This window comes from Cervus canadensis, chromosome 17, assembly GCF_019320065.1.
Source record: "Cervus canadensis isolate Bull #8, Minnesota chromosome 17, ASM1932006v1, whole genome shotgun sequence".
Classification (NCBI taxonomy): Eukaryota; Metazoa; Chordata; class Mammalia; order Artiodactyla; family Cervidae; genus Cervus; species Cervus canadensis.
The window spans coordinates 23,327,737-23,557,866 of NC_057402.1; the positions used below are offsets into that span (position 1 = coordinate 23,327,737).

General features: G+C 39.1%; 4 protein-coding genes, 1 long non-coding RNA gene and 1 other non-coding gene across 10 annotated transcripts; 3 read left to right on the top strand and 3 right to left on the bottom strand.

The window, feature by feature from the left end:
* Positions 1–16,314: 16,314 nt before the first annotated feature.
* On the bottom strand, positions 16,315–36,307 carry PSMA6 (proteasome 20S subunit alpha 6). The gene is made up of 7 exons (XM_043490153.1): positions 36,137–36,307; positions 23,550–23,644; positions 23,122–23,203; positions 22,245–22,400; positions 19,658–19,836; positions 18,324–18,418; positions 16,315–16,537 (listed from the first exon to the last, which is right to left on the bottom strand). The coding sequence occupies exons 1-7, from the start codon at positions 36,210–36,212 to the stop codon at positions 16,480–16,482; spliced, it is 741 nt and encodes a 246-aa protein (XP_043346088.1). The 5' UTR covers positions 36,213–36,307; the 3' UTR covers positions 16,315–16,479.
* A 21,039-nt stretch (positions 36,308–57,346) lies between these two features.
* Positions 57,347–176,241, bottom strand: LOC122455111 (protein only RNase P catalytic subunit). Its single transcript, XM_043489985.1, has 9 exons — positions 176,170–176,241; positions 175,709–175,823; positions 174,131–175,391; positions 172,057–172,104; positions 171,443–171,575; positions 130,158–130,265; positions 62,876–63,024; positions 59,924–60,119; positions 57,347–57,664 (listed from the first exon to the last, which is right to left on the bottom strand). The coding sequence occupies exons 3-9, from the start codon at positions 175,117–175,119 to the stop codon at positions 57,533–57,535; spliced, it is 1,755 nt and encodes a 584-aa protein (XP_043345920.1). The 5' UTR covers positions 175,120–175,391; positions 175,709–175,823; positions 176,170–176,241; the 3' UTR covers positions 57,347–57,532.
* Positions 106,543–106,649, top strand: LOC122419822. Its single transcript, XR_006263043.1, has one exon. It is a non-coding gene; the product is annotated as a U6 spliceosomal RNA (small nuclear RNA).
* Positions 176,242–176,289: 48 nt separating the features above from the next.
* On the top strand, positions 176,290–200,508 carry PPP2R3C (protein phosphatase 2 regulatory subunit B''gamma). 5 transcript variants are annotated; one of them, XM_043489989.1, is made up of 14 exons: positions 176,290–176,419; positions 179,069–179,071; positions 179,212–179,339; positions 183,296–183,400; positions 184,328–184,440; positions 184,850–184,947; positions 185,787–185,857; positions 191,110–191,242; positions 192,448–192,503; positions 192,581–192,656; positions 193,701–193,837; positions 196,122–196,259; positions 198,355–198,414; positions 200,207–200,508. In XM_043489989.1, exons 1-14 carry the CDS (start codon positions 176,362–176,364, stop codon positions 200,393–200,395), a joined length of 1,365 nt encoding a protein of 454 aa, XP_043345924.1. In that variant the 5' UTR covers positions 176,290–176,361; the 3' UTR covers positions 200,396–200,508. The 5 variants fall into 5 exon arrangements, with proteins under 5 accessions (XP_043345924.1, XP_043345925.1, XP_043345923.1 ...); XM_043489992.1 differs by lacking the exon at positions 179,069–179,071 and adding an exon at positions 178,990–178,991 and having other exon boundaries at positions 176,328–176,419; XM_043489990.1 differs by lacking the exon at positions 179,069–179,071 and having other exon boundaries at positions 176,292–176,419.
* Positions 200,509–201,148: 640 nt separating this feature from the next.
* Positions 201,149–217,477, bottom strand: FAM177A1 (family with sequence similarity 177 member A1). Its single transcript, XM_043489996.1, has 6 exons — positions 217,328–217,477; positions 217,110–217,230; positions 210,825–210,998; positions 204,148–204,214; positions 203,469–203,566; positions 201,149–203,169 (listed from the first exon to the last, which is right to left on the bottom strand). The coding sequence occupies exons 1-6, from the start codon at positions 217,438–217,440 to the stop codon at positions 202,963–202,965; spliced, it is 780 nt and encodes a 259-aa protein (XP_043345931.1). The 5' UTR covers positions 217,441–217,477; the 3' UTR covers positions 201,149–202,962.
* LOC122455116 lies at positions 217,433–224,402 on the top strand. The gene is made up of 3 exons (XR_006273588.1): positions 217,433–219,950; positions 221,277–221,860; positions 223,619–224,402. It is a non-coding gene; the product is annotated as an uncharacterized LOC122455116 (long non-coding RNA).
* The last annotated feature ends 5,728 nt before the right edge of the window (positions 224,403–230,130 follow it).

The window sequence follows — 230,130 nt, forward strand, 5'->3', positions numbered from 1 at the left end:
AGCCTCCAGGGAAGAGGAAACAGGCTGTGTGTGTGGAGCTGCTCCTGGTCTGCGTTCGGCCTGAGCACACAGGGTGATGGCTCCTAAATTGAGAGTCACCTGGGCAGGGGGGCTGGGAGCCACAGTCCCTGTCCTTCCTCCTCTCCTCTGAGATCAGAACATCTAGGCTGGGACCCAGCATCAGGCAACTGTAACAAGCACCCAGACGATTCTGATGTAGGCAGCCAGGGGCTCCAAAGCCCTGGAAGTGGGGCCTACTGGGGCACGGGAACCACCAGGAGGCTGGGAACTGGAGGCTCGCTGTGGGCATGGCAGCTCCCAAGAGCCCAGGACTTGTCCTTTGATCCTTATCCGTTCCATACCCCACTCTGCCACAAGTTCTCAGGAGGGGTCTTTTTCTCCCTGCCATCCCCACTGGCTCCATCTGCGTGCCAACAGACAGACTCTAGACCCTAGAGTCTCGAGAGGCCCCACCCCCATACTCTCAGTAACATTTTTCCCAACCGGGAAACAGCCCAAACAAAGCAGACGTGAGGATTTGCAGTGGTCTCCGGTCTGGCAAGCCAAGGCTGAAACGCATTTTGCCTACCTGTCAGTCCTCAGCCTCTCGGCACTCACAGCTGATAGAGATGTCAGCTGAACATTCCAGAAGAAAGGCGGGAACCACCAGGCAGCTGAGAGAGCTCCCAGCTGCTAAGAACCTGGAGGCATTAGGGCTTAACGTCTCTGCTCACCCTCCACAGCTGTTAGACCACAGATACGGCAGGTGGGGGGTGAGCAGCCCGGGGGGTGAGAAGGTCAAGAGAGGATGGAGCAGTCCCGAGGGGGATGCTGGGCGGGTCAAAGGCATTGCCCTCTCTCCAGGGTCACCGGCACACAGTGCTTGTTTGAGGGCAGATGAGCCTCATTTCAAAAGCTTTCAGGCCTCAGTTAAGTAACTCATCTTCTCCGGTAGCCTGTCTCCTGGGATCTGACCTGCAGTCTGAGGGCTGCAGAGCCTGAAGGCAGAAAGGTCACAGGCCTATAGGCTTGGCCCCAGAGCCCTAAACCCCTTCTGGCCTTTGCCTGATGAGAGCCACATAATGGGCCACAAGGATAAACATAACTCATCCAACCTGAGGTCAATTCTTCCTTGAAATCAGAAGGCACAATTACTGTGGCTTGCTTCTTATAAGGCCTTATACCTCATTTGGTCTATGTCCTAATTTGGAGGCTTAAGGTGAAAATGGGCTTCCCAGGCGGCACTAGTGGTAAATGAACCCCCCTGCCAATGCAGGAGACGTAAGAGATGAAGGGTTCGATCCCTGGGTTGGAAAGATCCCCTGGAGGAGGGCATGGCAACCCCCTCCAGCACTTCAGTACTCTTGCTTGGAGAGTCCCCATGGACAGAGGAGCCTGATGGGAGGAGTCTATAGGGTCACAAAGAGTTGGACATGACTGAAGAGACAGCACACACACCCCCAAGGTGAACATGGGACCGTTTCACCTACTTTATGTTACTTTTTTTTTTTTTGGCTGCTGCACATAGCTTGCAGGAACTTAATTCCCCAATCAGGGATCAAACTTGGGCCCTGGGCAGTGAAAGCATCAAGCCCTACCCACTAGACTGCCAGGGAATTCTCACTGCCCTGTTATTTTTATCCAGTCAGTCCCAGGCCAATCCAGAAAGCCGAGTTTTCAAAACCTGTCTCTTCGAGCGGCATCCAGGGAGTCCCTGGGCTCCCCTTTGTAGGTGCAAAGACTCTATGGGACTTGGCGTTTGGAGCTGGGTGAGACCGGATGTGCTGGCCTTCACAAGGCGAGGGTTGTGTCTTCTGGTTGCTAGCAGCCCTGAAACCGGGGAAGACTCCACAGCCGTTGCATTCCAAACAGCCTGGCTCTGAGTCACGACCTACCACCTGTGTGACCTCGCTCAGCTCTCTGAACCTCAGGAGCCCATGTCAAATGGGCATGAAAACATCTACCTCATGGGATTGCTACTGAGAGAGTTGATGGGGTAGAGTTTATCTGTGGCGCTGGTCTGAGGGCTGGTACACAGGAGACGGTAGGTGAGTGCTCCCACCACCTCTGCTGCACCAGGAGCCAGAGCCCCTGGGATCCCACTCCTCTCCTGAACAAGCAGGCGGCATCGGCCGCAGGAGAGGATAGCTGGGGACGGGCCACGTTCTCAGCCCCTCAGCCCAGCGACCCCAAGTGGTGATGAGGGGAGGGGAGGGAAGAGCTGAGGGGTCAGGCCACTGAGAGGCTTTGGGCATCACTTGATTCTGCCCCAGACACTTCCCGTGGCCCCCACCCCACCCCCGCTCTCCTCTGCAGAGGGCAGCCCTCACCCCTGCCTCGTGCCCCTGGGGTGCAGGGCATCAGGCCGCTGGCTGTGACCAAGGGGTGTAGGTCAGGGCACGGCCCCCAGACACCGCCCAGCCAGGATTTGTTGCCCTCCTCCGGCCCCACCGTGGGCAGCCCCCGGGAATGTGGGGCTTGGAGGTGTCTGTCCCGTGTCCTCCCTTTCTGCTCCTGACAGGGCAAGGAGTTTGAATCAGATAAACAGGGATAAACAAACGCTGAACATGAACACAAACTTTTTTTATTATTAAACAGACAGAAAGGGCCCGGGAGCATCTGAAGGTCTTGTGTGGCTTTTCCCTGGCTGAGCTTGGTTCCCTGAGACAGTGTGCCAAGGCTTTGTCTGGTCCCCAGGCCCTGCGGTGTCTGCGGCTTGTTCTTGTCCCCATCGGGATGTCTGGAGAGGGGGCACAGAGGGCCGCCGACCTGCCTCTTCCTCCCTCTCCAGGTCTCTGGAAGGCAGAGAACGCTGTGGCTCAGGCAGCCTCAGGAGCATGTTTGCATTATTTTGTGGCAACAAGCAAATTTCCTGGAGGGGATTTTTGGAAGAGTCGGGAGCCGCCCAGAGGGAAAGCCGAAGGAAATAAGAGAGCAGGAGGCTAGGAGGAAACAGGCCTGGGCAGAGGCTGCAGGCGGGGGCGGGGGGCGGGAAACAAGGCCTTGGTCTGAGGCTGGGTGCAGGGTACCTGGGGCCCGAAACCCACTCCTGCCCTTGCAATCTGCAGAGCGTAAGCCTGGGCTGAGCAGGTCCAGGCCCTGCAGGAAAGCTTGCCCAACCCGCCTGGTGTCGGTGCCAGGATAATGATCTGAGGAGGAGTCAACCAGGCTGCAGAGTCAGATGGAAAATTCCCACAGCGCTCTTGCCCCTGAGCCGCCCCGGGGAGGGGGCGCTGGGCTCCAGGCAGGCCCTGAGTGCATGGGGGTGGGCAGGGCAGACACTGGGAGCAGCAGAACTGAACAACTTCAAGGGGAGGGGAATGGAGACCAGGCCTCCCTCCTTTTCTCTTTATTCTTGGGAACTGGCCTGACTATGGGCTTGGGTGATGTGTTCATTGGGTAGGACGTGGACCATGCTCAGTCATACCCGACTTTTTGTGACTCCATGAACTGTAGCCCTCCAGGCTGCGCTGTCCATGGGATTTCCTAGGCAAGAATACTGGAGTGGGTTGTCATTTCCTTCTCCAGGGAATTTTCTTGACCCAGGGATCAAACCCGCCTCTCCTGCATTGCAGGCGGATTCTTTACCACTGAGCTACCAGGGAAGCCCAGGATGCAAAGGCCATTAGGAAGTGAGAGAAGACAGACCTGTTTTCTGCATATAAAGGAAGTCAAACAACCCTCCAAAATAGGCTGAGAATCTGAAAAAATCAAAAAACGAGCCACGTTTGTTTAAACAAATCAAGCAGCATTCCACCAGCATATCAAGATTTTAAATTTGTCACTATTAACGCTCAGGGGCAGACATTCACAGGCAGGATGCATACTGATGAATATAGTCCTTTGCTGGGCCCAGGGCCTTGAGGGAGGATGTTCATGGGCACCTTTGCATTGCCTACTGTTCAGTCCTAGGCTGGTGAGCCTTGGCAGCAGGACATGCTCCATGAAGTCCAAAGCCAGACTGGAATGCTCCTAGCCAACGTTAGTCCTCGGCTTCTCGCAGGAAGCCAGGCTGGAGCAGGATGTTTTGAGGCCCTGCAAATACAGGTGTTTTCCATGTAAGTCTCCAGAGCAGGAACCTCAGGTTCCCTGTGCCTCCAGGAAGATGAGAAGGAACAAGGTGGCAGGAAGGGTGTCCTCTGGACACCTGGCAGGGAGCCCAGCAGCCTGGGTGCCAGGTCCAGAAAGGCTGCCCCACCCCTGTGAGGTCCAGTCAGAGGGAGGAAGGAAGGAAGCCATGCAAGATAGGATTTCCCCACCCCAGGCCTGCAATCTTCTTGGCTCCAGTCACCTGATAAGCAGGCTGGTTTGTAAGATGACCTGTGTAGTTTCCCACAGGTGACAAAGCCATGGGCAATTTGCAAAACTCTCCTGCACAGGTAGGCTTCAAGAAGCCACAGTCTTCCTGCAAGGATGTGAAGAGAAGGTGGAAGAGCCCTGACCATTCTGTCAGGGTGACTCTCTTCAGGGTCTCCTGCTCAGCCCAGAGAAAGAGCTCCAGAGGAGCTGGGCAGCCCTGGAGAAGGTTCCATTTCCCCTTCCCTTCCCGCTGTCCCCAGAGCTCCTCCACCTCAGCCCCGCCCTCCCAGCTGGCCTTGACTCACACTCGCTGGGTGAGGCACCTGTCCTCTGGCCCCCCTCCATCGCCGCCGCCCGGGTTCTCAGGACACCCCGGGTGAGGAGAGAGGGGTGAGGGTTGGGGAGGGAAGCGGGTTCCGGGGGCCTCATAGCTGGGGGGCAGGCCGAACCAAGCACTGCTTTGCAGGCCCTGCCTGGGCAGGGGAGGTGAGTGGGAGCTGACAGGAATCCAGGTTCCCCTCGGAGCTCCAGGAGGCTTTGGGTTCATGTAGGCTCAGAGAGGCTGGCTCCCCAGTGCCATTTTGTTCAGCAGGAGAAACTAGACCCAGGTTCTGAAGAAACCAGACCTTGTTCTGAAGGCCAGGGTCCCGCCTACGGAAAGGCTGCAGCCTGTGCATGTTGTGGGCAGACGAGCAATGGGGGGTGCCCAGGAAGGAATGTCTTCATCCAGAAAGAAGCAGGGATTTGGCTCCTAGGCTGAGCCGCAAATTTGGCTTTGCAGGTTGCCCAGGGCCACACTGGCTCTGCTCTGGCTGAGAAGGGAGGCTCTAACTGCAGGCTGACTTCTGCCTGCTGACCCCCGTTACTTGGGTGAAAACGTTCCCATATTTTGGAAGGTCAGGGCACTTTTGAAACTTATGAAAGCATTTAAGAGCCATTCTGGAAGAACTCAGGAACCCGTGTTGAGAGACAGTGATACTGTTTCTTTCTGCACTTTAAATGTGTTGTGTCATGTAGTTCTCATTGCATCTCGTTGAGGTGGATCCTAGGATTGTATCATCATAATGCAAGAGAAAAGTGAGGCTGTGAAGGATTCAGCAAGTGGGTGAATTGAGCGAGGTTCTTCGTTGGAGAGCTGAAGTCCCTGGCACTCGAGTCAGGGATGGAAGCCCGGGGATGCAAGCAGCCCTCTCCCCACCTCTCTGGCCAGTATCTCCGTCACCTCGGTCTCCTTGAGGCCCAGGTTGGAATGGAGCAGATGCAGAGTTGGGAAGTTGGTGGGGGTGTGCCTCCTTTGGGAGCTGATGTCGTTCAGTAGCTCAGTCATGTCCGACTCTTTGCGACCCCATGGACTGCAGCACGCCAGGCACACCTGTCCTTCACTATCTCCCGGAGTTTGCTCAGATTCATGTCCATTGAGTCACTGATACTATCTACCCATCTCATCCCCTGTTACCCTCCTTTTGCCTTCAATCTTTCTCAGCATCAGGGTCATTTCCGATGAGCCAGCTCTTCGCATCAGGTGACCAGAGGATTGGAGCTTCAGCTTTCAGCATCAGCATCAGTCCTTCCATTGAATATTTAGGGTTGATTCCCTTTAGGATTGACTGGTTTGATCTCCTTGCAGTCCAAGGGACTCTCAAAAGTCTTTTCCAGCACCACAATTCAAAGGCATCAGTTTTTTGGCACTCAGACTTCTTTAGGAAATGGCAACCCCCTCCAGTATTCTTCTTGTCTGGAGAATTCTATGGACAGAGGAGCCTAGTGGGCTACAGTCCATGGGGTTCCAGAGTCGGACACAACTGAGGACTAACACTTTCACATTTTTTCACTTTCTTCTTTATGGCCCGACTCTCACATCCATACATGACTACTGGAAAAACCATAGCTTTGACTAGACGAATCTTTGTTGGCAAATTCGTATCTCTGCTTTTTAGTACGCTCTCTAGGTTTGTCCATAGCTTTCCTTCCAAGGAGCAAGCAGCTTCTAATTTCATGGCTGGAGCTGTTGACTGTGACCTTTTCAGCAGGAATTTCCCAGTCCCAGTTTTGCTATGTTGTCCCGTGTCCAAGTGCCTGGACAGAGGTTCCTGTGATTATTTATCTCCTTCCCTGGAAAGCCCCTCCCTCCAAGGCCATCAGCTGCCCCCCTCCTCCACTTTTGGGTAAGGAAGGCTTGGGACTGGGGTTTTTCAGAAATGGGAAATGAGCAGTGAGCACCTGCAGCCCATCCTGCTTCAGAAGAAGCTGCATTATCCCCTGTTTTACAATGACGTTTTGTTTTTTAAAAACACAGAGAAGAAAAGAAAAGCCATCCCAGAAGGGATGTCCACATGGTGTGTGGCAGGAAAGGAGTGTACTATGCATTTGACAGTTCAGAGTTGTTAGAGGCGTCGGCTCGCTTGTCCTGGGCAGGTGGCCGCTGGTCCCTGGGGACGCCCCTTGCAGAGCTTGTCTAGAAGGGGGCCTGGAGCCTGGTTTTACACAAGAGGCCTCTGTGCCCAATCTGCTTCTGTGAAGGGAAGCAACCCCCTACCCTGCTAGATGCAGACAGGAAGTGAAGCTGCCACAAATCTCTCTCAGCTCACTTGGAGGAGACACTCTGCAAGAGCCGCAAGGGCCAAAGTTCTTAGTCCCCAGAGAGGCTTAGCTCGTGTGGCCTTGTTCATTGCCGTGTCCCCAGGCCTCAAGGCAGGGTCTGACTTGGAGGCCCCACATTTTTGGTGATCAGTAAGAACTAAGGGGACTTTCATTGCACTGACAGGAGATGGTACAATCCCATGGCCCTTGCAAAATAGCACTCCTCCTCCGGTCCCTCCTGGAGCTGATTTTCTCAGGAGGCTGCTGGACACAGAGGCACAGAGAAGCTGGTGGCCTTCTCCAGGTCACCCTGCAACAGTCTCTCCAGCCATTCTGTCAGGATCAACGAGCTACTTTTGCAGAGGGAGGTGATTTTGCCTGATGCTGCTGCTGCTTAGTCACTTCAGTCATGTCCAACTCTGTGCGACCCCATAGACGGCAGCCCACCAGGCTCCCCCATCCCTGGGATTCTCCAGGCAAGAACACTGGAGTGGGTTGCCATTTCCTTCTCCAATGCATGAAAGTGAAAAGTGAACGTGAAGTCACTCCGTTGTGTCTAACTCCTAGCGACCCCACGGACTGCAGCCTACCAGGCTCCTCCGTCCATGGGATTGTCTGAGGAGTCCATCCGAAACTTAAGAGCTTGACCTATATTACTTAAGGAACACCAGCATGGCTATCTTCAGCTTTTTTGCCTTCAGTCTTGGCAAGAACTTCTGAAGTTCCCCAGCGTCTGTCCAGCCCCTGGAGTCTGCCTAAGGAGAGTGACTCCAGTTATACGATCAAGGCGAACATGGTTCTGACGGGGGTTACCAACTAACCAGCTAGATCCAGTTGATAACCAAGGTGTTGTTCTCAGCTTCTATCCCTGGAAAACCCAAGCTCAGGCGGGCACTCTGAGTCTCTTAGATGGGGCTGCCCCTGGTTCATCCCTACTCTGACCAGGGAAACCAGGTCTGTCCTGTTCTTCCTCTGCTTCTCCTTTTCACCCTCATTCCAGTAGTACCCAGTGGAGGATTAATCACTGCAGTTCTCGGTAAAAACCTAAATGATTGGATTAACTCTGAGGTTTGCAGGTCAACTCCTGAAATAAGGTTAGCTGTTGATATCTGTCATGCAGACAATCTTGTGGTAGCTGCTCAAAAGAAGCATCATCAACTTCATCAAAATTTCAGTAACACCACTTGCCTTCTGGGACTATGGCACATTCCCTTCTCCTGCAAGCACTTACCCCTGTGTTCCCTCCATGTCCCCCTGGATCTGGAGGAGCCCTAATATTGCACGGGAGGGGGTGGTCTGCAGAAAGCCCTGCTGGAGCTGCTTGGAGCCTTTGCAAGGGGCCCCCAGGCTGAGGTTGCCACAAGCTGGGCTGCCCAGAGAGGTTAATTATTGTTGAATATTTGCATTTTTTGTCCCTGACCAGCTTTAGGAGGCAAGGATGAGATCAGCAAAGGCACAGATGACAAGAACCTAAGGCACATGGGTCAGTTCCTGGAAACCTGCTTGCCTCCTCAGCACATTAGTAAGCTGCCCACTGACCAAAAGAGGGGTGAAGGTGGGATGAGCCCCAAATACCCCTGACTATGACCAGGCCGCCTGCAGTTAACCTCTTACAGCGTTTCCTAACGATCAGCAAACACCAGACCTGAATGGGGAGCGCCCTCAAAATACACATGCCCAAAGCAGCCTCCTGGGAACCCTCTGTGATGTGAGAGATCAAGGCAGGAGGCCAGGCTTGTACACTTGGGGAAAGTTCCCCTGGTGGTTCTGATGTGAAATTCTGGCTAACAGTCAATCTAGCACATTTCAGTTTAGAAGTCTTCACTGCTTACTCTCATGGGATGTGGGCATGGGAAAGTGGTATTACAGAGAATTTCAAACCACACCGAGCTCAGTGATTTCTTTCTTGTGTAGCGGTATCATTGAGCAAATCGTGCTTATCGTTACCTTGGAGGTTCTTTTTGAGTCCGAAGCAAGCACCAACACCTACCTGATGGTGTGCTTTAAAACCAAGAGAAGGCAGGGTCCTCTCTTGGTTTTAAAGTGAGGGCCGCTCAAGCTGAGGTCAGTCAGATGGACAACAAGTGAGAAAGGTGAGAATGTGCACCAGGGAATTCTGGAGCCTCTGTTTCCCTTCGGAGGCACCTGCACTGTGTGTAGTGTTCACAGTTTTGCCCGGGGGAATGGGAACACACTTCATGCGTGTGCCGAGTTTAGGACACCGGGGTTAGGGCTTTCCTGTGGTCTGGAACTGGGAAAAGCCAGTGTCATTCACAGGGTTCGAACAAGGAATCTTGACCAGCACGTGACAGCTGAGCAAGGCTCCTCTCCAGATAACAGGCTAGGATGTGTGAACACTTCAAAAACGGGTACGAATACCCACACCTTCACTTGTGGCACTTTATTGGGAAAATTTAGGCCCGTTTGCTCTTAGTAGGACTGAAACTTCAATCAAGTTTAAAAAAAAAAATTGTGCTTTTCAGTATAGGGTTTTTAGAATTCAGGGCTTAATTTTTGTCTGATTCTGTGAGTAATAACTAATCCACTGGAAAACATTTTGAAAATACATTAAAAATAAGTGAGAAATTATTTATAACCAGAAATTATTTATAAATGTGTTAAAATTTATGAACATTTTACATTTAAAAAATTAGTAAGATTTGTTTTTTAGAAAGGTTTAGATTTACAGAAAAATCTAGTGGTAATTGTACTGAGCTCCCATTAACATCCAGCTTCCCACATACATGTTTTCCCTGTTATCAATATCTTGCATTAGTGTGGTATATTTGTTACAATTAATGGACGAATATTGATACATTATCATGAACTAAAGTCCATACTTAACTTTAGGTTTACCATTGTGTTGTATGTTTCTTTTTTACATTTATTTTTTGGTGGAGCCACGTGGCTTGCAGGATCTTAATTCCCAGACCAGGGATTGAACCCCTGCTATGGCAGTGAAAGCTCTGAATCCTAACCACTGGATTGCCAGGAAACTCCTTGTGCTGTACATTTCTATGGGTTTTGACAAATGCATAATGTCCCGTATCCACCATTACAGTATCAAATAATAGTTTCACTGCCCTAAACCTGTTCTCCACCAGTCTTTGCTCCCCACTCTCCCCTATTCTCCCACATACCCTTCCAAACTCCTGGCAACTATTGGTCTTTTTACTGTCTCTATATAGTTTTGTCTTTTTCAGAATGTCTTATAGTTGAAATCATACACTATGAAGCTTTTCCAGACTGGATTCTTTCACTTACAAGATGCATTTAAGTTCCCTCCATGTCTTTTGTGGCTTGATAGCTCATTTTCTTGATACCACTGAATAATATTCCATTGTCTGGGTGTACCAGTTTGTTTTCCATTCACTTAATGAAGATTATCTTGGTTGCTTCCAGTTTGGGGCCAATTATGGATAAAGCTGCTATAAACATTTGTGTGCCAGCTTTTGTGTGGGTGGGCATAGCTGGATGTTACAGTAAAAGTGTGGTTACCTTTGTAAGGAACTGCCGTATCATTTCCCAAAGTTGTTGCATTTTGCAGTCTTACCAGAATTCTTACTGCTTACTTCTCTGTACTGCTCTTACATTCTTACTGATGCTCTGAAGCCTCAGTATTGTTGATTTTAAAAAAGTTTTACATTCTGAAAGATGTGTAGTGTGGTATCTCATTGTTTTAATGTGAAATTCCTGAGGACATAGGATGTTGGGTGTATTTCACATGCTTCTTTACTATCAATATTTCTTCAGTGAGGTATTTGTTTTTGTGAACTTTTTTTTTTTTTGTGAACTTTTAAATTGGGTGTCTGTTTCCTTATTGTTGAGCTTGAGAATTCTTTGTAACTAATATGCACACACATACAAAGAATTCTTAATATATTTTGGATACCAGTCCTTGGTATCCTTTGGATACTAAAACACATGTGTGTTCCAGTCTGTGCCTTGTCTTTTTATTCTCTTAGGTGTCTTCATAGAAGTTTTCAATTTTAAAAGTCTATCAATTTTTTCTTTCATGGATTGTGCTTTTGGTGTTTTATCTAAAAGTTCATTGCCAAACCCAAGGTCACTTAGATTTTGTTATTGTCTAGAAGTCTTACAGTTTGGTGTTTCACATTAATTGAAGTTTAATTTAATGATCGAGTGTAAGTTAACTCTGTGATAGGTGATGGTCTGTATCTATTAATAGATCCATGGTTTTGCATGTGAATATAGAATCGTTGCAGAGCGCCCTTTTCAGAAAGAGTATTCTTTCTCCAGTGGATTGCTATTCTCCAGTGGATCCACACAGTCAAAGGCTTTGGCATAGTCAATAAAGCAAAAGTAGATGTTTTTCTGGAACTCTCTTCCTTCTTTGATGATCCAACAGATGTTGGCAATTTGATCTCTGGTTTCTCTGCCTTTTCTAAATCCAGTTTGAACATCTGGAAGTTCACAGTTCATGTACCATTGAAGCCTGGCTTGGAGAATTTTGAGCAATACTTTGCTAGCATGTGAGATGAGTGTAATTGTGCTGTAGTTTGAGCATTCTTTGGCATTGTCTTTCTTTGGTATTGGAATGAAAACTGACCTTTTCCAGTCCTGTGGCCACTGCTGAGTTTTCCAAATTTGCTGGTATATGGAAATCACGAAATGATTCTAAACAAAATTGTGTTTAGAATCAAACCCACACCCACCAGAGATGCTCAGAGGGCTCAAACAAACCTTGTGCACACCAGGACCCAGAGATCCCACAGAGACTGAGCCAGAACTGTGTCTGAGTGTCTCCTGTGGAGGTACAGGTCAGTGGACTGCTGCAGGGACAGGGGCTCTGGGTGCAGCAGACCTGGGTATGGCATAAGCCCTCTTGGAGGAGATTGCCATTTACCCACAATAGAGGCACCAGAACTTACACAGGACTGGGAAACAGACTCTTGGAGGGCACAAACAGAACCCTGTGCATACCAGGACCCTGGAGAAAGGAGCAGTGACTCCACAGGAGACTGACCCAGAATTGTCCACGAGTGCCCAGGAGTCTCCAGTGGAGGTGTGGGTCAGCGGTGGCCTGCTACAGGGTTGGGGGCAGTGCATTCATCGGACAGTCTGAAGGAGGTCGCCATGATCTTCATTACCTCCACCACAGTTTGGCCTCAGGTCAAACAACAGGGAGGGAACACAGCCCCACCCACTCATCAACACAAAATTGGATGAAAGGTTTACTGAGCATGGCCCTGCCCATTAGAACAAGACCCAGTTTCCCCCTCAGTCTCTCCCAGAAGGAAGCTTCTATAAGCCTGTTATCCTTCTCTATCAGAGGGCAGACAGAATGAAAACCACAATCACAGAAAATTAACCAATCTGATCATATGGCCCACAGCCTTGTCTAACTCAACGAAACTATGAGCCATGTGGCGTAGGGCCACCCAAGACGGATGGGTCATGGTGGCGAGTTATGACAAGACGTGGTCCATTGGAGAAGGGAATGGCAAACCACTTCAGTATTCTTGCCCTGAGAACCCTATGAAAAGGCAAAAAGATAGGACACTGAAAAGTGAACTCCTCAAGTCGGTAGGTGCCCAATATGCTACTGGAGATCAGTGGAGAAATAACTCCAGAAAGAAGGAAGAGACGGAGTCAAAGCAAAAACAACACCCAGTTGTGGATGTGACTGGTGATGGAATTAAAACTCTGATGCTGTAAAGAGCAATATTGCATAGGAACCTGGAATGTTAGGTCCATGAATCAAGGCAAATTGGAAGTGGTCAAACAGGAGATGGCAAGAGTGAACATCCACATTTTAGGAATCAGTGAACTAAAATGGACTGGAATGGGTGAATTTAACTCAGATGACCATTACATCTACTACTGTGGGCAAGAATCCCTTAAAAGAAATGGAGGAGCTCTCATAGTCAAAAAGAGTCTGAAATGCAATACTTGGATGCAATCTCAAAAATGACAGAATGACCTCTGTTCATTTCCAAGGCAAACCATTCAGTATCACAGTAATCCTACTCTGTGCCGCGACCAGTAATGCTAAAGAAGCTTAAGTTGAACGGTTCTATGAAGACCTACAAGACTTTCTAGAACTAACACCTAAAAAAGATGACCTTTTTAATTATAGGGGACTGGAATGCAAAAGTAGGAAGTCAAGAGATACCTGGAGTTAACAGGCACATATGGCCTTGGAGTACAGAACGAAGCAGGGCAAAGGCTAATAGAGTTTTGCCAAGAGAGCGCACTGGTCATAGCAAACACCCTCTTCTAACAACACAAGAGAAGATTTCCACACCCGGACATCACCAGATGGTCAATACTGAAATCAGACAGATTATATTCTTTGAAGCCAAAGATGGAAAAGCTCTATACAGTCAGCAAAAACAAGACCAGGAACTGACTGTGGCTCAGATCATGAACTCCTTATTGCCAAATTCAGACTGAAATTGAAGAAAGTAGGGAAAACCACTAGACCATTCAAGTTATGACCTAAATCAAATCCCTTATGATTATCCAGTAGAAGTGACAAATAGATTAGGGATTAGATCTGATAAGAGTGCCTGATGAACTATGGACAGAGGTTCGTGACATTGTACAGAAGGCAGTGATCAAGACATCCCGAAGAAAAAGAAATGCAAAAAGGCAAAATGTTTGTTTGAGGAGGCCTTACAAATAGCTGAGAAAAGAAGAGAAGCAAAAGGCAAAGGAGAAAAGGAAAGATATACCCACTTGAATGCAGAGTTCCAAAGAATAGCAAGGAGAGATAAGAAAGCCTTCCTCAGTGATCAATGCAAAGAATTAGAGGAAAACAATAGAATGGGAAAGACTAGAGATCTCTTCAAGAAAATTAGAGATACCAAGGGAACATTTCATGCAAAGATGGGCACAATAAAGGACAGAAATGGTTATGGACCTAACAGAAGCAGAATATATTAAGAGGTGGCAAGAATACATAGAACTATACAAAAAAGATCTTCATGACCCAGATAACCAAGATGGTGTGATCACTGGACTAGAGCCACACATCCTGGAAAGCAAAGTCAAGTGGGCCTGAGGAAGCATCACTATGAACAAAGGCAGTGGAGGTGATGGAATTCCAGTGGAGCTATTTCAAATCCTAAAAGATGATGCTGTGAAAGTGCCTGGAAAATACCATGGACAGAGGAGCCTGGAGGGCTACAGTCCGTGGGGTCGCAAACAGTTGGACACAACTTAGCAACTAAACCACCTGGCCCATTCCAGAAATGCCCCACAAGAACTTAAGATGTTTACTCACCAGTTTTGGCAGATATTCTTTATACAATTTCTGGTGTGTTAGGCTTGTACACACTGAACAGGGTTTCCTGGCTTTAGAGAAGGCCTGGGGCTTCAGAAAAGCCCCTAAGACAGGGAAGCAGAGAAATGTACAAATTAGCTGGATTTTCCAGAATGTAAAATAAATAAAGGTTAACAGTCATCCTAGGATCACTCATGGTTTCAGTCGAAGTGCCATTATCATATTAGCTGTTAGGACTTGTTTCTTATATTTTGTGATTATTGATGGTCAGAATATATTTAACCTTAGCATTTCTGATTCTTTAAGAGACCCTAAAGATCCTTAATATAGTAATTTGATTGTGGCACATATCTGAATGTTAGATTTGGGGCTAGTGAGGGAGCTGAGTACCTAGTCGGTTGTTCATGTAATCTAAATGGTACAAAGATGTTTCTTCATGTGGGTACCAAAAGAAGGAAAGCCGTATGTTTACCCAAAGAGCTTCATATTCATGAATGCCTGGACATACCCCTCTGAATGTCAGTATTCAACTGCGTATTTCTTATGAGGAGTTGATCAAAATGCCCTTTGGGTAAAAATTTTTAGTTTTAACATAATTTTTTTAGCATTTGAGCAAGATTTCCATGTTAACTCTATTGTCAACCCAAGACTGTTAAAAACAGAATTAGAACACCGAATATGTGCATACTTAAACTCATCTCTGTTTCTTCCAGTTCTTTTAAGTATAAAATAACTAATCTAATATTGGTTATTTAACTTAAAACTACTTCTTAATTCATCTAGATTTTGTATTATGATGTTAACACTTTTCTTAACAAATGAGTAAATTTCCACTTTCTACACCATAAGATATTTCCTTATAGAAAAATCCAGTTATTTGCTAGTCTCTCACCCACGATTCCAGGAGGGTGAAGCCACTCAAGGCCATCAGGGTACATTAGTTCAGTGTCTTTTCAGAGGAGCAGTTCTTCACACAGACTCCACTTTCAAAATGAAAGCAGCACCTTTATAGAGCCTAGTTGATCTGGATGGGCAATCCCAGGCCAGCAGCCTCAGAATCGGAAGAACTCTGCTTCCCTTTTAGGACACAGTACAACTCATGACTCAGTTCTAAAGAGGATGTGGTCGGTGAAGTTTCCTGCATCTAGTGGTCACAAGTTCACATTGCTCCCCTTCTGCGGGCCTGGTGGCTGCAGGACTAGGAGCAGCTGACTACAGGGATTGGTATTAGACCAGCAGCCATGCTCACCAGACTCACCCGGTGCAAACGAGAACAGGCAATGTATTGGGCTTGGACATTCCAAGATTTTTGGATCCTCTGTAACAACTAGTGAGGCTTCCTAGGTGGCTCAGTCGTAAAGAACCCGCCTGCCAATGCAGGAAGTGCAGGTTCGATCACTGGGTCGAGATCCCCTGGAGAAGGAAATGATAATCCATTCCAGTATTCTTGCCTGGAAAATCCCATGGACAGAGAAGCCTGGCAGGCTATAGTCCATGGGGTTGCAAAACTGGACTTGACTGAGCTACTAACCACATACTTACATAACAATTAGTGGCTGAGGTCACCAGGGATCTACTCTGGGAAGTTTAAACACTTAATTCGAAAAAAGATCATTCAGAATGTAGTTTGTTCTTTTCCCCTTAATGTTGCTTATGGTGGTAGCTCTCCCTTACTATAGACCAATTTCTTAAAAGTCTGCTTTAAATAATCTTAAGGCAGCAAAGAAAATACACTTTCTACAACTTTTCTAACCCCACTGTTTCCCAAAGGTAACTACAATTTCTGTTCTTAAAAATACTGGTTCTTATTGAGTATAGATTAAATGTGTACCTCAACTACTGAAGATCAATAATGCTAATCATTTAATATAGTTTAAACCTCCAACAGTACTTGGAATTCAAGTTCAGGAATAAATGAGGAATTGTAAAAAAGACAGCTTCCCATGCCAAGTTACTAGTCAGAGCAAGTTTTGAAACCAGAGTTTTAGTTTGTGATTTATTAATTATGCCATACAAGCTATAGTTTAAATTTCTGGCTATTAAGTTCCTTAAGCCAAAGAAACGTGGATCTCTCAACAAAATGAATAAAAACTACCATGTGAAGGTGGTGAACATTTATTTAACAGTCTGCACATACTGAAGACTTAATACTTGAAATTGGAGGTAAAAAAGACAGGACGCGATTCTTTTCCAAAAGCACTGGTTTTATTTATACAGAGTCCTAACCATTTCAGTGGCAGCAAGAGTGGGAGAAGTTCCTTTTTCAATCGAGGGGCCCCCAAAATGTTGGTCTGTTGTTACCAAACACACAGGCAAGTGGTGTCACGGATTTGGTAAACTAACTACAGTGTTTAGTCTCTCTCTGCTAGAGCAACAAGGTGAGCGTCAATCTCTGCTTCTGTAAGAATCCTGGAAGGCAAAGGGAAAAAAACCCCACAACTATTTACTTTTTGAAAACCTTTTATTATGCAAAATAAACACACACACACACAAAAGTAGGATAGTGATGACCTTTTGTGTGTGTACCTATCACCCAATTTGATAGGTCAATACCCACTTGATTCCTGATTTAGGAAAATGCCCTGGAGGAGGGCATGGCAACCCACTCCAGTGTTCTTGCCTGGAGAATCCCATGGACAGTAGGAGCCTTGCAGGCTACAGTCCACAGGGTTGCACAGACACAACTGAAGTGGCTTTGTATGCATGCAAGTAGTTTATACAGTTGTTTATGCTTATTATTTAAATACTTACTATCTAGCTATTATTTATATATAAAAATAAATATATATTCTATTTATTATTTAAATACTATCACAATTTATAAATGATACAAGAGTTTTCTGAAGACATAGACTTTTTGGTTTCTTATTTATTTAACTAGTAGATGAAAATGAAGATTTTAAAGGTTATAAAGGGTCTCAGAATAGAAAACAAGAACTAACTGGAGGTCCTTTAGAGAAATTGCTCCTGCTGGAATTTTACTGCTTTTTACAAAAGAGAAAAGAAAAAAAAGGCAACCTTTTCCTCCAGGGGATAAAGGGAAATCCAATTATGCTTTTTAAAAAAGTTCTATAAATTTTTCTTAAATCTTTCAAATTTATGTCACTTACCTAAAAGGCAACAAAAAGGACAAACTAGAAAAATGTACTAATGAAGCTCTGAAAGGTCTGGTTAAGCTTAGTTTACTACTTTTGTTCCCCAGCCCTAACCCCGACATGTTTTCTTTTAATTCTGACCTAAGAGTAAAGACACGTAACAGTTAACAAGCCTTCCAGCAGCTTCTTTGCATCTGTGATTTAACAGAAACATTCTCTATTCATAAGAGTATCCAGGTTCATGGTAAAAGTAAACCACCTCACAGGTTTGCTGGGAGGATTAAGTGAGCTGATAACATGTTAAGCACCCAGTACAGATTTGACTCATGGAAGCTGTAAGAACAGACAAGCATCCAGTCCAGCATTACATATTCAATTAGCTGTATGCAAAATCTGGGGGTTTCAAAGATATCCCGATAGGGTCTGATGTACATCAGTATTTCATATTGTTCTTCAAAGCTCCATTTAAATAACCACTAAATAATCAAAGCTCCATCTGAAAACTACTAGTTTGGAGCTGAATTTCTATTGGCCTTAAGCCAAAAAAAGAAAAACACTTATACTTATTTTACTCCTTATATGAAGGAGGTTATTATACATCACCTCTGGTATTAGGTATGAAATAAATAAAATGAGGAACAAAGCAGTTATGTTTGTTTTAAGGAGACATCCAATAAGTTTTAAAACAGACCTCTCAGGACCTCGCTGGTGGTCCAGTGGTTAAGAATGCACCTTGCAATGCAAGGGGACGCAGGTCCAATTCCTGATGCAGGAACTAAATCCCACAGGTGCGGAGCAACTAAGCCTGTGGGCCACAACTACTGAGCCTGTGAGCTCCGGAGCCCACACACAACCAGAGTGTGCAACAAAGATGCTGCGTGCTGCAACCAAGACCCGACGCAGTTAAAGACATAATAAAATAAACGACAATAACAACAAAAACAGATCTCTCAGGTGCTGGGGAAAAACCTAACTCTAGTCCAAAAAAGTGTTTTTTCTTCAAGTTATAGGGCGAATGAACCAACACACTTCCACCTTTTTACACTAGAATTTATCACTTGGAAAACTTCTTTAAGTACCTAGCCAACAATAAAACTCACCTGAATTTAGGATTTTCAACTGTAACTACTCCAACTTCTATTTCTGAAGGTTTAAAATCAATTGATAGAACAGTAGACAGGCATGTAATCGCAGTCTGAAAAAAAGTATCAATATTTAAAATAATATAGAATTTTTCAGAGATTCCAAGATTTTTCTCATCCTAATCTTATTCAACTCATGAATTAACCACAAGCTATTCATTTTTGAGGTGGTAGTTCAACAGCCACACAGATTGCTTAATTCTAAGATGCTGCCTGCCAATAACAAGAAACTTTTTTATACCAAGTTGAACTATAAATGAAAGGTGTCTCACAAGAAAAATAGGGTGATTAAGACAAAACAGTCCGTTTACCTGATGATCACTACATGCCAGACAATATGCTCAGCACTTGGAGTGAGAGGCAGAGAGGATAAAGATGAATACAGCCTTCTTTTAAGGAATTTACAGTGATAACACTTTAAGAATGTTTTAAGTGGCTTTGTACGTGATGTGATTAATTAATTCACGTAACTATGAATTGCAATTAAAAAAAAAACCTTAAGAGACATTTAAACAGTACCTCCCACATAAGAGATTCACATTTCCTGTTAGTATATGATAATACTGCCAACTAAATATAAAAGTATTAGATGGTAATTTTTCCTTTCTTGTTTATCAAAATCATGTTAGTCTTCAGAATTGCTGTATCCCAGACCTTCTTTTCAACAATTTACTAAAATTTTGTTTTTAACTTCTTGGCAATACACAAGAAGCTTCTTTAGTCTAAGGTTACTAAGCACCTGTATAAGAATTTTGGCTTGTCCTGTCAATTTAAAACTTTTCAATCATAACCAACAATCCCCTCAAGAATACTGCTTAACGCTGACTCTAGGCATTCCAGTTATAATTTCTCTGTCAAGTCCTCCTGTGAGCATACTACTTTACTATGAAGATATCTGCTTCCCTAAAAATTTGGGGTGTGACTGCTTTTCCTTTAGGACCATAAGAGCAACATTACTGACTCAACTTTCTCACTTCTGCCTCCAGTTAGCTTAAGTCTAATTTGCATCGCAACCATGCAGGTTTTTGGCCTGGTCTTGACTTGATTCTCAGTTGTATTTTCCCATTTTATGTGTTTTGCTGAGAGCAGTCTCAACTACAGTATGAGACAGAGAATTAGATGAATAAAGCAGTCCTCATTGTTCCCATGTGACACCAATTTTACTATTAACCCAACAAACTTGGATATCATGAATATCCCAGGAATAGCTTATAAAGATTGTCAACTATGCAACGATCTTCATTATTCTATATAGCATTAAAAAAAAGGTCAGCTCCTTTCAGTTAACTTACTTCCACTGTCTGTTCAAAGGTCCAGTCAAATTTCTTCTTTACTTTTTTTTCAAGGAAGCTGGTTGACTCAGTTTGTTTAACTCCTGCAGCAGTTGCTTTAAACCCACAATAGTAACCTGCAGGATCACACTTGTACACCTGAGGGCCTTGTTCTTCATCTATACCAATTAAAATCATACCTAAACAGAAAGAAAGACCCTCATTAAATATCTTAAACCTTCATACAACCAGATTTCATCTCTCTTGGTGTTGTCACATTACTGTGACAACATTACTGTTACTCATTACTCTGGCTATTTTAGGATATATATATATATATATATAAAATTCCTGAGAACAGGTTTTTTAATGTGTGACAGATAGTAAGTGCTCAATAAATGTGGAAATTAAATGATGTTACATAGAAAAGGCAACTCATGAAAGCAAACAAAATCAAGTTAGCCAATTTCAGAATTCTTTAAAAAATTTTTAAAAAAGTTTTGCTTTAGGAAAACTAGTAACAAAACATAGTTTATCACCACAGATAAATTAGGTAATAAATCTCCACTTTGCAAAAGGTTTTATCACAGATTTTTAAAAGGTCTGAATGATAACAAATGTAATATACAAACAACCTTCTAATCCCTGCTATTACCTAAAGCATGTTCCTCTGAACCCCAACCCCTCAAAATGTTAACTGGTCAGATAAATTTGGAAAACAGACTTTTCACATACTATTTTTAGAAAATATACAAAAGCATATTAAGTGTTCTAAAATCTTCTGCTGTAAGCTGATCTACTTTACCTCAGTAGTTCTTAAATTTACTTGACCACAGAATACTCTTTTTTTTAATTTAGGAACTACCTATCAAGGTTCCAGAGAACTGAAAGTGTATGGAACTCACCTTGGGAATGCTGGCACTAAGTGAAATAAACCTAGGAACTAGTTGCTCACCTCTATAATGCCCCTCTTTGTTACTGTTGACATATCAACAGTATTCCTGTACTAGTCAGTATAAACCAAGTTCTAAATTCTGTACACATAACTTATAAGTATGTTATTATAATGACATACACTTAAGATAAACATAAGATAAACACCACCGCCAAACTCTCTCTACGCAGCAGAACAGGTAACAAAAGTATTTAAAGATGGGCTTAACCCCATCTGAACCTTTTTAATATAGTGTCTTATGTTATCCATAACATTTCTTTACATTTTATACTTGACATACAATAGACAGTACCAAGGACACCACAAAAGAGATACCCACTTACTGCCTGGGTGGGGTAGTTAACACTTCCTTACTCCAGATGAGCAGGGTTTAACACATGATAAGGAAAGGAAGGGCAATCAAGGCAAAAGGAACACAAAAGGTCAGGACACACCCAGGAAAAGATCCATGTATTACAGTAGCTTCAGGAGAAAGAGAAATGCAGTACAAGAAAGAGGCAACTTGGGAATAAACTGTAAGGGACCCTGCACATCATATTAACAACAAACAACAAAACTCTAGGATGACAACTCAGGTAGCAACATGGAACAGTCTAGGAAAGAAGGGAGAAGGTGGTAAAATAGGTGGCAAAGGCAAGAGATGATGAAAAAGGGACACAGGAGGCGGAAGGGCCAGATATTCTGCAGTAAAGCTTGACAGTCTGACTAATAGAAGACCAGGGAAGGTGAGGTGGGGGTAGGAAAAAAGTTGAAGATGAGAGTAGGAAAACAGCAATGATTTCAAGTTTTAAGTATCTGTGGGACATGAAGGAAGAGACTGGGATAAAGCTAATGAGGGAGTGACTGGCATATAGATGAGACAGTAAATAAAGCCTTGAAAGCTGATGAGATTACCCAGACAAAACAAAGAGAACAGAACGACCAAGGAGAGAAACCTGATGTACAACATTTAAGGGACCAGTAGACGAGGATAAACTAAGGAAAGTGAGGAGGCAGAGAAGAGTATCACTGAAGAAATCAAGGGAGACTTTTTAAGTAATACGTCAAAAACAGGGTCAGGTGCTGAAGAAAAATCATTACACTGACTGCTTTAATTCTCATAAATAAATGACAAGCTATCTGAAACAGACACATTGAATTTTCCAGGCTAACTTATTCCATTAAGTTTAAATCAGTAAATCTTATTTCTCTTCCAATAAAATTTTACTTGTTTTTTAAAAGAAGAAATTTATTCCTCTTTATATGAATATAAAGTATATAAAATATATAAAAGTATACAAAATATAAAATATAAAGTATATGAATCACAGGCATACGTGTGCGAGCCTGAATCTTTAGGGTGGTCAAAAGAAACAACTACAATGTTAAGATGCCTAATTTAGGCATTTTCATTGAACTAGTAATCTGGAGTTGCAGTGGAATCTCCACTACAAAAGTCTAATAGTGTCTCATGTTTAAAGGTAGTGCCTAAAATACTGCTGTGAAACCTATCCTTCCAACATCTATTTATTATAACGATTTTTTCTACCTTTCATAATTTTCCAAACCACATGTTCAAAACCCAAGTCTTACTGAAATAACTTTCTTAATGCATGTTCTCTAAAAAACAATCTGAATTCATTAATTATTTGGGAGACTTCTTTGCATACTTACAACAACCAAGAGGCCTCATTTCAGCATTCTGTGTGTAGACCTGAGAAATATCAGCAATTCTTTTACACAGCATGTCCACGGGAATTTCGTAACCATACTTGTATTTCCAATTAGCTGCCTCATAGCGTGCCCTCTGTACCTGGGATCTACTGTCAGCTTAGAGCATAAGAAACAAAGGTTTATTTCGTTAGAAGGAAAGAATGAACCTCAAAGTCAGGTAACTGTCCCAACAAATACATGTATCTCATTATGACTTAAGGAAAGCAGAAGTAGTCCACAATGGTTTTTTCTCCCATCAACATACAGTGAATGACTCAGCAATAAGTATGTGACAAAAAAGGAAAAAAATGTAAAAGATGAAGTCCTACACATAGCTCTGCTTTTATGCTGAACTCTTCTTTATCAGCCATCACAATAATTTCTAAAAGTGTCTTATAATCTCCCAAAGAACAAGGTATAAGGAGAAAGAATAATGTTTCTCTCCATCTTTTTGTAGGCTTGAATGTTCCCTTGATTTCAGAAAACAGAAACCTAAAGTTATTCTCACAATTGTCACCTACTTCTAACCAGTGTCACTATCACCAGGTTTGAGATATACTGACTTATGTCCCCTTAAATTATTAACCATATCATAGATGAAATAAATTAATAAACCATTTCATAGATGAAATCATTTTTGAGAGGGCCCTCACTCAGTTTCCCTGACAGTAGCATAGATATCTAATTCTATTAAACTTATGGTTTCAAAAAAGCACACAATACTCTGAAGATTGATAGTAGCCTTGGAAGATCGCAAATCAGATATTAAGGGAGGCCTTTTAAAATTAAAAATAAACTGAAGAAAATAACAAATCTAAGTAAGTATCAAGCCAGTCACCTGTCATTCCTGTCATCACACAGCCAATGTTTTCAGTTATCTTGAATAAGTGAGTCACTGTGCTGGAATCCAGTAATTTGTCCTAAAGAACAAATCAAGATAAATAAAAAAAAAAAAATCACAGGTCTCTGTGTAGTGATAAAAAAACATTATGGAATTATAACAATGAACTATAAATGTCTTCTGCTCATTTTACAGTTAAAACCAATAAAAAATGGAGGTGTGGGCACTACTCTGTTTTCCTTTTTAAGAGGGTATGTTTTCTGTGGGCAAGAACTCCAGCTCACCTAAGTGTGTACCTGAAGACAAGAGACCTAGAAATGCCATTATGCTTATAAAAATAACATGAACACATACAGATAATAATATACCCTTGCACATCTCACACTGCATTCTGCAACAACTGCTATCTGGGCAGTACTACTTACAGGCACTTTCTTCTGTGTGACAATCACTGCACAGTCTTTCCCTCTGACAGCTACTGATGTAAGGCCACCCTGGTTAATAGCCTTAAAAGCATATTCTGGAAAATAGAACAGTTTTTTTAAAACGTGAAATCAATGATCATAGATCCATGCAACTGAGTAATAAACAGTCATTAAAAATAAACAGGTTGATAAACTAACATGGAATGCCATCTAAGATGTGCAAAGTCAAAATAATAATAAACCATGATTAAACCAACTGTATTTCCTTTCATTTTGATCATTTTCATCAGATGCAAACACCAAACTTCCAGTAAACAATTTTTATCATATCAAATCTTTTATCAATTGTTTTATCATTTGAAAAAATCTGTTTTATAGCCATTATTCCTACCACGTCTGGTTTTCCTGGGTCAAATTTAGGTGCTCTACATTTTCTCAAGATTTACTATTTCTGTTAACTTTTGGTCAATAACTAATGGATTGTATGCAGCTTTAATCGCTGTTAGATTACTCTTTTCTACCCCCTCTACCAAGTTGAAAATTTCTGGATTATGTTTTTTTGCAACTTTCATGTTACCTACACTATAGGATTCTTTAGTTTATCTACAACAAACTTCAGCTTGTACACTTCTCTGCTGCTGCTGCTAAGTCGCGTCAGTCGTGTCCGACTCTGTGCGACCCCATAGACGGCAGCCCACCAGGCTCCCCCGTCCCTGGGCTTCTCCGGGCCAGAACACTGGAGGGGGCTGCCGTTTCCTTCTCCTGTGCACTTCTCTAGTTGCTGTCAAACCACTCCCAGGTTAAAGCAGCTGATCAAAGTGATTTATAAAAACAAACTACTTTGGTACCACATGGTTTAGCTGAGAATGCCTATGGAGAGAAGAATTACAGATGAGACTATCCCTTTCAATGTTATTTATTTCTGTAATATTTAAACTTACTAAAAACATATTTCATAATCAGGAAAACTGCAACACAATTTAATATATGCTCACTGTAGAAAATACAGAGGAAATATAGAAGAAAAAAATCACTCACTACTCCAGTTATTATTTACATCTGACACATAATAAATGCTTTCAAAATTCTGTCAAGTATTACTCTGCATACCAGGTCTGAGGCCTGGTCTCATTTGGTTCAAAAAGCCACTGGTGATGAGGCTCATCTAAGGAAAATATTACCTATGACACCAAAGAATTTCCTTTAATAGGAGCTGTGATAAAAATCCTTTATCAAATTATAATAACTTGTTTTTACCATCTCATTATACCACAAATAATTTCTAAAATATGTTTCATAATGCTTCTCAGTTCTGTTTCTCATATGGTCAAAAAAGCCTGTACCAGATCAATCCTCCACAGACAAACTATAAACTCTAGCCAAAACAATAACTGCCCAAGATACCAGAGAGAGGCCAAAAGTACAGATTCTAGAGAGGGAGTCAGTGCCTGAAGAAGGGAATGGAGTGGGGTGACTCCCATTTTCATGACTTACAGCTTGCCTGCAGGCCCCAGTCTAGGCTAAACACCCACAGAAAATTCAGTCCTTTTGACCTGAAGAGCTAGAGAACAGCTTTGGGGAGTATCACAGCTGCTGGAGAATGAGGGAGAGAAAGGAGAGAGGCAGTGAGGGACAGTCTCAATGTCTAATTGCCCAAATCTCTGGCTGATTCCATAACCACACATAACAAAAGACAGACTCCAAGCATAGTAGCTAGGATAAAAGAATTAAGGTGAGATTTAAGCTGCCATCAACTAACTGCCTGCTAGAACAAATTAACCCTCTTTGGAGGAACATAACAAAATCCAGTCTTTACAACCTAACATTCATAAATGACCAGGATATAATTCAGAATTGCTCAACATACTAAAAAAGAAAATAAAACATAGTTAAATGTGATCTACTTAAAGGAGGCCAACTCTGAGATGATCCAGATGTTGTATTAGCAGGCAAAGTTATTAAAACTAGGTTCAGTGACATAATAAAAATACTCAAGATGAAGTAAGAAATTTCAATAAAGTACAAAAAGAACCAAGTAGAAATTACAAAACTAAAAAATACAATTTAAAATTTAAAAATTCACCAAATGGACTTAACTGCAGAATGGAGATAACATAGCAAAGAGTATGAAAAATGAATCAAAGTATACTTTTTGTTTTTTGTCTTGCTACATGACATGTGGGGTCCAGTTCCTGGACTAGGGGTAGAATCCGTGCCCCTGCAGCGGAAGCACAGAGTCCTAACCAGTGGTCCACCAGGGAATTCGCTACCCAATTTTAAACAAGAGGAAACAGGCTTAAAAAAACAAGTCTGCCGATTAATATAAACAGGTATAACTGTGTTTAACCGGAGAGGAAAGAATGAGACCCAAAACAGAAACAAACAAAAATTTGAGAAATAATGGTTAAAATGTTCCAAATTTGGCAGAAGACATAAAATTCCATATTGACGATCCAGCAAACTCCAAGCAGGATAAATAAAAAGAAACCTGACTCATTACAGTCAAATTCCTGAAAATCAAAAGCAGAGAAAACTTTGAGAACAGAGAAAAAGAACAAATTATATACAAGAGAACAATGATTTAAATTCCATGGATTTCACCTGAAGATAGTGGAACATCCTTAAATTGTGGAAAGAAAAACCATCAATTCAGAATTCTATTTTCAACAAAAACATCCTTCAAGAATGAAAGTAAAACAGACACTTTCAGATCTGCAACAAAAATGCTAGAAGAAGTTCTCTGGGCTGAAGGAAAATGGTAACAAAAGAAAACTCCAATCTTTAGAAATGAGAAACATCAAAAAGTGGTAAATATCTGGATAAATATAAAAGACTTATTTTATTCTCTTTAATTCTTTAAAAATACATAACAAAAATTACAACATTTATGGAGTTTGTAAAATAATGGAGATGTATTACTTATAGAAGGAAAGGAAGTAAGCTGACTTACAATGTTTTAAGGCTTGTATATTTTTTGTGAAATGATAAACATTAACTCTAAGAAAGATGGGAAGAAGTTAAGCATATATATTATAATCCTTAAAACAAGACTAAAAAATGCTAAGATGTAGCCAAAAGGCTAACAGATTAAAATAAATAAAATGGTAAGTTAAAATCTAACCATGTCAAAAAAAGAAATCTAACCATGTTAACAGTTGCATTAAATGGAAATAGATGAAATACTCCAATGAAAAGCATAAACTGTCAGAATGGATATATAAGCAAGACTCAAATATATGCTGACAACTGGAGACACACTTTACAAAATGGATGAATAAAGTTGATTAGCCTAGGATGGAGTGGACACAAAGGGGAAATGGATGGTATTGCAAAGTGCTAGAAATCCTATATTTTGGAAAATTTTTAAATTTGAAAATTTAAAACCATACTTCTAAATAATCCATAGGTCAAAGAAGTAATTACAAAGGAAATTTTAAAATATTTTGAACTGAATAGTAATGGTTAAAATGTAACAAAACTTGCAGGATGCAGCTCCAAGTGTTCAGAAGGAATTTTACTGCTATGGTGGACGGATCCTAAGGCGGTCTCCCCTCAACAATACCTGCCTCCTGGTGTTCACATCTCTGTGTAATCCCCTCTCCTGAGTATGGGCAAAATCTCTAACTCCCTTTTAACCGAATATGTCAAAGGTGATGGAATGGCGCCTTCCTGATTACATTACATAAGACTATCTTGCTAGCGGACTCACTCTAGACCTTCTTCCTGCTGAACTGGGAAGGGGCTCCGTGGCAAGGACCACTGGTGGCCTCTGGTGAACAGTCAGTCAGAAAGCGGCTAAGGCCCCCAGCTCTACACTGCAAACTTAAGTTTCTACTTTAAGAAGCTAGAAAAAGGCAAAATAAAACCAAATTAGAAAAAAGAAATAATAAAGATCAGAAATCAATGAAACAGACATAAAAGAGGATATGAGCAAAGTCAAAAATTGATTGTTTGAAAAATAAACCAACAAAATTATAAACCCTTTGGTATACTGAAAAACAGTCCCCAAATGATATCCATGTACTAATACCTAGAACCTGCAAACATTACCATGTATAGCTCCTTTCCCCGCAAAAAACTCTCTACATACATGATTAAGTTAATCTTGAGATGGGGAGATTATTCTGATGGTCCCTAAATGCATTCCTATGTATCCTTATTAAGAGAGACAGATGGAAATTTAACACACAGAGAGAAGAAGGTGCTATGAAGGAGGAGCAGAGAGATTTGCAAAGGCCGGTCTTGAAGATTTGAGGGGTGGAGGAGGCACAAGCCAAGAAATGCTGGTAGCCTCTTGAAGTGGACAAGACGAGGGAAGCATTCTTCCCTAGAGCCTCCAGAGACAGAATGGCCCTGCTTGACACTCTCATCTTGGTCCAATGATACAGATTTTAGACTTCTGGCTTCCACAACTGTGAGAGAATAAATTTCTGTTGTTTTAAGCAACCAGGTTTGTAGTAATTTGTTATAGCAGCCACAGGAAACTAATAAAAACCTCTAGCCTTACTAATCTAGAAAATGAGAGAATACAAATGACCAGTTATCAGTAATAAAATGATTATCACTATAGATATTACAGAGATAAATATCAGGAACAAGCTTTTCTATACAGATGTATATCTGGGTCACTATCCTTGATCTCAATTACAGTACATTTTCAATTGCCAGCTGTTACCTCATGATTGTTCAGAACACAATTTTGGCCTAAAAAATATTCCATCTATGGGTGTTATTGTTTAGTTACTAAGTCGTGTCTGATTCTTTTGCAGCCCCATGGACTGTAGCCTGCCAGACACCTCTGTTCATGACATTTCCCAGGCAAGAATACTGGAATGGGTTGCCATTTCCTTCTCCAGGGGATCGTCCCAACCCAGGGACTGAACCAGCATCTCCGGTACTGGGAGACAGATTCTTTATCACTGAGTCACGTGGGAAGCCTGTCTATGGATATAGAGGGTTATTCGTTTGCAATTTTTACCATCTCTCCTCTTACAATGTACTTTTTGCTTTTTCAAGTCCTCTCTGGACTGCCCCATCATTCTTATTTTCACCTAGCTAAAGCCTGTCCTTCCCCTCAAGTGTCCTCTATTTCCCATGGATACTTTCTCTGATTATCCTAGAAGGGATTCTTCAACCCTTTCTCTGAATTCCCATAGCATTTCCTATTTCACTAGTAATTTTAGCATTTTCAACTGTGTTATCTCCCCCTCCACCACCAGACTGGATAGTCAAAGAAAGTAGGAACCAAAGAGCTTTAAAATTACATTTGCAACCAGTAGACACTAAGTCAAAGGTTGGCCATGGATCCAATCCAGCTTACTCAAATTGGTTTAGAATACACAGTTTTCTAGGATAATTATCATTAACTAAAAGTCTGATAAAATAAAAGCAGGATTATTTTTTCTTAGAAAAAAATCCTGGTATCATTTGACCCTCACAGCAACTGTCCAGCAGAGCAAATCATTTAGGGCTGACATGTGTTCTGCAGTTTTTCACAGTTCCCATCATTCCTCCTCCTGCCTCACCAGCTGGTTTCACTCATGTGCATTACTTACCTGTTCTGCTTAAATAATGCAAAAGATAAAACGCCACAAAGGAAAAGAGCTATGGCTCTCACCACATAATAAAATTTGGTCCCACAAAATATAAAAATTTTTTTTACATATAAAAAAATGTTTCTCAACAGAGAATGTGCCTATGAATTAGCAAAGATCCATTAAAGGGGTCTTAGTCCTCTCTCCCTGTCTATATAGACTACTGCTTCCAACAGAACTTTCTGTGATGAAGGCACTGCTGTATATTTGCACGACCCAATATAATAGGCAATAGCCACGTGTGGCTACTGAGCACCTGAAATATGGCTAGTGCAACTGAGAAACTCAATTTTTAAAGTTCTTAGTTAAGAATATCATTCCTAAACTTGCCTGGTGGTCTAGCAGTTGAGACTCCACACTTTCACAATAGGGGGCTCAGGTTCGATGCCTGGTTAGGAAACTAGGATCCCATGAGATGCGGGGCCCCCCAAAACAATTCCTGCTATTCATCACCAACTTTTCAGTCTCCTTCACTGCTTCCATCTCTTTAGCTGGCTCCTTAAATACTGGTATCCCTAAGGATTCTATCACTTCTCCCTATCACTGGGTGATTTATCCTATATAATCACTATTAACTGACATCTTTAGCTCTGAACTTATATTTGTAAATGCCCATTTCTCCCACAGTCATGGCTGAAATTAAACACCTCTTGGGCTTCCCAGGTGGTGCAGTGGTGAAGAATTCGCCCTGCCGATGTAGGAGACTCGGGTATGATCTCTGGATCAGGAAGATCCCCTGGTGAAAGAAATGGCAACCCACTTCAGTGTTCTTGCCTGGGAAGTGCCATGGTCAGAGGAGCCTGGTGGGCTGCAGTCCATGGGGTCACAAAGAGTCGGACTGAGCACACACGCAGTTATCTCTGCAAACCTGTTTCTTATAGTTATCTCAGATTACTAACTACTCAGGTTTTCAAGCTACAAACCTGGGTACCATTCTTGACTCTTCACTTTCCTCTTATCAGAGAAATGTCTACTCTTGTATCTAGAATTTGCTTTAAAATACTCCAGCAGAAAAAAATAAAATACTCCAGCAGAGAGGGATAAGTGTTTGAGAAAACGAGACTGACAAATGCGGACAGCCATTAAAGCTGGGTTATGAATACACGTGTCATTGTACTATTCCACCTATTTTTGTTTCTATCGATCACTGGGACAACCCTCTCCAAAATGGTCTTCCTGTCATCTGTCCCTTCTACTCTTAATTCTAATTCTATACCCAACTCTTCTGCTATCTTACTTAATAATCTTGTTGTTCTTAAGGATTTCTACCAGCTATGTCCAAAATCCATGGGACAAAGTCCAATCTGTAGCATGACATCCAAATCTTTTCAACATTTTGCTACAATCTTTTTCCAGTTGTCACTGTCTGCTCCAGTTACACCTGACTGACCAATACACAGGTCTCCCTAAGTTTCCTTCTAACCTAACCTTCATGTAGATCAACGGATCTCCTCGAAGGAAACATTCCTGGCTCTCTGTCAGTGTCACTTCCTAAAGTACCCTTCTCAGCACCAATATTTTGTTACTTACCATGCGGCTGCTGCTGCTGCTAAGTCGCTTTAGTCGTGTCCGACTCTGTGCGACCCCATAGACGGCAGCCCACCAGGCTCCCCCGTCCCTGGGATTCTCCAGACAAGAACACTGGAGTGGGTTGCCATTTCCTTCTCCAATGCATGCAAGTGAAAAGGGAAAGTGAAGTCGCTCAGCCATGTCCGACTCTCAGCGACCCCATGGACCGCAGCCTACCAGGCTCCTCCGTCCATGGGATTTTCCAGGCAAGAGTACTGGAGTGGGTTGCCACCGCCTTCTCCCATATTACAGTGTAATTTTCAGTAAGATTTTGTGTAAGTGAATCCCCATTATAACACTACCACCAGCATAAAATAAGCTACAAAGACACACGCTGTACAGCACAGGGAATGTAGCCAATATTTCACAATAACTATAAATGGGGTGTAACCTGTAAAAGTTGTGAATCACTATGTTGCACACTTAAACTTATATAATACTGTACATCAACTATACGACAACTTAAATTTTTTAAAAAAATAACACCACCATAAAATATATTAATAGTAATTTCTATAAAAATGGAAACTGTCAAGTTAAGAATCTAGAGACAGTAATTAAAAAGAAACACTGGTAGGGTAAAAGGAATATCACAGTTTACAGCAGAGGGGAGCATGAAGGCCAATTAAAAAACAGAAGTTTATAGGCAGTATTTAAAAGGCATATTTAGTTTTGAGTCGGAATTCAAATGTCAGAAACAGTAATTAAACACTTTACTTCCATCACTAAAAATTTTACTTTTTGGATAAATTTCAGAAACTAACAAAACGAGCAAACACTGTTATGTTAATCTAAGTAATCTGCTTCTGAATGTCCAAGATTATGCAAGAAAAGAACTGATAGCCCATTTCAGTCCATTTCTTATTTTTTAAATAGGAAAAATTATAATGGATTATAGTTCATCTCAAGTCCTCAATTTCTTAATTTTTATTTAAATACAATTTAGTTACAATTTCTTAATTTTTATTTAAATACATAATAAGTTACCAATATATATGTGTGTATATATATATGTATTAGGTTATTTATATATATATATATATATCTTAGGCTGAACCACATGAAAGAGCTAGTTTTACAGGTAAAAAGCAGTCAAACACCAGCAGTTTCAGAGGGCTCAATCTAGCAACAAACGATTAGGTTAGAATGAAAACTGCATCCTTGATTATAAATAAAATAGTTAATAAACAGTTGTCTGTATGTAGAGACCTCTTTCCACAGTAATCTTTTATACATTTTGCTTCCTCCCCTACGATTTTCCCCAACACTTTCCAACTTTTCCAGGACTCACTTGTATAACACTAGGAAAAAACAAGGGCTAAATATAAAAGGTACTGTGACAAAATGTTCAGGTCAAACACAATGCCCGAGAGTGGCTCACAATAGGAGCTGCTTGTGTGTTGCTAGCAACAGCAGAGATGCACGGCCCACTTATGGGCACTCATTGCGAAGCATCTACAGGTGATTCTAAAATTCTGATAAATAAAGGAATATAAGTCAAGATTTTTTCACCCATAATTTTGTCTAAAACGCTGTACTGAGATGGAAACTAAATTTTTGGTGGTGATCATGATGTAGTATGTTGCACACACGAACTTATATAATGTTATAAGCCAATGTTACCTCAGTAAAAGACAAATCTAAACTTAAATTAAAAAAAAGAATGCAGCCTCCTTGTGATTTTCAGACTGTGTGACCCTAAGCCTACCAGACTGCTAACTTACAAAACTGGGAGAAAATAAATAGATGTTGTTTAAAAACGAACAAAAACCTGTGCTGAATTCTGGAAAATATTTTTCCCCATATAAACACTGGCTGGAAAAATATGGCTCCTACATTCTTTGAAGTTTGGTTATCAAAAAAATAAGAGGTGTTCTACCAGGACAAGGCAGGTATTCTGCATGATATGTCAACATCCAATTTGAATGCTGTACTACTAGAATCTTACTGTTAAGATTTTTTTGAAACTGCCATTCTGTCTTTCCCTAACCTTTAAACTTAAGCAGGAAGTGCATCTCATTTCACAGTGCCTCCTAATATTACATTCCTCAAAATGGTGATTTTTCAAGCAGGTGGGATCATTAAATATATTGGTGGTTTGTGAGTGGGGAGAAGTATGTGTGTGGGGGGCAGATATGAGGTTGAAAACATAGCAGACTTTGATCTCATAACTTTTTTCTATACTTTTAATATGTATGTATTTACAAATATTTATATACACATATATATGTATGTATGTATACATGGTACACATTCAATTTCAAATCAGATCCAAGGAGGGCATGAGAAGTCTGGGTTGAGAAACACTACTTTAAAACGAGAACTCTTATGATTATTGTTATTTTTTGGCTGTGCCGAGTCTGGGTTGTGGCACCTGGGATCTCCTATCTTTGTTGCGGTACACAGGCTCTTTTAGTTGAGGCATGCAGACTCTTAGTAGCGGCATGTGGGATGTAGTTCCTTGACCAGGGATTGAACCCAGACCCCCAGCATTGGGAGCACGGAGTCTAAGCTACTGAATTACCAGGGAAGTCCCCAAAACAAGAATTTTTTTTTTTTTTTTAAACAGCAAAAGAGGTAAACAGTAAGTCTCAGTGCATTTACTTGCAAAACTCCTGAGATGAAAAAACGTCCATTTTTATCAGTCATGTTTCTGTGAGGGATTTTAACAGCATTCCTCACAGAAACATTTACTGACTGCTTATTAATACTATGTGACAGACACTAAGTACTTTACATCTATGAACTCATTAAATCCTTAGAAACCTATAAGGTAAATGGGATTACATTTTACATATGTAGTATATGTAAAATTCTATACTTCCTCTAGTTGGTGTGGAGTTAGGACTCCCTAGGAATCCCGGCTTCAATACATACTATCACTTTCTAGATTAGAAAACCATCCTCTCCAGTCAGTCTCTAGCAGTCCATTTCTTTCCTGTTTCTTATCAGCATGCTCCCTTCTCAGGAGCAACCAGGCAGCGCTCACTTCACCTGGGAGGCAAATTCAAGGGACTGATCCCATCTCCCTCGCCAGACATATCCAGGAAAAAGGCAGAAGACAGGGGCTCTAAAGTAGCCAGGCTTATGGACCTATTTCCCATTGATAACATATGAAATTACTGAAGTTGGATTTCAAAGCCAAATACTCTATATAGCTCTACAGTTTACACACACACACGCCCCCTCTTGAACACATTAAGAGAAAATTTTCAACAATTATTAAAGTGTACAGGTAAAAATAAAAAATTCCCCTACTCCTTGAGAACAAATATCATCAACAGTTTGTTTATAATTATAATTAATATTATAACTTTAAAATTATACCTGTATTTTTTTAAACTTAGCAACTTCAGACCACATATATCTTTTGAATCCCAACTATAGAAGATGAGGAACATCCTTAATCCTTTCCATTAACCTTTCCATTCCCTTGTCATCTCCCCATTTTTCTTCTACTAGTTTTCCACTGTCACTGTTAACAATTTGCACTGTCTTACGTGTTTTGTCTTTGGCAGATTCTAAAGTTTAGAAACTAACCAACGATATTCACAACATTGTGACAATATACGTATATTTCATTAGAGAATCAAGCATGGATGGGCCATAAAAGAAACAGTCCATGTCTACAGAGCTACTAATCTAACAGACCAAAAAAAAAAAAAAGCAAGCCAAAGAATACAACAAAAAATAACATTTACTGAGAACTTAATACTGTGCTAAGCGCTATACATATATTACTTTATTTAATCCTCAAAACCACCACAAAAGGGAGGAATTATCAGGCCAACTTTGAAAAAGAAACTAAGGCTAAAGTTGTATCACTTGCCCAGGTGAGCACTATCTATGAAGCAGAGCAGGAATTTGAATCCAGTTAGGGCTCCAGGGCCTGAACTCTTCACCACTATACTGCTTAATCATACTATTCTTTCACTTTCCCTTTCCTATAATCAGTGCCCTGAGTAGCAGAGGGAGTGTGTTATTAAACTACACAAACCTTAAAGTTATTCTGTCTAGATATTTAACCTGTTCTGAACTGCATGCTCTATTCCAAGTCTTTTTAAACTATTAAAATGACACTATATTCAGACCTTCAACTCACCAAATCTGGGAAGCATTAGAGCCTATTGCTGGACTTTACAATATAGTATACAAAAGTCTAGGTTTAAGTGACTTTCCCTGTTCACATATTAAAAATCATGAAATAGAACATTCAAAGCACAGCCAATACAGAAGTCTTTAAAACTCAGGAATGAAACTTCTAAAATGAAACTTCCTTGAAGATACGGTTATCATCTCTGTTTCATCTTAGATCATATTTTTCAACTGGGGAAGAGTTAAAAGGGTTCACGAATTACCCTATATGATGTTGTTTCTTGCTACATTATATCCAGTATGTAGCCATACAGTAATTTGGTTTCATTCCAAGTTATCTTCATTTCTAACATTTACACTTACAAGAGAACCTCATTTACAGGCCAACTCCCTCCTTATGATTTCTAAGCACAGACGATCACTGACCTCACCAAGACACTGAGGTGCTAAATTCACTCAAAAAGAAAACCATCACCGGCCAGTTGTAAACCAGGTTCTCCGAACACTGACTCCTCCAGTCACAGCCTAAACCCTGACACCTTTTTGATCCACCAAAATGTACTGCTATACTGAATAACTCTAACCACTTTAGGGTTTATTTCCAGTGAAGCTGTCCTTCAGGAAACAGCTATTTCACTATACCTCACCTACAATTCAGAACCAACTTTTAAATTACAGTAGCACCCAATCAGACGTGGGTTAAGACAGGATGTTAGTTTCAAGAGCAGCTCTAGAGCTGACGGCCACTCATCCCGTCTACCAGTTTTCCACGAATGTCCTGAACTCCAGTTATTTGGCGCTTTTTATCCATTTGTTTACGTATGTTACTCCCTTTAAGCCGCGAGCGTCAGTGTAAGTGAAGGTGTGACATCTTTGCATCCCCTAGGACCAGCACAACGTCTGACACACAGAGGTTCTGAAAGTCTACGTGTAATTAACCACAGGACCAGGAAGTCTATACTGCAAACAAAGGAAAACGAACAGGAAACGTTTTCACTGGAAGGTTAAGGAACCAATTACCCTTTAGATGGCTACAGACGTTGGGCCCATTCAGGCTAAACAGCCCTACCTTCCTGTAACTCTTTATAGTGTCCAAGCAATGAGGACGCATGCCCCGGACAGCCCGAGACCTTCCGCCTTCAGGCTCCCATCCCAGCCTAAGGATAGCGGTGGGAACACCAAGGGACTTCCACATGGACTCGGCCCTCTTCCAGTCCCAGCTCCGGCCACGCTTCAGCCCGGGACTAAACTCCGGCCGCGTCTTCCTGCTGCAGGCCGTACCATGACAGAGCAATTCGAGTGGACCAAAGGTAGACGCGACTCACTCACCTACTTGGTAGAGCCGTCCCTCGGGAGAAAAAATGGTAATGTGTCGGTCAAAACCAGCGCTGGAACCCCGGGACATGGTGCACCACTATTCCAAGCACAATCTCGGGCCTCCTAGCTCCTGCACCAGGCGTACAAGCCCCTGCGGAAGTTGGTACGACTGCTTCCGGGGCATCGGCGGGGCCCTTCCGCTCTTGCGCACCGAGATTAAGACCCCCGCGCGGAGAGAGCTCCAAGGCCCCGCCTCTGGTGGGGGTGGGGCAGAGCGGGTTCTTCGACTTGAGCTTGCGCCAGCCCCACGTGTGGGCGGCTTGAAGATAGCAGGTGAGGTTCAGCTTGTGACGGTTTAGAGCTTTCATCTGGAGAATGAATTGATTATAGCAAGAGCAAAAAAGCTTTTCCGGAGCCTCGAGTAGTGATTTGCCTCTCTGAGTGATCGCGTATTGAAGTGTCTCGATAGTTTGGGCACCTGTATATCTAGCCTGGATCTGGCTTGCTGGCGTTCTTAATCTGTTTACCCACGGGCTTGCTTGCTTTCGTCCTTCCTTCTTTCAATTGGAGTATCATTGCTTCACATTGCTGTGTCAGTTTCTGCTGTACTGCAAAGTCAATTAGCCATACCTATAGGTATATCCCCTCCTTCTTGGATTTCCTTCCCATTTAGGTCACCACAGAGCACCAGGTAGACCTTGCCTGTGCCGTTCTGATTAGTTATCTACTTTATACACAGTGAAAAAAGTGAAAGTGAAGTTGCTCAGTTGTGTCCGACTCTTTGCAACCCATTGACTTTAGCCTACCAGGCTCCTCAGTCCATGGGATTCTCCAGGCAAGAGTAGTGGAGTGGATTGCCGCTTCCTTCTCCAGGGGATCTTCCCAACCCAGGGATTGAACCCAGGTCTCCCGCATTGCAGGCAGACGCTTTACCGTCTGAGCCACCAGGGAAGCAATATACACAGTAGTAGTGTATATATGTCAATGCCACTCTCTCAATTCACCCACTCCCCTCCCTCACCCTTTGGTATCCATACCTTAGTTCTCTAAGTCTGTGTCTCAGTTTCTGCTTAACAAATAAGATTATCTTTACCATTTTCTTATATTCCACATATATGCGTTAATATACAATATTCGTTTTTCTGACTTCATTCTGACAGTCTCTAGGTTCATCCACGTTTCTGCAAATGACAGTTTCCATCCAACCACTTTCTTTCCTGCTATGAGAGGGAGAAATAAATGGATTGCAGCTGCTCTGGCAGTAGCCAGTTAATTTTAGGTACAGAAGGGAGCGGGTGTTGCTAGCCACTCCAGAGCAGAATTTTATTCTGGCCAGGTAAGATTTTCCTTGGGCCAAGAGCTCTGGACAGTTTTGTCTTAAAAGTGGAACTGAGGTTGAAATATAGGTGCAATGGGGCTTCCCTGATGGCTCAGATGGTAAAGAACCTGCCTGCAATGCAGGAGACCTAGGTACAGATCCCTGGGTCTGGAAGATCCCCTGAAGAAGGGAATGGCTACCCACTCCAATATTCTTGCCTGGAGAATTCCATGGACAGAGGAGCCTGGTGGGCTACAGTCCACAGAATTACAAAGAATCAGACACAACTGAGCAGTTAACAATAGGCAATAGAGGTGTAGTAAAGGAATCAGTAGCCTTGATTGATAATGAACAAGAACGGAAGGGACAGACTCAAAGCAGGCTGGTGGTAGATGAAGTAATGAGAATAATTTCCAAACAGGCAAGGTAGCTCTGGGAAAACAGCAAGTGACTTTTGAAACTGTAAAATGTGCCTGTTTTGACCTACCCCAAGACACACACTTCTATTTAGTGACTATAAAATGCAAACCAGATGTTAAACTAGTGTAGCTGGCCCAACAACTTGTGTACCAGGAAAGCCAGTTATAACAAGATTCTGGCACTTCAATACCAGTTGTAAGTAATATTGAAGAAGGAATTCTTACCTCTTTAATGTATTTTCTCTTAAACTCACTTTCCATTTAAAAGAAAAAAATTTTAAGAGCCTCCTAAGGAGTTTCTTAAGGAAGTTCTAATTTCTCAAGAGTATTTTTTAAAAAATAAACTTCTATTTCATTACTGAAAAAGATAATCCAAAACTGAAACTCAATTAAGAAAATACTAAGTGAAGACATCATTTCTGGCGCACAGGGTACTTTCCGGCTGCCTCTGATTCCCAAGTGATAAAAGGTGTTCCTAGGTCCCTATCCTCAGGACCAATTCCTCTTGACACTGAGTACTTTTTTTTTCTTAGACTCTCAGCAAGCCCCTTAGACTGTAACTCCGAAAGTTTACCTGAACAGTCATAGATAAAACAACTTCTCTTTAAGGTTGCTCAGAGGGTGAACTCAGTCAACAACCCCCTCTATGGTGGTATTTCTTCAAAACTAAGTCTCTGGCTGTATCAGTCTCTAGTGCTGAGTCTTCTCTAATCACCCATGAGGTATTTTTCACATTGAGACACATAGTACCTCCAAACCTAACCTCTTTAAAACAGAACATGCCTCATTCCATCTCTTTCTCCCAAGCCAGTTCCCTTCTCTCATACTACACTTTCCAAGTCCTCAGAGTCAAAACCTTGCAATAGTTGTCAGTTCCCCCAAACCTCCCCAGGTAATTCTGATCCTTCTTATTCTGCTCTCCTCTTTTCCATCATATAATTCATAATTTTGCTCACTGTTTATTGTCTCTTCTCACCCAACCCAAGGGCCAAGAGGGCAAGAATCTTTGTTTTGTTCACTTGTACAGCTCCGGCAGGTTGAACAATACCTAGCATATATCAAAGTGCTCAATAAGTATTAGTTGAATGAATGAATTCCCTTACAGCACAGGGGCTAGGAGTGCATCCCTTTCTATTTAAACTTGAATTTAAATCCCATTTGGGACAGTTATCAGATATCTGACCTTATGCAACCTCCTTAAGGCTGGATTCTCTTTATGGGGACTGTTTAGGAGATTAGATGAGAGAAGGCAAGAAGGTGAGGTACTAGACAAGATACCTAGCACATAATAAGCACTCATTAAATGATGACTGTGATTGCTGCCTTCCAGTCACCAAATCCTGTTGATTCTCCCTATGGGATAACTCTTTCTGCTTCTCACTCCCACTGCCACTGCCTGGATTAAGACTAGTCGGCCTGGTCTGGCACAGTAGTCTCTTCCTGTTGATCACACTCTTGGGATCGTTTTCCTGAGCAACATCTCACTGAGTTGCTTCTCCGCCCAGACTTCTTTGAGCTGCTCAGTAAAATTTAGTCTTGAACTTAGCTGACCTGTGCCTTTCTTTTCAGCCTTGTCTTGCAATTCATCTTCCTATTTCCACTGCAGGGCTACTTTCCATGGCACAGCTCTAAGATACACTGCCTGATCCCTCCTCAAGCTCTCCTGTTCCCTCAGATCCCTATTCTTCCTCTAAGGACACTCATTCCCATCTCCTCATCTAAGAAGCTCAGATTCACCAATCTGCCTCTTTCCCCCTATATGCCCAGTGCATATAATTTGAATTTTTATTAGCCTGAACCAAATAAAATGGCCATTTTTGTAGGTCAAAAATATCACATATTGGTAATCATGTGGTTTAACTTAAAAGAGCTGTAACAGGCTTCACTGAAGATTGGCAAAGCAGGACTTCCCCTGGTGGTCCAGTAGTTAACAATCTGCCTGCCAATGCAGGAGATATGAGCTCGATCCCTGGTCTGGGAAGATTCCACATGCTGTGGAGCAACTAAGCCTGTGTATCAGAGCTACTGAGCCAGCACGCTAGAACCTGCGCTCCACAACAAGAGAAGCCACCACAATGAGAAGCCCTCACACTGCAACTAGAGTAAGCCCGTGCACAGCAGCAAAGACCAGTGTAGCACAGAAAGAAAGGAAGATGAGCAGAGCCTGAATACTTTTTATCTCTGTATTCTCTACCACCCTTGCTATGGGGCTTGGCTCGTAAAAGTTCAGGAGATGAACTGAAAAGTTGAACTGAAAGCTGTAGAAAGACAAGGGAACAACTGAGAAGTGTTTTCGTAACTGCCTTTCCTTCCCACAGAGACATAACTCTCAGTGAAGCACCCTGGGTGTACCCTGCCATGCAGTGATGGAATATTTAAAATCACACACACACTGGGCTATGAGGATTATTTCATAGGTTCAAATAAATTCTGATCCTCTGTTGAGGCTGCATTTAAACTGGGCCCTAAAAGAGGGCTAGGATTTTGGGTGGCATATACTTATTAATCGGAGAATGCAATGGCACCCCACTCCAGTACTCTTGCCTGGAAAATCCCATGGATGGAAGAGCCTGGTAGGCTGCAGTCCATGGGGTCGCTAGGAGTAGGGCACAACTGAGCAACTTCACTTTCACTTTTCACTTTCATGCACTGGAGAAGGAAATGGCAACCCACTCCAGTATTCTTGCCTGGAGAATCCCAGGGACAGAGGAGCCTAGTGGGCTGCCGTCTATGGGGTCGCACAGAGTCAGACACAACTGACGTGACTTAGCAGCAGCAGCATACTTATTAATGGTGAGGGACGTAGAAGCCTGGCGTGCTGCAGACCATGGGGGTCACAGAGTCAGACAAGACTTGGTGACTGAACAACAAGATACATTATTATTACCCTACAGGATACTTCCTGCAAGGAGTCAACTTCATTTTCAATACAACTGCAAACTGAAAGCTAGAATTAGAACATCAGGCTCCTTGAGGGCAGTGGCCATATCTGCTCCTGAGTGTATCATCAGTGCTTGGCATGAAGTAAGCACTCTGGTCATTCACTGAATATGCATTTTCACTACTTGGGTTTTGTACTATGTTGAACTGTTTTTATTCGAAGAGATTTGTGAAATCTTCTCATGAGAAATCCAAACTCAAAAACCTAAAAGGCCAGAGATTTTATATTAGAATTTGAGTTTTTTTCCACAGGCAAATAGATTTCCTCTGGGAAATCTCTCAGAAAGACGAACCTCTTGCTGATTCCATTGGTAAGGGAGATCCCCAGGAAGCAGAGACTTCAAGAATATGTGCCTTGGGTGCCAAGCAGCAGCTACACTGCTCACCCGGGTGGACTTTCCCCTGGGCTGGGGAGCTTTCATGAAAGTCTGGGTACAAATGCTCCTGCAGCTTTAGCACAAGCCTGTGGGGGCAGACTTGCTGTGTCTGTGTGGAAAATTTGATCTTCCTCTCTGTGGGGCCACCAAGTTAGACATTCTGAAATGACTTTCTGGTTTTTTGAAAAATTTTAGAGATGACTTGACATCTCGTGAGTCTTGGAAAATCTCCTGGGGGCCTCCGTTTGGCAAGGCCCACATTCTCCCCTGGGGGTGGAAGTAGGTGGAAGGTAGGGGTTACCCACAAGGCAAAGGTAAAGTGGCAACGTAGATTCCCAGTGACTGCAGACACGCTGAATCACATGGCGTTTGAAGGCAATGTAAGAATTTAGCCCTTGGGTTAGGATGCTCTGCTGGTGGTTTCAGTGAGCCAGGGAATATAAAAATGAAGCTTATCTGTGTTTCCATGTGGTATGAGCAGGTGTTGAAACACTGGTAGGTATAGAGTATCTTAGGAGAGTTAGGATGCTCTGATATTAAGGGGCCCCAGAAGTCAACTGTGGCCACGAAAGAGCTGGAGATGTAGCGGCTCTGGCTGATCAGCTGAAGGGAGGTAGCTCCCAGGCCAGATCAGGTGCCTCAGTAGAAGACTGAGGGCAAGAACCTGGTTCTATTTGTATCTTTCTCATACCAGTCGAAGTCCTTGAGTTCTTTCTGTACCCCAGGAGCTATGGTAGGGTACCTAGGAGCTGTCATTCTGGCTGAGTCCTGGGGAAAGAGGAAACGGTGATTTCTCTGTACTCCAGTTCTACTATACAATTTATGGGCAAAGGAGAGGCACAAATGGAGCCTCAAATGTGGTGTGGGATGTGCTACTGTGATTTACATGAGGCACTTGGTTATGTTTCTGCTCAAAATCTCTTCAAACCACATTCCAATAAAGCAAAACTCCCCAGCGCTCTCGGCCGTAACACCTAGTGTGTGCTTCTCTCACAGTACCGGTGGTGGGCACGATATGGTGTCCGTCGACACAGCAGTCACAAGTTACCGTTGCCCTGCTACTCCATGCTTTCCTTACCAGTCCATATCATTCTGTGCCTGGAATTCTGTCAGTCATCTCCAAAAACAGTAACACTGTCCTTTGATTTGAAAGGGAATAAACTTGTATCGGCTCAACCCAAAGGACATTTTACTTAACTACATCTATCCAGGAACTCCTTCTAGAGAGCCAAAACCTTTAGCTTTCAGGTCACCCTTGATTTTTAGCTGTAACAACTTTAGAATTACCCTCTTAAAACTTTTGATGCTTCTCTTGTTTTTCCAAACTCCCCCTTTAAATGAAGACCCAATGCTTGATGGATGACTGAGCTCATTTCTAAAAGCCAAGGACTTAGAGAAACACTAAGAATTCTCATGGGTCTCCCCAGAATACTGGAAGCAGCAATGGGAGACCCCAGCTGGTTTGGGCTTAACCGTTGGTGGTTTTTTAACATACAACTTCCCCTTTGGCATGATAACACAGGAAGCCCTTCATAGCTTGAGAGAACAGCAAATGTTCCAGTGAAAAATAAGATTGGGGAAGGGAGGGGCCTGAGTCCTGAACAGGGTCGGGCTTTGCTCCAAGTGTCAGAAGCACTGGATTTGGATCTGACGCTGGCCAGAGATTACCTGGTGACCACTACCTCGATTTCTTCTCTCAAACAGGTGAGCACACTATACCTACCCTTAAAGGCATGGAGGAAAAAAATATTAAGCACTACAAAGAAAATAAGTCACCTACTAAAGACTTGTTTCTGCCTTTGTGAAAGGAGGGGAAACCGGTGAATAAAGCCTGGATCGGTGGTGGTTTTGCTCTTTCTCTAGCAAGAAGGAAGCCAAGTACTGCACCAGGCTACACTGTATGCTGTGACTGTTCAGAAGTGCAACTCAGTCTGTTTTCTTAACTTTGAAAGCAGCCAGTTCTTACCCACCCTGTCCTGCACACACGTAGCCTCACCCATGACTGTGGACGGGACGGGAATTGTAAGCATCAGCCAGTTCACTGAGATTTTCACACCCATGGTGCGTCCCTATATCTTGGGGTCTTTGTGAATGTTATTTGATTTCCTTCACTCTGCTCATTAACTCCAATCTCACCTCACACCCATTCCAGCCCCCTGATCAGGTCGGAGCTGCTGGTCAAGCACTGAGAGGATGAGTCAAGAACAGAGAGGAAATAAGACTCAACAGCCTTCCCTTCAGTCTGGAGATACTTCCTCTTCCTTGAGGTTTCCTAATTGGCTTCCTCTCATTCCTATTTTCTCACCGCAAAATTAAGTCATCTCTGGTGCTCAGAATAAGCCCAAGTTCTCTTGAGGTAACTGGGGGAGAGAGAGCAAATGAAAGAGGTGTCTAATCATTATAACCAATATTTTCAGTCACTAATTTAGGAACTAGTTCTTGAGAACCCAGGTACTGACGGGAAAGCAAAAGAGTGCTCCAGTTTTATTTTCTACTTGCTTTGAAAGTACCTGATAAACCTCAGCTGAGATCCGCAAACTTCTAGTGTGAAATTCATCCATCGTGGTGAGAAAAAGGCAAGTTTCAAGAATCAACCATAAAAAAAAAAAAAAAAAAAGAATCAACCATAGATAACAGATTAAACATTCTTCCAGACTAAAGACTCTGAAATGATGTCTTACAGGTGCACAGCAAATTGTATTCCAGTTTTCATAGTCTATGTAGATGCCTAATAAATATTTAATTTGTTTAAGACATGGAGGGGGTTAAATAGTATGATCAAAGAGGGTGGCATTGAGAGGTTACCATTATTTCTTGAGGATCCGTCAAAGCACCAGACACCAAAGACTATGCTCCTGAGCTAGCCAGCACACACACACAAAATACCAAGGAGCAAGAGGGGGAATTCACTCAAAGGAGAAGTGGGAATCAGAGGTAAAAATCAGGAAGACATTTTCAAACAACTTCTCCAAAATAATTCAACCAGCATTAATGCCTCTTCTATGAGTAAGCAGCTGGACCAGCTGCTCTGGAGACACACAGATGAGACAGATGGGGCCCCGCTGGAGTTCAGTGGGCAAGAAAGATGAAACAAATGAGAGTAATGCTAACACGGGGCAGCTCATGATTCGTAAGGTGGTGTCCAACAGAGCATGGCAGATGGGAAATGACCTTGGCCACAGGGAATGCAAGCCGCCGGTGGAAAGAAATATGTCTGAGCTCAGCCTGGGGGGACAAGAACTCTGACAGATGTGTTGGCTGTTAGGGGCAGTTTGAGTGGGCACCATGATGCAACGTGGACTGGGAGTGGCCAAGAACAGGGAGGCAGAGGAAGAAAAAAAAAGAGTCTGTGTTTAGGTCATGGCAGTGGCTTAGCCTGATTGGGACACAAAAATGTTCTGGAGTACAAATGCAGGGAGGAGGCCTTGAATGCCAAGCAAAGGAACTGCTGTGGCTGGAAGGTAATGGGGAGACATTTAATGTTTCTAAGTAAGGAAAACGGCATGATGAGCATTACACTCCCAGAAGATAAACTTGGCATACTTATGAACTATAGATGGGGATATCAATCAGGAGGCTACTGCTATTAGTCCAAGTGAAAGTTTGAGAAGGTATGAACTGGGGTGGTAGTTAGGGAAATGGGAAGGAAATAAGATGCCAGAGATTTTTAAATAGCTCTCTGCCCATTATTAAACATGATAGACTATTCATAGCACTATTTCTAATAGGCAGAACCTAGAAGCTATCCAAATGCCCATCAAAGCAGAATGGATAAACTGTGGTATATTCACACTGGTGTTAGTCGCTCAGTTGTGTGCAACTCTTTGTGATCCCGTGGACTGCAGTCCCCCAGGCTCCTCTGTCCATGGGATTCTCCAGGCAAGAATACTGGACTGGGTAGCGGTTCCCTTCTCCAGGGGATCTTTGCGACCCAGGGATCAAACCTGGGTCTTCTGCATTGCAGGCAGTTTCTTTACTGTCTGAGCCACCAGGAAGTCCATATTCACACTATAGAACATTATAGAATAATGAAAATGAATGAGATACAATTACATGTGACAATACAGAAGAACCTCCCACAATACTGAATGAAAGAAACCCGGCACAGAACAACACATCCTGAATGAGTCCATTTACATAAAACACAGAAACAGGCAAAAAAAAAAATCTATACTGTTAGAAGACTAGACAGTGGCTACCTTTATGAGGGCAAGACATGATGGAAGCGAGCACAAGGGGGCACCTGGGTTCTGGTGACAAGTATGATGAACAGGCTGATAAAACTACAATCTGACTTTTCTCCCATTCCTCCTTTCATTTTTCCTGCCTTTAGATAAAAACTCTGGAAGGCCCCCTTACTTTTCTGTTCCTCTTAGATAATATGCAGTGCTATGGTCACTTTCCGGAGAAGGCAATGGCACCCCACTCCAGTACTCTTGCCTGGAGAATCCCAGGGACGGCGGAGCCTGGTGGGCTGCCGTCTGTGGGGTCGCACAGAGTTGGACATGACTGACGTGACTTAGCATAGCATAGCATAGCATGGTCACTTTAAGTCACCAATGCAGTATCAGTTCAGAATTAGAATACACAGTTCTATACCAACAGATTCTAAGCAATACTGTATCATTTTCTTCCTGCCAGCTTAGGTCAGTTTCACACTGAAGCTTCCAGTGGAAAGGGTTGGGGGCATGGTTGACTTTTCCTTCCTGACCACTCCTGGCTCAGTTTCACCCCTACTTCCCTCATACGCCCACCCCCACCAGCCAAGGTGGAGGACAGGTAAGGGTGGGTGTCTTAATGCTTTCTAGGCCTAGCAGCTGTTTATAGCTGGTGTCTCTGGTGAGCCTGACAGATGGTTGAAGTGGATGCTTCCTGCTTGGCCACTTTTCTAGGCTCTTCGGTGGTTCTCTGCTGAGTCCTTCTTTTTTTATATGTAGGTGGCCACTTGCACTCTTTCCTCAAGCCCTGGCCATCCAGAAGTTCCCCTCCAGGCTTAGACAAAGTAAGATGACTCTCACCCACCCAGCTGGCCCCCACCTGGCCCCTGGGGCAGCTTCAGGGCAGCAGCCCCCTCTGGCTCATTTCCAGCGTCCCTCGTCAGTTCTGCTGTTATCTTTTAGCTTTGCTGGCAGAGTCAGGCCCGTCCACAGAGGCTTCAGCTTTCACTGAGGTTGGTGGGTTCCCCAGACTGCTGAAGGAGCCCCAAGTCCTCCTATTGAGGCGATTTCCCAGGGTCCTGAGGTCAGGGGCACCCAGGGAACCGGGAACCTGGCCACAGCTCTCTATACGGAAAGATCTTTATCTTTTTCCTTCCTCTGACTCTCTTACATCTTTGGCTGGTTGAGGGGATTTCAAATCCTAAAAAATGATGTTGTGAAAGTGCTGCACTCAATATGCCAGCAAATCTGGAAAACTCAGCAGTGGCCATAGGACTGGAAAAGGTCAGTTTTTATTCCAATTCCAAAGAAAGGCAATGCCAAAGAATGTTCAAACTACCACACAATTGTACTCATCTCACACGCTAGCAAAGTAATGCTCAAAATTCTCCAAGCCAGGCTTCAACAGTACGTGAACTGTGAACTTCCAGATGTTCAAGATGGAATTTAGAAAAGGCAGAGGAACCACAGATCAAATTGCCAACATCCGCTGGATCATCGAAAAAGCAAGAGAGTTCCAGAAAAACATCTACTTTTGCTTTATTGACTACACCAAAGCCTTTGACTGTGTGGATCACAACAAACTGTGGAAAATCCTTAAAGAGATGGGAATACCAGACCACCTGACCTGCCTCCTGAGAAATTTGTATGCAGGTCAAGAAGCAACAGTTAGAACTGGACGTGGAACAACAGACTGATTCCAAATCAGTAAAGGAGTACGTCAAGGCTATATATTGTCACCCTGCTTATTTAACTTCTGTGCAGAGTATATCATGCGAAATGCTGGGCTGGATGAAGCACAAGCTGGAATCAAGATTGCCAGGAGAAATATCAATAACCTCAGATATGCAGATGACACCACCCTTATGGCAGAAAACAAAGAACTAAAAAGCTTCTTGATAAAAGTGAAAGAAGAGAGTGAAAAAGTTGGCTTAAAACTCAACATTCGGAAAATGAAGATCATGGCATCTGGTTCCATGACTTCATGGCAAATAGATGGGGGAACAATGGAAACAGTGAGACACTTTATTTTTTGGGACTCCAAAATCACTGCAGATGCTGACTGCAGCCATGAAATCAAAAGATGCTTGTTCCTTGGAAGAAAAGCTATGACCAACCTAGACAGCATATTAAAAAGCAGAGACACTACTTTACCAACAAAGGTTCGTCTAGTCAAAGCTATGGTTTTTCCAATAGTCATGTATGGATGTGAAAGTTGGACTATACGGAAGCTGAGCGCCGAAGGATTGATGCTTTTGTTTTGTTTTTTTGGATTTTTTTTTTTGGATTGGTGCTTTTGAACTGTGGTGTTGGAGAAGACTCTTGAGAGTCCCTTGGACTGCAAGGAGATCCAATCAGTCCATCCTAAAAGAAATCAATCCTGAATATTCATTGGAAGGACTGATGATGAAGTTGAAACTCCAATACTTTGGCCACCTGATGCGAAGAACTGACTCATTGGAAAAGACCCTGATGCTGGGAAACACTGAAGGCAGGAGGAGAAGGGGATGACAGAGGATGAGATGGTTGAATGGCATCACTGACACAATGGATGAGTTTGAGTAGGCTCTGAGAGTTGGTGATGGACAGAGAAGCCTGGCGTGCTGCAGTCCATGGGGTCGCAAGGAGTTGGACATGACTGAGCGACTGAACTGAACTGAGGGGCCAGGAGTTGTGAGGCAGAGTCTCCTTTATTCCTTTTGTAAATTCTGCATACGCAGTGTCTCACACATATGCCTCACACTCACCTGGAAATCTTGGTATGTACTGACATTTGTGCCTCAGTGGAAATGGAAACAGAGAGAGTCCTAATGGTCTGTTACTCAAGTATCAGTTTCATATTATGCAGAAGACAAAGAGAACTAAAAATCAACCACAATCCCAGAACCCAGAGATTGTGGAATCAACAAAATGTAACACTGTGGAATCAACAAAATCTTACATTGTGGAATCAACAAAATCTTAACCCATGCCAAGACACACAGTATCATTTATTCACTGTAACATTTAATTTGTCTCTTCTTTCCCTTGTTTTGAATATTTCATTATTCCCAATTTTGTTATTCTTCTCAATAACATTATTATGAAGAATATCTTCACGTACAAAACTTTTTCAAAAAGAATTATTTCCTTTGCAGAGGAAGTTAAGAGTTGAATAACTAAAAAAAAAAAAAAAGAGTTGAATAACTAGCCTGTGACAGATATTTTGAAGGTAAAATCAACATGATTTGCTAATTGAGTAAATAAGTAAGTAAGTAAGAGGTAAGGAGCAGGAAAAAATAAAGTAAGGCAGGAGGTCATTTTGTGGGGGTGAAGAGGAGTTGTCTTCATAGTGGTTGAGGGTCCACAGGCTACCAAGGTAGAAATGCTCAGTTGCAAATGAAGAACTGGAAAGAAAGCAAGGGTAGAGATGGCTCCTCCTTCTGAGAAGTCTGCCTGTTACACTATGCCTAGGGAAGTACATGTGCCTGGTACATAGGGAAGTACATGTCAGGCTAGAAGCCCAAAAGAATTTGTAGTTAGATGAGGGAAAAGTGAAAGTGTTAGTTGCTCAGTCGTGTCTGACTCCTTGTGACCCCGTGAAGTGTAGCCTACCAGGCTCCTCTGTCCATAGAATTATTCCAGGCAAGAATACTGGAATAGGTAGCCACTCTCTTCTCCATGGCATCTTCTAGACCCAGGGATTGAACCTGGGTCTCCTGTAAAGCAGGCAGATTCTTTACCATCTGAGCCACCAGGCAAGCCCAAAGATGAGGGAAAGAGCCCATGGAAAGATATTACCTGAGAGGACAAGTTCTGAAGTTAGCAAGCAAAGAGAGTATGGATGCAGGTAGAAAAACTAACCTAGAAAAGTAAGAAAAAGGTGAGGGCAGAAAGTTGTTGGAAAGAGCAAAAACTGCTGATGATGCTCTTAACAGATGGTTCTTAGTTCCTGCTAAGTTCATCTGCCGAGAGTGAGAGTGGTGAGGTTATGACTCAGGACACAGAATCCTGAGTGTTGTATTATAATTATTTTTAAATAACCTTGGAGCTCATTTGAGACTACTCAAAACATGGTCTGTAGCATTGGCATCACCAGGTACATGAGACCTGAACCAACCTTTTAAACAAGGTCCTACATCCATCACAGTGTGAGAGGTATGCTGACTATCTTCCCCACTGAACAGAAAGGAAATGAAAGCTGCAGAAGAAGAGCTATTTTTGAAGTTAGGATGACAAAGTTAGAGCTCCTTCAGGAAATTAATGGGAATTCACTGAAAGATGAAACAAAGAACCTTCAAATGGGAGTGAAGTTCCAGCAGCGTAATTTCATGACTTTTGTAGCAACACTGTGGTGTGTAGGAGCAGAGGAAGTGGACAGATCTTGGGTTACCCAAAGTTAGGTTTAGAATTGGTAAGATGGACACCCCAGGAGGTAGAATGAGTAAATGAATCTGAAGTGTTACCGAAGCATTCATGAAATGAATAGTTTAAGGGTAGGGTGAGATAAGAAAGAAGGCAAGCAAAGCCAGATGGGGATGGACGAGAGAGGCCTCTAGGTGAGGAAGGAAGAGGCTTAAGAACAGGTCTAGGAACTGAAGGTAGGGATGTAGCAGTGGGACAGGTAAGGAGGTTGTGCTCAAAATGAAGAGCTCGAAAGTGTGATATCCTGAAAGTGGAGCACTTTTACATAGTTTAAAAGATCCAGGTTGGCATCTCCCAGGGGGCATCATCAGAGCTTAAGTGGTTAAGAAACCATGAGAACAAGGACTTCCCTGGTGGTCTGGATGGCTGAGACTCCAAACTCCCAAAGCAGACAGCCTGGGTTTGATCCCTGGTCAGGGAACTAGATCCACATGGGACCATCCAAAGGTCCCATGGGTTGCAATTAAGACCCGGCACAGCCAAATAAATAAAAATATTGAGGAAAAAAAACAAAAGAGAAAGAAATGATGAGACCAGAATATGGAAGCTGTTGAAATCTCTGGGGGTAATAGCAGTGGAAATAGGAGAGAAAAAAACTGCCACTTATAAAGCACAAACTGTTCAATACTGATTTCCTCACAGAAACCTCCCTATCAAAGAACAAAAAGAGCCACATGATTTACTTTAAAAAATAAAAAGCTCAGTTAGTTGTGTATAGCAGCAAAACTTCCTCAGGCTTTGCCTTCAAATAATTGGTCTGACCAGAGTTAATTTCTTTAGGAGCTGGAGATTAGAAGGCCTAACTTGGAAAAGACCCATTTCTTTAAGGATTTGATTATTCCTGCCAGAACAGGGCTAAGGGCCAAAGGACATGATCTTTAATTTGACCCAGTAGCTATCATCAGGGTGACAGTTTCCTGGAACACAAATTTCCTTCTGAACACAAGGAAACCTTGATTAGTGTTTTGTGAGTACACCATCACGTGAGTAGGATTTTATGGTGTACAGTAATGCCCTAGCTTAACTTGACTGCCTCGTTTTATGAATTTATGTTATGATGTTTGAAATACATGAAGAAGAAGTGCTAGAAGACTATGACAACAAGGAAAAGTTTGTTTTTTGTCTGGTGGGAAAAAAACCGTATTACAAAAGAGCTTACAGAGAATGAATGATCTTTTAAAAATTATGTAGATAAATGTGTAATATATGGGACTTCCCAGGTGGCTCAGTGGTAAAGAATTTGCCTGCCAAGGAGGAGACTCGGGTTCAATCCCTGGGTTGAGAAGATCCCTGGAGAACGAAATTGTAACCTACTCCAGTATTCTGGCCTGGGAAATCCCACAGACAGAAGAGCCTTGGGGGGCTATAGTTTGTGGGGTCCCAAAGAGTCAGACACAACTAAGTGACTAAACCACCAACATATATATATATGTATATGTGTGTGTATATATAAATATATATATATATATATATAAAACAGGCATAGATATGTATAAAAACTTAATAGCATTAGACTACTAAGCTTTGTAGCAGAGGACAGAAAACAATGAAACTTTGGATTCAATGGTATGGTCACTGGGAAGAGGAGGAAAATACAACAACAATTTATTTTTAAAGAATTAATAATACAGTACATCTTAAGTAATAAGTCTGGCTGAGGAACTTACCTTTTGTTTGACCTGCCATAACTACTTCCAGAGGAACCTGTTTCAGGAAGGTGGAGGCCCCATACTATCCTGCCTGGCTGAGATGTCACTCTGCCCGAGAGCCGAATGAGCAGCGGAACTGTCAGGGAATTCCAGACACTGACATTCTTGGTTCTGATGCAGTCATAGAAGACACAAGAGAGCTGTTTTATTGATGGACTTTCACAAACAACAAAGATCTACTGTATAGTACAGGGAACCATATTCAGTATCTTGTGATAAACTATAATGGAAAAGAACCTGAAACAAATACACACACACACACACACATATATTTGAATCACTTTGTTGTACACCTGAATCAATGTAATGCAACTATACTTCAGCTGAAAAAACCCTTTTTTTATTAAAAAAAAAAGTGGACTTTCAATATTCAGATGTGAACTAAACTTGATATGTAGTAATGTTTTAGCCCAGCTGAGAGTGATAGGATGATCTCAACTGGTCTCCTTAAAATGAATTTATGTGTCTATCATACAAGAAATTATGATTTCTCAAGCTTTTGCTTCTTGGGTTGGACTTTAACTAACACTGGAAACATTAATGTTGTGATCATTTAAATGTGGCTGAAATTAATCCTACATTAACTTTGCCAGAAGCTACCAAAACCCTGTCACATAACACTGCTATTTATAATAAATTATCATTGTTATTTGAATAACTTAATCCATTTGATGAGTGTACTTTTTCTAGTACTCTGGTAGCAAAACAGATTATTTTTAGCTGTTATCTGTGACTAGATAATTGGCTTCCTGTTTACTTCAATTCCTGGTTGAGAGCAAGTTGTATATACGTAGTCTCTGGAAGTATCCGTCAGATACTGCCAACAGAGACAAAATGTGAGGACAAAAGTCTTCAGGGAATCTTGAAACACCATAACAGAGACATGACAAGAGAAAACTGAAGATTATTTCTCAAGATTTACTGCATTTATTCATCGGTGGTCCCATCTCTTTTGTTTTGTGGCATTTATTTTCATTAAATACTGTGTGGATCACAACGAACTGTGGAAAATTCTGAAAGAGATGGGAATACCAGACCACCTGACCTGCCTCTTGAGAAACCTGTATGCAGGTCAGGAAGCAACAGTTAGAACTGGACATGGAACAACAGACTGGTTCCAAATCGGGAAAGGAGTACGTCAAGGCTGTATATTGTCACCCTGCTTATTTAACTTATATGCAGAGTACATCATGAGAAACGCTGGGCTGGAAGAAGCACAAACTGGAATCAAGATTGCCGGGAGAAATATCAATAAACTCAGATATGCAGATGACACCACCCTTACGGCAGGAAGTGAAGAAGAACTAAAGAGCCTCTTGATGAAAGTGAAAGAGGAGAGTGAAAAAGTTGGCTTAAAGCTTAACATTCAGAAAACTAAGATCATGGCATCTGGTTGCATCACTTCATGGCAGATAGATGGGGAAACAATGGAAACAGTGAGAGACTATTTTTTTGGGCTCCAAAATCACTGCAGATGGTGACTGCAGCCATGAAATTAAAAGACGCTTACTCCTTGGAAGGAAAGTTATGACCAACCTAGAGAGCATATAAAAAGCAGAGACATTACTTTGCCAACAAAGGTCCGTCTGGTCAAGGCTATGGTTTTTCAAGTAGTCATGTATGGATGTGAGAGTTGGACTATAAAGAAAGCTGAGCGCCGAAGAATTGATGCTTTTGAACTGTGGTGTTGGAGAAGACTCTCAAGAGTCCCTTGGACTGCAAGGAGATCCAACCAGTCCATCCTAAAGGAGATCAGTCCTGGGTGTTCTTGGAAGGACTGATGTTGAAGCTGAAACTCCAATACTTTGGCCACCTGATGCGAAGAACTGACTCATTTGAAAAGACCCTGATGCTGGGAAAGATTGAGGGCAGGAGGAGAAGGGGATGACAGAGGATGAGATGGCTGGATGGCATCACCGACTCAGTGGACATGAGTTTGTGTAGGCTCTGGGAGTTGGTGATGGACAGGGAGACCCAGCGTGTTGCAGTTCACGGGGTCGAAAAGAGTCGGACACGACTGAGCGACTGAACTGAACTGAACTGAATACTGAGAGAATATTCTGTCTCCTATATTTTCTTTCATCCCACTGGACTGTATGGCTTCCTCTAAGTAGATCTGTGAATGGAACTTCCTTCATTTGTATCGTGTAGACTCAAGATTGTCATTGGCTGGGAAGAAGCAGAAAAAAGCTAGTCTTCTCTCCTCTGCCCTTAGCCCCACCTCCTGCCCAGGCTGCCTTTTACTTACATCTTTTCTTATCCTTGCCCCCCTCCAGTCTCCTGTAGTGCTATGCGCTTTATAGATGCTTCATTTCCCACTACCCCTCATCTTCCCATCTAATTCCCACCTAGAGTTTCCAGATGGAGCAAATAAAAATGTAGGATGCCTGCTAATTGTGAATTTCAGATAGGTAGTAAGTAATTTTAGGGTAAATAAGTCCCTGCAATACTTGTGACCTATTTATACAGAAGAACTGTCATTTATCTGAAATTCAAATTTAACTGGGAGACTGTATTTTATTTGGCAACCCTACTCTCATCCTGTAGGTTATCGGAGGCTCGAGCAGCTGCTTTGTTCCACTTACTGAGAACTCTGTCTGCCTAGGTCTCAGCCCTGAAAGAACTCAAACCTAAATCCCACAATGTCATCACACTGGCCTATGTTCCTCTACTCCCAGTCATTCCCACAAGGGTTCCCTAGGTGTTTCTCACTCTAGAAGTTCGAAGTTGCTGAAAGATGGGCAAAAGTACCAGATCCAGGACTCCGTTTAGCTTTGCCCTCAACTATCCCGGTAATTTTGATTTTTAGCAAAGACTCACAATGATGGGCCAGAATTCAGGTGCCTACATAACATATCCTTCCTTTCTATGCCTCCTTTAGAGTGAAGTTATCAGAGAAAAAGAAATCTATTAATATAAACACATATGCATTTTATATCTTAGGACAGTTTTTTTAAGAAAGCAAGAAACCTGCTAGAGGACCAGGGAAGCAGTAATTATATTTAAGTACAAACTTGAAGAAAAAAATTCATTTAACATGAAGAACAAGGCATCTGAGGTTAGACAGTCCCAGTGGAACCCTAAGAGAATGAACTCAGGCTTCTTCTTTGAGATGTTCTCTTTATTGGGTCTGAGAACGGCAGGAGGAAAAGAGAATATAAGTTCAGGAGCATGCCAGGGGGAAGTACAAAGCACTTTAGAAATACTTTTCAGTGGCAGAGTTTCAAAGCCTTCGTTTTTCACGGCTGGCTGACTCTAAAGATACTTTCAGTCCAGGGCGCAGGTTTTAAAGAATTCCTTCTTCCCACTGTGTCTGGGACTTTGAATTAGACAGGAAGCTTTTGTTTCACTCGGGTGATCAGAATACAAAGGTAAGCCTAAGCACAGAGTACCAGCTGTCTCCATTCAGAGAAAAATCTGCACTCCCCAGGGTTCCATGTCAGTGCAATTGACTGAGCAGCCTAGAACTCCCCTCCTTCTAGACAAATGACAGATGCACCTCAATTTACCTCCAGCAGAGATTAGGGATTTTGTTTTGGAATGGCATCAAAGAGTTCAAAAATAATATAATTTCCCTACCACAATTTTCTACGCTGATGAGCCGTGATGGAAACGTGGGCCCTTTAAGAGGTTGTCCTCCCCGTTCCCTTTCTCTTGTTTCCTACTTTCTCTTATGTAGCTAACAAAGTTTCTAAATCTGCACACCGGATGCTCTACCATTCAGGCTGAGTATGAACTACTCTAGCCTAAATCATGGTGTACAGTACAAGAAAGACTCTTTGGCTGAGAATCAGAAGAGCTGGATTATGGCTTAAATGTCTCCACTAACTAGCTGTGGGATCCAGGGGAGCCATCGCATCTTCCTCCTCTATAAAATGCAACTGTTTGGCCTTACGTTCTTCAAGGTTCACTCCTGCTCCAAAGCCCTACATTCTTTCTGCATCCTACCCCATCCCTAGGAGCAACTTGTGAGGAATCTGCATTAAGCTTTTAGACAGTCTTATTTAACAAATGCATTTCCCCCTAATTTTCTTAAAACTAGGATAGTTCCTTTAAAAAAAAAAAAAAGTTTAGCTCACTGAAAGCCCAGTGTTCTAAGTATGTAGTTTGTGAAATTTAGAAAAAAAGGTTGGATTTGAGAGCGTTCTCTCAACATCTTTCGATGCCCTCAGTTTATCAGACCCTTGTCTGGAGAGTTCCTTCCTCTGGGGGCGGCAGTGCTGAATCCAATAATGGGCAAGGAGGCCAAACATCTGTGCCTCTGGTTTTCCTGGACTGTCTCCCTGTGCATAATATGGGAGAAGGCATACAGACCCTACTTATATCCATGTACATGGTCTTTTGTAAATTAGGTCGCTGTTCATTTCACGTAAATAACTTTTTTATGCTAATACACTTTTTTCAGGTATGTTGTTGTAAATGCATCAATTTTAAGTGTTTAGTGTGATGAATTTTGACTAACATTACATACACTACGTTAGCACCACCCAGAACCTTCCATCACCCCCACAAAGTCAGTTCTCTTGTGCCCTTATCCTCAGGCAACTACTATTCTGATTTTTTCCAGCATAGATTGGTTTTGCCTATTCTTGAATATGAAATCATATAGCATGTATAAGGAAAAATCTGTTATAAAGTGTTGCAGATGTGAATTTTTTCAGTTAAAATCAAGAAACAAAAAAAAAAAAAAAAAAAAAAAAAAAAAAACCACACACACACACAAAAAAAAAATCAAGAAACATATTGCCAAAAAAGGAAAAAAAAAATACACTGTCGAGCAAGCCAGTAAAACAGAAATGCAATTATGAAAACTTACTTTGGTAAAGTAAGCCAAACTTGATGAAATGAAACAAATCTATATGATTTAGAAAACCTTCATCCCAAGTGATGGAATTAATGAAAGTGAAAGTCGCTCAGTTGTGTCCAACTCTTTGTGACACAATGGACTATACAATCCATGTAATTCTCCAGGCCAGAACGCTGGAGTGGGTAGCCTTTCCCTTCTCCAGAGGATCTTCCCAACCCAGGAATCAAACCCAGGTCTCCCACATTGCAGGCGGATTCTCTACTGGCTGAGCCACAAGGCAAGCCCAAGAATACGGGAGTGAGTAGCCTATCCCTTCTCCAGTGGATCTTCCCAACCCAGGAATTGAACTGGGGTCTCCTGCATTGCAGGTGGATTCTTTACAAACTGAACTATCAGGGAAGCCCAGTGGAATTCACAAAATGCTGAATCAATCCTGAAAAGCGTTACAGGATGAAGAAAAATGATCATAGTCTAAAAAGAAGGAAGTGCCCCCTTTCCTCCAACCCAAATCATTGGATAATAAGTAAAAGTTGCTAATAAGCCTTTGACATCTGAGGCAGTTCATCAGAGGATCATAAGTGATTCAGTGTGGGTAGGAGATAACATGTAGAGGATGAGACGATATCAGAAATGGAGAAGGGGTTTACAAACAACCTGGAGCCCAACAGCAGATGGACTGATTCTGCTATTGATGGACCTGGAAGGGCAGCAGAAAGGATGCCAGAAGACCCTGTTGCCCATGCAAGTGGAATGGCTGGCCCAATAAGAGAAAGGTAGGCATCACTCTGTCTTCCCTGGTGGCTCAGCAGTAAATAATCTGCCTGCAATTCAGGAGTTGCAGGAGACTCAGGTCCGATCTCTCGGTTGGGAAGATCCCCTGGAAGAGAGCATGGCAACCCACTTCAGTCTTCTTGCCTGGAGAATCCCATGGACAGAGGAGCCTGGTGGGCTACAGTCCACAGGGTCACAAAGAGTCGGACATTACTGAAGCGACTTAGCACACACCAATGCAGGCATCACTTCGTATTGAGTTCCCCAACTTCAGATAAGCCTCAAATCCCAACAAATGTTAGGGCAAAAAATGCAACCGGTTATGAAAAGATATTATATCTCATTTAATTAAAAAGTCAACTTATTGATATATAAACCAACTGGACCAAACAGGAAAAACTGAATCAAACAGAACAGAAGCAATGCTCTAAACAAGCATCAACTTAAGAGCTCTGAAGCCAACCAGGAGGACACCCAGACACAAGTTCAGCATGGGGTAAGAGTCTTTACGTCTTCCGGTGAAGGCAAAGCCATTTGGTTGGCACTTCATAGGAATATCTTTCCACCAGGTCGTCATCATAAGGTATGTGCCACGAGTCTCCAGTTGTTTGCACCACGGTATCATAGCTGAGAATATGCTGTTGAATTAAAAAGGGAACCACACATTGAGAACAACACTAAAGGAACATCTGGCCATTTCCCTTTCTTTTCTGACGATTTCTCAGTTTGCTTCAGAGATGTATTCTTTGTCTTACTTAACAATGGATTTTCAAAGAGCAGCTAGCTCTGTGAAGATGAATCCTGGCAGTAGGAACGGTGGGGGTTGAGGATAAAATAGGATTAACAGATACACATTACTACATATAAAAGAGAAGACTTCCTTGGTGGTGCAATAGATAAAGAATCTGCTTGCCAGTACAGAGGACATGGGTTTGATCTCTCATCTGGGAAGATTCCACATGCCAAGGAACAACTAAGCCCATGCACAACAACTGCTGAGCCCGTGCTCTAGAGCCCTCGAGCCACAACTACTGAAGCCTGCATGATCTTGGGCCCAAGAGCCAAGCTAATGAGCCCCTGTGCCCTAACTACTGAAGCCTGTGCACCTAGAGTCTGTGCTCCACAAGAGTAGCCCCCACTCTCCACAATTAAGAAAAAACCCGTGTGCAGCAATGAGGACCCAGTGCAGCCAAAAATAAAGAAAAAAGAAGAAAAAAAAAAAGACTTCCTCACTTAAAAAAAAATAAGTAAATAAGAACCTACTGTATAGCACAGAGAAAGCTAATCAGTATAATAACCTATAATGGAAAAGAAAAGAATATATATATACACCCACCCCCCCCCCACATATATATCTACCATTGTATTACTGCTGCATACTTGAAGTTGACACATTGTAAATTAACTATATTTCAATTAAAAAAAAGATGAACCCTATTGTTAGGAGTTCCTTTCTGGGGAGGTTTCATTTTTAAGGTTAAGGACTCTCTATAAGAAAAAAAAATGTATATTCCTTTTTTGTCTTTAATGATTTTGTATGCAACAGAGAAAACTTTCAAATATACAAAAATAAAGAAACAGAACAATGAACTCATATATACCCATTACCCGGCCTCAAAAATCATCAAAATTCATGGGTAATCTTACTTCATCCGAATGGATGAATCCCTCAAATTATTTTGAAATAAATCTCAGATATTATATCATTTCTTCTATAATTCAGTATGTATCTCTGAAAGAACTTATTTTGTAAATATAAAAGGAATATTATTATTATACTTAAGAATTAACAACTCCTTAACATTGTCAAATTTCTACTGTTTACATTTTTCCAATTATTATATGTGTATTATATTTTACAGTTTGTCTGAATAGGAATTGAAATAAGGTTGTTACATTGTGACTGGCTAAACTCTCTCTCAATTCTCTTACAATCTAGAGCTTCTCTTTTCAACTCTATTTTTCTTGCAGTTTTTTGTTGTTGAGGAAACCAGGTCCTATACTGTTTCCCACAGTTGATTTTGCTGATTGCATTTCTATGGTATCATTTGATAACATATTTCCTACAAATGTTGTTTTTGTATGTTTGTTGAACCCTGGACTGTATTTACCATTGGCTAGTGTATTTTTCTGTAGTAAATTGCCTTTAGATTTTCTCTTTGCTTTTACACAAGAGACATTCTTGTACTTACAGGTATTTCAACTAGAATCAAAAAAGAATTCAATTGAGACTGTGCCACAAAAGTGGATTAAACAGGAAAAAGGAGTTATTCAGCAGAAACAGAAGCATGATGAGTCATAAGACATACAGAATTTTGAGCTATGGCAAATAAATAGGAAAATAAAAAACACATATAGGGATTTGTAACTGATAACATAACTGAAGTCACAACTGACGACACTTCAGGGGTTTTCAATACGTCAGTTAACGTGGGGTTGCCTAGGAAAACATTGCTCTGGCAGACTCTGTGTTTTTAGGATCTGGCTAATTCCAAATACCAAATTGCTGCTGCTGCTGCTAAGTTGCTTCAGTCATGTCCGACTCTGTGCGACCCCATAGACGGCAGCCCATCAGGCTCCGACATCCCTGGGATTCTCCAGGCAAGAACACTGGAGTGGGTTGCCATTTCCTCCTCCAATGCATGAAAGTGAAAAGTGAAAGTGAAGTCACTCAGTCATGTCCAACTCTTCACGATCCCATGGACTGCAGCCTACCAGGCTCCCTGGGATTTTCCAGGCAAGAGTACTGGAGTGGGTTGCCATTGCCTTCTCCAAAATATCAAACTAAAGCTAAGAAAAACAAAACATCGAGAACTAGTTGCACTGTTCTTTGACCGTGTCACATTCTTACCATATAGTTGGCTCTGCTGATGTTATGGAGAAGATGGATAACATACCTGAAAGGTTATTTTTGCTCCTGGATGCTTACTAACAATTGCCAGCTGATGTCCCTGCTGCCACTTAAAGAACAGGCGCTGGGTCTTGGCATCAGGCAGACAGGCCTTGTGGTCTCGCATCAGGTCTTTTGTGATAAACTTGCAGTGGTTTCCTGAGTGCAGTGTGGCATACAGAAGAAACGGATCATCCTCAGAGCTGAGCCGGACATAAGAATGGACACAATCAAACACACGTCCAAAGAGGCAGAGAACAGCATTCTTCACCATGCTGTTTACTTCTTTCTCTACTTTCCTCAGAAGTATTCTTTGTTCTTAACTGATATGATCAACCAAGGATAGTTATGAACAACCTTCAAGTCTTCAGCTGGTAGACAACATGATCGAGAACACAGATGGCCAGCTACAGGGAAAGGAATGCTAACGCTCAGGATTCTTAGCAGTTCAACTGGACTCTACCTCTAGAATGGAGAATTCTAACAGTAATTCTCTCTTCATACTTAAAAGCTGGTTCTCTGTGTCCCCATGAAGGCTTCCTCATCTGCCTCATCCACTACAGAGCACATGTTTCCCCTACCCCTTTCCTCACTCGAATTCAAGAAATATTCATAATACTAACAGGGCAAGAGGACACTTTTCTTGCAAAAGTAAGGGGCTAACCTCAAAGCTGAAACTGGTATCTCCAAGTAGCTTCTGGGTAGCCGTCCTGATCAGCACCCAAAGGCACCTCCAGTCTCCAATGAGCCCTCAACATCAGTGGTGAGTGCTTGAATACACGTGCTGTAAAAACAGCACTAGTTACCTTGACTCAGGAGATTCCGATGGCAACATGTGATTAAGCCACATATCTTGATCCAAATGACCCAAAGTGGATCCTTTACAGGATACCTTATACTAAAGTATTTCAATTTCAAGTGAAATGATAAAATAACTGGAATCTGTCTTTAAAATAATCTTCAGGGGAAAAAAAAAAAACCGTGGGGGTTATATGGAACAACATTAACAAATGACAGTAGCTATGGGAACTGAGTGACAGTCCCGCGGGCATTCACTATACTATTCTCCCTAGTTTAGGTTTGAACACGCTTCTTTGGCACATTAGTGGCAAACAGAGTTAATGTTAAAAAATTTAAATACTCAAATCCAAAGCCATAGAAGGTGGCTGAATCAATCTTCACCACTGGGTTTGGAATTTCAGCATATACAATAAATACAGGCTCCAAACCAAGCACGAGACCAATTTCCAACAGGCTTCTTGGTTATAACACTACCATTACTGAGTTCTTCTACCTATGAAAAATAATGATGATGGTGACAGCAACGAATACAGATGCTTTCCACGTACTTGGTACTGTGCCAAGAGCCTCACATGTATTGTTTGCAAGTATTTTCTCACTGAATCCCCATGAGGGAACCTATGAAGAAAAGAAGACAGACAAGGGAAACACTTCCCAGACAGGAAGTGACAGGGCCATGATCTGAACCAGGGTAGATTGATTCTCAAGCCTGCGGTCCTCAGGTTTAGCTAATGCTGCCTAATGTGACTAAAGGAAGGGCATTACTATTATCTTATAGTCTTGGAAAGATGGAAGTACCCACTCCATGAATAAATAAAAGGACTTAGCTACAGAAAAATGAGATTTGGTTTGGGATCTGAAGGAGGGGTTAGCTTCCAGCTTTATGCATTGATTGTCATTTGACTTTTTTTTTTTTTTGGCTGCACTGTCTGACCTGCGGGATCCTTAGTTCCTTGACCAGGGATTGAATCTGGGCCACAGCAGTGAGATTGCCATCCTAACCACTGTACTGTCAGAGAATTCCTCCATTTGACCTTTTTAAGAAGAAACAGTTTGGACAATACTGACAAATCCTGAAGTTATCACATTCAACCCAACAAAACCCAGACTCAGGTTCGCTCATGATCCATGCTAAGTTGTAAATAAACCTTTGTCAGCATAAATAGTATGAGAACCTAAATGCGTGCTAACAGGGTGTTGTAGATCTGTGCTCCTCCTGATTAGCTACTTTCTGCATACTCTATGGACACTGTGTATTTTGTTGCTGATCATGTTTTCCACCTTCCTTTGGTTTCCTGGGAAGCTGTAGCTCATAGCAACATTCCCTTTATATTTAGAATAAAATCCAGAGCCCACAAGGTCCTCTGTAACGCGGTCCCTGCCTTCTCTGCGACCTCAGAACTGACCATCCACACTGGCCTGCCAGCTCCCCTCATTCCTGACTGACAGCCCTCTTTCCCTCCCTCCCCATTTGCAGTGGGTCTTGGTTGTGGCACGCAGGATCTTTAGTTGTGGCATGTGAACTCTTAGTTGCAGCACACGGGATCTAGTTCCCTGAGCAGGGATCAAACTTGGCCTCCGTGCATTGGGAGTGCAGAGTCTTAGCCACTGGACCACTGGGAAGGCCCTTTGTCGTTGCTGTTCAGGGCCTTTTGAACACTTGCTGTTCCTTCTGCCTGGTAGTTTCTTCCCACTACCTCTCTTCCTTTCTCCAACGACTCACTCATTCCCTGTCTTCATAGCTTTGATCACTGCCCGGAAGGACATTACCTGTTTATTTGTTTACCTCTTTACTGCTAAGTTCCAAGAGGACAGGGACTTGGTTTTGTTCACTGGTATTTCTTCAGGAACACAGATGGTGCTCCTATTTGTTAAATATTTGTTAAATGATCTGTTCAGGAATTTATGGCATGCATTCTGTGTACTAATCTCATTTGGGGCTTTAACTTATTTCTCCTTTAAACTGATTTCTCATCTATTTAAGTTTATCCTGCTATAAAAACTATATTTTTATAAGCTGCCTCACATCTTCTTTTTTTTGGAATGAGGCTGATTATACATATATACCCACACACACATGCACTTTAAAAATAAAAAAACAGGTAACAAGCAGATGACTGGAGCCTAGTGTAATTCACTTAATAACTTCAATACCTACATGTTGTCAGCGAAAAAAAAGCTGGCTTGCTTTTGCATCTTTTCCATCTCAACTCTTTTCCACCGGGAATTTTGCGTTAACATATGCTTCCGGCCCAGGACCAGCACTTGAAGATTCTGCTTCGCGAGGTGAGAGACCACATTCAAGAGCTGAAAAACACAAAGCCAGTCCCCAAGAAAGTCAAGGGAAGAATCTCAAGTAAGGGGAGTGATTCTCCCAGACAGTAATCTCAATGGGTCAAACAGTCTTTTCTGGTAAGAGGTGAGAAAATATTCCTAAACAGTCTTTTCTGGTAAGACGTAACTGCCCGTCTTTGTAAACAAGCCTGAGGGAAATGCTCCCTTGTTACAAATGATTATCTAATACCTGCCCACTGGCCAGGCTACATGGGATACCTGGGGAGGTTTCTAAGCATAGACAAGATGAGCTATTTTTAAACTGTGTTCCATAGGGCCCACTGGGACAGAGGTAGGGGGCTAAGAAGGACGGGGTTTGGTTCCTATACACTCCCAACCCTGTTTCAACCCAAACAGCTCAGTTTTTGTCTACTTATATATTGGTATTCTGCATAGATTTTTATTTAAATAAAGGATGGCTCAGACAGTAAAGAACCTGCCTCCAATGCAGGAGACCTGGGTTCAATCCCTGGGTCAGGAAGACCCCCTGGAGAAGGGAATGGCAACAGAGGAGCCTGGCAGGCTACAGTCCATGGGGTTGCAAAGAGTCAGGACTGAGAGACTAACCCTTCTTTTATTAAAAGTCTGTAAATGGCTGGAATAGATATTTCTTTTTTTTACTTAAAGTTTTTTAACTTTTAACTTTGTATTGGGATATAGCTAATTAACAATGTTGTGATAGTTTCAGGAGAACAATGAAGGGATTCAGCCATATGTATCCATGAAGATACTGCATTTTCAGTCAACTTTTCCACATCATAATTCTGCTAAGACTGCTCCTTTTCACTGAAATCCCTCTTTCCTCCAAAAGGTCTGTCAATTTTCATCCTCCAGCTTATTTTCCACTCAGTGAATTTACCCCCTATTCTTTCCACTTCCCACATGTCTTGTGTGCACATGGATTCCTCTTAAAAGTTTGAAGTGGGATTTTTAGTAAATCCTGCACTTTGGTGAGCTTGCTTACATTCAATCTTTTGTAAGGAAAAGTCTATAAACTATTTTCATGTACAACCTATTAAACTAAGCTATAAATGAATATTACTAAGTATAATATATAAAAGCTAATAAAATATTTTAACTTAAGTTACACAACAGTGTACTGGAAATATAATAGTTCTATAATTTATAAAAACTCCAGGCCCTATGAAAATCACAAGCTGAAAGTCACTGAAGAAATCCTTAATTTTCTTGGGTCTTGGTTGGGAAGGCATTTATTTTAGCCTAGCTTTCCTTAACTCAAAAATTTCTTCCCATGTAGACTTTCAGGATATTAGTTAAAATTCTCTACTCAATAATTTTTCATTCATTTATTTCATCAGTTGTCAAATATTGCTTGATTACCTGTTAGTCTAACACACATGGATTCTCCCTGTTAGTCTAATAATGAATTAACGAGAGCTGAACTTTTAAGTACTGTTTAATGCTTTGGATTTATATGTATTTTTGGCCCATTCTACCCATTCTACTCCATTACTAATCTTATTATTTTAGGAAACAGTAGTTAGTTACATGATCTCTAATTCTTAGTTCTAGAATGAACAGACGGAATGGACACAAGTTGGCCACTGGATGTGAGCAGAGAAGTGTACCAATACCACTGTGACGACTCTGACCCAAAGCTTTACAACCAGAAAAAGTTATGAGTAATGGCTTCTCTGGTCATTCAACAGTTATTTCCCAGAACTCTCCATGTATAAGGCATATGGTAGGTATCATAACTTACAAAGTTTTGAAAGATATGGCCCCTGACTTCAGTGAGGGAGTGCCTAATAATTTTCTTACCCAACTCTCAAGCCTGGAAAGATGTATATGCTGGTTCCACATATACTGGATGGTTAGTAGACATTTTCTGATTAGCTGAAGAAAACGCCTACCTCTGTTTTGAAATAAAAAATGCCTACCTCTATTACTGAAAGCTTGAAAAATATAGGCAAGAATAAAAGTGAAAGAGGAAATCAGTCATAACCTCACTACCCAAAGATCTAACTCTATTTGCCAATCTATTTATCCTAAGCATTTTTATATAATCTTATAAGGTACTATTTTAAAAGCTGGATTGGTAATCAAACATCTTCACTATGGAAGTTTATTTAGTTCAGGGATTCAAACACCTCAAAAAACATTGAGAGTGAATCTCTTTCAAAATGCACTTACAAATTTCCTTTCTTAAAAGCTATGCTGAGATTACAGATTATTTTCAATGAGCCCAGATACAAAATGGCAACTGAATTCATTAAAAGGAATGACAACTGCTTTCTAAAAATTCCTGTATGAATTCCCAAAAAGTTATTCTCGATACCAAAAAAAAAAAAAAAAAAATTCAAACAAAACCAATTTTTGATACTGATTCCATATATATGAGAAGACATGGCTTAAAGAAAAACACAGTTGGGTCTTCACATCTCTGTGTGTGTGTGCTTAGTCACTCATATCTATACCTCAGTTTAAATAAATAGCCTTGAATTTACTAATATTAAGTTAAAGACAGGGGCCCAAAGAAGAGCAGAAAGGGCTTAGGTTAGCTTGAACAACTCTGGGGCACCATCATGTGGCCGAAAGGTCTCTGCTAGTAGCAGCTCTCTGGTAATGATGCAAACAAGGGAGAATAAAGACATAGGAAAGAGAGATGAGTGTACTGGACGGAATAGAGGCATTTGCCTGAAACTCTGTAACAATCTAGCTATGAGCCTACTTCCTGTGAGGTAAATTCCAGGACTGGATCCAATGGGCTGGCCCAGAGTCATAGATATACTTAGAATAGTAAAGAAAAAGAAAACTGACCTTAATTCTATGTTAGATCAAAAATAAAACTGGAAGAAATCTCCACTTCTGGGAAGATGGAGTGGATGTAGTTTTCCCTATTTCTTCCACTATGTACAACTAAAACCCTCAGATGTTTTATGTATAAAACAAATGCAAGACTTTGTAGAGCTAAAAAGGCAGACTGGCTAGGGACCTTGGGATTTTCTTTTCGCCTCATATATCCTGTACTTGGAGATCAAGAAGCCAGCAACCTGGAAATGCCAATGGATGCAGACAAAAAAAGACCAACAAAGGCCGGTTCTTTCTAGCCAAAGGACTAGAAAAGATGCAGTCTAGCAAGACGGAAGACCTGTTAAAGTGATAACACCAGTAGACTGTGATGTTACATGTGTGTGTACATATGTGATGCTTTCAGCAACCATTAAAAATGCTATACAAAGATATATATTCAAAAAGACTATGATTTAAAAAAAAATGCCCACTATAGACACACAAAAATGGAATTCTAAGAAAAGTTCAAGCAACCCACAGGAAGGCAGGAAAAATAAAATAGAGGATAACGGTGATAGAAAACAAAAAATAAAATGGCAGACATAATGCCTAACATATTAATAACAACATAAAATATAAAGGATTTTAATACACCAGTGAAGAGACAGGGCACATATCAGAATTTTATTCCTTTTTAAGGCTGAATAATATTCCATTGTATCTATATACAACATTTTATCTATTCATGTCCATGCATATTTGGGTTGTTTCTAAAACTTTCCTTCCTGAACTTATCCTATAATGAGGAATATTGATCATAGCTTTCTTGCTTGGGAAACTAGCATAGGACTTCTATAATGTCTGTAGATGACGGATCCTAAAGACTTTAGAGTTCTGAAGATCTACAGTCCATAAAACCCAGGAAGTGCCAGAGACTGCAGAGGGGGAGGTAAAAAGTTAAAAGACTAGGGAAAGGAAGTTACACTTGCTATTTAGGGTTACTAAGAATAGCTCTTGCTTTCATGACCCTCTCCCACCTCTCAGGCAGCTTTTCTACTTCCTGAACATCCCTACCCACTTATTTCCAACACATGTAGCTCAGCCAATTGTATTTTTACCCTAAGCTCAGGAACTACTTTCCAGGTTTACACCAAAAGTAAGTCATGCATGAGTAATGTCACTTATGATTAAAAAAAAAAACAAAAAAAAACCTTCTTATCTATTCCTACTGGAGACAAGTCAAATTAGAATAGAAGCCAAACCAGAAATTGTACCAAATATTAAGCTGCAATCTGTGTTTACTCTTCTGGTTTTTGGAGAATTATCATTTAGACATCATAAAGAGCAATGTGGGAGGGAGCATGGTGAGAATCGATCTCAGCTTAACCTTGAGGTGCCAAGTACCCAGAGTTCTGGAAGCAATTTGGAATTTGAGATATTCTCCAGAATCAGCTGTACTATGTATTTTGCTCTGCTGTGTGGTTCAGACTTCAGACCCCTTTGGCAGGTCCAGACTGTCCTCACCATCTCTGGATTCTCCAGGTTGAGAACATCCCACAGTGGATCTCAGCTTCTCTTGTCAGAACTGCCCTGAGCTCAAGGAAACTCTTCCACAGCTCTCTCATTTAAACCTAATCCCTGTTCAGAGTCTCAAGGGGAGAACTGCCTCATCTAAGATACTGACCATTCTGTACACATGGATATTTGTCACATACTTCTTGATCCTTCCTATGAAGGCCTAGTTTGGTCTTGGATGAACCTTGAAGATAAGTCAAACACAAAAGGACGAGTATTATATGATTTCATTTATATGAGTTACCTAGAGGAGTCAAATTCAGAGACAAAACAGAATGGTATTTGCCAGGGGCCAGAAGAGAGGTAATAAGGAGATACTGTTTAATGGTACAGAGTTTCAGTTCAGGTGATGTTCTGGTGATGGGGATGGTTGCCCAACAATGTAGTGCTTAATGCCACTGAACGGTACACTTGAAAATGGTTAAAATGATATATTGTATGTTATGTACATTTTACTACAATAAAAGTTTTATTATCAAAAATTTTAAATATAAACAAAAGCTGAATAGCATAATGTGCCCATCACCCAGCTTCAATAATTATCAGCTCATGGCCAATCCAATTTCATATATATCCCTACCAACTTCTGCTTCAGATTATTCTGAAACAAATCCTAGACATCACATCATCTGTGAATATGTCAATGTATTTCTAAGTATAAGGACTCTTAAAAAAATTAGCATAATACCATTATCACATCTAAAAATATTAACAATTCCTTAATATCAAATATACAATCAGCATTTATATTTCTCTAGGTTATATTGCTTTTTAGTTTAAAAACAAATCAAGATCTAAAAGAACTCCATACACTGTGAGAGCCTGACTACCATTAAAGAAATGTGGCTCCTATTCCGATGGAAGTTCCCACATTTAGACTTTGCCAACAGCATCCTTGTGGTATCATGTAACATATTCTCTAGTCTTCCTTGTTTCCTATAAATTGGCAGCTGGATCTAGAGACTTGATCAGATTCAAGGGTTTCCGGGTATGTATGAGTGTGCATGTGCATGTGTATATTTAAAATTGTGGCCCTGGTAAAGTGAAAAGGGTAGTTTACTCATTAAAAATGAATGACAACCTTCTTTGTCAGTCATTAGGCAGAGGGTACTGGGGATGTGAATACCAATGTGAAGACACATTATTCCCAGCTCCGGGACTTTGCTGTCAAATGATTGTAATGTGATGTAAAAAGTGCTAAGAGAGGATAAAGGATGGGCATCTAAATCAGACTGGGGGTGGAGACGATGGTCAGGGAAGTCACCGCTAAGGAAGCGACGACTGAGCTGAGTTTTCAGATGAATTATTCAGGCAAGGAACGGGAGTTTCCAAGGACAAGAAGCAGCATGTAGTTGGTTTTTTTTTTTTTAAGCAGCAGCATATTGGTTGAAGGTGAGGGCTCTTCATTAATGCACTGAATTCAGGGAACTGCAAGCTGTCAAATGTGGGAGGATGACACAGGGAGTCCCAGGAAGAAGGCTGGAAATGACTACAGGGGTCAGATCACGAAGGTCCTTGTAAACCATGAGGAGGAATCTTTTACCAGCTGAAAGCAGTGGAGAACAACAAAGCACTTAAACAGGAGCATGACATGACTAGCAGTTTAAGGAGATCAACACTGTGGATTGCAAGGAGGCTGGCCTAGAATAAGGAGATCAAGTAAGGGGGCTTCTGCAGTATTTCAGGTAACACGTGATGAGAACTGAGATGCTGGTGCTAAGGATGGAGAGAAGAGAGCCTTCTGGAGTAAAGCAGAACTGAGGAGACTTACGCACTGACTGAATGCGGGAAACAAGGAGAGAGATAAACCAGAGAAGAGTTGGATAACTGGATGGATGATGGTAGCAAGCCAGGGTCTGCGAGAGGAGGAGCTCGTGATAGCTACCAGGGGGTAAATAAGCCAGTGGGCAAATAAGCCAGTGGGCAGCCAGACAGGAGACTCTATCCAGGAGAGGGCTTTGGGATGAAATAAAGATTTGGAGTCATCAGGAAACACACATTGGCAGGAGCCATCAGCAAGTGGAAGAGGTCTTCAGTTCAGTCGCTCAGTCATGTCCGACTCTTTGCAACCCCATGAACCACAGCACGCCAGGCCTCCCTGTCCGTCACCAACTCCCAGAGGTTACCCAAACTCATGTCCATTGAGTCGGTGATGCCATCCAGCCATCTCATCCTCTGTCATCCCCTTCTCCTCCTGCCCTCAATCTTTCCCAGCATCAGGGTCTTTTCAAATGAGTCAGTTCTTCGCATCAGGTGGCCAAAGTATTGGAATTTCAGCTTCAACATCAGTCCTTCCGAGAACACCCAGGACTGATCTCCTTCAGCATGGACTGGTTGGATCTCCTTGCATTCCAAGGGACTCTCAAGAGTCTTCTCCAACACCACAGTTCAAAAGCATCAATTCTTCGGCGCTCAGCTTTCTTTATAGTCCAACTCTCACATCCAAACATGACCACTGGAAAAACCATAGCCTCGACCAGACAGACCTTTGTCAGCAAAGTTAACGTCTCTGCTTTTTAATATGCTCTCTAGGTTGGTCATAACTTTCCTTCCAAGGAGTAAGCGTCTTTTAATTTCATGGCTGCAGTCACCATCTGCAGTGATTTTGGAGCCCAAAAAAAAATAGTCTCTCACTGTTTCCATTGTTTCCCCATCTATCTGCCATGAGGACCAGATGCCATGATCTTAGTTTTCTGAATGTTAAAGCTTTAAGCCAACTTTTTCACTCTCCTCTTTCACTTTCATCAAGAGGCTCTTTAGTTCTTCTTCACTTCCTGCCATAAGGGTGGTGTCATCTGCATATCTGAGGTTATTGATATTTCTCCCGGCAATCTTGATTCCAGTTTGTGCTTCTTCCAGCCCAGCGTTTCTCATGATGTACTCTGCATATAAGTTAAATAAGCAGGGTGACAATATACAGCCTTGACATACTCCTTTAATGAACCCAGAAGGAGCAGAGGATGAAAACTGAGGAATCCTATTCTTTAAAAGATACAGAACTATAAGAAAAGCCATTAATGGAAGCTGAGGAATGGCCTGAGAGATAGAAAGAAAACCAGGAGACAGTGATGTCTCAGAAAGACTATAAGCAGCACTTCAAGAAGGAAGGAAAGCCTAGTAACAGCACTACAGAAACACCAAAATGTGGCCTGCACCCCGGAGGAGACATCCTGATGATGCCATGGTGGCAGGAGGGAGATTTCACTTGCCTTTCTTAACTCTCTTCAGCTAGTTAGAGCCCAGCACTCTTGGACACTGTACCCAGTGTCATTCCCTGACAGCTTCTAATGCTGTTATTAGATGTGTGAAATGAATGTCAGTTGCTCTTCAAAACCAAGGGAAGTTTGAAGATAGCTTTCTTTAATGGATCTGATGTAGAAGGGGAGCTTGATAAAGTAGAAATTATTCTCCCTGGAATTGTAAGACGATGTTATAGGTGCAAATTGCAACCAGGTAGGGTGTTTGAGAAGCAAGGTCTTATGTATTTGATGAGTCTAAGCTTTTGGAGGCTTCACTTTTCTCAGATAAAACCATGCAAGTGTTCACACCAAGGAGGCTGTGAAGTGATTTCATCTTTGACCTCCCCTTCTTTACACACACACACACACACACACACACTCCCCTGTAGTTCAGCACCTGAGCTGAGAAAGGAGATCAAATTAATTTTAAACAGAATGTTGACATTAAAGAAACTATTTTTAGTTATAGGTGGAAAAACTTAAAATTCCATTAAAAAAAAGAAGAGAAATTCTTAAAACCACCACAAACAGCCTGCATACTGTTGCAACATGAAAAGATACCAATTTCTTATAGCAGTTACACAGTGGTTGTCTGGAACACTAAAGCCAGGAAACATGCCCACTTTTTATGCTATTGCTTCACTAAAGACAACCTCATGGTAATGTGGTACTTGATCTAGGATGGAAGTAGGGGGCTTCCTATGTGAGTCTGGGTGGATTTCAGGATATGATGAGATTAAGTCAAAGACAGACAAGAGAAAGCAAGAAAAGAAAACAGACTCTGGATCCTTTAAAACCACTTCAGGGCACAATGACTGATGAACTCTGTGGAAGGCAGTGTTCTCAGATTCAGAAGACCACAAACACAGTGTTTATAACTGATACCCTGTGCTCTCCACCAAGTTTACAGCAGAAGAAACACAGGAAGTCATAACTTATACTATAACCCTGGAGTTTTTTACTTGTTTCTGTGTTCCTATAGTCTGCAGGTAAGCTAATATTCAGTTTCAATCTCTTCTTTGTCTTTGCTCCTACCACTTTTCTCTTGAACTACATTTTTGGAAGAGAATCCCTGCTTTAGAAATGGTCCTTGAGTGACTGCTATGGTCAGCATTTTTCTGTGCAGTTCTGGAAATGCCAACTAGGAGGAGAGTGCAGGTAACCCACCACTGTTGTGGCTCAAGGCTTCTCATCACGTTTTCATCTGCCAGCTACCCACTAGTACTGTTTCAGTTCTATGCTTGAGAATTACTGCTGCTTGCTAGACAGAATGGAAGGAGTAATATCACTTTCTATTTAAAGAAGGCTAATGATACTTCCTTTTAAATTAAAAAAAATAACTTTATGTATTTATTTATTTGGCTGTGCTGGGCCTTTGTTGTTGCACGGGCTTTTCCCTAGTTGCAGCACGGGGTTTTCTCTAGTTGCAGCAAGTGGGGGCTACCCTCTAGTGGTGGTATGCAGACTTCTCACTGTGGTGCCTTCTCGTGCTGTGAAGCCTGGGCACGAGGCACCTGGGCTTCAGTAGGTGCAGCGCTGAGGTGCTGGAGCACAGGCTCAGTAGCTGTGCTCCATGGGCTTAGCTGCTCCAAGGCATGTGGGATCTTCTGGGATCAGCGATCGAACCCGTGTCTTCTGCATTGGCAGAAGATTCTTTACCGCTGAGCCACCAGGGAAGCCTAGTGATACTTCTTTGCTGGACTTGTTTAAGTGTTATATACCATGTAAGATCCAGGTTAACATTTGTTGAGGATGAGAGTATTGGAAGAAGGTAAGAAAAGGAAGTGTTTTAGAGAAGCAACAGAAACTAGGGCAAGAAGGGAGATGGAAGCCTCCACTGGGTGGTATTCAAGGAGTGGAAACCTCGTAAGCCTGATGGCGTAGTTTCAGAGAGGCGAGACTGACACTGACCTGGAGTCCTGCTCTCACCTCTGGGACCATGTGCTTTAAGTACAGCTTTAAAACTCTGATTACTGACCAAATATATAAAGCTCTTTGAGTCTGTTGGAAGAAATTACATACACAAAATACTACCACTTTATTATGATGTCATAAATGATCCCATTGGTTTACATGAGACTCACCGTGTCCTGTATCCTGCTTTCGTCAGTCATTGGTATTTTAGGGAGATTTCAATGATCTCATGTTGTCTTTAGTCAATGAAACAATTCTACCGAGGAAGAGAAATGCCCTTCCTGCCTTGGGAACATCCTGCCAAGTGTGGGATGTGTTTCCTGCCTGCCATGTCTTCTCTGATGCCATTAGCACCCACACAGTTATCCAGCCTTTTAGAAAATGATTAAATTATTGGTCTGGATGGATTTCCCCACTCAGTTGAGAGTCAGAGCTGTCTAGAAGACAGAAGATTTGGCTCCTGACTCATAGTGTGACTTTTCTGCAAACATTTACATGCATTCTCTGGTCTTTCTAGTTTTTCTGTAAAATATCTGTCTTTCCTTTATCATTGTGAGGCAGGAAAGCATAGTGTTTTGAAGACTGAAAACTACTTTCAAGACAATTAAATTAACTTATTCTGATACATATTAATTTCCACTTTTTTTTTTTTTTTTTTTTTTTACTGCTCTGCACAGTTTGCGGGATCTTAGTTCCTCAATCAGGGATTAAGCCCAAGCCCCTGGCATTGGAAGCTTGGAGTCCTAACCATTGAACCACCAGGGAATTAATTTCCACTTTTAAAAGTTGATTAAAAACTCCTCTCAGGGTTCTAGATCCAGACTATGTACACAGGGAACAATTTGCTCCTATTGGGAAAGTATATAACCACTTTCAGGCTCATAAGCCACCATTCAATGACTAAAAGAGGAAGAATATTGTGAGCAGGGCTCTGGAGGATTGAAAACTTATGTTGTCTCTCCATGGCTGCACAGCTTCACACAGCTTTTGTCTTGGCAGACAGTTACACAACTGTACACTCTGGCTGTGCTTAATCGCTCAGTCGTGTCCGACTTTTTGCGACCCCGTGGACTGTAGACCGCCTGGCTCCTCTGTCCATGGGGATTCTCCAGGCAAGAATACTGGAGTGGGTTGCCATGCCCTCCTCCAGGGCATCTTCCTAACCCCGGGATCGAACCCAGGTCTCCTGCACTGCAGGCAAATTCTTTACCGTCTGAGCCACCAGGGCTACTGGTTTTGTTTTCTGGAAAAACCTTGTCAGTTCAAAATATATAAAAGATCTATGTATATAAAAAGACACCTTGGACATGCCCAGTTAATGCTCCAAGCCATCTATCTGTGCAGTAGAAGGGCTTACATAGTATGAATCTAACAGACATAAAAAAGACTTTTCTGATTTATACCTTCTATTTAATAGCATAGTAATTAAGTAATAAAATAGTAATAACAACAGTAATGAACAGCACAAGCTTTAGCATCAGGCTGCCAGGCTTCAAATTCTAGTTCTTCTAGGACAGAGCTGTGTGACCTCTGATACATTTCCTCTTTGAGCCTCTATTTCATTGTTGGTAAAATGGTGATGTGATTCTGTGGTGGCTCAGAAGGTAAAGAATCTGCCTGCAACGCGGGAGACCTGGGTTCAATCCCTGGGTCGGGAAGAACCCCTGGAGAAGGGAATGGTTACCCACTCCAGTATTCTTGCCTGGAGAATTCCATTGACAGACGAGTCTGGTGGGCTGCAGTCCTTGGGGTCGCACAGAATCGGACACAGCTGAAGCAACTTAGCACATGCACACAAAATGGACATACAAATTGGGTTATTTTGAGGATTAATTCAGATGCATGTAGATACAAAGCACAAGAAAAAGTATTCAATAAATATTAGCTATTACTAGACAGTATAACCTGGATTAGTAAATTTAGATCTCAGAAGCCTGGCTGTTCCAACACCCTCCCTCCCCATAAAAATAAATAAATAAAAGGGAAATGGAAGAAAAGAGAATAAAATTTAAGAAGAGAAAGAAAAGAAAGATTCTTTCGGTATTATCACAGACTTGGATGATTTTTGTGTTAAGGTCTCAACATGTTAACAGTAGAACATAAACTTTCAGGATCAGATGGCAAAAAGAACACGTGCATCTAATCTTAATCCCACTTGAAACTCCTATTAAAACTATCATGCAGAGTCTTTCTAAAATGACAAACCCACAGAAACCTGAAGAATAAGAAGGGAGGCAATAGCAATAAAATCTGGAAGCGGGCAAGCATACACACAGGTGGCAACTACCTTGCAGATCCGACAGTCAAATCTGAAGAGGGGTCAGTTAAGATCCAACCCAGCCTCTCAAGACTCCAGAACTGGAAACAAAGGGGTGAGGCTAAATGGGGGTGTGAGGTTAACTAAGGAGAAGCAGGTAAACACTGCTGAAGAAGCATTAGATTCCTAGATTTGTGTGCCTTCTGCCTCCATCCAGCTTACTTGATGGCTCAGCGGTAAAGAATCTGCTTGCGATGCAGGAGATGTGGGTTCAATTCCTGGGTCAGGAAAATCCCCTGGAGAAGGAAATGGCAGTTGACTCCAGTATTCTTGCCTGGGAAATCCCATAGACAGAGGAGCCTGGTGGGCTACAGCCATGGGGTCACAAAGAGTAGGACATGACTGAGTGAGCATGCAGGCACGCCCCCATCCATGTTGCCTCTGCTGGGTGGGGAGGGAAGTCTGAAGATTCATTACTTGGATGTGGTAAATCAGAGCAAATCTAGACTAAAGCACCAAGCACATGTGACAGTGTGGTCACCACACTGAAAGTAGAGATTGCATGAATGCATGAATACTGAATACAGAATGCAGAGAGACTCGGATTTCTTCCCCCTGTATTTGGCTCTCCGAACACTGGCAGGAAGGCCTTTACCTTGCAGTCAAGAGACTGAAAACTCTCCTATGGGGAGTCTGACCAGCAAAAGAGGAAAAAAAACCCTAAAGATTCTGATTACTGGGAATTCCGCAACAAATGACCCACCCAGTTCACCTGGCTGGTAAAGTCAACTGCAACAAGCCCCATCTACATACACACTCAAGAGCTTCCAATGAGCTCTTGAGATCATATTTAATCATAAGCAGACAGTAAGAGAGTTATCAGAAAGCTGTGAAGAGAACTCTGAAAGGGAAGAGTCTACAACAAAGAAAACAAAACAAAACAAAACAAAAAACTGAAATAGCAAGGACTGTAAAGGGAGAAGGCAAACCCCCTGCAAACACCTCTTGTAAAAATCCTATGAGGGGCTTCTCTGGTGAGTCAGTGGTAAAGAATCTGCCTTCCAATGCAGGAGACATGGGCTCAGTCCCTGATCTCGGAAGATCCCACATGCGTAGGGTAACTAAGCTTTGTGACACAACTCCTGAGCCTGCGCGCTAGGGCCTGGGAGCCACAAGTGCTGAGCCCACGTGCGGCAACTACTGAAGCCTCGTGTTCCTAGATCCGTGCTCCGCCACAAGAGAGGTCACTGCAATGAGAAGCCCGTGCACGACCAGAGAGCAGCCAACACAGCAAGGAAGACTCAGCACGGCCAAAAATAAATAAATTTTAAAAAATCCTATGAGGTAACAGAGTACATCCACGAAACAGACATTTTTTAAAGGAAGAGAATAAAGAAAAGCCCTTGGGAATTAAAATATGACTGCCATCCTTACTATTAATAATAAAAGTAATACACAGAAGACCCTGAGGAAGTCTGCTGTGAAAGGAGCAAAGAGACAAAGAGTAAGAAATTCAGAACTAGTCTGGGAGGTCTGACATCTGAGTAACAGAGAGGAAGGAGTCATCAAAGAAATAGCCAAAGAACACTTCCCCAAACAGAAAGATGTCAGTTTCTAGAATGAAACAGTCCACTGCATATCCAACTTCACGGATGGCAAACAGACAATACCAAGTTGTTCTACTGTAAAATTTCAGAATACCAGAGAAAAAAAAATTTCTAAAGCTTCTGGAGAAGGAAAAAAAAGAGAAGGAAAAAAAAGAAAAGTAGATCATACAAAAAAAGATAAAGAATCAGAACAAACTTCAAGGGTAATTCTGGAAACACGATAACACTGTCTTCACAATTCTGAAAGAATGTATCTCCAGGGAACTGTCATCTAATAGTGACAAAAGAGCCCTTTCCTCACACAGCTGGGGTTGAATCTGTTATTCAGGTTTTCAAACCTAAACAAAGAAAACTGTTTACACTGTAGTCGAGGTGGTGTTACCTGGCTGGGTTTGGGGGTGGGTAGGGGAAAGGAGAGGTTTAGGAGAAAGAAAAGATTAGTCAGGGTACAGGGGCTTCTCAGGTGGCTAAGTGGTAAAGAATCCGCTTGCCAATGCAGGAGATGGAAGAGATGTGGGTTCAATCCCTGGGTCAGGAAGATCTCCTGGAGTAGAAAATGGCAACCCACTCCAGTATTCTTGCCTGGAGAATGCCATGGCCAGAGGAGCCTGGTGGCCCTTGGGGACACAGAGTCAGACATGACTGAGCACACAGGGCACATAGGGAGCTTCTTAACTCGGTGGGTACAGGGGTGTTAAGTTTTATTGTCAGTCTTTACATTATACATTTCCATTTAAAGTCTTCTTTATATGTGATATGTTTTACACACACACACACACACACACGCTTTGTACTATGAACCGTATGAAGTTACCAATATTCTACCATTTTTGAAGTACAAAAGATAAGCCCAGAGGTTTAAACTAAACAGTTCAGGCTCAGCAATGTAACTTGTGCCCTTGAGGCAAATAAGAGTCTAAGTTTCCCCACAGGCAAAATGCAAAGTGAAAAAAACCCCCAGAGGATTTCTTAAGCGTCATGAGCTCTCATAACTGTATAACTCTCCTATTGTGTGTGTGCAATACAATAATTCCTGTCCACTAAAAAGTTAAAATGGAAGACTTGAATGGGGAAATTCCTTTGTGTTTCCCAGAGAAAAGATCTGGCAAGTACTATATTCGCATAACTATAGTTTAATATAATAACAACAATGAGGACTTAGGAACAGCTTTTAGAAATCCCCAAGCCCTCACATTTCCTTCACTTCTGCTTTTCTTAGCAGAAATGTGGACACAGAAACTGGAAATGACAGGAAGCAATAAAGGGGATGTGATGTGAGGAACAGATGTGAGAGGAGGAATTAGATATAAAAGGAGACAGGGGTACTTGCTATTCTCTAATCAAAGTGGAGACACGGGTGGACCGAGTGGGCTTGGGGAGAAGAGCTGTTTTGAGGCTCTTTATTTCAGGCATATTGATTAAAAATTAACATAAACCAAAAAGTAAAATCTTTGTCTCCCTTAAGCTCTGATTTATCTGGCAATTATGATGCATCAGAAGCACCTTACAAATCTTTGTATATACATTATCACTTCATCCTCATAGGTGCCCTATGAATTTGAATCACTGTTACCACCCTGCTTCAGACACCCTTTTAATATGAGGTAACTGAGGCTCAGTAAGGTTAAGGAAGTAGCGCAAGGTCACAGGCCAGTAAACAGCAGAGGTAGGTTTCAATCCAAGGTAATTCTACCCTGAAACCCACTTTAGTAATCCGTAACCTTATGGTGGTTCAGATGGTAAAGAATCTGCCTGCAATGCAGGAGACCTAGGTTTGATCCCGGGGTCGGGAAGATCCCCTGGAGAAGGGAATGGCAACCCACTCCAACATTCTTGCCTGGGAAATCCCATGGACAGAGGAGCCTGGCGGGTAGAGTCCAGCAAGTCACAGAGTCATACACAACTGAGCGACCAATGCTTTCACTTTTCACAACCTTACGCAATAAACTCGATATCCTAACTCCTTTCTTTTCAAAATGTTCCCTTCTTAATCCTGTGCCTTATTCTTCAGCTATCTGTAACTATGATTTTTCCAGCAGCATCTACTGCCCCATCCTTCCTAAGTGAGTTGTGGGAAATGCCTAGGTACTTTTGTTTGAAAGTCTAACTCTGTATTTCTCACACTGGGCTATACATGAGCAGCACTTGGTAATATCCTCCTGAAACGACAATTTACGGCAGGTTTTATTTTGCGGGAGAATCTTGGTTATAACAAACACAGAGAGGCTGTGTTATCTTTAAATGCAAGATGTGCACTAACTTTTAGGATAAAACAAGTAAGGCTGCAAGATACTTTGTATTACTTCTACATGACTTGAGTCATGGGAGGTCAAATCTTCCTTTATGTTCATTCAGTATGAAATACCTTCACACAGACATGTGTCAAAAAATAAACCAAAAAAAATAAATAAAACCCCCCAAGTATGTGAGGTTGTGCATTCCATTTCCAAGGTAACAGTTTCTTGCATTAATAGCACAGCCATAATCTTCAATATTTTTGAAGATAATAAGATTTTTTGAAATGATCCTAATTTAAAAACTGATGTAAAAAATACGATCTCCAAGGCATTTTACCCAATTTTGTAAATACATACCTACAGTGGGATTTTTAAATTTCATCAAAATTAAGTCCAAACTGTAGGTGAAGATATTAATTTCTAAGAATAATCTATAGAAAATTCCCAAAACCTTCTGATATGCTAAAGATTAAAAAAGTGAAAGGATCCAGTCTGATGAGTCTGATTCTATAAACTAATTCCAGAATATTTACTTGAACTTAATTTTGGTTTCCCCTCTAGCAGCATAGGAAAAATGATACCCTTAAAGCTGTGGTGACACCACAGCTGTCCCTTAGATTATCTACCATCTCAAAACACAATCGGTTGCCTTAGAAATGGCTGTGATTACACACACACACACACACACACACACACACACATGCATGCATGCAGACATGCAATAAAGGTATCCATGTACGAATGGGAATAAACAAGCAAACACAAAAACCAAAAAACCCAAAATCTGTCTTTAAAGGAATGATCTTCCACAATAGAAACAGGTAAACTGAAAAAAAACCCAGCTGAGTAAATTTTAAAACAAAGGAAATGGTTGAAAAGTTGACCACTATCTAGGAAGTAGAAGTCACAATATTTTTAAAGGATGCTAAAATTAGAATGTATATATACAGAATGCAAGGAAATAGTTTTGATCAATTCTATGCCAGTTCATATAACATTCCTGGTTAAACATTTTGCTTCAAAAACTTTTTTTTTTTTTTCAAAAAACAGAGGCCAGAGCAGAAGATCCTTGGTTTTCCTTAGTTAGACAAGGCATGACAATTCATGTGAGTAGGAAACTTGCTTCAAAGTGACATGCCACATAGTTAATGTGACACTGATACACCTTCATTTACATACTGCTAATAGGCAATGTGTGAAATGCAGAAGAAATAATGTGTCATGCATGCATCTGTCACCTGTCAAAGGGAATGAGTATACTGTTTATAAGACATAGACCAGGCATCTGGAGAAGGCACTGGTGACCCACTCCAGTTCTCTTGCCTGGAAAATCCCATGGACGGAGGAGCCTGGTAGGCTGCCATCTACGGGGTCGCACAGAGTCGGACATGACTGACGCGACTTAGCAGCAGCCGCAGACCAGGCATCTAATTCTTGACTATACTGCACTTGGGAGTTATCACGAGAAAATAATCTTATGAACTATCCTATTAGCTCAGGCTGCTGTAGCAAAATACCATGGACTAGGTGGCTTAAACAACCTGGATGAGGTTCAGGTGAGAGCTCCCTTCCTGGCTTGCAGATGGCTGCCCTTTGCTGTGTCCTCACATGGCAGAGAGAGAGCGCTCTGTGTCTCTTCCTCTTCTTATAAGGACACTAATCTCACCAGAGGGCTTCCCTGGTGTCTCAGATGGTAAAGAATCCACCTGCAATGAGGGAGACCTGGGTTTGATCCCTAGGTTGGGAAGATCTCCTGGAGGAGGGCATGGCAACCCCACTCCAGTATTCTTGCCTGGAGAATCCCTGTGGACAAAGGAGCCTGGCAGGCTACAGTCTATGGGGTTGCAAAGAGTTGGACACTACTGAGAGACTAAGCATACACAATGTCACCAGAAGAGCCCCATCCTCATGTCCTTATCTAAACCCAACCATTGGGGGTTAGGGTTTCAACACACAGATTTGGTGGAGGTGCACAATTCAGTCCATAGCATGAATCATAAACACTTCCCTGTCCTCACCTATTCATTAGGTGATCTAACCAACTCATAACACGCTGCCAAGCTGGCATTCAAATGCTGAGAAGAAGCAGCTTCAATCTGATCATGTGCTTTAAAAAATACTTTTGTTTTCAGCAAAGCAGAACATCTCTGACAGAAGCCCAGGATGTGGATTCAGTGTAGTACTAGAGAGCTGTTACCACCCTGCAGATACTTTTTGCTTCTAAGCCAGTTTCCTCATACATAAAATGACAAAAATACATAGAGATATGTGAGGGTAAAAATCAGATAATATCTATGAAAGGGCTTATAAAAGACTACACCGTTATTGTTAGGCCATGAAAGCACAAGTGTGGTACATTTATATATAGTTTTGATATGCCCTAAAAGATTAAGATTTTAGGAGACTTAAGTTTTCATGAAAACAAAGTTGACACATATTTTCAAAGATCCTTTCCTTTAATTCCTTGACTTAAGCACATTCATCTTTTTTAGATCCACTGTCATTACTTTGGTTTGAGGTGCCATCAAGTCTTCAGATTGGTCTCCCAACCAGGTTCTTTCCCCCAACCATGCTTTCCTACAACACTGCTTTCTTTGCATTATTTCCCTATTCACTCCAGCTTCTGGGATTGGTAGGCTGTCTAACCTGCAAGTGGGAACAAATCCAGAGAACTACCTGGTGAGGGGAGGGCTAGATATGTGGGTTTGGAAATTATAACTGCATACTACAAGTCATCATAATGTGACAGAGTGGGCAGACCATGGACTTTAAATCAGATTGGCTTTGAATTCTGGATCTAGTACTGTAGTTTTGATCTCTGGGAAGTGAGTTAATTGCACCTCAGTTTTCTTATTTGTAAAACAGAAATGTAATCACTGCATAGAGTTGCTTAAGCACAGTATCCAACTTTAATAATGTGTATAATATATTTTAGTTTCTGACCCTTCACATAAAACAGACAGAAAAATAAGGTGTGTTTGGTGGGAATGTAAATTGATACAGCCACTATGAAAGACAGTATGGAGATTCCATAAAAAACTAGGACTACAACTAATAAAAATAAATGAAAAAAAAAAAAAAACCTAGGAATAAAACCACCATATGACCCAGCAATCCCACTCCTAGGCATATACCCTGAATAAACCAAAACTGAAAAAGACACATGTACCCCAATGTTCATTACAGCACTATTTACAACAGCTAGAACATGGAAGCAACCTAGATGTCCACTGACAGATGAATAGATAAAGAAGCTGTAGTACATATAGATAATCAAATATTACTCAGCCATAAAAAGGAATGCATTTCAGTCAGTTCTAATGAGGTGCATGAACCTAGAGCCTATTACACAGAGTGAAAGATAAACATTGTATACTAACACATATACATGGAATATAGAAAGATGGTACTGATGAAATTATTTGTAGGGCAGCAATGGAGAGACAGACATAGAGAACAGACGTATGGACACGAGGACTGGGGGAGGAGAGGGTGAGATGTATGGAGAAAGTAACATGGAAACTTACATTACCATATGTAAAACAGCCAATGAGAAGTTGCTGTATGGCTCAGGAAACTCAAACAGGGGCTCTATGTCAGCCTAGGGGGCGGGATGGGGAGGAGGTGGGAGGGTGGGGACATATGGATATGGGGAGGAGGTGGGAGGGAGGGGACCTGTGGCTGATTCATGTTGGTGTCTGACGGAAAACAACACAATTCTGTAAAGCAACTATTATTCCATTAAAAAACAAATTAAAAAAAAAAAACAAAATGGTTATATGCATTATATGTGTAGAATTTTCTTTGCACCGCTTAACGGGCAGATATTATTATATCTAGTTCAATAAGATAAAAAGGCTAAATTGGAAAAGGGAACTGTTTAACAAAAAACTCATACCAGTGACCAAAATAAATCTTTTAATATATTCAGCTATCACCATGATCAAAACGTAAAATGTAAATCTATAGTCAAACTATAAATCCATTTCAGTTTCAGAGTCAGATGGGTCATTTTGGCCTAAGGCAAAGAATGGATTTGAAAGACACAAACTGGAGATGAGAAACCAGTTAGGAGGGTATGGAGCTAATAAAGATCTAATGAGAGGGCTACAGAATAGAGAGAGAAAAGAGAACTGATTTAAGAAATAATTAGAAGGAAAAACTAGCAAGATTTGGTAAATGACTGGATAGAGGGAAGAGTCAGAGATCATTCCCAGGTTTCTAGGGTGGATGGCTGGAAGCATGGTGGTACCATCTGTAGGTGGAGAGGGCTGGAAGAAAGACTCTGGGTTCAGCTTCAGATATAATTAGCTTTAAGTACTTTAGAGCAGAGATGAAGATCTGGGCCTTGATAGCATACAAAGTGGATGAGATCCACCACAACGGAGCCTGAGACAGAGCCTCAGGTAATACCAACATTCAGAGGGAAGAGGAACTAACAGATAAGCCAGAAATGACAAGGAAAGGTCAGAGTATAATGAGAAGGATAACATGGACTTACAGAATTCAAAGACAATTAGTTTCAAGAAGAAGAGAATATATAACAAACACTGAGAATGGGTCTGAATGTTATGTTTACTCCTAAATTTACATGTTGAAACTTATTTCCAATATGATGGTACCGAGAGGTGCAGGTTTTGGGGAGGTGGTTAGGCATGAGGGCAGAACCCTCATGAAAGGTATTGGCGCCCTTTACAAAAAGAGGCCCGAGAGAGCTCTCTTGCCCCTTCTGCCATGGAAGATGAAAAGATGACTATCTATGAACAAGGAATCAGGCCCTCACCAGACACCAAATCCACAATGACATGATCTTGGACTTCCTCAGCCTCTAGAACGGTGAGAAATAAATGTTTGTTTTTTATAAGTCACCCAATTTGTGATCTTTTTCTAGTAGCAGCCCAGACAAATTGATACAAGGACTAAAATTTGTCCACTGGAAGTGGTGATTAGGAAATTATTGATGGCTTCAGTGAAAACAGTTATTATGGAGTGATGGAGGCTAAGCTATCCCTTAGGGGTTAGGAACAAATGGGTAGCAAGAAAGAAACTGTGTACCAGTCTTTTGAGAAGTTTAGGTGAGAAGAGAGACTAGAGCAAGCCAGCTGTTCAGTGATTAAAGCTGTTTAGTGATTAAGCTAGAGTTAGTGATTAAAGCAGTGGTGATCCAAGAGACCAGAGAATCAGAAAAGCATGTCACCAATAGCCCAGAGTGGTATTTCAAGAAAGAAGGAATAAGCAGATCTGCTACAGAAGAAAGAATTTGGATTTTGGAAAGAGGTATGTCTAATCCTGTGACTCTGCCACTTATTGGCTATGAGACAAGTTACTTAACCCTTTTTGAGCCTTAGTTTTCTCATCCTTAAGAAGGAAACACCACTATCTACGGGACTGTTGCGAGAACTAAAATGAGACTCTGCATATCAAACTGCCCAGCACAGCTACCTTCTGCTTGATCCACAGAAGGTTCTCAACAATATGAGCTCTGATTTTCCCACAGAAGTCACTGGTTATCACTGAAGAGTGTTATGTCAATGTAAGCAGTAAAGATACATGCTGAGTTGCCCAGGATTAAGGCATTCAGTTATGAAATAATAAAAACAGGAACAAGAATCGAAAGAGGAAAGGATTTGAGAGCATTAACCATGTTTGAAGTCTAAAAAGGATGCAGCAAGTGAAGTACCAAGAGGGAAGTGAGGCGAGGGGAAGAGCAGCCTTCGTGTTTTATATGTGATTCATATACATCCAAAAATTATTTGAAACAGAGGTCCCTCATAGGCCTATAAAGGATGAGATCTGCAACAGAAGTGAAGTTTTAGAAAGCTGGACATGGAAAAGATGAAAGGACAAACTTTCTTAGGGAAGAAAGTTGGTGGAGGTGATGTCTGATGTTCATCATTTCAGTAAAGATCTAGGAAACAAAATATTTGGGAAAATTAGTTTCCAAAGCAGATTTGAATCCCAGCATCCTTGAGCCTAGTTATCAATGGATGTACAGTACCCAGCTAGCGAATCTGTGGATAGAAAACATTCCCTAATTGCACAACCTCTAAACCTTTCCATCTGACCATGGAAAGGTTCATTATTAAAGGGGTATTATTAACAGGCATTTTAACTCCATATTTTGATCACAAGGAAAACCTGAGCTTTAAAGAATTTAGAACTGAGCTGTTACAAGGAAGGATAATGGTATAACAAAACTCAATGCTATTCTTTTCTCAGATCTCTCTTCCTAATACATACATGAAATGCAACTTTGTCTTCAAAATACAGGGTACAGATTCCTTACCAACTGCACATTTACTGGCCACAAATCAAGGTGGAAGAACCACTACACAGCTCAGGAAAAAAATGCTGTAATCATTGTGATGGAAAAGAAGTTAGAAAAAACACTTCATGTTTCATGATACAAAGAAAAAAAAAAAAGAACTGCTCAAGGCAAAAGAAAAAAGTCCTTCAATTACTACTGAAGGTAAAGAAAGAAGTAGTAAGTGTATTTTAGAGTGGCTCAACACAGGTAGTCTGAGGAAAAGACAAAGGCTGGTTTCCCCACAAAATCCTCTTCCACTCCACAGGAGAGGAATGCGTGCTTTCCTTTAAGAAGGGGTTGCATTCTGGGCACTGTTGGAACATGGCAACTGACTGACTTTACTATAAGAAATGAATTTTGACTGGTAGACAGTCTATTTAGCAGGGTAGACAGGATCACTGTGTGGAGCTGAGCTGGCCACGCACCACCCAACTCTGGGGGCAATATCCACACAGACGAAAATGTGAGAGGAACCTGGGAGGTTATCCACAGCAGCAAGTCTGATGGTAGGCATGTAGTAAAAACAAGGTGGGCTTCATGAGGACAGGGAGTTCTCTCTATTCCGTTCACTGCTGTATCTCTGGCACAAAGAACAGGGCCTGGTGCTTAAGATGATCAATCAATATCTGAGCGGGTGAATGAATTAATGAATCAACGTAAAGGGAAAACAAGTTTGAGAGCAGAGAAGAGAGACGAAGTATATGTCAGAACATGATTCCTTATGATTGGAAGATGTCAAGTGGGTCAAAAAAATTCCACCACTTTAGAAAGGAATCCTACCTGCTATGAAGGAGCAGGAGGAAGGGGTGGCAGAACCAGTTTGGAGAGTCCTGCCACATGTTACAGTGCTCGGCATGGACTTACGAAGGGCAGAGCTAAAAGTATATAAAAAAGGGGTGGAAAGATGGGATGTTACCGTATAGAGATTTTTCTTCTCAGTTAACAGGATGAGTATGTCAAGAAAAGCCCACTCAACTGCGTTTTTTTTTCTGTCAAAAGCATCTGCATGGTCATAACCATATAGAGAGATGGGAGTCAGATGAAAAAATGTGATTTTCATTATAATATGAAACTACCACAAATAAATTCCTGAAAATGATCAAGTGAGATAAACACATCAGAAGTGATCTGCAACCTGTTATATGCAATCATAATGTTAGCTGTTTTATTATTCAATTAGTAGTAACACAGTTAATAAAGAGTAACCAGTTAATGTCCACCAGCCATATCTTGAGCTTTAGCATATATGCATTTATATAAAATACATAACTTGTACTATTCCTTGTATATACTTTTCATTCTATTTTATTTATCAGGCTTCAACTAAAGTTCTGTTTCTTTACAACCCCCAACATCATCTTTACATGAACCATAAACATACACTGAATTTCTAAGGACATGGGCTATGGCTTCTTCAATGGGATTTCTTTTAAAATACTCAGTATTTGAAAAATATTTCAACTACAGAAATTTATTTCAAGAAAGCTGATGCCGCTACACATCCTATTATGAGTCCTCCAATGGCATATCACAAACAATTCATCTCAAGAAGAAAATCTGCTAACCTGCTCCAAATTCTAAGCAATGCATGGGGACTTAACCACATTTTTCTGTTCACAATCTGTTTTGTGCCAGGGTTTCTGGGCACACACCATCTGTAATCTCCTTTAAAACACAACCAAACAAAAACACACAGCTCTTTCAAAAAACAAAACAAAACTATAGTTGGCTTCTCTGGGAGGAACCACTCCCACTCAGCCACTTGATGTTTATCAGGATATACTTACTAGTTGAGCTCTATGAAAAGTAAGAGTAGGAAGTTTCCTGTAACCAAAACAAAAAATGTTACAGATGCCTAAGTGATCCTTAGCACATCTTTTTTCTCCTGTCCACTACATGTTTAGGAGTTTTAGCAGGTTACACAACCCACCAAATAAAAGACAACTAGTATATATTCTCCTCAAATATGGTAATGTGATGTACCAAAGAAGTAAAGCATTAATTTTATTTTTGTCTGGGTAATAAATTCACATGGCTCAAACTCTAAAAGAAATCAAAGGTATTCAATTAAAAGTTTCTCTCCCATGCTATGCCCCAGCCACCTAGCTCCTCACGCCAGAGGCAACCAACATTGGCCATTTCTTGGGCAACCTTCTAAAGAGTTAAGAACAAGAAAGTGTGTGTGATTCCCTTATCCTCCTTTACACACCTGGTGGCCTAACTTATGGGCTTCCCAGGTGGTGCGGTGGTAAAGAATCTGCCTGCAAAGCAAGATATTCAAGTTCAGTCCCTGGGTTGAGAAGATTCTCTGGAGTAGGAAATGGCAACTCACTCCAGTATTCTTGCCTGGAGAATCCCATGGGCAGAGGAGCCTGGTGGGTTCTAATCCACAGGGTCGCAAAGAGTTGAACACAACTGAGCACATACACATGGCCTAACTCATACCACTTCTAGTTAGACTCTTAGGCACTTCTCCCTCTGTTCTATGGACAGGAAATAGGCTTCTTCTTGTGTCTTTTTTGATAGAACAATAGCAGCTTCCTCAAGTGTTGTGCTTTGAAGGAGTCTGACGCCAGCAAACATGGAAGGAAAGTATTTTGTGATTATTTTTATGTCTGTTACACCCATCTATTTCTCTTCTATGTCTTATTGTATCTTCTACATGCCTCTAATATAGGAATTATCACACGTTATACTTGGGTACGGTGTCTGAGGGTAGGTACCCTATCCTTTCATGTACATAATGCATAATATGCCTACCCGGCACAATGCACAGCATACAATTAGCATTCAGTAAATATTTACTGAAAGAACCCTGCAGCAAAATTCCCAATGCTTAGGGGGAACAAGATAACTTTTCATATTCCTGAGTGAGCTTCTTCCTTCCATGCAAAGACAGACTTCACTGACCCTGGAACTGTAGATTTGTAATGAAGGTGTATTTGAAACACATGTGACAGTGTTTCCTTGTCCCTGTTAGAATTTACAGCAATGCCATCTGGTACTCGACCTGCTTAAGGAAAAATACTCATACAGAACTACACAGGACCCTATCATGGGCCTGATCAACTAGTTTCCAATCACTGCCATCTAAAGAGAAAATGGTTGTATAAACATGTGATTTCTGAAACCAAAGTGGGGTGAAGAGGGAGGTCAGGTGATGGTGGAAGAAAACTTGAATGGAAACAGCATGAGTGAAAAAGAAAGTTTATGATTGTTTAAAAAAAATTCAGTGAGTGAGAAAAATTAACAAAGAAAGAACATTTCAATTGAACTTTACTCATTAAGACATCACCTGCTAATCATTCTCAAATCTCTTGTATTGCTTATATTTTCCACCCAAGTACTGCCATCTACAGTACATGCAGGAATCATGGTTTTCTTAAAGGGGTCAAATAACTGAAATGAAAGCCTGGCATACTATATAGGCTTACATTTTTGTACCCTTTAAACATATGCATTTATCAAAGTTACATGGTATATTTTCTCTTTATCACATGTAAAGAAAGGCAATAATACTCAATGGGCTGGTTGTTAACTTTTAAAAATTAATGTTGTAAAGCTACAGCTTATGAACTAAGTCTTAAATAACATGTTATGTAACTATGAACAACAAAGAAAAAATAATTTATAATTTGAACTATAATTTTAAGAAATGTTTTAAATATTCCCCAATTTCCATTTATTTCATTTGCTGTGAGATACAAATTGGGACTCTCCAAGAAGTAAAAAGAATCTCTTATTTTTGGTGGGATTCCTCTTTTCTGACCAGTAGGTTAGCCTAGGGATAGACAGGACAGAAGAGGAAGAATATAAAAAGCAAACAGACTCAGATTTACAGACAAAAGCAGAGAAACCTAAATGAAGGTATCCCAGACCACAGATGGCTTTCATGCTCCCAAGAGGACCATATACCAATGTGTTATGTTATTATAACATAATTTTTATGGTAAATAAGTGGACTCCATTAAAACTATTTTTTAGAACAAAAAAAAAGAGAATTTGATTTTGGAGATAGATAAACAATACTACTGGGCTTCCCTGGTGGCTCAGTGGTAAAGAATCCACCTGCTAGTGCAGCAGACACAGGTTCTATCCCTGGGTCAGGAAGATTCCCTGCAGCAGGAAATGGCAATTCACTCCAGTATTCTTGCCTGGAGAATTCCATGGACAGAAGAGCCTGGTGGGCTGCAGTCCATGGCATGGTGCTGCAAAGAGTCAAGACACAACTTAGCAACTAAAACAAAAAGCCAAAAGTATTAAGAAGACAATGAGAAATTTTCTGCTTTGTTTAACCAACTATTCTCAACTGGGTATAAAATTTCATATTTCCTCTCAAATTATATCACATTAAGGTTGCCATGTGTTGATAAAAGAAAAAGAAATTAGGTGATATTTATTACTTTCCCTCGACTCTTTACCCTGTATCTCCTAAGTACTACCTGGCTACATGGTGCTATTTGAATAGTGCAGATGTGGCAATGAGGTACCATTACACGCCAGTCAGGATGGCTGCTATCCAAAAGTCTACAAGCAATAAATGCTGGAGAGGGTGTGGAGAAAAGGGAACCCTCTTACACTGTTGGTGGGAATGCAAACTAGTACAGCCGCTATGGAGAACAGTGTGGAGATTTCTTAAAAAACTGGAAATAGAACTGCCATATGACCCAGCAATCCCACTTCTGGGCATACACACTGAGGAAACCAGATCTGAAAGAGACATGTGCACCCCAATGTTCATCACAGCACTGCTTATAATAGCCAGGACATGGAAGCAACCTAGATGCCCATCAGCAGATGAATGGATAAGGAAGCTGTGGTACATATACACCATGGAATATTATTCAGCCGTTAAAAAGAATTCATTTGAATCAGTTCTAATGAGATGGATGAAACTGGAGCCCCTTATACAGAGTGAAGTAAGCCAGAAAGATAAAGAACATTACAGCATACTAACACATTTATATGGAATTTAGAAAGATGGTAACGACAACCCTATATGCAAAACAAAAAAAGAGACACAGAAGTACAGAACAGACTTTTGAACTCTGTGGGAGAAGGTGAGGGTGGGATGTTGCGAAAGAACAGCATGTATACTATCTATGGTGAAACAGATCACCAGCCCAGGTTGGATGCATGAGACAAGTGCTCGGGCCTGGTGCACTGGGAAGACCCAGAGGAAACAGGTGAAGAGGGAGGTGGGAGGGGGGATCGGGATGGGGAATACGTGTAACTCTATGGCTGATTCATGTCAATGTATGACAAAACCCACTGAAAAAATAAATAAATAAATAAATTAAAAAAAAAAAATAGTGCAGATGTGGAATCAGCCTGTCTTCTTTTCCATCTCCTAACTCTAGTTCTTAAAACCTAATTGTCTTGACTCAAATTAAATGCCTATGTCTCCATAAAGCATTCTTTGATTCCTCCTTAGCTAGAAGTAGTTTTCCTTAGCCTATGCATTTTTTTAAGCTCTTTCCTTAAACATTTCTTAAGGTCCTTATAAATATTCTACATATTAAGAATTTAAATATTTACAGGATTGTAAACTTCTTGACAAAGAAAGAACTGTATTTTGTTCATCTTTGCATGTCACAATACCTGGCACAGAACAGGAAGTCAATCTAATAAATAATAAATGTTTACATTTGAAAGTTAATATGGCTCATAATAAACCAAACAGTTCTTTTGAGAAACATCATGGCACAAAAATGAACAATAGAGGGTCTTTGGTAAATACTTCTTGCACAAGTAAAGCTAAAACTATGGCAACTAATGTAAAATATACATATTTAAATTCACAGGTTTTATGAGAGTAATAATTAAGTCATAATAATTGTCATTAAGTCACCAGCATTCTAGTGACAATGCCTCAGCTTGTTAGAACTTTGGTCAGGCTAAGGTATGTGATTCACCAGGAGCTAAATTTCTTAAGCTCTTTTCTAATCATACTTCAATTTATGGATTAGGCAGGTTGTACTGTTGCCAGAGAGATGTCACAACTACCAAAAAGGAAAGCATAAACAAATTTTAAAATATGCGAAATGTTGAGAAGAAAGGCAGGTATTAAAAAGAATCCTTAGCTTAATGTTTACTAACTTTGTTTCTTGGGGCTCCCTTTACTGAAATAGAAAAATGGACTATCAAAGTAGCCAAGCCTTTGTAGATTTATTCAGAATACCTGGTAAGTTTATGTATGTGGTATGTTATACTCTATGAAAATAACTGTAAGAGTTTCCGTTAAAACAATTGAGATTAACACACTTAGAAAAGAGGAACAGAAAACAGATGCAGAGACATATAAAAGAATTAATTTCTGATACTAGCAAAATCTACATGAAAAAGTAAATTAGATGTGAACACAGATAGATACAAAAATCAGCAGACAAGAATTACAATTAAGCTAAAAGAGAAACAGATGAAAGGACATCATTAGTCTAACCCTGAACATAATCAATTTCACACAATCCCATAATACACCACAACCTAGAAAAAGGAGCTTGTGGTCAAAAACACCCAGAAAAGAGCTAGATAAACCATGTCATTTGAAAGTTGGGATACACGTGGGAGAAACAAACAGACAACACACAACAGGGAGGGAACATTACTGTAACTAGCAGCTTTGGGGGAAGTTACAACTACAAAGATCAACGCACTACACAGATGACAAAGTCCTTAATTGGTTTGTTTTTTAAATAATGTTTCATGCTCATCAGGTATTTTCTGATATAGGCTGTAACATTTTTCTCCATTGGAATTTTAGGAAGAAAATAAATTGGAAAGGTTGCATTATGCAGTGTTTAGGGCACTAGACTCAAAGTAAGATTTCTTGAATTCTAATTTCAGCTCGTTTACTTACTAGCTATGTGACCTTAGAGATATTACATAACTCTCAGTTTTCTCAGCTATAAAATGGAAACTAGTACTAGCTCTTCTTTGACAGGAGGATTTGTTATAAGGATTAAATAACCAATATACTGAAATATCATTTATAAAGCACCTTTGATATATGTCTCACAGTGTTAAATAAATGTTTGCAAAATAAAATCTGTTGTAAATAGTTGAGATTTCATCTGATTTAAGAAAAAGTTTGGCCCCCATGAGTGAGAAGGTCCCCAGATATCATGATAACACTAGGCAAAACTTTCAAAGTTCTCTATTTTAGAAGCTCTGCTTTGACTTTATTTTCTGCCCTTCTTTTTCTTTTCCCCTGTATGATTTCTAACTCTGCCTCTATAATGCAAGTTAAAAGACAGTTATCCAGGAAATAGTACAACTCTTGATCAAGTTTCCTAAGTGTTCATTTCCTCCAAATCTGCCACGCCCCACAGGAAATGAGAGGGAAAAGAGGATATATATCATTTCATATTAGGTATATGACAGGAAGCGTTAATGCAGAAGATTGGGTGGTGTTTGAAGTCTCAGTGCGTTCAGCCATTCAGTCCTGTCCAACTCTGCGATCCCATGGACTGTAGCCTGCCAGGCTCCCCCATCCATGGAATTTTCCAGGCAAACATAATGGAGTGGATTGCCATGCCCTCCTCCAGGGGATCTTCCTGGCCCAGGGATTGAACCTACATCTCCTGCACTGGCAGGTGGATTCTTTACCACTGCACCACCTGAGAAGCCCCCAAGAAGTCTCAATAAAATAACGTAAAATCAAGAAGAGCTCCAACATAGAGGTGCTGATATGACACCTAAAGAATACTATAGTAGAGCCTTTAAATAATTTATCAACAAAAATATCAAGTAGAGAGCAGGCTATGGCCTCGTTCCTAATTAACAATCTCTAGAACATGAATAATAAGAAAAGTAAACTTGAAAGGTTAACACAAGGAGGCAAGTGTCAGTGAGACCCACGACACTGGAAAGGTATGTTTTATTCTAATGATGCTATTGTGGTCGACACACAATGATGCTTTCCTAATACAGATTACAAAACAGATACAATGTACAGCAGTAACGGGAAATGTCACCTCTCCCGGCACTGGGGAGAGGTTTCATTCTGGTAAAAGTAGAACACCTGATAAATTGATACCATATTGACAATTTCTCAGAAAGCAGAGGAAATGACAGAGAAAACTGCTATTCAGGACTGACAGGGAGGAAACTGTAGGTGATGAAGGAGTGACAAGTGCTTGCTTGCTTGGACTTTGTAACAGCAAAGGAAGGAAATCTTTCACATGTGAGGACCTCAGAATCGGAGAGAGTAAATGTCAAAGTGTTCACAGATTAGATGGAGATGTGGGTTGGAGGTGCAGCAACGGAGACCCAGGACAACCTAGAAATAATGCTAATAAATTTAAAAAAATAGTAAATAATAGGGTCATGCTAAGTTGGACTGAGGGTGCCAAATGCTCTATAGAAGTCAGGGAGTCAGGACAGGCCTCATAAGTGAATCTAGTGAGGAGTATCAATATTTCTCTTGACCTCTCCCTTAGGTAATTGTTATTGTTAAGCTTCTTGTTGCTTTTACCAAATATGTTTGAATTTTTATTTTCTGAGTTTTGCTATGAAGTTCCTGAACCAGACTTGTAGTTACTGCTGGATATATGACAGCTTGGGGACCATTCTTTCCCAAGGCTGGAGTTTGGACATAAGTTCTTACTGAATAATGTCTCTAAATCTTCCAGCTGTTTCTTGGTAAACACTGTTGTTTCCTCCATGGATGCCTCTGGCACTTGTGAAATCCTCTGAGTCTGGAACTCATTAATCTCTGCTGTTCACATATTCAGGGCCAATGACTAGCTGTTATTATTATTTTTAAGTTATAGACAGCAAAAAAAGTCATTTTATTTATGTTTCGACAGTACAGTATTATGAAATGATGACTAAAAATAATAAATGTTCAAAACTATGTTCAAGCTGGAAATTCTGGTCAAAGGCTGAATGAGAAAAGAAGTACAAGGCAAGGGGAAGTGAGTGAAAAAAGTTCTCTCCAGTGAGTTTGTTTCTCCAGCCCTGGCTGAATTTCATCCTAAGGTACCAAGAAAACATACACATACAATCATTCAGCCATTACTGGTTTTCTCTAAAGCAGGGAGGAGATAAACAAAGATGTTTGGAGATAAACAAAGATGATTGTGATTTTCAAAAAGGAAGGGAATATGGATTCTGAACACAACACCACCAGCTCAGAAAAGGAGCAAGACCAACAGGGGGCCACAGTAGTACATGACCAAGATCATGGCACAGGAGGGGCGTTACACAAGGCCTCTGGGACAGCCTCCAGAGGTGTGCCTGAGCACGCACATCACACAGTCACAACGGAGTAGAATACAGATGTCCACTGCCACTGCTGTATGATATTTCTAACCACATCTCTGTCTTTACGCCCTCTAGAGTCAAGCCCCAGGAGAGACTGTGCAACGGGCTAAGCATGTTGTGTGTGTGTGCGTCTTAAGTTACAGGGCTGGGACCCGGGTGAAGTGACTGAGGAACTGATTAGCCTTGAACACACAATATAAAGGGGCACCAAAAAACTCACTAATCAAGATAAGTAGTATGTTAATGCAGTATTTTTAAAAGTCAAAATTGATGCAAAAATCTATGACGAATAAAATATTAAAATTTAAAGAAAGTCACAAAACAGTGCCATGCTGAAGAATTGATGCTTTTGAACTGTAGTGCTGGAGAAAACTCTTGAGAGTCCCTTAGACAGCAAGGTGATCAAATCAGTTATTCCTAAAGGAAATCAACCCGGAATATTCATTGGAAGGACTGATGCTGAAGTTGAAGCTCCAACACTTTGGCCAACTGATGTGAAGAGCCAACTCGTTGGAAAAGACCCTGATGCTGGGAAAGACTGAGGACAAGATAAAGGGACAATAGAGGATGAGATGGTTAAACAGCAACATCGACTCAATGGACATGAGTTTTAAGTCAACTCGGAGACAGTGAAGGACAGGGAAGCCTGGCATGCTGCAGTCCATGGGGTCACATAGTCTGACACAACTTAGCAAATGAACAACAATGCCAAACTGTATTGGTGCCTGAGGCAAAAGAGAAAATCAATACTACTGATCCTTCTTTCTTTAAATTTTTGTTATTTTCTTCATGGATTTTTTACATTAATTGTAACTCTTAAAAATACTGCACTAAAACAGTCCTTAATTACTGAGGTTTTCTGGCATTCCCTGAAATGCTGTAGCTGGGATGAGTGACTCATTCTCTTCACCCCAGGCTCACACCTGCCCCTACTTGCTAGGGAGCAACAAGAGGAACTCTCAGGTGCCATTTCTGATTTCTCCTGTAGGAGGTGTGGCTCTAAAACAGGAAGTGAGTATGGGTGCTCCTTTCTGCCCAGAACACTAATCTAGCCACCTCCTTCCTCTCTCCTTCCTTTTGATCTTTCGTTTTCACCTTAGATATCACTTCTTCACTACTGATCTAGGTGTTCCTTCTCTGCCTTAGCGTTTAATACATACAGTTCAGTTCAGTACTCAGCCATGTCTGACTCTGTGCGACCCCATGGACTATAGCACGCCAAGCTTCCCTTTCCATCACCAACGCCTGGAACTTGCTCAAACTCATGTCCATCGAGTTGGTGATGTCATCCAACCATCTCATCCTCTGTCATCCCCTTTTCCTCCTGCCTTCAATCTTTCCCAGCATCAGGGTCTTTTCCAATGAGTCAGTTCTTCACATCAGGTGGCCAAAGTATTGGAGTTTCAGCTTCGGCATTAGTCCTTCCAATGAATATTCAGGACTGATTTCCTTTAGGATGGACTGGTTGGATATCCTTGCTGTCCAAGGGACTCTCAAGAGTCTTCTCCAACACCACAGTTCAAAAGCATTATTCTTCAGCACTCAGCTTTCTTTATATATAGTCCAACTCTCACGTCCATACATGACTACTGGAAAAACCACAGCTTTGACTAGATGGACCTTTGTTGGCAAAGTAATGTCTTTGCTTTTTAATATGCTATCTAGGTTGGTGATAGCTTTTCTTCTAAGGAATAAGCGTCTTTTAATTTCATGGCTGCAGTCACCATCTGCAGTGATTTTGGAGCCCCCCAAAATAAAGTCTCTGTTTCCATTGTTTCCCCATTTATTTGCCATGAAGTGATGAGACCAGATGCCACAATCTTAGTTTTCTGAATGTTGAATTTTAAGCCAACTTTTCCACTCTCCTCTTTCACTTGCATCAAGAGGCTCTTAGTTCTTCACCTTCTGCCGTAAGGGTGGTGTCATCTGCATATCTGAGGTTACTGATATTTCTCCTGGCAATACTGATTTCAGCTTGTGCTTCATCCAGTCCAGCATTTCGCATGATGCACTCTGCATATAAGTTAAATAAGCAGGGTGACAATACACAGCCTTGATGTACTCCTTTCCTGATTTGGAACCAGTGTGTTGTTCCATGTCCAGTTCTAACTGTTGCTTCTTGACCTGCATACAGATTTCTCAGGAGGCAGGTCTGGTGGTCTGGTAGTCCCATCTCATTATAAGAATTTTCCACAGTTTGTTGTGAGCCACATAGTCAAAGGCTTTGGCGTAGTCAATAAAGCACAAGTAGATGTTTTTCTGGAACTCTCTTGCTTTTTAACACATCAGCATATCAAAATACTTATCACCAAATACTTATCAATGTTTCACAATTTGTTAGCATGCTGTAAAGTGAACCTGGCAGAATGTGGAGCAAGACTGGGGGTGCAGTACTGAACAGTGAGCCTCAGAAAGACATATCCATGGCCTTAATTGGTGAATGAGATCTTATTTGGGAATAAATTTCAAGTGTAATCAAGTTAAGGATCTCTGAGATGACATCATTCTGAATTATCCAGGTGAGTCCTGCATCCAATAACCTTGTAAGAGACAGAAGGAAAGAAGCCAGGAGACAGATAAGGCAGTCACAGGAAGACAGAGGCAGGGGGTACTCAGACAAGTAGACTTGTAAGATCTTCTAAATCTAAGAATCTTTGTTCTAGTCACTTCCTGCCTAGTGGAAAAAAGTAATAATAACAGGGTCCATGTGGAAAGCCACCACTTAGGAAAGTTTTTCTGCAGTGTTTCTAGAAACTGATACCTCTACTTTCTAGGCAATAGACAAAAGAAGATACATTTTGATACAAGCAAGTAAGCATACATAAATTCACCAGTAAATTCACTGTGGTATTATAAAATTCATAGTACCAGCCTGTCTCTAGAAAATACATGAGGCTGTGTCTAACATGTAGGGTGCTGTTAGATGTGGACTCCATTCGTAATGTCATGGTCACATAGGAAATGGTAGCTGAGCCAAATTATGCAGGTAGGATCCAAACTATCTTCTGAATGGCCACAAAACACTTTTCAAATGTAGAAAACACTTTCAAATGTTAGAATCTGTTTACACCCAGAGTCTAAACACTTTCAAATGTAGGCCCTAGCTTTCATGTATGCTTTATGTCACTTTGTAGAAAAAAATGTCACTATAGGTCCATCTCACTCTATCCTTAATTTGCTGTTAATTTACAAAAGGGGCTTAGAAAAGTCTATGAGTAGTACTTCACGAGTTCTTGAAGAAAATGTAAGTATTCCAAAATAATGACGTTCCAATTTCATACCTATTTCCTAGTGGTTAATTAAAAAGGGGGACAGTACAACTAAAACAAAGGGATACATCTTGATTGTATGGCACCAAAGAGTGTTATTTACATCTCTAAATTACTTTTATAAGACAAAATACTTTGGATAAAAAGGAATTTTTTTTCCCACTGAAGTTTTATTTGCTGATCACAAAACTATTTTATTGAACAGTCCAGTATATGATAAGAGTTGGGTTGCATACAGATAATACATGGTAGATCCAAACCCCATTAACTATGGTATGAGCTCTTAACCAGTCTGTCATCCTGTCTCCCACATTACTATTCTGCTGGTGTTAGAATAAGCTACCCTTGTAATAGGGAAGAACAAATCTAAATCCTTATTGTATTTGTTTATTTTACATTAACCTCTGTATTCTATTGCTTTTGCTGCCATCCCTAAAAGGATGTTGCCTGTAGCTTAAAGTATATATAATGGTCCATTTCTGGGAACCCTGCCTCCCATGCCTATGTTAAACTAAAATCTTTAAGTTCACAGGAAACATCCTGGCCAGGCCCACCTGTGAAGGGCTGCAAGAAAGAAAAAATTAGCACATCCCCTCTAAAGTCTGGCCAGAACCAGGAAATATTTGCAACAACTTACTGTTTTTTTTTTGTTTGTTTTTGCTTTACTTCTTTACCCTTCTCTCTGTTCTGAAAAAGAAGTAGCACCGACACTTGGGCAAATGATTTTGGGGCCACCAGTCCATTATCTTTGCAGTCTGCTGGCTTTCCCAATAAAGTTGCTATTCCTGGCCCCAAAACCTTGCCTCTTGAATGTATTGGCCTGTAGAATTTGAACTCAATAACACCTGAGCTTGTTCACCAGTTCAGTTTCTAAATTTATTTATTCAAAATATTTAATACTACTGTACTATGTGAGAATGTGTTGGATGGACTATGAGGGTGAAAGACACACTGAAAACTGTAAGGAGTAGAATGATAAGTGGTAAAGAAAAGACATGTACATTAATAACTATAACATAAGGTAAAGAGTGCCAAGTGCTACAAGAAAAAGAGAAAATACTTTTCCAAGGGATTCCAAGGAGGGAGGGACTAGTTTTAGCTTGAAAGAAGAGCGTGGTGGAATCAGGGACAATTTTTGAGATATGCCTATGTGCCATCTCAAAGTCAGCTCAATAGAGGATGTAAGCAATGGAGTAGTGATGATGGTGATACACATCTACTCTTAATTGATTCTTTACCACTGAGCCACCAGGGAAGCCCATTCTTTTATTTAATTCTCATTAAAATTCAATGAGTTGGCAGCCACTAAAAAGAATGAAATAAGACCATTTGCAGCAACATGGATTGACCTAGAGAGTGTCATACTAAGTGAAGTAAGTCAGACAGAGAAGAAATATCATAGGACATGCCTTAAATGTGGAACCTAAAAAGAAATGATACAAATGAACTTACTTACAGACGGAAAGAGACTCACAGACTTAGAAAGCAAACTCATGGTTGCCAAGGGGGAAGGGATAGTTAAGGACTCTGGAAAGGTTATATACACACTACTATATTTAAAATGGACAATGAGCAAAAACCGATTGTATAGCACATGGAATTCTGCTCAATGTTAATGTGCCAATCTAGATGGGAGAGGGGATTTGGTGGAGAATGGATGCATGTATATATATGGCTGAATCCCTTCACTGTTCACCTCAAACTATCACAACACTTTTAATTGGCTATACCCCAATACAAAATGCTTTTGGTGCGAAAAAAAATTAAATTAAAAAAAATCCAATGAGTAGGTATTTATCCTCCTTTTATAGATGAAGTTATCAGAGAGATGTAAGGTCACTCAATTAATAAATGATCGCTCATGGGTCAAGTACATAATGCCAAAATGTATGCTATGGCTAATATAAGGGATGCTTCTGATAGAGCATCAAGTTATAGATCTAATGGGTAGAAAGGAAGAATTTTATTTGGTTCTAGTTTGGGGAATAGGTAAGAAAACATAGTGAAGAAAATATGGATGAGATAGGAATTCACATTTTGGAAATAGAATAGTTGGTTTGCTTTGTCAATTACAGAATTCTTAACTGAGGGATGGTTTTGCCCCATGATATCTGGCAATGTCTACAGACACTGGTATTCACAACTGCGAAAGCTGGGGAGGGACTGCTACTGGCATTTAACTGGGGAGAGGCCAGGGATCCTGATAAACATCCTACAATGAATCCCATAACCCCGCAACAAAGAATTATCTGGCCTAAAATGTCAGTAGTACCAACACTCGTTGTTAAGGTAGAACCAGGAATGATATGTTTTAGAAAGTGAGTTAGAATGAAGATGAAAAGTCAACAGATGATGGACCTAGAAATTATATTAAGTGAAGTTAAGTCAGACAAAAAAAAAGACAAGTATCACATGATATCATTTATATGTGGAATCTAAAATATGATACAAATGAACTTGCAAAATAGAAACAGACTCACAGACATAGAAAACGAACTTATGGTTACCAAAGGGTAAAGAGGGGTGAGGGATAAATTAGGAATTTGGCATTAACAGATACACATTACTATATATAAAATACACAACCACCAAGCACCTACTATACAGAACAGGGAATGATATTCAGTATCTTGTAATAATCTATAATGGAAAATAATCTGAAAAAGAATATACATACATATAAATGAATCACTTTGCTATATACCTGAAACATTATAAATCAACTATAAGTCAATAAAAGTTAATTTTTTTAAAAAAAGGATGAAGATGAAAGGGGTAGTGGGTTAATTCAGTACACAAAAAAGAAGAAACTCTGTAGCTCAAAGCTGGCCAATTAGAATGAGAAGCAAAAGGAAAGAACAAGAGAAATAGAGAAAAAAAAAGAGAATGAGAAAGAAAAGGCTGCAGTGGGGTGGGGGGTGAGTAGAGAGAAGAATAACTACTCTTCTTTTTACAGTTTCCAATGCATGGAAAGAAGAAGAGAGCATAAGAAAAGAAAGCCAAATGAAAGTTTTTATTTCAGAATTAAAAGTAGAAACAGGGAAAAAAAAACAAAACAAACAAAAAAACCCAAAAAATAAAAGTAGAAACAGGAGAATCAAGAATATACTCTTCCCAAAGGAGGCTAGATGTAAGAACTTGAAGTTACACTGTTGTGCTGAATGCACAATGACAGGAATGTGCATAGAATACTCTTTTAACATAGTAAATATTGCAAATAATAGCAAGATATTTTGGTGAGGTTTGTGGGAAAACAAAAATAACACAAAAAAACCCAAGGGATTAAGATAGATTGATGTATTATAAATTATTTTAAAATTTGTTTTTTTTATACTAACAAAACAGGTCTATTACACATATTTTAAGAATAAGTGAGTTAAAAATGTAATAATCTAACTTTAAATTGTTTAACTAACCTGGCTTTCTGGACCAAGGTGGCCAAGGTTCACTTGCTTTACTAAGAATAAATTCAGGAAGAAGCAAGATTTTCTAAATTTAAAAAAAAAAAAAAAGGAAAAAAATGACCTGACTTCTTAAAAAACTCAAAATTTCTATATACCAAAGTTCATGAAAAAAAAGTGAAGTGTTAGTTGCTCAGTCATGTCCAGCTCTTTGCATCCCCATGCACTGCAGCCCGCCAGGCTCTTCTGTCCATGGAATTCTCCGGGCAAGAAGACTGGAGTGGGTAGCCACTCCCTTCTCCAGGGGATCTTCCTGACCCAAGGTTTGAACACAGGTCTCCTGCATTGCAGGAGGATTCTTTACTATCTGAGCCACCAGGGAAGCCCTAAGCAACATTAAAAGGCAAATTGGGAATATATCTACAATAAATATCGTAAGGGCCAATTAGTTAATTTACAAAGAGTGCATACAAAGTTCAGTTCAGTTCAGTTGCTCACTCGTGTCCGACTCTTTGTGAACCCATGAATCGCAGCACGCCAGGCCTCCCTGTCCATCACCAACTCCCGGAGTTTACTCAAACTCATGTCCATCGAGTCGGTGATGCCATCCAGCCATCTCATCCTCTGTCGTCCCCTTCTCCTCCTGCCCCTAATCCCTCCCAGCATCAGGGTCTTTTCCAATGAGTCAACTCTTCGCATGAGGTGGCCAAAGTACTGCAGTTTCAGCTTCAGCATCAGTCCTTCCAATGAATACCCAGGACTGATATCCTTTAGGATGGACTAGTTGGATCTCCTTGAAGTCCAAGGGACTCTCAAGAGTCTTCTCCAACACCACAGTTCAAAAGCATCAATTTTTTGGTGCTCAGCTTTCTTCACAGTCCAACTCTCACATCCATACATGACCACTGGAAAAACCATAGCCTTGACCAGACGGACCTTTGTTGGCAAAGTAATGTCTCTGCTTTTCAATATGCTATCTAGGTTGGTCATAACTTTCCTTCCAAGGAGTAAGCGTCTTTTAATTTCATGGCTGCAATCACCATCCGCAGTGATTTTGGAGCCCAAGAAAATAAAGTCTGACAGTTTCCACTGTCTCCCCATCTATTTCCCATGAGGTGATGGGACCAGATGCCATGATCTTAGTTTTCTGAATGTTAGCTTTAAGCCAACTTTTTCACTCTCCTCTTTCACTTTCATCAAGAGGCTTTTTAGTTCCTCTTCACTTTCTGCCATAAGGGTGGTGTCATCTGCATATCTGAGGTTATTGATATTTCTCCCAGCAATCTTGATTCCAGCTTGTGCTTCTTCCAGCCCAGCGTTTCTCATGATGTACTCTGCATATAAGTTAAATAAGCAGGGTGACAATATACAGCCTTGATGTACTCCTTTTCCTATTTGGAACCAGTCTGTTGTTCCATGTCCAGTTCTAACTGTTGCTTCCTGACCTGCATACAGGTTTCTCAAGAGGCAGGTCAGGTGGTCTGGTATTCCCATCTCTTTCAGAATTTTCCACAGTTTATTGTGATCCACACAGTCAAAGGCTTTGGCATAGTCAATAAAGCAGAAATAGATGTTTTTCTGGAACTCTCTTGCTTTTTCGATGATCCACGGATATTGGCAATTTGATTCTGGTTCCTCTGCCTTTTCTAAAACCAGCTTGAACATCTGGAAGTTCTCGGTTCACGTATTGCTGAAGCCTGGCTTGGAGAATTTTGAGCATTACTTTACTAGCATGTGAGATGAGTGCAATTGTGCGGTAGTTTGAGCATTCTTTGGGATTGCCTTTCTTAGGGATTGGAATGAAACTGACCTTTTCCAGTCCTGTGGCCACTGCTGAGTTTTCCAAATTTGCTGGCATATTGAGTGCAGCACTTTCACAGCATCATCTTTCAGGATTTGAAATAGCTCAACTGGAATTCCATCACTTCCACTAGCTTTGTTTGTAGTGATGCTTTCTAAGGCCCACTTGACTTTACATTCCAGGATGTCTGGCTCTAGGTGAGTGATCACACCATTGTGATTATCTGGGTCACAAAGACCTTTTTTGTACAGTTCTTCTGTGTATTCTTGCCACCTCTTCTTAATATCTTCTGCTTCTGTTAGGTCCATACCATTTCTGTCCTTTATTGAACTCATCTTTGCATGAAATGGTCCCTTGGTATCTCTAATTTTCTTGAAGAGATCTCTAGTCTTTCCCATTCTGTTGTTTTCCTCTATTTCTTTGCATTGATTGCTGAGGAAGGCTTTCTTATCTCTCCTGGCTATTCTCTGGAACTCTGCATTCAAATGGGAATATCCTTCCTTTTCTCCTTTGCTTTTCACTTCATATACAAAGTAAATAAATATTAATAAGCCCAATAGAAAAAAGCATAAACATATGAACTTACAGAAATGATAGGAATTCAAAAAACTGTTAACAAACATATAAAAATGTCAGCCTCATCATTTATTTTTTAAAACACCTAAAAATATTTAGATTCAATACAATCCCTATCAAAATCTCAGATGGCTTCTTTTTAGAAACTGACAAGCTGATTCTAAAAATTCACATGGACTCAGAATAGGCAAAACAATCTTGAAAAAGAAAAAGCTGGAGGACTTATACTTGCCAATTTCAAAATCTACTACAAAGCTACAGTAATCGAGACTGTATGGTACTGGCCTCAGAATAAACATAAAAATCAATTAAACAGAACTGAAGGTCCAGATCCAAACCTTCACTTATGTGGTCAATTGATTTGGGGAGGGTGGGGGTGGGGGGGAGGGTGTGGTCAACTGTTTTTTAAAAAGAGTTCTAAGGTAATTAAATTGGGGAAAGAATTGATTTATCAACAAATTATGCCAGACAACTGAATATCTATAAACTAAAGAATGAAGTTAGGTCCATACTTTATGCCATATATAAAAATCAGTTCAAACTGATCAAAGATCTAAATGTAAGAGCTGAAACTATAAAACTGTAGAAAACAAGCCACAAATTTTATGATCTTAGATTAGGCAATGGTTTCTTAAGATACAAAACAAGAGAAAAAAATTAGATAAATTGGACATTATCAACATTCAAAATTTTTGTAGTCTCAAGGACACATTAAGAAAGTAAAAAGAACCATAGAATGGGAGAAAATTTTTACCAATTCTATATCTGATAAAGGTTCAGTATCCAAAATATATGAAAAATATTCTTACAACTCAATAATAAAATTAACCCAATTTAAACATGGGCAAAAGATCTGAATAGCCATTTCTTCAAAGAACATAAGCAAATAGATAATAAGCCTATTAAGAGATGATCAACATCATTAGCCAACAGGGCAAATCAAAACCACAATGAGATACCACTTTACACCCACTAAGATGACTAAGACAGTAACAACTGTGAGTGAGAATATGGAGAAATTAGAATCCTTATATATTTACTAGTGGGAATGTAAAATGGTGTGGTCACTTTGGAAAACAGTCTGATAGTTCCTCAAATGATTAAACAGAGTTACCATATGACTTGGCAATTCAATTTCTAGATACGCAGCCAAGAGAAACAAAAATACATATCCACACAAAAGTCTGTACACAAATATTCATACAATTGTTATTCATAATAACCCAAAAGTGAAAATAATATAATTGATAAATGTATAAACAAAATGTGGTATATCTATACAATGGCATATTATTTGATGATAAAAAGAAATGAAGTACTGATACATGCTACAACATGGATAAACCTTGAAAACATGCTAATTAAAAGAAGCCAATTGTGGTGATCATTTCACAGTGTATACAAGTATCCAATCATTTCGTTGTACACCTTAAACTATGGTGTTATATGTCAATTATACTTGAATTTAAAAAAAGAGAAAGAAGCCAGAGATAAGAAGTCACACATGGCATGATTCCATATATGATTTGATCAAAATGGCTATATTTCAGGAAAGCAATTTGACAAATGTATCAAGAACCTTAAAATGTTTATAGCTTTTGATTCAGAAAGCTGAACCTATTATGTCATAGATTCACATCCAAGATATTCTTCACATCACTGTTTTTAATATTAAAATACAGAAACAACCTAAATATTGAATAAGAATGTGGCTATATAAACAACAGTTCCCAAAACAAATTCTATAAAAAGTCTCACCAGATGGGAAAAGCCAAAAGCAAAGTAAAATCTCTACTCCCTCTCCCATTCTCTCTAGCTATAGATATGGGAAAAATTGAATGATACAAAAAAAAACCCAGAAATACACCAAAATGTTAATACTGAATGGTGAGATTGTGTATTTTTTATTTTTTCTTAGAAATTTTATTTGCCAGATTTTTCTGAATCAACATATTAAAAAAGGCTTTTAAAGGTATCAATAACATCAAAATATCAGAATTAGTTTACATCACCTCAACTAAACAACTAAATAAATTTAAGGAATCAGTATTTCTCGAAAGCGGAAAGTCTAAAGACAGGAAATTAAGCTGAGATTGCACCTCTCTTCAGTTCCTCTCAGGAAAATGCTAGAGCACTCAGAAAAACCACAGCACCCTCTTTTGGAAGAAAGGCATTGCTGTTCATGGGGAGCCTGATGGAATCATTAAGTTTTTAGAGCTGAGAGTCTTTAAAGATTATTAAGCCTGGTCTTCTCCTTTTATCAACAAGGGAACTGGGGACCCAACATCACAAAGGGAGGTAGCAACAGAGTTGGGAACAGAGCCCCACTTCAGATCCTAACCAGAGTTTATTTTTTCTGATCTTTCCATCTTTTATTCAACAAATTTTTTTTTCAACAAATTTTTTTAAAGACAAAAAATAATAACTCTTCTAATCTTTAGTAAGTATGAAGGCCTATACTCATTAGGCAGTCTAGGCACCCAGCCATTTAAAAGTATTGTTTTAGAAAGACATGTCCATTCTTGCCTATTGCTTGACACAAATCAGAATAAGAATTTATAAAACTTCACAACTTCTGCATTTGTCTATTGATAATAGACATTTGTCTATTGATAATACCTTCTTCTTCTGAAACAGTACATAACTCTTTCCCAAAATATAAAATACTACAGGTATTGCTATTTTGGCTTTTCCCAAAGTAATATAGGTATTGTTATTTTGGCTTTTATCATTTTCCTACTCCTAGATCTGAAATAGTACCCTGCTTCACTGACAGACAATATTCTTTGAAATACCCTGTGTTTTCCTCATCATCGAAAGATGATTGACAAAAGAAACAAATGAATATTTTGATAAGTGAAAAGGATGAGGTGTAGCTTTTATCATCAACAGCACTGACAGTCTTTAAAGTATACAGAGAAGGTGCCCTGGCGATATTTTCTCTTGGCTGATAGCTGTCTACTGATGAATCTATAAAGATAATCACTCATTATTTTGACAATATTTACTGAGCAGTCATTATGTGCAAGGCATGGTTTTAAGTGCTCAGAATACAGCAGTGAACAAAAGGGGTAAGGTCCCTATTCTCATGGAACTTATATTCTTGGTAGGTGGGAAACTGTTAGTAAACAAAAACAAGTAAATGAGTAAGGTGATTGCAAGGCATGAATAAAATGATTATCTAAGAAAAACATTAAAAAATAATCTTGTCAGTGTTATACACCCACTAAAAATGCTGATCAGTTTCATGGTGGCATCTGAGCCAGTCCTATTAAGATGTAATGTGAGTGTTCACTTTGGCAGTACATATACTAAAATTGGAATGATACAGAGAAGATTTGCATAGCCCCTGTGCAATGATGACACGCACATTCGTGAAGCATTCCATATTTTTACCAAAAAAAAAAGATGCAATGTGATGTGGTCGTGAAGCCTACAGTGTGTGACTTGCTCTGCTGAAGAAAACTGGAGGAGGTGAACTGTTTTGCTCCTTTTATCAAAAACTCAGTAGGCATGTCTTAGTCTTCCAGGGATTCAAATCAATCTATTTATCCAACACCTGAATTAGGCAACACTTAAGGTATTTCTAGCTAGTCACATATGTAGATTTTTCAAGACAATTAATATTTATTAACATGAGCCTCTTCCTCCAAAATTGTGTCATTGTCGGAATTACTAGTTATTTTTGCTACCCTTGCCAAATTCCCAATCTAAGTTTTTGCTATGTGCTGGTCAACACATAACTAGAAGCTAAAAGTTAAAAATAAAAACCACCCAGATGTATCTGAAATCAGATATATTTTGTATGACCTGGGGCTTCTCCTTATCCACTTTCTGGATAAAATACACTAACTGAAATCAGAGAATGAGATGAAGCATCTTCATGGTCCAAAATTAAAAACATTCTGTGAGTGGTGAAAGAAAGCATATAGCTGTCTTCTGACAAATAAATAAGAGACCCTTTACTCTTCATAAATAGGAACATCTTTCCAGTTACTCAGACAAAAGTCTTTCTTCTAGCTAATAAAGTAAAAACTTCAATTCATAACAACTAGTCAATTTCTTCATTTGTGCATGTGTGTGTATGCATGCATACAGGTGCACATACACAATTTTACAGCTTTTAATTAATACTGCAATCAGGATACAGAACAATTCCACCAAAGATCAACTTTTAATTTTTATAACTGGACTCATTAATATTTTAACACTAGCATGTAGTTTTAATTTTTACAAGTGAAATTTAAAGATCTTACCTGTTCTAGAGTGTTCTAGCAAAAAATGAGAGAAGACAAACTGGTAAAGCCTGAAATTAGAAGAAGGGCAGCAGAAAAGTAATAAAATACACTCGATATTGGTATAGGGAATATAACCCAACTCTGAGTGTAGACGAAAAGTGATTGAAAGAGAAAAAATGGGAAGTTTCTGACAAGGAAATGAAGAATAAAAATGGCCTCAACACGAAAGGGTATAATTAGGGTTTGCTGTGATGAATATCACTACTTCTTTCACATTCATTAGGAAAATTTGACTGCTATGTCAGCACTTTCAGACATTGGAAATTTATGAGGAGGAATGGTATACCCATTAAGTTTGAAAGTCTAGAACTATGCTGTCCAACATATTGGCTACAAGTTACTACTGAGCACTTGAAATAGAACTAATCAGAATTGAGATGTACTGGATTTCCATGAAAATTACTATATAAATAGAATATAAAATATTTCATTAGTAATTACTAAAGTATTAATTACACGTTGAAATGATATTTTAGATTACAATGGGTTAAAAAAAAAGCTAAAGTTATTTTACCAAACAGGTGAACTTTTCACTTTTAACATTTTTAATGTGGCTACTAGAAGATTTTAAATAACATTATATTTCTATTGGACAGTGCTGATTAGAATGTCCCTCTAGAATGTCACTGGTCTACTCTGTGAAAACCACTTCATACAGGCCAACAGCACTGTAGGAAAAGGCTTGTGATATGGGTAAAGCCTTGCATGAGTCAGTCAGAAGTGGTTATGCCTACACACTAGAGTTCAGTCAGTTTTGGCAGAAACGAAAATACTGATCAAGAGAGAATAGGTATAAATATAGATATCTGTAATCTATTTTGAAATGCAGAAAAAGTCCACATAAACTTATGAATGGACATAAGACAGAACAACAGACACCTAATGAAAAAAATATAGTAAAACGGTAATAGTAGAATCAAAGAGTTGAATATGTAGATATCCACTATAAAATTCTTTAAACTTTGATGTACTTTTAAAATTTTCATAATAAAATGTTAAAAAAAAAAAAAACTAACAGGAAGGTTGCAGTTGTATGGAACAGTAGAATAAGGATAGAGTTGGGGGGGTTAGGAGCCCATTAAGAGATACTCTCACTGTTAAAATGTTGTATACTTTGCATTTCTTTCTTGGTGGAGAACAGGACAATGATCTATTTATGTATTTACGGTAATACTGAAGGAGATACTTTTTCCTGATGACTATAGTTCTTAACTCTTAAAATCTGATTTCTGTTTTCAGGAAGTAAGGCTTCTGGTAAAGTAAAATTATAAGGGCTTTTATATAATGCTCAAGAACCTTTTTTGAGAGAGAGTTGAAAGGTCTACACAAAAATATTTCAGCCTTTATCTCATGTATTGATTGATGTAACATGCCCCAAAGGTGCTAGGTGTCCTTAGGTAAATAGTCTGGCAGTATATTCTTGCTTAACATATTAGGTCCTTATCCCTAAAGAAAAAAATAAAAGAAAAACAATCACCATAAGAGGCCTCCATGTGATATTAATACCAGGAAACCTTAGGGGTTAAAAATCAACACACTAAATGCAATACATTCACGTGTTAGAATTTGAGCACTGCTAAATGGCAAACAAATGGCAAATAGATAATCTCTGAAGGGAAAAATCTTCTGATCAACCCTCTCAGTGAACAATGGCACACTTAGAAGTAATTCATATAAATTATGTATCTTAAAATGGATAGGGAATGGACCTTGAGAAATAGTCCAGTTTAGTTCCATAGTCTCAGGAACACAAAAAACTCAGGACTCTCACTTTCAAAAGGAGAGGATTGAGGCCCAAAGAAGCTCCGCTGTCTTACAGTCATCTAGTCAATAAATGGTGGGGGAAGGGGCACAGTTTTCCTGCCATCTGATAGATGATGGTGCTGCTAGTCTACAAACTTATGATAAAGAAGAGAGGGATTTCATGTTAGGGGTAAACACTCAGGAATGATCCCCACAATGAGCTACAAAGGTTCAAACTTGACACTGATTGGTGGGGATATGAAGTTGCATTAAAAAACTATGGGCCCGAACAGTGTAGACCTGGCCAGTACCTGTCAGAGATCCCAATCAGTCAACAGTGAGCTACTGACAGACTCTGAGGTTGCATGTTTGACACTATCTTACCCCTCACTCTACAGCATGGCCCTGTTCTCACTGGGGAGGGAAGGAAGCAGAACACCAGGGTCCTCCGACCCACTGAGAGAATTCACTAGCAGCATTCCCTCCCTCCTCTGCCATCTATGACCTCAAGGCTTCAGGGATATGAAAAGCTCTTGTTATTCACCAGAAACCCTGGAGAACCAAAAGGTACATTGTCCCCCATAAGCACCACTATCAAAGTGATGTGAGGTGGCTTCCAGAGTGTTTTGCACAAGCTTCAAAACACTTGAGTCAAACATCCATTCAACAGTTTTCGCATACTCACCACAGGCCAGACACTGTTGGACATTGAGATTTCTAAAATGAAGAACAGTCCCTTCTATTAAAAAACTTAGACAATTCAATCATATGACTGATGCTATGACAGGGATGAAAGCAGGCTGCTTGGAAAGCACACAGACGAGAACGATGTAGGGGGAGAAAGAGGACCTTCTGAGGGGTGGGGCAGGCAAAGAGATGGGGGAACTGCCTAGAGAGGATTCCAAAGGTGAGCTATGGAGAGTGAGAACAAAGAGCCACACTAAAGAAGCTATGCATACAAGGACACACAACCACGGTGATAACAAGTTTGAACTCATCGGCAGACTATTTTCTGTTTTAAGATCATGTCAACAGCTAATTAAAATAAATGAACAGACACTGCTGATGGCTTTCCTTTCAATTCTGAAGCTGTTTTCCTCTGTTAAAAGAGATGTATTGGTAAGGTCCCTAGAGAGAGAGGGACTTATCTTAATGATAAGATAATTAATGATTAGAGAGCCTAGGGCTGCAGCTCAAATCTGACATTTACTGGTTGTAAATTTATCAAAGGCAAGTTTCTTGAATTCTCTAACCCTCAGTTTCTCCATCTGCAAGGTGAAAATAATAAGACTCTTATGAGGATTAAATGAGATAATGTATGTACGGTACTCAGAGTAGTTTCTGGCATGTGTGAAATTCTTAGTAAGTGTTAGCTAAAACTAAGAAAAACAATATTAATAATATTGTAAATAAACTAGAAACACCATAAATGTTTATTACTTCTGAGTAACTGGACAGAAAGAGTAGTTTGAACAATTAGGAAAATCTAAGAAATGTTACTTGCAGTTTCTATGCAGAGTTACTGGTACAATTAACACACTGATTGTATTCTGTCTGTAGACATTTATCTTTTTCTCTTATTTCCCCTAGGAGACTATAAAATCCTTCAGGAAAGAGACTATGCCTCTTTCACCTTTGTACTTTGGATACATTCTGTACAGGGCCTTAAGGAAACTCTGATGAATATTTGAAGAATAAAATGATTACAACATTCTGATTAATATAATTGGAATCAGTGGGGATAGAGTAAACGAGTTTGGTATCACTACTCCATGCTCTAAAACATATACTAAAGTCATAAAGTGATTAGAATGTGACTTATTAAAGAAAAGAACAGTATTCTTAAGAAGTAACTCGGTGACTAAGAAGGCAGGAGTCTTGACACAGGCCTTTAGTGTGTGCACAGAATTCAACATTAGATCTTGCGGTCTATTGACCCATTTCTTTTTCAGTAGAAAACTTTTTTTTTTCTCCTTTCTTTCACAAATCTCCCAACGTTACTTTCCAGTAACATGATCATGTGGCATGAGCATCACCTTTAACAAAGGTTTAGGGTGGAAGAAAAAAAATGAAAAAGGAGAAAGGTAAGCAAGTAAAATGCTACAATGTAAGTTGTTTCTCTGCAGGAAGCTTTTTGTGGTTGCCAGATTAAAGGAGATAACAGATACTATTTATGAACTACAAAGCTCAAGATTTAGTGGTTCAGAATTTAATGAACCAATTCAATTAGAAAAAAAAACTTTAGGATGTTCTAACTTTATTTTCAAGGTAAATTTTTTTTTAACCTCAATACAAAATGAATTCTACCAAAAGAACATCTTTACACTAAAATCTATGTTATTAATGACAAGAATCAAGCAAAAGTGGATAAAATGTAAATCTATATTAATATAATTTCTTTGCTCTTGTAGACTAATTTTAAGAAAGTACAAAGAGAATTTCACTATTTAAAATTACTCTTAATTTACTCTAAAAAGAATTCAGGATTAAAATACACTAAGGAAAAAAAGGAAACAATTTTCAGTATCTGTTACAGCTTTTTGTGTAACAAGTGAACAGTAACTGAGGCCTTAGAAAGTTCAAAAGACAGTTATGTTTTAGGGTAGTATCTCCCCAAGTATAGCATGAAGGACATACTAGTCCTTCAAAATACTCTGTGAATAAAAGTTCCATAGTCACACAATAGATCCTCTTTTGGGAAATATCTGCTGCATACACTGTATTCTCCTTCCCTCCATACCTCTTGTTTTGGCTAATTCCTCCATTTATGAGTTGAACCCTATCGATTTCTACTCTCTCAAGTACTCTACACTGCCATTCACTCCTTTTCTCTTACACCGTCAGCTTCAACCCTTCATCTGGATCCTCTCCTACCTGACCACACACCTCATTCCCCCTTCAGATACCACCCTGTTCCTATACTCCTTGCCTTACTGTCCTGCCTCAATTTCCTCTACTCTTTGTAAAATAAGAAATTATATATTGCTCTCTGCCCTTGGTTCCTGTCACAGAGCTCCAAAAACCCTTATAATTTCCTAAGTGATAAAGGTACTAAGGTCATCTTTTGTTCTAATCTTTGGTCTCTGATCCCAGTTCTTGAAACAGAGCTTCTAAATCCCTTGGAATTTCCAGGGTGTTAGATGCATCTTTTATTCTCATGAGGTAGGTTCCTAGAGTGCTTCAGGATAGGGGCTGGTCACCAGAAAGACCAAGCCATGTTTAGAAGCTTGAAATTTTCAGCCCCAGCCCACTTCCATCCTCTAGGAGGGCAAGAGGAGCCAGAAATTGATTCTATGATGATGGATCATGCCTGTGTGATGAAGCCTGCACAAAAATCCTAAAAGGATGGGGTTTAAGAAAATTTTTGAGCTGGTGAACATATCCAGGTGCAGGGAGGGTGCTGTATTTAAAATTTATCAAACAAATGTTATAGTAAACCAAACTTCTTTGGTTTTGAGTTATATAAATGTTTGGTTGTTCTGTGTGTGCTGTACTGACATAAAAATAAGAACACATGGAGAGGACAAAAGGACACATTTTATGGTTTCTAAAGTGACACAAATAAATGTAAATAAAGCTCTATCAATATTTTACTTATTCTTTCTACTATTAAATCTTGGAATATCTTAATTTTTAAGTGAGGTAGCAACAGCTTAAACTTTCAGATTTTTTTTTTTTTTGGCAGGGGGCAGCGGGGGGAGTTGGAGAAATAAAGAGAGGGGAGTTGTTTCCTTCTGGAGCCTGAAAGCACTTAGGTAAGTGGCCACGGAGCACTTTCATTTTAAGACCAAGCCATATCCCATGAAAATCTGGAAAACACTTTCCTTGAGTTGGCAAGTAAATGTTGGAGAGTTAAAGAAGAGAGGAAGGACACAAAGGGTAAGTAATTTCGGGGTGTTAAGGTTCAGCAGGTGTGGAACAGAAAAATCAGTGGCTATAAATAAAAAAGAAAACAAATCTCAGGACAGCATGGAAAAGCAGCAAAACAAAGAACCAGTGGGAAAGATTCCTACCTATTCCCTTACAGCAACACACCAAAATCACTGTCTTTTTATGAGAAATACATGAAGAAAGGTCTCTACATATAAAGTATTTATAACTTTGCTAAAGAGAAGCCTTACATACTTGAGACAATCATCACAGAATTTCAAGCAATCTTTAAATCTAAATATAACCTTGCAGTTACATAAAGTGTGCAGATGTGCCAGTTTCACGACTACAGCTAAACTAGTGAAAAAACACAGACAGAGCCAAACAAAACTCATGCAAAATAACCAACAGTGTTCAGTATATCAAGTGTGGAAAAAAGTTAAGTTCTAAAGCATTTCAAACCACAGAAAGGGTAAGTTCTTTTCTTTGCATTTCCACTGACTCTAAAAATAAACCTTTATTATTTTCCAGATTATAAAAGAAATATAAGCTCATTATTTTAAAAAATTCTAACACTACACAAATGCATCATAATGAAAACCAACATTCTATATAACTATTCCCTTTAGAAGTTACTAGTGTTATCAGTTGGGAAATAGCTCCTGTTGGAACACTTGAGACACAGGAAAAGGAGAGCCACTCTGAACAAGAGAATACTATTACTTCAGTTTCTCCTTTGACTTGGACTCTTCATACTCCACTGCTAAGAAGAGAGAAAAGGAAAAAAGAACATCCAAAACACATGCTGATCCTCCAAAACAGGCAAACCACAAACAGATTAACCCCCGGGGGAAAAAAAATCAAAGGTGACTGGGTAAAATCATTACACTATATGGCAGAAATAAATATTACTTGATTTTGAGAAATGAAGTAAACGTACAAAAAATACTACCCTTTCCTTTTCATTGTCCTCAATAATCAAAAAAGCAGATAGCACATTTTTCCTTCAAAGAAAATTGAAGCAGCCTACCTAATCAGCTATGTTTTTAGTTTTTAAAAAAATAATGTTGTACCAGCAATGAATTTTGCAGTGCCAGAAGTAAGGAAGAACTTGAAAAAACACACAATTAGGGGGTTTTGTCAAAGGAACATGGGAGCAAACAAAAAGCTTGAAGTTGACAAAGCTAAAATAAGTGAACAACAAAATAAAGTAACATTAGATTATAAACCAAGTATACAATAAATATCCATGAGTTCATAATACTATAAATAAATTATTAAAGAAATAAGTAAGTAGGGGAGAAGAGACAAATTTCTGGATCAGACGAATTTCAAACAATTTGTGTAAATATTCTGCCCCCAAAGAGGTGGAGTATGACCACTCACTCTTTAAGTGTGGGCTGCACACTGACTTCTTTCCAAAGATTACAGTATGAAAAGGGGGGAAAAAGAACATCTTCACAGTGGAGAAACCTCACAAACACTTGCACAGCACGTGATCAAAGTTAACATCAACAGTAGTTAAATTATGTTGATAGTGTCTACTTTTACAACAATGCTGTGGCAATGGCATTTTCCCTCTGCAACCTTCTTCCCTCAAACCGATCAGTTCAGTTCAGTCGCTCAGTCGTGTCCAACTCTTTGCGACCCCATGAACCGCAGCACGCCAGGCTTCCCTGTCTCACCAACTCCCGGAGTCCACCCAAACTCATGTCCATTGAGTCACTGATGCCATCCAACCATCTCATCCTCTGTCGTCCCCTTCTCCTCCTGCCCCTAATCCCTCCCAGCATCAGGGTCTTTTCAAATGAGTCAGCTCTTCGCATCTGGTGGCCAAAGTATTGGAGTTTCAGCTTTAACATCAGTCCTACCAACGAACACCCAGAACTCATCTCCTTTAGGATGGACTGTTGGATCTCCTTGCAGTCCTAGGGACTCTCAAGAGTTTTCTCCAACACCACAGTTCAAAAGCATCAATTCTTCGGTGCTCAGCCTTCTTTATAGTCCAACTCTCACATCCATACATGACCACTGGAAAAACCATAGCCTTGACTAGATGGACCTTTGTTGGCAAAGTAATGTCTCTGATTTTTAATATGCTGTCTAGGTTGGTCATACCTTTCCTTCCAAGGAGTAAGCATCTTTTAATTTCATGGTTGCAATCACCATCTGCAGTGATTTTGGAGCCCAAAAAAATAAAGTCAGCCACTGTTTCCACTGTTTCCCCATCTATTTGCCATGAAGTGATAGGACCAGATGCCATGGTCTTAGTTTTCTGAATGTTGAGCTTTAAACCAACTTTTTCACTCTTCTCTTTCACTTTCATCAAGAGGCTCTTAAGTTCTTCTTCACTTTCTGCCATAAGGGTGGTGTCATCTGCATATCAAACCCATAACCCTAGGCTAATCATGAGAAAAACATATAAATCCCAACTGACGGACAGTCTACATAATGACCAGTACTTCTCAAGACTGTCAAGGTCATCAAAATCAAGTAAAGTCTGAGAAACTGTCACAACCAAGAAGAGTCTAATGAGACACAACAATTAAATGTAATTTGGTTTCCTAAAAGGGACATTTATGACATAAAAAGGACAGCAAATGAGAACTAAGGGAATCTGAGCAAGTATGACCTTTAGGTAAAGAAAATGTATCCACACTGGTTTCTTAATTGTAACAAATGTACCACACTAAAGGAGGATGTTAATGGCAAAGAAAACTAGATATAGGCATATGGGAATTTCCTATATTCTTTTTAACTTTTCTCTAAATCTAAAAATACTCTAAAATAAAACTTTATTCATAAAAAGCTTAAAAAAATCTAAAAAAGGGGGGGAAGTATATAATTTTTTTGTATGAAGAGAACAAATGTCATATCAATTTTTTCTGAATAAAAATAATGCCAATAAAAAGAATACTATTTACATGAGATATAAGATGATGCTATACTTCTGAGTTGAATGAATAGCCAATCTTTACTTTTTCTATCTCTGTAACTTCATCCTCCTTTTTATTACCCAATAAGCTTAAGCTTCCCATAGACTGTGTGACCAATTTCTCTATTTTCAAAATATATTTAAAAGAATTATATAGCAGCTTGAGATCCAAGCTGGATGTCAAGTCAGTACACGGCAGTACAGGAGAATCAGGATATGAGCAGACTGTGGAATCGACTGACCACTTTGAATACTGACCCTCTCATTAGCAATGTGACAAGCTAACTAATCTTAGTTTCTTCACTGTAAAACAGAAATAATAATATTACCTGCCTTATGGAGTTGTACAGATTACATGAGATAATGCATTCAATTTTTAACACAGAGAGAGAAATCAAAGCATGTTAGCTACCCCCTGCTGTGGTTCTCACCTCCAGGGTCAATGTTTACAATGAATAGGTTAAAATCACAAATAGAACCTGTAATTAGACACTACCCTGTGAGCATGAGTGACTATGTGTGTGGGTGTGTGCATGGGGATGGGGAAGGACTCGACTAAGGCCTGCAGCCTGACATCCTAGCACAAAGTGACTCCTTAAAGCTAGGACTTAATTAGAAATCAAAGTGTAAGGAACAAAATATTATAATGTCTATATGTCATTCTTTCTCTTTGATGACATGTCAAAGTGATAACCAACAGGTGATGGATACTGAAATGTAACTGATAAAACAAAACACTGGAAAGAATAATTTGGTATACTTAAAATGTTTTCACACCCACGGAACTACACAGCTTTGTGATTTCCCCTTTCAAGTTCTTATTTTGGTAAAAGATAGATATCGATAAAACATTTTATGTATATTTTTGTGGGGTTATTTTGGTCCATTTGAAGAGGAACTGCTGTTTCCATTTATCTTCCAAGCTTAAATCCAGTAAGATTTGCCTATTACCTCTTCCCTAAACAGATGAAAAATTTTTCAAGAAGTTTTCCTGCCATTCATACCATAATGTGTATATATCTTTTTCTGGAGAGGGAGACCTATTACATATAACTGCAAAGCTTCAATTAAGACTAATTCTATAACTTTATACACACAAGAAAGTTCTTGGTATTTATAGTTCAGACAAGACTGAGAAAAATGTTCTACTGATTGAATGATGTCATGTTGAGTTTATAAGTTTCTTTTTTCACATTAAAGAAATGGTACTTGCTATAATCACTTAACAAAATCCAAAGGCAATTCTGATACTCAAACTCACCTATATCTTCAAATCTTATTTATTACAAATGAGATATATTAAGGTTATCTGCTTTCCAACAAGATTTTTTTAACTGCAATGAAATTATAACTATAAAAATTTAAAACAAGTTTTAGTACTGCTGTGAATTACTGTGGACCAGAAGTGAAAAATCAGCTTACCCATTTTCCAAAGAGATCAAGAAGCATGAGTTCCGCCATCAGGCCTTCTGACCAACTGGAGAGCATCAGTGATACTGAATTACTGAATCGGAGGCCTCTCTCAAGCTCATACGTGTCTGATTCCTTTACGGCTGATGTTTACACAACTCAATCACCTGGTCATAACAAGGATGCTGTGAAGGGCATGCACTGCACCATTAGGGCCCACGGGAGAAATCTCTTTGGCTTATGCCAATACATAACAGTACTTGTCCTGAACAATTTGCTTCTATTTGAATTCATGAATTATGTGAATCCTACAAATCAATGAATCCTATAGTGGAAGTAACTTCCTTGGAAGAAATCTTAGAATTGGATGTCTTCAAACCCCTCCACTTTCTGCTCTCTCTCCCCCTACTTGTCCCTAGCCTAGCTTCCCTGAGCTTTTCTTTAGGGAAAAAGAAATGTTATAATGGGGTTATGGGGTGCTTATGAATGATGTGCAGGCAGATAAAAGTTTGGATCCCTGCTCATCAAGGATCATGCTTTCATCTTCAAGTTTGTCAACAGAATTTACAGTCAAATTAATAGAGCACTTACTTCATGGTATAAATTTCGTGCACCAACTTCAAACCTCTTATTTTTCCTAAGCTTATTTTCCTTTCATGCTCTTTTCTTAAGTTTATTTTATTTTCTGTATGTTATTATAAGCATTTTATATCTCTTATAGAACAAAGTTGAGCAGAAAATAATCTATAAATAAATAATCTCCACCTTGGAGGGCAGTGAATACGTCACAAAAATACCCAGAGAAAAAAGCCACATCTAAATGAAACAATGCAATAAAACCTAAGATCTGAATCGATCTTAATCGATTGATCTTAATTGTAACTGACTGGGAGAAAAATCAGCCTTTACAATGATGAAAGGTCTGAAATAGAAACTATTTTAAGAATACCATTTTTATCTTAAAATAAGTATCTTAATACAAAATTAATAACGAATAAAATGGTATCACTGTAACAATAATTAGGTAAGAATAATTTATATAGCTTCAAAAACATATTTAAGTAAATGTACTACTCACTCTGGAATTGCTGTTTACCAGACTTAACAAATATTTAACAATTTTTTTTGGTTAAAGCAAGTATTATATCTGCACTCTACCTACCACATTCCTCAGAGGCGTGTTTTAAAATACTGTCATAGAAGCAAAGTACACACAATAATGATTCACAAAGACAATCTCACCACACCCTAAAGAGTTATCACACAAAAATTATCAGTGACACATCAAGAGGAGAATCAACTTGCCATTAAGATTTCGTCAGAGAGAAAACAGATACGGGAACTTGGCAACGCTGTTTTCCTAACAATGATGTTTTAAGATATGTGATCACTTGACTAATGCAATTGGGGAAATTTCTGTTTCAAACACTATGCAGAGTATATCTTTTGGGGATATTTGAAAAGAAAATGACATGAGGCCAATACATAATAGAAATTTTGCCTGACTTCCTCATCCTTCTACTTACTTCTTCGATCACTTCACTAATAATATTATCCACTTTTCTGACAATTGATCATTTGCTTCATTAGCAATTGGTACATGTAAGAATAATTCTGAGTGGTGCAGACCATTCTAGCAGTCACATGACAAGACAGAACTCTTATAGATATCAAGCAGGTGAACTGGGTGGAATGGCACGTGGATAGAAGACAGCACCTCCTGAATTTGGCATTATTTGACCTAGGGCAATGTTACTTCTCTGACTTATCATGTCGTGAAAGATAGATAGTAAGAAAAAAGCCCAAGAACCATTTTTTGTGTTCAGTGAATTCTGGATTGGTGTCATCCACTTGCCTATTTATTTCCCCAAGTCACTTGGGGGAATCACTCCTGACTAGCTAAAAGTAACTATTTTTAAAATGAGGAGTCAAGATTAGGTCTATTACCCATGCCCACGTAATAAATTAGGGAAGACAGAACTCATCAAACCTTCCTGAAACCCAAAGAAATAGGACTTAAATCCCAAAGAAATAGGATTTAAATGCTACCAGATGAGTTGCCTTAAGAGTTTCAGTCCAAGTTTATGGTTTCCACTGATTAAAAAAAAGATCTACATACTAACAGTGACTTATTTGGGTGATTATTTCAGATGCCTTATAAAGAAACATGCAATTCCACTGCTTTGATATTCCATATAATTACTTTCAATCTCAGGTTCTCCCCAATTAACATATTCTCTTTGGACCATTTAACAGAGTTGTTTGTTTTTTTTAAGTTATTCTCTAGGCACAGAATGACTTTAATCATCATAATGCCAATATAACTACTTGGTAACATAGCTGTTGGTTACGGAAACTTGACAAACTTCTATTTTGAAAGTGGAAGAAGTATATTATTCTTAGGATCAGGTTTCAGTACTGTAAAATGAGTTTTATATATTTAATTTAAAAAATAGATTCCTACTCTAAGAATTATTTAGACTTCTAATAATTTTGAGTATGTGACTTCTATAATTGCTTGTTTTTGTAAAGCAGTATGAGTGCATTTCAGAGTGTCTTTATGTAACAGTAGTTCTCAAAATGTGGTCCCCAAACCAGTAGCATTAGCATTACCTAGGAACTTTTAAAAAATATAAATTCTCAGCCCTAACCTAGAACTTCTGAATCAGGAACTCTGGGTGTAGGGTCAGAAATCCTGTTTCAGCAAGTCCTCCAGGTGAGACTGAAGCACACTAAAGTTTGAGAATCAATATTCTAAAATATAGCAGAAACATTAATAGTTAAGTTTAAAGATTTTAAATTTTCTTTTCTTTAAAAATACATGAATTTTTAAAAGAAATCTAATAAGTACTCATAAATATATATAATTCTACAAAGTAAAAAGTGAAGTCCATTCCTGGATTAGAAATAATTGGATTAATAATTGTTCCTGTAACCCTTCACCTTAAAAACACTGAAAGAATCACTTTTTAAAATGCACTGGAAAGAAACTATTGTTAAGTAGTTAACTACAATTAAAATGCTTAGATGTAATCTCCAATCACTTATCTCCAATCATTAGCAATGAGTAAAATTTATGAAAGTAAACTGGGAAAAATGACACGTTCTTGATTCCAGATTTCAATACAGGAAAAAAATTACTCAAACACCTCAGAGCAGACATGGGTCAGCCTTCTTTGAAAGCAATAAAAACAGCATGACCCCCAAGTTCTGAAACCCCAGGAAAAACACCTTCTACCTCTAAACCCAGACCTTAAGAGCTAGTCTTTAAGCAGGAGAAACAATTACACAGAGAAGAATATTAAAAGTTGAGGAGGTGTAATAAAAATTTTACTTCAATACTTAATCTAACATTTGCGCTTACAAACATAATAAGGAGTTTCCTTGTCACTATAACATTATTGAAACATAATTTCAAGCACAGCTGGTGTCAAACTCCAAACATTTCTATAATTTGGTCAAAAAAAAATATGCCCAGGTTTTATAAACACATACCAAAAAACACCGAGCATAGTTTATTTTATCTTAGGTTCTTTATGGTATTGAAACATTTACAAGGGGTTATGTAAATCAATAGAAAGAAATAAAATAACTTGGGTGGCAGGAAAAAAATGAGAACTCACTGCCAAGTAAATGCTACTGCCGAATGACTTTTAATGGCTAATACCCTTTCTTCCATTTTTCTCTCACTGTAGTAAAACCAAAAAGAGATGGCAATCAAAACAAATTCTGCAGTGCTTCTATCAAACTACTTTCTATTCAATGCCCTAAGCATGCTGTAAGAATGAAAGCATTCGGTGCTGATGCCTGAACATAATTCTTTTAAATTACATTATAAATTTTCTTTCTGTGGAAGCTATTTTAAATCAATTCTCTGTTATCTACAAAAATAGGGAACAGAGTTTGGAACAGCTAGCAAGAATAACTAAAATGATGTACTTTTCCCCCTATACACCGTCCACCAGAGGAGCTTATGAAAAACTGAAAACCCTAAATGCAACCTGCAAAAGGAGCAAGAAACACAAACATTAGGACTAAATCCTGGGTAGGTATGTTTATGATGGGACGGGGAAGTGGTTAACGAGAGGGGAAAATGCAGGGGGAAAAAAAGGAAGTTTTCTACTTTATATCCTTTTGTTTTCTGGGTGAAAGTTCAGTATTTCCCTGTCCCCCCAAGCAAACTTACATCACCAATTATGAATGATGACTTGGTGGCTCAAAAGAAAAATCCACCTAAAAATGAAAGTTATGAAAGTATGTGTAAAGTATGCGTTATAGAGACTTTAGAATTCCTACTTGATCATTCTCGGGAAAAGGATCAATAAAAGCATCAGTTCTTCTCACATAAAACCACAGTAAAGGAATCTGATACTGAAAAAAGAACTAGGCACAGACAGGTTGTGCTGACAAGATAAACCTCATTTCTGGTTCCTGGACTTGACCATTGTAACAGGCAAGACATCACTAACTTCAGTGTGGTAGTCATAAGAGCTGTTAAAAAATACTAATCCTCTTTCTCCTTCTAGATACATGGTAGGACTGTCTTTCCTATCATGCTGAACTCAGGTTAGCTATGCAGCTTGTGTTTGCTGGAATCACAACTGAGCAGAAGCTCTGAGTCACTGTGTACTTCACGACTTTCCCTTTTCCCTCCGCCACAGCGACTGGCGATATTCCAGAAAGTTATTCTGGGTCCTGGAATCAGAATGGTGATAACAAAGATGACCTAAAATGGACATACAGCATGAACAAAAAATGGTTCATTTTAAGCCACTGAAAATTTGAGCTTATTACTGCAGCATTACCTAGCCTATCCTGACTAACATAGTCAGTCTTTTATTTTCTCTGTACTGTTGGTATATTTCTTATTTACTTACTCTATAGAGAAGTTAGCCATTTACAGACTAAGTTTAGGTTCAAAAAGAATTAAGATCTCAAACTGAAAAAAACTACAAGATTAGTCAATTATTTAAATTAAGAGACTAAACACATCATAAAAGAAAACTATGCTTTTATTTTTATAAAGTTAAGACCATGAACAACTAAATACACTCACAGGGTTATTGTGGCTTTTTTCCTTTTTCATTTATTGGAGTAAGTGCCAGGTACTGCAATAGTGCTTTCCAAGAATTAGCTCATTTAATCATTACAAAGGAACCAGGAGGTTACATAACTTAGCCTAGGTCCTACAGCTACTGCGTGAAGTAAGCAGCCAAGAGTAAAACTCAAGAAGTCTTTCAGTTAATCCTGAAAAGCAGTTAAGTCATTTCTAACAGGTTATATGAATTACTTTACATTCATTTGTTCATTCTTTCATTCATTCACTAAGTACCTACTGAGTACTTATTATGTTCAAGGCCCCTTTCTCAGTGCTGAGGATATGACTGCAAGCAAAGTATACAAGACATTGAATATCAGGGCATTTGCATTGTAATGGAGGACACTGATAAAGTAAACAGAGAAATGTATAGATAACTATAGATACTAAGTGCTATGAAGGAATTAAATCAATTATCTACTGCTGTGTGATAGACCACTCAAAACCTTGGGTTAAAATAATCACTACCTTTCTCACAACACTACGGGTTGGCTCAGCTGGATATTATTCTGTTCCACATATTACAGGTTAGGCTAATTCACGTGCTCACAATCAGCTGGCAGGCTGCCTGGACGTTGTCTGGTCCTAGATGACTTTACTCACATCATCCACCACAGAAACAATTAAGTCTGTATATCTGAAAATACAGGGAGGGGTTGGGTGAGGAGCGTAAAGTTACTTCAGAAGAATCAGGGAAGACCTCTGGTATGTTTGAGAAACAGGAAAAGTTATACTGTATCTATAATTCAGTGAAAGGCAAAGAAAAAAAACCAGAGATGAGGTTGAAAACAGAGGTAAAGATAAGATGATGAAAAGTACTACAATCCATGAAAAGGAATATGGCTTTTATTCTAAGTATCCTACAAAATCAGTGAGGCAAGGATGAAGAAGCAAGGAGGACAGCTGGGAGTTCAGGTGAGAGATGATGTTAATGAAGACAGAAAGAAATGGTTAGATTACAGGATATACTTGGGAATTAAGATCATTAAAATTTGTCAGTCAACTGGATGTTGGGTTACTGAAAAAAGTAGCTGAGGCTACAATCCTTGGAGGACAGTGGTGAAAATCACTCACTCACTTAAGTTTTTAAAAAATGGCTACAACTTAATTTCTATGTAATTTCTAACTTAATTAAATTTAATTACTTAAATTTAGCTAATTAAACTTAATCTCTAAGCCTCATTTATGCAGTGCTTTTCCTCAAAAGTATCTGTAAGAGCCAAAATAACATGTTGTTGGGAAATGACTGTTCATAAAATAACCCATGCTGCTCCATAAACATAGTTTATTAAATTAAAAGAAATTGAAATCAAGAAAATCCAAAACACTACATCTTGCAGCAGGTAACAAAAAAGAGATGTTAGTCTAAGTGCTACATAAAGGTTGGCTCAAGTGTTACACAAGGGTTCATACCTAACACTTTCTAATCTAGTCACTGTTTCTCCAAAATTACAACATGTTCTGGAGAAAATGTTACAAAACCATTTTGTAATACTTAGAATTTTTTTAAAAAAATTCTTATCCCATGTATTTTGGGTAAACATTATTCTCCATTCTGACATTCCAAGTAAATTTTTAAGAAAAGAATCAAATATAAACACAAGAATCACTGTCATGGACAAAAGGATGCAAAGTATACTATGACTTTCTTGTTTACATAACATAAGCATTAGCCTAGTCATGTTCCAGCATTCATAGCATTTATCAGCCTGCAGACACATCCTCACACTTCAAAACCTTTTACCTGGCACTGAACAGTGCTCAGTAAACAGTAATTGATTCTACACTGGAATTCCCTGCCAAGATGCTCTGTTCTTCTTAAAATGAAAGCTATATAATTAATCTACCAGCTACTCAGAACCCTTCCTTCTTCTCAAAAGTAAAAATGCAAACCAAAACCTTTCTTCTGAAAAAGTGCAACAAAAAAAGTACTGTTTAAAAGCAGAATACACTTAACTCTTTTTTTTTAGAATACACTTAACTCTTGAAAAACATCTAAAAGGTGAGTAGCAAGTTTTATTAAACAAATGAATTGGGCTTCCCTCATAGTTCAGTTGGTAAAGAATCTGCCTGCAATGCAGGAGACCTGAGTTCGATTCTTGGGTCAGGAAGATCCCCTGGAGAAGGAAATGGCAACCCACTCCAGTATTCCTGCCTGGAGAATTCCATGGACAGAGGACCCTGGCAAGCTACAGTCCATGGGGTTGCAAGAGTTGGACAAGACTTAGCAACTAAAGAAGAGAAACAAATGAATTAGAAAGGGTCAAGGCTAGTCCCGTCTAAATCTCACTGTACTCTAAATTATGTTGGTTTATCATCTATTTAAGATTGTTTCTCTAAAAGGGAACCCTCCTACACTGTTGGTGGGAATATAAACTGGTATAGTCACTATGGAAAACAGTATGGAGGTTCCTTAAAAAACTGAAAACAGAGTTACTATATGATCCAGCAATCCCACTCCTGGGAAGATACCTGAAGAAAACTCTAATTTGAAAAGATAAATGTACCCCAACGTTCACAGCAGCACTATTTACAATAGCCAAGACATGGGAGCAACCTAAGTGTCCAGTGACAGATGAACAGATAAAGAAGATGTGATGTACATATACAATGGAATACTACTCAGCCACAAAAGCAATGAAATAATGCCATTTGGAGCAACAGGGATGGATCTAGAGATTATCACATTAAGTCAAAGAGAGACAAATATCATAGGATATCACTTACATGAAGAATCTAAAAAATGATACAAATGAACTCATTTACAAAACAGAAACAGACACACAACCACAGAAAGCAATCTTATGTTACAAGAGAGGAAGAAGGGGGTAATATATTAGGAGTTTGGGATGAGCAGAAACAAACTATTATATATAAAACAGATAACTAATAAGTCCTACTGTGTAACCCAAGAGAACTCTGATCAATGTTATATGGCAGTCTAGATGGAAGGAGAGTTTAGGGGAGAATGGAGACATGTATATGTATGGCTGAGTCCCTCTGCTGTCCACCCGAAACTATCACAACATTGTTAACTGGCTAATACTCCAATATAAAGTAAAGTTTAATAAAAAAATTAAAACTTCCAAGAAAAGAAAACACATGCTGTGTACAGCTAAACCTGCACATTCTCAGGCAATGGTAACCACCAGTTAAGTCTCAACTCTGCATGGTAACTGGCAAGTTTCTACTGACATCAATTATAAGGTATAATCTGACTTCCAAAAAATTCCAAATATAAAAAGATATGTTTGAAAATTGAGAAAATAAATTCACAACCAGAACTATTTTTAGTTCCTTAAATCTCAATCACCCCTAAGCTGTAGGTTCTGAGTTCAAGGTATATGATCAAGGTGCTACTCCCTAAGTAATGAATTTTAAATGGTCTCTTCTTATTTATGAACTTACAGAGAACAATGCTGGCTATATAATTAACCATTAATGCAAAAGGACAAAGTAGAATTTGTAACATATAATGCAGAGAGTTCATGAGAAGAACATAAATGAGCTGTACATTATTCCACAGAAAAAGGCTGGAAGATTCCACACACAAAGATGAAAAATTCAAGAATTAGGATTCCTAATCTTTTCCTTTGTGCACACTTAAAGGCAACCATATTGAGAGAGAGAGAGAGAGAGAGAAAGGACAAATAAAATGGTCAAGAATATTTCCTTTCTGGGCTATTTTATTAATGTTTGTTTACAAATTTTTTAAATGTTTCAGCTAAGGAATCTGGTTAAAAACTGTCCAGCTCTATTCACTTAGCAGAGTCATAGCACAAATGCAACTAAATAGTTGAAGCAATCATGTAATGAGCAACTTTAAATAAATGTATCCTATTTGGGCACTTTTATAACTGTTGGTGGGAATATAAATTGCTTCAATCATTTTGGAAAGCAATTTGGTAATATATAGTGAGACCTTTAAAATTATCCATACCCATTGACTCAAGAGTCCTATTTCTGGGAATCTATTTTCAAGAAATCATCTGAAACATCCTGAGATCTTCTTCCAAGCATTATTTACCATAGTGAAAAACGAGAAACAATCTAACATGCCCACCAACAGGCAAATGATTAAAAAACTGTGGTACATCCATAAGATACAGTTATTTTAGAATATTTACCAAGAATGCCTTTTTACTTTTCCTGATTATAAGTTTTAAATTTTAAATATATACTCATTGTGAAAGAAAATTTTAAAAATAAACATACAAAATTGAAATTCTCTTGTTGTCTTATACTATATCCCCAATTCCTAAAGTTAACTATCCTAAAGTTTTTATGTGTTAACTTCTGGAATTTTCCAGTCATATACAAATTTACCTAACAAACATTTATATATGAGTAACCCTTTGGTTTGCTTTGAACACAAGTGGGGCCATACAGTTGCTGTACAACTCGTTTCTTACACTTACTTTGGCTCATTACTCATTCCATATCAGTACATACAGATCTATCTCATTCATTTAAAATAGATGTTTCAATATATATCAGGTCCTAGACTGATAGATATTTAAGTTGATTAGACTTCTCTGCTTACAAGCAATGCTGTAACTAACACACTGGGACATAAAATTTTATATACTAGTGTGAATATAACAGTTCCTAAGAGAAGAATTTCAGCCTTTTAGGCATTCAAAGTTATTGCCAAATTACCCACCAAAAAACACTGTACCTAACAGCATCTAAAAATGCTCAAACATTTTTAAAATTTGTAAACAAAGTTTAATAAAATAGCCCAGAAAAGAAATATTCTTAACCTACTCATTTGTCCTTTTTCTCTCTCTTAAATATAGTTGTCTTCAAGTGTGCACAAAGGAAAAGATTAGGAATCCTAATTCTTGGTTTTTGGTTTTGAATCCTAACCCTCCTCTCTACCTCTCTAAACCAATCAAAATATTGGATACTACTAACTTTTAAATTTCTGCCAGTCTAGAAGACAAACATTTTCATTTGCATAACTATAATTATGAATAAGGTTAAACCACTTTTCTACTGCTTGGTTCTTCTTTTTCTTACAGACTTACTTATAAGAAACCTTGGTACAGTCAGGAAATTAGCCCTTTATCATTTGTGTTACAATTTTTTTTCAGTTTGTTTTTATGTTTAAACAATGTTATAGTATTTTTTTTACTGTCCAGCAAATTTCTCTATTCTTCCCATTAGGGTTCCTGAATTTTATATATGCTTCAAAGGTCCTTTCATCTCAAATATTTTAAAACATTCCTCATTTCTCTTACTCCTTTATAGTTTCACTTTTATTCAGAGTTTTCAACAACTATAAATTAAAATATAGATATATAAGCTCACTTAGGGTAAAAAAAATAGAAAAATACTGCAAGGAAATAAAACATTGACCGTGATTATAGTTGAATGTTAGGATTATATATAATTTTCTTTTCTGTAACTTCCAAATTTTCTACAATGAACATGCATTACTTTTATAATCATAAGAAAATAACATTTCTTAAAATTATATTTTAAATTTTTCTTAAGTTTTTGATGGAACTGGCTTCAATTCTCAACCACGCATTATTTGAGTACCTCACCTAGAGTCTAACACTAATACTAAATCTAACACTAAGGCAGAGATTTGTTATTTCCTTTTAGCTCCATTGACATGGATGACATAACAGGAGAAAATCTTAAACTGCTCAACAGGGGATAACTGAAAGCAAGAATTACTGTTCCATTTGGGAAGTTACTTTGAATAGTAATCAATAATAGCCACACCTATTAGGTACTTAGTATGTACCAAGTATTCTTCACAACATCTTTAAGAGATAGGTACTATTATTAGGTCTGTTTTACAAATTGGGAAAGTAAGGCACAGAGAGGTTAAATAAATCACTCAAACTATGAAAGCAATTTAAAGTGGTAGGTTGAATATAAAGAGCTTGGTTCCAGAATCCCCGTTCTTAACTTCTTATCTAAAATGCTCCTTTAAAGCTATTTAAAATGTTATTAAATGCTACTCAGGTGGTGTCTCTTAAAGCTGAGTCTTCAAGCTGAAATTTCCCAAATATAATGCCGGTGCACTGCCACAAGTTCTCTGAAAAGCTGGGTAATAACAACTACTTGTCACATAAGCTGTTGCTTACATTAAATTATTTAAAGAATAAAAGCTAAAAGTAGTGAAAGACGTCATGATTTCCCTGGCCCATCATTTGTTCTCTGCCTCTGTACTTGCCAAAATCTGCTAAAATCTTCAAAAATGTGCACAGTTTTCTCCCACAAAGCTCGATGATGTGTCCACTACAACATCTTCAACATGGTACTGGCAGAAGTGAGCCCATTTGGGCTACATATTTCTGGCAAGCTAATCTTTTGCTTTGTCTGAAGCTGAAAGTCAAACAAAAAGTACACAAACAAGAAACTTTTTATTCTCACAGATTAGATGGGAATGAACCCTTCTGATTCTGAGCTCTACCAGGCCTTAGTGATAATAGTTTCATGTTTCCTATTCTGGCTTTGTCTTTGTCAATGCTACTGCTTCAAAAGGCCCTTCAAGTACCTAAGAGACAAAAATGTTTTCAACTTACTTTTGTGTTTTTAAAAATAAAGGAGTAAAAAGTACATACTTGACCATAAAAATAAGGAAAGGCATATAAAGAAATTTCTACAAATCAACCTTGTCCTTTGTGAGTACTTGCAAGCTTTTCTGAGTATAAATGGTCAAATTGGACCAGTATTGATAGCATCTCTGAGAAAAATCTTTTAAGTTGGCAGCAATTTTTACAAAATAATAGTTTAACTACAGATAAATGCCCATAGATTGCCAGTGGTAAGAGCCACAATTCTGAAACCCAGGAGCTCTCTACAATCAAATTTTGATGTTATGACTGCTTTCGAAGGAGGTACTATACAAAATTGGCCTTAATTTTCTAATCTGTAAAAATGAGAATTAAAATAATTGCTCACTATGCTATAAAAAAATCCTAATATTCCTATTAGAAACTACTAGGACACTTAGAAATTGATAGAACAAATGATTACCTTACCAAAAAAAGAAATGCTTAGTTTAATTTATGAACTTAGTATGTCTGGAAGAATACAAATGTGAGTAATGGGTAGCCTATCCCTTCTCCAGTGGATCTTCCCAACCCAGGAATCAAACTGGGGTCTCCTGAACTGCAGGTGGATTCTTTACCAACTGAGCTTTCAGGGAAGCCCCAATGAGTGATTAATACCTCTTAATACTATAAGTTGACACATTTCAAGTGGAGGGATGTGATCCACAGGGACAAGATAGAATAACCCAAAGAGTAGAGACCTAGAAGATTACCTAACGGTTACACAAAAAAGGCTGAACTGGCCCTTTATTACACAGACTTTTGGATCTCTCACTCTTGCCCAGCCAGTAGGAGCCACTTACTTGTCAGAAACAAAAACAGTGAATCTTAGATGACTGGTTGGTTACTGTGGCACTTTTGAGAGCTTACTTTTAGAGGAAGGGAAAATGGGGAAGTAAGAGAACCAAGGAAGATCACATAATGGGCCCAATATATATTTCTAGAGATGTGAAGTAACAAAACTTGTACTTACAACTTGAGATTCACGAGCTTTAGGAAACATCTTGGCAACATTGAGCCCATCAATGACAACATCGAAAGGAGGACGGCATTTTACAAAGTTCTGAAATCTCTTAAGTTCCTAAAAAAAAAAAAGATAATAAGAACCTAGTAAGGTCTTTATCATAAACATACAGCTATAACTTTCATTATTGTTCTGGAAAGTCAAAATACTCATTCCTTAATAATGTACAAACACACACACATACAAAAATATGCTTTCAAAACGAAATCTGTAAAGACCTGGCCTACCAGGTGCAACTGCATGTAATTACCTGATATATCTTATAATCTCACAGTGCTTTACACGTCACAAAGTACGTAACATGGTACTTCCACTGAGCTGTAATCAGTTACCTAGCCTGCTAAACTGACACATACAACAGGAATGAGGAGAACAAACTGTCAAAATCTCTATGCTCTATTCGGTAAGTCAAGGAAAAGTGGATCTGAGATATGCCAGTCTACCAGCGTAACCATGTTGAAGGAACAAGACTCTATAATTTGTACTCCTCTTTTATCAAGAGGATTTGGTTACTCGTGGCTATTTTGAAGAGTTGAAAATTCATTCATCATTCATTCAACAAAAATTTGTGCAGCACCTACTATGCGCCTAGCAGTTACCAGAGAGAAAATCCCAACTTAATGGAGCTTGCATTTTAATGGGAAGAGACACACTATAAACAAGTTAATACATGAATGGCAAAGGTGATGAGTGCTACGGGTGGAAGAAAAGTAGGAGAGGAAGTTCTACTCCTGGTAATGACGAAGTAGTCTATAAGGGACTACCAGATAACATGACATTATCTACATAAAAAGTAATTATTTGAAAGTCCTAGAGAATGACCAAAAGCAAGGAGAAATTGAATGGAACACAACATTTAAAAGGTTTGATACTTTTAAAACATGTCTGAAAAATTCTTTGACACTCCTCACCCTCAAAAGTGTAGTTGCTCACTTGTGTGCGACTCTTTGCAATCCCATGGATGGTAGCTTAGCAGGCTCTTCCATCCATGGAATTTTCCAGGCAAGAGTATGGGAGTAGCCTGCCATTTCCTTCTCCAGGGGAGCTTCCCGATCTGAGATTTGAACCCGATCTGAGATTCGAATCTGGGTCTCCCACACTGCAGGCAGACGCTTTACCCTCTGAGCCACCAGGGTGGAGTCTAATTCCCTCCACTTGGATAGAAGCTTTTCTTTGTGACAGTGACATTGTGTGACTTCCAAGGCCAGTTAATAAAAGAAAACACAGCTTCCATCTGGTTCTCTCTTGGGATGCTTGCTCTTAGAAACCAACTATTATTAAAAAGCCCAGGCAGAGGTCATGCACAGGTATTCTACTTGAAAGTCGAACCTAGTCCCAGCCAAAAGACATCAACTGTCAAATCAATGAGAGTGAGGGAGATTTCAAGATGACTTTAGCCTCCATTTGATTACAACAGTAGAAGAGCCAAGCAAAAACCACACAACTGAGTTCAGGCAAACCCTAGAACCATAGTAATAATAGGTGATTGATTCTGTTTAATGCCACTATATTTGGGGTGATTTGTTATGCATCTATGGATAACAGAAAAGAAGTGAATTGCAGCAGGAGAAATTTGTCTGTATACAGCTTTTTGCCAGAGGGCACTCTAGTCAGCATAGCAGGGAGGGGCAATAGAAAATCAACCAGAAAACTGTAGACTTACTGGTTTGAGAAATCATAATCAATTGGTTTGAGAAGAGTTTCAGACTGTCAGAGAGGCTGGAAAGTTATAAAAAGAATATTTAAAAAGAGGGAACTGCAAAAATCTATGTATAAATCTGCTAAATCCTTAGCTCTTGATCTATTCATGTATAGAAGAGACTCCAAAGAGCCTGGGGCGGCGGTGGGGGTGGGGTGGGGGGAGGGGTGGGGGGGGTGAAAGACGTGAAAGATTTGAACAAAAATTTCAATTACTATCCACTGCAAAAACAGCTTCTCTGGTTGCTCAGATGGTAAAGAATCTGCCTGCAATGTGGGAGACCGGGATTTGACCCCTGGGTCAGAAGATTCCCTGGAGAACTGAACAGCAACCAACTCCAGTATTCTTGCCTGGGAAATTCCATGGACAGAAAAGCCTGGCAGGCTACAGTCCACCGAGTCAAAGAGTCAGACAGGACTGAGCGACTACACTTTCACTTTCAGCAAAAGCAGCAGAGTTTAGAGTTTGAGTATAATCAAGTTTAACAGTCTGGCAAAGCAAAAAATCAATAACCTCTAGAGGAAGATAACAGAATCCAGAATCTTTGAATTTTACAACATGCCCCTCACAATGTCCAATACATAATTTAAAAATTAATAAACGAGAGGAAACAGGAAAATGTCAAGAGAGAAGAAAGCCAAAAGAAATCAACCCAAGGTCCAGATGCTGGAGTTAGCAGGCAAGAAATTTAAAGCAGCTATTATAAATAGATTTAAGAATTTAAAGGAAAATATAGTTATAAATGAATGCAAAGAAAGGTCCTAACAGAAGCGGAAGAGATTAAGTAGCAAAAATACACAGAAGAACTATACACAAAAGGTCTGAATAACCACAATGGTGTGGTCACTCACCTAGAACCAGACATCCTGAAATGTGAAGTCAAGTGGGCCTTAGGAAGCATTACTACGAACAAAGCTAATGAAGGTGATGGAATTCTAGCTAAGCTATTTCAAATCCTGAAAGATGATGCTGTTAGAGTGCTGCACTCAATATGCCAGCAAATCTGGAACACTCAGTAGTGCCTGTAGGACTGGAAAAGGCCGGTTTTCATTCCAATCCCAAAGAAGGGTAATGCCAAAGAATGTTCAAACTACAATACAATTGCACTCAATTCACATGCTAGCAGGATAATGCTCAAAATCCTTCAAGCTAGACTTCAGCAGTACATGAACGGAGAACTTCCAGATGTACAAGCTAGATTTAGAAAAGGCAAAGGAACAACTAGGGATCAAATTGCCAACATCCACTGGATCATAGAAAAAGCAAGAGAATTCCAGAAAAACATCTACTTCTGCTTCATCGACTACGCTAAAGACTTTGTGCAGATCACAACAAACTGTGGAAAATTCTTAAAGAGATGGTTTAATTCTTAAAACCACCTTACCTATCTCCTGAGAAACCTGTATGCAGGTCAAGAAGCAACAGTTAGAACTGGACATGGAATAAAAAAAGGACTGGTTCAAAATTGAGAAGTGAGTTTGTCAAGGCTATATATTGTCCCCCTGCTTATTTAACTTACAGGCAGAGTACATCAGGCAAAATGCCAGGCTGGATGAATCCCAAGCTGGAATGAAGACTGCCCAGAGAAATATCAACAAGTTCAGATACACAGATGGTAACACTCTAATGGCAGAAAGTGAAGAGGAACTAAAGAGCCTCTTGATGAAGGGTGAAAAAGAAGAGTGAAAAGGCATGCTTAAAACAACATTCAAACAACTAAGATCACAGAATCTGGTCCCATCACTTCATGGCAAACAGATGGGGGAAAAGTGGAAACAGTGACAGATTTTATTTTCTTGGGCTCCAAAATCACTACAGATGGTGACTGCAGCCATGAATTAAATAATTTCCTTGGAAGGAAAGCTAGGACAAACCTAGACAGCGTATTAAAAAGCAGAGAGATCGCTTTGCCAACAAAGGTCCATATTGCCAAGGCTATGGTTTTTCCTGTAGTCATGTAGGGACGTGCGAGTTGGACTATAAAGAAAGTTGAGTGCCGAAGAATTGATGCTTTTGAACTGTGGTGCTAGAAAAGACTCTTGAGAGTCCCTTTGACAGCAAGGAGATCAAAGCAGTCAATCCTAAAGGAAATCAATCCTAAATATTCATTGGAAGGACTGATGCTGAAGCTGAAATACTTTGGCCACCCATGCAAAGAGCTGACTCATTTGAAAAGACCCTGATGCTGGGAAAGATTGAAGGTGAAAGAAGGGGGAAGCAGAGGATGAGATGGTTAGAGAACATCACTGACTCAATGGATGTGAATATGAGCAAACTCTGGGAGATAGTGAAGGTAGGGAAGTCTAGTGTGCTGCAGTCATGGGGCTGCAGAGACTCGGACATGACTCAGCAACTGAACAAATAATTTAAACTCTAAGTGGACTAGGTTAAGAACTCATATTATAACCCGCAATTCATATATTTAAAAATATAGAAAAAGTATAGATAATAAGCCAACAGAAGAATTCAATGAAATTTTTAAAAAAACATTTGATTAACCCAAAAGAAAATAAAAGTAGGAATAGAGGAACCAAAAATTTTTTGGATAGATATAAAACAATAGCAAAGTAAAATATTTAAATTTAACACTATCAAAAATGTTGTATATAAGACATGTACTTTGTTTTTTCTTCCAATTTCATTGCAATATAACTGAAATACAACACTGTCTAAGTTTAAGGTATATGGCATGATGATTTGACTTACATTTATTATGAAATGATTACCACAGTAAGTTTAATGAACATTCATCAATGAGAACCCTTAGGGCTTACTCTCTTAACAACTTTTATGTATGACACACAGTACTGTGAACTTGATAAACAGAAAATAGAAAATAAAATAGATAACAAAATAATTATATTTATAAAGTTTTACATTATATCCCTGGTACTTATCTACATAATTGGAATTTTGTGTCTTTGGACCAACTTCATCCAATTTGTCTCCTTCCATTTCCTGTCTTTGAAACCACAAATCGGATCTTTTTCTTAAAGTTGCTTGTTTTTGAAACATAGTTGACCACAATAAGTGTAGACAGGTTGACCACAACCTGTCTACTCAGGTTACTATCTGTCACCATAGAAAGATTACACTGTTATTGATTATATTCCCCACACTGGGAAGTGTGTACCTCTTAATCTCCCTCAACCTATTCCTCTCATCCCCAACCTTCATCCCCTCTGGCAACCACCTGTTTGTTCTCTGTATTTAGGACTCTGTTTCTGTTTTGTTATGTTGGTTAATTTGTTTTTTAGATTCCACATATAAGTGAAATAATACAATATTTGTCTTTCTCTGTCTGACTTACATCAGCATAATACCCTCAAGGTACATTCATGTTGTTGCCAATGGAAAAATTTCATTCTTTTTTAAGACTGAGTTAGTATTCCGTTGTGATACATATATATATATATATATACACCACATCTTCTTTTATCCATTCATCCATGGATAGGCACTTAGGTTGCTTCCATATCTTGGCAATGTAAATAATGCTGTGGTAAACATGCATGGGCATTTATCTTTTCAAATTAGTGTTTTCAATTTCTTTCAATAAATAGCTAGGAGTGGAACTGCTAGATCATATGGTAGTTCTAGTTTTAGCTTTTTGAGGAACTTCCATACTGTCTTCTATAGTGGCTGTACCAATTTACATTCCCACAAACAGTGCACAAGGGTTCACTTTTCTCCACATCCTGCCAAACTTATTGTTTGTTGTCTTTTTAATAATAACCATTCCAACAGTTGTGAGGTGATATTTCACTGTGGTTTTTATTTTCATTTCCCTGGTGATTAGTGATGTTCAGCATCTTTTCATGTGCCTGCTAATATCTGCACATCTTCTTTGGCAAAATGTCTATTCAGGTCCTCTGCCCACTTTTTAATTGGGTTGTTTTTTTAACATTAAGGTGTATGAGTTCTTTGAATATTTTGGATGGAATTCTCTAGGTAAAAATACTGGAGTGGATAGCCTTTCACTTCTCCAGAGGATGTTCCCAACCCAGGGATCGAACCCAGGTCTCCCGCATTGCGGGCGGATTCTTTACCAGCTGAGCCAGGAGGGAATCCCAAGAATATTGGAATGGGTAGCCTATCACTTCTCCAGCAGATCTTCCCGACCGAGGAATCAAACCAGGGTCTCCTGCATTGCAGGCAGATTCTTTACCAACTGAGCTATCAGGGAAGCCCCGTATAGTTTGGATATTAACCCTTTATCCGATATATGCTTTGCAAGTATTTTCTCTCATTCAATAAGTGGCATTTTCATAGTGTCAACAGTTTCCTTCACTGTGCAAAAGCTTATCAGTTTGATTAGTCCCACTTGTTTTAAATCTGAATTCAATACTATTTAAAAATACTGTTCTAAGAGATGTACTTTAAATATAGCGATATGGATAAGCTTAAAGTGAAAAGTAGGAAGAAAATACATAGCACGCATGCATCAGCATGTGTGAGAAAGTTGAAGTACCAATACTAATTTAGACAAAGTAGATTTTTTAAAAAGGGGTATTACCAAAAAAAATGGGACACTTTGTAACGACAACAAAATCAATATATAAGGAAGTCATAGTCATAAATAAGAACAGAGCTTAGGAAATACAAGAAGCAAAACTTGACAAAACTGAAAGGAGGAACATAAATGTCTATAATCATAGATGGAGACTTCAATACTTCTCTCTCCATAATTGATAGAAAAGGTAGACAAAAATCAGTAGGGATACAGAAGAGCCAAACTACAGTAATAACCACTTTGACTTGATCAATATCTAAAAGAGAATACATCCAATAATGGCAGAATACTTCTTTCTTTCAGGAATACATGGAACATCAAGACAAACTACAGCTTCAGGTCATAAAATAAGTTTCAACACATTTCTAGATATTAAAATCTAAAAGAGTATGTTTGCTGATTACTCACACATACACACACAAAAGTGAACCCCTGTATACTGTTGGTGGGAATGTTAATTGATGCAGTCACTATAGAGCGTCAACAGCAGCAAGATACCTAGAAAAGTTTCAAATATTTTTGAATAATACTTCTAAATAACCCATGGGTTAAAAGAAAATTACACAAGAAATTAGGAAATATTTTGAACTAAGTGATAGTAAAATATTCAGTCAGGTGCTTAGTCGTGTCCAACTCTTTGCAACCCCAAGGACTACAGCACGCCAGGCTTCCCTGTTCATTACCAACTCCCGGAGCTTGCTCAAACTCATGTCCATCAAGTCGGTGATACCATCCATCCAACTCATCCTCTGTTGGTCCCCTTCTCCTGCCTTCAATCTTTCCCGCCATCAAGGTCTTTTCTAATGAGTCAGTTCTTCGCATCAGGTGGCCAAAGTATTAGAGTTTCAGCTTCAGCATCAGTCCTTCCAATGAATATTCAGGACTGATTATTTAGGACTGGGTGGATCTCCTTGCAGTCCAAGGGACTCTCAAGTCTTCTCCAACACCACAGTTCAAAAGCATCAATTCTTCAGTGCTCAGCTTTCTTTATAGTCCTACTCTCACATCCATACATGGCTACTGGAAAAACCATACGTTTGACTAGATGGACCTTTGTTGGCAAAGTAATGCCTCTGCTTTTTAATGTGCTATCTAGATTGGTCATAACTTTTCTTCCAAGGAGCAAGCGTCTTTTAATTTCATGGCTGCAGTCACCATCTGCAGTGATTTTGGAGTCCAAGAAAAGAAAGTCTCTCACTGTTTCCATTGTTTCCCCATCTATTTGCCATGAAGTGATGGGACCAGATGCCATGATCTTAGTTTTCTGAATGTTGAGTTTTAAGCCAACTTTTTCATCAATATTTGTGGGCTGCTACCCTTATCTTGTCCCTTCCCTGCTGCCCTCTCCCCATTGGTAAACACCAGTTTGGACTCTATATCTGTGAGTCCGTTTTTGCTTTGTTATATTTATTTCATTTTTTAGATTGTATATATCTAATTGTATATATAAGTAATAACAAACACAAATATTTGTGGGCTGCACTAGACTAATACTTAGCTTTAACTAATTACATGAAAAGAAGAAAGGTCTAAAATCATGGATCCAAGTTTTCACCTTAAGCTAGAAAAAGAAGAGCAAATACATTTCAAAGAAAATAGAATAATAAAGAACAGAATCAGAGAAACAGAAAACAGAGAAAATTTAAAAAACGGTGAAGAAAAAAATGCACCTCAATCTCTAGCTCACATCACAGTAAAACATTAGTTATAGATCATAAAGGGTTAAAAAGTGAAAGTCTAAACCCAAAAGTCAAAACTATGAAATCTAAATGTAAGATCCAAACCTAGAAGAAAATAGAATACCACATAACATCAGGATAGACAAAAATTTCCTGGGGAATACAGTCATTACCAATATTCACATAGTATGCCTCTTGATATGATGCCTCTGACAAGGAGTACTGTTGTTGTTTAGTTGCTAAGCTGTGTCCAACTCTTTTGCAACCCATGGACTATAGCCCGTCAGTCTCCTCTGTCTATGGGATTTCCCAGGCAAGAATACTGGAGTGGGTTTCCATTTCCTTCTCCGGAGGACCTTCCCAACCCAGGGATGGAATCTGAGACTCCTGCATTGGCACATGCATTCTTTACCAGTGAGCCACCAGGGAAGACCCTGACAAAGATACAACAGCACTTTTGTGATATCTTGCCAAAAATGCATAGTTTGAATCTAATCATAATGAAATATTAGGTAAACCCAAACTGAAAGACATTCTACAAAACACTAGGTCTATAGTTTTTAGGAAAAAAAAAAAAAGGTCAAAGTTCAAGAAAGACAAAGAAAACAGAATTTTGCTGCAGATGAAAAGAGACCAAAGAAACAAGACAACTAAACTTAATGTGTAATCCTGGACTGGATCTGGGCAAAGGAGAAACTTACAAAGGACATTATTGTGACAAGTGACAAAACCTGAGTAATCAACTGTGGATCAGATAATATTACTGTGTTAAAATTACAAAGAGGAAGTTTCCCTTTTAGGCCAATAAGCACATGATCAGATACTCAACACTGTTAGTCATTAGGGAAATACAAATTTAAAACCACCGTGAGAAATCATTAACCACCCACCAGCACGGCTAAAATTTAAGAGGCTGACCATAATAAGTACATGGAGCAGCTGGAACTTTGAAATATTGCAAAATGGCACAACTATAGTCGGGAAGACAATTGGGCGGTTTCTTAGAAGATTAAGGGCTTCCCTGGTGGCTCAGACGGTAAAGCATCTGCCTGCAACACAGGAGATCTGGGTTTGATCCCCTGGTCAGGAAGATTCCCCTGGAGAAGGGAATGACAACCCACTCCAGTATTCTTGCCTGGAGAATTCCATGGACAGAGGAGCCTAGTGAATTATGGTCCACGGGGTCGCAAAGAGTTGGACACGACTGAGCAACTTTATAAGGTTAAGCATATATTTATCCTACATCTCAACAAATCTACCTCTGGTATTCAAAGAAGAGAAATGAAAACGTGCATCCACGTGAAGACTTACATGTGACTGTTAATAATGGCTTTATTTGTAATTACCCCAAAGTGGAAACAACTCAAATATCCATTAACTAGTGAATGAACAGAGAAATTGTGGTATATCCAGATAATGGTTTACTATTCATCAATAAAAAGAAACTGCAGATACACAAAAACATATGAATGGATCTCAGAAGAACTATGCTAAATGAAAAAAAAAAAAAAGGCAGACATAAAGGGCTAATCCATACTGTATAATGTCACTTATATGAAATTTAAGGCAAAACTGTACCAACAGAAAGCAGATTAATGGTTCCAGAAAGGAAGGAGAGGGAACTGACTGCGATGAATGCAAGGGAACTATTGGGGGGTGATTACCCCATATCTTGTTTTTGTGTTTTTTGTTTTTTTTTTTTGGCTGTGCAGCATGGCATGCAGGATCATGGTTCCCTGATCAGGGATTGAACCCATGCCCTCTGTGCTGGAAGTGGGGAGTCTTAATCACTGGACCACCAGAGAAGTCCCTAAACACCCCATATCTTAATTGTAGAGGTTATGACACAACTGCATATATTTGTCAAAACTCACTGAATTCTACACTGGCAAGTTTTATTATATGTAAAGCTGATTAAAAAAGAAAAGGAAAAAAAAAAACACAAAAGGAAGAAAATCCTAATAGTAACATGTATTTCATCATTAAAATAACCATTGATCCATAAACGTGTCACTTGGCTGCTTTAGCTTTTCTATCTCTGCCAACTCCAATTGTGTGGGAACATCCTCTTTCCTTTCTACTCAGCAATTACTTTGTTTAAAATTTCTCTGCTCAAATATATTTCCTATACAATGTATAGAAAGTTTCAATTCATATCATAACTAACTATTGGTTGGGATAAGAATACTATTTTTTATAAATGGAAATAAAACTACAAGGAAATTAAAAGTTTACATACAATGTGACCATTTGCTGTTTAAGTCTGAATAAACCAAGGGAAAATAAGTGCATTAAATTTCTAAAATTCAGGTTTCAACTAGTAATTCACATGAAAAATATTTCCCATTATATTTCCAATATATCATCTTGGTGCTATACTTGGTACTCATTATATTCACTTCAAGAGTAATGATAAACAAAGGTAGTTCAGTATTACTGGAAAAATGGACATCTGTAAAAATCAAGAGTTAAAGTAGACAACGTATAAAATCCCCTTCCAGTTCTGATATTCTATGTTAACAACTTTTGGAAATCCCTTTAAACCACAGAATGGAAGAGGGTACACTTGAGAAGCTTTGTTTGAAAGGTGAGTCTCTGGAACCTCTGGACAATCACAGAATGTGTAATATCATCTCATCCAAAGATTATCCTCCCAATCCACATCTTCTAATAGAAAAACAGAAAAATCTAAGATGTTGGGTTGTTTTTTCTCCCATTACTAAAGTTCTGCTTAGTAAATAAATTACTAGTCAGAGAGTAATACTTTCAATTACTTTGTAATACTTTTGGTGGGTTCCCAAGATGCTCCCTTTCCAAACTAAACAAATTTATATCATTGCACACAAAAGCCCTTGAACAGAACATGCTGAGAAGGCATGAAAAAGAAAGAGTTAACCTACTGAGACAGCACCCTTACTATGGCACGTGCTGCGCTATGCTACATCGCTTCAGTCAAGTCTGACTCTTTGCGACCTTGTGGACTGTAGCCCCCAGGGTTCTCTGCCCACGGGATTCTCCAGGCAAGAATGCTGGAGTGGGTTGTCGTGCCCTCCTCCAGGGGACCTTCCCCACTCCGGGATTGAACCAAGTGTCTTATATCTCCTGCATTGGCAGGTAGGTTCTTTACCACCAGCACCACTTGGGAAGTTTACTATGGCATAAGGCAATACAAATATGCAAGCTTAGCTGTTTTAATGGGTGGTACATTGAAGTGAGAAACAATTATTTCTTTCTAGGGCTACTGCCAAAATTGCAATTGATAGATGATTGGCTCATGATCTGGGGTATGAAAATTCACTAATCCTTTGACCATTTGTTTCTTGGCTATTAATAAAAGAAGTTCTAACTAAAAAAAATAATTTTACAGAGACATAATTCATATACCACACAATTCACTAGTTTGAAATGTACCATTCACAGGTTGTACCACATCACCAGTCTACTTTTAAAACAGTCTGTCCCTCCTAGAGAAACTCCAGGAATTCCCTGGAAGTCCAGGGATTAGTACTCTGCCCTTTCATTGCCAAGGGAGTGGGGTTTCAACCCCTGGTTTCGAGCTAAGATCCTGCAAGCTGTAGCGCCACTCCCTCAAAATGAAAGAAAAAAGAAACTCCATACTCATTAGTGATCAATCCTCATCCCCAGTCCCTGTCCCCCAATCACTCAGCAACCACTGATCAATCTACTTTGTTTCTATAGATTTAAGTATTCTGGACATTTCAGATAACCAAATCACACATTTATGTGACATTCTATGATTGGTGGTGGTTTAGTCACTCAGTTGTGTCCGGCTCTTTGCGACCCTATGGACTATAGCCTGCAACACTCCTCTGTCCAAGGAATTTTCCAGACAAGAATATTGGAGGGGGTTGCCATTTCCTTCTCCAGGGAAACTTCCCGATCCAAGGATTGAACCCAGCTCTCCTGTATTGCAGGCAGTCTCATACACTGCGGGTGAATTCTTTACCAACTGAGCCACCAGGGAAGCCCAATTCTATGATTAACTTCTTTCATTCAGCATAAATCTTTTCAAGGTCTATGTTGCAGCACGTATCAGCACTTCATTCTTTTTTATTGCCAAGTAATATTTCATTGTATGGATATTGTGCTGTGCTGTGTCAGTCACTCAGTTGTGTCCAACTCCCTGCAGCCCCATGACTGTTACCTACCAGGCTCCTCTGTCCGTGGAATTTTCCAAGCAAGAATACCAGAGCAGGTTGCCATTTCTTACTCCAGGGGATATTCCCTATATAGAGATCTAATCTGCATCTTCTTGTAAAAGAAGAAGGTACAAGAACCTGCATCTTCCGGCATCATCTTCTGATACAAGAAGAACCTTGTACCTTCTGCATTGACAGGAGAGTTCTTTACTACTTAGCACCACCTGGGAAGCCCCTGTATGAATATATCATATTTTATTTACTTATTCATTAATGGATGAACTTCTGGGTTATTTCCACCTTTGGGCTATTATGCAAAATGCTGCTATGAACATCTGTGTACAAGTTCTGCATGGATGTATGTTTTCATTTCCCTTGAGTGTATGTATCTAGGGAATGAAACTGTCAAGCTACAGTATGTGGTAATTCTGTTTAACTCACTGAGGAACTGCCAGACTGTATTCCAAAGTGGCTGCACCATTTTATTAATATATTCCTGACTGCAAAGTATGAAGCTTCCAATTTCTCCACATCCTCAACCAAAACTTGTTATTGCGTGTCTTTTTTTATTAGTCATGCTTGTGGGTGTGAAGTGGTACCTCCCTGCAGTTTGAGGTACATTTTCTTCATGACAAATGACGTTGAGCATCTTTTCATGTGCTCATTGGTCCAAAGGGAGTTCTTCATTTTTGTATCATGTTTCATAAATTCAATATATATCTCCTTCAATAATAGGCACAACTTCTATCATCTTTACTCATTTTATATTTTTAAGTTTAAACCTGAGAAGTTTAACTGCATAGGAATTGTAAAAACTATAATTTACAAGCGTTAGTCACTCAGTCGTGTCCTATTCTTTGCAACACCATGGACTGTATGGACTGTAGCCTGCCAGGCTCCTCTTGTCCAGGCAAGAATACTGGAGTAGGTTGCCATTTCTTTCTCCAGGGGATCTTCCCGACCCAGGGATCAAACCTGAGTCTCCTGCATTAGAGGCAGATTCTTTACCATCTGAGCCACCAAGAAGTTGTAAACTCAGATGCCTACAGGGACTAGACAGGTGATATAAACAGGTAAAGTGGACAAAGTTGAAGAAAACAGAGCCAGCAAAATCCTAATTATCAAATAACATAGATCTCATTGTCCAAGATTATACAGAAAGAGGTGACAACTGTGATAAAATGGGAGAAAGTAGGTCCATTAAAATAGAGGAAACAGCCCAGTGCTCAGTCCAGATAATTGTTGCCACATAAAAATACAGATGCAGAGTTAGCAGGTTTGATTTTTTTAAGGAAAATTTAAAAATTGGCATTTTGAAATATGTGAAATAACTTTTTTAAAGAGTAAAACACAAAAATGCTCAAACAAAAAAAGAAAAGAAACTTATAAGGGCTCGATCTCACCCTTAGGCCACAAATTTATAATATATTCACTTGGTCAGTGAGACAACAGATTTTCATTGAGCACCAACTGTATGTGTAAAATAATGCTCTTATTCCTAGGAACAGAAAAGTGAAAACATTTCCTGCCCTCAAGGAACTTACAGTATATTAGCTAAGGAAACAAGGAACACCAAGGTCACAAATACTTAATTTCAGGTAGAGAAAAGTGCCTTGAAAAAAATTAAGACAAGCAGGGTATTAGCATCATTGTGTGTGTGTGTGTGTGTGTGTGTGTGTGTGTGCACACACCTGGCTCTTTGCGACCCCATGGACTGTAGCCCATCGGGCTCTTCTGTCCATGGGATTTCCCAGGCAAGAATACTGGAGCAGGTTTCCATTTCCTACTCCACAGGATCTTCCCAACTGCCTAACCTCTATTTTAGATTTGGTGAAAGGGCCTTTCTAATGAGGTGACATTTGAACAAAGACATGAAAAAAGTGAGAGAGTAAACCATGCTCCCTCTGGGGGAAGAGTCTTCTAGGCAGAGGACAGAACCACCAAGACCCTTAAGAAACACCAAAGAGCTTGGCATGTTTGTGCATTAACAACTAGGCAATTTGGAAACTCCAAAAATAAGTATAAAATCTTCCTGTAATTAAAGTTTGATCTTAAATTAAAAAAAAATATGCTGCTTATTACTACAATATGGAAGAGAGTAAATAAATGTAAAAACAGTTCTAAAACAGTTAATTAAAAGTTTTAAATTTTTTCTTATCCAACCTCTTACTAGAAACAATTATGAAGAACTGATATTTTTTGCTTTGTGCTCATCATCTAATCACAAATGAGTAGCAGAAAGATCCAAACATGCCTAGTAACAAAGAGAAATAAAAGACTGGCCTTTACACACTAGCTTTCTACTCAGAAGAGGTTAAGATTTTCAAATTTGGGGGATGATGATCCATATGTTTATGACAGTTTACTTCTCTTCTAAGACTTTCACACAGGTTTCACAAGGAAATTTAGTTAATTTCCTACTTTAAAACAGCAACTAAGGGGAAACAGGAGAACTATAATAATATATACTCAAATTTTTATATACTAAAAGAAGTAGTTATCTTAACATGTCAATTATATCCAATGTGCTGCAAACATCAGACAATATTTTCCAAAGATCAGAAGAAAGGGAGTATTAAAATAACTGGTTTTAGTCACAGTAGATATGGAAAAACAGGGGAATACCAGTTATTTTGGTTGGAAGCACTGTTCTAAACATGGGAACAACAGTAAAAACCAAATTTCTTCATGTGCCTTCTTTAAACCATGGGATCCAAGTAAGTCTTCAATAAAAGGAATACTAGTATGACTGCCTCAATGTAGCCAGGGAAAAGTGAAGTCACATGTCTGGAAAATGCCACTCTAGTAACTAATAATTTGAGAAAGTTTATACTCATTTAATAGCAAGTTATATTTTAGATGTTTTTTCATTCAGTAATTATAATTATAATTACTATTGTATAGAATCCTATTTAAGAACAGTTATAATTTTCTGATTGCACTAAGATGAAAATACAAACCAAAAACCTGCTACAAATATGTAAAAAGGCTGGATAAAATGACAAAAATACTTAATACATGCTGAACTTTTAAGAAAATAAGTGAAATAAATCTCTAAATGCCAGAGATGAAGCCAGATCTGAAAATCAGAATGGTATAGATAAGAGTTGATGCTAATGTTGTCCAGGAAGGAAGTTAAAAAGCAGAAATGTACTGGGTATCAGCAAATAGGGGCGAGATCTATCAAACCTTGGGCTCAAGTGAAGGAGGGAATCTGGAAGTCAACTCTACAATAAAAGAAGAATCTTTACAAATGAGCACATTGATGTTCAAACACAACAAATCAGCTTCTCTACCTTTACCAGGGATCTGTGTGCGTGACTGGTCGTCATGTCCAACTCTCTGCAACCCTATGGACTGTAGCCCACCAGGCTGCTGTGTCCATGGGAATCTCCAGGCAAGAACACTGGAGTGTGTTGCCATTTCCTTCTCCATTACCAGAGGTCTAAGTAGGAAAAAAAATCTCTTCAGAAAAAAGAAATTCCAAGAATTCCCTGGTGGTACAGTTGATTAGGACTCCATGCTTCCAATGCAGGAGACACAGGGTCGATCCTTGGTCAGCAGACTAAGATCTCGAATGCCATGTAGCATGGCCAAAAATACAATAAAATTAAAAAAAATAAACAGAAACTCCAGGCTTACATCTTAAGTAAGTTTGAAGTACAAATTTTAACAAACTGTATGATACAAGTCATCATGCTCCATTAAAAAATTACATAACAACAGGTTCTGGCCCAGTAATATCTCTTGGGCACTTGGCAAAAGTAAACAAAAAACTCCCCTGGAGAGACAGCACCAACAATCCAAACAATAATGGTAATCTCATAGAAAACGCAAGCTCACCAATTAAGAATTGTAAAACACAAGAGAAAATAATCCACCCTGTATGAGAGTCCTCTAACACAACAGAAGGATTAGAGCCCAAAGAACTCAGGATAAAGGACAACAGAAAAATCTAAGAGACAATATAAAATAAGTACATAAAAATAACTAAAACATAAAAGAATCTGAACTTAAGACAGAGACCATGAAAAAACAAAGAAAAAAACTGCAAAGAGAAGTTCTAAAATTAAAATTCCAAAGTAAATGGAGTTGAATGGACATAAACTCCAATGTCCATGAGCTGGTAAATAAACAAATTGTGGTATATTCATCCACTGGAATACTATTCAGCCATGAATAGGAACTATGGATACATGTAACAACATGAACTCAAAAACATTATGTTTAAAACTAAATCTAATATACTGCAAAAGAATTATGTTAAGTGAAAGATGATAAACCAAAAAATTACAGATTCTGTTTATATTAAATTTTTAATAAAGGCAAAACTAGAGAGACAGAAAGCAGGTCACTGGAGCTGGGAGGAAGAGTAGGGACTGACCTCAAAAGGACATGATGAAACTTTCTGGGGTGACAAATATCCTAAAACTGAATTGTGTGAAGGTCAGATAAGGGACAGATTTACTCAAAATCACTGAACTGTATACTTAAAATGGGTCAATTTTATGGTCTGTAAATTATTGAAACATTAAGGGGAAACCCTCAACAAATGGGTAAAGAGAAGAACAGACACATCTCAGATGAGGAATGGTGAACTTGAAGATAGATCTGAAGATGTTACCCAGAATGCAATTCAGAGATAAAGAGATGAAATATATGAAAAAGAGAATAAGTGACATGAAGGAGAGTAAAAGGATCCAACAAAAGTTTATCAGGAATTATAGAAGTAACATTTGAACATACAAGGTCTAAAAATTATTCAGAATTGATTTAAGACATGAAACTTCACATTCAGGAAGCTCAGTGACTCCCAAGAAGAAAAAATACATTCATACATACCCATCACAGTGAAACAACAGAAGTGAAAAAAAAAATCTTGAGAGCAACAAGATGAATGGAGATGGAACAAAGACTGGACCAAAAGCCAACTTTTCAACACTGACTAAAACAGAGGCCAGAAGACAACGGAATACTCTCTTCACAGTGTTGGGGGAAAATACATAGTTAAGCTGTCACTCAAGTAAATACTTTCAAACAAAGAATAAACTAGTTTACCACCCTTATCCTGTTACTGAAAGAATGTTATTCAGGAAGATGCCCAACAGGAACTTTGGGGTTCATTGAGAATGCAAGGGCTGAAGCTACATAGATCTGTGAATCACCAGCACACAGGTGCTAAGAGAGGCGTACAGAGAAGGAGGGGGGGCGGACATGAAAAGGAGAGTGGGCTGAGTAGGAAAAGAGGAAGGAAGCTGTGGGAAACCGGAGCCTTGGGAATCACCAAAAACTCAGAGTCGGACACGAATGACATGACTTAGCAGCAGCAGCAAAGGGCAGGCATAGGACCAATTGTACTACTGTCCTTTTAACATATGGGGAAAACTCAGTTGCATCTATAAAGAAAGAGCAACGAACTTTAGGAGAGAATGGCAACAGATGGAAACGGATCTGACAAAAACAAAGTAGAAGGGCAAGAAAAAACAAAATGCAATAGAATTAAAATCTTCATTGAAAGCATTAAAGACAGTTATACACTAGGATATGGATTCTGTGAAATCCAGCACAAACTTAGAAAAATTCCATTAGAATGAAGAGGAAGAGAACAAAAGATAAGAGAAAAAAAATTAGATATGAAGGAGACTAGAAATCCAACTTAAGCCTCATAAGGGTGTTATGGAATAAATCAGAACAAAAAGATGAGAACAAACCATTTTTTAGAATTTTTCTAAGATAAAAATATGTCTTTAAGAACTCACAAGTTTCAGGGAAACTTAATGAAAAAATTCATCTAGTCCTCTGCTCACAAAATTTTTAATACTGAAACTGAAGAAAAATTTCTTTAAATATCCAGGCCAAATAATAATAATAACACAAAGACATTTATAGTGCTTTCTACATGCTATGTAAATCACAAAAATATAGAAAAATAAGAATTGTCAGTGCTTTCCATGGATTTCCACAGAAATCCATGTTCTCACCAGAGGTACAGTGGAATAGAGCAACAAGAATTAAGCTGGGAGCCCTAAAAGCCAGAAGACAACAAAACAACTCTGTTTAAAGATGGCAGAATCTCCCTCACATGGGCCTGAACCTCCCTGCACCTGCAGTCTAACAGTTTTTCGTTCTCCTGAACAGTACATATGAATGATCTGTGGCCTATGTTTTTAAGAAGGCATGCCAATCCAGACTACTGTCCTTCCTTACAAGGTACTTGCAAGACGGGAGAGAAATGCCAAGTGCCCTTCATGAGTTCTCCTGCTGAGAAGTCCTACTTGCTTTGATGTGGTCTTCCTAGTTTATGTAGGAAGAGATAACCCTTTTTCTCCTGCTCCCTAGTCCAAAAAAGACTGATAAGGACTACTAGGATTTCACTGAAATAGAAGTCCAATGAGTTATTTTTCAACTGCAGGTCACAACCAGTGACTGGGTCACGAAATCAATTTAATAAGTTACAACCAGCATTTTTGAGGTTTACAATGAAGGAAGTTAACAGCTAAAATGCAGTCCAACACACATAGCAAGAGCAGGTAAATGTTTTTATTGGTTATCAAATGAGTTGTTACACAGAGTGTATTTTATACTTGAGTTGTGGTCAAAAAAGTTTAAAAGACCTAGGACTGTCATATTTACAAAACACGATTTTGCCCCAGGGAACATTATTAGTACATTTTATCATAGGCCTATAATATTTAAAGAGAGGGCCAGAACCCCAGTTCTAAGGATTAGCTTCACCACATATTAAGACATAGTATAGAACTACAGTAGTCAATGCAGTATGGTCATGTAAACAGACTAAAGGAGGAGAGTAGGAAAGTTCAGAAGCAGACCCAAATATACTGGAAATATGATATTTGATGAAAAGTGGCAATCCAAATTCATAGAAAAAAAGATGGGTTGTTAAATAAATGGTGTTGACACAACTTGGTAATTAACTGAAGAGAAAAAAAAAAAAAATCAAATTGGAACCCTATCACATTTACTTCAGAAAAAGTTCCAAATGGATGAAAAATGTAAAGGAAAAACAACAAATGTAATAGGGGGCAAAAGGAAGCTTGTATTTGTATTTATTCATTCTTAAATAATCTTATAAAGGAAAAGGTCTTTCTAAGTATGAAACCCAGGAGTCATAAAAGTTTAATAGATTTGACTATTTTAAAATGTGCAGAAGGAAAAAAAATTGTAATTCAAATCACAATTTTTCAAATAAAGAGCTTCTACAAATCAACTAGGATTTTTCTAGGGGTTCAGATGGTAAAGAGTCTGTCTGCAATGCTGGAGACACAGGTTCTATTCCTGGGTTGGGAAGATCCCTTGGAAAAAGAAATGGCAACCCACGCCAGTATTCTTGCCTGGAAAAATCCAATGAACAGAAGAGCTTGGCAGGCTACGGTCCATAAGATTGCAAGGAGTCAGATACAACTGAGCAATTTTCACACAATTCAACTAAAAAACCTCAATAACTCAAGTGAAAAGTGGGCAAAACAGAAGCAAGCACTCTGAAGAAAGGAAATGCAAATGAGTTTTAAACCTAGATGCTTGACTTACCCATTAAGAAAATGGTAAATTAACCCTATACTGAGGTTTCACTTAAGACAGGCAAAGATCAAAATGTTTGATGACACACTGGAACACAAAGATGTGGAGAAACAAGACTTCTCATACTTTGCTGATCAGTATGTGTGAATACTGATAAAATTTCCACAAAGGCCAATCAAAACTGACATATCTCCACTGCCCCAGCAATTCAATCTGCAGGAATCTTACAGCTGTGTTAGAATATGTGAGAAATTACAAATGTGTAAGGTGATTCACTGTTGCATTTTTTTAATAGAGAAAGACTAAAACAACCTAAATATCTATTAACCAAAGACTGAATAAGTAAATTATGGTCACTTGACAAAATGGAAAACTATACAGCTTGAAACAGAAAAAAGAGGAAAAGGAGAGAGGAGCAGGGGGTAAGAAGGAAGAAGATAATCTACTTTGGTCTTGAAATACAAAATGATAGCCCAGTATCAATTACATAAAAGACTGAAAAAGTTTCACTAAAGAATCCTCAGCCATTCAGAATCACAAGTTAGAGACAAGTTCTCTAGCAACCAGTTATATTTCCAAGTAGATTTTTCTACTCGATACCCCAGGCAGAATATAATTTACTCAAATGATAAAGTTATTTCTTAAATTTTGCTTGTGTTTTATGGAAATAGATGTTATTCAGGTAAAGATAGTTTAGAAATTAGATTAAGAGGTAGAACAAAAAGCTATATTCTTTTTAATCTCACTCTCCTTCCCTGTTGTATCATATCCTGAAAGACAGAGAACAGTTAAAAGAAAGGCAAAAAGACAACATGTTTTTCATCATAGAATCTTGCTCCCAAATTAGAAAAGAACAAATCAGGCAAGGAAAGGCAGTAACGTGGCTTGGAATCTGGAAACCCAGAAATCCTGTTAACCACTTTTTAAAAAAAATTCTGCTTTCAGTTCAAGGAGTTCATCCACACTTACACACCCTGGAAATCCCCACTGGTTCGCAATCAACCAAGAACCGACTCTAAAACACCAACTCAATGCCTAACTTCCCCCAGTCCTTTGAAGCAAACATGCAAAATATTTAACTCCTTTCACTGGATGATCCCACAACAAAATAAAAATATCACACCAATAAAACTCACTGGAAAACTCCCCCTCCCCCAAATCTGAAAGTAAATACTTATTTTTCAAATAAGAGAGAGAATAGTCTTATAGAAAAATTGAGCACCATACATAGATAAAACTTAATTCAGAGTCCTCAAAAAGAATTTCCAAAGAAAAGCAAATATGGTTTCTGTCTTCATATGGTGGCAGGATATTTGAATCCCTAAAGTGGTAACAACCCAACTGCCTCTATATGGGACAGATTTTATTTTCCTGGGCTTCAAAATCATTGAGGACAGTGACTACAGCCACAAAATTAAAACATACTTACTCCTTGGAAAAAAGCTATGACAAACGTTGCTGACAAAGGTCCAAAGAGTCAAAGCTATGGTTTTTCCAGCAGTCATTTATAGGTGTAAGAGCTGGACCATGAAGAAGGCAGAACACCAAAGAATTGGTGCCTCTGAACTGTGGTGCCAGAGAAGACTCTGGAGAGTCCTGCAAGGAGATCAAACCAGTCAATCCTAAAGGAAATCAACCCTGAACATTCACTGGAAAGACTGATGCTGAAGCTTAAGCTTCAATATTTTGGCCACCTGATGCAAAGAGCCGACTCACTGGAAAAGACACTGATGCTGGGAAAAATTGAAGGCGGGAGGGGACAAGGGTAGCAGAGCATGACATGCTTGGACAGCATCACGGACTCAATGGACATGAATCTCAGCAAATTCTGGGAGACAGTGAAGGTCAGGGAAGTCTGGCATGCTGCAGTTCATGGGGTTGCAAAGAGTTGGACATGACTTAGCTACTAAATAACAACAACTCTATATATATAAGAAAGTATGTTTACATGTCATTTGTTTCCATGTATTCTGATTCAAAGGCCGAAGAGACAATTCAGCCCACCCCTTCAGAAAGGCTAGACCCACTGCTCTCGCAGCACATATGTATGAACAGATGACTCATAAATCAAGTGTCCTCTGCTGGGGGTTGCTTGACCCGCACGCCTGCAGATCACGCTACACTTTACAACATGTATGTATCTTCAGATATATCCTCGAAACAATCCTGTGAGAAAACTGAGATGCAGAGGGGGGAAAAAAAGGCCACATTGATGACTACATAAAAAATATACAACCTCTAGTTCTGACTCCTACTTAATTACTTCATTGAGCTGAATAAGCTATTTATTTTGTTTATAAAGCAGAAAAGAGAAAAGAAAAAAAAAAGAAGGAAAAAAAAAAAAGAAAAGAAAAAAAAAGAAGAGGAAAAAAAAAAAGGAGAAAAGAACAGTTTATCAGTTGTACCTGCAAAAGTCACCAAAGTTTAAAAATTTCTCATGGAAATGAAGCAGAATTTGTTATCATCCAAACTCAGTTTTACTGCTAATATAAAAAGAAAATGGTTTACGCTGTTTTTTCGTCTTCTTTTAGTGAAAAAAAGAAAAAGAATAGAAGAGAGAGAATAGAGAAGGAAAAAATTTAAATCCTGGAATTTCCAGTGCTTAAGTTAAACAATACTAAATCTGCCTCATGTTAAATAAGCTATAGTAAGTCTCTGTGCACTGCAGGAGTGAGAAAGTAGCCAATGGAAGCCGTTCACGTGGAGGGCAGGGAAAAAATGGGAAGTGATTTTACTCTGAAAGAAACTCAGAAGGCCAAAGAATCAAATAGTAAACGGAAACGGCAAGAAGACAGGTAGAAATCTTGGGGATATCCCAGGAACACTCATGAACTCATGACGTGTCCTGTACATCTCATCAGTGGTTTTCCCTTCCATGTCTAACTTATATAAATATTGAATAACTGAGCAGCAAAGTACAACTGGAAGATGAGTCATCCCACCAGTAATAAAGGAGATTAAGAGAAATTCTATCTTCCTGTGAACTTTGACACAGTTTCCATCTGTTTCATTATTCCTGCTAGCAGTTACTGCTAATTCACGTCTGCACACCTTCCCTTCTGCTGCTGCTAAGCAAGTAATAGCAAGCTAAATATTTAGCAACATCATGCTCAAAAGTGTACACCAGACTACCAGGGACATAAAAGTATTGGCACAGTGTAAACAGCCTGGGTGAATGGAATCCAGAGATCAGGGTTTGAATCCTGGCTCTGTGACTTAACCCATGTGGCTTTAGCAAGTCAATGAACTTCTCTGACCCTCAGCTTCCTCTCTGTAAAGTATATAAAATACTCTTTCCTTCAAAGTTATTGTAATGATTAAATGGTATAATTAAATAAATGGTAACTATGGCATAGATAATATAAACCTTGGATGACTTAATGTATAAATAATACTTACTGCACATCTACTGATGCCAAACATTGTGGCATCAGTGTCCTGCTCCTCAAAGAGGGAGAGCAATGTACTCCTGCACATTTGAGATGAGGAGAAAAGCAGACAAAAGAAAAGCGCAGAGTAGTCCAGAGCCAGTGAGTAGCTAGCTCCGCCTGAAGCAGGTGTTTGTAAAGAATAGTAAGAGGAGATGAGGCTTGAAAAGTGGGTTGTGGCAAAACTGTGGAGAAGGAGTTACTTTCAGGGTAGGAAGGAAAACTGCAGAACGTTTTTGGGCAACGGAATAATATGATTAAACCAGTGTTTTAACAAGACTGATTTAGGAAGAGTCTTTTTTTTTTAAATGGAAGGAATAGACACAAGAAAACCAGTTAGGAGGTAACACAGACGTTGAGGCTCGGATGCAAAAGGCTTACACAAGATAGAAGGAGTAGAAATCGAGTAACAGAAGCAGATACAAGAAGTGCTGCACAACAGGATTACCGATGGATTTGACACAAAGGTTAAGGAGAAGAGAGGAATCAAAAAGTTAGTTTTAATTGTCTCAGTCTGGGCAGCAAAGAGAAAAGACACAAAAGGAAACTCAGTGGTATGTGATCAGAGACTAGAAAAAGAAGCATTTATGAAGAACCTGACTTTTGACACCTTGAATTTGAGCTCATAACGACATACTCAGAGACACCACTTTGCCAACAAAGGTTCGTACAGTCAAGGCTATGGTTTTTCCAGCAGTCAAGTCTGGATGTGAGCTGGACCATAAACAAGGCAGAGCGCTAAAGAATGGATGCTTTCGAACTGTGGTGCTGGAGACTCCCCTGGACTGCAAGGAGATCAAACCAGTCAACCTTAAAAGAAACCAACCCTGAATACTCATTGGAAGAAACTGATGCTGAAGCTCCAATATTTTGGCAAATCTCACATGAAGAGCCAACTCACTGAAAAAGACCCTGATGCTAGAAAAGATTGAGGGCAAGAAGAGAAGGGGACGATGGAGGACATTAAGATTGGATGGCATCACTGACTCAATGGACACGAGTTTGAGCAAACTCTGGAAGACAGTGAAGGACAGGGAAGCCTGGTGTGCTGTAGTTCTTGGGGTCACAAAGAGTTGGACATGACTTAGCAAGTGAATAACAACAACAATGGCATATTCACACAGAAATGTCTCACAAGCAGTTAGTTGTATTGATCTAGCACTTAAAAGAATAGCCAGGATAAAAAACAAAACAACAATAACAATCCGGGAGTCCCTTGGATAAGAAGGAACTAAAGCTGAGGAAGAAATCCCACCAGGGTCACTGAAAGCCCCTGGGTATTCTTTCTGGAGAAAAATACACCTGCTCATCGCAGGAAAATGGATTTTCTCTGGTGAGGAGAGGACATGGATTCCAGGAAAGTTCAATATTCATAAAAGAGGCACACAGATTGTGGCTTAAATCTCTGTGAATGGTGGTGTCAGTCTAACTATAAAAGGTATGTGATGCAACATGAATTATGATAGAGAGCTTACCTTGAGTGGACACTGTTACTAGCTATTCAGCCCCACTGGGGACCCCGGGGGCCTAGGGAAACACACTGAAATATACTGCACCTGCTTCTTCTCTAACTGCCCCCCTTCTGATATATGTCAGCATTTTTACTTTATAAACTAGGAATTAAATCTAATTTTACTCTGGATGTAATGTGTGGTGTCTGCCTGCTAGTCCATAACCCAACTGAAACACTGCACACGAATTTGCACAAAATGTTACCAACATTTCTGGGTGTTCAGAATCCCATAGAACAAAATTTGAAAACCACCACAACTTATCATAAGACAAGGAAGGGAAGAAATGCAGTCCTTGCCTCTTCCCAGCAAATCCATTATTGTTCCTTTACTTAGAGAGGTATTCTACTTTAAAAGTTTTACACAATAACAAGAAATACATTTGGATTGAAATACTAGCTTTATTGTTGTTGAGTCGCCAAGTTGTGTCTGACTCTTCATGACCTCAAGGACTGTACCATGCCAGGCTTCCCTGTTCCTAGCTTAGCTTCACTGATAACATGGCTGACAGTCAGGACCAAGAAAGCTGTGCTTTGGCTGTGTTCTGGAAATGGTCTATCAGGTTATTTTGGTACTTAACAATAATCAGTTTCTTACAGAGAGCATACTGTTTATGTCGTTACACCTCAAACTAATACACTTATATGTCAATTATACCTCAGTGAAACTGGAAAAATAAAATTATAAACATTTACAAATAATAATAATAATCAGTTCTTATTTTCTAATAATCATATGGAGTTTCTCTGAAGGTCCAGAAACCTTGTACCATCAACACAATAGTGAGCAACCTTGGAAGAGGTCACTTCAATAATTTCTGTCTTAAAAGGTCTGGCCCATGTGTAGATGCAGTCCTGCCTGCCTGCTAAGTTGGTTCAGTGTGTCCAACTCTGAAACCCATGGACTGTAGCCCGCCAGGCTCCTCTGTCCATGGGATTCTCTAGGCAAGAATACTGGAGTGGGCTGCCATGCTCTCTTCCAGGGGATCTTCCTGACTGAGGGATCAAACCAGAGTCTCTTACGTCTCCTGCACTGGCCGGCAGGTTCTTTACTACTAGCTCCACCTTGGAAGTCTGATAGATGTAGTACAGGCCCCTGAATGTATTTTGAAAAAACGAATCACAGTTATCAGGCCATGAGACATTGACAACGACTGCAGAAGTATTAACCTATAATAAGTCCTTTCATCTTTCACCTAATGTTGAATAGCTCCTAAGCATTTACTAAGTTCTTTTCATTTCCCAGTGACACTGCATGTGGGCACTGCCTGATAAGGCTGTATGCTATTTCCCTGAAAAAATACCCCCTGCTCACTTTTCTCATGCTGGAGAATTTTACAGGTTAAATAATCAATTCAACCCAAAACATAAGCATTTATATGGTATGAATCTACAAAGAAAATATAGTATTTTTATTAATATAGGAGAATGTAATTTTGCAATTCTTTGTTTTTTAGTCAGCTTGCAAAGAATCACATTTCTAATTACAGCATGGTCCATCAAGACGAACGTCTGCCTTTGAGAAAGCCTGAGTTTGTCTGCTAATTCAAATCATCTGAGCAGATCTACCACTGGCACAAATGCAGGGAGTCAAGTTTTAAAAATCCAGTGTATAAATCATCTGTGTAGCTAGCTCAATCCACACACATTCCACTCTTCCAATTATAAATCTCCAAAAGAAAAGCCAGCACTCCTAAGTGCAGGAAACCACACTGGACTTCCCTGCGGCTGCTGCACAGCTGCGGAAAATGCAAAAACAAAGAGGAAATGCGCCTGGAGATCTTGGTGACAAAGAGTGGAAATCCCCTCCCTCCACATCTCCCAACCAGCGCTGCTGAGGATGCATGACCTCTCAGGTTCAAACTTCCCTTCACAGAAGGCCTCACCACCCAGAATCAAGCTGCAGCTGCCGCCTGAACTAAAGGCAGGGGTGGATGCACACGGGAGCACGCCAGATTGCCACTTTAGCTACAGTTTTCACTACAAATTGGATTCACATGTACAGGATTTTTTTTTCAACTGCAGAAAAAAACATTAATAACAAAAGCAATGTGGTTCAGTAGGAAATCTCTCTCCAGCTCCAATCTAAATTTCACCTCTCACGCATTTCGTGAGTGGAAAAAGAAATGTATTACCATGTGCAAATGTTATGACAAATTTTCAGTATTTTAAAAATATTTTTTGACTAAAGAAATGGACTTTCACTTTCTATGACGACATTTCTAAACTACTTTCATCTTTTATAATGATTATGTTTGTTTGGGGAAAATACACTACAGGAGGATTTGCCTCTGCATGAAATTCACTAAGGATGCATTATTTTATAATCTCCCTCTTCATAACTTCTCCTGAAAACATATAAGCATTTCTTTAATATGCCATCGTTTTGAAAAGATTTTTACAATGGAAATTTCGGACATATACTAAAGTATACAGAATAATAAGAAATTTCAGTGAATCCATACTAACTTTATCAACTCATGGCCAATCTAGTTTCATATGTAACCCTACCTACTCCATCCCCCAATTCCCAGTTATTTTTGAAGCATATCTCACCCATCACATCATTTCATCCATAAATATTTCAGTGTGTAGCTCTGAAATACTTCTGGTTGTGGGGGGTGTTTTTGGTCATGCCGTGCGGCTTGTGGGATCTTAGTTCCCTGACCAGGGACTGAATCCAGGCTCTCAGTAGTGAAAGTGCCAAATCTTAACCACTGGACTGCCAGGGAATTCCCTAAAATACAGAGTTTGAAAACAACCCACTAGCATTATAACATCTTAAAAAAAAAAATCAGCAATAATTTCTTATCATCTCCAACAACTGTGTTCAGACTTGATTGTTCAAATGAGGAATATAAGGCACAATACAGCCCACACACTGCAAATGATGGATAAATCATAAATCGCTTTGATCTACAGGTCTTTTCCCTCTCCCTCTCTCTGGTTCTCTTTCTCTCTGTTTGCAATTCATTTATTGGGAAAAACTAGCCTATTTGTCTTAGTTTCCTAGTTTGGATTTGGTGACTGTATTCTTGAGGTATAATATGTCCCATATATTTCCTGTAATATGGAATTATATATACTGAATTATATATAAATCAGTGGTTGGGCCCTAGAGGTTGATCAGATTAAAGTTTGATATTTTCACATACCAAATCCTTAATTCTTCTGTTTCCTGTTTCTTGAAACCCCAAAGGAGAGAACCACTTGCAGAGCTTCAACCTTTAGATAACAAGTTCTGCTGGATTCTAAGGAGGTGTTAGGTGCTCTGCTCAAGACTTCACTTATACTCTGTAATGACCTATATGGGAACAGAACCCAAAAAGAGTGGACATATGTATGTGTATAACTGATTCACTCACTGTACAGCAGAAACAACATTGAAGATCAACTATATTCCGATAAAAATTAATTTAAAAAAATATAAAGGAAAGGCAGTGAGGTAGTCTAAAAAGCTTCACACTATCAAAACCTCAGCAATGATTTGATGTCCTTTTCTTCCTTTCCAGACTGACGCCATGCTAGACACAGATTCTGTACTTTTATTCACCTAAATCACAACTTCCTCTTCTACCCTGCACTTTCTTCAGGGCTCTACCCTCATCTCTGCCCCCACTAGGAAAAGATGATCTTATCTGACTTGAGACATTATTAGGTTGCCTGGCAACAGTCAGAACAAGAATCATGAAGTAACTTTCTCATGGTTATTATAAAGATGATGTTAAATGAGCTAACAGTTGTAAGGTACTTACAGTAGTGATTAGTTTACAGTAAGCCTTATAACAAATGTTTGCTTTAGAAAAAAAGCGGTTAAAACAAATCAAGCAGAATTAATATCTGAAAAGATCTCTCAAACTTCTTCAAGAATACAAATATACTTCTTTATATCTTGTATTTTGGTATCTTGTATTATGTATGTATTTATACATACATGTAAAACACATTATTCTGTCAAAATAAGGGCTTCCCTGGTGACTCAGACTGTAAAGAATTCACCTGCAATGAGACCTGGGGTTCAATCCCTGGGTCCCCTGGAGAAGGGAAAAGGCAACCCACTCCAGTGTTCTTGCCTGGGAAATCCCATGGACAGAGGAGCCTGGCGGGCTACAGTCCATGGGGTCACAAAGAGTTGGACACGACTGAATGACTAGCACAACAACATACAAGTAAACATTTCAGATAATGAAGGCGTGTTCCATTAGACATTTAATTTTATTTCATTTTAATCTTTTAAAAGTCTAGATAATGCAAAATGGAAACTATTATTAGAAATGTACTGCATACTTTATCAAACAAATATCAAACAGTATCTTTTAAAACCTCTTAGGGACCCAGTATATCATTATGAACATAAGGAAACTTAATGAAGAAAACTCAGATTCTGGAAACAAGAGAGACAAATCTTAGCTCTGCTACTAACAAACCTGGCTCAGGAAAGCCACTTACCCTCTCTGAGGCCTAGCAAAGATGAGATACTGCCTTCCCTGTAGGATTAACTCAAGGATTAGTTAGTTAGGATTAGTTAGTTAGGATTAACTCAAGGATAACAAAGACCCCTGGGGAACTCTGATGGTCCAGTGGTCAGGACTCTGTGCTCTCACTGTAAAGGGTGTGGGTTGAATTCCTCGTTGAGGAACTAAGATCCCACAAGCTGCCCAGTGAAGCAAAAGAAAAAAAAAAAAAAGAAATAACAAAGATCCTAGCACACCGCCTGACACATAGTAAGCATACTGCAGGGTTCAAACAGACAAAAATTTCTACTCTCATGGAGCTTCCAATATAGAGAAAAGATTAATAAAACCATATAAAATACATAATATGTCAGATTATGGTTAAGTGTTATGGAGAAAAATAAAGCAGAGACCCAAAACAGAGTGCTTGGGTGAGGGGATACATGCAATTCTGAATAGGGTGGTCAGGAAGAACCGCTCTAAGAAGGCAACATTTAAGAAAAGAGCTGAAGCAAGTAGATGAATAATCACACAGATATCTGGAGGAAGAGGAAATAGCTAGCACAAAGGTCCTGAGGCAGGAGCATATCTGGCAGGACCAAGAAACACCAAGCAGTCCAGCCGGCTGCAATGGAATGCAGTAAGATCCGAGAGGCTAATGGGTTTTAGAGGTCACTGGAAAGATTCTGTGATTCGGCCTACTGGAGAGTTTTAAGCCAGGGGGTGACATGATCTGACATGGGATGACGAGAATCATGCCGGCTGACAGCAGGGTGATGGGAAACAAGGATGACCAGATGGACGGCTATTGTAGTGGTCTCGTCTAGAAATGACGTGCCTTAGATCAAAAAGTGGTAGCAGCAAAGGTGATCACAGTGAAAGTCGCTCAGTCGTGTCCAACTCTTTGCGGCCCCATGGGCTACAGAGTCCACGGAATTCTCCAGGCCAGAATACTGGAGTGGGTAGCTATTCCCCTCTCCAAGGTATCTTTCCAACTCAGGGACTGAACCCAGGTCTCCCACACTGCAAGCAGATTCTTTACCAGCTGAGCCACCAGGGAAGCCCAAGAATACTGGAGTAGGTAGCCTATCCCTTCTCCAGCAGATCTTCCCGACCCAGGAATCAAACCGGGCTCTCCTGCATTGCAGGTAGATTTTTTACCAGGGAAGCCCAAAGGTGATGAGAAGTGGTCATATATGCCCTGAAGAAAACTGATATATTTTCTGGTAGACTGGAGGTGGGGTATGATGCAAAGAGGGGAGTTAAGGTTGACTCAATTTTTTACATCTGAATAACTAGAAGAAGAAAGTTCTATTTACTGAGATAAGAAAGACTGCAAGATGAACATCATATAAAGATCAAAAGTCTGGTGCTGGAGAGAAGGGAAGAGGCCTTTGCTGTTATTCTCAACATCTCAGCAATTGCTCTTTCACATTGGTAGTTTTCTCTTCCCTCAGAAGCAAGCTGTCAGACTTCAGTAACCATGTGTTATCGTTTTTATTCTTCTGTCTTATTCACACTATTCTATTCGCTTGGAAGAACAAATGAAAAGGCAATGAAAATTGATACCTTTAGTCAACACTGAAAGAAAAACTGAACCAGAAATCTGAAGCAGCGTTTTCTAAGCAAAACAAAAACTTAGAACTGTGGCCACTCTGGTACTACCTCACTTCCAACACACTGCTTCTACAATTCATTTACAAAATGCTCACTTAGAACTCACAATACTTTTCTCAAAAACACAGATTTATTAAAAAAAAATGACTTGGTTTTCAAGCTAAACTATGTCATGGGGCTATATATTATAACAATAAAAGTACTAGCCTAGATCTGAGGGAGGAAAGATCACAAGATATAAGAAAAACCAGACCTTCTTGCCCTTGGCTTAAGAAAAAACAGTTTCCCTTCGCACACTCCTACCTTGTCCAAATCTCAACTAAAGGTGCCCCTGTCCCTCTGTCTGCAGCACTGTCACCTACGTGAGACCCACCACTCTAGCATCCTATTCAGAAGTTGCCCCCCAAATGTCCTCCATGTCTTAAAAATCACCCACCCGACTCTAAAACAGCAGCTACCACTACAGTCACAAGGAATTCTCCTTCCCTTATAGAACAGAACTCAGATAGCCATCAGAGGAAATGCACCGCTTCAAGCTAATTCTCATAAAAATGACTGGATCCCAATTGGAAGAATTTCAGTAAGTGCTATCTCAGAGCAAATGAAGAAGGATGAAGAAATGGAGATGTGTGATGCTGAGAAGGCCACTGCAAGGAGTCAGCTTGCTTTTCTTTTTACATTTTTACCCTTCCTGGGCCTCTGAACTCACTGATTTTTCTAGAAGTTTCACATTTTTAACCACAACTCTTGCACCAAACCACCTGGATGATCCAGAGATCACATGCCTAGTTTTTAACTGTGGAGCTGAAGAAAGGGAAATGGGGAATAACATTAGTGATTAAGTATACACTGGGTAAAATGTTCTAAGTTGAGGACCATTTGTCCATTAATGAGCTTTTTATAAACAGACTTCACAGCACATGATTTTAAAACTATACCTGGGAAACAATTATATTTCTCAGGTTTTTTTTAAACTACCAAATCCCCAAAGTTTGCCATTTACCACTCGACTTTTTTTAAAAAAATTCTGGGGGAAAACCTCCTATGCATCTTAGAGATAATCAAATCTTCAAACCCACAGAAGATGAGAGTGGAAGGCTCTGAACACTGTGATGAAGAGCTCAGTCGGTTCACATCTTTCATGGTTTGCAGCTGCAACTCTCAAATTAAAAAAAAAAAACTAAAACCTACATTAGATCAGTTTTATACAGACATTTCATTTAGGTCACGTGTGCTGTTTTAAATCTGTAGTTAGAGAAACACCAGAAGGCCTCTCTTTTGTCAATTAACTGAAGAGATATTATCAAGCAGAACAAATGGTTTGATTTAAACTTAACCCTAAAAATTCAATTAAGTGGACTACCGGCAATTTGCCTTTCTCCAATTTCTTTTCTAGAAAACAGAATCCTAAGTCATTAAGGTTTTAACAAGTTCTAAATCACAGGATTATGGGGGACTGTTATCACGATTAAAGTTTCATTAAAAGTTACCAAAAAAACCAGGCTTCATTAAAAGTTCAAAATGAGAGGACCATCGTGGGCTACTATTTCTTTACAGTTATCTATTGCAACTGCAAATTTTTTATAATTAACAAATTATTTTTATTTTCCATTTTAGAAAGTGAAAGATGGTGAAATAAGAATAAGAATTAAAAGAATAAACTAAATACAAGATGTGCTGAATAGTAAGGCTGCTGTCTTTGTTTTGTTTTTAACTTCCTTTGTTAATGTTTGCATAATAAAGTTGAGGAAAATAAATATTACTGAAACTTTTAAAGAGAGAGAAAAAGCAAACTACACCTAAAGCAGAGTATTTCTAGAGCAGTGGTTCTTCAACAGTTGTGTGAGGACCCCTGCACATCTTTAAGACTTTTTCAAGTTTAAAAACTATTTTTAAGGCTTCTCTGGTGGCTCAGTGGTAAAGTATCCACCTGCCAATGCAGGAGACACAGGTTCGATCCTTGATAGGGAAAGATCCCACAACCCCGGGAGCAACTAAACCCAAGCGTCACAACAACTGAGCCTGTGCTCTAGAGCCCAGGAGCCACAACTACCGCCCGTGTGCCCTAGAGCCCACACTCCACAACAAAAGAAGCCGCTGCAATGAGAAGCCCATGCACTGCAACTAGAGAGTGGCCCCCGCTCCCCACAACTAGAGAAAAGACAGCAACAACGAAGACCCAGCCCAACCAAAAATAAATAATTTTTTTTAAAAACTGTTTTTATAATAATACTAAGATATTATCTGCCTTTTTCAAACTCATTTCCTCACAGGTGTACAGAAGAGACTAGTATAACATCAGAGAAGAATAACTATCTGAAAATGCCAATAAAATACTTTCACCCTTTCAGACTATCTCTATGAGCCTCCATTGTCTTCATATGCTTCAACCAAAATAAACCACAAGGCTGAATACAGAAGCAGACATGAAAATTCAGCTATCTTCTGGTGAACCAGGTGATTAGAAAAATTTACAAATATGTAAGATGGTGCCTCTCTTCTCCCATAGTGTTCTTATTTTAGACGATAGAACTATTATTGAGAAAAGATATAGTTATGTTCAAGTGATAGTTTTTATTTTGTTATTTTAAGTTAATATTACTCTTAAAGGTTCTGGTTTTAATTTCTAGCCCAGTAATTATCAAAAGATACAATACCACATGAACAAAAGCTCTCAGGAATCCTTAATTTTTAAGAACATAAAAGGGTCATGGGACCAAAAAGTTTGAGAACTGCTGTTCTAAAGGGTTTCCTACTCTGTCAGAAAAATATCACTTCACGAAGGAATATTTAAGAGATACAAAGAAAAGTTGCTTAAAATTGAATTTATAATTTATAGGATAAGTGATTAAGCTCAGATTTGCTTTACAATTATCTGAGCAGCAAGGGAGGGATGGTGGGAGTATAAATGAAATAAGAGTGGCCATGAGTTAATAATCATTGAGTAGGAGTTTGTTATTCTAGTCTTTCTACCTTTTCATATGTTTGAAATTTTCCCTAGTAAGAAGGTTAAAGACAAATTCACACCTGGACAACTGAATATGAAAAAAAGGTGTAATTTAATATTATCATTATTATAAGAATGAAGGAAACTTAGAGGGAAAAATCTTACTAATATTAAACTAACACTTTCCTCATAGCTCCAAATTCACCTTTTTTATCTTTATTGATGTCAATGAATTTCACGTAGTTGAATTAGTAGTACAAGGATATTATTTGGAGTTCTGCCTCATTCACTTAAAATTTACATATACAGCTCCTCTCTTTACTATAACTAACTTGACAAACAAAAATTATACAGCTATCTTTCAGTTTAATATTAAAAGCTCATCAAATCCTTTTAACCTGACTGACCTGGCCATAACCTAGAATAATTTTTTTTTTATTAATACATGTTACACTATTGCCATCTGCTGGCTGTGATGTGGAAGCACAGTTTTAAAACATAAAAACTAACGATTTACCTATAACTATGGGATGGTGTTGGAGAAGACTCTTGACAGTCCCTTGGACTGCAAGGAGATCCAACCAGTCCATCCTAAAGGAGATCAGTCCTGGGTGTTCATTGGTAGGACTGATGCTGAAGCTCCAGTACTTTGGCCACCTCATTCGAAGAGTTGACTCATTGGAAAAGATTCTGATGCTGGGACAGATTGGGGGCAGGAGGAGAAGGGGACGACAGAGAATGAGATGGTTGGATGGCATCACTGACTCGATGGACATGGGTTTGAGGAAACTCCGGGAGTTGGTGATGGACAGGGAGGCCTGGCGTGCTGCGATTCATGGGGTCGCAAAGAGTTGGACACAACTGAGCGACTGAACTGAACTCAACTGATGGTTTTCTCCCAAAATTATCCTGTAGAAAAGAAGCTGTCATACACACATTAGAGTTCTTCAAAATCTCACATTAGAAGCAGTGGTTCTGGACCCCACTTGCACTTTAAAATCATGGGAGTTTTTGAGAGTCCTGATGCCTAGACCCCAAACCAGAGCAATTAAATCAGAACCTATATTCTGTGAAAATGAAAGGCAAGCCAGACTGAGAGAAAATATTTGCAAAAGGTATATCTAACATAGGACTTACACCTAGAGCCACTTTTCAGTTCAGTTCAGTCGCTCAGATGTATTGACTCTTTGAGACCTGCAGCATGTCAGGCTTCCCTGTCCATCACCAACTCCCAGAGCTTCCTCAAACTCATGTCCATTGAGTCGGTGATGCCATCCAACCATCTCATCCTCTGGGTCATCCCCTTCTTCTCCTGTCTTCAATCTTTCCCAGCATCAAGGTCTTTTCTAATGAGTCAGCCCTTCACATCAGGTGGACAAAGTATTGGAGCTTCAGCTTCAGCATCAGTCCTTCCAATGAATACTCAGGACTGATTCCTTTTAGGACTGACTGGTTCGATCTCCTTGCAGCTCAAAGGACTCTCAAGACTCTTCTCCATCAACTCAATAATAAGAAAAAAACCAATTTTTTAAACAGGCAAAAGATCTAAATACCGCCTTACCAAAGAAAATAAATGGATGGCAATTCAGTACATGAAAAGATGCTCTACTTTATCAGTTAATAGGAAAATGTTCATTAAGACCACAAGAGATATCACTTCACATCCATTGTTGTCTAGTCGCTAAGCTGTTTCTGACTCTTAAAACCTCACAGACTATGGTCCCCAGGGGATCTTCCTGATCCAGGGATCAAACTTGTGTCTCCTGCATTGGCAGGCAAATTCTTTACCAATAGCGCCACCTTCTCCATGTGTCAAAATTCATCAATTTGAAGAGAAGATGGCAGAGAAAAGTGCACCAGAAATCAGTCTCCCTAGAAAGACTAGACAACAGTGCACTGACAGAATCTCTGTCTGATTCTGTAACCACTTGGCAACTCTGAAGCCTGTTAAAGGCTTGCAACTTCCAGGGGAAGCCTTAAATGATGAATTGCGGTTAATTTCATCAGTTTTAGCTCTCTGAACAGCAATAGCTACCCATCTCTCACCCCAACCCACATGGCAGGCAACTGCATGTATACATGTTCCTAAAGCAGTCTGCACACAGCTTATGGGAGCCAGGGTGGGCAAAAAGGACCTTGTCCTCCAAATACTGGGGATTTGTGCTCTGATTGCAGACTGCTGCTCCCGGTCACAGAAGTGCAAACAAACAGGCATAATCATCAAGAAAAAGAAAATTTGAACATACACACTATAATGAGCAAGTAGAGTGAATCATTAATTTAAAAAAATCTCTCAAAAAAATGTCCTGGACCTGATGATTCACTGGTGAATTTCACTAAACGTTTAAAGGAGAACAAATACCAATCTTCTTAAACTTTTCCAAAAAATTAAAGAGGAAGGAATACTTCTCAACTCATTCTACAAGGCCAGCATTACATTGATACTACAGTGTCTTTATGCTACAAGAAAGGAAAACTCTGAACACTGAGCAAAAATCTTCAACAAAAGACTAACAAGCCGAATTCAGCAGCATGTTAAAAGGATTTACACACCCTGACTAGGTGGGATTTATTCCTGGAATGCAAGGATGTTTCAGTACATGAACACTGATCAATACAATACACCACATAAACAAAATGACAGAATAACACATGATCATCTCAAATAACGAAGAAAAAAGCATTTAACAAAATTTAACACTCTTTAAAAAAAACTAGACAAACTAGCAATAGAAGGAAACTAACTCAACATAAAAGCCATATATAAAAACCAACAGTCAACATCATACTCAGTGGTAAAAGACTGAAAGCTTTTCCTCAGGACCAGATCAGGACCAAGGGAAGGATGCCCCTGCCCCTTTTACCACTTCTACTTATTCCAAGTTCAAGCTGGAGCAATTAAGCAAGAAAAAGAAATAAAAGGTACCCAAATTGGAAAATAAGATGTAAAATTATCTTTGTTTGCAGATGATACGATCTTATATACAGAAAACCATAAAGATTACACACGCACACACACACACACAGAGAAGTAATAAATCAATTCAGCAAAGTAAGAGACTATAAAGTCAACACACAAAAATCAGTTGCGTTTCTATAAATAATGAACAATCTGAAAACTACAGAAACAATTCTATTTATAACAGCATAAAAAAGAATAAAATTCCTGGGAATAAACATAACCAAGGAGGTGAAAAACTTGTACAATGAAAACTACAAAACACTGCTAAAAGAGTAAAGGCATAAATAAATGGAAACAAATTCCACGTTCATGGATGAGAAGACTTAATAGTTAAAAGTTAACACTACGAAAGCAAACTACAGATTCAATACAATCCCTATCAATATCCCAATGACTTTTTTTTTTGCAGAAATAGAGAAATCCATCCTAAAATTCATACGGGGGACTTTCCTGGTGGTCCCCCAGGTTGACCCTTAATCTGGCTAATGATTAAGAATATGCCGTGCAATGCAGGGGAAGCAAGTTTCCATGGAAAGGGAAGGAACTAAGATCCCACATGCCGTGGGACAACTAAGCCCATGTGCCACAGCTAGGGAAGCCAAGCACTGCAATTAGAAAGTCTGCAAACTGCAAAAAAAGACCCAGAACAGCCCAAAAATAAAAAAATAAAATGCATTTGTTTTAAAATAACTAACTAAAGTTCATATGGACTTTCAAGGGATCCTGAATAGCTGAAACAATATTGAAAAACAAAACCAGAGGATCCATACTTAATGATTTCAAAACTTACTACAAAGCCACAGTAATTAAAAAGTGTAACATTGGCATAAAAATAGACATACAGGCCAATGGAACAGAAATAAATTCAGACCCTCCCATACACATTAAGAATGACTTTTAACAAGAATGTTAAGACCATTCAATTGGGAAAGGACAGCTACAAACAGTGCTGAGAAAACTGGCTACCCACTCACACACACACAAAAAATGAGTTCAACCCTTTCCAAATAACATACAAAAATTAACTCAAAATGAATCTAGGATCCTAGATATAAGATCTAAAGTAATTAAACTCTTAGGGATGAAAACAGAACAAAAGCTTTACAACACTGGATCTGGCAATGATTTTCTTAGATATGATGCCAAAGGCATAGGAAATGAAAAAATAACAAACTGGACTTCATGATAATATAAAAAAGTTTGTTCATCAGAAGACACTATCAGAATAAAAAGGCAACCCACAGAATGGGAGAAAATATCTGCAGATAGTACATAGGGATCAATATATGTCAAAATATACAGAAAAACCTAAAACTCAACAATAAAACTCCAACTCCCATTCAAAAATGGGCAAAGGACTTGAACAGACACTTCTCCAAAGAAGACAGGTGAATTGCCAATAAGCACATGAAATGATCACTAATCATTAGATAATGCAAATCAAAACTATGAGATACCACCTCACACTCATTAGGATAGCTACTATCAAAAGGAAAAGAAAAACCACCAGTGTTGGCAAGGATGTGGAGAAACCGGAACCCCTGTGCTCTATTGATGTAATGTAAAATATCTATAATATAGCTACTGTGGAACACAGTACGGAGATTCCTCAAAATATTAAAAATACACATAGCATATGATCCAGCAATTCCACTTCCCAGTATATACTCAAAAAATTGCAAGCAAGGTTTCAAACAGATATCTGTACACCCATGTTCTTAACAGCATTACTCACAATAGATTAAAATGTGGAAGCAACCCAACTGTCCATTAATGGATGAACAGAAATGTGATACAAGCATTATATGGATTATTATTCAGACTTGAAAAGTAAGGGAATTTTGTAATATGCTACAATATGGATAACCCTTGAGGACCTTATACTAAATAAGACAGTACCAAAAGACAAATACTGTATGATTTCACTTATATGAGGTATTTGGAGTATTCAAAATCATAAAAAGACAGGAAGTACAATGGTGGCTGGCAGAGGATGGAAGGAGTGGAAAATGAGGAGTTCCTGTTTTAGAGAGTTTCAGTTTTATAAGATGAAAAGTTATGGGGATATATGATGGTGATGGTTGCACAGTAATGTGAATGTATTTAATACCACTGAACTGTACACTTTTTTTTTTTTATTAGTTGGAGGCTAATTACTTCACAACATTTCAGTGGGTTTTGTCATACATTGACATGAATCAGCCATAGAGTTACACGTATTCCCCATCCCGATCCTCCCTCCCACCTCCCTCTCCACCCGATTCCTCTGGGTCTTCCCAGTGCACCAGGCCGGAGCACTTGTCTCATGCATCCCACCTGGGCTGGGGATCTGTTTCACCATAGATAGTATACATGCTGTTCTTTTGAAACATCCCACCCTCACCTTCTCCCACAGAGTCCAAAAGTCTGTTCTGTACATCTGTGTCTCTTTTTCTGTTTTGCATATAGGGTTATCATTACCATCTTTCTAAATTCCATATATATGTGTTAGTATGCTGTAATGTTCTTTATCTTTCTGGCTTACTTCACTCTGTATAATGGGCTCCAGTTTCATCCATCTCATTAGAACTGATTCAAATGAATTCTTTTTAACGGCTGAGTAATATTCCATGGTGTATATGTACCACAGCTTCCTTATCCATTCATCTGCTGATGGGCATCTAGGTTGCTTCCATGTCCCTGGCTATTATAAACAGTGCTGCAATGAACATTGGGGTGCACGTGTCTCTTTCAGATCTGGTTTCCTCAGTGTGTATGCCCAGAAGTGGGATTGCTAGGTCATATGGCAGTTCTATTTCCAGTTTTTTAAGAAATCTCCACACTGTTTTCCATAGCGGCTGTACTAGTTTGCATTCCCTGAACAAGACAAACCACCTACACTTTATAAAAAATCAATGTCATAAAAACAAAAAAAGGCGGAGAGGCCTGCTCTGGATTTAGAAACACAAACAGCCAAAAGCAGTGAGTGAATCTTGACTGAATCCTGGGTAAGTGAAAAATGTTTTAAAATACATTTTGAGGGAACTGGGAAAATTTGAATATGTGGTCTTTACTAAAATGACACTGAATTAATGTTAAGGTTCTTAAATGTGATAACAGCGTTTAGTTACACAGAATGTTCTTATTCTTAGAAGATACAAGGAGTTCCCTGGTGGTCCAGTGGTTAGGACTCCATGCTTTCACTGCCATGGCTCGAGTTCATTCCCTGGTTGGGGAACTGAGGTGCAGCAAAAACCAAACAAACAAAAAAAGATATACATACTGATATATATGTCTACAACTTACTTTTAAATAGTTCATAAAAACACATAGAAAACATATGTGGAATAATAACTGGTTATTCTAGATGAAGAGTATGTAAGTGTCCATTGTGGGTTTTTTGGGTTTTTTTTACTTTTTTTTTAGGTAGAAAATTTTATCAAATAAAAAATTGGAGGATGGGAAGAATATTCAACTAACCCACAACAGAAATGGTTAAGTTTTTAGGAGCAAACAGCATGATTTACACAATCCTGCATCTATCTTAACACTTACTTCAGAAGATACACTTAAGTGTTCAGTAGATGTTGGATGAGAGAAAGAAATTTGTTTAAATCAGTTTAGCTGTCAGAAATTCCCAAGGCATTAAGAGTTGCTACAGCCAGTCAGCTATCAAGTACATACAGAACTACAAACTAAATTTTCATTCAATGAGAGGCAGCAGAGTGTAAAGCAAAAATGTGGGGGTCACTCTGACCTAGATTTTATTAGTGGAGCATTCTGGGGCAGATTTAACCTTGCAAAGTCTCAATCACTCTATCTGTAATACAGAAATAAACCAACATCTTACAGGGTAGTGTAAAGATGAAATAAGATACAAGATAATGAATATAAAGCTCTAAGCATCATTTAATAAATGTTAACTATAATTTTATCAATAAAGTCAGCTAAAAGGTATTCCATAAAATGAACATAATGTTTTCAAGGACCCAATTTTGACTTTATTCTGAGGATCAAAGGTCTTCATATTAGCATCTTCTGACAATTTTAAGTCAAAGTGAGAAGGCAGAACACTACACTTCTCCTTGTTATTTGGTATTTGGAGAAAGAGCATTCAGTAAGATGACAGGCAGCCTCCCTCCAAGATAAAAGCATTTTACTTCAACTTAATCTTAGTAAACCAGCATAAAATACTGAAGATTAGCAAGATACATCTATTAAGAATGACTTCAAGAATAAACAAATTCAATATGAAGAAGACTTGGAAATAATTTTGTCAAGTTATCTTAGACTCTCTTGACTAGAAAACTTATGAGAAACCTATGTTTTCATGGAATTTTATTAAAAACATCTTTTGGAAGCACTTACACAAAGAGTAACCATCTATCTTTTTGGCTTAAGAGCACTTGTGCCCAGATGAAATAGAATTGAGCTCAACAGATGGATGATAGTCTAACCCAATTATTCTATGAAAGTCTAAAGCAATCTCTCCTAAGGTTTGGCAACTATGGCCAGCCGAAAAAATCCAGCCCATGACTTATTTTCATGAATACAGTTTTACTGTATTCATTTATGTATTGTCTATGGCTGTTTTCACTACAACAGCAGAGTAGAAAAGCTGCATCAGAGACATTACGGCCCACAAAATCTAAAACATTTACTATCTAGTCTTTTAAAGAAAAAAACTGTCAACCTCTGCTCCAGACAAGCAAACCAAGAATGAAGTTAAGACCTGTCCCAGACTCACCTGAGGTGTCGTCTTTCTGTATTGGTCACCTCCATCTATCACATCCCTCATTATTTTTTCCTTGAGAAATTCATACTCTTCTGAACTCAGGTGAATAGACTCTACAGTTTTTCCACAGCCCAAACATTGACCACTGTAATTACAATTGAATGTGTTAAAGAATGTCCCGAGAAAGAACTTTTTATAAAATGAATAATTCTAGGACATGAGAAAATTGGAAGGTAATTTAGAAAAAGAACACCATAACCTTTGCGATTATCATATACATCTCATTTTTTGTAACCCAGACAATATAACAAATTACTGTCCCAGAAAAACCCAAAAGAATAGACTGCTGACCTCCAGATAAAGTTTTTAAGGTCGTTCTTAAAACACAACGGGGCCCAAATTCATAGGGAAAACATGTCAGAGGAATCACACCAGGCTCACAGCACCTACCAAGAAAACTATTTTGGATACTGCAAATTCTCCAAACGTGAAATATGACCTTTTTGGCAATCCAAGTAACTTAATCTATCCTATTATTAAGATGTTCTTAAATTCTTTTTAACCAGTAGCAACACAACCTACTAAACCTGAACTGAACAGATTAAAAATAAAACATTGGTCTTTACCTTTGCTGTATTGTGATGAATTGTCCTTTCCATTGTTCTCCAGGAATACTACAAAAAAAATTGCAAAACCAAATCACCAGAGGGTCAAATCCCTACTGAACAGATATTAACTGTAGGAAAGAGCTCTGAAAGGTTTGGGATATTTTCTTAGAACAGTTCAATTAGAAGAGTGGATGCTTAGACAGTGATGGTACACTACTCTGGATCTCCTTCTCTTTGCTGCTTCTCTCATCATCTGACCCTCATCTTTAAGTCTAAATTTATCTTCACAGGACCTACCCAGAAAGAAGCTGTAACTTCTATACAAAACTCAACTCTAGGGACTTCCTTGGTGGTCAAGTGGCTAAGACTGCACTCCCAATGCAGGAGGCCCAGGTTCTATCCCTGGTCAGGTAACTAGTTCCCACATGCTGCAACTAAGACCCAGCACAGCCAAATTAAAAGAAAAAACTCAACTCTAACCTTCTCCATAAAGCTGCCAGAGATCGTTCGTGACCCAGAGTCATTCTCTCTCTTACACCATCAAATTTTATATACCACTCTTAGATAACTGTCTACTATTGCAGTCCCAATTAGGTCATGAGTGCCATTATAATAGGTCTTACTTCACAAAACACCCACAGTGCTGAGTCTAAAACTGGAGGCATTCAAAACTACTTATTCATTTATTTGCTCAATCAACTTATCCTTTCTTTTTTCCTCTTTCATATACTACCATCAATTCTTCTTTGGGGGGGGGGGGGGTTGTGCTGGGTCTTCGATGCTGCATGGGCTTTTCTCCAGTTGCAGTGAGCACGGGAAACTCGCTAGTTGCAGTGGGCAAGGACTTCTCGCTGTGGTGGCGTCTTTTGTTGTGGAGCATGGGCTCTAGAGTGCACAGCATCAGTAGTTGCGGCTCACAGGCTCTAGAGCATAGGCTCTAGTTAGTTGTGGTGCAAGGGCTTAGTTGCTCTGCGGCAAGTGGGATCTCCCCAGATCAGGGATCCAACCCGTGTTTCCAGCACTGGCAGGCGGATTCTTTACCACTGAGCCACCAGGAAAGCCTCATCAATTCCTATCAATTCTACTGCCTTCTCTCCTTTCTCAGTTCTTAATTCAAGATCTCATCATCCCTTACTCAAATCTACAATTGCCTCCAAACAGATTTCCCTGTTTCAAATCTTAATCCCTCTCCAATCTTCTTTTCTCACTACTTTGGCATCATCTTTTAAAAACTACTCCAAGACCAGCATTCTTGATAACAGAATAAAATCCAAAATCCTTGGCCTTCAAAGACTATCACTATCTAGTTCCTCTGCAGATATTCAATAAATGTGGTAAGAAAGATAATTAGGCATGATTGCTACCACAAAGCTCTGTAAAAATAACATATAGTAAAAAAGCAAGAGAAAAACAGAGATGAAAGGAAAGAACCTGTAGGAAAACGCCTGAAGCAAATTAGCAGTAAAGTAATAAAGAACAAAAGACCATCATCAAGCTGATAACATGAAGGAAAGCAAAGGAGAGAGTTTTGGAGAGAGTAGTCAAATATGGTATGATCAGAACCAGGACAGATGAAGATTTTCTTTTTTAATGCATTTGAGGTTTAAGCAGGATCCCTCCCTCTGCTCTAACTACTCAACCTGGTGAAATGCAGACAATAAACAGAATATATATGTGCATTATATACATTATAACAATCACAATTAGGTTTCAGAAGAACTTCTGAAAATAGTAATTTGACCCAAAGACAGCTCCAGTTTTCTTGCTATGAACTCCAGCCACAAGTGCTATTTATAAATACTCATATACTAGACAATTCAGAAAACAAATGAATCTTCTAAAAGGAAAAAATACATAAAAACAACAAGTGTTCTATAATCTCCCTTTTATATGATATGCAGAGATTATCACAACAGGTTTTTCAAAGAGAAAGAAAACTGTCTTAAAGAGGAAACAATCTTACTAAGAGAAAAAAGTATAATCTGAATAGAACAATCCTCAGCAACTAATTAAAAAAAAAAAAAAGGAAGAAGCTACTTTTAGGTATCAATATTAAAATAAAAATACACATATAAACAGAAATCAAAATTACCTCTCAAACCATGTTTTTATACTGTGTGCAAATGACTCCCCAGGATAAAGTTGATTATTTCTTAGATACAAAAGAATACTGTGCAGTTTGTTTGAATATTGATCATCTTTCATGTCTTTTCCAAAATCAAAGAAGGCTTTTAAAGTTTCCAACATAGGAACAATATCATGACTTAACAACTCCTGATACAAATTCCAAGCTACATTTACATCTTGATGAAACAGGGCTCCCTGAATACAGTCATCATAGTTCTTTTTTGAAGGAATCATGACTTTTTTGAGGTCCTCTAACAGCAGCAAGGCCTCTCTCCATCTGTCTGTATACATTAACCCCCGAATGAGAAGAGTGTAGGCTCCAGATTCTAAACGCTTGTATCTGGCTTTCATGATTTCATAGACATCAATAATTTCTGATGTCTGCTTATGAAAAACACAGAGATACAAATACTTGACCAGTAAATCATAACCTACAATACCATTGTTTTTTGTAGCTACCCAGGCCAGCACAGATTTGGCCACATCTAGAGAGCTACGGCTTTTAACCATCTGCAAAATAATCCAATTTTCAAAGTTAGCCTTTTCTTTGAACTCTTCCTTAAGTTTATCCCACTCCTCTGAATTCAAAGGTTTTGTCGGGAGCTGAATAATGTTCTTCACAGGTGGCAAGACAGGAGCTTTACTAGAAGGATTCATCTGTGATCTCCTCTTAGCCGCTCCAGCTGCAAACATGTGAGAAGAATCAGCAGAAACTTGCTTATTACTACCCTCATCTAGTTTCCTGACACATCTGGCCTTGGCAATCAGTAGGTTCATTGCTTTGGTATTTTGTGCAGACATCGTTTTAACAGAAAACCACTTCTCTTGATTCCTGATGCCATAACAGTCTTTGAGAAAGAGAGAAAGGTAAAAGTGACTTGAACTTGGCCCAAGGTATGAGTTGCTCTTCCAAAGCTTTGGAAAGCTTCGAATACCAGTGAAATAGAAAGTCATTATGCAATTAAGTCAGCACTAGATTGTGAAAAAGATGTTCAAAAAGCTCCAACTTCTGCAGGCTGGTGGCTGGGGGCGGAGAATCGAAGGGCAACTTTCTACAAGGCGATTTTCAGCTTCTCACAAATGCTTTGGGGGCTAGCAGCAACGAAGCTCGGTTGAGTTCTCTCCATTAAACAAGGGTATGGGGATATCCAACCTATCTCGCAAGTTCCAGGACTGGGAGACAGAGCAGGAATCCTCTGCCGCCTCTTTCATTTCAGTCAGCGAACCTGAGGGAAAAAGCACAAAGACCCGCCAGCTGACTCACGCGGAACACCACTCTTCTTGAAAAGGGGCAGGAACCCATGGGAGATAGGCTGCATAAGGGGCGAGAGTCGGAAGCCTACCTCAGGCCCACCCGTAGCCAAGGAAAAGGCCAAAGCCCAAGTCTAGGGGCCCTGGCCGCCAAACTCTTCAAATGGGGTAATGAGAGGGGGCGGTTAAGAGAGCCGAGCCAGAGACCCAAGAAAGGAAGAGAAGTCCACGAGGGCACCGCCTCTGCGTACGGGTCGGTCACAAACGAAGGTCACTAGATTCAATCACCCACCTCATCACTCATGCTGTGCGCAACCATTAGCGGCGAGACTACGGCGTCCACAATGCACCGCGACGGCCCCTGCCGCGGAGGCGTGGCTAAGCTGGTCGCAGGCGTGCCGTCCGCCCTGGAGGCGAGAAAAATGCGACTTGTGAAACTTTTAGTGGCAGGAGGGGGCACAGGCGGCTGCTGAACCCACCTATTACATTCAGGGAACATTTAAAGCCTCCAGATATCCGCAATAAACAATGAAAAGAAACTGTGAAATTAGAAAGCTCTTCCATCCAGCCGGAGGAGCCAAAGGAACCCCTGGGTCACGTGGTGCACAAGTGCCAAAGGGCTAAGATGAAATAAAAGCGCGGGCTCCCTTATCCGGCGCCTTTAGAATCATGCATGGTGAGGCTGGCAAGCTGCTTTAAGGAAGCAGCTTTTCTTCTTCATGTCTGGCCTCCCTGTTGTGACCGCGTCCGTACCGTCAGCCAGATCGTGGTATTCTCCGCAGTGGCCTCTGGGATCGATTTAACCCACTTCCGCCCGCGTCCAAGATGGCAGTTACGCGGCCTTCATGACTTTTTACGGGACTGGGCGGCGTTGACGCCGGAGCTGGCAGGGGGTGGAGCGGTTAGTAAACAGCAAATGCGGGAACTGGTGGGCCGGAATCAGCCATGGACTGGAAAGAAATTCTTCGCCGGCGGTTAGCGACGCCCAGCACCAGTCCAAACAGTGAGTTTGGGAGGAGCCGCCCGCTGAGAGATCGTGGCCCCAAACACCGGGAGCTGGGGGGACGATGGATGGGGAGGAGCAGCACCTTTGGTAAAACCTCTCCTGACTAAAGAGGCTGACTGGGATGTGGTTCAGCGATCCAGAGGGGTTTGACCTACACTTCTCTGGGAAGGGATTTGCAGAAATGAAAGGCTACCTAGACACTCGCTTGGTCCTGACCTAGATTTGTGAGGGATAATTCAAAGTCGCGGCGCCAACAGCCCTTCGATCCTACTGGAACTTATACTCCGTTGCTCTTACCGCCTTTTTATTGTCACACTTTTTACTTCCCTCCTTGCCCGTTTTAGACTTCATAATCCGTTTTTCCTTGTCTCTTTCCCTCTACTTCACACTTGTTTGTTAATCAGTCTGGTTAAAACTATCATTCCTATTCTACACCTCCACCGAGGGCAGCTGAATTGTCTCACTTTTGATTCATCTCCACTAACCTAAAGTACATGTTTCAGTCACTCAACTACACTTCTTTCGTGTGTCCCTAGACATTGACTCTCCTACACTCCAAGGCAGTTCGTCCTCTCACCTCCCAAACCTCCAGTCCTCCAGTATTTCCTATCTACTTCTTTGTCTACTCTCCCTCATCTGCTTTTCCCTCTGGCTCATTCTGCTGTAGCTTCACTGGCTGCCTGCCCCTTCCCTGCATACACCAGGCATACTCCCATTTTCGTGCCTTGGCACTGGCTGTTTCTTTTGCCTGGAATGCTCTTCTGCCTGGATATCTGTATACCTTCTTCAAATTTTGTTGTTGTTGTTGTTCAGTTTTATCTTAGTGAGAGTCAGGATCCCTGACTCTGGAAAGATGCATGTGTGCATGCACTCATCCACTCACACATATACTTGTATATCCCTAGAATAAGTGAATGGTAGAATGAGAGTGACTCTTGGGATCTGGGCTCAGTTGATCGTGGTAGCACTTACTGAGTTGGAAATTAGGAATTAGAAGAAGAGTAGTAAGGTGAAGGAAAGTAGTAAGGTAAGGAAATCAACCCTGAATGTTCATTGGAAGGGCTAATGCTGAAGCTGAAGCTCCAATACTTTGCCCACCTCATGCAAGGAATAGACTCATTGGAAAAGACCCAGATGCTGGGAAAGATTGAAAGCAGGAGGAGGAGGGGGTAAGAGAGGATAAGATGGTTGATGACATCACCGATTCAATGGACAGGAGTTTGAGCAAACTCCTGGAGATAGTGAAGGACAGGGGAGCCTGGCGTGCTGCAGTTCGTGGGGTCGCAAAGAGTCAGACATAGATGAAGCGACTGAGGACCCAGGCATGCCCAGTATACTCAGTTGTTGGTGAGCTGAGCGGGATTCTCATCCTTTGAGGATGAACACAGCAGGTTTGAGGTGAAAGTTTGGAACAGTCAATCACCAAGAGGAGTAAGCAAGAGGACATCAAGGGCAAATAAAATATGTATTGGTGGTTTTAAGAGGCTGAGTTATGAACTACCATGAAATAAATTTGTGGGACCAAATGTTTACATAATTCGGCAGTTTTCTCCAACACAGTTATTAAAAACAAGGCAAATCCAGATATAGCAGAAATGCTGGCAGAAGAGTTTCAGGAAAACAACTACAGGCATATTGAGAAGGAAGTGAGACCAGGAAGAGGGAAAACTTTTAAGAAAATAAGTCATAGAATCAAAGATCTCAGTGAGGATGAAGTGCAGTGAGGTTTTGATAACTGTAAATTTGTTTCCTATGTCTGAGTCTTTCTGTTTTGTAAGTAAATTTATTTGTATCTATTTTAAAAATATTCCACATATAAGAGATATAGTATGATATTTATTTTTGTCTGACTTATTATGATAATCTCTAAGTCTATCCTTATTGTTGTAGATGTCATTATTTCATCATTATGACTAAGTAATATTCCATTGTATGTATGTATGTGTGCGTGTATACACACACACACACACACACACACACACCCCACACATATTTAGCTGTTCATCTGTTGATGGACATCTGGGTTGCTTCCATGTCTTGCCTATTGTAAATAGGGCTGCAATGAACTATAGAGTGCATGTATCTTTTCAAATTATAGTTATCTTAAGATATATGTACAGGAGTGGGATTGCTAGATCACATGGTAACTCTATTTTTAGTTTGCTAAGGAAACTTAATACTGTTCTCCAGAGTGGCTATATCAATTTAAATTCCCATCACCAGGGCTGGAGGATTCCCTTCTCTCTACACCCTCTCCAGCTTTTATTATTTGTGGCCTTTTTGATGATGGCCATTCCAACTGGTGTGAAGTGAGATCTCATTGTAATTTTGACTTGCACTTCTCTAATAATTAGCAATGTTGAACATCTTTTCATGTGCCTGTTCGCCATCTATATGTCTTCTTTGGAGAAATGTCTATTTAGATCTTCTGCCCATTTTTTGATTGGATTTTTTTTTATACTGAGTTGTATGTGCTCAATGAGTACTTTTGATTAAATGAATTAGAACATGTCAGGTCTATAAGAGAGGCAGTGACTTGAGGAAGAGACAAGTACAGTGATAAGAAGAAGTGGGAGCACCTGAGAACTGGTTGAAGATGTAAAAGAGGCTATTTCAGTGGAAGATAGTGATTCTTGATATTTAGAGAAAGTTAATAGGTGCTCAGTATCTAAACACAATTGTGAAGGCCTTTTTTGTGCTATAATTAGAGCATAGTGTATATATGTCTTGAAAAAAAATATTGTCTGATTTTAAAAGTTCTTTCCCTCCTTAATCTGTTTTGTTACCAGAAAAAAAAAGTGAACAAGAATTAAAAGATGAAGAAATGGATTTATTTACCAAGTATTACTCAGAATGGAAAGGAGGTAGAAAAAACACAAATGAATTCTATAAGACCATTCCTCGGTTTTATTACAGGGTAAGTGATATCTAAGCAAATGTCTTGCAGAGCTTATAAATTAAGTATAATTTTTTTTAATGGGATGAAAATCTTTTACTTTATAAACAGATAAATTGATTATATTTTAAATTTTGTATATTGTTTTATTATAGTTGACCTTATTATTTTTGACCTGGTTAAATCTTAGTTTTTCATATAAATTGTTATAAGAACACAAAGTTGTTACTTGCCACTCTTAAAGTTCTTTCTTCCTAGTTTTTATTATGAATATTAGTTGTGTATTCTATTGGATTCTGTTGTCAGGCTTTCTATAAGACTTATATTATCTATAAGACTAAAGACTACTTGTCTGGTCACAGTTTTTAACTTTGTCTTTTACTCATATGGTGTAAAATGTTTTGCTCAAGGCTAACCTGAAAAATAGATTGAGAGTGGAAAACTTTGAGAGTTATACTTAATTATATGTTTCTTTGTGCCAAAATGGTAAAGAAGGCTTTGAAGAGGCCTTCAAAAAAGTAGATAAAAAGTAAGACTTTCAGAAAGCAATTTACAGCTAAAATCAAAGGCTACTGAAAAGAATAAGACCTATTTAGCATTCTGGAAAGTGTAGCTACCATAATAAAGTTAACTTTGGAATTTTAGCTGAATGTTTCTTAAACCTGTTGCCTTCTAAACTCAATTCATTATAACATTATTTGCAAAGAAAGTAAATACTATGTTTCACTTGCATTAAGGAGTGAGGTATTGATATAAGTGGATTATCCAGATAATTTTAACTTATTTCTTCAAGTACAGACTTTTTTTATTTGAATCATTTTACTGGAAAGTTTTTTGTAATACTTTGTCTCCCAACCTTTGAAAAACTATGAGACTATTCCACATTTGTTGTGGAAAAGAGAAAAAATAGCCAATGCCAGAGACATAAATAAAGATTTTTATATGTGTGTGTTTAACAAAAATGAGGTCACAGCATACATACTTTTCTTTTTACTTTTTTGCATTTCATACTTTTTTAATCAGAGGCAGTTAGAGAACTGAGAATTTTTTGTAGTCTGAGGGATTGGGAAGGGAATTGACATTTATTGAGTGTCCACCTACTTCAGAACATTTTATATTCATTATCTCATGTAATCAGGATTGTGAAATTGTTATCTTACTAACCCAGAAACAGCCCTCAGATGCTGACATCACTCCATTCCCAGGACTCCACTTTCCTGTATTTCCAATACCAGCTGTCCCCTTGTGGTTCCTGAGGGAATCCCCTTTTCCCCCATTTCTGTCTCTTCTCTGACCTCTTCCGGATCCCAAATGGTTGCTGGTCTGCAGATGTGGACTTGTGGGATGTTCTTTCCCTGGTTTCTTCTTCTCCTTCCACTCCACTGCTTCAGAGAAACTACCTGTCATCTTTGGTCACCACTTCTCTCCTTGGCTGGTTAGCTGGTTGACTAGCCACTGGCACACAGTTCCTGTCTCAAGCCCAGCCTCACCTCCTAATGCTTATTCCTTCTCCATCCTCTTTGATGGGAAAGGATGACATCTTAGCTCTTAGAAATAAAGTAAAATCATAGCCCCGAATTTGGATTATGGATTACACAGCTTTATTTGATGGGGCAAAAACACATAAAAGAAAGAAGAAATTCTCAAAGTGAATTATTTGAAGTTGTTGGGATGAGTCATCTTAAAGCCCAGCTTAGGGAAATCACCACAATAAGCAGAACCTCTGCCTTGGAGGCCAATTAATAGACTTTGGCTTGACCATCTCTGAGAAGTAAGGTGATTCAATCTCACCAGGCATACTTGGCTAAAAGTCAGTCTTCAGCTAGTCCTGATTTAATTCTGTATCAGTCTAAGGTTACACTGGGAACAGTGTTCTCTGAATATAAAGTGAAACTTGGGCTACATTGAGAAAATAGAAAAAGTGGTGGGTCATAAAGGAAAGTAAGAGCATGACACATCCTGATACATTTAGTTTGGGGATGGTTATCTTCCGTTGATTATCTGTCATAGTACTTTACTCCTAGCAGTCACTAGGAAGTAGCATTGAAGTCTACTTAAGGGAGAGATAACCTAACTACCCAGTAATGGAAATGAGATGGAGAAGATAAAATACACTGAATCCCTGATGTCAGAAGACCCAGACGTAAGTTTTATTACTCTAGTTGCACAATTTTGGGCAAGTCATTAACATTGGGAAATGAGGACAGAGGGGAACAAAGAACCAAAGAGAACAACTCATAAAAAATTAAAATAGACTGGAACTCTGAAGATTTAAATCTTGGGTCTGGGACTGACTAACTGCATATGCCTTCTTGATAGTCATCCATCTCTTGATTTCCTTACCTCTAAATTGAGTGTGATGAAATCCATCTCACAGGGCTAGTAGGATTAAATTAGAATGCGTGTATTGATGTTTGATATATTGTGGACATATACTAAATGTTGTGTTTATTTTTTTTTTCATTTATTTTTATTAGTTGGAGGCTAATTACTTTACCATATTGTAGTGCCGCACATTGACATGAATCAGCCATGGATTTACATGTGTTCCCCATCCCAATTCCCCCACCTGCCTCCCTCCCCATCCCATCCCTCTGGGTCTTCCCAGTGCACCAGCCCTGAGCACTTGTCTCATGCATCCAACCTGGGCTGGTGATCTGTTTCACCCTTGATAGTATACTTGTTTCAATGCTATTCTCTCAGAGCATTCCACCCTCGCCTTCTCCCACGGAGTCCCAAAGTCTATTCTGTACATCTGCGTCTCTTTTTCTGTTTTGCACATAGGGTTATCGTTACCATCTTTCTAAATTCCATATATATGTGTTAGTATACTGTATTGGTCTTTATCTTTCTGGCTTACTTCACTCTGTATAATGGGCTCCAGTTTCATCCATCTCATTAGAACTGATTCAAATGTATTCTTTTTAATGGCTGAGTAATATTCCATGGTGTATATGTACCACAGCTTTCTTATCCATTCATCTGCTGATGGGCGTCTAGGTTGCTTTCATGTCCTGGCAATTATAAACAGTGCTGCAATGAACTAAATTGTTGTGTTTATTTTTAAGTAAACTCTGGATCAAAAAAAAAGAAACTTGGGCTAGATGGTTAGCTTTTTCCAGGCAGAACTGGCCTCGCTGATCACTGAATTCTCTGTGGATCTCTTTTTGTTAAATTAACTTTTAAAATAAATGATGACTTGAAGTTAAGCAAAATTGAGATACAAAAAGTAGTTCTGAGACAGTAGCATGCATAGTTTATTAGACTGGATCAGTTCAGTTCAGTCACTCAGTTGTGTCTGACTCTTTGCGACCCCATGGACTCTAGCACACCAGGCTTCCCTGTCCATCACCAACTCCTGGACCTTACTGAAACTCATGTCCATTGAGTAGGTGATGCCATCCAACCATGTCATCCTCTGTCGTCCCCTTCTCTTCCTGCTTTCAATCTCCCAGCATCAGGGTCTTTTCCAGTGAGTCAGTTCTTTGCATTAGGTGGCCAAAGTATTGGAGCTTCAGCTTCAGCATCAGTCCTTCCAATGAATATTCAGGGCTGATTTCCTTTAGGGTTGACTGGTTTGATCTCCTTGTAGTCCGAGGAACTCCCAAGAGTCTTCTCCAACACCACAGTTCAAAAGCATCAGTTCTTAGGCGCTCAGCTTTCTTTGTAATCCAACTCTCACATCCATACATGATTACTGAAAAAATCATAGCTTTGACTAGACAGACCTTTGTTGGCAAAGTAATGTTTCTGCTTTTTAATGTGTTGTCTAGGTTGGTCATAGCTTTTCTTCCAAGGAGCAAGCGTCTTTTAATTTTATGGCTGCAGTCTCCGTCTGCAGTGAGTTTGGAGCCCAAAAAATTAAAGTCTGTCACTAATTCCATTGTTTCCCCATCAATTTGCCATGAAGTGATACGTTTTACATAATCCAGTGGTCTAGAATTTAAGTGTAGAAATTAACTGCAGTGTATTTTTAGCTGCCAGCTGAAGATGAAGTCTTACTACAGAAATTAAGAGAAGAATCCAGAGCTGTCTTTCTGCAAAGGAAAAGCAGGGAACTATTGGATAATGAAGAATTACAGGTAAGAATGGAATAATTCTTGGCCATTTTTTATTTGTACTACGTGTGTTGTGTGGGATCCCAGGGTGCCTAAATGGAGACAGTAGTGCAGAGTGGCTGAAAGCACAGACTCTGAAGTGATGGTTCCCACCAGAATCAACTGCAAAGCTTATGTGTCCCAAGGAGAGTTTTTTCTTGTATTTTAAGTCCATAGGTAATTTTAATGTGAGGCCAAAGTTGAGAACCACTATTGTAGGGAGTCATATTAAGAAGAATATCATCTTCTATTATCCTTTGATTACTAATAACATAATAAAAATAGCTAGCATTTATTGAGTGCTTACTAAGTTCTAAAATTTTCATATACAGTTCCTCTTTTATCCATATAGCTGTATGATGTAGGGACTATTATCCCTACTTTACAAATGAGGTTTGAAACACAGGAAGCTCAAGTCCACCATCCAAGATTACAGACAGGGCTGGCATTTTAACCCTTGCAGTTTGACCCGACAGTGAAAGTGAAAGTCGCTCGGTTGTGTCTGACTGTTTGTGACCCCATGGACTATACAGTCCATGGAATTCTCCAGGCCAGAATACTGGTGTGGGTAGCCTTTCCCTTCTTCAGGGGATCTTCCCAACCCAGGGATCAGACCCAGGTCTCCCACATTGCAGGTGGATCCTTTACCAGCTGAACCACAAGGGAAGCCCAAGAATACTGGAGTGGGTAGCCGATCCCTTCTCCAGTGGATCTCCCTGACCCAGGAATTGAACTGGGGTCTCCTGCACTGCAGGCGGATTCTTTGCCAAGTGAGCTATCAGGGAAGCCCCAGTGATAGACAGTAGTCTATCATTTTAATGGAAATAACACATTTTTAAACTATTCTTTTAAATTTTTGTTTTGCTGATAATAACATCTTAAATTTCTTAAAATTTCTGCAATTCTCCTAAGAACTTATGGTTTTTGCTGGACAAGCACCAGACACCACCCATGATTGGAGAAGAAGCAATGATTAATTATGAAAATTTTTTAAAGGTTGGTGAAAAAGCTGGACCAAAGTGCAAGTAAGAATAATATAATTAACTTAAGAGTATGTTACATTAAGCATTTTAAATGCATCAAATAAATGTTAATGAAAATTTAAGTCAATGATATGATCATTTAAGTCAACTTTTCATTAAACTAATAAAGTTTAATAAAATATTTATAGTCAAGACTATTACATTGGTATAAAGTTGTTAAAAGAAATAATATAGTTTATTTACAACACTATAGTCCCTCATTCTTAAGGCAATAGAATTTAAAGATGTATGACTTAATATTTTAAGTTTTGAACTATAGTTCTCACTTTGATTTTTTCCTTCTACTTTGATTTTTAGTTGTTTGAATTTATGCTATTTTCTGCTGAATCATATAGAAGTCATTTTTTTTATTATATTGGCAGATGATTTAACATTTATTTTCTTTTCTTAGGCAGTTTTTCACAGCAAAAGTCTTTGCTAAACTCCTTCATACAGATTCTTATGGAAGAATTTCCATCATGCAGTTCTTTAATTATGTCATGAGAAAAGGTGACTCCATTTTCATTTTGCTTCAACTCCTCTATCTGAGAATCAAGAATTTGGGTCTTTGCTTTTATAATATCCCTTCCATGTCAAACATCTCTTTTATTAAATTTGAATAGCAGAATTTCTTGTCTTTTGACCAAGATTTGTTTTCCTATTATTATGATTCTCTCCTGGAACTTACTAGAGCTGAAATTTTCTACCATACATTTGGGTTCACTATTACAAAAAAGTTTATAAAAAACAAAATGAAAACCTCTTCTGAAGATGCTAGCTAACTAGATATATCAAAAGCTGAACCAAGAATTTTAATGGATTGTTATTTGAAATATTTTAATTCACTGGTAATTTCATTTCACCAATATATTACAGGTTGAGTTGCCTGAGAGGATAGTTTCAAACTCAAAACTGTAGCCGCATACTGAAGGAGCTTTTATTAAACAACATGGAGTTGTTATGATTCCTATAAGTTCCATAATGACTTTTCAAATCCTGTGTGTACCATCTTTAACTGATATTTGGTTGCAGTAATTAACCTCAGTAGAATAAAATCTGCTTCACTGAAGGCATAATGTTACACTCCTGTTTGGTGGAACACTGGGATTCTCAAGGGCATCAATTTTACATCACTTTAGGCACAATAGAATTGTTGATATCTGCAGTTAATTCTATGGTATATTTATTTCAAACAGTTTTTGGATTAATGAATAGTATATGTGAGAAAATATATGTTTATGGAGTTATTAAATTAGCTTGTCCTTCTAATTTTATCTCCTTTTATGAATATATATACCAAAGGATAGATCTTAATAATTATTATATTTCATTTTCTCATTTACTGTCAGTTTGGCTTCATCAAACAAGAATAGGACTCAGTTTATATGATGTTGCTGGACAAGGGTATCTTCGGGAATCTGTAAGTATTAACCTACTTTCATAACTACTCTAGACACCAAAATGCTAAATAATAGTTATCACTGGATGTTGAGATTACAGATAATGTAAGGGCAAGGAGTTTTTTCTTTTTTAAGAAATATAAGAAAAATACTGTGACTATATTCCCACCTGTAGGTTTGGGTTGTAAGGTCAGTTACCAAGAGGATATTTATTACCCATTAGGTGGTTGTAAAGAGTTAGAAATGACTGAGCAATTGAGTACGCACAGACACACACACACACACATACACACATGTACTAATGTAGTTAGGCCAGGTTATCAGCAAAGAATTATATTACAGCCTCATGATACAAATCATTATTTTTCTTGGAAGTGTAGCTATCTTAATTATATGGACATGTTTCTTTTCAGCACAGGCTTTTTTCCCAAATATATATAAAAGGGGAATGGAGTTATGCATAAATATGAACCAGAATAATTAATCACTTAGATATATGTTCAAATATAAGATTTAAAGAAATGCAGATTCCCTGTTATAGTTTGTTTCCTGTTATAATTTGTTGCACTCTGTTTTATCCAGATTTATATAGATAGAATCTGTTAGCTCATACTGAACATTTACACTTAAAAACTTTTCTAGGGCCCCAGTACTGTTCTTATCCTTTAAGGTTTAGATCAACTTGACAGTAAAAGGTTCTTGGTTCTATCCATCTCTCTATAGCAAGGAAGATATATTAACCATTTGTTGATACTTATTCAGGTCAGATATTGGAATACTTCTATAGCTCTGAGGATTCTTGTCAGCCATTAGTTGGTTTACAAAACTTATCTCTTCTTGCCTCTTGCCATGAATGGAAACAAAAATTAAAGGGATGGGGAGAAAGGAGAAAAAAGCAACAGTGTATCTCTATAGTTGTGTTTAAAAGGGAATAATGTTCCCTTCTGCCATTGAAAGGAAACATTTCTCTCAAAGGAAAAAAACCTCTCTCCTAACCTTGGTGCTTTGCCTTTTGAAACCAGACTTGTGTCTCCCTTATTTAAAAGATAAGTGATTTCCAGCGCCAGCATCTGTAATTTGAGTAGTATAGGCAAACTTTCATTCAACTATTAAATCTTAAATAAGCAATTACCAAACATTTAATTTATGCTAGGTACATTGTCAAGCCTTACTTTTATGTATAATAAGGTGCTTTTTTCCTAACAGAGTGAGGAGGCAGACACTAAATTATCTGCAATATGATTTCAAAGACTGACAAGTTCTAAGGAGAAAATACGGTCCTAGGAAAGAGTATGACTGGGGTTGGGGAACTATTTTAGATAAGATGAAAGGTGCCTCTTTGAACTAGTGAATGAGTTTTAGCCATGAAGGATGAGAAGTAAGCCAGCCTTATGAAAATGTACAAAGGGAATAGCAAGTTCAGTGTCCCCAAGGCACAGTTAAACTTGATCTGTTTTAGAAGCAGAAGGAAGCCAGTGTGTCTAGAGCATATGAGTAAGGGTTAGAGTAACAAGGGGCTTCCCTAGTAGCTCAGCTGGTAAAGAATCCACCTGCAGAGCAGGAGACCCCAGTTCGATTCCTGGGTCGGAAGATGCCCTGGAGAAGGGACAGGCTACCCACGCCAGTATTCTCGGGCTTCCCTGGTGGATCAGATGGTAAAGAATCTGCCTGCAAAGTGGGAGACCTGGGTTCAGTCCCTGGGTTGGGAAGGTCCCCTGAAGGAGGGCATGGCAACACACTCCAGTATTCTTGCCTGGAGAATCCCCATGGACAGAGGAGTCTGGTGGGCTACAGTCCATGGGGTCGCAAAGAGTCGGACATGACTGAGCGACTCAGCACAGCACAGCCCCAGAGTTGACAGAAGGGGAAGTTGGAGAAGTAGGCAGGGCCACTTGTATTAGGCCATGGTAGGGAGTTTGGATTTTATTTTGAGACTAATAGGAAGCCACGAGAACTTTTAAGCTGACTCTGTCAGATATGGTTTACATTGTATTTGTTTATTTATTGGCCACAAAGCATGTGAATCTCAGTTCCTTGAGCAGGGATTGAACCCAGGCCACAGTAGTAAAAGTCCAGACTCCTAACTACTAGACCATCAGTGAACTCCCTAGTTTACATTTTAAATTTTGTTTCTTTTTTTTTTTTTTTTTTTGGCCATGCTGTTCAACCTGTGGGATCTTAGTTTCCTTACCAAGAATCAAACCCATGGCCCCCTGCAGTGGAAGTACAGAGTCTTAACCACTAGACCACCAGGGTCCTCCCTGGTTTACATTTTTAAAGATCACTGGATGTGTGGAGAATGAATTGGAAGGAGCCTAGAGTCAATGAATAATTAGGAAACTACTGTGGTTGTCCAGGTGAGAGATGATAGTGGCCCAGACCAGAATGATGTCTGTGAAGAAGCCAGTAATAGTTCAATTTGGACATAAACACCCCAACAACAACAAAAATTTGCTGCTGGATTAGATGTTGGGGGTAAAGCGTAGGGGCCTTGGTAAAGAAAAGGTAGGAACCAAGTTTAAATTTTTTACTTTGAATAACTAGTGGAATAGGGGGAAATAGGTGAGGACCAGGGTTGGGGATGATAAGAGTCCAGTTTTGAACTCACCATGTATGAGATGCCATTGGCTATACAACTTAGATTATAAAGTATCTCAGAGGAAGTAGAAACACTATATTTCAGGAGGGATAAAGCAAAAGTAACAAAATTGTAAAATATAAGAAACCATGAGAGACATTTAAATATATAATCTTGGAGTAGGGAAAGCTGTTCTGAATATGACAAAGCTGAAAAGTCTAAAAAACAAGTTCAGCTAATTTAAAAAAAAATCTGTAAAGCAAAGACCATCATAAACAAAGTAAAAACAAGAAGCTGGGACTTCCCTGGCAGTCCAGTGGTTAAGACCTTGCCTTCCAGTGCATGGGGTGCAGGTTTGATCTCTGGTTGTTGGGGAAGTGGTCCGGGAGCTAAGATCCTACATGCCTTGCAGTCAAGAAGACAACATAAAGCAGAAACAATATTGTAACAAATTCAATGCAGACTTTTAAAAACAGAAAAGAAAACAGTAAGCCAAGAAAAATATCTGCAACTTATTCACAGACAAATGACCAATTACTCCAGTGGATAAAAAGCTCCTGGAAATCAAGAGTAAAATGGCTGTTAACCCAGTAAAAACTGGGCAAAGGATATAAATAGTTTGCAGAAAGTAAATACAAATGCTTCTTAATCATAGGGGAAAAAATGTTAACCTCACTTTATATGAGAGAAATGCCAAATAGATCTACACTAAAATATCATTTTTCACCTGTCGGATTGGCAAAGATCAAAAAGTTTGATAATGACTTTAATGAAGGAATGTAAAATAGACCATGGTTTCCCAAACTTTTCCAGTTCACTGAGGTGCCCTTATTGTCGCAGTAATTTTTTGCATAGAAAAATGGCCCAAAGAAATACCTAACAACTCCATTTATTAACCTGTTGTTGTTTTTGTTGTTTAGTCACTAAGTCGCGTCCAACTGTGTTGCAACCCCTACTGTAGCCCACCAGACTTGGCTGTCCATGGGATTTCCCAGGCAAGATTACTGGAGTGGCTTGCCATTTCCTTCTGCATGAGATCTTTCTGACCCAGGGATTGAATTTGAGTCTCCTGCACTGGCAGGCGGGTTCTTTACCACCGAGCCCTCAGTGCTGTGTGCTCAGTCACGTCCAACTCCTTGTAAGCCCACAGACCGTAGCCCACCAGATTCCCCTGTCCATGGAATTCTCCAGGCAAGAATACTGGAGTGGGTTGCCATTTCCTTCTCCAAGAGCCTCCAGGGAAGCCCATTAGCCATTAGTTTTAGCTGGCACTGTACTCAGCCCTGGGCTGGACACGGTCGTCCTTGATTCCTTTGCCACACTAATTTTCACATGATACTTGCTTTATCACAGCAACCACCAAAAACCTAGCTTTGCAAGGATGAAGTGGAGTCAAGTGAAAGTAGCTCAGACATGTCTGACTCTTTGCGACCCTATGGACTCCTTGGCCTGTGAGATGTGGCAGGCAAGGATACTGGAGCGGGTTGCCATTCCCTTCTCCAGGGAATCTTCCCGACCCATGGAGTAAACCCAGGTGTCCCACATTGCGGGCAGATTATTTACCGTCTGAGCAAGAATAGATGTTATCAAAAGGAATAAATTTCAATCTACTGTGATTGAAATGTGAATGGCCTTGAATTCATAGCTCTAGCCCATGGTGACATGCTGTGCAGTATCCAGTAGATGTCGCTGTGTTTCCTTTCATTCACAGTGTCTTGCTGCATCCCCTTGAGTTAGTGTCTCAGTCCTGGGGCGCAATTTGGAAGCTGTTGATCGAGCCTTCAGGGTGCCGCTGTTAGTGTGAAGTCAACATGTCCTTCCTGGGGAAGTGTGAAGTTTGCTGATGTCTATCAAAATTATAAATGTGCACATGCTTTGACCCAGCAATTCAACTTACAGAAGTTATGTCCTATATTCTCCCATAGTATCTAGGAGTGAAAAGTTACCTTGGCCCCTGTAGTATATTATTTATTTATTTTTCTGGCCATGCTGAGTGGCATGTGGAATCATAGTTCTCTGACCAGGGAATCCAACCTGTACCCCTTGCAGTGGACGCATGGAGCCCTAACCATTGGACTGCCAGTGTATTCTCTATAGTATTTTAGTGTTGCAAAAGATTTATAGCCAGTGTAGATGTCCATTAGTAGAAGACTGGTTCAATAGATTATGGTACATTCATACAGTGAAATAATACACAGCTATATTTTAAAGAGTAGAAGTTCTTTGAGAGCCAAAATGGAATGACTGCAGAGTATATTGCTAAATAATAAAAGGAAGATAGAGAAGAATTTTCATGGTATGCTACTACATCCTGTGTAAAAAAGGAAAAGAAATATACATATATATGTATTGGCTTATATGTGCATTGGTTATCTTTGGACAGATATATCAAAAACTGATAATATAGGTTACCTCTGGGGAGAATAGGTGGGAAGGAAACTTTTCAATGAATACTTTTTTGTTTCTTTTGTATTTGGAACTATGTAGAATGTGTTACCTATTCAAAAATATATTAAGGTGCAAATAAATGGCATATATAAAATAACTTCACCACTAATACAGTTATAAATTTATTTCATTATTATAGTTTCAATGCTGAATAATTTTAGGACTGAAATTGTATTTTAGTATCTAATGAAAAACCAAGATCAGACATTTAACACTGTAAAATTGTATTTTGTTTTGTTCTTTCAGGATTTAGAAAACTACATATTGGAACTTATCCCTACTTTGCCACAGTTAGATGGGCTGGAAAAATCTTTTTACTCCTTTTATGTTTGTACAGCAGTTCGGAAGTTCTTCTTCTTTTTAGACCCTCTAAGAACAGGTAAAAGAAAATCTTATCTAACTTAGATATTTTCTAAATCTCAATAACTAGAGTTAAGTCTTTAAAATGTAATTTATTTTCATAACATGTCATTGCCACTGATATATAAATATTTCGATATATAGATCTTTTGATTTACTTGCACCAACCACCATCAGCTATGTGACAGTGGGCATGTCACATAACCATGTACAATTTCTTTGTCTTTAAAATGAAGTATCAACTAGGTGGCCTATAGTTCTTTCCAGTTTAAAGAAGCCAGGTGTTGATATATTTGCTAGCCCTAATGGGTAATATACTGGAGAATTATTCTTTTTGATGAAAAATATGAATTGGGAGATAGAAGGACTGTTTAGCCATAATGTATTTTTCTCATTCTCAAGTTAACCATCCTATATGAGGATCAGATTTGTAAATTTTACCTCATGTTTTAACAGTACACTCTATCAACTGTCCTAACCTGCTAGACTGGGACAGAGGAAGGGACAGAAGGCCCAAACCAAAGTCCTTGATTCTTTTAGGTCCTTGAAAGTGCAGCTGTGTGAATCCGTCACAGTATGGGGTAGCTGTCAGTCTTTCTTAAATGCCTTTGTTACAGACATACACATCTTTTCCCTTTGAAATTTACAAAATAATAGCCAACAGTTTTGACTGTTTATTATGTAGTGAGTACTGTGCTAAGCAGTTTACATAGATTCTTTCATTTCCTTCTCAACTCCATAAAGAAGGTATTATTATCCACATTTTATGTGTAAAGCAGCTGAGACTTAGATAGATTGCATGTCTAGAAATGGTATTTAAATCCCATCTCTCTACTCTTAACCACACTTTATATTGTTTTCTATTCCAGAACCTCCAAAGGAAATTGGAGACAGTCTCTTTATTTGACTACTAATAGTATCATATCCATAACCACCAAAAAAATTAACTCAACTTTTTTTGGAATCTTGTATCAATGTAATTTTGGAATTTATCAATTGGATATATATTTGGTGGTATATAGGTAGACATGTCTATATGAGATTTTATTAACTATACTCTGCAGATTTCCCTTTTAACAACAATATATAGTAAGGACTTTGGAACATGAGAGCTAGGAAGCTTTAAAATACCAATTGTGTGATTGCTTTTCTAAAAAAACATTTTTATAAAATTGAATTGCTCTTATTTTTAAAATTAAGTAATTGTGTTTCTGTTCTTTAAAGGGAAGATAAAAATTCAAGATATTTTAGCATGCAGCTTCCTAGATGATTTATTGGAGGTAAGTATATTTTTAAATTACTTAATTCTATCATTTGATAGTTGCTGTCTTCTAATTATGTCTCTGTGTTCATCTAGTTAAGGGATGAGGAACTATCCAAGGAGAGTCAAGAAACAAATTGGTTTTCTGCTCCTTCTGCCCTAAGGGTGTATGGTATGTTTTTATCATAATGCTAAAATTTGAATTATCTGTTCCTCAGTAAATGTGTCATTAACTTCTATTCAAAGGACAGTTTTATACATAGCCTGATTACCTTAGGGCAGCCCTGGTGGCTCAGGCAGTAAAGAATCCACCTGCACTGCATGAGACCTGGGTTCGAATCCTGGGTTGGGAAGATCCCCTGGAGGAGAGCATGGCAACCCACTCCAGTATTCTCGCCTGAGAATCCCTGTGGACAGAGGAGCCTGGCGGGCCACGGCCCATGGGGTCGCAGAGTCGGATATGACTGAGCGACTAAGCACAGCACAGCACAATTTACCTTAAGATCAAAGTATTCTAATTTCCTTAAGAGCTTCTATTCTAGATTACCAAATTTTACTTGTTTAAATACCAACATTTTGTATATATGTATATGTGTATATTTTTAATAGAGTTGATTTGTAATGTTGTGCCAAGCTCTGCTGCACAGCAAATTGCCAGTGTTTTATATTTTTGTGACTCTTAATTTAATACATTTCTAGCACTTTAATATAACATAAGGAATGTGGTTTGACTATTGTTGACTCAGGAACATTAATATGAACGTCACCTATGAACTTGCATTGTGATAAAATGCTGCTCTCAGGGTCCACAGAGGGATATCTTTGGACCTAGTTTGCTTTTTCCTTGAATTTCATTAGTCTGTTACACTGTTCTATTGAGTGATCTGACTTGTTTTGGCAACCTTGACCTCTGCTTTCAAGTGCCAGCATTCCAGTGCTTTATGTTGGTTGACCCCCTACCTCCATCTAATTTAGAATCCTAGGAAAGTTCTAAAAGGTTGCAAACTGAAAACAAATAATGTAAGTGAAATAGCATAAAGGCATGATGAATTTTCTTTGACTGGTTTCTGGCTTAACATTGTTCTGATAGAGATTAAAGGAAGAGCAGGTGTCTACTGTGACTGTAGCAAAATTAGTTTAAAAATCAAAATATTAATAAAAATAACTTTTTGTTTCTTCTGGGCATAAGTGTCTTTTTATTGTCTCTCTTCCCAAGGCCAGTATTTGAACCTTGATAAGGACCACAATGGCATGCTCAGTAAAGAAGAACTCTCCCGCTACGGAACAGCAACCATGACCAATGTCTTCTTAGACCGTGTTTTCCAGGAGTGTCTCACTTATGATGGAGAAATGGTAGTAGTCTAAACCTCTGAGTTTTGAAAATTTAGACTCCCACAATTTCCAAAAGCCCTTTTTAAAAACAGAAATACAGTTGAATTACAATGTTATATTAGTTTCATGTATACAACATAGTGACTCAATCTTTTTATAGATTACATACCAAAGTTCTGGAAAAATATTGACTATATTCCCTGTGTAAAGATTTCATTCTTTTTATGGCTGAGTCATGTTCCATTGTATATATACCATGTCATCTTTATCCACTTATCTGTCGATGGACACTTAGGCTGTTTCCATATCTTGGCCTATGTAAGTATTGCTGCTGTGAACACTGGGGTGCATATCTTTCCAAATAACTGTTTCCATTTTCTTCACATAAACATCCAGGAATAGAATTGCTGGATCATATAGTTCTATCTTTAATTTTTTGAGGAACCTCCATATTGTTTTCCATCGTGCTGGACCAGTTTGCATTCCCACTAACAGCACATGAGGGTTCCCTTTTCTCCACATCCTTGAACACTTTAGTTATCATTTGTTTATTTGATTTTTTGTTTTTGCATGTGGGGTCTTAGTGGGATTGAACCCATGTCCTATGCGGTGGAAGTACCAAGTCTTAACCACTGGACTGCCAGGGAAGTCATTAGTTCTTTTTGATGGTAGCCATTCTGAACAGTGTGAGGTGATCTCATTGATTTTGATTTGTGTTTCCCTAATGACTAGTGATATCAAGCATCTTTGCATGTGCCTGTTGACCATATGATATCTTCTTCAGAAAAATGCCTGTTTAGGACCTCTGTCCATATTTAATCACAAAAGCCTTTTTCTTGATGTGATACGGCAGTATTTTCTTGTCAGTGTATAACAGTATCTTAAGAAGTATGAATTGATCAAATTGTTTGATATTCGGAGCCTTTGATCTTAAGGTAAATTTGCTTAAAAACATTACTTCCCTTATGGACTCAGGAAAAATAGAAATTTTTACTATTTTGTTCATTTCATTGTTGGTGCACCTATTGTAGAGGAATGTTGTGGGCTAGTAAAAAAAATAAAAATCTGCAAAACAGGTAAATAATATTGACTATTTTCATATAGATGGTTCACTCATTGAATTACCAGGTCAGATATAGTACCATATATGCCATGATTTAAATCTAAGAATCAGGCTCTATTCTAAGTGACTACCTTAGTAGCTAAAGATTTGCTAACATGTGTCTGTCCTTTTATCACAACAATGCAAAATATATACTTGAGAAGAAAATTCTAAATAGCATTTTTTTTTAAATAGCATTTTTAAGTCACCATTCTTGCTATTAAAAATATGTGTTAAGGATCTGATAACTTTTTCAAACCAATGATGCTTAAGAAATAGTCATACTGTCAGCAGAGAATCAGGGTTTTAGGTTTTATCATTAGCTTCAATAACAGTTTTCTAAATGACACCCATTGTTAACCAACTGCCGAAAGAAAAGAGGGGAAAGGCACAGAAACGGCTTCGTGACTCTCACAGCTGCCTAAACAGTGAGAAGCTTGGAGTATACTAGTGACGTGATGAATAAAGAAAATCAAAAGCTACAGTTAGGCGTGGAGTTTAGACCATGATAAGGCTGCATCTCTACCTCTTATACATAGTTTATCAGAAAAGAATTCTTAATCTTAGCCTAAAAAAATCCTTTCCAAGATTATAAACATTTTTTTCCCAAGTGAAAATCTCTGAAGTACTTTACTTCTTTTAACCATGCAAAAAAAGTAATCTGTGACTACACTTTTTTCATAGAAAAAGCTTTCTGTTCTCTTCATGTCTTTTTAACCTTCATTTGTATTCTTTTGCTTCCTTTTGGATGAGAACAGTGTCAGATCACAGTAGAATATCTGGCATTCTTAAGATGACTTATTGGGAAAAAAAATGACTTATTGGAAATCATCTGAATTAAAATTTCAAAACAGTATTTCAGATGACCACACTGAACTGAAAATATAAATTTAGCGGCAATACACAATACCTGTCACTCTTCTGTCCATTTCAAAAGCCTAATGAATGAAAATTATGATTTAACACAGCAAATCTTATAAGAAAATTGGCTGTGCCCCCAAAAACTGTCTGTACAGGTTAACTGCAGTGTATAGAATTCCTAGAAACCAACATTAAGTATAGTTAAGTATGAATTTCTTATTTCATATTAAAAAATTGCCATCTTTGATTACAAAATAGCCTCCAATCATCAGACATTCATTTGAAAAGTTAATTACAAATTATAAACAAGGATTCTAATGAACATCATTTTCTTTTTTCTAGGACTATAAGACCTACCTGGATTTTGTTCTTGCATTAGAAAACCGAAAAGAACCTGCAGCTCTGCAGTATATTTTTAAGTTACTTGACATTGAGAACAAAGGGTATCTGAATGTCTTTTCCCTTAATTATTTCTTTAGGGTAAGTCTCATTTGTGTAAGTGTATGTTTGTTATACAGCTTGGTTTAAATTATCTACCAAGTGACAATTTTATATAACTTGGGGTGTTTAAATTTAGCAAAAGGGTTTATATAACACATTTCAGAAGGAAATAAGTCTGGTTAGGTTTTTCTATTTTTGAAAATATAAATGGGCTAAATAAGTGCTGATTTGATTAGTTGTAAGATACTTTAAAAGTGTATAAATACATGTCAGGCTTATTAACCAGTGGAGAGAAAAACATGCCTGAGAAATTCTGTGCTCTTGGTGATCAAAAACTAGTATGTGAAATTCTATAGAAACCTTAATTACATGTTCAGAAAAGGGAACTCCTTTCCACAGAAGTTTTGCCAACCTGGTAGTTGTAAATTGCTATGCTATAACAAATATAAATTTAAAAGTTGGCTAAAATTCACATTTCAGTGTGAAACAGATTTGCTGAAATACTTCTTCTGTGCCATAGGTGGTCTCAGAGAATAGCATGATGAGCTCTGAAGTGGAATTTGATTGTATCTGATAAGCATTCAGCTGTAGCAGGTGTAAATATAGGAATGTCCACCCTTTTAAGATAAATCATTCCTCAGTTTGAATGGTGGCTTTTCTACTTGATGGAATGGTTTTGTACAGTACTGTTCCACTTCATTACCATATAGCTAGTTTTCAGAAGACCATCTGGTTTTTATATGGTTAGATCAATGGTAACAAGACTTTTTTTTTTTCTTTTTGACATTTTTTTAAGAGTAAAAATGGAAATTTTCACATTTTTGTCATAAACCATTTTCCCTGGAAGCTTTTTTTTTACCATTTAAAAATTTGGTGATACTCCTACAATAACTTTGTCTGATTTCTGAGTTTCAGGGTATATTCATATTTCATAATTTCATGTTAAATTCCCTGAGAGGCTTTCTTTATGATTTTCTAGGTAGTAATGACTACAGATTATTATAAGGATAAAATAAATTACATCCAGTATGAGGACGCATTTTTTAAAAATTGAATGCCACATGGACTTATATCCATGACTAATCTGAGAATCTAATACCACCCATCATCGGTATGCCTCTGCTTTAAACAGACCTATTAAATGAAAATTCAGTTTTAGGAAAACACAGTAAATGTATCTTTCAAACTACTCAACCCCTTTTCACAACTCCTTCTTTAAAGTATCTTCTACTCTTATGATATTTTATTTATTAAATACACTGGAAATATTTTATACATTTGTTTTTGACTCTGTTGTATGGGCTGAGGTAAAGTTACTGGTGCCGAGCCTGGCTGTGTGTAAAGCCTCTGTGCATCAGTATCCCGGTGGTAAGGCTAGGCCCGCATATGCACTCTAGACCACTTCATCCACGTCTGCGCTCCCGTAGGTGAGCGTGTACTCGGGTTCCTGTATGCTGCAGAGGTGCCCTGTGCACACTGGTATCAGGTGAACCACAGAGTGGCACGCAGAACATGTTTCATTGATTATTTTCCAAGAATTTTGAGCCTCCACATTTTCCAGTGAATGACTCCCACCTAAAATATTTGTTAGTCCAACTGGATCACCGCAGTTTCTTCAGTCTTTTTTTTGTTAAAGTTCATAAAACAATTTGAGGGAGGTTTACCTCCATTTTCTTCTGTCAAGAATCTGAAGTACAGGGTGGGAGGGGAGGTGGGAGACTGGGCGCCTTAAAGAATGTGAAGGTGTGAGCAGCGTTCCTGGAACATGGGAGGAGCAGGTCATAACAAAATCGCAAGGCCGTGTTCTCAGGCCTGTTTGGGGTTGGAGACCATTCTTACATAATAGTAATCTTACATAATAGTAATCTGTACTCTTGTATACTTTCCTTATGAAGTTCTCCATAGCTAATGTGTTGGTCTAGAAAAGTTGATGACTACACCCAGTGCTTAGGTTTTGCTCAACAGATATAAAGCAAGGTCAAGGAATTTGAGAAAATTGGCAAGGATGGTTAAAACAGTGAGACTTATGGTCTGATAGGATAGGAAACAGAACTAGAAAGGGGGCCATGGGAACAGGACAGGGAATGTTGTGTATTTTATTTTTTGTCTAAGGATTTATTTCTATTAAATACAGGCCATACAAGAACTAATGAAAATTCATGGACAGGATCCTGTTTCATTTCAAGACGTCAAGGTTACTTTTTTCTTTAATTTACGTAATTTACAGCAGATAATCATTTGTATTAAATGAAGTTTTTACCTGAAAGCAACTTATGATATACTGAACCAAGTATTTGCAGTTATTTGTTCTGAATTAATATTTAAGTCATTAGAGACTGAGACCATAATGGGACTAATGATTTGCACAGTTTAACATTTTAACAGTGTCAGTCTTGTGTTCTCCTTAGAAGCGTTCATTCAGATTGAAAATTAAGAGAATCAGTACAGCCTGTATCTTTTGGCAGTCTGTTCCACCATAAACTGAATTTGGGCAAACTGTTTAGTTTCAGGCACTTTTTTAGTCCACTCCAGAGGGCTTGCTTGCTTTGGTATTATTTAAGGAGACATAAATCTTACTGTATGAAAACTACTACTATTTGAAACACATGCCACTACTTAACATTTTAGTAATCAGACTTTCATCAGCTGTAAAACACATGGGGGTATCCAGTACTGGTTCAGGTGAAGTAATGTAATAAAATAACCCATCCCATTTTAACCAAATATAATAAAAGGCTATGTCGGTTTAATATAAATGAGACAAATTTGAAACTATGCAACTGGCAATTTAAAAATGAGTCATTTTATACTGCCACCAACGGGGAAAGGGAAATTTCACATACACACCAGATTAAAAAGTCATACATTTACCTGAATTGTTCTAGTCTTTCAAAATGTAATTTAAATACTACTAAATACATTGAGTGGTTTTACTATAAGCAGATTAGAAAACATGTACTGATTCCCCATAAGTAATCTTATAGTGCACTTAATAATATAGAAAAGGTTCTTTTATCTATTCTAGTTATTTTTATCACCATTTAGTGTCATTGTGGAAGACTAATTCTTTAATATTCCCCCTATCCATTCCAGGTCCAGAGTAAAACGTTGACATTATTATTGGAAATGAAGCTTTGTCCGTCTTGGCTCAAAAGCATTTAAGTTTCTACTTTGAGCCAAATCTGCATTAAATCAAGGCCTTGCTTTATCCATAATTAGAAGACAATAGAAAAATATAAGCAGTTACCACATATTCAAAGAACACTACATTAGATAGTTTTGCCACTAATTAGCTATGTAGCTTTAACTGAGCTTCACTTTCTTTATAAGAAACATACAGGCATACCTTTAAAAAATTTTTTTTTAATAAACAGAAGGTTTGTGGCAACCTTAGTCAAGCAAGTCTGTTGGTGCCATTTTTCCAACAGCATTTGCTCACTTTGTGTCTCTGTTTCACATTTTGGTAATTCTCACAACATTCATTATTGTTATTATTAGCTATATGTTGATCTCTGATGTTTGACATTACTGTTGCAAAAAGATTACAACTTGTTGAAGGCTCAAATGATAGTTTGCATTCTTTTTTATAGCAATATTCTTCTTTAATTACGGTATGTACATTTTATTACACATAATGCTGTTGTACACTTAACAGACTACAGTATAGTGTAAAGATAAACCTTTGTAATGCACTAGGAAACAAAAAATTCACATGAGTTGCTTTATTGCAATATTCACTTTATTGCAGTGGTCTGGACTGAAATCAAAATATCCTCAAGGGTATGCCTCTACCTAAGGAATCTTCCACTAAAATTCTGTGTATATAGAAAAGAGACGGATTGCCTGTTAAATGAAAAAGGAAAAACTAGAACAAAAAAATTTTACATAAGTCTAAGTGCTAGCCCTAAATTTTGGATCACTGTGTGACAGAAATTAAATGAATCAGATAGCAAATCTCATTGTATTTTTTCCTTCCTCTCTTGCAGGATGAAATCTTTGACATGGTAAAACCAAAGGATCCTTTGAAAATCTCTCTCCAGGATTTAATCAACAGTAATCAAGGAGACACAGTCACCACTATTCTAATTGATCTGAATGGCTTTTGGACTTACGAGAATAGAGAAGCGCTTGTTGCAAATGATAATGAAAACTCTACAGACCTTGATGATACATGACCTCTCAAAGACTAGACTGTATTCATTAAAGTAATCTTGAATGCTGCATGTAAATCTTTTGACACAGAATCCTTAGAAACAGTCTAAATAAAATACTTCATATGCCTACAGAACACAGCAAATGTTCTGGTTATTGGAATTTTGGCTGCAGTGGTCTGGAAGAAATGGGACCAAATTAGGAGCAGTAAATTCTGGTTACACTTAGCTCAGATATGGCAGGTGTGATCTGGTGAAAGCAGGAGTCCATTTTAAATATACATAATCTTTAGAAATAAAGGAAGTTTCCCTGGAATATTTCTGACATTAGTCATTAAGAATTTGAATACTTAAAATTTAAATTATATCATTTAACTTTGAATCTTCTTCTAAAGTATTATGTATATCAAAGATTACAGAATTCCTCATTCATCAGAGAAGGGTCATTTCATTTCTGGGAAGTATTTGGACATGTTTATTTTAATAGAGTATTTCAATAAAAAGTATTCTAGTATTTTACTTTAATTAAAATCATTGGTATAAAAAAAATCTGTCTAGCTTGATTAACCAGCACCAGGGTTACATTTCACAAAATTTAACTCCATTTTGTTAAGAATTTTTGTTAGAGAATTTAAGTGTAAAGATTCTCAATTGTACTGTTTAGTTTTTAAGAGAAGAAAGAATAGAAGAGGGTAGAATAGCATAAACCATGATTCAGAAGGAACAGTACTTATTCAAAGGGTTGGAAAGGAAGAAAAAGTGAAAGAGGCTTAAAAATAAGACAAAACCATTTAATGCATTTATGGGAAATTTTATACTCTGCATAAAAAAAAGTATAAAAGTTTAAGGCACAGTGAATATCTATATAAACATTACAAACTGGCCACTGTTGGACAAGTAAAAATAAAATTCAAGAAATGTAACGCCTTCATAAATCATTATCTTCCTTCTACTACAATCAGAAAAGTTTCTGAGTCAACTCTTTTACATCTGGTGCCTCTAGAGAGAGAAAATTCAGGTCACCTTTAGATACACTTGCCTTTACAGGATACCCAAATAAATATGAGTTTGAATATCTTCTCGAATGAAGATAAAAACAAGGGGAACACATCAGATTAGCATTCTTTACTGGTAAACTACAATTTATGATGACATTATATAATCTGAAGATTAACCCTTTAAGCACTAAATTATATAGTTTATACCCATGACTAAAAAGCATCATCACATGCCATGAACCACCATACTATGAATCCATGTAACTGAGGATTCCAAATAAAGAATTATCTTGCCTAAATCCTTCGAATTTCAATTGAAGAACTTAGTGGTCAGATGCTCACTGCTAACAGACCTCCATAATAAACCCACTGCACCTATGTTCTTTGTTTGAAGCTATACATTAGGCAGATATATTTAAGATTGAACTTAATGCTATTTAGAAGACTATTAACAACCATTAATCTCTAAAGGCTCTTTAAGTTTGCGAATAGGTTTTTAGCAGCCCTGTATCTAAAATATACATTTCTCCTTACATTAAGTTATAAATCAAAGTCATACAGATACCACATAAGATTCTGAACACATACAGGAATATTTTCAAAATTAGCTTCATATTATACTTTTGTGAGGTCTGCTAATGGCACAGTGGGTACAGACATGGCCAACCGGGTCAAGCAAACCATCTACTGTTGCTACTTCGAAGTGGTAAATGACAGTTAATTTCATTATGCCACCACTGCACCTTGTACAATATTTAACAGTGAACCCCTGGAGGGTTAAGTCTTTGTTTGTCCCCCAATATCACCCTGCAACTACTTCACCCAGAGGAGGTATTCAGGATTGAATGACTGACATAACCAGGATGCCATGTGGATAATCACTAGGTATTACCATTTGAATACAAATACACTGATAAATTTATCCCATAGCTAGTGTTCTTAACATGTTCAAACTTAGTTATTTAAATCTGAATAACTAATGAAAGAGAAAGTAAGATTAAGTAACCTTCATTAAAAATGGAAACCCATCTTAATATTTGGTGTTATAAACTCAAACACCTTCCCATGAAATAAAGTTAATTCTCAAGGAAAGAAAATTCAAAATGCTTTTATCGTGCTCCTTTTATTACACTCAGTAAACCATCCTTAGTATGAAATGAATAGTTAGCTATATAAATGTAAGACATAACATGAGAAAATCTAGGGGAAAAATCCTCATTTTAATCTGAGACCACAAATATCAGCTCCAGTTAGCCTTAATCAACAACTTACCTATTTTTTTCCTTACACAAAGACAAGCTTGATAATTTAACTCTTCCTAGTTGGTGGTTAAGGCTCTAGAATGTCCTTACTTTTTTTAAAGATCATTTTAAAACCAAAGCACTAATTTGACACAGTAAAAGCACAATACAAAGATCCAAATTTCATATCTGGCTTTTGCTAGATAGAGCTTAAGAATAAAGAAACATTCTTCCCTTTCTTGATAATAATTTAAAATATAAATAATTGTATTAAGTCCCAAGATCCATTGAATAAAGAATGTGAAAGTTCCTGGTATAAAAACTACCTTAGAAGTCTGATAGTCATTTCATTCTACAGAGGGACAGAGACTGGATTTTGTTTGATTTCTGTAATTACTTCACAATCTCCCTCCATTTCAAAATTGAGATTCACAAATGAACTGGATGCCAGTGTTTCTGGTTGATCGGACTGAACAATGGAATCAGCCTTCAGCTTATTTTGTTGGTATTGTCTTTCTGCTTCTTCCGACATCCTATTTTCTTCTTCTTCTTCCTCCTCCTAAAAAGAAGTAACAAGAATGGTTGAAACATAAATGTCCAAATGGAACAGTATTTTTCTCCCACTTGCAGCACCCAGCACAATGAAATATAGCTTAATTGTGCACATCAATCTTAGGAAAATCTAAGTATTACAAAATTCTAAAATATATTCTAATCCGATAAAGAATGACTAGAATGAAATGCCTAGTGTAAGGGGGCTATCTCTTGGACAGCTAGAGGATACACATCTTCATTATGCAACCCATTCAGTCCACAACAAATGAGACTGAATCAAGAAAATGTAAAAAGGAGACATACCTCCTTCTTCATCCGGTAATACTCATCAATTGCATACTGGTATTTTGGGGTGCTGATGCCCAAAACAGATGCAATCTTCTCTCCAAGAAAGTCACAAACTAAAAATATAAAAGTTATTAAAAAAAAATACAAAAGTCAAATGGTTTATATAATTCCATGTACATTTCTTGAGCCCTTTCTATGTGCAAAGCACTTTAGGAATACAAAATTTACAGTCCCTGCCCTCAGAGAGATTATCAACATTCAGTATATCTTATCTGTGTATCTTCCTTGATTTCCCCAAGAAACACTAGTGGCTCCTTCTGGGCTCCCAATAACACTGCTGGTAATAAGCAGTCAAACAGAATGAGAACAATGTCAGCGAACCAAATGGCAAAACAGCAAAATAACTGCTAACAGACCTTTTCTGTCCATGTTCACAAACATGAAAACTGTATCTAAATGAGTATAGCTGTTTTTCAGTCCTTTTTTTTCAAAGCACATCCGGAAGCTAAAGAACGAGTTAAAGTGAAGTATAAGTTAGATTAGTATCTCCAGTGGTAGCTAGCTAGCTGCTGAGAAGGGCGTGACTGAACTCCCCATTGTTTTTCCTTCATTTCTAAAACACGCTATTTGGCCAAGTTCCTGTTCTGGGAATATATGATACTGGTTATACAACATTCAAACAAAGAAGCAATACCTGAGAGGGTGGATGTGGCAGCTCGAAGCATGTGAAACCATAAGTAGGGGCCCCACGTAAGTTTTGTCTGCAACAAGAGGTTAGGTTAGCAACCTTCATACTTAAATTTATTCTGTATATCTAGGCCAGGATGAAGCAGTCAAATACTTGGTGGGTACATAGAATATTCTATAGACAGTATAACAAATAGGCTACAATCCAATTAAAAAAAATTAAAATCTTTGTAGACAGAATGTCACAAAGACATTTAACATTCACCCATACAACTACCATCACCTTAAGTCCATGGAATAACCCAAAAAAGTGGCTGTCACTGAAATGGAGTTGGTAAGTCACAACCTTGATTATTTACGAACTGATAATCCAGAGCCTTCCTTTCTCCTGTCTGGCTGCCTTTTTTTTTTTTTTTTCTGTCTTCATTGTTCAGAAACACATCAGAGTGTGTGTGCAGTCAATTGAAAGGGATCTAAGGAATCATACATACAACACACTTCTGGTTTAGTGGTGAACTGAGGTTCAGAGAAATTAAACAGGATAAGTGAGGGCATATCAAATGAACTTTTAATGGTAAGAAAATAAGTAACCAGTAAGTGGCAAGATGAGTTTTTTTTGTTAATTTAAGGATTAAAAAGGGACTAGACCATGTAACCCAAGGAAAGTTTAACATATAACTGGCAGGCTAGAAACACTGGCAGACTGCAATCCACACTACACACCTCATAGTTAACCTTGGTGCTGTAATTCCATAGAATATTTCTATAAAGCTTGACACATAGATGACAGTTTGCCTCTATGGAGGAAACTGGTCATAGGAGCATGCTTCAATATACCATATTTTTATTTATGAAAAGAAAACACAGTATAGAGCATAAGCTCTATCAAATACATTAGTCAATGTCTCCATATTGGTTTCTCAGAGAGAAGAAAAAGATAAGCCTTAATCCATAATCTTCTTAGATAAGATATGGTGATGATTATAAGGGCCTTAAAAAACCAAATACAAGAATATGTGTAAGACTGAAAACCACAGACACCAGAAACTGCTTCTTTTCTGTTGGTGAAATGGAAGTATCTTCCTTTCCTGATATCTGAAGCTGACAAGGTTGCCAATTTCAGGGTTATTTCCTTTCTTCCTGGTTAAGGAAAAATTTTCACCTGAGGGCTTTCAAAGTCATTTTGAGTGGACACTATCTGTCTAATCAAGTTCTCATGCAAATTACTTTAAAGAATAACATCATATATTTCAAATATTTTTAAAAACGGATATCTGTAAGCCTGGGCAGACAGGCTAAAGCAGAGGAGGAAACAAAATAAAAAGTAGGTGATAGTATTTTTGAAAGGACACACAAGTAAGGTAGCTCCTTAGTCTCTCTTTACACAAGAATGGACGTCCAAGCAAACAAATACATTCAAGAAAGTACTGTGTATTTCTGGCTCCCTGATCAAATCTGCTATATCTTCTATATTCAGAGCAGAAGGCATTTCTCATGTGGGATAAGGGTTAGTTCAGGGGCTCTGTTTAATATGCTCTAACACTAGTGTTTACGTATGTCTTTTACAGCAAGTGGGACAGTGCAGAAATAAAAGGAATGGAACCAATTTCTATAACACATAGTAAGTGATAGGGCCAAGAAATTACTTAGAAAAAGATTCAGCAAGCTTTTGAAGGAAAGTACGTATTTCTCACTGGACCAATTCTCTTGAGGTCGTTTCTACAGAAAATAATTGCTAACGTCCAGGCTGTAACTACCAATGGGTCAAACCTGTTCCAGAGCTAAGACACTGGATAAGGGTTCCTGAAAACCATCTATCATTAGCACACAAAGTTTTACAGAATGAATGAATGGGGCGTTTTGTTCAGACACTGACCGAGAGTCTGCCGGAACCCTGCCATCACTACCAGCATCACTACTGCCACCACCATCCCAGTAACAGGAGAACTGAGACAAGATCTAGAGTCTTCAAGACATCCAGTTTATGGGTGCAAACTCTAGTAGATTCATTCTTTTCTTCAAAAATTTAAGTATCTATTTCTTTCTGAATAATGATCCATCTCTTCCTTAATAAGGAACTATTAAGCCTTGCTATCTTGGGACTTTACTGGTGATCTAGTGGTTAAGAATCTGCCTGCCAGTGCAGGGACACGGCAGGTTCAATCCCTGGACGGGGAAGATCCCACATGCCGCAGAATAACTAAGTAACTACTGAAGCCTGCATGCCTAGAGCCCTTGCTCTGGGCGATGAGAAGCCTGAGCACTGCAATTAGAGAGGAGCCCCCGCTCTTAGCAACTAGAGACAGCCCACTGCAGCAACAAAGACTCAGCACAGTCAAAAATTAATCAAAATTTTAAAAACCTCTTTAAACCTAAGCATACATGTGTTTTACAACATTATTACACTTTTTCTATCCTGCTGGTTTTGCCATTTACTATACTGAAAATATTAAGCATATTTCTTAAATGCTTCGATTTCTACAGGCAGAAAAACTAGGCCCAAAATATAATCATTTGGAAAGCTCTCCCTTCACAATGTAAAACTTCACAACAGAAAAGTTACCAATAAATATTCACCAGGAATAAATGAGACTGTCCATTCCCTTCTACCCTCATTACAGTATACTGTCCTTTTCCTTTTTATTTATTTACTTTTATTATTTTGGCCATGCCTTGCATCTTGCAGGATCTTAGTTTCCCAACCAGGGATTGAACCCATACCCTTGCAGTGGAAGCATGGAGTCCTAACCACTGGACCACGAGGGAAGTCCCACGTCCTTTTCCTTTTTTGAAATTTGATAGGCAAAACTGAGCCCAGATAATTTTTAGTTCTGACCATATTATGAAAGGCATCAATCTGTTTATATAGGTAGCAATTATGTGCATAATCAAAGTTTTAATGTGTAATAGTTAAATACACATATATATGCATATTTGAGGAACCCTAAGCAAAACTACCACAGGTTAAAGGAATTACTGGAAATACGTTTATTCTTAAGGCACGTCTAAGGTAAAAATCTGAGGAAAATTATAAAAAGACCTAGGTCTCCATTTCTTACTTTCTATCAGGTACCAAATGCCAGGAGTATTATTCTTAAATCTTTATTTAAAATATCTGGGCTTATCTTTAACTGGGTCAGTTCTACAAACCTTCTATATAAATATAGGCCAATACCTTTCCCAAATTGCTTTGTTCTTAGATTTATGATGCATTAGAAACAAACAGAAAATGGACAGTCTGCTCTTCACATTAAGTGAAGCTAGATCTGTCTTCAGTGATTAACACCTGAGAGGATAACTGGTACTTTGCTCAAAAAGATAACAAGTTGGTGAGGATGCAGAGAAACTGGAACCCTTAGTTGCTGCTGGTGGGAAAGCAAAATGGTGTAGCCATTATGGAAAACAGTGTGGAGGGTTCCTCAGAAAATTAAAAATAGAAATACCATGTGATCTAGCAATCCCACTTCTGGGTATTACCCAAAAGAACTGAAATTAGAATCTCAAAGAGGTATCTCCACTCTCGTGCTGACTGCAGCATTACTGACAGTGGTCCAGGTACGGGAGCATGAAGCGCAGCGGCAGCCTGGTCCTGGCCACAGCAAGGGGACTACTCCACGACCGGCCAGGCCTGAAAACCAGCTCGGACTCAGCATGCTGTCTTCCAGTGAAGGAAATAAGGACAGGTTTCTTATCACCCAGGTTTCCTGTCTTAGTTTAGGCATAAGAATTCAAACAAATTCCAATGACAACATGTTACATACAGGGTAACTTACCATTTTAAGAATGGATAGGGACTTCCAGCAAAAGAGTAAGAGTAACCCTGAGGACCCACGACCCAGTGAAACTGGTGAAAATTATTTAAAACGAACATTTAAAGCCTTTGGAAATGGTCCTAAGGCTATGTGACAAAGGAGTAAACTAATCAAGAAAATAAAGGAAAATGTGGTAAGAAAATGAGAGTATGCAGTACATGAACCAAGATCATAGGCCTTCCCAGCAAAGTGAAATGGAAACTCCACTCCAGACTAAGAACACAGGGCTCCTTCTACCCCCAGCTTCCAACTAGAGGCCTTTCTTTCCAGGAAGAACAGGACATTAACCAGGATTTCTCAACCTGCCCAGAAGCTATCTATTCCTGAGACTAACTTCCAGATGAGGGCGGTTGACAGGGGAGGGCTCCCTTCTTCCATCAGTTTCCACTAACATTAACGGAGGCTCTACCTTGAGCATGGTGCAAGTAAGAATACGGGGCACTGATCCCAGTCCATTAGCCAGTGGCTCCATGCCAGAAGAGATGAGCCATGACCTAAGGCTTCCACTCCCAGCCTCAACCGAACATTCAGCTCCTAAAGTAGGGGGGTCACAGAGAAATGCACTACTATCCCTACCCCCCAACTCTGGAGCTCTACCTAAGGGATTTTGCCCAGGAGGAAAAGCAGGCCATCAGACAGATTGCTCCTAATTTCTGCCCATGTGAACTGACTTCATCTGCAACAGAAGTGGAAAAGTCCAAGCTTAAGGGTACTCTCAAAATCAGGGAAGATTTTGGTAAAAGGTACTTGGGAAGAAATTCTTCGATTCTACCAAGATACAGGATCAACTGTAGTTGATCAGTTAATTTGAAGCAGAGAACAGCAAGTGAGGAGGAAACAGAATTCGTTAAAAGAACCCATAAACTGACTAGACAGATAAACAGGCAAATATTACAACAAAATCAAGACCCTGGGAGTGGAGATTTGGGAGGAGGCAGAGGGGTGCACCCAGAGTTGTTACAATATATTATCTAAAATGTCTAGTTTCAAACAAAAAAGTATGAGACATGCAAAGAGACAAGAAAGCATGACCCATACACTGGAAAGAAAATAAAAAAGCAGACAACAAAACTACTTGTGAGAGTAACCAGATGTTGGATTTAACAGGAAAAACTCAAAGTAGCCTTTATAAGTATGTTCAAAGAATTAAGGAAACCATAGGGCTTCCCTAGCGGCTCAGAAGGTAAAGAATCTGCCTGCAGTGAGGGAGACCCAGGTTCATGGGTCGGGAAGATCCCCTGGAGAAGGGAATTGCAACCTGCTCCAATATTCTTGCCTGGAGAATTCCACGGACAGAGGAGCCTGGTGAAATACAGTCCATGGGGTCGCAAAGAGTAGGACATGACTGAGCGACTCACACACACGCACACGCGCGCGCGCACACACACACACACACACGTAAAGAAATAAAGGAAGGTATGATAGCAATGTCACATCAAGTACAGAGTATCAATGAAGAGAAATTATAAAATAGAACCAGATGAAAATTCTGGTGTTGAAAAAGTACAATAACTGAAATGAAAATTTTAATAGACGGAAAAAGAAAGTGACAGAAATGAGGGGAGAAATAGACAATTCAACAATAACAGTTGGAGACTCCAACACTCCATTTTCAATAATGAATAGGGCAACTAGGCAGCGGATCAACAAGGCAACGGAAGACAAAGAACACTATAAAGCAACCAGACCTAACAGACATCTATAGAACACTCCACCTAACAGCTCTTCCACTGCATGAAACACTTCTACAATATTCTGCATGCATTTGGAACTGCCTTCCAAGTATACTGTGTTACAGTCTTTTGAATATTTGCTACAATAGAGAATCTGGTTCTGATTTTTTTAGTAACTAAAATTTATTTATTAGAACCAAATCTGAAGAAAAACTAGTAATAACATTTTCTAAACCAAATCTGAATGAATAATTCTCTATTCTGCTACTCTGCTTCATTTTCTTCATAGAACTATCCATAGTCTGATAATTATAGTATATATTGTTTATTACTCTTCTGTCTACAGGTGTAAGAGCATAAATGTACAGTGCCCATTGCTATATCACCAGCACCTAAAACAGTACCTTTTAGAAAGTCAGCAAATATTTCAGCAACTGAACCCTCAAAATGACTACTTAGAAGGGCAACATTCCCTTTTTAAAAATGTACAACTAAAGAACAGCATGTATACTATCTATGGTGAAACAGATCACCAGCCCAGGTGGGATGCATGAGACAAGTGCTCGGGCCTGGTGCACTGGGAAGACCCAGAGGAATCGGGTGGAGAGGGAGGTGGGAGGGGGGATCGGGATGGGGAATACGTGTAACTCTATGGCTGATTCATATCAATGTATGACAAAACCCACTGAAATGTTGTGAAGTAATTAGCCTCCAACTAATAAAAAATAAAAAGAAAAAAAAATGTACAACTAATCGTAATTTTATAGTCACATCTTTTATAGTTTAGAAATTGTTAAGTTCAGCTGGTGAGGAACACAGTTAAGAACTATAGACTCCTATCTTCGAATCAAAACTTGAGGCGATATAAAAAAGAAGTGACAACCATCAGTGGTATAATATTTAATACAAGGGACAGGAATTCAAGCACTCTGCTTAGTGAAGTAAATCTGAAAGAAACCTATCCATGCTGACAAAAAACTTCTGACTCTCAAAAATAAACTATTCACGCTACTCAAGACAGGAAAGAGGTCTAGCCATACTGTGTAAAAATACTGCTTTCTACCAAAATCATAACACAATGTTATAACCAGAATATAGTTTATTTAAACCTCAAAAGGTTCCTTCTATTCAGTACTTAAGGGAAACAAATCAGTCAGAACAAAACCCACTGACAAAAGGATCATCAATATCACACCTACCGGATCAACAGTAGGCAAAACGTCTTTCTTCTCCAAGCCATCGACTTCATCTTCATCTGTGCTGTATTCTTCCATTGTTTCACCGCTAACAAAGTGGATGACTCTCCTTGGGACTTTCTTCTTTTTTCCTATGACTCCCAGTTCTACATTTTCAAAGCCTCTTTCATTACTCATCTAATGTCAATAATAAATCAGGAAAAGGAGAGTTTCAAGTGAGATTAATTTTCTTCCATATAACAACAAAAAAAAATATTTGGGGTTGCTTTATTTAGGGAATAAAGAAATATAAGCCAGTCTATAAACAGTTTTTTTTAAAATAAGACAGGTCACACACACAAAAGACTATCAACAGCAAAAATGAAGGGTTTAACGAACTGAATAATAAAGCAAACCTCTTGCACACTCACCACCAAGGTTAAAAATAAAACTTAACCAATTAAACTTTTTAAGTCAAAAGCTTAGAAATCAAGCAGCACACTTCAGGTCATAGCAATTCCAATGCTGTATAATATGTGAAGATTTGCTGGACATCAATAATTTTAAAGAATTATAAAGGAATTAATGTGCAATATCAAAGGAAAATCATACAGATAGATATACATAGGTTAGATATGTAGTATAAAAAAACAGTTTGTATTAGACAACCCTGGTAAGTCTTTAGATTTGAGTTAAGCTATGTGTGAGCAAACCAAAACCAGTGCAGCTTAATTCTGAACCTCTCCTTTTCTCAAAATGGAAGTCCCAAATTCAAATGCCTTTTAGGTCCAAGCAGGTTCCAAAAATGAGTAAATACTGCTATAGATGAAGAGTAGAGCTTTAAACCAAAGTATGCCCCAACTAAAGACATTAAAATTGAAAAACTTTAAAGCACCATGCAGGCCAAATAAAACCCATTTGTAAACCAAATCTGGAAAACAGGCCATCAGTGTTCTATATGAGAACTTCCAGACTTCTCAGTCACTAATATATACAGGACAACAGTTTTCCTGATAGTAAAAATATTTTTACAAATTTTAAAACTATAATAGTCTAAGGAATTCTAATTATATCCAAATTTCATTTCTAAGGAAACACTAATTTTACCTCATACATACGGCCAATGTTCCAAAACTTAGAGCAAACACATTTTGTGGGAGAGGATGAAGAGCTTTTCCTTGTCATCTTGTCCCAAGTTTAAATTCCTAAGAAAGCCTCTCTGGTATCTTCTTAAGAAGAGATTTCAAAAAAGCACAGCGCAAGTAATTGTAAAGAAAAATCTGACAACACTGGCTACCCCTCGGGTTAGGTACAAAGACGGAGAAGGAGGTACAGGTAAAGGAATGGTCAAGTGGGCTTTTTAATGCTTTGTGTATTTTGTTGTTGTTTTATTTTCGTGATGAGAATATGTTCATGTATTACTGATTCAAATTTAAACCTAAACCAAAACCTAAACCTAAACCTAAAATGACTACCATGCTTAAGACTTCAAGTTGGTGGGACTGTCTAGGAGAGTACAGAGTTCAAAAATTTCATCCTCTATAAGGATTCTTTGTGACCCCAGGGACTGCAGCTTGCCAGGCTTTTCAGTCCATGGGATTTCTCAGGCAAGAATACTAGAATGGGTTGCCATTTCCTTCTCCTAGGGAGCTTCCCGACCTAGGGATCAAACTCACATTTCCTGCATTGGCAGGTGGATTCCATCTGCTAATGCAGGAGATGTAGGAGACACGAGTTTGATCCCTGGATCAGGAAGATTTCCTGGAGGAGGAAATGGCAACCTACTTCAGGACAGGCCACAGTCCACGGGGTTGCAGAATGTCATATGTGACTGAGCACAATCATAAGGATTCTTACGGTTGGAGATATGCCAACACATAATTTAAACCCATGATTGTTGTTCAAACCAAGAAAAGTTTTTTGAACTGCACCTGCAAAGAGATGGAGTTGCACTGATAAAATAATGGACTTGCCCAGAATTGCCCAGTTATGCAAGTATAAGTAACTTTATTCTTATGAATTATTTCCTGTTAACCCTCTAAAGTCCTTCTTAGAAAACAGATATGGTTCTTCTCTTTCCTTCACTTTCCAAAGGTAAGTTTAGTCATAGGCCAGTATTTGAATCCAGGTACATCCAACCCAAAGAACCCATGCATTGTTCCATGACTCACGTGAACATCACTGACAGCAACTATAACTGGTACAGAGCAAATGGAGATAAAAACCTTGACAACATGGCCTATCCATAAAATAACCTGAAAAAACAAAACTACAATTCTCCCTAGCTGTCCTGGGGTTTCAAATATATGCTAGTCCTTAGTAAAGGAAAACCACCCCTTTATAGTGTCCATAAATAAGACGGACAACAAATGGCCCACCCACACCATTGTTCTTCTATCACCAATCCCTAAGCATGGTGAGCCATTCCCACCCAATCTCATTTTTTTCCCCCTTCATATGAAATTTGGTTTATGCCTGTCCTGACACCAATGTCTCCTTTTGGACCAAGACTTTACAGGCAAGGAAAAGTCAGAGGAGCTGGGTTAGATCTCCAGTCATCATATGAATTGGGTGGATCTGATGCTAAAGCACCAGTCCCAGTCAATGAACAGATATGAGACCTTTTGTAGTCCATCATCATGCCTTGTTCCACCCCCACCCCACCCCCATCAGAGCTGAAGAAGCTTTTCATTCTCCCTCTGGCAATCTCTCATTGGTTTAAGTTTTCTTTTCTAAGACACAGGCAAAGGAGAAAGGGTGTCTCTCACTGGTTTAACTATTTTGTCTTCTTTAGACAGCTTTAATGAATAAAAGCACTCTGGCTGGATCATAATAACTGGTATAAACTTATCTACTAACTCCATTAACTGATTCTTGGCTAAATTTTTTTCAAAAAGATTAAAAAAAAAAAAGCTACAAAGAGGAAGGCTAAAACATGATTCACATTTTTTCATTCTAATGCCAAAGTTAGTTAAGTACAAACAGAACTTTGAGTAATACTCTATACATAATACGCAATTTCAAAAGGCATTTTATTTATTCTAATCATCACATTCCAAATAAAGATCTTTATTAAAGAGATTTTCATTTAAGTTTTCTTTTAAAATTTTAATATTCATTTTTGATACAGTAAAACCCAAGCTTTAGGTACAACAGCTTAAACAGGAATGAGTAAACTTTTCTCACAAAGGAGAGAGAGTAAATATTTTAGGCTCTGAGAGCCATGTAATCTCCATCACAATTACTGAACTCTGCAAAAGCAGCAATGGACAATACATAATGAATGGGCTATGTTCCAATAAAACTTTATACAAGTCAGTGGCTGGTGGGATCTGGCCCACAGGCTATAGTTTGTCAATCCCTCATCTTAAGGAACCAGATTATAAAGTAGAAAAAAAAATCTGTGAAAGAACCTATGCCATGTGATTCCAACCTCTGCCTGGCAAGGAGGTGGGGCGGGAGTTAGTTAAGGAAGATACTGATAGGTAAAACCAACCAGAAAATAATTTGATTCAAAATTTCCAACAATTATGAAAGCTAGTCTCTGAATTTGCAAAGGTTTCATTTTTACAGATAAACAATAAGCCTGCTGGTAAGAAAATTGTCACTGCCAACTACACAAACTCCATTTCAACAAATGCCAATGATCTGACAAAACAATTTTCTAACACCAGGAAATTATGAACTGCAATGTCAATTAACATTTTATTATCTTTCATGGTTAACCATACTGTTTATATCTGCTTATCTTGTTTCCTTGGCCTTTTTTCAACGGCAATTATCTTTTTATATACTCCCATAGTACCCAGAACTTCTTAAAAACATGTAGTATGCTTGGAATTTACTCTGCATCATCTTCCCCACATAGGCGATCAGCAACATGGAAGTAGGCACAGTGTGTATCCTTCACTGCTACATCCTTTAGCCTACAGTTCCTGGCACATCGTGCTTGGCAGCAAGGGTGCTAATTAAACAAATGAACAAGTAGTATTGAAATTTTAACTTCTTTAATAATACCGAAGCTGAGATTCTGCTTAAAAGTCTAGTCAGAGAAGATGCTGAACGGCCTGGTTTGAAACCTAATTCTAAACACAGACCCAAGCTCCTATCTCTTACTTCCTTCGCAACATGGCCCTTGGGATTTCTCAGTTCTGACAAGCAGAGGATGGCAGGCTTTCCTTCCACCCAAGTCTCCACCTCAATGGCCTCTCCCCTCTTACTGTGGTCAACGGGGCATAGATCTGGGTTTCCCAGAAACATCTCTGCTACAGGAATGTGCATGAGAAAGCACAAAGGAAAGTTAGAAAACTGTGTGTATATATGAACGCACTTGTGTATAACAAGATTCTATATGCACAGGCAATCCCAGAAAGAATACACCAGAAACCTAACAGTTACTTTTGGGGAAAATGAATGTAAGAAACGGGCGATGGGAGGATCCCTATGATTTTTTCCTCTTTGCTCTATGGGCCTTCTTTACGTTTGAATATTCATTTTATTATTTTTTTAACCAAGAGTGCAAAAATAACATAACAGTACTAAGTTGCAACAAACAGCCTCTCTTCCAACAACATTTATCTAGTAAATCAGTATAAGTATGTATACTTTGCTACTAGAGAGATTCAAAGCTGAAATCGTGATGAAAACAATTCCAGTAACAGAAGGTAAAATCAAATGGAAAACACATCAAACACTGTGGACTAAAAGGGTCAGCTCAAGTATACCTCCTGTCACCAAGAGGTCTTGACTCAACTGAACATGACAAGTGGCTTTGTAACCATTTAGCGTTACCCTGAATTGCTTCTTGCAGGTTACCTTCCCCCTTCCTAAGCAGGAGAAAAAACAACTCCATATATAGTCTAGTCTCTGGACAACTTTTTGTTAACGCAAACTACTTATAATATTAGAACAAACATTTGGGCATCATTCTCCAGGAATCTGCAGTTTGGGGGAAATGTCTTACATTCAGGTAGTTATTCTTAAAAATGAAGCCACTCAAACGCTCTGCTCTCACTGAGGATGGGAAGATTTTACACAGAAGCAACTCAGGTTTTTAACATCAAAACTGTGTACTCCGGGGCTGGTTTCTCCCCTGGAGTGGGGAATGGCAACCCGCCCCAGTATTCTTGCCTGGAAAATTCCACGGAGAGGAGCCTGTCCATGGGGTCCCAAAGAGCTGAGCACGACTCGCCACACTACTGAGCACCCAAGTTGGTTTCAGGTAAAGGCATTCCTTCATTAGCTTTACTTGGCCAAAGATCCTACTACTACTATTTCAGACACGAAATCCAAAACAAAACAAACCTCCAAACCTTACCTAATGCTCTAAACTTATGCTATTCAATACATAAGTTAACCACGTGTGGCTAAGGCTCACTTGATTTCTGGCTAGTTCAAGCGGAGACGTGTTGAAATACACAAAGGATTTCAGACTAGCACAGACAATGAAATATCTCAGTGGTAACTGTCATATAAATTGTATGTTAAGTTTTTTTTTTTTTTTAAACAAACTGGGCTAAATAGAATATCAAAATTAATTTCGCTGGTTTCTTTTTAGTTTTTAAATGAAAATACAACTTACAATGCAGATAGCATTATGTCTATTGGACAGCGCAGCTCTGGGCCTTAGTTACCTCGTTGGTGAAATGGGGATAAACGTACACCTTGCGGACAAGTAATAAGGATTAAATGGGGTGGGGGGGGGGGAAGCCTGTAAACACATATTGAAAGTGAAAGTGAAGTCGCTCAGTCGTGTCCGACTCTTTGCGTCCCCGTGAACTGTAACCTACCAGGCTCCTCCGATCATGGGATTCTCCAGGCAAGAATACTGGAGTGGGTTGCCATTTCCTTCTCCAAACCTAGCTGCTATTTGCTAACCATAGGACAGATGCCGACTAAGGCGCTCCCAAAAGGAGAGACTGAGAAGTGACTGTAGCCATCGTCAACCTGGCTTCCAGCTACTCCAAGGACAGCCTTTCAGGTACACGCCTTCCTTCTAGCTACCGCAGACCCGAAGCCGCAACCTCACCCCGCGACACTCGAGGCCTCCCCGGAGTCTGCGGCGCTGCCAGCGGAGGGGTTGCCCCGCTGCGCCGCGACTAAAGGGGCTTTCGCCCCTTCCCTCCAGCCGATGCTCCGAGGCAGGGACACCGTGAAGAAGAGCTCCATACGGAACCTCCGGCGGACGGCCTGCTCGAAGGAAGGCCGGGCAAGCCAAAAGGGCAGGCGGCGGACTAGGCAGGCAGGAGACGGGGCTCTCTGGCCTCACTCAGCCTCGGCGCGGTCGCAACCCCGGGCGGCCCCACCTACCTGCTGTGCCGATTCCCTGAACACCGCGGCGGCCGCAGCTCCCGAGGCATTCACGGCTTCTCCCTCTGCACGGTTCGCTGGCTCCCGCTCCATCGTTGTCGCCGTCACAGGACTGCTGGCGCTGGCGAGATACAAGGTTACGGCCGATAAGCCCACTTCCATCCTCCGACTCCCCGCCCAGCTGCGGACCAAGCCAGAGGTCAGGAAATGGGACTCACCGGCAGGGCCAGCCTAGCGCCGCGCCCCGCCACGCCTCGGCGGGAGGGGCGGGGCGGGGGAGGCCTTGGGAGGTGGGGCTTGTGTGGGGCGGGGCTAATGGCGCCCCGCCCATCCGGCTCGGCACCCCGGGCTTTGCCCGCAACGGCCTAGACTGCACAACTGCGGGGCGGGGCGAAGCGGGAAGAGGTGGGGCGGGGCGTTCTGCTGTAGCGTTTCCGGCCCGGCCCAGGTCGGGAGCTCGCCTCCTGGCACCACCAGTGACGTCATGTCTCGTACCTGTACCGGGAGCGTGGCTTCGGGATCTTCACGCCGCCGCTCACCAACTGCATCCCGGGCAGTCATTCCCAGACCTTGGTTTCAGTACTGCTGAAATATGAGCAGCTTCGTAGTGTGCTTCAGAGACTTGTGGTGAGATGTGATTGCTGAAAATATGTTTTTTAATGAAAGGTTCATGCTACGTATTCCATTTCTTTTATGGATGACGATCTAGCCAAGATACCTTGAAATAAGAGCCTCGAAGGCGAATTTTGCTTCCACCTATATGAAATACTTTATATGTAACTAGAAAAGTTAAGTGAGACCTGAAGAAGAGCGAAGGGCAGTAACAAGCTTCTATTTTACAATAACAAATGTAAGGAATAATTTATTATCTGTTTAGGTGTATGTATGTTTGTAAGAGGGAACCTTTCAGACTTTTACAGTTTTTCCCAGTGTTCAACCAAATTAAAAAGTTATGATTGCAATCATTATTGCATTACTCTAGTTGGAGCATTTCCAGGTAAGTGGTCTTTTATTGTAGTTTTTTAGTATGAGAATTTTCATGCAATTTTCACCAGTTGTAGAGGTCAAAAATAAAATACACTATTTTGGTCATGAAGAGGAGCTTCATTTGATACTTTGAATTCTATTTTCGAGCCAGTCAAATTTCATAAATACTCCCCAGAGTTATGGCCTAGCTTATCTTCTGTGTCTGCAGACCCAACACCGCTACAGTCTTAGTTACTCCTTTCTCTCCTATGCAAAATTCTTTTTCTGCTTAATAATCTTGTATACGTTCTATCCTGACTATAACTATGGTGACCTAAAAACCAAATTGAAAACCTTAAAAACAGAAGTTGATTATTTGACAACCATCTATATTTTTTTAATTAGATGGAAATGCATAATCTACTGTTGCTAAGGCACACAAGTGCTGTCTAGTGGCAATAGGAAGGGGTTGAGACAATCCAAAACAGCAAAAACAAACTGCAATAAATTGAGAAGAAAAATAAAGAACCAGTTGTTAAAGGCTCCATGGATTGGCTGTCAAAAACAAGCCAGTTGTTCTACATTACATGTATTCAAAAATCCCTTTCCTGTTAAGTGGCAAGAAGGGTAATAAACAGCTTATATAATTGAAAAAATTAGTGGGATGTTTATAATTGCATGATTTTGTTTTGCAAATTGCCAATTAAACATCCAATCATGATTTTCACTGCCAGCCACAGAACTTGTTTTCATGGTTTACAAGTACATTTCTTAGTTTACTGAAAATTCAAAACACAAGTCACATTCCAAGATGATCTGGAATAGTTATTTTTTAACACAAATATGCAATTGAAGAGCAGTCTTTTGCAAAAGAACAACTTATAGAAACAGAAAAGCACAGAGATTCTAATGGTTTTATTTGGGGCATTGACATTTTTGTCATTATCTCCAGACTGTCATAGGTCAACTAAAAGTAGACAGCAAAACAACATTCCAAATCTTTCTTTCACTTTGTAATATGAGTTGTATTATATACCTGTGACAAAAAGATAAATTCAGGTATTACTATAATTTACTTGAAAATATAACTGTTACCTAAATTTAGTTATCCAATGATGCATGTAGAGCTAAAAAGGTAAATCTAGTTATACCTATTTCTATGAAAGGCTGGGAAAACAAAAATTCAATAACCAGGAGTGCCATCAGATAAAAAACAAGACTTTTCATGGTTTTGACATAACTACATATATATTTTAGTAAAGAATATTTTTAACATTATCCTATTCTTCAAATAGGAAATTATAGTTTCATAATCAGTCATGCACAAGAAAAAATGTTTAAAAGGTGTGTGAAGCAGTGGCCACTCCTGATTTGGTGAATTTGGCGAATAATCGCTCTAAAACAATCCTACACACAGAAATGCAAGACCACTAAAATCATGAATTTGCAGCTGCAGCATCTGACCACTGCCACTCAGCAGCCACCTCAACAGAAAGACCAAAATTCTCTCCAGGGTTCCTTTCAAGGCTAGGTCCCTGCCACTATCATAATCAGCCTGGCCACTGGAAGAGTTACCCAAAGTTAAAAAGAAGGCCTTATTCGCAGCCCAAAGCTACTCTCTCCGACCCTTTTCATGAACGTTCTGAGAAATTTGAAAAGCACCTCCCTTTTGTAAACAAACACTCATGAAGTTCTGAGAAAAGTTTTGGAGTCTTTCCAGTACTCCCACTAACACCACTGGGAAAGTTGGACCTTCTTTTATAGGAGCTGAGGCTATTACCACTCTTGTGTCTTGAACCCCACCAGCCTTCAGACCTTCTTCCTTAGAGTGCCAGAATGGTCCAAATGGTGTGAGTTCCAAACACGGTTGTGAAGGTAAGTCAGTTGGCCCCCTTGCCTTTCGAGATAGGTTCTTTTCAGGGAACTCATTAGTTACTTCTGTCCCTGTACACTTTTTGGGGCCAAGACCTCCTGGAAAAATTACACGCTAATATTTCCTTTTCCCTAAAAGGAGAAATACACTTTTATTTTGACTCCTCAGAGTCTACCTCTAACTATTGTCCTGATATTGAGATTCCTCATCACAAGGATTTGTTAGATTCTGTTCCTTCTACATTATGGTCTTCCTCTTCAAACAACATTGAACACATTCATTGAGACAGTTGCTCAGTTGTGTCCGACTCTTTGCCACCTCATGGACTGCAGTATGCCAGGCTTTCCTGTCTATCATGAACTCCCAGAGCTTACTCAAACTCATGTCCATCAAGTCGGTGATGCCTTCGAACCATCTCATCCTCTGTTGTCCCCTTCTACTCACCTTCAATCTTTCCCAGCATCAGAGTCTTTTCAGATGAGTCAGTTCTTCACATTAGGTGGCCACAGTATTGGAGTTTCAGCTTCAACATCAGTCTTTCCAATGAATATTCAGGACTGATTTCCTTTAGGATGGACTGATTGGATCTCCTTGCAGTCCAAGGGATTCTCAAGAATCTTCTCCAACACCACAGTTCAAAAGCATCAATTCTTCGGCACTCAGCTTTCTTTATTGTCCAACTCTCACATCCATACATGATTACTGAAAAAACCAAAACTTTGATGAGACGGACCTTTGTTGGCAAAGTAATGTCTCTGCTTTTTAATATGCTGTCTAGGTTGGTCATAACTTTCCTTCCAAGGAGCAAGCATCTTTTAATTTCATGGCTGCAGTCACCATCTGCAGTGATTTTGGAGCCCAAAAAAATAAAGTGTCTCACTGTTTCCATTGTTCCCCCATCTATTTGCCATGAAGTGATGGTACCAGATGCCACGATCTCCGTTTTCTGAATGTTGAGTTTAAAGCCAGCTTTTTCACTCTCCCCTTTCACTTTCATCAAGAGGCTCTTTAGTTCTTCACTTTCTGCCGTAAGTGTGGTGTCATCTGCACGTCTGAGGTCATTGATTGGACTTCCCTGGTGGCTCAGACAGTAAAAGCGTCTGCCTCCAATGCAGGAGACCTGGGTTCGATCCCTGGGTTGGGAAGATCTCCTGGAGAAGGAAATGGCAACCCACTCCAGTACTCTTGCCTGGAAAATCCCATGGACGGAGGAGCCTGGTAGGCTATAGTCCATGGGGTTGCAAAGAGTCGGACATGACTGAGGTTATTGATTAGGTGCTATCAATTAAGATCCAGGTAGATCCTAATAAACCTTTGCCTCACCTCAGACAATACTCTCTCAGGCCTGAGGCCCTTGAAGGATTTCATCCGACTGTCAAGGCACACTTCCAGAAGAGACTCATCATCCCACACACCAGTCCCTGTAGCCCACCGGTCTTTCCCACAGGTAAGTCTCATTCCTGAGGTTGGTATTTTGTTCAATATCTCTAAGTCATAAATAGTATAGTCATACCACATCACCCCATAGCCCCCAACCTCACAGCATCCTCAATTTAATCCCTCTGAACACACAGTTCTTTAGTTACAGATTTATATAGTATTTTCTTCAGCCTTCCTGTCCATCCAGATAGCCAATACCTCTTTGCCTTTACTTGGGAAGGACGTCAGTATACTTGGATCATTATGCCTCAGGTCTACACAGAAAGCCCTACTTACTTTTCACAGATAGTGAGAGGAGACTTGGCCAGTGTGAATTTTGCCCACAGCTCTACTTTTCTTCGATATGTTGATGACCTTTTGTTATGCTCTGCTTCTAAGGAAGCATGCCTCAAGGACAGCCTATTCCTTCTAACTCAGCTAGCACACAAAGGCAGAAGTCTCAAGGAGAAAGTTCCAGTTTGTTCAAACCCAGGTAAGTTACTTGAGTCATGCATCAAGGGCACATCTCAGTTTCCCACTTCCTCCCACCAAGTGCCATTTGAGTTGCTTTTTTAGACTAACAGGCTATTGCAGAGTTGGGTTCCTAATTTCCTCTTGTATGCACAAACCTTTTTCCCTGCTAAAAGGCAGAGGCCCAATCCTCGTTTGAAATAATGAGGCTGAATCAGCTTTTCAAACTTCAAATGTTCAGTTGGCCACAGCCCCTGCTGTAGGGCACCCTAACTATTTTCTTCCCTTTCTGCTATTTGTTCATGAAGTTATTAATAACAGGAAACACCCTTGGAGAGCTCATTCAGTCCCATGGGGGAAAACAGAGATCTATTGGCTTTTAGGGCCAACAGTTGAAGCCTGTAGGTCAAGATCTTTCACCTTGCCTCCAAGCAATAGCAGCCAGCACTGCCATTCTGCAGGTTATAGAATAGACAGTTTTGGGGTCTCCCTTATGGACTTTTGTCCCTTAACTAGTTGAGGCACTCCACACACACTCTTATCTGCTCACTGACTGACATCCTGTGAAATCTTTTTTTTTTTTAATTTTTTTTTACTTTTTTTTTATTAGTTGGAGGCTAATTACTTCACAACATTTCAGTGCATCCTGTGAAATCTTGTTTTTCTCTCCTCCTGTGAAATCTTGTTTTTCTCTCCAAATGTCTTTTTGTCTTATGGTAATGCCCTAAATCCTGCTACCCACTTAACATCAGCAACAGATAAGACCTCACATGACTGCATAACCACAGTTGATATTTTGACTAGTCTGCATCCAGATTACAAGAAACACCTTAGACAAGCTTGACATCTCTTGCTGTATCTATGAAATAGTGCTGGACAACAAATCTGGATATGCCGTCACTACTGCCTTCACTATAATAGAATCCAATGCTCTGCCCCTCGTTTGTTCAGCCCAACAAGTTGAACCACACACACTAACTTGCACCTGCACACTTTAGCCTCTGGCAAATGTGCTAACATTTACACCAATAGCAGTTATGTTTTGGGAGTATCTCATGACTTTGAAATGCTTTGGAAACAGAGAGGTTTCTTGAACTCACGGGGGAAGTGAAATTGAAAATGGCCCCTTTGTTAAGGCTTTGGTGGATGCAATCTTGCTGCATGACAGTTGGCGATGATAAGTTGCTGGGCCTTCCAAAGACAGGACTGAAGACTGGCTGACAGAGTTGCCAAGGTCGCAGCATTACAAGACTCAGGCTTCATAAAGAAACTTCTGTTGGTCACTGTTCACACCAAGTTAGCTGTGTACTACTTTGGAAGGACACCCAAGATTTAAAGGCTATTATCAGAAACGGGAAAGTGCATGCTACAGTTAGGAAAGAATAGTGATGGGCTTCTGAAGGATGCCCGTTTGACCAACATCCTTGGCTTTGGTATGGGCCAAACAACCATCCTGCTCTTTCTGCAGTCGCTCAAGAAACCATCTTAAAGTTAATACAGGAAATAACTCGTTAAAGAATTGATAAAATGATAGCCTGAGGGAAACAATACTTTTAGAGACCGCCCATAGTAGCAGCTCAAATATGTCAACGGTATCAGATCTGTCTGAGGTATAACCCACCAAAACCTATTCATATTCTCAAGGCCACTTTCCTTTACCTGCTGGTTCCTCTACTATCCAGCAACTGAATTTTAGCCAGCTGCCTCCCTCTCAAGGATCCAAATATTTTCTTGTGATGCTTTGTATGTATTGTCATTGAATGGAAGCCTTCCCTTGCAGACGAGCAGCAGTGGCCAAAACATTACTGGAGGGATTATTCTCACGTGGGGACTTCTCTTGGAATTATATGATAAAAGTACCATTGCACTAGACAAATTCCAAATGTTGCTTGTGGAGTCTGGCCTACAATGTTTCTGCTGTACCGATCAGCCTCAATCCTCTGGTCAAACGGAAAGAACTAATGTGTGTGCATGTGTGCTTGGTCGCTCTCTCATGTCCAACTCTTTGTGACCCCGTGGACTGTAGCCTGCCAGACCCCTCTGTCCATGGAATTTTCCAGGCAAGAATACTGGAACGGGTTGCCATTTCCTCCCCCAGGGGATCTTCCTGACCCAGGGATCAAACTCACATCTCTTGTGTCTTTTGCATAGGCAGGCGGAGTCTTTTACCACTGTGCCACCAGGAAGCCAAAAGAACTAATAGCATAATAAAAACATGGAATATTACTCAGCCATTAAAAAGGGACACATTTGAGTCAGTTCTAATGAGGTGGATAAACATAAAACCTATTAAATGGAGTAAAATAAGTCAGAAAGAGAAAAATACCACATATTAAAGCATATATATGGAATCTAGAAAGATGGTCCTGATGAACCTATGTGCGGGGCAGCAATGGAGATGCAGCCAGAGAGAACAGACTAGTGGACACAGTTAGGGAAGGATAAGGAGGGATAAACTGAAATAGTTACATTGAAACACACACATTACCATATGTAAAATGGATAACCAGTGGAAATTGGCTATATGACACAAGAAGCTCAAACCCAGTGCTCTGTGACAATCTAGAGGGGTGGGGTGAGGTGGAGTGGGAGGTGGGAGGCAGGTTCAAGAGGGAGGAGACATATGTATACCTTTGACTGATTCATGTTGATATATGGCAGAAACTAACACAATATTGTAAAGCAATTATCCAATTAAAAATATAAAAAACCACAATTGGCAAAACTCTCAGAGTCTTTCAGTCTCCTTGGTCTAAATTACTACTCATGGTTTTATTAAACTTAAGATACCCTTTGGAAGACACAAATTGTCACCATTTGACATAATTACTTGATGACTCACAATTCTTGACTCAAGAGTTATTCAAGCCCCTTCTGGTCAAGGGATATCTTTTACATTATTGCCAAAATCTCATTAAGACTCTAAAGAAAAAGGAGCACCTGGTTGAAAAACCTTTACACAGTAAAGCACTCCCAGGAGATGAAGAACTCGCATACCACAATTTACAACCAGGGGACTATGTTTATTGGAAAAGCCTTTTAAAGGACTCCTTGCAGCCCAGGTGGAAGGGACTTGATCAGATACTCTTTACTGGCACAGAAGTGCTCTGTGCCAATAAACCTAAAGGCACTGATTCTTGGATTCGTATTTCTCGTTTGAAAAAGGCTTCCCTACCTGAATGGGCTTCTGAAACAGTTGGAGACTTAAAGCTGAAACTGAGTGACTGAAGCGAATGACACCCAACATAGACAACTCTCCCAAGATTCAGGTTAGGCCAGGATATTCCACGATCACTATTAATGAAGTCTTTCTTGTTTTTCTTTGTTCTAATTGCTATCATCACAAAGTTGCCTTATCTCCTTCAGTATGTAATAACTGATAACAGCAACTTTCTGCTCTTCTCCTTATAGACACATTATCTGGGAGTAAAAATCTTCATGCATGGGTGCATGCTTGGAATGAAAGTTTAAAGGAAGTGACCCGGGTCCTTTGGTCACTTAAATTCGACTATGAAGGACTGGAGAATTGGAACTTTGGGGTCTCCTCCTTGCAGCTTCAGGTTTATTAATACTCTTTACCTTACTACATACAGTGGGCATCCTCCATTGGTGGTAATTCTATGAAAACCATATATCTTGTCAGAACTCTCCTGGAAAGAAGCCTCTAGCTCCAATTTTTGGCCATTCAACTAATCTATTCAGCTTAGTATCCTTTAACCAAGGCCATGAGCCACCGTTTCTCCTCTTTATATTAAAATGACTGATTTTACTTGGATAGTTTTTTCACTTGTTATTATTCTTTCTTAAAACCCACCCAGAACCTTTATGCCTGGAAGAATAATGCCCTAGTCTGCATTTCCCAAAGTCTAGCCCCTGGAGGAAATCTAACAGATTGTTGACTATGCTGTTGGAACCCCAGACTCATTCATCAAACAATGGGATTCCCTTGCCTTAGCTATTTCCAATCTTATTAATATCCCTCCACCATATCCTATATAGAATTAACTATTTTCCCAGCATACCATGTTTGCCTACTTGAATTCACAGCTCCTTTTTCCTGTTTGGTCGACAGAATCAGACAAAAACCCAATAGTTTAGAACATTTGTTCCAATAGGACCGAGAAACACTGGCTCTCATCTTTACGTTGCTGTGCAACAGAATATATCCTCATGATGATCCCCACATGTTCCTACAAGGAAGGCTTCTAGGCTGCTCAAATGTAACAGATGATTTCATTTCACTTTGACTCCTTTCTCTGCGCCCCATCTGGCTGTGGGGCGCATCTATTTGTGGTTGGAAGATGTCCTGCCTCACCACCACCTAACCCCAGGTTCTAAATGTGCCCTAGGGCTTTTACTGGCCCCTTTGATTGTATTCAGTTCTCCTGAAATTACCAAATAGCACACATGCTCTACTTCCCACCTCTTCTGAGATATCTCTTTTAAGAGATTTCAGAACTATCTAAGAATTTTATTCCCCAAGTGGAGAATTGGAATCCTTGACAATATGGTTTGAAATCTCTCTGCCAAAGCAGCAGACATAGCTAATGTCACAGTTATAGCATTAAGTTGACCAAAAAATTTTTCTAAACTCACTCATGTTATATTAGATAACTGATTTGCCTTGGACTGCCTTTTGGCAGAACATGGAAATATTCATGCTATCTTAAACACCACCTGCTATACTTGGATAAATATTTTTGGTATCAGTTCATTCAGTTGCTCAGTCGTGTCCGACTAGAAACTCAAAGTGAAGTCCTATAAAAGAAACTCGCTTGGCTTTATTCTGCTTCCCTTAACATTCCCCTAATGTTTGATCTGTTCAGCTCATCACCCTTAAATATTGGACTTGGTTCAGAATTGTTTTGGAAACTGGGATATTGCTCTTAGTAACTTAGCTTCTGTATATTGGTAAAGCACTTGCTTAAATTGTTTACATCTATACCTAACCATTCTTCTGCTTGGTTAAGGTTTGCACAGATCACTGTACTTGAGGCAGCACAGTATCACAACGCTGCCAGTGATTTTCCTGATCCATTTATTGACTCTTACACCCAACCCCCGCTTTGAGGGATATGATAAATCCACAACAGGCAACCAAGCCACTCCAGTTTTGTGGGACTAGATGTTGCTCCTGTGATGTTTTCTCCAGGAAGAATCATAGGCAAAAGGGGGAAATGTAAATGGTACAAGAGCATAAATGACTGATACTGAGGACATCCAGGTTTTCTGCCCATGTTGAACTTTTGCTGAATTCTCTATAAATTTGTTGATGTTGGCTCAGTGTCAAAAAGAAAAAATCCTGAGAACAGTACTTTTTCTAGACTAAGAAAACCATACCTTTCCCTAGTAACAGATGAGATGAACTAGATAATCCAATTGTATATAAAATACAAATTTACCTTCCAATCCAAATTCTTGGGAAACAAGAAACTTTAAAAAAAAGACGTCAACTTATGGGCTTCACACTCCCTTTATTTCCTTTCAAATGGAATGTCAAGAAACAGGTGGGTATTTCTTATACCACTTCTACCAGAAATAAAATGCTGAACCCCTTAATTGATTCCCAAAGTCAGAAATTATGGGTTCATGAATATACCTAACTCTTAGCCTATTTTGGGTTACCTCTTTATTTTCTTACATTCTATTTTAAAATCATAAAAAGCAAAAAAAGCATGATTCCTAAAGTATGCAGATATGCAGGTATTGCATCTCCTCACGATGTAGATATGGGACTTTTCCCTGGAAGGTCACAAAACTTTTTCATGTGTTTCTTAAGAAAAATAAATCACAGTCATAGGATATTACTCACTTCTGCATCTGATGAGAAGCAAGTCTTTATGGCAGAGGATGCTCAGGCCTCACATAGGGGTTTTCTTAGCGTCACTCATCTACATTATCCCTCCTACAAACAGGTGCTGGTGTGCAACTTGTTTTTCCATTTATGATCCAACTGGTACCAAAAAATGCATTGTTTTAAGGCTAATGAGAGAACATTTAGGCCAAATGAAGCTAAAAGATATAAACGCACTTCAAATAATGATTCTGAATGAAGAGAAAAGTAACGGGAGTTGTAAGCAGGAGCACAGGCTTGCCAAATTCAAGAGCTTGCGTGTACCACGTTAATATTACTGAAGGAAATGTTCCACTAGCTTTACAATGAATATTACCAAAGGAAATGTACCACTAGCTTTCAATTTGTATTTTCATTTTAAAAGTATCCAAAAATTACCTTGTATGCAGTATGCCCATATTACAGACAAGAGGTCAGCAGAGATGGGACTAGAGTCTTGGGTTAGCAATTACTCAACAATGAGCACAGATGAATTATCTGCCCCTAATGACAAAGTGTGGGGGAAAAAGTCATAGCAAAATTTCATATCACATCAATAACAAGACACAGACTATACAGGTGATCTAGAAGTAAAATTTAAATTAATACCCTGAAATTTCAGATACAGACTCATCATTCTTGTTAACTCGTGGCTCAGAAGCAAAGAAGGTATTTAGGTTCAACCGTAATGCAATAGCTTAATGTTCAGAACACAGCAGCTGGCGTTTACAGCAGAATTTTGAAGATGACTCTGTTTCCAATCCAGTGAATGCCAGGAATGAACAGAACAGATAAGAGCTGTGGTGATGGTTTTCTAGTTTTGAATATGATAACTTACTTGGCTTTATTAATAATTATTGCCAGGTTTTAAGAAGACAAAAACTGACTTACATTTCGCTATTATTTAGCCATGGTTCTCACTGACACAGTTTTTATTAAAGCTCATTCAAATTCTGTGGTTGTTATTTTACTATAATAAAACACTTGCTTTTACTGCATACAATTAGTAAGCTGAAATTTCTTCACATTTAAACACTGTGTTCCACTTTTTACTCAAAATGTTTATATGTACTAGAGCTACTTAACCTCTACATTCACTGATAATAGGTATTAATATATTAATTTTACCAATATTAATATGAGACTTTAGTTCTAGTAAATTTCCTGGCTTTGTTGCCTTGTCTATATCAGTATTTCTGATAATAATACATTTCTTTTTAGACAAGTGCACTATACTTCTATTCAAGGTTAGTATAATATTATTGCATATCAGAACTTTGGACTTCTCACATTTTGATATACTGTATTTATTTCAACAATATAATGGCTTATGTAATGCACTTTAAAAATCACTTTTACTATATGATGAAAAGTAATTTTTTCCCCCAAAAAATGCCTCCATAAAGTTTCAATGCATTGTGTACACCTTATATCCTACATTCCAACAAATATGATACTTTCAGAACACTGACATCCATTAAATTATTAATTTGCCTTTTCTTGGTATTATAATTTTTTGATAATTACATTGTTTTTGTTTTAAAATTACATAAGCACTGTAAGTAAAATAAATTATATCTAATTTCATATTTGTACATATTTACATAACATTATAATCAAATCCAGGAAGAATCCAATGTTGTATGATATTAGATCTAGGTAGTGCTCTAAGTTGGTAATAGAAAATATATCAAAAAGCTAAGAAACTAATTTTAACAATAGTGAAAAATAAAAGGAAATTTGTTCAGATTACTAAAGGATTTTTAGTATACTTATGCTTTCAAAAAATCAGTACTTTGATAAAAACTGAGAACTGAAGGATAGCTTTTGTAACAAAAAAGATGCCAGGTTGAGGCATTAATGGAGTCAGAGCATCTTCAATTTCCTCGTTCTATAGATGAGGAAAGAGAAACAGAAGCTGAATGACACATTCTGGACTTTTACTGGCCTTTGCCACTGGTACTTTTGTTTCTGAAAAAGATAAGTTGCATCAGACACAAAAAATGCTAAAAACAATGCCCCAATCCATAAAGTTTGGCCACGTATCTCATTTCTTTTTTTTGGTCAAGATGGAAAAGTGGTCCCTGAGGATAGAAATCACAATAATGCATGCCCAGAAAAGGTGGCATGCATTAGTTCAATAAGACTAATTTAGAGAACTGTATTTTCTATATTGTCAAATTTCTGTAGCTGGACCTTGTGATGACATTTCTGCAGAATAAAAGATACATAATTTTTACAGGGTATACAAATATTCCATAGGGATATTAAAGTTTTTATCTGGCGAAAATGATTTAGTGGGATATAAAATCTTTACCCAAGTAAATAAGAAAATCAGTTGCATTCTGTATGTAAGTATTTTCTGAAGACACTTTGGCTTTTAAGATCTTTTTAAAACACTCGAGACATAAAAAATTAATACTACAAAAACTAGCTATTTTTCACTCTCTGCTACTACT

Bases quoted from the DNA above. Each gene is read 5' to 3' on its own strand.
- PPP2R3C (XM_043489988.1), top strand. From the start codon at position 176,362: ATGGACTGGAAAGAAATTCTTCGCCGGCGGTTAGCGACGCCCAGCACC. The intron at 183,401-184,327 runs GTAAGAATGGAA...AATTCTCCTAAG, and splicing joins TGGATAATGAAGAATTACAG to AACTTATGGTTTTTGCTGGA. The intron at 192,657-193,700 runs GTATGTTTTTAT...TCTCTTCCCAAG, and splicing joins TTCTGCCCTAAGGGTGTATG to GCCAGTATTTGAACCTTGAT.
- FAM177A1 (XM_043489996.1), bottom strand. From the start codon at position 217,440: ATGGGCGGGGCGCCATTAGCCCCGCCCCACACAAGCCCCACCTCCCAA. The intron at 217,231-217,327 runs GTGAGTCCCATT...GTATCTCGCCAG, and splicing joins GCGCTAGGCTGGCCCTGCCG to CGCCAGCAGTCCTGTGACGG. The intron at 203,567-204,147 runs GTATTGCTTCTT...TTATATTTTTAG, and splicing joins TGCCACATCCACCCTCTCAG to TTTGTGACTTTCTTGGAGAG.
- PSMA6 (XM_043490153.1), bottom strand. From the start codon at position 36,212: ATGTCCCGGGGTTCCAGCGCTGGTTTTGACCGACACATTACCATTTTT. The intron at 18,419-19,657 runs GTAAGTTAACTG...ACTTTTTTTCAG, and splicing joins CCTTTGAACAGACAGTGGAA to ACTGCGATTACATGCCTGTC. The intron at 16,538-18,323 runs GTGAGTTTTATT...TTTGCCTTCCAG, and splicing joins GTTGAAAATCCTAAATTCAG to GATTCTTACAGAAGCAGAGA.
- LOC122455111 (XM_043489985.1), bottom strand. From the start codon at position 175,119: ATGACTTTCTATTTCACTGGTATTCGAAGCTTTCCAAAGCTTTGGAAG. The intron at 130,266-171,442 runs GTGAGTCTGGGA...TTTTTTTTTTAG, and splicing joins ACAGAAAGACGACACCTCAG to GAACTTAAGAGATTTCAGAA. The intron at 60,120-62,875 runs GTAGGTATTGAA...TGTCCGGCTCAG, and splicing joins TTTTTTTTCGCTGACAACAT to CTCTGAGGATGATCCGTTTC.